Genomic DNA, 281,925 nt, shown 5'->3' with positions numbered 1-281,925 from the left:
GTAAATTTCACTGTCCACTTGACGTTATTGCTAACGGTTAGTTCTTCTTTTCTTGGTGAATTCCTGCACTGCTGACTCCAATCCAGTGTGACGTAAAAGTCAGCCACGGCCACTGTGAGACACGAGACTTTGCATCCAGTTTGGATTCATTTCAGAGGTGTCATTTGCCTACACTCAGGATCAGTGATATACTTGCATCAGTAACCATCCAAACCCTTCTCTTCTGTCTCACAAATCATTGGAAAGATGGCAGAGACATCTTTTCTAAACATCTAAAGATAAGAAAAATGATACGGATATGTTTTACATTAAAAAAAATAAATATTAGACAATAATATAGAAACACTGTGTTGAATCAGTCAACACAGAGACCATTAGTTACACACAGACAGTTATTTGGGTCTTTAGTTAATTGGTAGGACATAACCCCTCGAAGCTATCATTATGTTTCAGAATTCAGAAAGATAAAATAGTTTCGGACCACAGCACAATGCACTTCATGAAAAAGTTCCTTTTTATATACACATTAAGAACATTTATCACATCTGATCAGAGTACCCTTGTGTGTCCACCCATAAATCAACTTTTGTCTTCACGTTTATCTTTTATTTTGAAAACTTGAACACAAGAATCCATGATTACCTGACCTGAGACCTGACCTTAGTTCAAGAACTAAATTTCTTTTTGTTAATGATCTGATGGAATTGAAGCCTGAATATAAGCTTGTATTCAATTAATAGAATTTCCCTATTATAGGCAATGTGAGACTTTAGGAATATGACAAAAGACATATTAAAAACAATTTAATTACTAACAAGAATACTATAGCAGAATCATAGGAATCTCTTAATAGGCACCAGGTGGTTCCAGTTGAAAATAAAAACCCAGAGCATTTGATTGGATATGAAAAGCATTTAACACTAGCCTTGCTTGCTACATGCAGCACTTTCTGCTTGGTTACTGTATCAAGTGGCTTCAAACAGTAATGGTTCTCAAACTCAGTTCTGGGGACCCCTGAGTATGTTGGTTTTTGTTTCATCTCTTGCTGAATTAAGCTTGCTGAACATGTCTTTAAGTTCTTTCAAATTTTTTTCTTTAAACTTATTACACAATGCAGGTTTGGCTTGTTATCAATTGCTTTGTCTTTGAATTCTTCATAAACTACCAAATGGTTAGTTTAAGTGGCCAGGTGTCCACCCTTTCACCAATCAGGAGACTATTGATTCACCTCTCTAATTTGAGCAGATCAATTTTTTAACCTTTTTAAGTAATCATTTTGTGATATAGCACAATAAGCACTATGTGAATATGGGACCTTAATTATTTGTGGCAAATTATCTAATTAAGAAAAGTGAACAGCTTTGGTCAAATTCTGGGATTGCAGTTGTGGTTGGAATGAAAACCAATTTACACATGGGTCCCCCAGGAATGAGTCTGACAACCTCTGCCATAAATCTTTATTATTATTATTATTATTATTATTATTATTATTATTATTATTTGATAACAGTTCCTGGTGCCCTTTAAGGAGTCCAGTGGTAAACCCATTTCATAAGAGTTTACTGATTTCAACATTTCATCGCCACACATTCACTGAAACAAAAGAGATTAGTCACTAAATACAGAGATAACATAACAATGAGAAAATCTGAATCTCGTTCAAAATCTGAAAACTATCTATGACGAAAGTGATGCCCTCAGGGGGCATTAATAATCCTAATTATGACCACTGTTATCGCCTCCTTATCCCATACTCTGCTGCAGGGATTCTCAAATCTGGCCCTTGAGGCCAGTAGTACTGCTGGTGTCTTTTCTACCCAGTAGTTTCATTGATCGATTAATGCCCCTGATTGGCCAGAGATTTAACTCACCAGGTGTCCCAGCAGCACTACTGGCCTCAAGGGCCAGATTTCACTATCCCTGCTTTCCTGACATCTGAATTTAGAAGGTATCTGACCCATCTAATGCCAACTCACTTTGCTGTGACTGGCTAACTAGACAGTATTTTCCACACAGTCTTTATGCTTCTCTACATTTCTTTGCCATGGCTCTGAACTTGGCAACCTTTTGGCTGTCTTAAATCTCTAGAAAGCACTTTAAAAAGGAGTCATACCGGGTTGCAGTACTGCCGTATGAAGTCTTGTCAGAGATGTCATCACTAGGGATATTTTTCAGAAATCCTGTGCACCCATTAACTCACAGAGGTACATTTACACAATGATGTAGTATTGACAGTGGCGTGCTTGAAATATGCATTACATAGGCTTGTTCTTAGCTCACAGATATTAAGCCTGTTCTGACCCCAGCACACATGGTGCTCTGACACCAGCACATACAGGAGGGCTAGTTATCATCGACTGCCATTTGCATTTTGCGCTCTATCATTTTCTTTTCCAGTCTCATCTTAAGCTCCGAAACAAGAGCAGAGTTTAGGCTGCTCTCTCTGGTCCTGATGGGCTTCCTGATTGCTCTGGATGCCACACTTCCAGAGTGGGTGGGGCCTGGCCAGCGCCCCTGGCTGGGCCAGGGGTGGTACTGCGGTGGGAGGGGCATAGCTGGCGCACAGGGGGGCGGTGGTGGTGGGGGCCGGCCAATGTTGATGCTGATATTGTTGTTGTGGTTGACGTTCTCTAACTCCTTTTCAGGGTCCGCCACTACAAACTTGTCGGCGGAGTTGTCAGGGCGACGGAAAGGCAGTCTGAAAGTCAGCGGCCTGCGGTCCCTCTGTCTCTTCCTGATGATTCGCCGAGCCGGAAGAATCCTGTTGGACTTTTTGTTCCGCATGAACATTACCGTAGAGATCACGATCGTCATGACTACTATGACACTAATGACACCAGCGATCACGCCTAGGACTTTGATGGGATTTTCCCTACTTTGCATTAAAAAGGCCGCCATCGGCCCCTTGAGCTGAGTCTGTAAAAGAGCACAAAGAGAAGACCTTTAATCAAGTCCGGAGTATGAGCTACATCTTCATCAGTCCAACCACATGTGCAGTGCCAGCTCCGGGCCCCAGGAGAGACCGGGCAGGTAAGTATGAGAGAGTGAGGTAAGCAGCAAGACTTTTACTCTGCTTACTGTTTGGCGAGGTGAACAGTCACCTAAATGTGAAGAATGAATTTGTGTTGAAGCGAGCATGAAGGTTAAGAGCTGAATTCAGAGTTAAACGTTAAATTATGTTAAAAGTGATTACAGTCCTCTGGGTGAACTGTGAGCATATGCTCTCATCGCTCACACCACGTGTTAACTGGTTGCATCTGGCTGTGACACGAATTGGTGTGCTAGAATGGGTGAATCCTTGTGCTTGCGCACGCGGCCTGTTGCATTAGAATGGGTAAATCATTGGCTGTGCTAACATTGGCCCAGAGCTTGCACTGCACATACAGACAAGATCAGAAGGGTTGAATGGGGCACCTATGCATGTTATGACAGAAGCCTGTATTCAATCAACATCTGTCCTTAAGTTTTACTCATAACCAAATGCAAAAGTTAGCACGCAGCTATGGACAAATGCTGACAGAATACAGGTCTATGTGGTCTCATGCATCCTTGATTGGTTTTAGAGGGTTTGTTGTATAACCCCCGAGCTAAGCCACTTGCTTTGATCAACACAGTAGTGGTGCGGTTGCACACGTGTTGAAGGATGTAGCAGGTGGGACTGTCCTGAGAGACAGTTATTTTTACAGCTGTATAACTGTGCTCCTGTACTCTTTTACAGACCAACAATGTGCTCTAAGAATACACTCCCTGTTCATGAGAATGCACTTCCTTTTCACAGTCACCGTGTGTCATATTGACGTGTCATGTGAGCTGACAGCTTTAGGGATAGGGCCTCCGTATAATCTTTCTGATCTTGCCCTGATGCTGAACCCGAGACTTTTTCACTGATGTCCAGTACGTTACTGAGGATATAAGGACCGCTACTGAAATGGCTGTGAGGACAAAGCTCAAACAAATCCAAAAAACAGCTGCCGGACGCTTTTTGAGCCCCAAGAAGTACGAAACCATTCTGGATTTGATCTGCAAACACAACACAAGACGAATTCAATTACATTCTAGCGGTGCACTTTACTGAGCGTGCCCAGTGAAGCCCTTCATTAAGAAGGAAAGGGGTATTAATGTCATAATAAATCCAAATATGTCAGCTGAAATTAATGAACTATTATAATCAGTCTGAGGGTAGGACATCATGTAGTTATGACTCAGTTATTATTTACAGCAGTTGGACACATCTTAAATAATAAAATTGAATTGAAAATGTTTAGAGTCAGCATGTTGGTGTAACTTGCTTGGGTGCAATACATTCTCCCTAAGTATTACCAACTTCGTTTGGGCGTATTAATTAGGCATTTATAAAATGTTAACATTTACTCAAATGAGATGTATACTTGGGGCACTCATAAATGTCACTGATGTTTTTGTAATAATTAATTCTTAAAATTAGAATATAGTCCATAACTTCTTATACGGTATAACATGACACAACTGTGCAAGTTGGTAAGCAAAAGCATAAATAATGTAATAACTAATAAGGATATGCATGTATGTGTGCCAATTACCACCGCAGGACTTGTTGTCTCTACACTTGACGATTTGGCAGTTTTGCATCATGCCAGAAAATCTTTTTAATTTTCTGTTAAATAATAATAATAATAATAATAATAATAAGAGTATTGATAAGCTTACAGCCTCTGTGATGTCGATCTTCACCACGGTTGTGGTGCTGAAGGAGGGGGACCCTCTGTCCCGTGCCTGCACCACCAGGGACCAGGTGCAGTCCTTCTGCTTCGTGATGTTCTGCACGATTTCCAGGGACTTGATGTAGGGCTTCAGTTTGATCTCGCCGGTGTCCGCATTGATGTCGAACACGTTATCCGGGTCTGCTTTCATGATCGAGTACTCAATGACATTATTGGGCTCCTCCGCATCATCATCCACTGCCTGAAGGCACACGCACACACACACACACACACACAAATAAGGCATGTTCAAATTTTGATTTCATAATTACTTTTCTTATCTTGCCAAATGGAAATATGACCCATAGCCCAATAACAGGTGATAAATATGGACACAGAAACAGTTAAGCACCTGTGTACATGGGTAACATTGAGGATGTGCAGTTATACAGGTCCCAGAGCTCAGTATCGAACAGCTTTTACAGGCGTTCTCAGTTCGATGGCTATGAGAATAAAGGCCGTATGAAAGGGGTGTCTTCTCCACATTACGCAGATAAAGCTGGCCACACTGCCTCATGCTGTAGTTTGAGCTTACCTCAATCTTCACTGGGGCTCCGATCACCATGGTCTTCTCCAGGAAGTCCTGGTTGAACTCGGGTGGATGGTCATTAAGGTCCAGCACGGTGACAAACACTTCGGCCAGGCTGTACTTCCCCTCCGTGTCCTCCGCCTTCACATAGAAGCTGTACTTGGACTTGGCCTCTGCATCCAGGCTGGCCCACGGCTGTGTGTAAATGATGCCCGATGTGGAGTGAATGAGGAACCTGCAACACACCCATGCATGTTTTTTTTTTTTCTTTAGCCCACCACCAGTTGATTATGATACAATCATTGAACCTTTGACAAAAAGGCATCTATGGCACCTGTTCCAAATGAAAAACTCACAAAGGCTCAGTACTGTACGTGCAATGGGAATGCAATTGCATTCAACAGTTATGGAAAATTACGGTCAAAGATATGACTAGTCACCTCAAAATATCGGAACCATTTTCCCCTGAAACATACATAACTGAAGATTTAACCAAATGCAACATCTGCCCCCCCCCCCCCCCCCAAAAAAAAAATATCATTAAGGAATGCAGAAGTATGGTTTTTACTCTCTGTAGAGACATAGAGGAGCCTTTTGGAATCCTTTCTCCTGAGAGTGTGCGAGAGAATAAACCAAGACCGACTGTGCAGCTGAAGAAACTGTTTACCCAAGCTGTGGTACAGGTCTCTTCTGTTAGCTTATGCAATAAGAAATACATTTGCATCAACCAGCACTGGGAGATTTATCTGTGAGTCAGTATAAAACTTGTTGCTTGTATGGGTGTGGATGTGTCTTGCTACCCATGAGGTTGTGTTAGCACTGAAATAAGAGAGTTATCTAGCATTATTTTATGATGGAGTGTTTCACTTTCCTTTTGGTGAAATATGATGTCTTTCATCTAAGTGTTTTTATGCAGCTCTGAAATTGTACATGAATAGTCCCTAGTACATTGGACAACCCACACACGCTCTATTTTTTCCTCCAATCCCATTACAAGATTAGCCTCAGTCAAAGTAGGCTGAGCGGACAGCAGCAGTCTAACAACACCACAACTGAGCCTCCAACCCTACAGGTTTAACCCTTTAACATGTAACATTACAAATATTTCTGAAATGAAAATTCTAGTGCTGATGTAACAGTGACTACTGGTAATTTAAAGCATTGGAGTTCAAGAACACTGACTTAGAATATTTAAGAAAAAATAACATTTAAAAATGATTTTCAAAGAGCTTGAGAGCATGCTCTTGCTTTCAAATAATTTACAAAGCCATCACTTACAATTTATTTTACAACACATTTATTTCAGGAGCACATGTATCTGTGAGGCAGCCTTGAGATACATATCTGTGAAGCTGAGTGCATGTATTTGTGAGACAGGGTTGATCTGTCAGGCAAGATTGAGTGCATGTAGCATTATTACCATGCTTGAAGCCCACATTACAAGGGGTACCATGCCTACAGCCCACAGTGGCTGTTACACAGACAGATTGACTGAGCAACAGTACTGGTACAGCAGATACAGCAGCTCAGGAGCACTCAGTATTTCCCTGTGATCTCTTTGCTCACTCGGTGCCCCTGGGGTGCTGCTGCTGCTGGTGTAAGTTTCCAGGTCATCGCACTAATCAAAATCAAGAGTTCCAAATCAATCATTCTAAGCGTGGTGTGTGATGGGAGCCTGCAGGGTTTCTACCTCCTCATTAGCCTGCAATGGTAAAGACCAAAGACCTCCACTAAAGAAACTAACGCCAGTCCTATACAAGAACCACAGGGTGATGTCACCCTCTGTAGGGGATTTGTTTATCTCTAACGCACATGCAGGGTTGTCCATGAAGACCAGACTGACAGTCAAGCCACGGACGGAAACTAAACCGATTCTAACCAGCCGCCTTAAATTAAACTTCTAGAAATATTACAGCCAATGAAAAATGTGTATTTGTGGTGACAAATTTGATGTACAGCATGCTATTATATTCCAGGCTACAGTAGGCATGTACAAACTGGAAAAAAACAGACTTAAATGGCAGAAAGATTCCATTCAGGATGAGATACTAACTGACAGAAAACTATTTGTGGCTTACACACTGCACTGAATAACACTGCCACACCCCATTACTATCAAATAGCTTTTCACAATAGCAACAGCATTCCATATTTGGAGAAACTATAATTGTGAGATGTACTATGCAGGAGTTCAGATCTTTCTCCACACCGCTTGGCTCCAGACAGCTTGCAGATGTCAACATGGTTGTTTGCATGAGGTTCTTTGGCGTGGTTCTTCAGAGTGTTACATAAAGAACTGATTGTTGCTGTGACCCCCCCCCCCCCCCAGCTTTCTGAGCAAATTGTCATGAGAACTAATGGCCTTGCATAAGCCAGCATTTCAGCTGGATTTATTCTGGCCTGCTGTTGTGAGAGATGTAATCAGCTGACTGGTGTGGGCAGTGAGGGGAGGGGCCCTAATTCTACTCACAGATCAGCACCAGAGCCATAAATGGAGTACTTCACTTCACCCCAACGGCCAGAATCAGGATCTGTTGCCTGTAATAAAAAACGAAAAGGAGATTGTGAGATGTCACATAAATGGACTGCTACACTCCCTTAACAGTCATGTGACTGGACTGTTACGTCCCCAGACAGTCATTGACCGGACTATTACATGCTCAAACAGTCATGTGACTGGCCTATTACCTTCCCGTGCAGTCATGTGACTGGACTATTACACCCCCGACCAGGCATGTGACTGGACCATTACACCCCAACAATGTAGCCATGTTATGGTCTGGTGTAAAGCAATGCAATTAATAAAACTGCAGAACAGCAATAGTCTAGTCTAGGACGCCTATTCTGACTAGATGAAAAGTAAATGAGTTATTATTCCCAAGACAGAACAATCTTTTTTAAAAACATTGGTGGTTGGAGTGCCTTAATCTTACACACACACAAATGACTGTTATCCTCCAAGAGTCTTGATGGCACTCTCAGTGCCATCCAAATTAATTTGTTTTAATACAGTTTAAACCAAAATATTTTTATCTCCTCCAAAAAATATTCACATTTATGGTATCAGCTGCTCCATACTGTCCTGGAGCCTCATGTGAACCATTAGCCCACAGGTTAAACCCCGTTTAAATTCTTGTTTTTTATGAAACCTTTCTCTTCAGTTGGCAGTGGAGAAGTGGGGAACCGTACCATGACGGAGATGACGTTGGAGCCTCCAGGGGAGTTCTCGGGGATCCTAGCGATGTAATAGTCGGAGGAGAACTTGGGACTGTTGTCATTGGTATCTAGGAGGTGGATGATGATGTCAGCCGTGGCACTGAATCTTTCCGGTGTGTCAATCTCCACAGCAAGGAGCTGAGGAAAAGAGACACAAAGAACAATTTAAGCTTCTGGAAGTTTCTGAAAGTGAGTTTCACACCCTTGTGTTTTTTTTTTTTTTTTTTTCGTGCAGTTTTACTAAGAATCAGTTTAATTGGGTATGTTCAGTCCCGGTAACCACAGCCCTGACTTTCAGCTCAATAAATCACAGCTAATTTTTAACACATGGAAACAAACATCACCACCACATTTTTCAAAACAATACATTCATAACCTTCATAAATTCATAGCCTTCATAAAATGTATAACCTTTATAAATGTTAGAACTTTTATAGCATTCATAACTTTTATAACCTTCGCAAACTTTATAACATCCAAATGCTTCATAACGTTTATAACATTAATAACCTTCATAATCTTAATAAGCCATAGACTTACTACCATGACTACTGCTAGCAAAAATGTTCTAATATCCTATGAAGCCCCCCCCCCCCCCGACCCTTCACCATCAGAAAAGTGACTTCACCACTGTTTGTAATACATTAAAAAATTTTAAATATATATTTACAATTAGTGAAGAAAAGTACATGTGAATCTCTTACCTTGAAGGTAAGGAAGTGGAATTGCTCGTAGTCAATGGCCGCAGAATCTTCTACTATGATGGTGACTTGGGCCTGATTGAGGACAGTCTGGGGGATCACCCGTAGCATGGTCCCTGGGCCCACCAGCCTTAGGTTAAACTTAGCATTAACACCCTGCAGAACACAAACACATTTCTGCATATTTGGGACTAATTATTTGTGAAAGAAATGTCATTTTGGTGAATACAAACTTCAGAAAATATGTCAAATACTGATTGCATTTAAGTTTATTACTGTTTATTATTTTTGTAAGTAATTGACTTAAAATGTAAGTCTGAGGGACATTTTCAGAATTACACAGGAATTACAGTCAGATTTGATTTGCAAGAGGGCATTAAAACCTGTCAGGGTGATGTTCCATAATGCTGGACATCAATAGGCATTAAAATAAGCAATGTCCCTTCTAGATTATTTAAAAAAAAATCCATTTACATTGTTATTTTATGATATAACCATATTAGTTGCTTACACCCAGAGAAACCTTAATTATGTAATATGCTGTTTATAGGGTTTGTATTGGAAATGGCTTTTTCAATTCCACAATTTCATTTTAGTCTCCTCGGTGGCTTGGGATGGTGGGGTCCAATGTGAGATCTGTTCATGGGGCCCAAAATCCCTGGTAACGCCTTTATCTGACATTTATGTAACATAAAGTGGGTTATATTCATTATAACAGTACTTATCACAGCACAGTAAGCTAACGCGCGGATAATGAGGACCATCTAGTTTCTAAATATATTCCTCAGAAGATTAGGGGAATAATGGACTAACAAATGAAAAATGTTAATGAAATGGGTATTTTTGTTCAAGCATTGACCAGTGTCCCCATGTTACGCAAAACATTTTAGATATGAAGCAGAAACTGTAACGTAATGAATTTGACTACATTATAAAGACTATATTATATATATATATATTTGACTATATTGTATACAGTCATTTGGCTTTATCCAGAGGGATGTATAGTAGTGGAAAACAACATTGATTACTCTCAGGAACACACAAAAGCTGTATCACCAAAAAGGAACAGAGGCCCATTTATTATTACTGTAATATGTAATACTAATATTAACAAACAACAGTTTATATTATAACAAAAGACGGTTATGATTACAGCGATAATCTTATGTAGCTATGCCTATAACATTATCCAAAAGATTATCCAAAAATAAATGATTGCTGTTGTTTTCTCACCCTTTGCTCATGGTTCCACCAAAACATCCAGTTTAATATGTCATAATCAAGAGTTATACCAGGATACAGACATAGTTATTTAAATAGCATATCTGAAATGACTTTTTCAGGTCTGTTGTAAGTTCTTTCAAATAAAATACCCATTAGGTTCATAAGTTTATATGGCAGAATATGGAAATCTGATCCTGGATCAGAATTTAGAGAAACTTCTGAACTATCAGTCCAGCATCATACTTTTTTTATGGTCATATGACCTTCACCAGGCCCTGCAGGGTGGTCATGTGACCATTGGCAGACCTACCTGATCAGAGTCATTGACAGTGATCTTTAGGCCACGTAGAATCTCCCCCTCAGGGGGGTGCTCGTACATGGTCAGCTCAAACTTGCTCTGTGGGCCGTTCTCCCCATAAAAGGTAGGTGGGTGGTTGTTCAGGTCCACTACACGGACCGTCACAACTGTGGCGGAAAAATCCTGCTTCTGGCCTTCTGCACCCAGCTCTGTAGCCTGCTCAGAGAACACAGTGATTAACTAAAAATCATCAACTCTACACTCCTAGTACAACTGTACGCTTAGTAACTATGTGCTTCAGCTTGTAAAATATTTCATTTCTTTACCCAGCCAGTGGGAGCAGCTTCAGCAGAAGCACATTGTTTTCCACACATTGTTACATTTTAATAGTATCTCAAAAAAATAAAATAAATGTAAATTGAATGTATGAACGTGCACAAACAAATTAACTTGTGTCAACCATAGTTTTGAAGTATCAGTAATTTAATGAAATCGCTCACCTTGACTTTAACTTCATATCTTTCTTTTTTAAGATGAGCTGGATATGCAAGAAGCCTAATGCATCCACTGGTTTCATTGATGGAGAAAACACCATCAGCCCCTGTAAAAGCCCCACACCATCAGAACATCAAAGTCGAATGACACACTACAACCTCACCTTTCTCAATCAGCAGAACAAGCACTAATAAAATGACCAGATTAATGCCAAATACAAAACAAACCATTACTTTATTTTTTATTGATTACTTTTTATCTTATTTTATTTAGACTCTTTATAATATTTCAAACTTTAACTGAAATTTAAATTTTTTTTCCCCAAATTCAGTCCAAGTGAGGGCCGTATGAGGAAGGGATTTTAAAGCTCACCGTTCACTATTGAATATCGGATTGGATTAGGGTTGCCTTGGTCTCCATCTTTTGCAAAAACAGTGTAGATTTCAGAACCCTGAAACACAGACATAATTCACACTTATAATCCTGATGCCAAAAGATGCCAAAAGATCCTAGTGCAGTCAAATAATTGAATTACTCGGTATTTAGATGAATAAAAGCAGGGATATTTGCAGAACTAATATTTGTGGAATTATTTCTCAAAATTTAAGTTCCTGCGTTCCTTTTGTTTGGATAAGTGCTTTATACATATAGATTTACTTACTGGCACTGAAACCTCATAAACGTATCCGAAATATGGTGCACCAACAAAGATGGGAGGTGTGTCCTGGGCGTCAATCACATTGATTGTCACAGTGGCCGATGATGTCATCACCTGTTCCTTCCCTTTGTATGTTCCACCACCATCCTGAGGCAGAAAGGCACTCGTTAGTTTGCCATACAATACATTTGATTTGTTCAGCTCAGGACAGCAGAAGTGTGGACACACACGCCACCACCAACTCCAGCTATTTGAGTCCTGGATGTGCCCCCCCCCTCCACTCCAGCCTGAGCCCCGCTGGTGAAAAATAGGTGTCACTCAGTTTCAGGTCAAACTTTCAGTTTGTATCTCAAGATATTGAGAATATCTTCCTCCATTCTCTCTCAGCGCAGTGCTTTAAAACCCTGGAAGGCCTTAATCTGTTCTGATGTATTTTTTATGGAGACAGATGATTGCTCTGACTCTCTGGTCAGGACAAGGAGCTACAGTGGCCTATGGAGTCCACCTCACCTTGGCGACCACTGTGATGAAGTGTGTCCGTGACTTTTCGTAATCGAGAGTGTCGTGCGGTCCGATCCGGAGGACCCCACTGTGCCGGTCAATGGCAAACTGGGTCTGGTGGGAATTCTGGGGGAAATAAATGCATTTCAAATTTAGAACACTGTAGAAGCAACCTAAAACACAGGACCATCACTACACACTAAACACTAGAAATATTGACACAGACTTACAATAAAATGTCCATTGTTCATTTAATTCTAACAGAGTAAATATGAGTCCACATTTTATTGTGCTGTTTTTCTGAGTCACAGCTGAGACACATTTCAACATGTTCCCGTATCCTGCGGCACGGGGCACACAGAGGAAGTAAACAGCATTATGGGAGTCATTTTAAATAAGCGACGCTGCACACATCTGCGTCAATCCTCAACGTCCATGCGCCACACTGTCACAGTTCACTGTATTAGAATCCCAGGGGCCAGATGTAATGCAAACGCACACAAAGTGCCACCGGGCATTTGCCACCCGCTCTCCACAAACCTAAGCTGTGAGCTAAGCCATCAGCATCTTACCCAAATGTAATTGTAATTTAATCCCGAAGCGCACAAACATATCTGCAATGGAATGTGTTTGTGCTGTGTTACTGTCATTATGTTCAGATTAACCTCCCTGTCCCCCCTTTTTAACAATGCTTTTTTTTTTTTTTTTGCTAAAGGCTTTTAAAAACATTTTAGAGCCATGCATATGACCACTTATGCTAGAAGCTGGCTGGTATAATGGAGATAGCCTCTCGGCTCTGGGATAATGGAGGTGGCCCAGGGTCAGCTGGGGTTGTGGGGTTGCCAGATGTTACCTGGAGGAAGTAGGTGACACTTCCGCCGGCTCCAGTGTCTCTGTCCACTGCCTCCACTTTATAAACACTGCTCCCAAGGGGGGTGTCCTGTGAAGAGCACATCATGGGGAAATACAACCATTCAAGTTCCCTCTAATGCTAACACTACAAGCACTGCAATATCCTGCTAATGCTAACACTACAAGCACTGCAACATCCTGCTGAAATAAAAATGAAACTTATTACTGAATCTCTTAGAATTATTGTGTCAATGTAATGTAGTATTTAGATATATAAATAACACCTACCTCTGGGACATCCACAATGAAAGGCAGGTTTCTAAACGTGGGCCGTTCATCGTTGGCGTCTGTCACGAACACTCTCACTTTTTCAACCACCTAAAATGCCAGTTTTCCCAGAGCAGACACATACATTACCACCATCCCACAAAAACCCAGATCTATCACATTTCAGACACGCTTTGACGTGTATAAAAATGCTTTTCATCAAATACACTTACTTTATTAGGGCCATCTGAAATACTGATGAGAACTTCAATTTCATCTTGTGTCTGGAACAGCAAAGCATAACATTTTAAGCTTTGTAATTTCTTATCCATTCAGTTAAAAGCAGATCTGTTTTGTCAGCTTAAATTTAGTTAATTCATCATTTTTGTGGTGATAGAAACCTAGTATTTCTTTTTAAAGATGAGTGTGTAGACTAACCACAAAAGAGAACACAAGGAAAAAATAATCGAATAAAAATGACATTACATAAAAAAACAGGACAATTGGAAAATAATACATCATTTTATGATTGGTTATGATTTTTGCTGTGGGGAAAGATCTGAACATTAACCCCAAGTTTCACAAAGCAACACTGGGCTCACATTTTTTTGTGAAAACATTATTAATTAAATTAGGTATTATTTACCCTAAAACTGGACTCAAAAAATAAATAAATAAATCAAAATAAAGAACAGAATAGAACTGTTATTGACTGGAATGTTTGTTTACTGTTCGACATACTTCTCTGTCCAGTTCTTCAATAACACTGACAATCCCAGATGTATGATCCACTTTGAAATATTCCTTAGATCCGGGTTCAAAAGTCAGCCCGTATCTCACAGGCTGGCCTTCTGGATCTGTTCCGTTCAGAATATATATCTGAGTTCCTGAAGGACAGACAATGCAGGAATTTATACTCAATATATAATTTATATAAATTATATATAATTTATACTAAAAATAAGTATAGATAATCATGCAAACTCCTGTAGAGGAAAAGTACTGCAAATGATGTGCTAGCCAGTTCTACTGTATCTGCTGCTAAAGTGTTTTAATCGACTTTACGTCAAATGTCTACTGGTCACAGTGAAAAGATCAACACACAGATCAATCTGGACTAGTTTCTCAGGAAACTCTTAAAAACATATGATTTAATGAATGAAATGTTTGCTCATTTAAATCAAGCAGGCATGGAGCTGCCAGACGATTAGTAATGATTCTGTTAGTCTGTGTGGCCTGATTGCTTGCGCTTTGCTCTATAAACACTGTTTACCTTAAGCCCTGTCAAGAGACATCACTGGAATGGCCCTAATGAACCACCAGCTTAATGTGAACTGTGACCTCAAACTCATCCCTACTTTTCTGTCTAACTATATATAGATGTATTATTTTGTAGATTTTCAACACCTTTTTAGTGATCTGAAAATATCTGCAGCTCTTTGATCTTTTTATGTTGTTCTGATCTTACCCACTGGAGTGTCCTCAGAGAGGCTGAACAGAGCCATATTTCCATTGCCACTGCTCACGCCATAATCAAAGAAATATGGGGCGTAGTCAGCTTGCACTACAAGAGAACAACAATTCACCATTTCCACATAATTATTTATTGATAGGCAGATATGTCATCTAGAATTGATGGAATGTTATATTTTTTTCTGTATGAAAAATCAAAAATGGCATGAATCTAAAAACCGATAATTTGTCTTAGCACAATAAATCTCTAATATCAGAGAAGAAAAAACAATATTATCACCCTTAATTTCAACTCCTACTTACGGCTAATTTCAGCTCCCATTATAATAAAAATTAAGCCACACTGACAGAAATAAACACCAACTTAAGATGTTAGGATAACATATTGTGTAATTACTCCTAAAACACCTGAGAGTATAAATACTGCTATTAAACTCTGTAGTATAATATATCTACTGTTTAGCATTCAACCAGCTCTTATTACAAATAATTAAAGACCAAGTAGCTCTGCATTGGTGAAACACACTCACTTGTTAAAAGTGTAGATGGGTTTACACACACACACACACACACAAGCATGAACAAGCACACGCATATATAAACACACATACACTGTAAGTACTTTACAAAAGAACAGCTGATAAAACATTGCACAGGGTTTGAATTGTACGCTATTAAAGAAGCAGGTAGGCAGGTAAAAAACAAAGAATGAGAGAAGCTTACCAAAACACACTCGCACCAGAGTCAGAAAGAATGAAAGATGCACTTTTCTGTCATTCTTCATCATAAAGGAGTGATGGATCTGAGAGCTGCATGAAGGAGCATGGAGAACACTCGGAGACAGGTGCCCTTCTGAAGACGTCCGCGCTCCCCCGGGGGTGGCTGAGACAGATGCTCTGAAGCTAATCCCATCACGTCTTAATTCTGCGGGCCTTGTTTTTTTGCACCCTCTCCTGATTTCTCACAGGCACAGGGTTCATTTCTGAGGTGTGAGGCGGTCACGCCTCCCTGGATGTTTACAGGGAGGAATTCAATTCAGGTTGTCTGAGGTAGGAGGGACTTAATATAATAACATTCACAAATGTGTAATGTAGGTTTTATTATTTATTTATTGCCGGTGGTTTTACAGAGGACATTACAAGGACAAAATGATTTGTTTCTTGATAAGTTAGCTTGAAATAAACATTAATAATAAATGTTACTGGTCTTAATTATAAACCTAGGGATTACTGGGGATCACAATATTTTCTGATTTGCATGCAATGCGAGTATTAAGTATTAAAGCACTCTATAAATTTTGTCCAATACAATTTTAGGACGAAAATGTACACATTGAAATTTGTTACAAAAATGCGTTTTTTCAAAAAAAAAAAAGTTTGGAATTGCGTAAATTAAAACTAAAACGGTTGATGTAATATATGATAAATTACATATTACTGTGCATCTTACTCTTCTTTTTTCGCTCTTTCAACAGACTACCTGGATGACATGTGAGGAGAAATCCTGCAAGAAACCAATAGGGGGAGCCCATCCTCCAGTCAGATAGAGAAGTAGGTTCATAGGCACTAAACATGGTCTGTCTCATCAGTTCAACCGGTTGTACATCTGGAGAATAGGTCAAATATTCTGATTAGTTTTTAATATACAGTATATATTTTAAAGAATTTTTTATAGATATATTCTTGTAGGGAAAAGGATTGAGTTTTGTCGCAACTTGTTAAAATTCCAAGGTAGCAAGTGAGTACTCCTTCAGTACTTCTTATCACCATCAAAAGGCTATTTCTGTTTCTAATGGGAACACCACCAAACACGAACACCAAACCTGGTTCTAATACAAACACCAAACTTGCCTCTTGAGTGTGGACAGCGTGTCAATGGTTCATTTTCATACATATTAAATTTTGTGATTCTCTCTCCCTGGTACTGGGCACATGCATATGAGACATGCATCGGACTGACTGAAGATATAAATAAAGACAGGAAGCATGTTCGGTTAGTCTAATAAGCCCACGTTGCACTCATGAGTCCAAAAAATGCTTCTGATAAAAGCAGTTTCCTAACCTTTGGGTTGGAAGCTTAAACACCAGTGCAGGTTATTCAACATAAAATCCCATTACACAAGCACAAGTGTATGTATCTGGGATTGTATATGTAGAATGTTTAAAATATTTTTAGTTGAATATTCAGTTTCAACATCTTCAGCAACAACAGTTTTACAAATACAATATTCAGAGTTTTTTTTAATGCATTCAAACATAATTTGCATACACGGAATACATTTGAGCCAGGTCTTATATTTTGTCATGAGTAGGCTGTATGTGCATTGTGATACTCTCTTGCTGATGCTCATTGGTAGAACGATACCGTGGAAACCACTGCCTCTCACCTGTCTCTTGAGAAGTGGTTGGACAGGAGACCAGAGCACATGACACAAGAATAGCCAATTAGAGTGGATTACCTAACCCTTTCCCTCTCACAGAATTTTAAGAAGTGGATCAGGATAAGCTACTTGTTTACCAATCCAATTTGCTTTTTAGAGCTGCGCTTAAAACACCATGTTTAAAACATGATGTGATATTTATTAATATTATGGATGAAGAAATTGAAATATTATGGGATATTGTGTGATCTGCTTGTGGAAAGGTGTAATACCCCACTCATACTGTAGGGATGAGGGCAATAGCACTTCAGCCTCTTGCTTTATCTTACTGAATTATCTCAGTTTCCATTTTAAATAAAAGATCTATACTGTTAAGAGATGTGAATTTTTCACTGGCTTTTAAATTTTTTTTTTTTCTGGATTGTTATAATAAAAGAATAACTTTGGGGACAAAACAACAATGACCCATATGGAATATGCTTGTGAACCATTGCCACTGCATTACATGTGCGTTACCCAAGTCTGTGGTTTTTGCTCTTAAATGGTTTAATACAAGGCTGTCTGTGACAATACTTATTAATGTATTTTAGCTCCATCTACTGGTGTCTATTGCTGAAGCAACAGAGAAGTTAAGGAAGCCAGAGGAGGATCTTGGGTTCTTGATTCATACCTCTTTTTAACACACTGCCTTTTTTCTCCTAATGGAAACTGATCTTGAATAATTACATTCACATTTTAATATTTTTATTCACACTTCACACACTTCACTTTTACGTACGGCCCATTCAAACTGCCGGTTTTTTTTTACTAAAGTAATTCATGATAAGTAACATGCTCAAGGGTTCTATGGCAGTGTCTCACCTGAGAATTGAAACTGCAATCTCTGGGTTATAAGCCCAGATTTCCCACCATTATTCTACATTTCTTTAAAAAAAAAAAAAAAAAAAAACAGCTGAAATTAGTGTTTTGGCCCCTTAAGTATGAACAGTTGTGTTAGCAAGGTCCTCTCTGGATGCTAAAACAACTTACAGTGATACCGCCCAACGTGCTGCTGATTGACAAATGGAATAACAGCAGGCTGACACTCACATGCAGAAAACAGCAGTAATGAGTGAATTAAGACTGGAGCTGGGCTGGACCACGGGTGAGACTTTCTGATTTTCCAGGTGGTGCCCCTGAACAAAAACAAATGACCCCAAAAAAAGAATCAAGCAAAACTTCCTGTCACAGCTTCCTTTGAACCACCTGCCAATTTACAGCTGTAAACATCTGCTGCCAGGGGCCTGACTGTAATCTTACAGAGAGCAGATGGGGAGAAGATGAAATGTCTGTAATCCCTGGGCATTCTGGGATGCAGGGGGTCTCTATGGAAGCGGAGCATGTAAGTGTACAGTATAATGAACTTTAAAAACATGCTTGTTTTATACCTTCCCTCCTTTTATAGATTGCCTCTTCTTAATTAATTTTGGTGTTTTATTTTTGGCTTTGTGGTTGTTTTGTGAGCTTCTGCGATCAACAGCTTATTTTGCCAGTTCTACTTGTATCCCTGCACAAGCACACAGCTGTATCTCTTTGTTATTCAGAATTGCACACTTAGACAGTATGAAGAAAACCCCATGCACTAAAACGGTCACATACAGTAACTGACATCGTTTTCAAGTATGAAGTTAAACAGAATATTGAATTGGCAAAAAACAGCAAAAAAAAAATATTGTGATTCATTTCCATACATATTTTAAGTATAAATTATTATATTTAATGTAAAATTACATTGATGTTACAAAGATCACCCATGAGATTGAGAAGGTAAAATGTAGTGATATAGAACCATCCAACCCTTCACCTGGGTCATGGTGCTGCTTTTTCAGAGGATTAATTTGCAGACTCAAAGGCACAAAGGGGTTCAATTCAATTTTATTTGTATAGTGCTTTTAACAAAAGGCACTGTCATAAAGCCGCTTTACAGATATCAAGGGCTGAACTGCCAAGATCACGCCTATGACAACAGTGGCAAGGAAATACTCTCAGAAGAAACCTCGAGCAGAACCTCAGAGGGGGAGCCCACCTGCCACTGGGTAATTGTAAAATGGCTGATTACATACTAAATGTACAACAAGCAGGAAAGTGACATACGTATGTCAATGGCAATGTGTAATTGAAGCAGTGCACGAATGTCTCAGTTCTTGTTGTGATATGGGCTGGAAGGCCAATGGGTGGCACTGTCAGATAGGGGGACAGGCATGGAGGTGAAGCTGCACCGACTGTCAATAGGTAAGTCCTCCTAACTGCTTCTAACCAACTACGATTTTATTCATCTGGCCTGCTGTACATGTAGGGCAGTAGATGTTGTTTGTGTGGGTCCACGCTAGTATAGAGATAGGGCTTTGCTTCACGGTTCTTGTCAGATCTATAAACATATATGTTCAGATTTAAAAAGTTCCCGTAACCCAAGTTCATGATCATAAATATGAGTACATTTTTATTTCAGTTACAATAATCATGCATTCCCAGCGAGGTAATAAGCATCGTCAGCAGCTTATATGCATCACGTGGCCAGTAAGCTAATCTTTAGCTATGCATGTTACTATCAATTTTATAATCTTAAAGCAAGAATAACATCAACAATATTAAATAAAACCCCCTGATTCTCACCCTCCCGTTTCTCACTGAATAAAATGTTATTACTCAGATAGCAGCTTGGATTTGGTCTTCCAAAAATGTGGTCCCTCAAAAAATGATTCCCCAGAAATCTGGTACTAATATTTATTTTTGTCATGTCTTACCTGCAGCTGTTTCTACTCATTTAGTTCCTGTCTCTGCTACTTTTCACACTCACTGCCATCTTGGGCACTTTGGCCATATTGGCTACATTTTGAAGGGGGCAATTACTGTCTCCCTGTCTGTTCTGCTCTGTCTTCCTGTTCTCATGCGTTGTACTCTAACACTGAGAAATTCTTACTTTCACACTGCAGGTGGAGCAGCTGGAGCAGACTGCAGCTGGAGCAGAGGCACACTGCAGCTGGAGTAGCTGGAGTAGACTGCAGCTGGAGCAGCTGGATCAGAGGCACACTACAGCTGGAGCAGCTTGAGCAGACAGACTGTAGCTGGAGCAGCTGGAGCAGAGGCACACTGCAGCTGGAGCAGCTGGAGCAGCTGGAGCAGACAGACTGTAGCTGGAGTCCCTCCATCTTCTCTCACCAGCATTAATATATATAAGACATTTTATGAACCACCAACATTCATGAAATAGATATTACTCTATTTTAAAATGTGCACGCACACACACACACCAACGTTAAAGTTAAAAGGTAAAAGTCCAATAACGATCTTGCTGAGATTTATATGACAGGCAAAACATGCTATGCCAAGTGTCTCAATTCAAAAGCATCACATACTCTACCACTATCAATAGATAGAGGGTCTTTTTAGCCTTCGGTTGGATTGTACTGACATTGTACATTAGAAAATGTAAAAAAAACAATTTTATTTTACCGCCAAATATTTGCACATATACAAAGACAGGACAGGTACGACAAGATGACTGACATGAATGAGCATGTTTGTGCAGATAACATCAATGCTGAAAATTGTATATGCTAGGCCTACTACTGAACCGAATCACACAAGCAGTCCTGTGTTAAAACACCTTAACAGTGCGACCCTTGTGTTTAGACTTATACGAGGGGGTTGGTCGCATTGGCCACGTGACCATCTGCAGGATCTTGTTTGATAGAACGGTGCGTTCACCCAACACACATACTGGGGAATACAGGACATGTGTTTATGAAGTTTAAGTTTCCTTCACGTATTCACGTTTAAATAAAAATGCATGTTTGTCGCTGAAATATTTGGTGCTTAAATAAAAGCCATTTTCATTATTGCGGAGTTTCAGCTATACGTCGGCAGACTGGAACAATGAGGGATGCCGCGGGGCGCGCAATTGATCACCCGAGAAACCTTTCTCAAGAAGTCATAGAGTTTAATCAAGTAAGTAATGTAAAACTAATAAGATCCCTGAACATTTCGCATGTGCGGTACACTAAGTAAATTATATTCGTTTAGGTGTGTTTGTTTTGCTTATTTAATAGCCTATGGTACAACCGTGGGCTAATGTGAATGTGACTATCAATATTTCTCAGATGCGGTATGACCGTATAAATCACACATTACGCAGGCAAATAAGTGCTTCGATTAAGGACAGATAGACACTGCTTAGCGAACGAGTCCGTTATATTACACTTAAATTGCGGTGCGCAGTTTAATGGAAAACCCAAGCCATTGTTGTTAGCTCAAGCTAACAAAGGGAATCTGTGAACAGGAATGTGATGGTCCATCACCATACAGTACCAAAACGAAAGCTTCATGGACCCTGGAGTAAAGATCTTAACTCGCTTTTTTTGGAATAGCGGCTTGACGTCGTCACAGATTGCACATTTGCTGTGCTGTAGTGTTTTATATATTTCCCACGTGATCGTTTCCATACACGGTTTATTGATTGAACGTAATATTTCTTTCATTTATTTATGCTGATTTTGGTTTTAAAACGCGAAAATCTTTATAGCTCAGTTACAGTTACTTTCACTCTCCTAAAGCGACAGAATGTTGACTGATAAGTTACATGTATACAGTAATCTTGCTGTCCACTTTAGGTACATTTAAATTGCTCAAAATTTACATAATTTTGAACAGTCTGTTCTGTTTCCATTGCAATTTTAAATCAATTTTAAATATCTAAATTAAAAGTTAATTATTATCTCTATTGGTCTATGTTAGGGTGCATTATTATTTTTTTATTATTATTATTATTATTATTATTTCATATATCTATAATCCCTCTCATAACTTAACTGCCTCTGGAGTTGTTTGAAGGAGCTGTGTTAAATTACTAATATTTTTTTAAACAAAGAAACAAAAAATGACAGTTTTGAAATTGAATTATAATTTATCACAGGTGTATTACTTGCAATGGTAAATGTGCTCTGGAATCTAAAATGAAAATAAATGAATGTCTTTCTTCAGTGTTATGCCTCATTAGTTGAAATGACATCAATCCACAAATGTGCTAGTCTTCATGGCAGTCATTTAGCTGTCTGCCCCAGTAACCATTTGCTTTGTTTAATGTGAACTCTGTGTGAAGCCATGAAGAAGGATCTACTGGCACCTCATTTTCAGCAATCTTGGTATCATCACCAACCTCAAATACCTACTGCTTACATGGCAGGACTGCAGTCTTCATAGTGCCTTATTCAAGATGGTTCAATCCAGAACCCAAGAGGAGGATGTAGATGTCTAAGAGAAATTTACTATAAATGTGCATTTCACATGGTAAGCAAACTCACATAGAGCTAGATATGGGCAAAGACACTTTTAATCAAAACATTGAGGTGTAGTCTGAAAAGACTTTTTTATATGTTTGTGGAAAACAGCCCTGCTAAAAATTTCAGAATAAACCAGCCTAAGCTGGTCAAGCTGATTTAAGCTGTGTTTTCGACAATTTTGGCTGATCAACGAGCAGTTCATGCAGCAGATAACTGGACCTGGTGATTTTGTTTAAAGAGGAGAGGAGAGGTCCAAGGAGGCGGCGGGAGGGTCACTTGGAGGGATCGATCTGCTGCATAAAAACCATGAGGGAAACGTTTGAAATGTCCATCTGAGAAGGGTCCGGTGGTTGGCTGTATCAGACACACCAGACTACTTAAGAATGAGGATGGAGCTCCGTGGCTTAACACGCACCGAGCGAGGAGAGCAGTCTCAGTGGAGTGGCCAAACTTAAAACTGCCGTTTGGAGTTGAGGAAGGTATTCTGTAAGAGGTGGTGATTGGTTGGAGTTGAGGAGGTTATTCTGTAAGAGATGGTGATTGGTTGGGGTTGAGGAGGTTATTGTGTTACAGATTTTGAGGGTTTTTGTGTGTTTTAGATAAGAATGAGAGAGGGGGCGGGTTGGTGATTGTATACACTGCATACATATGCTGGGTGCTGAGAGAGCAGTTGATAAGAGAGGAGGTGAAAGGAATGATGGCCTCAGAGTTGAGCTGAAGAAGGGGAAGGGAATGGGTCAGTATAGAGGTCAATAGGCTGCTGGAATGTTTGGAGCTGGGTGTTGGAGTTTTAGGTGAAAATGAGGATCAGGATGCACAGGGTGAGCAAGTGTAAAGAACAGTAACAGACTGGATTCTGAATGGAATCAGTGAGACCACTTTACCTTCAATCATTTTGCAGAGATAAATGATTGACAGTGCATACTGTAAAATGACATACCATGTTTCACTTCTGTTTGCACATATTCATACCCCAGATACAGATATACATGAAGCCATTTTTAGTAATGCTTTCTGTAAAATACTAAGATTTGTCTTGTGTCATATTGTTAGTAACATGTGCCATTGAATCCATTTGACCGTAGAATTATCATTCACGCAGGAGAACTGAACTGGCCTTTTGTATGAGATTTTGTTTTCAAATCTCTTAGTTAGTTTATTAAATACTGAATACTGTATACCTTGATTAATCTGTAGAAGCATCCCAGGTTGGCAGTATACATGTCCATTGGTAAATTGAACTTAAAGCCTTGTCCAGGAAAGAATAGGCTGCACAGTTAGAAACAAATCTTAGTCCTTCCTAGTTCAGCAAAGCACATTATTTGTTACCTATTTTTGATTTTAGTAACACTTTGCATTAAATCTGTGACTCCTCAGGAAAGCAGCTGGCTGTATGGTGAATGCACCTGTGTGCACCATGCTTAACTGAGTTATGCTGGATATGTACACATCTGTGTATAATGAACATCTGGGGACACCCTTTAGTCAATTTCCATGCGCCTCACACTTCCATAAAGACCAGACAGACTCCAGGAATACAGAAGGGGTTTCTATGGTCGAGACCGACAATTGGAAGTGTTTTTAAAACAATGGCTCTATTCAGGAGAAGAAAATTGCGACAAATATGAATTGTTTATTTGTAATGAAACATATAGACATGTATAATGAAATATGTAGACACTTATAATGAAACGTGTATATTTATAATGAAATATGCAGACATGTAATTTTTTAAAAGCCAGTGCTGTGAGAAAGGCCAAAAGCTTTAGAGTAAAATTTGGTCTGAAACAATGGCGGAATTCTAATTTCACAGCAAACTGTTCCTTGCAAGACCAAATGTACTTTTATTTTGTATGTTGGCATGTTAGCATTCTCTCCATTTGTCTTTTATTCTGTGATTTTCCCTATATACGTAGAGACTAGTTTTGTGTTGGTGGATTAGTGAGGTATATACCTGTACTCTTTAATTATAAGCAGCTGTATCATAGCTAATCTTAAGCATTGACTTTAATTTTCTGGCTCAAGGAAGCTGGTAAGCTTTCGGAAAGCTAACTTGCTATCTAACTGGAGTTGTGAACTTTTATTAAAACAGCCGTGAAGCAAAATGCAGAACATGCAGGAATTTTCTTTTCCAGCTGTGTATATAGCATAAATACTCCTGGTGACTGGGGGCAGTGCCAGCTTTTGTCATGGGTATTGAGAGCAGTGCCAGGTTTAAGTATTAAAACCCTTCTTATAACAGCCTGACCTGGGTTTTCTGTGTGAATTCTCTGCATTAAGGAGGAAACATCCTCTATGGGATTTGTGCTGGAGGTCTAATAGCAGCGTGTCCTGTCCTCCTGATCCTGATCTAAAGCAGAAACTCTGGGAGTGATGAATGTGACTGTGCACAGCAGCTGTTTCCTGGCTGCCCTGCACACTGCTCTTTACTGTACTGCTGAGGCCCCATAAATCTGAACAGCAGCCCAACAGGAGCAGATGTCTTTGTCCTTCAGGCTTTAGTATAGCCGTGTTAAAGGACATGTAGCACACTAACACAGGTCCTGTGCTTTCAGATTGCTCTCCCGGCGTAATGCAGCAGCGATGAAGAGCAGCTGCTAAATGACTTCAGTAAAATATGAACATTTGCTACTTCTACTAAATAAAGTGGTATATAAAGACTTGAAACATTCACTGCTTTGGCCAAATGTCGTGATGCACTTCAGTGCAAGTCCTGAGGTGGTGAACCCAGCTCTTCTTGAGTTCAGTTTAAACCTATTAAAAACTTTAAAAAGTGCAAATATTTTGATTGTACCAGAGTGTGTTTATTAGTCAGCCTGCTAAAGGCTTTTTCCAATTGTGTAGTTTGCTTAGTCCTTTCAGTTAAACACTTCCCTGTTCAGTGTAGCTTATCAGAGCAGTGCTGTTCCAGCCCTACAATGGGGAGCAGCAGTCACAGCTCCTGTTGCTCCTGCGGCTCCTGCTGTTCCTGCAGATCCTACTGCTCCTGCTGATCCTGCAGCTCCTGCAGTTTTGCAGCTTTGCTCCCTGGTCTAAAATGAGCCAGACTGTTATGTATGTGGCCCCTGGCGAGATCAGAAGTTACTGAGCTGAGTTTCAAAGGGACTGTGATAAATCTCCCTGATCCTGTGCAGGAGTGGCCCAAATCCATAAATGAGGCTGTTCCTCCTGGACTGGATCTCCTAAAATGTTCCAGCACAGGGTATTCCTGTCCCCCCAAGGGCCCTATGCCAGGGATCCGATCAGTTCCTGTCACCTGGCCAGTTCCAGAAGAAAAAAATGATGTTAATTTAGCAGATGTTTTTTTTTACAGCCAGCTCCCCATTCCCTTGTCATCTCTTACACCTGCTCTTTGAAAAATCGACTGGTCATAAATCATTCATTATGTTTTTTTTAACAGGGATGTTTGCTTTAAGTTTAACATATTTCTGCACATGACAAATATTTGCAGTTTTGTAACAGAAGCTGTAAATGTTGGAATGAGTTCATGCAAATAATTTCCTTATTCACAAACTTTTCTTTGTCCTCACGGATATAAAGCCTATATGTAAAAGCTCTATGTTTGAGGATATAAAGCCTTTATTTGAATAACTGTGTTTATAATATGTGATATAAACACAGTTATTCAAAAAAAACAACAACAAAAAAACATTAACAATAAAAATAATCAGTGCTGGGAATTTCTCTGATAAATCAGTGCTGATTGGCTCAGTGTGAAAAGAAGCTCCTCCTCCTTAATTTGCCAACCCAGAATATCTCATTGACCCATAACTGCCGTTTGTGCTGTGAAAGGTCGACAGGCCCTCAACACTTCCTTTAAAAAGCAGGCGAGCGGGCATCCTGTATTTACCAAACGCACAGAGGGGTTCTGTATCAAGCTCAAACATTTTAGATGAGAGCTGCTCTGTGTTTACTGCAGTGTTTAAAGCCAAGGAGTGATTTTTCCATTGCCTCTCTATTAAGTTTCCAGTACTAGTTTCAAGCTGGCTGTGACGTTCTGGGTAGTTTCACAATTTTTTGAATCATTTGTTTGAATTTTCACAACTTTTGACTTCAACCCTTGGTTTTTTTATGTGAATGTGTTTGTGGAAAATTAAATACAGCAATGATATTTCAGACACACAATGACCCATATTAAACTGGCATGACCTTGTAACTTTAATTCAAAAGTATACAGGTATCTTAATTCTTTTCACAAGCACTACTTCATAGGTAAGATAATTTAAGTGATTGCTGAACTGTGTGAAAGCAAATGAATCACAGAAGTTTTAAAGTTTCAGTTAAGTACAAATATCAAATGTGTCCAGGCCAATGCGTGGTTGGTAGACTTTTTTTTTTGAACAGTGGCCCCAGACTATGGCTCGAGGCCAAAATCTGAGAGAGGACAGGACTGCATTTGACATCATAGAAATGGGTTGAACAGCCTTTCCTGCTCACATATTTTTAAAAAATGAGAGCTGTTGCTTCAGCTTAATCATCTGCTTTGCTGTTTTAGTGAATTTGAAGTGGTGACATATGGATCCATTATGACCAGTATTAAAGGGAATAAATATTACAACATAATACTGTGGAAAACAAGCACTGTGTGAATGCACATGTCTGCAGCTTGCTATGTTCATTTACTACATGCAAGCAACAATGCCAAGCTGAAACGCTAACTCAAAAAGCACAACAAGGGTTGCAAAAGATGATCAGTACACGTTTGTAAATGCTCTTTAATAATCTCAGATATTGCGTGCTTTGTGTTTCCGCAAATTTATGTTAATGGGGAATCCAAAACATTCAAAGATTTTATTCATCATAACCTACTACTTGACACATATGTGTAGCCTACCCTTCAGAGACCTGAGCCTTAATTACAGCAGTGTTTGTCCTCCAAGCACAGATGCTTCTTATCCAGAGCGACATTCACCTAATTTATATGAGCAACAGTGCCAGACCTAGCTAACAATTTTCCCAGACCATCAAGTAAAGTAACATCACTAAAACACTAGTGGAAGTTAACTCTGCTAATCATGTACCGTGATACGAATCCTGAATACATACAGACTACATTCATAATGCCCCCATTCACAGGGACTTAATTCCCCAGTTCAGACAGCAGACAGGTGGTGATTGAATTTGTTCTGTGTTGAATCTTCTGAAACAAGGTTGATGCTGTTCTCTCATATTCAGCTACCTTGTGACCCATTTCAGTTTACAGAAGGATCACTATGTCCTGTCTAAATTCTCTTAATCCACACTGTCACCACCATATACCCATTGGCAGTAAAAGTTAGGTTTTATTTTTCACACAAATTCCCTCTCTACTGAGCAATGGCAGGGAATGTTAACATAGTGTTTTATAGTTTTTGAAGGTATGTAATTTATATTTTGTATTCATTTTCATTTACCCATTCTCTCTTTTTGCCAATTTTATGCGTAAATTGTGTACATCTTCAGCTCTGTACACTGATGACCTCTGGCAGCCAGATATCTTTATTGTCCCTATAAGGCTGGGATTAGTACTACATAAATAAGGTAGGGGTTAGTACCCTACAAGTTTGGGATTAGTACCCAGAAATGCTCAGGGCTTCACTTGTGGTTGTGTTGTGTAGCATATGGATGATAAACATGTACCTCCTGTACAGAGCACAATATGATAACTTTAATTAAAGAGGTAAAGGGTAATGAGGGCCATATCTGTCTCTGGTTTTCATGGCAACTTCCGGCCTTAATGACTTAATTAGCTGTAACATTTATGTAACATTTACATCTAACATCTGACATTTTAGCTATGTTTCTTGATAAGCATATGAATGACAGCTGAAGACCTTTTGTGTCCCTCTGAAACATTTTCCTGTGATCTAAACTGCAAGTGTACCAGTGTTGGCGTATACAGCCAATTACCGCATTTAGCCAAGATAATTGGTAAAAACAGACCTGTATACACACCAGCCCTCCAGGATTGGAATTTCCCACCCCTGAATGAAAAGGAATGAATAAAATCAAAATAAAAAACAGCTCTGAAACTGTCCAGCAATGTTTCTGATAGTGTTTTTATGAAGGAATCCCCCAGTTTAAACACTTGTTTAGTTTTTAACTGTGTGTTCTGATATTGTAGTCTGCACATTGTGCAGTGTGTTAATCGGCCCTTTTCATTGGTAGGATGCAGCTGTACATGCGATGAGAAATGCATCAAACCCGCAGGCTGTCTGAAGAAACAGTGCTGGAGCCTTGCGCCTTGGTCACAACCCATTAAAACGCAGCCCGTGGTTGGTTTGGATCTACTTCATCCAAGAATGAGGAACAAGTATGCAGTAATCTTTGTCTTTATCGTGGCTCTCGTCATTATCGAAAAGGAAAACAACATTATCTCAAGGTAAGTGTGGGACCATTCTTATACATTTATCTCATGTAGGTTGTCTTCAAATAGGTAATTACGATCACTGAAATATAATTTGTAGGCGATATCATGTTGGCAGTATGAATAGTATGGTTTTGCCCTTTTGATTTAATATAATTTTTAGTATTTGTGTGACTTGTGTTGGATAGCTGCAGGTAGATGGTTATAATGATGCAAGTTAACTTGCCTGGCTCGTACAGTGATGGACTGCATATGATAGCCCCACCCACAGTCAGGTTCAAGAAGCTTCTCAGGTCAGATTGATCTAACCGCTCTTCTAACTGAGACCTGTCTGTATGTCTGTCAGGGTCTCTGATAAACTCACCCCAAGGCAGGCTCCTCACGCACCCCTGAAGCCCAATGTTTCGGCTGCGGACCCGCTGAAGCCCACCATGTCCTCCCTCTCCTCCTCCTCTTGCCCCCTCACTGAGCCCAGCGCGGCCTTCACGCCCCCCAGGAGGCGCCTGGTGCACCTGGCGGAGCCCACGCGGCGGCGCAGAGATGGAGGGAAGCACATCCTCCTGCTGGCGGCCACCAGGACCGGCTCGTCGTTCGTGGGCGAGTTCTTTAACCAGCAGGACGGGACCATGTTCTACTTGTTCGAGCCGCTGTGGCACGTGGAGAGGAAGCTCAGTGCGGCCGCGGGGGGCACCAACTCCTCGGTGTCGGCCCAGACCTACCGGGACGTCCTGCAGCAGCTCTTCCTCTGCGACTTCACCCTGCTGGAGCGCTTCATCGAGCCGCCGCCTGCGGACCACGTCACCGCCGCCCTGTTCCGCCGGGAGTCCAGCGCCTCGCTCTGCGAGGAGTCCGTCTGCAGCCCGGTCGTCAAGGACGTGTTCGAGCGCTACCACTGCAAAGAGAGGTCGTGCGGCCCGCTCAACTTCACCCTGGCCTCCCGGTCCTGCCTGCGCAAGGTCCACCGGGCCATCAAGACGGTGCGGGTGCGGCAGCTGGAGAGCCTGCGCCCCCTGGTGGAGGACCCCCGCCTGGACGTGAGGGTGATCCAGCTGGTGCGGGACCCACGGGCCGTGCTGGCCTCCCGCATGGTGGCCTTCTCCTACAAGTATAAGAACTGGAAGCAGTGGCAGGCGAACGGGGAGGTGCCCGTCGACGACGAGGAGGTGAAGCGGCTGAAGGGGAACTGCGAGAGCGTCCGCACGTCGGCGGAGGTGGGGCTGAGGCGCCCGGCATGGCTGCAGCGCCGCTACATGCTGGTGCGCTACGAGGACATCGCCCGGTACCCCATGCAGAAAGCCACAGAGATGTACCGATTCTCCGGGATCCCCTTCACGCCGCAGGTGAGGGAGTGGATTCGTAAGAACACCCAGGCGTCCAGCGAGGCTGGTGGCGTTTACTCCACACAGAAAAACTCCTCCAAGCAAGTGGAGAAATGGAGGTTCACCATCCCCTTCAATTTGGCCCAAATGGTACAGAAGGTTTGTGGTCCAGCCATGAAGCTATTTGGGTACAGATTTGTTTATAATGAAGACATGCTAACTAACAAGTCATACAGTTTGCTGGATGAAAAGACATTTCACTTTGCATAGCATTTAATGACATTTTTAAGGGTTTTGTTGGTTGTAGCATTTTTTAAAGTGCAGTTTTTACTTTTTTAAGGGCCTTATTTCTGTTTTTTTTTTTTAATGAAAAATGTTTTACAGGAAACCCTAAAACACGCAAAGGGAATATTTACTTTTTTTTTACTGTTTAAATTTGAACATGTCCAACTGTGTCAAAGCTGTGTTTTGAGGTTCACACTGCTGTCCCATCATTGATTAATGGTGAAGCTTTATTTATAAATGCCTAAAAAGGGAAACGTTTAACTTATTTAGTGTTGTTACTGTCACACACTATAATGTGCTTTATTCAGAGAATTATAGGGTTCCTCCAGAAGATGCTGTACAGCATATTAGCTTTGGGTAATAGTGGGTTTCAGTACGTGTGATTTCTGTGCATTTGCAGGGTGCTGTTGTCACACACAGGACTATATCCACTGTTACCAGAGTAAAACTCCATACAGAACACACTTAGAACCAGTGTGTTAACATAATGTAAGAAGAAGTGAAGCAGCTTGTAGACTACAGGCAATGTCTTGAGATTGTATATATTTGATATGAAAATGTGTTCTAAAGGAAAGCTTGAAAAAAAGGACATGACATCTATGTTCATTGAAGAATATTTTTCTTGTAACTTATTTAACAGGCTGTTTTACGTTGTTGTCCTATGGAACATATAAAGTCCAGTCACCCTGTTTATGGGGATGTGTGTGTCCATGGTGTTTCATATTTTGAAATGTCATTGGTTAATTGATCTTACTTTTGAAAATAAATGAACGAGATACATGTGTTAAGACAAGGATTCATGGAGCTTGTTACAAGGTGTCTTTTTTTACCTTTAAGAAAAACCAGCTGTTTGTATCTCAGCACATTTTCAGGCTATGTCAGACAAATTTATAATGATACATCTAGATTTTCTGTTCCTAATGAAATTATTGTACATAGGTGTAACATTGCAGGCAATTTGGCTAAATTGGAAGGAATATATGGTCACAGTAAGGCTAAATGATGAGGTTGTGTAGACTAGAGACATTTGCACTTAGTTGAAGACGTTTTGTAGATGGTGTATGTTTCCATGGTTATCAGGCCTGTTCACTGTACACAGGGTACAGCCTGACCCATAGAATAGGTGAAAGGTTGATGATTGTCATGTTTATGGGAAGATTTGTTCCTTGGTTCATCACTCTGAAAATGAATTGTAGAAACTCATACTGTATGTACAATGTACTCATGCCAACAGAAACAGCCACCACTCTCAGTACCATTCTATCCTAGTCCGACAATGTTGTGATAACCATAGAATATTATAGAAAACTTTATTGTCCATTAAATATAAAATAAAATGGAAATTTTCCTTCAGCTCAATGCTCATTGCAAATGACACAGACAAAGGTATGTGTGACACAGACAAAGGTATATACATCTGTGTAGACAGCACTAACTACTAACTACTGAGTCTTACGTGACTAGTGGTATCCTACATCAGTTGGTTAAAAACGATTAGTTGGTCATTTCCCTTTTCAGACAGCAACTATTCTACGGTCAGAAATGTGTGTCATTCACATCCCTAATGGATTGACTGTAGTTTACATTACATTTACATTACATTACATTTATTTGGCAGATGCTTTTATCCAAAGCGACGTACAAAAAGTGCATTTCATGGTCATAGACAACTGCTAAACACGGTTCAGTAAGGTACAATACTTATTTTGTACAGCTATTTCTAGCCAAGAACACAGTTCGCACAATGAACACTATTCTGACCTAACCTCTGCAAAGCCAACTAGGCAGAAGAATAAGCTACAGTATTAGATTAGTTTAAAGTCTTGATCAAGTGTATGTTGAATGAATGAAGTTGTATAGTAGTGCCTGGATGCTGAATCAGTCAGTAATCTCCTGGAAGACCATGAGGCCCTGTGGTTTCGGTTGTTTGCATTTTAGGCACAAATTGTATGCTGCCTGCCACCTTTTTGAGCAGGGGCCCTCCTCTCTGTTCTGTCCCTGTGAGTGGTATCAGATCCAGAGATCTGAAGTGATATTCTTATCCAGGATCAAGCATTTACCTGTGAGTGCTGCTAGCGCATTAACCAAGGAGCATATTCATTTGAGTGTGAAAGTTATCCTGAGGGAAACGTACAGCCAGAAAAGTTTTGTTTTTAGAGGGAAAGAGAGAACATTTATTTAAAGACAAGGACCCTTTCGGGTTATGTTTGCTTGCTAGACCTGGAACATTTATCCCAACTGCATAATAAAAGATATGCTTCCCAGTTTCTGCTAAAAAATTGAATTGTCCATGTCTGAATTCACAAACTGTAACTTCCATAACCATATATATATTTTTTAAAAGCAAAAAAAAAAAAAACAACAACATTTGTGTCAAAACTGCTGGTAAAGTGTGAATTAAACTCATTGAGAACTAAAAATTAAATCAAAAGTAATTCATTGTTGGTTATGGCTGAATCCCAATATGAATTAATTTACACTATTTTCACAATTTTTCACTTGTCATTCATGCATGTCCCAACCCTAAGTAATGAAAAATGCGTCCTTAAGGTGCCTTGTTGCGGTTAAATTTGAAGGCACCGTCTGGTGTATCTTTCGCCGGGTACGATATCGCATAGATCTTTGCGATTACCTCACTTCCGTTAAAATAATGGCAGCTGAGAAGAACGAAGACGAAGCGGGAGTTCCGGTCACAACTGGTTGCAGTGGCAGCGGAGGAGCTCATTTACAAGTGTAAGTATACAGTGAATTCGATCATTTGTTGCAATTGTGTTTAGAATACATTTTACTTAGTACACTGAAATTACGTGTATAATGTTTTTGAGCCTCGGTGAGCTTTACATGAACTACCGGGCTAACTTGTTTGTAAAACGCGTTACTTTCCTGTGACATCATACAACCTCCGAAGTGTCTCCCAGATTGGTTTCTTTTTGAAGTTCCTTTTCCGTTTGGATGCTACCTTCGGAGGGAGTTGACTATGGAGGCAGCTGCCTTCCGTTTGAGACACAGCTTGTATATTTTTAGGGGAAATTATTTAAAAAAATTCTTAAATGTGCAAATTAACATCCGGAAAGGAGTTGTGCTACATTGTTAATGGTGCTTCATTATCTTTCTGTGTACTGCAGGAAGTAAAACTAATTTTACATGACTGCAGACTATGTACTGTTTAATGAACAGTCCTGTGTCCAGCATTACCGTGCCCCTCAGATTCTGGTGTATTTTGTTTGGTCCATAAGCATTTAAGCTGTTTGACATTAATTACAAGTCTTAATACCTAATCAGCATGTTGAAAGTAACCAAAAAAAAACAAAACATTTTTTTGTTTTTAAACATTTGTGTTTAAAGCTAGGCCAGTGAGGACCAGTGTTGCACCAAACTAGTTTTTTCATGGTATTGTGTCCTTTTTTTGAAAATGTATTTCATTATGTTATTTCCGTGTATATGTAACTCTATTATTGTGTTTCATTGTTCCATACCATATGTGTTAATCTATTGTAGTGTTTCATAATGTTCTATAATGAAAGGTCCTCAGGTCCAATGAAGAATCTGTCAGTCCATCGGCAAACTCTTTTGGGAATTTCTCAACACAATACATTGTTCTGTCTGCACTGATCCTCTTGACATTTTTTTGTCACTTTTTCTTCATCTATTGTTTCCATGGTACCCGGACCTACATGTCCCTGGTTACCATAAGCAACCCACTGTTATGATAATGCTTACACCTAATTTATACAAGTACTGGTTTCATCATTAAAATCACTATGCATTACTAAAATAAATGTTACTGGCATTAACTGTGGTTCCAGAGTAGTGTGTTTGTCATTCATCTGGGTGTGCTTGTTTATAATGGTATTTAATGTTCAGGTATGCTTACCACAACTTTACTCTTCTGCTTCAGTAAGTACCGTGATCCAGTGGAATGATTGTGCATATGTTTGTGGCAAATAGCAGGTTGTATTTGATCCTTGTCGAACCAAATGTTCAAAGTGCCTGTAATATAAAAGACAATCACTTATGCTTATAGCGTTGATGTATTCACAATAGCATACACATTTTTAACTTTTATTGTGGCAGTGTAGTATAATGGGTAAGGAGTTTGTCTTGTAACCTAAAGGTTGCCGGTTCAAGTCCCCGCTAGGACACTGCCGTTGAACCCTTGAGCAAGGTACTTAACCTGCATTGCTTCTGTATATATCCAGGTGTATAAATGGCTGCCATGGAAATGCTGTGTAAAGTTGTATAAGTCGCTCTGGATAAGGGCATCTGCTAAATTCCTGTAATAATAATAATAACAGCATCTGTTAAACTGATGCATATTCCTCTGTCTCTGTCAGGCAATGGCTCTACCATTACACTTGAAATGTACTTCATGCAATTCATGAAATAAGTCCTGGTCATTTTATTGTTTTCCTTTCTTGCATGTTTAGCAGGCCACTCAGAAGATTGTTACTGTCACATATCTGGTTAATTTACAAGCTTACGATCATCCTGCCTAGATTTGTCAGCTTTCAGTGAACTGCCTCGATTTTACAGCAGTTTTTCCATCGAACAAAAGAGAACGGGGAAAAAGAATACAAACGTAAAATAATCCAGTGAGGTGGCTGAAATTGCACGTGGTAAATAAGTAATTTCCTGTCTAGAAGTGCATTCTGTTTAGCCATTTTGGACCTCAGTATTATACTGAATGTGAGTGCAGGGTGTTGCCATGTTATGCCATGCTGGGTGCCTGCCCAGCCTGCTCCTAGTGCAATGTTCCTGCTGTATCAGTACGGTATTCCTGCTGTATCAGTGCAGTATTCCTGCTTCCTCAGTGTCGCTTTTGAAATGCAGAATGCTATTATATTGCAGTGGCATGGTTTAATTCAGTATTCCCTTCTCAGCCAAATGGGGCCCCTTCCCATAAATCGTAGTGCATAGTGCATGCTATGCTTCTTCTGACAAAAGACCTAATCCTTAAAATGGTTCTTGCTGTAAGACATTTTCACGAGTCCCCTCTTGCCCAATTAATACGCTGTCTAGAAATCATTTGATTCTTTGTAACTGCCTTTGGAGAGCCTGTTTTTAGGGTTGCACTGGTTTTGGGTGGTTTTCCATGTCTGTAGCGCGTAAAGTGCGCACACTCATATTCAGTATTTCTGTTTTGTACAGAATGTGGTCTGAAGAGTCTTCCAAATTGTAGCCTTGGGGAAGTGAGTTTCAAACAGTAGGGTTCCTTATGTAACTTATCCTTGCTTGGTGAAGAGGGGCTTTGAAAGGGGGTGTGTTGGGGGGAGGGGTGCTGAAGTAGATTTATTCAGGACATTCATCAGTCCCCTCCCAGGGAGAGGAGGACAGAAAGCTGGGGTGGGAGCTGGGTGGTGAATGCAGTTCCATCTCTTGAATCGAGCCATGGCGCCAGCAACTGTCCTACTGCTGCACAGCAACAACACAGTTCCTACATATACACCACCTGCTCTGCCATGTCAGTGGAGGTACTTCCTTCTTTAACCCCACTTTATCTTCTCCCCTCTGTTCTAAGCTGGCTGTAGAAGATAATAGTCAGCCACCCTAAGTCAAATCCATTTTGTTTTTAACATATTTGCCAAATGAAAAATATAATTACTTGAGGAATTTGGCAGAATCGTATCTATATGACCCAGAAGAGATTTTTTATTTTTTATTTTTTATTTTTACTAAATCTCGAAATTAAACCTAGGTGACCATCACCAATTCTCTCTTAGATCCCTTAGATTCCACTAAATTTTAGCTCCAGGACCTACTAAGGGGTGTTTGTGAGAAAATTGTACTCAGAACATTCCATATATATGTGTATCGTATTCTAAAGTAGTCACAGGTCTGCCAATATGATGTGTGGATTATGAAAATATTTAAGTTTTTCTTCAGGATGATGGGTAAAATGATGTATAGTACAGTTGTAGACTGTATCTATGAGTATTGTGTCCTCTGCAGATGATATAGCACTGTTGTATGTGAGTGATGTGTACTCTGCAGATGGTATAGCACGGCTGTACAGTGTGGGTGTATGTGATTGTTGTGTGCTCTGCAGATGGTATAGCACAGCTGTACAGTGTGGGTGTATGTGATTGTTGTGTGCTCTGCAGATGGTATAGCACAGCTGTACAGTGTGGGTGTATGTGATTGTTGTGTGCTCTGCAGATGGTATAGCACAGCTGTACAGTGATGGCTTCATGTAGCACAGCTGTACAGTGTGGGTGTATGTGATTGTTGGTGCTTGCAGATGGTGATAGCCAGTGTACAGGGAGTGTATGTGTGTTGTGTGCTCTGCAGATGTTGACAGCTTCATTGAGGTAGTGTGTTGCTCTGCGATGTATACAGCTGATTGGTAGGGGGCTTGGGTTTGGGACTGAATGCATCATGCGATGCCGTGCCCTGAGGTTTCCATGGTGCTGGTCTATAAAGAAGGCCTTGTTCTCTCTTAATGTTGACCATTCAGGCAGGGGCCCTATCATGAACCATATATACAGCAGCCTTTTAAAATCCAACACACTGCTCCTTAGTCTGCCACGTGGAATATCCCAAAAAGAAAGTGCTATATTAGTCCATTGGAATGTATAACTATATCTTGTCCACAATTTGAATTATTTATAAATAGTGAAATATGTTATAAATAATAAATAACTTGGTTCCTGAGCCAAAAATAAGGAGAACTTCAGTTGGAATGGGTTTAGCTTTGAAAGTGGAAGTAACAGAAATGTGAGTAAATGAATGTATTTTACCAGATCCTGTACACAATTTCAACACCTCATTTGCCATTTTAAAATGCATTAAAACACATGTGCACCAGAACAAATAGCAATTTCCGTGAACTCATGGTTTCATAATATAGCCTAATTAAATTGGTTACAGACTTGAGAGGTCAGACATATGATTAGAACTAAACACTTTTAGTTTCAGATGGGTAGCTGCAGTATCCTACATTTTTATTTTAGTTATGATGGAAAGAATCAGTATAACAATGTCATTCACACAACCTTGAGCTGAAAATATTTGTCCTCCTCAACTGGGGTTTTGAGCTCTTTTTTCACATTCATGCTCTGTCCACCTCCTCAGTTCTTTCCAGGAGCAGCATGCAAGCTTGTTTCTGCCACCTACAGAGGGCAGTATACCCTAATAGACATTTAAATCCATGTATTTACCAATTTCTTGCACACATAAACCTCAGTTCACCCCAAAACTAATAAAGAAAATAATATAAAGTGAATACTAAGCTGCACATTAGAAAGCAGAGCATCACTGTGGACTGCTGTGGACACACGCACACGTGCGCGCGTGTGCGCACACACATATACGCACACATTGTAGCCAATGTCTACCACACACAGCGCAGGGGGATGTGGCATGTGATTGGCTGGGAGCCATCTCCCATTCAGGAAACAGTGAGAAGAGTGGCAGCTGAACAGCCAGCCCTGGCATGGTGCTCATCGCAGTTTAATCTTTTCATTCATTGGCCCACAGCAGAGTGAGGCAGTTACTTCAGCACCTCTGTCCTGTAAATATTTATCTGAAAGTGTGTGCGTGTTGATATGACCACTGGGGACACATTTTCCCTGGGAGCTGCACAGTTCTGTATCGTATCGCTGGGCTCATGGTTGTGATTAAATGTATGTGTGTGATTAAATGTACGTGTGCGTTATCTTGTTTCTAGGCAACCAGTAAATACCCATTGTACCCATATAAGGAAGCAGATAAGGCCTCTGGTGAGCCTTCACTCATTGCATATCTGCAGCCTCCTCAGTCCCAGTGAGTCTGTCCTTGCTTCTGGTTTTGTTGTGTCAAAGTGACGAGTAGAATTCCTTCATTAAAGGGGTTGGCGAACCACACCAGTGCTAATCCTTACTTAATAGTAAGCAGACACAGCTGACCCCCAAACTACTTCCTGAAGCTTTAGTCAGATTATCTGTCAGATTAGCTGTCACCCCTGATACTGAAAGCAATCATTATAGGGGACAGACCGGTTGTGTGCTACTACTGCTTTTTCAACCTTGCCTTAAATACTACTGTTGAAATGAGCTCCATAAGAAGACTATTACTACCGGATTAATATTATGCAGGACAGTGGCCGTGAAACCATGATATGATTTTACACACAGATTCCACTGAGAGAGACACAGAAAGCCTGCAGTCGATGAATGCCTTATTCCCAGCACCTTGATTCAACAAGCCTGGTGCCCCCTAATGGCTGAAATTGGGTAGTGCAGGAGGGAGGCTGGCAGGTGAACTTGACACACTGTAGTGTCTTACTATTTTCATAAACTTTCAGGAGGAAGGAAATTAAAATTTGGTTTGTTTATTTAGAATGTACATGAGCAGCACAATATAAAACTGAGTATATAATTTTGAATAAAAAAGTATTTCTAAATGGTGCAAGCATTTAAAATTTCACACCCCTTACCTTTGCATTGTATGACCCGTCTGTTCCTCAGTTAGGTCTTCATAACATTACATTACATTTATTTGGCAGACGCTTTTATCCAAAGCGACATACAAAAAGTGCATTTCATGGTCATAGACAACTACTAAACACAAGGTCTATATAACCCATCGGTTCTTAAATTAGCACTATATAGTGAGCCTGGGGGTAGCAAACATTACAGTTTGGTACACAGTCCAAGGCTTATCTACAAAACCCATTAAACAATTGCACAGTACAGTATGGCTAAAAAATGCTAATATTGTTCAACTTGAAACCTTTTTGATCCTTGATAGTTTCACTTAAAAGTATTTTAATTCAGAAAGCTACTTCTACGTAGCCTTTTATCTTTTTCTTGGCTTCTCTTCAGAAGCAGCCAGCAGATCTGCTCTGATCAGCACACCTTTGCGTGGTGACCTCACTGTCATACTAATGTTCATCGTTGCATTATTTTAATTAAACAAACCAGGGAGAAGCTAAAGAGCCACTTGGCTGGTGGTCAGGGTGTCAGATCCCATCATGGTAATTCAGTGAAGGACAGGATGCCTCTTACCTTTCCCCCTTCCCTGCACCCTCCTCCCTGAATTCCACAGTAATCAGATAGGCAGGACATCTGCAATGGTATGGATGGGCAGTCACTTAGCACAGCTCCCAAATAGCAAATAGCCCTATCTTTACACCGGCCTGCTGCACCACCACTGTGTTCAACAGAACAGATAACGTGCGGCAAATCAATGACAGATTGCCCCTATGTTCAGTCACACAACATCTCCCTGGATTCTTCCCCAATGCATTCTTATTTAAACCGATTATAATCAAGTATATAGCTGGGCTATTCAAGCATCCATCTTAAATGTGGATGTTCAACTTTGCTGAATATGAAAATATACACACTATACAATATACGCTTCACGGTTGCAGACGTTTTAGAGGGCTGGGGAAAGTAAGGAAACAGAGCTGAACATGGAAGGCACGTGCATTGCCATGCTCGCACCCCACCATGACGAGCCGAGGGGGGAGAAATGACTTCATGTGGTGTCTGCTTTATGCAACGGGTTCATGATGTCCCCATTAATCTTTTAGAGGTATCAACACCTAAAACAGATAAAGAATGCAAAGAACTTTCTGGAAATTGGCTTCTGCCAAGGACGGAGTGAAGGAGCCCCAAAAGAGCTCTTTTGAGCTCTAGTCCTTATAGAGAAAAATGTAAATGAGGAAACATTTTATTCATAAACCAACCCTCCCCTCACCATAAATATGGGTACCATATATATGGAATTGTATTATTGTATTTCCAAGTGCACCTTCAAAAATTAAATAATACATTTATACTGTACAAGCTGCTCTCCAGGTCAAGTAGAGTATAAGAATTATGCTAAATTTGCGCTGAACGAGGCTCTTAGGCTGAACACTGGATATCAAATAAACATTAGCTGATGTCACTTATCCTTTTGTGAAACTGGAGTCACAATAAGGTATGTTCTTTTGTAATTGTGTTTCTTTTCTTTCTTTCTTTCTAGCCTGGTGAATTCACTATATTGCACACATCAATAATAATAGAACTTCACAGCTGAGTGATTGCTGACCATGTCCTTACTCACCGCTGCCAATCACCTGGCAGGGAGAGCTGTATAGAGTTGCCTGAGCTATGATTAGCGATTTCTGGATTATTTGTCTCTCTTAATATTGATGGTGTGTGTAATGGATATGGAGGCAGCGTTCTGTGGCTAATGCAGGAGGAAACCCTGCCCACATGCAGCCAAGGAGCTACCTGTTAGCTGGATTTATTTATTTATTTATTTTAAGTGCTGACATGCACACAAAAGCCACCTTAAAATTTTAATCAATGTACCTTTTGCTGATGTATGAGTCATCCGGATTAGGAGTAATACGTGCTGGTTTCACGGACAGGGCACAGGTGGGTAAACTAAAACGGTGTGTACAGTGATTAACTGTTACAGATAGGGCCGTTTCTCATACTGGTGACGATGCAAGTATGCCAGATCTATGACTGCAGTGTGGCAGTGCTCCATGGCTGCAGTGGAGCAGAATGTTTCATTCCCCCTGCCCTGGACTTTCCTCTTAGTGCTGTCTCTTCTCCCTCCACGAATTTGCAGCCAGAGTCCTTCTAATTTTCATTAAAACAGGCTTTGATCAAATCTGTGAGTAAAATGATAGCCCAGATGAAGTGGGGAGTATGACAATTTTTTTTGAATATCAAATTTAAAAGCGATTGCACTTTTAATATAGTTTTAATATGTGTTGGCACTCCATTTGGGTGTTTTTTGAACTCCGCTGAAGGAGTGATTAGATAAGAATGGGCAGAAGGTCTGATCTCCTGTTATCCCAGTATATGCCACTTCCTCGGTCTACCTCCGGGGGGCAGCAGAAGACTTAATTATGCCCCTATTCTGTGAGTACTGTAAGGACCACTTTGATGAGTCATTATTTCTTAAGTTCAGGATGTGTCTTAGAGTTAAAATGGAATTCAATCAAAAACAAACAAACAAAAAAAACAGGCTTAATACATTTTATGCAAGTTATTTAGCTTTTTCTTTAAAACAGATTTTAGGTGAATTGAATTAAACTGATACTGTCATTATGTTGGAATGAGTTAAGTCTAGTCCTTTCATTCATGCTCTGCATGTTGCAGAAACAAAATACATAAAACAAAAACTATTTTCCAGCAATCATCAGAAAGAAATAAAATATCAGTTGGATATCAGTGACTGATGAATAACATACTGAAAGTAAATATATTTTCATTCAGGTTGTCCACAGTTTGACTCCCTAATTCCTCTCCTGTGTGGCGATAGGACAGTGAGACACACTGACCTTTCCTGAGCTCTGAGTTCAAGGCCACCGTGGTCACCGCTGCTCTCTCCTCGGGAGGAGTGGAAAGCTCTGCGATAAGTGTGAAACTGGTGAAAGTGTGTCGGGGGTGTGGAAGGAAGTCTCACACAGACATCTGAGGGGGAAGCGTGTGACGTTAGCGTTAGCTGGAGGTCTGCAGCCAGATCAAAGCTCTCTCTCTCCCTCCGCTGTCAGCACTTTTTAATGTCTGCTTTGATGTCCGATTCGTCATTGATTGTCAGCTCTTTTCTTTCTCCCAAATTTGTGTGTCGGATGCGTTCATGGTTTCATTAACTTTCTTCCGTTTTATTTAACTCCCTTTCATTCTTTTGTTCCTGTCAGTTTGAGATATTAAATTACTTCCTGTGATGACTGTGCTGTTGGATTTGAGTTTTTATGAGTGGCACATTTCTGAGTTTTTCTTGTTCTCGGACTGATTCAGTTGTTGTAAACTTGACTTGAATTTATTAGATTAATTTTCATCAAATTATGGATATATTCACTGGAATATAAATACACACACACAAACTAAGACTGAAGGACAGAAACAATACAAATCTGATGACGACCCAGAAGGAAATGAGACAAACATGCAGCAGAGACAAATGCAAACAGAAGTTGTAACACGGGCATATTTTATTCCATGCTTTGCTTTATTGCTACCCAGTGTGCATGAAGAACAAACAAGGGGTCAATAATTCAAATCTATTTTTAAACAGAAGCTGAATTTAATTTGAACTATAATATATTAAAATAATTTTTACAGAGACAATTACATATTCATTCCCGTACATTGTGCTTGCATTCTAAAGTACTACTCTGTGTTGAATGGTATGCTTACTCTGGGACGTGGTCCTTATAAGCAGCAGTTTATTGGCAGAGCAATTAATAAAGGTCATCTGTATTAGTTTACCCATAAGACCTTTAGCCTCATAAGTAATGACAATCATTACATTTCTTACTAAGCTTTGTTACTATGTATCATTCGTTAGTCAATGTTAAACTCTCTGACATAACACCTGATAGCAGGTATTATGTAGTACAACAGTAATTTTGAGTGTCTTGCACAGCATCTATGCATGCATTTTTGTGTGAATATATGTGAGTGTGTGTGTGTGTGTGTGTCTAGGGTGTACTTGTGCATTTCATTTCTGCACGCGTGTTTCTGTTGGCTCATTGTTCATGTGTTGTATGACTCTAAAGATAATATCAGATCATTACCCTTGTTATACATTATGCCCACAGATCGAGGGAAGGGATATCTGAGTGTCCACGCAAATACAGTGTGAGGTTTTACTGTCTGACCCTCGGCTTGCCTGAAAGCTGAGCCTTCTTATCTCAGTCCCAGTTTCCAGTGATTAATGCTCTGGACCAACACTGTGTGATGGTACGGTATCTGATTTAAGAGGAACCTTGGCTGCGTAGTGAGAAAGCAAGTCATAAAAATATATATATTTTACAGTGGCTTTGATTCATTAATTTATTTTAGCTGCATTTATTTTGAAAGAACTATAATTCAACATTGGCTAACACTGGCATCTTCCTCTACTTTTTGGAAGAAGTAGCAATATACACAAAATAATTGTTTTAAATGTTAAGAACAGTTTTACGTATGTATTTCAATAATGCGGCAAGAAGGCTACGGTCTGTTATGTATTACTGCATACTATCACTAATACATTAAACAGTTACTGGTTTTCTGAAAGACTTCTTAAAGCAAAGGTGAAATGTGCTTAGCAGGAGTTTTTGCATGTTAATGAAATTCCTCTACTTGGCAGGGAGAGGGGAGAGGGTGATGGAATTAGGAGAGATGGATGGTGAACGAGGGGTGAGGGGTGAAAGGCATGGAAAGAAAGAATAAAGGTGTGAATCGTCGGCAGTTTTGGATGAAGGCAGGGATGAGATGACATTAATGCACTGTGAGAGATTCAATTATTCTAACCATGTTTATTTGAACACTATGGACTAAGGATTCAGGATTGCTTCTTCCAGATATGAAAATAAGCAGAGCTGTGAAATACCCTCCCTGTCCCATCTGACTAAACTTGCTCCTGCCAAACCTTACATTCATTTTATAGGAATTTCATTGAGGAGCAGGAAGTGGGCCAGGGAATCATTTTAACATCACTCATTTCTGCTTGAGTTGTTATTATCCGGGGCAGGTGAGTTTGTATTGGTTTAATAAAGCTGATCCTCTCAGAGAGAACAACTTGCCTATGATACGCAACAAGTTATTTATGGTTATTTAAGACTAGGCCCTGTAGATGTGAAAGTCATGTTACAGAGCTTATCTGCTTTGCACATTATTGCTAATAATGTCTTGCGCCCTGTTGATTTAATAAGAGACGCATCCTACTGTACATGACAGGACATTTGGCTACGCTGTTAACATCTTTTGTTAAATTATGAAGACATGGCGAGTCCTGCAGCGGACCCAGCAGGTTTACCCTTTCTCATGAGCCTTGTGTTTCCTGCTGGCGTGCGTATCCTGAGACGGGACCCGGAGCGTGGTGGTGAGGCTGAGCGTTGCAGTGGCGCAGACAGTTAGCGCTCATGCTGGATCTGAGCCGAGCTGCCTGACTGCGCCACCCCCCCACCCCCCCACCAACCCATTCTTTTTTAATTAATATTTCTGCAGGAAAGGGGGAGATCATTTCATGCTGCGTTATCATTTAAGCCTTAACTATGTGCACTGCACGAAATGTCAAAGTAAGCTTTAGTATTGATATAATGTATCATTATTGTTACAGATAAAAGTATTTATTAGAACCTTTACTAATGTACCCTCTTAGCACCAGTAAATCCATTACACGTGGGTGCCATGGTTTGTGGTTAGAACCTGGTGCATAAATGATCCATCCTGGCTAATAAGTCTGGCTGATAAGGCAGAAGTCTTCCAATAAAGAGAGTTTGTGGGTTTGTGGAGAGAGAGTGGGCAGTGATTCGGTTGATTTTGAAAGGGCAGTGATTAGCAGTATTCTCCGGATGGGTAATCCCATTACAAGCTCTGAGATTACAGGTTTGAGACTACTGGCTCGGGGTGCTTGTTATTCCAGGAAAGCAGTTTGTGTGACTGAGTTGAGGGCTTCAGAGCCGTGACCGTTTAGATTTCCTCTGAAAGCAGTGTGCTAGTTTGGCTCTGCTCACTTTCGCTGTCGACCAGTCTGACATCTTCCCCGGGCTGCCATGGCGACCCTGCTGCCATAGCGAAGGCAGTGAAAACCTGCACTGGGCTCACATCGCACATGCAGGGAAGCTCATATCCAACGCTGGGTCTGAAAAGCACTTACTCCAGGTTTCCATCTTCCAAAACTGAACACAAACTGCAAAAAACGGCTTCATTTAAAACTCTGCAATCAGCACGCAAAAATGTTCAGGTATCTGGGCAACAACCATGGTAAAAACAAAAGCAATTTCTCATGGGTTACAAGGCACATATTTTGCATTTTGTTAAGTGTTGTGTGTGTGATTAAAATGTGTATTTATTTGTAGGTTTCTTTTCATTTTATGGAACTTTTAAATGATGCAAAACAAATTTCTGTGTGAACAGTTATTATTTTTGCAGCCATGGGAACCCCCCGACCTGCTGGGAAATGGAACAGAGCCTGCAGAAATGGACACCCATAGGGTCATTGGTATACAAGCACGTTTATCCTTCTATGGTCTATGATCTCTAAACTAGGCCATAATATGGCTGATGCTACAGTTTCCCAATAATGTTAAAAACAGCACAGGAGTTTAGGGCTTCTGCTTTCAATAATGGTTTATGATGTGTATCCCTGAGATATAGTAACACAATTATGAACAGTAGAAATGCTAGGCAAAATAAATCTTCATAATTTTTATGCTGCTGTGATGTGCTTACCCACATATTCCAATGTTTTAATAGTTTATTGAAAATAGATTAGAAGAATGAAATGAAGTCACTGTCCAGGAAAAGATGCATTTTATCAAATTGGAAACAATCCAATAAATGCACTGGCACAATGATTAGATCAATTTTGAGCGAATCTATAACACTACCAGTTCCTTCATTGTAGAATGTCTGTGTGACAGGTGAGGTCAAGTCTGACCAGTGGGTGAATTTGATTCTGGTGCCTCAGAATATTAAGACATACTATTTCGAAATCCATATAATGTACGTGTGAACACCCACCCCTACAGTGATGACACAAGCTGGAGATTATGCCTGAAGTGCTCTGTTAAAATACCATTACATAACTGGCTACTGTATAAGAACATGAGAGAGAGAGAAGGAGTAATCATTACAAAGCCCTGCAGTGCCAAGAGCTGAACAGAGAGGAGTCCTTGGCTTACTTGTCCTGAGGCTGAGTTCATGTACAGATCTGAACACAAATAACACCAATCAGCCTCAGGGTAATGATAAATCAGTTTAAAGAATTAGTCCAACCCGAATTATGATGAGGTAATCTAAAAATGCACTACTTATTGGAACAAAAGCTCACAAACTCAACATAAGCTTCAAGAAATTACAACTGGGGATGGGGAACTGCGGACCAGGGAACTCACACAAGAAAAATATCATTTAAAAAAGGCATTTGCATCCTGTGAATACGGCACAATTTGTGGCCCTAAACAACCACTGTGGTGTGGGGATGGCTGGTTTAAGCAGCCACACCTGCCCTGGGTCTAGCTAAGTAGACCTGGCCAATTGGATAATTGGTTTAGAATGAGAATTGGCCAGGCTAATTGGACCCGGGAACAGGAGTGGCTGCACCTGTGCGTAGTGAGGTAATCGGTGCGCACAGGTTAAATCTGCCATCCCCGCCCACACAAAAGAGCCTCTCTGTCATGACAGTGTTAGATCTGCTCCCTTTGGCGGTAACATCTTGCCAAACCCTTGTAAATAAATCTGTTCTGTTGTGTTACGTCCCCTGCCTCTGCTTGCCTGGGTAGTGCAGGTGGAGGTAGTTGCTTAATTACCTAATTGGCTGATTGCCTCCACCTGCCTATGGCCCAATATATAAGCCCAGTAGTATGAGGCAGGGGAGATTTTCTTTTGGGTCTTGTGATTTGTGGAGGTTTTATTTTGGGGTTTGTGATTTGTGTGGAGAGCTTTTGTTTTGTGAACTTTGTGTGTTTTTGTTTTCTATTTAGATTAATAAATGTCTGGGTTTGTTTTTAGATCAGTTTCTGTCGTGTTGTGATCCATCCGGACTTTGTTTGTTGCGGCCAGGCGAGCCAGCCGTAACAAAATGGGGGCTCGTCCGGGATCTGCCATCACACTTCCCTGCGGCGGCGAGGAGGCTGCGCGCAGACACAGTTCCCTGCGGCGTCGAGGACGACGCGCGCAGACACACACTTCCCTGCGGCGTCGAGGACGATGGGCGCAGACACACACTTCCCTGCGGCGTCGAGGACGATGTGCGCAGACACACACTTCCCTGCGGCGTCGAGGACGACGCGCGCAGACACACACTTCCCTGCGGCGTCGAGTGCGACGCGCGCAGACACACAGGTCCCTGCGGCGTCGAGTGCGACGCGCGCAGACACACAGGTCCCTGCGGCGTCGAGTGCGACGCGCGCAGACACACAGGTCCCTGCGGCGTCGAGTGCGACGCGCGCAGACACACAGGTCCCTGCGGCGTCGAGTGCGACGCGCGCAGACACACAGGTCCCTGCGGCGTCGAGGACGACGCGCGCAGACACACAGTACCCTGCGGCGGCGAGGAGGCTGCGCGCAGACACACACTTCCCTACAGTGGCAGATTCCTCTGGACAATTTGTGGACATTTGGTATTTATTTTTCATCATCTCCCTGTGTCTCTGTGCTGGAGGGCCCCTAGGAAAGCCACTTCGGTGGCCTGTGGCAGGCGTGTTTGACACTGATACTGTGCAGCAGCTCACTGATACTGTGCAGCAGCTCACTGACACTGTGCAGCAGCTCACTGACACTGTGCAGCAGCTCACTGACACTGTGCAGCAGCTCACTGATACTGTGTAGCAGCTCACTGACACTGTGCAGCAGCTCACTGATACTGTGCAGCAGCTCACTGATACTGTGTAGCAGCTCACTGACACTGTGCAGCAGCTCACTGATACTGTGCAGCAGCTCACTGACACTGTGCAGCAGCTCACTGACACTGTGCAGCAGCTCACTGACACTGTGTAGCAGCTCACTGACACTGTGCAGCAGCTCACTGACACTGTGCAGCAGCTCACTGACACTGTGCAGCAGCTCACTGATACTGTGTAGCAGCTCACTGACACTGTGCAGCAGCTCACTGATACTGTGCAGCAGCTCACTGATACTGTGTAGCAGCTCACTGACACTGTGCAGCAGCTCACTGATACTGTGTAGCAGCTCACTGACACTGTGCAGCAGCTCACTGATACTGTGTAGCAGCTCACTGATACTGTGCAGCAGCTCACTGATACTGTGCAGCAGCTCACTGATACTGTGTAGCAGCTCACTGACACTGTGCAGCAGCTCACTGATACTGTGTAGCAGCTCACTGACACTGTGCAGCAGCTCACTGATACTGTGTAGCAGCTCACTGACACTGTGCAGCAGCTCACTGATACTGTACAAAAGCACACTAGTACTGTGCAGCAGCTCACTGATACAGTACAAAAGCACACTAGTACTGTGCAGCAGCACACTGATACTGTACAAAAGCACACTAGTACTGTGCAGCAGCTCACTGATACAGTACAAAAGCACACTAGTACTGTGCAGCAGCACACTGATACTGTACAAAAGCACACTAGTACTGTGCAGCAGCTCACTGATACAGTACAAAAGCACACTAGTACTGTGCAGCAGCTCACTGATACAGTACAAAAGCACACTAGTACTGTGCAGCAGCTCACTGATACAGTACAAAAAGCACACTAGTACTGTGCAGCAGCACATTGATACTGTGCAGCAGCACACTGATACTGTGCAGCAGCTCACTGATACTGTGCAGCAGCTCACTGATACAGTACAAAAGCACACTAGTACTGTGCAGCAGCTCACTGATACAGTACAAAAGCACACTAGTACTGTGCAGCAGCTCACTGATACAGTACAAAAGCACACTAGTACTGTGCAGCAGCTCACTGATACAGTACAAAAAGCACACTAGTACTGTGCAGCAGCACATTGATACTGTGCAGCAGCTCACTGATACTGTGCAGCAGCTCACTGATACTGTGCAGCAGCTCACTGATACTGTGCAGCAGCTCACTGATACTGTACAAAAGCACACTAGTACTGTGCAGCAGCACATTGATACTGTGCAGCAGCTCACTGATACTGTACAAAAGCACACTAGTACTGTGCAGCAGCACATTGATACTGTGCAGCAGCTCACTGATACTGTACAAAAGCACACTAGTACTGTGCAGCAGAACACTGATACAATGCAGAGAACCCCTTTTGGTATATGATCCCCAGTCAGCTGGTATACTAACTCGAGAATTATCAAAACACTACAATTCAAAACTCTGGAACTAAAAATTGATATTTGAGCTAAATTGTAATTAAATTTTATAACAGATTATACAGCAAATATATTTGTGTAAACATTAAGAAAAATAATTTTCAGTATGAATAGGAACTAGAACACATTTTTTTGGTTATAAATTGGTAAAACCACAACTCGGCAAATAAAAATGTAAAAAATTAAATAAATAACAAGACTGCTTGTTTTGGCTCTCATGCAGCCATAGGCGTTTGTAATATTTGCCAAAATGATGTAAGAGTAATAAACAGATGGCTCCTGGCCTGTCTGAAACCCTAAGCTTTTGAAGGTTGGACTTGTTGAGATATCGTGGGGAGTGCAAATTGTGGAAGATTCCTGGACACAGTGGGAGATTTGTTGTGTCACTCAAAGTGTTTTTGTAAGATATGGGCTGTTTGGACAAGTCCACAGCACTAATTCATTTGTTATTAGCAGGATGAAATATGTGTGAGCTTTTCATCATACCTGGGATTCTCTCCCCAATACATTATTTTCATTGAATGAATAAATCAACTCTTACAAATTATTTTTCACCTAAAATCAGCATTTATGAAAATGGCTCCGAGAATCAATTATAGTTTAATGCAACACACAGACACACAGACACACACACACACACACACACACACACTCACGTTTTTGCAGGAAGTCAGCAGATATGAGGTTTTGAATGAGGGAAAGTGCCCTTCTGATATGTTTTTAAAAATGCATGTTGTGTCCAATCAAATTTTTTCTTTGGGTTTAATGTTATCACTGACCGACCCCTAGTGCAATTTATCTCTTGAAGCTTCACTTGACCAGACTGAGTGCTATCTGTAACAGAAATTTTAACCTAACAGGGTGAAAAGAAAATAATCAGCTCCTTGTTCAGTTCCACATTAGCATGAATTAGCATGAATGAATTGCTTCTTTCTATTGCAACTCTTATAAAAATTACTGTCAGTAACTTTTTTGGTCGCATAACTCAAAATGCAAGCCAGTGACAGCTGTGCATTGGGTTTAAGCTAATCTGTTGTACACAGAACAGATGGTGAACTAAAATGTATTTGCTTGTTTGAAAAAACTTTTTGTTTCATTAGAATAGTGCTTTGTACGATTAAGAATGGTGCTTTGTTTTACTTGAATGAAAGGCTTAATAAACAATCTTTTGATACATGTACCTGGTTTCTTAAGCATTGTTTGTTATTTATTCCGAGCGGGAAAAAAAATTCAAATCAAATCAAACGGAAAAATTCACAGTACACATCATCCCAAGAAGACAATACGATAACTGAATGGTTATTAAATTCACAGTTATAAAAAAGAAAAAAACATTTATTTATATATTTATTCAGCACCTAATTTGCAAAGACACATTATTGTGAACTTTTTCATTTACAAAGAGCAATTCTAAGTTCAGTATAAACATATTGGATTTCAAAATGTTGCACACAGTCTGAAAACATTGTAAATATTAGTGCAACATATTGAAATTAAATTGCATCTGAGCATCTACAAGAACTGTTCAAAGCCGATGGATAGTTTCAGTTTAACTATCATTGAAAAAATGAACAGTCATAATGATGAATAGAACGCATGGCTGCAAATTGATTTTGGTTTTGTTTATTAGACAGTAGCTTAAATTCCCTTTCATCTTCAATTTCCTGCTGTGTCACCTAATGAGAAGATCAAACAGAGGGCAAAAGCGCACACCCCATATGCCCCCCCCCCCCCAAACAGGCCACAGCTCACTGCTTCTTTCTTCTTACCCCCTGTTCATACAGTCCCCCTCTGAGGATGGCCCCTCCAGCCAGATGAGAGAAATGTTCTTAAAAGGTAATTAACCCTCTGAACAGCACATGGAGCAGCTTTCATAAGCAAGCGTGCTCGTATGTGCCTCGCTATGCACATGTGTGTATGCGTGTGTGCGCATGTGTGTGCATGTGTGTGTGTGTGTGTGCATGTTTGCATATGTGTGTGTTTGTGTTTGCGTGTGTGTGTGTGTGTGTGTGTGTGTGCATGTTTGCATGTGTGTGTGTGTGTGTGTTTGCATGTGTGTGTTTGTGTTTGCGTATGTGCATGTTTGTGTGTGTGCGCACATACGTGTGTGTGTATCCATTGGTGTGAGTGGCTTTATGGGGACCTTAAGTAAAGGACTCAATGGTAAGTAACCAGCTTAAATAACACATTCTCTTAGCAGTAGACATCTTTTAACAATTCTTTTGTGATTATATAAAATGGCCTGTAGATCATATGTATTTTGTTTAATTTTATTTATTTATTCTTTTCATCAGGGGGTGGGGGGGATTGGCGAGAGTGATCACTTAGTCAAAGAATAAATCACAGCTTCAGAATGTAAAGGCAGAAATTAAATTTAGATATGGTGGAATTTATTGGCCAGAAAATTCCATTCTACTATCTGATTTTAAATGTCCAGGCCTCCCAGCTATGGAAATCTATTTTCCACATTTTAATGGTCTACATGGCAGTCTTCATAAGTCATTTGAGTGTATTAAGCATGGTTTTATTAGATTTGAAACCGTTTTTGGTGGACGATCCTGTAGGCCATTGAGCATGGAGTAATTTTATCCTTGTTTCCCTAATGATGCCATAATAGCAACTGAATTTCTTAACCAAAGACCAAAGAACATTTTGAAGGTCAGCTTCATCTGCAAGATCTTTGAAGCACCTCTCATAGAGATGGGAAAAGATTTGAGATTTTTGAAGAGCCTATTTGCATTCTTACCTTTTACCTTTAGTTTTAGACCCCCACCCCCTGTCTCTCTTCCCTTCTCCCCTGTTTGGTGGCTGTCCTCTTGCAGTAAGATGCAGAGCTGAGGGACAGTTTGGCTGCAGACAGATCTCAGCTGTGATGCTGCTGTAATTTAAACAGGATGCCTTTGTTATCACGTTCATCTTCTTTATTGGTTTTGTTTCAGTGATCAGGGAGAGACACCTGATAGGGCCAAGCAACAAGGGAACCAATTATATTTAGAATGTTCTATTAAGTCTAATTAGAATGAGAATTTTACTGAGCCTTGAAATAGGTAGTACTTTGTTTTGATCACTTTAGATATTGTCTAGAGTCAATCAGTTATCACAGCATTGCATTCTGGGAAAGCCACTGTTTATCAACCCCATTTCCCTTTCTTGGTGCTCTTGCATATTTGTGCTTAGGATGCCTTGTCTAAGGGTACCTATGGGCTGAGACTCAGTCACACATTTCATAACTGAAGTGCGGTATCCTAAATGCTATATTCAGCACTGCCTTTGTGGGTAATGTATCCTTCTCCCCTGAGCAAGCATGGACACAGATACATGGAAATACTGTGCAGTCAAAATGTCTTCTGTATGAATCAAGGGCCCTTAACAAAAGTGCCGAAGTGCCCCTAAACAAGACACCTAACCCCAAATCACCCTCAACGAGCTGGTGTGTGCCTTGCATGGCTGCCGTGATCAACGTTGGTGTGTGAGTGTGTGCGTGAGCGAGAGGCATTAATTGTAAAGCACGTTGTGTAGCCATAGTTGCTTTAAAAAGCACTGTATAAATGCAGTATATTAATGCTGTCTACTTATCATTTGCCATTTGAATTCGGACAACATGTTACCTTAGCAATGCTACGAAATTTTACTTCCCTACTTTTACTATGAAATGTGAAAATAGTACAAGGAAGTTAAGATAAGTCCATGTAAGACATGTCTCTTTAATCATTCAACAGTTTTCCATTCTAGCAGCTGGTTTAATTGGAAAGAAGTAGGAATCACTCCGAAGAAGCGAAGAGAAAAAATAAAAGAGGTCTGACAAGATGATCGATTACCTGTAACTCTACCTGACACAGAAATTAGGCTTTTTTAATGACAGGCAGCCTCTTCTTGGACAGGAAATTCAAATGCTCTCCACAGTCTGCCTTCAGACGTCACACGAATGCTGGCGGTGGAGGCACTTTGTCTTTGTCACCAGGGAAAAGGACATTGTTTTTACTGACAGGCCTTTGTATTAACCAACCCGCCCCTAATAGAGGACATATTTCAGCACACCTCCACTCCGTTGTTAGCTTCAGTTCAATTTAAGAAAACATTTCAGGGAGAAAAGAGATTAGAAACGGGGCAGAAAAGCTCTGCTTAGAGACGTTGTGTCTGAGCTGTTCTGATCGGCTGTCCTTGGGTTCTGTGAGGACTTTTTGCCTCTTCTAATCAAGTCACAGAAAAATCCTCAAGAGTTCTTTGTTAGATGTTTGTTTTCCTTAGCTTTAGTTTTGGGGGTATTCCTAGTACAGCTCTGATGTTTAAATGTGATTTGATGAACATTTTTAAAAGGATTAACACTAATTTACGACTTTAACTGAAAGAATAACCTCAGAATAACCTTCATAATGAAATATATATATATATATATATATGTATATATATAACTGATTATAGCCATCATTCATTACTTTGCTTGGCAGAACCCTTATCAAGGCAGACTTAGACACACTACTTTTTCTTATTTACATTTCATCCATTCAGACACATGCAGCTGCACATTTACCAGAGCAATTCAGGGAGCAGCCTAGAGTAATTATTTCACCTTAGTTTGTGATGAGCTGTGGTACAACAACAGGCCTCAGAGCTTTTACAATTCAACGCACTCAGCATGCCCTAATTCCACAGCATGGAACTGTGTCATTAAGTAGTTTACACTGCAGCAGTCTCAATCACACTGCTTTCAATCACACAATGATTCATTGCTGTTTATTTAAAGAGCATGATGATCAGGACACTGGCTACAGAGCTCCACACTGTTTGACACTTAATATATAGTCCATAAAATGTCTCTGTCAGCAGTACATTAAAGTCAGCGTATTAAAGTCACTATTACTATTCAATTTATAGTAACAAGACTGTAATAGTGGCGTATGTTAGACTTAAGTTAGGCATTAGAAAAACAGCCTCAAGAAAGACTGTGTTCTCATTTGTATTTTTATTTTATATTGTTGGAACACATTTGTAGGAAATGGTCTTTGTGCTCATGATAATAAGCACATACACACACACGTATACACACACACACACACACCAGCACTATGCTTCACAGCATTAAATTTATACAAACTCTGTCATTGACAGTGATGAATGTTACACTATATTCTACAGTATGTTTAATCCATATGCCTGTTAAATTTTCGCAGCTCGTACTGTGTTACCACTTCACCTCTATATGTTAGATATGAGTCGCTCACATTAAAACTCCAAGTGACACACTGAAGACATCAGTATACACTGACAAAATTGGTTGCATGTATGTGTTCGCATTCATATTTTTGTCTGCATGTGTGGATACATATACTGTATGTGCACACACGTGCCCACACGTCGACTGGCCTTGAGGGAAATGAGTTCACATGAGAGGCTCCCTGACATTCACTTAATTAACGTAATTCAGCATTGTCATGTCATGGGCAACATTCTCAGGCCTGTTCCCAAGTGACCATGGTTAGCATGATTACTCAACGTATCCCATTACTCATTTAACAGGCAGAAAATTGCTGATGACGGCTAAATTGTGACAATAGAGAAAATGTGGCACAGGTCATTGGAATTAATACTCTGTTTTTCTGACAATCCCTCTTCATTTTGGGGCCTCGCTGACTGCTTTTTGCATTTTAGTGCCTCTGGTATTTTGTTTTTCAATCAATACGATAAAAACCCTTCCTTCCCAGGATTGGAAGAGTTTTGTTAAAGGATCTTTCTTTTTTAATCTTGCACCTTTGAAAAAATGAAATGTTTTATTATTAATACTCCATTAGTGCCTGTTAATTCTATCTCTGGTGTTGCCCTTGTATCAGAGAACATTAAAATATTTATACTCTTCTAATTAATTGGCAGCAGGACCTGCTTTTTGTTGGCAACTGTAAATGAAACCCAGCATTAGCTTCTGATATTCATCCATGTTTGGAGGACAGGGGGTCAGTATATGAGGTGACCAGAAAGAAACCTTATCTACACACCACTAAAACTTTGTTTGATAAATATATAATATGAATAAGCTGGAATTGATCTAATCCAGCCAATTACTGTGTCTGCCAATGCTGACTCTCAGGTGTGTAAGCCTTTAGGCAGTGTGTCATTGGACTGCATCAGCCACCTTTGTGGAGATGAATTACTCAATTTAAACAGTTTGTAATGAGGGCATATAATTACTGTGGCAGGTCTCACTGCTTTTCATTAAGCACATTGAATTGTTTTATAGCAAATCTAAAATTGTAGAGTGCAGAGCCAAATCAAGAAAAAAAAAATCTCTTTGTCCCAAACATTATGGAGCTCACTAGGTATGTCTTAGGATTAAGTTTAGGGTTATGAAAACAGTAAGTATTTGGGCAAAAATAAGGTTATGGTGAGTTTTGGGAAAGAGTTAGGACTAGGATTAGTTTAAAATTTTAGACAATTTCAATTTTTCACTATTGGGGCGTAACACTAGCCTTATTTATTTAGATTATTTCAGTAAAATACATTTTTCATAATAAATGGCTTAAATCATGTCTTTGTGCATTTCTTTGGTGTAATTTATTATATTTATATTATTTTAGCTAATTTTTTAATTTTACATTTAAATAATTTCACTTGCAGCAGACCTGCTGAGACAAAATAACGTATTATGTTAAGCAAATAGGAGCCTGTCCCTGGAGTCTGCTCATATCCCAGGAGGCCAAACCCTCAAGCAGGGCTCCGGAACAGAGATGCACATGTGTATTCTGCATTACACTCTCTACAAGAAATGTTGGAAACACAGGCAAGTTTTCTGACTTCAAGTGGTGAACTACACAGCTTTTTTAAATGTGATCCTTTAACAGGTATGTACTGTATGTTTGGTATGTTTGTGAGTATTACCCTGTGGAGGGTCATTAAACAGTAAAAAGTGTGGATGCTGGGTGATGTTATTTTAAAAAGTACCATATTTTTTAATCTGCCTTTTTTGTGAAGAGTTAGATAAAAGCCATCATGTCCTCTGAAGCTGGCCTGTAAGCAGCCAAGCGTGGCTCTCCCAGACAGAGGGAAAATTATTCAGCTTCCTCCTCCTGATAACAGGCTCACAGCAAACCAAGTGCTCCATGCCTCACTGACCAAAGGGAGAGAGTGACATGGCATCCCGGCACATGGCAGCCTGTCACACAGGACCCCGCCTCAGAGCCCTCCATCTTAGAGCACCCCGCCACATAGCACCCTATCATAGTCTCTAAGTTTGTAGTTTAAAAAAAAAGAAAAGTGAACTTCATGTTGTCCAGCACTCTCAGAAAGAAAAAAAAAACAGTAAGAAAAAGTGTCTAAAATGGTATAACAATTGTCACTGGGGTGGTACCCTGATTCCAAGTAAGTATTTTACAAACCAAACCTTTCAGGCGTAAAACATAACTGGTGCAGAAAATCAGCAAAATTATATTAATATTGGTTACATCATAAAATATTAAGCAATTAAATTAAATTCTTATTTTCAACAAGTGACATACATTAAATATGTTAAATAGTATCACCAGACACTAAAAACTCACTAAAAACTTGGATGGTGTCCATTTAAACACAATTTAAAAACTCGTGACAACCAATTTTCTGATCAAAACATGCACCTGTGTTGCGGTGCTTTCTCAAAATTGGATTACCTAAATACAATAAACAGCCGCAGTCCCACAGATTCACTGTCCAGACAAGCATAGGACCTCTGTTATCAATGAGCCTCTTTGACTGGGCTAACTGCAGTTTATAATTAATATGCCCAGCAGTGTAATTAAATGGAATCTCAATCAATGGCAATAGTAAGGAATAATAAAACCGAAACCTCTGGGGCAGACATGATAGAATTACAAAAGCGAGCAGCTTGCAAACAGTCTTTTCTGTGATGCAGTACGGTTTAATTATCCGTGCTGGAAAAGGTCCCCTATTGTTTGGAGCTAATTTGTCCCTCTGGGTGTCCGCAGGCTCATGTTTCTGCCCACCCTCTCCCGTCCCGCATGCCTCCTCTGCATTGTCAGATATTTAGGTTCCATCTCTGGGGTGGGCCTGGACTACGGGCTGGGACAGTGTTTTATTTGTTAAGTGTTGTTCTGCGATCTTGCCTCTCTCGTGGTTGGGGGGTGGGGGGTATGCAAAGATCAGCCGGGTCAGTTTCTTCCCGCTTTGTGCTGCCCAGCAGGTTTGGGTTCCCCCTCCCACAAAGGCTACCGTTGGACATAACCATCCTTCCCCCTGTCGTCCCCCTCTTCAGTGGGTGGGAATAATGGATGGTTATTCCACCCCCACCCTCCCACCCCCCCTCAGACTCTTACTATATTAACGAAATAAGAGAGGAGAGACCTCTGTAGAAAGGACTCAAACAGAATGTGTTCTTAACTTTTCAAAGGTGCTTAACCCCTTAAAACCCACTTAAACTCAGTTCCCACTTCCAGAAGCTAATTTGATCAAGGGTGGTACCCTCTGCAACCACACAAACCACATTCCCTTTTCTTGGCTAAGCCCTGTATTTCAGCCATAAGGTGTCCTCTTGGAGGGGCTTCTGTGCCCAAAACCTTTTCATAATTGTTACTTATCGCACACACTCACAATCAAACCACTTGGTTTTCCTTTGCTGTGCCCTCTGATCTACTTGTGCTTGACTGTCAGGGGAAGGGGTGGGAGGGGTAGCCCTGTAATTTGCATATGCAAACAGCAGCTGTGTGAAATGAGGCAGAGCCTCAGGCACTACCAAGGCAGTGACAGGAATTCTTACATTTTACATACAAAATCATTTCAGCTCAATGGAAATAATACGTCCACTATCCTAGCCTGTACAAAGAGTGGATTGATTGCTTATGACTCAGAGATTTTGATGATGCCATTTCCATTACTGTAGCATTATCACTTGTTTGACTGGTTGCAATTTATTGGATTATGAAATAATATAATCATATACCTGGGACCTTTCGGCACTTCCTTTTGGAGAAGAGGACAAACATGTCAAAGGTACAATCAGAACTGCTAGCCACTCTGGGTAAAGCAATCAATGAAAACCTCTAATATTAAAATGACTGATTCACCACTGAGTCTCCAGCAGGGGTCCCCCTTTCAAACCATCACTGTGCCTCAGGCCCTCCTCCGTTCTCCCCTCCATGAACAGAGGGTTCATCCCTACCTGCTACGGTGCTGCTACCCACTGCTCAAGTTTCCTGTTTAACGGGCTGCAATTCAGCATCTCACCATTACCATTCAGCAAACACCACCTCAGTGCTGTTCAAGTGATTTTATGCTTTAAAAGCTTTAACAGGAAATTTCAAAAGACTAAGCAATATATACCAGTAAATCTGTTTCCTGCAAGTCCTGGATTTAGTGTGTGAGAGAAATAATTACCATTAAACCTAAGCTATTTTTGCAATGAGCATGTACGTGAGAGTAATTAGAACATGTATACAACATGTGCATGTGGCCTCATAAGTAATACATTTATGCTGAAAGGTGTATTTGGTTATATTTTAAGGCTGCATTTGCTGCACTTAATTTCTGTCTTTATTTATCTTTAATATGACATAAGCACTGGCACCAACTATTGAGCAGTATATATCAGTGTTCGGCTGATTTCAGAGGTTTATTTTGCTAAATGAATCCCCTTAATCAAAGCTCATGACCCTAGCAAAGGCTACATAACGAACAATGTTTTTATAATAAATTGACTGATAATACAGACAATCTGACAAAACAAGGAAATGTCTGCTCAGTTTCATTTTTGCCTTGCGAATCACATGCACACGGTTAATCTAAAGCATTTAAGGTTAGAATGAGCTTCTCCATCGAAAGCTCCCATTGCATTTATACTTCTTACACAGAAGTCAATTTGCAGCTGCCCGAAATCATACATCACTGCCAGCAGGAGACCGCTTCGCTAGCTCCATACATTACCCTGCCGCATGCTGCTGTAAAAAAAGCCTGTTTAAAACTCCATTTACAAAAAACAGACATAATTCACTCAGGGCACTGAGATTTGAACAACATTGCAATCTCCCTGAGAGGGAGAAATTTATTCAGACTAAAAGCTTCTCCAGAGCAGAGGTGCATGTAATACTGACTTCTGCGCTGCTGAGGGAACTCAACCTGCCCTTCTGGGTGGGAATCCTTTCATCTAAAGCATTCATTGAAGTTCCTCTAAATTCTCATAGCTACGACTCATCTTTTAGGGACACTCGACAGCAAGCTCATCTATACTTAGCAGCAATTTCTCTTTCAGAAAAAGTGACTTTATAACTTTTAGCTCGGAACCATATTACCTTTATCCTCAAACTCCTGTCAAGTGTCAATAAAAGTGAATGTAATGTCACTGACAATCATTGCATTGTTAGAATTCATTAGTTTCAGAAGCACTGCTAAGCTTGATGATCAAAGGGTTGAAGCTTTAGCATGACATTTACTAGAGGACTGTACAATAACTAAAGACATAAAAGCTGTTAATACTCAGTCACAGCATATGTTTCAAAGGAGAACTCTCAACAGAGCAGTGAACTGACACTTAAACACAGAAGAGTGATTTCTGATGATCATACAAAAATGTAAAAGCTCCTTAGAGCACAGTACATCAGACATGCTGGAAAGTTTAGGATTAAGTTTTACCCAAAGAGGTTGTGTCATGTAATTTTTACTCATTGTTTGGGTAATTGCAGCGAAGGATTCATAAGGGTTAAATGAATCCCTGCCATTTCACCCAAGCTCAGATGTGACATGTTTACTGTGAAATAAATAGGTAAATAAATTTAAAATATATATATATATATATATATATAATAAATAAGGACATTAACCCAACACATTTTGAAAACAATATTGGAGACAGAGAGTCTTTTACACACACCTGGCACCTGAGTCAAAGAAATTTTACCATTGGTTTTACACATAAAGACATCCCTTTTAACGGTCAGTGGTCACTTATTGTCTTGGACAGTCCACTTGAGAAATACACATGCAAATAGACAGTGGGGGTAAGTATTTACAACAACCATGCACAAAACCCCACTTGTTATTTAGACTGGTGTAACTCATTTCAGTTCATTCTGGTTTGATTAATAACTCTTTTATCCAGTAGAGGATGAAAACAGTAGACACAGCAGTAGAAACATGCTAAGGAAACAGACTCAGGACTTCGGACACATTTAATCAGAAGCTGGATGTAGATAAGCAAGAGGCTGCTTGAAAGGTTCATTGATGATGTCAAATATTAGATTTGCTTTTATAATGCAGTTCAGACTACATGCTCACAGAACACCAACAAGGGGCTTTAATTATCGCTGGCGAATGAGCTAGCACTGAACCCAGTTAGCCAACTGTTCTGCAGTGCCACTAAGATTTGCAATCTTTCATTGAGCAAGTGCACTGCACACAGTCAGAATACAGATTAGCATTTAAAACCATCCCCTCTTCAGCTAAAGAAAGTCATAATATTTGCAATTACTTCTCATCTCCTGAATTTATTTTCAGGCCATAACTACTGTGTTTTTAATTAAGCAGGCACATTGGGCGGGTAGCGCAAGTACATTAATAACTGCTTAGAAGAGCAAGGCCTCCACCCACACTTTTAATTGTGAGAGAAATGAGATGTAATCTGTTGGGGGTGCACTGGGGGGTGGCAGCTAGGCACCATAAGAACTTTTAAATTGACTGGAAAAGATTGCATTGCAAATGAAACTAATGTTTTGGAGTAACTTCATAAGTCAAGCAAAATAACCCCATATACTGTAGGACATACAGTATATAGATATTGTTTTTCTTCACGGCTATAAGAATCATTCAAACTGAAATTAAAGGCTTTTTTCTGCACAAAAACACACACACACATGCATGCACACAAAGAAAGCTGTATGAACAACACAGATCTCAGTCTTGGCTGGTATTTTATATGACTGTAGCAGCTGTAATCACACTGTGATTTGTGGGTTTTGGTTGTGAGCTGCAGGATGGGCAATGCCGCCCAGTTCCAGTCTCAGCCCCCCAGTGATGGACGAGCGCTGCTGTCTCTTGGCCTCATGCTCTGTGATTTAGACGGAAGAACTGCTCAACATTCCTCAGCAAGAGCCACTGCCCACCTCCCCAGGTCTGAAGCCCAAGCCACCTTCACTCATCCTTGTGAAAAACACTATTTATTTTGCACTTACCGGATAATTTACATTTCCACAGGAATTCTCCTTTTCCCTGTAAGATGAAAATGCATGCAGAATTACATCTTATGTCATCGTTATGTTTACTAAGCATGGATGATGTATCTGCAGAGCGCTGGCTTGCCACTGAGTGCTTAATGATGCGTAAGATTAAGCCACTGCTCTCAGCTGTGCTGCTGCTCTCCTCTGCCACCCACACCACTGAGACATGCTGTGAGCACTGCTCCCTACAGCCATCAGGCAAATAGAGCTTTCTCCCTGTGTGCGTGTGTGTGTGCGTGCGCTCTTTTCATTTTTCTTCCACTTCTCCTGCCTTTTTTCCCTCCCCATCTCCCTTATTCTCTCCATCTCTCTCTCTCTCTATCTCTCTCTCTCCCTCCCTCCCTCCCTCCCTCCCACATGGGAACAGTCTATGACAGAAACATATTCCTTCTGCTGCTAAACAATCCAATAAAACTCTCCACAGGGAAGAGGTTAACCTCTCATCTCCCCCCAAATGACACCTCCTGTGCCATATGATGGTTGCTATGGTGAAGTCAAATAATTAGTCTCCTCACCCCATCAAAGTCACTATGAACAACATAACCCTTCTACAGGACACCACTGTTGTCCCAATTCCCATTGGAGAAATTCCCCAGAATAAAGCTAATTCCCCTTTTAATAATCTGTCATCAGGATCAGAGGTGCTCATAAATTAATAATGAATAACATGCAGACAGGATTCACTATGGAGTCTCAGGTGAGGGGCAACAGAATGGCAGAACCATTGAGCCTCCCCAGCCCATACACCTTAGGTGTCGGGGGTCTGTTTGGGGTTAAGGTGAAGGTGTTAAAGGGTTGGGCAGGCTATGGTGGGGGGAACTGGTGGAACGTTGCCTGTTACAGGATTTGCAAAAACCCTCTGATGCATCACATCAGCGAACAATAATGGTGTGCAGAAATAGATACAGATCATGGGAATTGCCATTAAAAAACTGCGGAAAGGCACACAATGCACATTTGAAACCCGTACTCCTGGCTTTAAAATGTCACCTTCCCATTCGAGTGGTTCATTATTATTATCTCCGCCTGGTGGGGATCATGTGTTTGGTCGCGCGCGTGTGTGTGTGTGTGTTTGTGTATCTGTCCGCAGCTAATCTCGCATACACTGAGCCTAATAGTTGTTGTGCATGCTGACAGCAGGCCAAGGACCTAAATTCTCAAATATTTTGCAAATTGGTCAACGACAATTATTTTATTTGAATTAATTTCCATCATTGTCCATTGAAATAGATTGAGTGCTAACTCCTCACTCCTCCTAACCGGCCGCTAGGGACCGCAAGTGATCAAGAACTGCTTCCAAATGGACAGACACGCCTGGCGGAGATCTGCACTCCACTGAGTGCACTCTTCTAGTGAATTATGAATTTATTAATGGACAAACAAATGAATGCATTAATTAATTTATCACAGTGTATTTACTTGGTGATCCATTAATGCTCACTTCATAATTTTTCATTCTCACAAACAATTCATTACAGTCTTTACCCTAAACAATTCAGATCAGATGCCATAGTAAAGCAGGAGAGAGCAACCGGGCATTTTAACCAGAATCATCATAGTAATAAGGCCAGTGCCTTAAAGCAGAGTATCCCAAATGGTTTAATCTCAAGGCCCCTGAAATAACTATATTTTAAAATAACCTTCCTCTCTTGCGACAAGTATACCAACCCTGGTCTACACTTACTCATCGTTCATCCCTGTTTCTTTTTTTATTACACACTCAGATACATTTCAATTACACATCCAGGCTATGAACCTTGGATGCAATCAATATGCAGCTGCACAGTCCACATACATAACTCCAAAGGACCACATTTGAGCATTTCCCCTGCAGTTTCACAGTTCAGGATTCCAATTAACCTGCGTGGACACCACTCCAATAACGGACACGTTTATCGACAAGGAGCAGCAAAAAATAATAATGTTGTGAGGGTGTTGTCATTCAGTGGGAGAGGGGGAAGTTCACCCCCATCATTTATCAGACCTTCTCCAGGCCCCCAAGGGCCCTGTGGCTCCCCTATCCTTCAATACAGGAGCCCTGAGCCCAAGAGAACACTGCTCACTGCACAGCACTGGGCCAGGATTCTGATTGGCTGAACCCTGTTTCCTCTACCATAGACAGCTGGGTACAGACTCTGTGGATTGCACATACAGCTCACATGGTCCTCTGGTGGACTGGTCACATGGTCTTCTGGTGGACAGGTCACATTGTCCTCTGGTTGCAGAGTGGCAGAAGTACAATATTTTATTTCAATTTTTGAAATAGCATTCAAAATGTACAAAAGATACTTTGAGTGAATGCAAACGTTTATTATTGAAACACAGTGGGCCTTATTTTAACAGTCAAGGCTCTGCAGTGTATAAAATTTTACCAATTTAGCGCAATTTATCTCCAACACAAAGCACAGGTGAATTAGGATGTGTCCAAATAATCAGTTTGTAGGGTCTGCTAAAAAAATGGTGTAGATCCCCATGGTGATGAGATTATTAAGTGTTGCATGTCTGTCAAATGTTTGAGCACAGAGAAGACAGTCTCCAAGGAGGGGCTTGCTTCTATCTGGCAACCACTTCTGTCCCCTCTCATGCATTTCTTTAATCTGCAGGCTGATGGGGTGGTGTCCCGGCGACCCTCCACGGCAACGCAGCAGATGACAGTTCTGTCAGTAAGGGGAGAAGGGGGAATGGGTGTGTCTCTTTTGGGGCCTGTCCTCATGAAACTTCTGTGCCATTGTCCCAGAAAATTTTTTATTTTATTATTTTTTTTACCATTTTATTTTGTCCCTGAAATACCTTCTTCCTTTAATCCACAGGAGAGGAATAACCCGCTGGCATTAGCATTAGTTTTAAAGTGGGTCTTGGGAAGAGAGGGCTGTGAGAAGGAGGGGAAAAGAAAAACCAGGAGTGAGAAGGCATCTTTTCCCCCACTGGGCCCACCCTTCTCCATCCTCCTACACCCTGTGCCTCAGCAGATGCTGGTGCAGATGGCCGCACATTAGTATCAAACAGGAGAAAGGCTGTGGACCTGCATTACAGGCCTAGGGAGGGCAGACATTTCAAAATCAAAATTGGCTTTGTCTGAGTGTGCACACGTTTGTGTGTGTGTGTGCATGTGTGTGTACGTATGTGTGTGTGTGTGTGTGTGGTAGGCTGACACTCTTGCTAACTCTTGCTCTTGCTCTTCTGGGTGGGACAAAATGCATGGGTGGTGAATTCCATCTCCAAGACACAATTTGCAATAATAATCAGAGGCGTGAAATTACAAGTGTAAAATTTGTGGCCCCCCAGGGTGTGGTGTGACAGGCGTTCCTGGCCCTTCGATGGGCCCCAGGTCCCCAGAGCGCAGTGGCGATCAGCAGTGCTTTGAGCCCCTCTACCCATATAAACCCAGCTTACTTTAACAGCTTTTCCTGTTAGAATGGAATCATTGATAATATCTTCCTCACAGGTGGAGAGGCATCTTTGGGGGCAGATGAAGTCAAATTGAGAAGATTTCATTTCACAAGGAGTGATACAGGCTGGGGGCTGACATTGCAAACTGGTGAGCTCAGAACATCAGTTAAACACAAGTCCAAATTAATATCAGGTCGGGTCTTTAAATGAAAGAAGCAGGCCTCTGGACTCAATCAAAAATGTGTTCTTCATTTTGACAAACCACAGTCTGGAGGTGCCTGGATCTCCTTTATCTGTGTAGTCACATGTCCCAGTCATTATGACTGTCTGTACTGGCCCCACAGTGGGGGAGCAACCTTCTCGAAGTGTCAGGTCAGTGGAATCCTGATTTTTAAACATTTTACATTCCCATTTACTTCTTGTTGATGAGATGCCCTGCAGCTGGTGTTCAGCTGAGTGCAGTGTGCTGGTGAGTTGCCCTGCAGATGGTGTTCATCTGAGGGCAGTGTGTTGGTGAGCTGCCCTGTACATGGTGTTCAGCTGAGGGCAGTGTGTTGCACCCTCTTGATTTCAGGGAGCAGAAGGATGGGACAGATATGTCTGGGAAAAGGCTGAGGAGAGACATTTATCCAGAGATGGTAACAAAGGGAGGGGGTGGGGGGTGGGGGTGGGGGCTGCTCCATGCTGTTCACAGACAATTTGTAAGCAAGGCTGCTGAAGACAGGCCAAAGACAAGAAAACAGCTGGAGCCTGACTGTGATTGATTAACACGCCCTCTGAGAACTTCATTTTGGTATGAATGAAGACAGAACGCAACAATGCTCAGTGAGTGTGCAATGTCACCGTCATTAAGTAACAGCAGTGGACATGTCCTGGTCCTCAGATGGGGGATGCTGAATACTGAGAGGGAGGTCAGGACTCCTGCTAATTAGCATTTTATGACAAAATGCTTTAGTAATTATTTTATAATTGATTTATCTTGCAGTTTGATTGTCAAAGAAAAGCTTTGTCTGGGCTTTAATGAACATCTTCACAAATGTGATGTTTGTTTTCATTATGGGTGGAAAATGAGATGGTAGCTTTCAGCACTAATGGCTGGAATCCCTGTAGATTTGGGGGGAAATCCCCCACATCTTAAAAAGAAATTCCTGCTTGAAACAGAAAATATTTGCTATTTTTTACCTTTAAGTATGCCAAAGTGCTTTACACATCAGTGTTGCTATAGAACTTCTTTGGATAATATCCGTTGTAGGAGGGCTCCACACTTTATTCATGTGTTCTTTCAGATTCTAAGCTGTCATTTCTTAATTTCAAAAAATAATTTTCCCTATTCACAAAAATGAGATTTGTTGGATATGTACTGATTGCAAAATGAATTCACAGTTGTATTCACAATGGTATGCACGTTACAAAGCAGTCAACCTGCCTTGCCAAGCACTTACCTGTGAAATGTACACATACCTGAAAATGCACTTTCAGCCTTGAGAATTTGGGAGCAGGTCATTTTCAAAACTTGAACAAGTGAAAGCTTTAAAAAACTCAATCCATGTGAAATCACTCAAGTGCAACCGGTACCCAGGACATTTTCAGGAGCAGTGATGCAATGAGCATCCTCCCATCTTCTTGAAGTAATGAGCACCCATGTTAGTACCCATTAGCAGTAGGGAGGTACTTCTGTAATTTAGGATTATAAGCGGTATTGGGCTTTCATTTTCAGGGTGTTTAAAGAACTAATGGCTCAATCAGCAAGTGCTTTCCTCTCATTCATAAACTTCCTGGACAGCAACTGAAGTCTTTCCAGTTTGGTTTTCTTTTAGAATCGAATGAATAGTCTAATAACAACCTTTAGTTATTACATTAGAAATGACATTGTACTGTAAATGTATTTGTTTTTATAGGACACAGAGAGGGTTAGGATTAATTATGCATTGTAGAAAATACTGTGTACCTCACTGATGTGGTGGTGGAATGTAGCTGTTCAAATCAGTCTCCATCAACCCCATTCAGCTCCAATCAACCTCCATCAAACCCAATCAGCCCCAATCAACCCCCATCAACCCCACTCAGCCCCAATCCTTCTCCATCAACCCCAATCAGCCCCAATAAGCCTACAATAAGCCTCCATCAGACCCCATTAGCCCCACTCAGCTCCAATCAGCCTCCATCAACCCCACTCAGCCCCAATCAGCCTCCATCAACCCCACTCAGCCCCAATCAGCCTCCATCAACCCCACTCAGCCCCAATCAGCCTCCATCAACCCCACTCAGCCCCAATCAGCCTCCATCAACCCCACTCAGCCCCAATCAGCCTCCATCAACCCCACTCAGCCCCAATCAGCCTCCATCAACCCCACTCAGCCCCAATCATCCTCCATCAGCCACCTTCAGGCAGTGCTCCCACACATTAATAAAAGTGTCTGATAAATGTGTATAATGCAATGTAATGGTATAATAAACTTACATACAACTCTCCGCTCCCATCTGCCAGATCTGTTTCATCTTTAATCCATGAGCACCCTCCAAACGCCAGTGAGTTTTAAATGACAGATTTTTTACATTCTCTACTGTCTTCCCTTTCCTGCCTCCCACTGTCACTCAGTCTCTCTGTCTCCTTGATCCATTAGGTTGCTGTGTGACACTCGTTTGGTAATTAAACCATCTCCTGCTTTATATATGAAAAACTGACAGTAGAGGGATGATATTCACGGCTGTGGGCCCCAAGTTTCTCAAGCCATACTCCACTGCCAGAGAGATGCTTTTAAACATAAACTAAGGGTTTCTATCACTTTTTTTTGCACTGTAATACTTAATGAAATGCTAAGTGTTAATCATGCTCTTCTGAATCAGACCAGAAGCACAACAGTGATTTTGCTGTTATCTGCAGATTTTTCTCTCTGTTGCTGACACACAGATTCCAGTGGAGGGAGAGAGGTGCAAATGTACACACACTGGGCATCTAATAAAATGTATGGTTTAGTAACCAGTGGCTTGTGTTATTTCCTTGTAATAAAACTCAGTGTAGGCTTTGTGCTGTCCGCATACTACATTTAAAAAAAAACCACAAAAAAAAAAAACAAAACCTTCCAGGCCTTCCCGAGGTCTTCAGAATTTAAAATGTTGTATTGCACTATTGCATCATGCTGTTGCATTACATATGAATGTATGTTACACCAATTATCCAATATTTGATCACATGGAGGACAAAGTTTATATTGTATATGTTGCATACCTTGTTTTAACTTTTAGTTTGTCTGCGGCAGTCCTAGCTGCAGAAGAAAAGTGTCAGAAGACTCTGTTCATGGCTACACTATCATAAAAAAGATATGAAAAATTCCTCATAAGGGTACAAACTCTTGTCACTGGGGTGGTACCCTTTAGGTACATAAAATTGTACCTTTAGCCAGCAATACATAATTCATTTGTACCTTTTTTGGTCAGAAAAGGTTGTTATTACCCAATTAGAACATTATTGTAATGTCAGGGTAACCTAAAAATAATATTAAAATTCTGTCTATTGTGGATATTAAATTCTCAAACAAATTACTTGCAGTAGCTATGTAGCCCACTCCTCTGAACAAATTTTTGTTTTGGTTGACTGAAAGAAAACGTTTGAATCCTCAGAAGCACACTACCCTCCCACCCCCCACTACCCTGCCAAGTGGTGAGCACATTTCATCTGAAAATAGGCTTAGAGAAATATATATTTATAAATATTTCTTAATATTTATCATTTTATAAAATATCACATAATTAACATTTTATTATGTTAAAGCCATACTTGCAGCCTACATGCAGACAGAAAGAAAAGTGAATTATAGTGCCAGTTACGGTGGAAAACATGATACTCGCAGACTTACCTAATGTCTAATTATTGAAGTTGGCTGTAAATGAAAAGCAAGCGGAGCGAAAATTCGTATAAAAGTTAACAGGACATTTTATCGATTAAATAAACGTATTTAAAAGTTTCATACAGCCTGTAGGCTATCGTACACGCGCCTATCTGCAACATGCACGATTATTTATACATACTGAAATAGGTCAATAGCCATGATATGTTGGCCTGTGTATTTTAACTGAAATGTGAGAACATTTATTTAATATTCCTGCTGCGAAATGAAGGTTACCATACCAGGTGGTTTAACATGGACTAATGTCAATAGTTAGTTTAGTTTAGTTTTAAGTTTTCGCAAAAATATGGAAAATAGACTGTAGTCTACGAACTAACATTATTGTCCGCTCTTTGCAAAGAAACTCTTAATACGTGTCGGACCGAGGAACTTTATCACCTGTGAAGTTTTCTAAGCAACTAGTGTTATGCATAAACCAGTTTCAGCGGGAGCTGAGTTTACAATAATATTTTGTTCAATTTTTCCAATATTTATCCAAGTTTATTCGAGTCCGAATATATAGGCCTAGGCTAATTAACAGTTTATCCTCTAACCCACCTCCTCCAAAGCGAAAATATACTCCATATTTTGTAAAGAGCATGTATTCCGTGGAGTTTAACCATAGTTAGATTCACCAGATATAATTTCCCTTAGGATAATATTAAATTCAGCTAATCGGACAAAAAAATAGTGCATTTACTATAAAATTGGTCCAACGTAGTAATTTGAAAGGCATATGTTGGTTACTATAGAAAGAAAATATAACTTCTAAATAACTTAAATATGCATGGGTCAAACATAAACAATGTTATAGACCTAAACTTCCATTAATATGAATTCTCTTACCATTGCTCTACTGAAATAGGCTCATTCAGTAAGACTGCAGCAAAATTGTCATACTGTATGTATGGAGTAAATCAGTCATTATTGGTGAAAATATGGAAAATATTATCTACTTTCAATTAGAAATGCTTCTCCATAGCCGATAGTAGATTAATTGCGGAGTTCAGCCAATAGGCAGCTCCCTCTGTCATATTGCAATACCCGACCTTTCGTTGAACTTTTTGGCTGAAACTTCAAGGAACTTAGCAAGGAAGATAACGGCTGGGAATAAATCATTTAGAACGGGTAAAAAACATAGCGGTGGTTATTGCACAGTTATTGTATGCATATGCAATAGGCCTGACAGTGAACGAAAAAGACAGGGTATAGATCTTAACACATAGCCTATCTAAGTCTCCTCTTAATCTCCGACAGGCAACTTATGAACAGTACCTGAAATGTTTTATTTAGCGTACTTTTTTATTTCCCAATTTGTATTAGTTTTATAGCAGCAATATAGCTTCTCTCTTAGATGATCGGTCATCGATTCTGACAACCAGCAAGGAAAGGCAAAACACCCAGCCAGTGAGGGAGTGCGGGAAGCCGGACAGATCTATTGGGCTGCATCGAAGCAACGGCCCATTACGCAAGGAAAGCTATGGCTCAGAGCGTTGGTCGATCAGGTGCAGGTAAGCATTCTGTTTTGTATTTCTCATTCCCGTCCCCCTCTGCTCTTCAGCGCCAGGGTTAATATGCTGTTGAAAGAAGCGTAGCCTATGTGTACCTTTCCTGGGGTAATATCATGGATTTATTTTGAAAAGGCTTTGTGTCATGCACGCGCAGCCCCTGCGAAATCCTGCTCTTCATTTTGCTCGATTGCTTTAAATGTCCGTGTTGTTTAACGGTGAACACGAATGAGTAAAAGGACGGATGGGGAGTTGTTATTCGCCGACATGTGTTAGCAAGTGAGTGTGCGTTCTTCAATTGCAAGCTATGTGTAAACATCTGCATTGCAATTCTATAACCGGTACCCGAACATAATTACTACAGAGGGAAATTTAAACGCAGATTGTCATGCGACTAATCAGTTTAGATAATTAGGCGATGTGCCATTGATTCATGTAACTGAAATCGTATTGTTGAAGGATAGATGAAAAAAGCGTTTCCTCTTTATATTCCGATTGAAAATTGCCATTTAAAATCGTCTACTGTTTGTTTCATATTTTAGTTTTTAAATAACAATGTTTCTATTCATAAAAAGAAAATGTTTAATTTTAATCATCAGAGCATTATATTGCCTCTAGTATATGTCAATGAATTACAGCAGGTTTTTGGTCGTTTAACGCCAGGATATTTTTGTTGGTTATATAGCCTGTACCTTTATAAAAATGTTTAAATATATATATAAATAATAATAACGATAAAGTGAGTATTATTATTATTATTATTATTATTATTATTATTATTAGTAATGATAATGCTAATAATAAATAGATGACTAATAATAAACCTATATTGATAACTATATATTGATAACAGTTATATTTAGATAAATTTTAAGCAGCCCATATTGCTGATAATATTTTGCATGACATTCTGATTCCTCTGTGGTCATAATAACTAAAACTCTCTCGTCACGTGTGGGGAGTAAATTCTGGATCTATTGTCTACCAAATTAAAATATTAATGCCATTCTACAATAATGAACCACTGGCAACATTGGTGCTCCAAATTTAAAACACCATTACAAACAGAGAAAACACAGATCACCTACTAATTTGCCTTTGTATTTTTTGTCTAAATGGGGAGATCGATAAAAACAAGTTCAATGATCTAATTAATTATGGCAAAATTAAAACGTAGTATAAAATCAATTTGTGATGGTGTCTATGACTGCATGAAATGAATGGTCCATCTGTTCCCCCCTGTACTATATGAATAGGCAATCTAAAGGCCAAGTTAATTAGAGGACATTGTTATTTGTTATGTTATTGTTATTTTATTCAAATAAAAAGCTGAAAATCTCGATGCACTATATATATATATACAATAAGCTCTATTATAGGCTACATTTCTTTTTGTAAATGATCGAGAATGTAAACGATTATATTATTTACGGAATCCGGCAACTTTACTAGGCTATATTGATTAATAGAGCTGCAGTATTTCAATACAGCTGAGAAAGGATCAATGCGAAATGACAAAACTCTCCCAATTTTACGTTATTCCCAGCTGATACGTCCTGCCTATTCTTCTGGAAATAGGGGTCTTTTGCGAATGGAACACAAGAAATCCCGAGTATTGTTTTTCGGTTTGCGCTTTCCCCTTCAACTGAGTAGAAGGCGCTAAGCTACTTATTGAAACGTTTAAATAAAAAATAAAAACATGCTATCAGTCTTTTAAACCAGCTGATATGACAGAACAGTAATGAAATATCATCCTGAAAAGTATTTTCATTGTATGACATGTTTTATGGTGTCACCAACACTATCACAATTGAAAGAATGTTAAACAAATAGGGTAGTGCGGGGTATTTGCCTCATTTCTGAAAACATTCCTGAAGATAGATTAATCATTTTAAAAATACAAACAACCTACATCCCTTGGATATGTTTACACACCAAAATGAAATTTCTGGGACATAACGTTCACTAGTAATCTGGCCTAAAGTACCGAGAGTGAAATGTTACATTTAACCCCAAGGGTGAAAAACTAACGCAGTTCGAGGTACACCTAACAGCTTAATAGCTTTAAGCGTTAACACAAAGTAAGGCAATTCAATACAATTCCATGTTATAGAATACAAAGAGTCTTTAATTTATTTATTTGATTACATTTATATGTTTTTGTGGCCTACCTATATCGGTGAAATTATATCACAAGACTACATAATTATCCGATTCCCGTTTAATGTTTTTTCGATCCTAACAGCTGTATCAGTCGATGTCACATGTCACAATTTACCTTAAAGTTAAAGCTGAATTAAATATATTTACGAAGATCTGGTCTGAGTTCAACAAATCCAATCAATTGGTTAATTAATAGTCTACTGACAACAGGCTAACAACCACTTTCGGTTTTACCCGGGAAGGTGTCTGCACTTTTGCCTGGCTAGCAATCCTAGCAAGCTAGAATGCTATATCAAAACAATGCGATCTGTTAGTCACCAAAAAGACGCAAAACACTTCCGTTAAAAAAATGCACTTTCATATAGCCAAAGCATATTTTTGGCAATATTTCCCGAAATATCTATCTATCTAAAAAGTCTGTGTGTTACATTTTACCCTGTGTTAGATTTTGCCCTGCTCTCCCCAACATACCATAAGGTTGATGGTTTATGTTATCATTTAGCAGGTAGTCTATGGCTATAACTGGATTAACAAACGCTATTTATTATGTTCAGAGTGCATGAATAAAATAGTGCTGGTACGATACTAAGATCAGTAGAAAAACAGCAAGCTTAAAGTTTTATTCAACGTTATTTTAAATATTTTCTAGAAAGATGTTTGCAGTCTCACAGTAGGCTTGGTTGTCTTAGTCATAATGATCATTTTTGGGGGAATATTAACAGGAAGCAGAAACAGGGAAGTGAACACGGAAAGTGAAAACAACGCACCTATTTTTTTCCCCAAATGAAACTTGTTACTGTTCGCCTGGTTTCCCTTGAATGAAGATGGTTATGGTTATACACTTTGTTGTACGTCGCTCTGGATAAGAGCGTCTGCCAAATGCCTGTAATGTAATGTAAATGTAATGAAGAGAATTGTGACAGAAGTTTTGCAACTATTCCAGAATTTGAGATGGTAGCTCCGTCTATCATTTCCCCTTTAAATTCTTAATCCACCTAAAGTCACCGATTAACTAGAGTAAGAGTAAGGCTTACAGATATCCTGACCTATAGTGTCAGTTACTTGTTTTTATTTAAAAAGCAATTATGATAATCACACTTTCTGTATATTATTTCAGTACGTATTGTGTTCTGACTATCAGACACGCCGCACGCTGAATACAGCTTTGTCATCTGTGATTACCGACAAAAAAACCCCCTAAGGCTTGAAATACAACACATGAGGATACCATAACGTTTCCCATTTTCAAGTGAATTATTATTACTACTATTATTAATAGGCTAATTGTGTTATTATTATTATTATTATTATTATTATTATTATTATTATTATTAGTAGTAGCAGTAGTAACTGCCTATGAGAAGGAAGAGTTAATTATGCGCATATATTAGAAATAAAAATGGGTTATTGGGAAAACGAAATCTATAACTTAATTATTATTATCTAGACCTAACTACCAGTGGAGGTTTTTAAGGATATTTGGTATCTTTAGTATCTGATATTAATGAGCTTTTAGATAAACCTTTTAGAGACTTGAGTAGGTCTAGATGAGCCTAGCCAAAGGAAGGCCCTTCAATGAAACAGAAAGCCGAACAAATACAGTTGCAAGCTTAATGCCATCATTTTGTCTTCATGCCCATTAAGTTACCAATCTTCTTATTATGATGTTTCTTTGGGGAACCTGCGTTGACGACGCAGAAGGGAAGAGGGGGGATTTCAGGGGGTCTAAAATGTGTAGTGGTGTGTGAAATTAAAGCCCATGGTGCTACATATTGTACCAGACCCTGCCCCCAAAACGGTAACAAAAACCACCCCAAACCAGGCCAGAAGGAAGATCACAAGGACGCTTGTTCCTTCTGAGCTCCCCCCACCCCACACCAAAATTACGTTGTCTAAGCTGTCTAATATGAGGCGTTGCACTATGGAAATCACATTAGCCAGTACCTAAAAGGTTAATGTCCCCACTCTTATTACCAACAAACTGCAATACCTTACACTTTTCGACATCGAATTTTATTAATTTATTCACATGGAGCAATTCGTTAAAATTGTTCATACTGTAGGGATGTAATACGCATGAAATATTATGAAATCCAAATTCAGGAACTAAATTTGTCGGCACAAATCAAATTTAAGAAGTTAACAAAGCGCTAATATAGGCTATGTCTTTATGATTAAACCAGTGGCGTGTATTAAGTTGTACGGGAGAGTCCGTAAAAATACACTGTAAGTTTATGGATATGGCTCATTTACTCAGAAATGAATTAACCTAGCACTATGAAATTTTACTTAAACATCTTTGACCTGTCATTACTCCTTTCAATTACATTCATTATCGAGTCGAATACAATATAAACCATAATACAAGCCGTCCGATGTTTCATTCATAAGGCCTAGTCAATAATATAACATAGGGGTGGAATAATTATGACAGTAAATGAAAACGCCATATAATGAGCGTGTTGAGGTTCCCCCGCCCCCCCCCCCTGCACATACAAATGTTAATCAAGGAAACACATTTCTTGTGATATGTATGGGAAGACAACGCACAAACATTGACGCACAAGCAGTTTCAAACTGTGAAGTGAGCTGGGTCCAAATCGATTAGGTTGGTTTCTTAACACCCAGGTAAACTTTCACGAATCAAACAGTCTATCATACAGACCAATATGGTGTGTGCTTTTTATAAATGCCTGTGACCAGGTGGGTGTTTCTTTTCCTTGAATCACTTGGAGCATCCCGAAGATTAAGCTAAATCAACGCCTATAGCCGACGCCAATGCCTTATAGCCGAAAATTCCTTCGGAACAGATTTTTACATAGCTCATTGGAAAACAGTTTTTTTTTTTTGGAAATATTTCCCGCAAAGTTTATCACATTACAACATTCCCTTGGGAGGTGGTGGAGGACTGAATTTCACATGTACAAAGCCGAAATGGCTACGGTAGTCGCATGGTACATGAAGTTATTGACCATGTTACATTTATCAAGCATTACATTTATGGCGACGCTCCCCTATCATATAAATGATAGAAGACATAGGCTTTTGTTGTAACTGGAGCTTATGTCCTGATTGCATTTATTAAATTTTCCATTATTGTTGTTTATACATAGATCAGGTTAGGCTACATTCATCATGATTTTATCAACGAAGTGGAACAATAAGGAAAGGTTTCGTTTGTGATTATCTGCGTAGTTCTTTTCAATTTTGATATTCAATTATCTACTGGCTTCTGTTTACTAATGTTATAATCATTGACCCATTGACGCCTACGCTGTCAGCTATCACCACAAAACACTAGAAAAGAATAAATATAATGGCTTCTGGAAGAGAAAAATGAAATGGAAAGGAGCGCCATCTGCCGTGGAATGTATAGTAGTGCATGGTGTGTTGAAATATTTGCACACCTTGCAACGCTGCTCTCTATCCCTCAACACGTCGCAGATCGGAAATACACATAATACTTATGTACAAGCAACCATGATTTACAGAACATGAAACATCGAAATGTGTAATTCAACAATAAACTCAGTAAGCCATCGTTGCAAAACACGAGTTAAACAACATAACGGTCATAATGGCGAAATCTGCGCATGCCTAGCCTACTTATTTCAGTTTACTTTGAAAGTCTGGAGAGTTTCTTCAACAAAACGTCTGTGTTGCATATCCTACAATATAGGATGAAAGGAAACCCCCAGCGAGCGTCTTATTATTTTCTCCTCTAATAAATATAGCCTATCCTCGTATTTTCCCAAACTCTATAATCCTCCCTCTCCCTCCCCTTTAAGTGTCGAATGAGAGGACCTCATTTGGGCTCAGGTTTTTGCGTTAGCGAATCAAGTGTTGGAATCTATTGTCTTTGACAAGTCAACTATCTGTGTGTATGGGAGATATGGGGGATAACTACGCTTTAGAAACAGGAACACTTGAAGAAGGGATTCATTCTTGTTCAATTCCTCAAGCACGCGTTAAGTTCTTGAAGAAAAGGGGTCTGCGAAACACGATCGGTGTGTCCTGTTTCCCCGATAATCTTTTTGTATCTGTGATCTGACCCGACTCACCAGCTCAGAAGAGTCCAACGAGATCGGGAATTCTTAACTGTGGTTCCAGTAATGGATAGAAGAACACCCGTGGGCGCGCGCGGCCGTCTTCTCTTCAAATCTTGCTGCTATAATCATCCAGACAGACGTTGGTTTTTTACAAATGACGTTGCAGCGCACATTTGAGAAACAAGTGTCCGTCATGTTTTTTACCTGAGGAGCCTGCCTTCAATATAAGAACACATAAAACAGGAGAACAACTTTTAGTTTTATTAAGAAGTTGCTTTCCGATCAACTGGCTACAGAAACCAGCAGTATTTTGAGACCGTGCATCAATTTTGGTGTATTTACATTTAAAGCTGCATTACAAAGGCAAAACTGTTTGATTACTTTTTTCTTTCTTTCTTTCCTTTCCTTTCCCATGGATATTCATTGTAAAGCAGACTCGTTTTCTGCTGTGCACCGTAAGTATACAATCAGTTTCATCGCAACAAACTGCATGTATGTTTGTTTCCATATTGGGATTTTATTTTAATAGATGTTTATCTGCGGAAATAACGTTAATTGGCAAGTAAATGTCAGGAGAATAGACATGAATATGAGTTTGCTGCGAATGAAAGACAGAACGCTCAAAAATGGATCAAATGTAAGGAAGCCTGTGTATCAATATTATTGAAAGCCTACGCAAACATTGATTATCTCGGTAGTATCTGTGGTAGCCTAATTCTAAAGCGCGCGCATATTTATAATGTTATATAAATAGGCTTTGTCGTGTATAGACACTGGAGACAGGCTTAATTCCGTGTTCTGCCTTATTTCAAGTTATTCCATAATCAGGACGCGTGACACCGTGTTCATTTACTAAGGCGAAATGTACTCACGAATACTGACACGGGGAAGTGGAGAGGAAATGCTAATGGTTGAGCGTCCGTTAATAAAAACTATTATTTAAACACTGCTTGATAAGAACTAGCATACTTTTGAGATGTATGCATATTCAGGTTTTACGCTTGGAATGAGCCCTAGACACTGACAAGTATATTATACAGCCTTCTGTGTGATAATTATTATGTTAATAACTAGTGTAGCATATACTAATAACTATGCCGTAGGATTACTAGCATAGTTATTAAAATAATAATTATTAAACAGAGGGCTATATAATATACTTGACATTAACCTTTTTAAGAATATGCCCGTTGAATCTAAATATTTAATAACTAATCTTTTGCAGTGGCCTTTTATAAACTTGTAATACGAGTTATCAAAGCTCTTTTAAATTATTTACAATAACTGCACGGAAAATTAAAAAGTTAAAACAGTAACATAATACCTCAGACATTTGTTAAACTGGAACGAAGCACTCGGCTTATCGGAAAATAAATTAAAACTTGGCAGTTACTATGAAAATACATTAGAAATTTAATTAGATAGGCCTAAATGAGAAAGATGCACTCAAGCGCGAACAATTTGGATCGCGACACTACCAATACGATGGAAAAGGGAATACGTTAGTTCGATTAAATAGTATCATAGTTTATTGTTCAGGTTAATGGGGGCTTTGTCGCACCATTGGAACTGTAGCATGAGAACGACTTGTGTAAAAAGAGTTAAAATGTCTGCCTTATCTATAAGCGGACAGAATTCGCGTGAAATAGACACAGATAAAGCGTGACATATGTGCATGTGAATAATAATTTGTTTTGCTGTAGTTTGCTTGTGTAGACTAGGTTTCAGTTTAAATTAATTTCGACACAACTTTAAATTGCTATGATTTTGTATCATCAAATATTTTAATTCCACAATCTTATTTCAATAATGCTTCTGCCAAATGCATGCATGTAGGCTACCCGTATTTGCTTTCTAATTAACTGTGATTCTTCGTCTTTCTTTAATTATATTGCGATGGTTTGATTTTTCAACATGTGTTTACTTTCATAAATGATCACATGGACATGTCTGTGTGTGTGTCTATGGACCTGACATTGGAAATGGATGTTTGCCTTCAATAGATTATTGTGGAATTCATCTGGTGTAGTGGATAGTGGTATGTATTGTAGAAGTCTGCCTGTTCTTATATAAGAGCTGGTTGTTGTGACATGTATGTACTGTTGTGGTTTACTTTGTATGATGTTGTCTCCCACGTAGGGCATGGGGGTGTAAACCAGCTAGGTGGGGTGTTTGTGAATGGCAGGCCCCTACCTGATGTAGTGAGGCAAAGGATTGTAGAGCTCGCACACCAGGGAGTTAGACCCTGTGACATCTCGAGACAACTAAGGGTCAGTCACGGCTGCGTCAGCAAAATACTTGGGAGGTAAGAGTTAAAGAATCATACAAAATAACGTAAGGCTAATAATTTTTTGGACCCATTTTCATTCAATTTCTGACAGTGAAATGGGTGCCGTTTGTAGCCTACCTTAAACGTTAGGTTCGTTTAATTAGGCTACGTAAACTGAACATGCTACAACAGCCAAAATCATTTAAATGCCTGCAAAATCTTTGGCAAGCCGAAGTCGTGAAGGCGTCTGAGCAATGTCATCCAGGAATTGTGCTAATTAGCAAATCCAGGTGATTGGGACAAAATAATAGGGATGACTTTTACTTTCTAAACCTGGATTTTCCACCTCTGCTTCACACCTTCACGCATATTTATTTATTTATTTATTAGAAATAAATGATCATACGCTATTAACGGAGTTCTCTATTTTGACAATAGGACGAATACAATGTGGACATTATTTTCAAGTTAGAAAACAATCGGGTTAATGTGCGCTTTGTGTTTAATTAAATTGAGTCGGCAGGTTCCCTTAGGTTTGTGTCATTTAAACTAGAATGCGAGTCACAAAGACTCTTCGGAGCTATTCCGGATTATGTGAATTGGTTATGTTTTTACAGATACTACGAGACCGGGAGTATTAAGCCAGGAGTTATTGGGGGATCCAAACCAAAGGTCGCGACTCCAAAAGTGGTGGATAAAATCGCTGAATACAAGCGACAGAATCCCACCATGTTTGCGTGGGAGATAAGAGACAGGCTGTTAACGGAAGGCGTCTGCGACAATGACACTGTCCCGAGTGTTTCATCCATTAACAGGTAAATACTCTTAATTTTACTATTAGGCTACTGGATACTGGATAAATACGCACTTCCATCAGAGTGGTTTAGGGTTAGGCTAAATAATTTCTTAACACTATGGCCAGGCTCACCATTGTGTTGGAACGTTGATACCTTATTGAAAATAAGGAGGCATTAACTTACATGTTGCTCAGCAGAGCGCTCAAATCGATTTACTCTTTTTTTAAGAAAGTGAAGCGCTCATATAATTATTGACTATGTGTGGTAGCCAACTGTTTCAGGCAACATTTCACGAGTCACCATATCATCACAGCTACCATATCTATCGCCTTTCTACATAAATGAGTAACTACCTGATTAAAATGGATCGACCAAAATGTACTTTGAAAACCTTTAATATGGTGTGTAGTGATAATAACCTAGCTATTTTTTTTTTTTTTTAGAGCAGTAGGCCTATACGGCAGCGAGTACCAAAATCACATCTGCCTGGCCGATGACCTCCATAAAGATAAAAACATAAAAACTGTTTAAACTTGACAAGTGCCCGTTTGTAGAACATTAAACAGCGTGACACTCAATGGTATTGATTCACACTCCAAGCAATTTTAATATGTCCCCGGGATTCTAAAACAAAAGTGAGATCATTAATTCTCAACCCCTACAACTTATTCAATATGAAGGACACGGATTCCTAATAAAGTCGTTGCATTTATATGGATCTTGTGAGTCAAATTATTGTTATACAAAGAAGTTCGAAATCCTAATAAAACACCGAGCTGAGTTTTCTGGAAAGGGCTTACAGTCCCTGCATTGATTGGAGGTGCTGATGTATAATGTCCTTACAGCAAACCCTAAACTGTGGAACGCAGACAAAGCACCTCTGCTTTGAATTACTGCTCTGAACCTTCCTGTTTAAAACCTTGTGTACAATGAGTTTCTTGTTGTGAGGTGTTGGTCACAGCAATAAATTAAACAGAAAGTGTAAGTAGCAACTATATGAGCAGGGTACTATATCCAGGGTACTATACTGTACCCGCAGACGGAATAAATCTTGCGCCAGTCTGCTTGCCAAACTTGGCAACTCGGAACTGAGTGATGTAATGAGGAGGCATGGCACAGACTAGCCAGCAGGCAGCTGAGATCTGAAACAATAGTTTTAATTTAATAACAAAAGGTAAAAGGGGAAAACGCTAGGGCAGAACTATAGCCAGGGTGGTGAGGTGAGGGGTGGAAACCTTCCTGGGGTCCTGCTTTGGCCACAGGTCTATCAGGCTTTTGCTATCCATGAGTGAGGAAAACAGGAAAGGTCAGAGAGATGTGAACAATAAGAACGGCCTCTGTGATACTGGGGCCCTTTTGCAGGCAGTTATCTGAATGGGCTTCAGCTGTTCCACTGGCTTTCAGATAATTGGCTCTCTGATTCGGTAATTGGCTCTTGTGTAGCTGTCCAGGCTTGAGTGGGGAGCAGGGGTGCGGAAGTCTCTCCTGGTCCAGCTGGTGCTGTCCATGGTGCTGAATCCCTCTGCTGTGCAAAGGGTAGGCAGGATCCCTGCGTAACGTCCCCCTCCCGCTTAGAGTCCCCTTTCCATCCAGCATGGACGAGTTCCATTGTGAGTGCTGACAGGACGGTGCCGGCAAACCCAGAAAGACGTCTGCGTATTAGTGGTGGGCCAGGGCCAGTCATGTACTGGTGAAACCTTCTTGTCCTGGGTCTTGAGTAGGCCCCGGTCAATGCAGTAACCAAGGTACTGTGCCTCATTCTGGGTGATGCAACCCGAAGAGGCTATGTGATTCAGTAAGGTGTCTCCGTTTCTTTAAATTCTGTTGCATTAGATTGTGTTACAGTGGCAAAGCCTCTTGCCAGGACCTGGGGTATGGCTCAATGCATATTTTGCTTTCCAGGATTATTAGAACCAAAGTCCAGCAGCCTTTTCTCCCTTCTGCTGATGGAACAGGAAGTCCACTGTCCATACCTGGCCACACTACAGGTAAGATAATCCCCGTCCTCAGATAATTCTTACACGCACACCCACAAGAATCTACACATTGGAATCCACATTGATTTTGTATGGTAAAATTACCATAAGGCACAGCTGCACAGCCTCATGGTGTCATTAGCAGACACTGTAGAAATGGGCAAGCAGGCAGCCAGACAACACTTACAGTGGAATCAATTTTCATTAAAAAATTTAATTTTAATATCTTGTTCTTTATTCCCACATCCCTTACAATAATTATTTTTCTTAGAAAAATTAGAATATTTGTCTTCTTCAACCTGCAGAAGCAGTTATGAAATGACAAGCATTTTTATATTACTCATCTTTTTGCCTAACATTTTGCCTTTCTCTCAGTGCTAAACTCTGCCTCGCCCCCAGCATCCACTGCTTCGCCTGATCCTGTGGGGTCTTACTCCATCAACGGTATTCTGGGTATTCCTCGGTCCATTGGAGAAAAGAGGAAAGGGAATGATGGTATGAACAAGGATGCTGGGATTATCATTCCTATGCTCTGCCACACCTCTGTATGTCTGCATAACATTGTTTCATTTGTGTTTCCTGACTTGCTATGTTACATTCCTGTCCAATGGAGCTTTTCTGCCTACATAGTAATTGGTTTAGCTTTACTCCTAGTTGTGGGGTTAACATGGTACTTCAGCAGACCACCAGAATATTAACCTTAGTATAGAGTTGACCAGTTTTATATAGGAGGTGTTTTTTCACAGGGAGCACCAGTGTGGGGCTCTAGAGTGGTGAGGTGGCCTGTGTTTGGAGTTGGACACCAGTGCGGTTCTCTAGAGCGGTGTGGTGGCCTGTGTTTGGAGATGGGCACAAGTTACCTTTCTCAATCAGTGATAATTGCATTAAAGGAATGCAGGTTCACACAGTAGATTTTTTGGGGATTTGAGATGAAAAAGCAAGTGTATAAATTACTAATGAAAGATATGATCTGGACCAGGATTAAAGTTCTTAGAAGTCAAGCACAGAAACTTCCCAATGTATGAAATGAAGTCATGTTTAGGCTGGGTAACTGATGAAGGCTCCCCCGTACCCACTCACATGCCCTGTCAGTCAGCCCAGCACCTGTGTTTTGGCTGAGATTGAACCAGTCCTGACTGATAGCAGCACGAGGTGCAGACTGGCCACTGAGCAGGTTTAGAAAGACTCGTCTGATGACAGATTGGTGCTTTTCCCCATCACCATTCTAAACAGTGTGCCTAGTAAATGATGTGCATAGCATATACCACTCCACTCCAGTCAGAGTGCAGAGAGATGGGATATATTCAAAAACAGGAGACTGTGTGTTCAAAACAATTGTAATGCTGTAATACATTATATACTAATATAATACATATGCTGGTCTTTATGATATTAACCCCTTCGTGCACATGCCAAATCTGGCCAATCCTTGCCCATTTAGGGGCTACCTTATTTAAAGCTTTATAACTCCAGATGTGAGCATCAGAGAGACTTGAAAAATGGCTTAAATGAAGCAGGATATTTGTACCATTTACAACACTAACTTACTTAGATTTGTTTATATTCATAATTTAGGACGAAATAAAGTGCCACAAATGCAGTAGTCTAGGCAAAAAAGCAAAAAAATGAATTTGCTCTTTTTAGTTTGCAATGAAATACTGAGAGAGATATAGCAAGTTAAACTATACATGTTCTGGATCAAAAACTTCATGACCATAAGTGCGTAAAATCTTAGGGTGGATATGCAGAACTACTAAAGATCTATGAAGCAAAAAGTAAGCAGTGTACCCACTGTCTCCAAACCTAACCAAAATGTCTGAATTATGCATTGCAGTAAATCACAACATGATCATGTATGTCACTACAAATCTGTTTTGACTCAAATGTTTTGACTCAAGAAACTCACATTTGCATCATTTTCAAGTGGGAATGACAAGATTTCCATCAATACAGTGGTCTAAAATATTTAGGGGTCCAGACACATATCTAACATCTCTGGATCTCAGGAGGTGGTGAGGGGGTTGTATTTCAGAGAGGAGGTGGAGGTTGCCTGCTGTAAATAGCATACAGAAAGGCTAACACATACAGCACTAGCACACCTACTCCACTGCTAACACACTTCCTCTGCACTGATAACATACCTCCTTCATTATTAACACACCTCCTGCCCAGTGTCAGCACACATCCTCTCCAGCGTGTGAGTGCAGTGTTAGGATAATACGCTTAGACTCATACCTCCTCTCCTGAGCTTACGCTGGTCTGTGGTTAGGTTGTTACTGCAGAGCAGGAGTTAAGCCGCACCGCCTGGCCATATGTGCAGTCTTACAGCAAGCATTCATTCACAGCCCAGGCTACCCCCACAGCTGGCCTGCCTAAACGGGAACAGAGCAGCAGATTTTAGAGTCTGGGATGTGGCTGTGTCTCCCTGTAGATGGCTCAGGTGGTTCCGGCCCACACAGTGGCTCTCGGGGTAGTGTGGAGAGCTTACGGAAGCACCTGAGAGCTGACGCCTTCACACAGCAGCAGCTGGATGCTCTGGACCGGGTCTTTCAACGGCCGTCTTTCACAGACGTCTTCCCGACGGCCGAGCGCGTCAAGCCAGAGCAGGTCAGTAATGCTTTAACGAGCCTTAACGAGCCTTAATGAGCCTAAACTAGCCTAAACGGGCCTTAATGGTCACATGACAAATGACCACAAGGAGCGCATTCCTGCCATCATCCTGGCTTCGAAGTGCAGATCACAAGTATAGATTACATCAGTGATGATTGTTTTAAGTTTTACTCAAGCCTGAAGGTTTTACTATCCATTTTAGCTATTCTTTTACACTGCAGTTGATCAGCTTCACTTGTACATACATTTAAAATACTTTTAATGGGTTGTGGAGTATACACCAGCTGTTAGATAATCTTCTAAAACATAAAATGTGTCATGCATTATTGATAGGACATTTTTGGGCAAAATGGACTAAATACATTCTCTATAACTGAGAATGACAAAAATGGTACATAATTTTATCTTTCTGAGATTCTGTTGCGTCGAGGTACTGGTAAACGGATGCTGTTATAAATCTGCTGACATTAAATTCTATTCAGTTTATAAATGTCAATGTAAGTTTAGAAATACTAAAGCTCAGTTTTGCTTTTGATGGTGATTCCACACATACCCTGACCTCACAGTTAAATGTGAGTGCTCATTATTATCTCCACAAACACAACTGGGCATGTTCTGTGATAACCAAAATGACCAAAAAAAAAAAAAAATGTGAAGGGTGAGAAATATTGATGGCACCTCATACTGTAGGTGAGATACACTGAGTAGAATGTGTCTTAGAGGAAGACTTTCCTCCACATTAAGTGACTAAAGCATGCCCTCTGTTGGCAGGGTAATGAATTCTCCTTACCAGCGCTGACTCCAGGCTTGCATGAGGTGAAGCCCAATTTGTCCCCCAGCCACGGCTCAGACCTGGTCCCCAGCGTGACACAGAGCTTTCCTGGGGGGACAGGTAAGCCATCTGGGCTCACCTGCCTCGCCGCGGACCATGCACAAAGTGATGTAAAACGTTTTTCCTTAAAAAATGAATTAAAAATATAAAGAATAAGAATAGTGAGAACATTATTTAACGGTGTCCATCATAAAAGGAGAAATTGTTATTTAATGGTGTCCATTGTTAAATCCATGTTCCTTTCTCTACTGAGCAAATAAAAAGAAGTGAGTTTTGTATGGGGTCAGCCCCCACTGTGTGCAGATTCAGGAAACATAGCTTTGTACACACTGGTACACATTTAGCATGGATCCCATCTACAGCTATCCCAAGTCATCTTGTTCTAGTTTTGGGGAGCTTGTGTTGATTTGGGGGAGCCTGTGTTGGTCTGGGGGACCTGTGCTGGCTTTAGGGAGCCTGGGCTGGTTTTGAGGAGCCTGGGCTGGTTTTGGGGAGCCTGTGTTGGTTTTGGGGAGCCTGTGTTGGTTTTGGGGACCTGTGCTGGTTTTAGGGAGCCTGGGCTGGTTTTGAGGAGCCTGTGTTGGTTTTGGGGAGCCTGTGCTGTTTTTGGGGAGCCTGTGTATTTTTAGAGGCCTGATGAGAAAAAATGCAAAGGTTCTGTTTGAAACGTGAACTATAGGAGAGGGTCTGTTGGGCTTTAGGAGAGGGTCTGTTGAGTCTGTTGTGCATTAATGTTCTTTGTAACAGTAATGAAGAGCCAGAGTTTCTTCTCTCTGACATCTCTGAGACCATAAGGAATAGCACACAGGATTAGTTTCAGTGTTACAGATGTAGTGCTGAGCTCCGTTTTATGTGTAATACACCTTCTCTTCCTGTTTTCTTCTCTTTCAGCTTTGACTTTGCATGCTTCTACATATTTTTACTGTATAGTAATGCATTAGCTCTGAGGTATGCCAAGGAGTTGTGGTGATCTTTGGGCTTTCCTCTGAGCTACAATTTTTACATATTCAATCATGCTATAACCCAAATACACATTTGTTCAAAATGACTATTGCTGTACAAAAGGCTACAATATTCACCCTGGAACAAGTGAGATGGCCATGTATAGGCACGCAGCCAATGAAAGCACAGCACATATCGCTCATATTAATTTTGTGCAAATAGGGGAAAGGATGCAGCATTAGTTGGCTTTAGTCCCTGAGCTGAAACAATGCATTTGTTGTGTTCTGCCCTCAGGTCGCGACGTGGGCACCACGCTCCCAGGGTACCCCCCACACGTCCCCCCCACAGGCCAGGGCTACTCCACCCCAGCACTAGCCGGAATGGTTCCTGGTAAGTGAAACTGAGTTTTACTGCCTCATTCAATTTCATTTGGGTTGGGTTGTTTTACTGGATGACTCATTTTAATCTGGGTTGGGTTGTTTTACTGGCTCACTCATTTGATTAAGTCCTCCATGGTGATTCTGTGTTGTTTTTAGGGAGCGAGTTTTCAGGGAGCCCGTACTCTCACCCACCGTATGCGACCTACAACGAAGCCTGGAGATTCAGCAACCCAGCTCTACTGAGTGAGTGTTTCCCTTGGACTGGAACATGTTGTTCTTTACCTACAAAGTAAAGGAAAATACTTCAGGTTACAGCAATTGAACATTTATTTACTACACAACTTGCTCTGCTTTTACACATTCATATTTTACTACAGCTAACTTGGTTCACTTATTAAATGACCACAAATTACAAGTTGCAGTTGAACATAACAATGAAATATATTTTTGATGTATTCATAAGGCATATATTTTGGCACATGTTCACAGCTGAAATGGTTAATTATGTCATAACCACTGAGTGAGTAATATTTTATTGGCAACATGTGCCATTTGTGTTTAGACCCTAAACATCGATTATTCAATGAAAATATTCAGTTCTATTGTAGACATTTACAATCTCAAGTTGTAAAGTCCTGCCAATACGCTTGTAGGTTTTATTATTATTGTAATGGCTTTAAAATGAGTTTTTAGCAACAATGGTATAACAATGGTTTACTAATAAAAACAAAATCATAAGAACTTTCAGATGGTATTGCATTTCAGGTTTCCATAGAAGCATTCATAGTCATAACCTAATCTCTATATTCATAATTAATGTGACCTGTACTATAATTACCAACTTACATCAGCACTGTCTACATCCTCTGTACATCCCCTTTCTAAACCTTCACTCTGTGGCCTGGATTCAATTCATATTTTTGTTGTTATCATTCACACACAATAAAATTCAAATTGTTTTCCTGCAGAAACCAAATTTAGCACATTTCACAAAAAAAAAGTTTGAAAAAAGTTGTGTTTTGTGGTTGAAACAGTATCAGGTGCATTTATTGGTTATTCAAACATGGAGTCAATTGGACTACAGGCCAATGCAAGTCTGAGGCTTGCTTTAGTTTTCATACTGCTGAGACTTTTCAAACTGGTACATTCTTCTGTTAACTTCCAGGTTCCCCTTATTATTATAGCTCCTCATCAAGGGGATCCCCACCAACCACTGCTGCTGCCGTCTACGACCGCCACTAGTTACTTTGGAAACCGAATCAAACCACAGGACAATCTCAGCAGACTCCATATTGTTGCAGTGTAAATGGCACTAAGATCAAAAGGATGGAAGATGGCTCAAAAATATTCTATATCACAGAGTATGGACTGGACTGCCGGACACAACTACTCCAACTCCAGAAACAACAAAAACTATTCAGCCCTCCTGACTTAGTGTCATGTCTTAACTTCAACTTTCAAGAGATTATATGAATATATGATTATATGAATATATGTATAAAAAACATCCTCACAGCCTCACCTTTTGACCTGATGTTTATCTTCTTCATGAATCATTACCGCTACATTACAGTACAGTGTTGTACATTACAATACATTACATTACAGTACAGTATATTAAAATGTTCCATTGCAAGGCAGTACAGGACATTACAGTACAGCTAACATTGCACTACAATACAGTAAACTGTTACATTACATGCAGTTCAGTACATTACAGTCAAATGTACATTGCATTACTTTGCACTACTTTACAGTAAATTGCATTGCAGTACAGTAAACTGCTATATTACATTATAGTATACTACATTACATTACACAGCTTTATGGTACATTACGTACACTGAGAGCCCATTTCTCCTGAAAGCTGCCTTATATACCATGATCAGGTGTAGGACTGAATTCAGAAGGAAGCCCAAGTCCTCCCATTGACATGGTTTTCACTGCTACATTTATTATTAAATTAATTAGCCTTGGACTTTGTCATGGCTGCTGTCACTGCAATTTTCAAAAAATTATTACAGATGTGCCCAAGGTTGGTATGGATGGTATTTGGATAAGGTTTGGAGACAAGGTCCAAAGTAGCCCCCAATGCACTACGGCTCAAGCTTGATACTTGGCCCATGACTTTGCTTGCAGCTATATTTATGTATTTTATTATTATTATTATTATTATTATTATTATTATCTGTGTTTGTATTTACACTCTTTCTGTCGGCTGGACATTGCATGAGTACAAACTTAGAGTGTACAGTACAGTCTAACACTTTTTTTTTTTTTTTTAGAGGTTTTTGATCTGAATACCTTAATGTTGCTGCTGTTAAAGGCTGAAATATATTACTTCTGCATTAGTTGCATCACACAGTAATTTGGATCTCCCGCATAAAAATATATGAATATAGAAGAGTACAAGTCTCATCTGATAAAGCACATCATTGTAATTACAGATTAAGTTTATTACAAAAAAAAAATATAATACAAGTGTCTACAATTGAAATGAGCAAATACGCTGTCTTCATTTTAAACAGTGCAGCTTCAACTAATGCCTTACAATCGTTTTCCAAACAAAAATATTTCATACAGCAGTTATTTACTTCAAAGAACAGGAAGGAATTATTTTTTTTAAATATTAAATATTTAAGCATTTCACTCACATTGCATCTTTAAATATAAACTGAAGGTACTTTTTTTTTTTACTACATTTGCCAAAGACTTAGTTCTACATAATATTTAAATTACAGTATGGTTATGCATAATAAAAACAGTATTATGGTTAAAAGACTCTCTGTAAATAAGATTTTATGATTTTCTAATTTCTTGATTTCTGGTCATACATAAAAAATACTATGTTGATCTAGTTGGTCTTTACTGTTTACTGTTAATTTTTTTTTCAGGGCTGGTCTAGGTTGATCTAATCGATTGTAAGGATGGTCTTGGTTTTTGTTTGTTTCCTGTATCCACCCAGCAAAGATGTTAATCACTATGCAAATAGAATGTAAAGTGAAGCCACTGCTGTTCCTCAGTGAAAGTGGTGGACCTCATCAAATCAAGCTGTGTATGTGACTGCTATATAGAGAATATGCTCACTTTAATGAATGGATTTAAATTTTACTTTTTACCCATTTATGAAGAACAAAGTATTCATGCTCAGAGGATTCCTGGATGATGACTTTCAAAACAGAACTTCATTTTTAAATTTAAATAAAAATTTCAAGGGAGTGTTTTTTTTCTTCAAATCTTTTTTTTTTTTCACTGTGTATATGCATTAACAAATGAATACTGTTTTGCCAGAGGTAAACAGACACAGAAATATGTATAATTTGCTTAAATTAAGAACATGCATAGCTGTTTGGTTACCGAATCTTTGGCCATCGTATTCTCATACCTCCTCCACACATCTGGAAATGAAAAACTGACCAAACATTCAATCAAAGCTTTTAAACAACACATTTATATACATCATTGCTAGAAAACATTCTATTTGAATCAGATGACTCAAAAACTCCTTCAAATCTTAATCATAGAGAAAATATAATCATGAGGCAAGATTGTGACAGAGCACTCTAACCCTCCAATGGAAATACTACGATTGCAAAATTGTAGTGCACTTGGGATTCAACAATTAATGTCTGTATTTCTTGCTGAACTTTAAATTCTACTGCTAATGTGCCTCTCTAACTGTGAGACAGAGGGCCAGAGACCTACGGCAGCACATTGGCTAAAATAGAGCAGGTCTTGTACCGTTGTTAGGATGATGCAGGAGAGGTGTCAGAGGCCTAAAGAGAATGTCCAATGGCCTGTAACTGAAGCTGAGTTCTGTTACATGTTCTGTGCACATGAGAATAAATTTTTGTATGTCAGCTCCAGGCTCTGGGTTATTTAATTTTTGTTGCAGTCAATTTGTCCTGAGACCAGGCGACATGATCAGACATGGAATGTAAGTTTATTGATACACCATTGTTATAGACATCAGCTTGATGTTCCGCAGGGCTCTAACCTGCTCTGATGCAGTATGACTGAAAGATTGCATCTGTGTGCTGCTTCACTGTTGGGTCCTAGAAGTTATATAATAAATATAAATGCATCATAGTTGAACATAGTTGAATTTTTCTGAATGCTTTCTGAATGATGGCTATGTGAGTAACATTTTAAATATATAACAATAATATGTGAAATATCCCAATTTGACTTAAATACATTATACTTATTGTACTCATCATTTAGCCATATAAGATATGATCCTACAGAATCCAGAGATGTCATCAGATCTACTTCACGTAAATAGCTTACAATAAAAATATGTAAACGTAAAGTTGAAAAAAGGGGTGTTGCCTTTGTCTTCATTGGTAATGGGAAACAATACCAAATGCCACCAATTCAGACCCAAGCAAGCAGGTGAGCTGAATCAGTTGATTTAATTTAACCATTAAATGCTGAGTTTAAACAAACACCACCAAACCTCAGCCTCTCTAGGACCAGGGCTGTGAACCCCTGTTCTAAACGAAGAGGCCAGTATTTTTTTCAGTACAGATACACATTTTTGCCCTAGATTAATCATTTAGGGCCAGATTTACTAAGGAAACAGTCACGGACCAAACACTGCAGCTGTATTGCGGGTCTGTTGCGGAAACAGATACCAACATCGTAATGGCCAATTTACAAAGACTGTTTATGCAGTCAAATAATTCACATTTGTGAATTGTGAATTCACATTCACAATTGTGCAGAAGGAGACTCCCATAAAAAGGGTCACAGTGAGAGTTAGGGTTCAATCGGAAGGTTAGGATTGGGGCAGGGTGTGGCATTGGGGTTTGGGTCAGGAGTGGGTAGTTAAAAACAGGATAAGAAGATGGCTAGCGATGGATTTTGGAAGTTTAGGTTTCAGATTGACATCTTTATAATAAGACCAAACATGCAAACTTTTGTAATGTAGAAGTGTCTATAAACAGTAAAAGTCAGCCGTAATCACTTTATAAATATAAAGAAACTGTAATGGTCCTAGGGGATATTGAATTCCTTCCCCCTCTGTGGTGAAATATATTATTAATTGAAAGAGTCCAAAATGTCTTCCAGGACTGGCCTGGATCCATAATGTCCCATGAAATATATATTAGCACAATTCACCAGGAAACAAACATAAATAAACCACAACATATATCCATCATACCATCATGACCTCACAGTACCAAATTCATAGTTGAAAAGCCAAGTAAGCATATAGTGTTGTACTTATAACCAAGAGTTGCTAAATTTGGGACATGCATCTCTATATATACCATTCTTACACACACATTTCCAAGAAAGAAAAGACCCCTTTTATTTAATCCATGCAAGTGACTGGAAAAAACAAAAATAACAAAAATATATAAGTTTATAAATTAATTATTGATTAAATCCAATACATTACATTACTCTTATTTGGTTTTCAAACAGCGACACCATAAATTATTTTATTTCACCACCAGAGAGCAGCAGTACTCTCGCAATTCAACTCATTTTCTCATTCTCATTCCCCTTTTCTCATTGAGGCCCGCACTCACCACTCTCGTCGAACACACAATCCATCTTCTTCTGCGGCTTTCCTCTCACCACTGGACCATGTGAAATTGCTGTCCAATCCGGAAGTCCTCAGACCAGAAAGTAGATGCTGCTGAAATGACAAGTATGTTAAGTTTGAATATGAAATCTGCGTATGTTATGAATGGGTTATATGAAGCATGCCAGTACTCTGTGCTGTGTTTCCCTTTATTGCTGGTAGTACAAGTAATGACATAGACCACGTTGTTAGAATTTATTGCTACATTTTTCCACACAGGGGTAGCTGCACCGCTATACTTGTTCATCGCATAAGTTTTTGATTGAAAGTACAGAAGGAATGTCACTGCTGGATTTGTAGAGTTAGATGATGAGTTACAGTTTATTTATTTATTTATGTTTTTAATCTTTTTTATTTAATCATTTTAGTTTTAATTCTTTGTTAGTAATTATTTTTTATTATTGATTATTATTAATTTAATAATTATTAATATTTTGGATCATCATTTAAAAACATTTTTGTCTTTGTTTTACCATTTTTATTGCTCATTTTAACATGATGTACATATGTCACATAATCTACTGTAATATTTCAAATCTTATAAAGATATTTCTTATTTTTTGATTATTACTACTTTTTAAAACTATATTTCTCTATTTTATTTTATTTTTTTAACGTGTTTTGTATATAAAATCGTTAGGGTTAGGGTTATTTGGGAAAATGGTAGAGACAAGATTACATAACTTTTAGGATAGGCTTACTCTGCATCCACACAGCAAGCAACAATGTTGCTCAAGTTGAAGACTTTAAGGATATTTTGCATATTTTACTGGAAAACTACCAAGATATCTGTGTATACTGCGGTCTTACACACATGAAGTGAAAGATATACACTACAAGGCAAAAGGTATGTAGACACTGGATGTTCAACATCCAAAATTATCGGAATTAATATGGAGTTGATCCACACTTTCCTGCTATAACAACCTCCACTCTTCTGGGAAGGCTTTATACTAGCTGGTGGAGTATTGCTGCAGGAATTAGTTTCCATTCAGTCAGAAGGGCATTACTGAGGTCAGGCACAGCTTGGGCGATTAGGCCTGGATCACAGTTGGCTTTCAAATTGATTCCAAAGGTGTAGGATCCCAAAGGGCTGAGGTCAGGGCTCTGTGCAGGCCAGTCAAGTTCTTCCACAACATTCTCAATAAAATCATTTCTATGGAGCTCGCTGTGTCCCCGGGGGCATTGTCATGCTGAAACAGGAAAGAGCCTTCCACACAGAATGTGATTGTATGCTGTAGCATTAAGATTTGCCTTCACTGGAACTAAGAGGCCTAGCCCAATCCATGAAAAACAGCCCCAGATCAAGGGGTGTCCAGATACTTTATGTCATATGGTGTAAGTAATTAAATTCTAAATATGTCATTTTTCCATTCAGAGGGATCAAAACGCAACTACATCTTAGGTTTGAAGTACTGTAATGTGGTTAATATGGGCAAAGACTGTCTTCAGCTGAAAGCTTACAGATCACAGTTGCATAGTTTTTTGACTGTAAGAACTGAAAATATTTTTGCAATGATCTAAAATAAAAAATAAAAAATAGATTTTGAACGAGTATCAGTTTTTAGGTGATAGCTCTTTTAACTATCTCAGGTGTCAAAGACTATAGATTATTGTTTTCCTCTGCTTAGCGGGCACAGAGTGCCTGTTTATTTTTATTTGTACGGCCGGACATTTAATGCAGTGATGCATGTTCATTACCAAAGTCAAGGTCAACAATGTCTCACAGGATTTGACCTTGAAATTCCCTAACAGCCCTCTCCTGCAGCCACAGAAGCCCCAGGGCTCCCAGCCTCCCTAATCATGTTCTGCAGCACCTTCATGTTTGATACAGATACTGATATTGATTTAGATCACACTGCAGATATTGATAGTCTGTTAGATCTCTTCTCAGTATGAAGTCTGTACATACATTACCTTATTGCTCTCTCAAGAGAGAGAGTTAGCCAGTTCATCAAGAAAGACGTCTAAATATTGCTATTTGTAATTTATGGTTTTTAGTGTACTCAATTGATTCAAGGATACCATTTCAGTAAACAGACCTCTTGGGTTTTAAAGTGGTAAGGATGAACATTTCAAAAAATTGTCATACAAGCTCCAAGAAATATTTAATATATGCATATTTGTATTAATTTTTCACATTCATCATTATCCCTTCAAGCTTAAAATTACTACTACAAAAAAGATAAAGCTAATGCTAACACACTGTTATACTAAAACCGGAAGGTACTGGAATTAAACAAGCAAAGCCGTGGGCCAAACGTGATAGTGTACTCTTTATTATGTGTAGAACTGCTGCTATGTTTAACCTGCATCGATTTGTAAACAAATAAAATTTGTGGTTTCAAACTAGACCTGGAGGGCCACAGTGTCCGCAGGTCTTGGTGGTGTCCTTTCAGGCTGCAGCTAATGAAAACTTAACAAGGTGATGACTCTTTAGCCTGCCAAGGACTTGAATTAAGTGTGTTACTAGCAGACACTGTGACCCTTTGGGATTTCAGTCCCCTGCTTTGAGTAATTTTGGATATGCACCCACAGACACGGTGTCCTTGGAAAGGTGGAGACACCCTAGGAACAGCTCATCAAGAAGAAAATCCATCCAGTGCCTATCGATATCCCAGCATGCCGCCTGCTAATGCTCACCGCCATCGCTATAGATCCTCTCAGACTACACAAGGGCCCAAGGTCACTTCAGAAATCTTAAACGGCAAGCTGCTAAACTGTTATTCTATAGCCCAAAAGGAATCCAAATGGATTGTCCTGCAAAGAGAAAAAAAACGCTTGGTGCCAGTGTAGTACAGAGAAATAAAATAAATAAATAAAATTAAACATCACATAGTATGTACAGAATTCAATATAAACGCAGCTTAATGATTTTGCGTCAGTATTATACATCATTAACTGGAAATTAACCATTACACATTAGTTAAGATTAAATATTTTTGATGTCAGAAAAAACAATGAAGAGAAAAAATGTTGATAGTAGTATATCTGTAGACTATGTAAATCAATGGGTGGGGGTTGGGGGGGGGGGGGGTCAAAATGGTCTCACTACTCCGCCAACATCAAGTTTGCAGCTAACTCCCTGTCAAACATAAAAACAGATACGCATGCAAATAAATGTCCCTTTACAATAAATCGTATACAACGAATTTATAAATAATTATTCATAATATAATGTTGCGTATGAAATATGTAATCCTGGAATATTTGGTTCAAATGTAATCGGCTCTACGTCTCGAAGGAGCTGGGCTGACAGGGGCATGAAAGCGCAAAGACATAAAACAAGCATCTTGGCCAAAAGTCTATTGAGACGGTTTACATAAAAAGGCAATGTATTGGTCATATGAAAGTCATGCGCAAATTATGGGGCTTGCAAGTCGGCACCCTTCCAAAGATGTGGGTGAAAGTTTGTACCTGCGGTACAGTGCAAGAAGAGGCGTGGAGAGGACTGTCCACTTCTACTTGAGGCGGGGGAGTGGATGTCCAACCTCGCGTCTGGAGAGATTGTGGTTTGGTCCTGATGATTTGGGTCTCTTGTGGTTGGGAGGGCTTCCCCGCTCATTCTCTCACAGGGATGAGGACAGTGACGTGAAAGCGATACATTACTGCTTACATCCTCTGGAAATAACGGGGATCGTCAGGACACGCTCGTGGATGAATATTGTTACTACCATCATGACATTCTGCAATAACAGCTGGTGTCTGGACACATCTATCGAAATTCCGGATATTTGAGTGGGGCACACCATGGACATAGTGGAGTTATCTGTCTCTCTCCTTTTAGTACTGATAGTTATTGTATCATTGCTGTCCAACGTGCTGGTTCTAATCTGCTTTCTCTACAGTCCGGAAATTCGAAAGCAAACGCCGGGTCTTTTTATCCTCAACCTGACCTTCTGCAACTTGTTGCTAACGGTGTCCAACATGCCACTGACTTTAGTTGGGCTTATCAACAAGGGAAACCCCGGCGGTGAAGGGTTCTGTCACATCGTTGGCTTTTTGGACACCTTTTTGACGACGAATTCGATGCTGAGCATGGCAGCTCTGAGTATCGACAGGTGGATTGCTGTGGTTTTCCCACTGAGTTACAGCTCAAAAATGCGCCACAGAGATGCTGCTATCCTGCTGGGTTACTCCTGGGCACATTCCGTATCCTTCTCAACAGCAGCCGCTTGTCTCTCGTGGGTGGGATACCATCCGCTTTATGCGTCCTGTACTCTCCGCGATGCGAGGGCAAACAGCGTCCGGATCCAGTTCGTTATCTTTACTGTGGTTTTCCACTCGCTCACCTTCCTTTTGACCTTAGTAGTTCTGTGCATCACTTACCTTAAAGTGCTTAAGGTGGCGCGTTTTCACTGTAAACGGATTGATGTTATTACAATGCAGACCTTAGTGCTTCTCGTGGACATTCACCCGAGGTAAGTCAGACACTCGAAATATTTTGTTGGATGACTCGTCATGACTGTTTAATTCAGTTTACATGTGTTCGCGCCTTACGTAAAAATTACAAATTACAAATTCACTTTCAACTTCTGTTCAGCTAATTCCATTGATGATTAAACGTTTTTAATTAAACCATTTTAGACCTGGCGAAGTTGAACAAACCTGATTCTGTCCTCCTTATAGAATCGCTACTATCAATTAATTAGCTCCATTTAATTGTTAATTAAGCAAAGCTGTACTCTTTGTCCTCGGATTAAGTGGTTGTGACCCCCATTACTGGCTTGAGCAATCGTTTTAATTACAGTGAATTTTACATTATTTAACTTTTTAATTAATTATTTACACGTTAACGTTGCCTTGTATATCCTATCCATGACAGTAGACTGGCGTATGTCTTCTTGGAATTCTAGGCGTTAACGTATTCTGTTATAACATAAAAGCTCTGTGACGTGTGGAAGTTAAGGGAATCCCTAAGCACCATTTTACGCACAAGTAGTTGGTCGTTCTTGCAACAGCAATAGCCAAGATAAGTGGAATTTTTATGTACCACCACAATCTATGGAGAAAAAAAAAATTATCATTGAAATATAAACAGTTATTTTCTGGCACATCCAAAGTGTAATTATACTCAAGAGTACAATGATTGGTTGGTTAACTTGAACCAATTAACACCTCACATTTTTTAAATACAGTGTTTTGTAAATAGTCTGCGGTTTTATAGATATTCCATGCTATTAGACATGCTATGAAGCCATACAGTAAGACTGAAAAACGCTGGCTGGATTCGGTAGCCTATTTATTTGAGACCTTGATCCAGAAAATAATATTATGATCAATGTCAGGAAATTACTATCACTCCTCTCCGTACCCTCTTCATCATCACCATCATCATCATCACTGAGATCCAGGATCTCGGTGGCAGTGCAGTCGCCACGCGCAATTGCTGCGCAGCGCTCACTGCGAATCCTCGTGCTTTGGCAGCGTTCGGCAGCGATGCCTGGAGGAGCAGAAGAGGCGGAGACAGAGAGCTACCAGGAAGATCAGCACCTTCATCGGCACATTTGTAATCTGCTTCGCGCCCTACGTCATAACGAGGTGAGTTTAAGGAAGAACTGAAATAAATCTGCCTTGGCTAGCGCACCACACAGCATCTATAGAATTATACTTCCATCAGTGACTTATTTTGAAAAAGGTGTATCACCGGGATGTGTATTTTGATTCAAACCAATCCAATGAATGTGTAAAAAATCAATGCCCTTCCTTCTGCTAGAGGACTATAGAATACTATGTGAACTTCTACATTTCTAGCCCTGCAAGCCATGATGTGAGCACAAGTCCAGGCCAATGACTGGACTAACACACTTAAAGCGACAGCTTTCAATGAGACTAAATTAATTCATAATGCTGAAAGAAAGCACAGCACAATAGCTTGATAACAATAATTAGTACCATAGATCATTGCAGCCATAATGTCATTTTGGAAGATGTTCTCACAGATGTATTGCATAATAGTGTCCCATGGAGCATGAAGTCCTTGCTGTAGGCTACATTGCACTGCATGTCTTAGGCCAGTATGTCATCTTCCATTTCTTGTGCTCTAAGGGGAGATTTCATTCTGCATTTGTCTAATGGGATTTATTAGTCTGCTGCAGGGTTTGGACCACGGTCATGCCACACAACGAGATAGGATTAGCCAAAATCTAAAGATCAATTGTTCTCAGCCAATGGAGCTCATCACATTCCTATTGCTTCTCTGGGGGTGACACTCTGTATATTCACATATTCACATTTTTTAACTCACATTTCTTCTTCATAAACTTAAAAAAATTAAACATTACATCACACAACATTTATAGCCATTGGTTTGTTGTGCCATCCCTATTGATTCCACATCACTTTCTCCCTGCTATTCAACATTCTAGGTTGGTTTAATTTCCTTTCTAATTAGTCTTTTGTGAATGTTCATCTTGCCTGTGCCAAGGGACCAACGGATGGACTGGTCACTGTTGTACCCACAATGTGACAGTATTGGCTGTCATAAAGGCGCAGAACACTTTGTATTGATTGGGCAGATACATGAGACCTCTGCTGGTTCAATCAGCAGGTGCGACAGACAGACTTGCTCTGTTCTAATATGTCATTTCAACTTTGCACGTTATTTAAGAGGAGCATCTGAGCTATGCTAGTGTGTTTCCTTTTCTGTACCATCATCCTCTTAAATGGATCACACTGGTCTACCATTTGTTCCCTGTAGACATTTTATCTAGCTTGCAATAAAGGTAGCTCAGCGTAACAAGGACCAGTTAAAACCAGTGAAGTCAGAGGGAAATCTTTTGTTGCAATTTAGCCATACTGCTTTCTCCCCCTTCACATGTAGCTGAGTTCATTGGAAGGATTTAACTAACACTCTTACCTATATAATATTATCTTCTGTCCCATTAAACTATCACTTTCCCTGCATGCACCACTCATATAATGATTATATAGAAATATGGTTAACTAATATGGATTTAGCAAACATGTCATTGAATGTGCTTGTACACAGTCACAAATAATTATTTGATCATCAGTGTAATCAAATCTCTAGATGTACAGCAACTGTTAATTCATCTCCAATTGAGCCTCATTACCATAAGGCTTCTTATAGTTCCATCGATTAAATGTCACAAATGGCTGCGGCTCCATTGTGTTTTTAAATTTAAGTTTTTATTTACTGCAATGTTTTAAAGCACTCCTGAAATCACAAGGTGGATTTCAATAGTCCCATTTGAAACAGCAGCCAATTAATAAGGGAGCAGCTGCCAACTACATCAAAAACAGGTTCTTCTGCAGCAGGTGGCCGAGCACCACTCCATTCTGTATGGTCCACATGTGCCCACAAATGTGTGATGGCGGCCAAGATGGCGGAAGGGGTGGGATTATTGGGACAATGAACAAGCAGAACAAGCAGGCTAGCTGCTACACACGCGTGCGGGAAATGGGTGGCTGATCCGTACGTACATTACTTTACAAAATGTGCACTTTTCTAACCCTTTTTCATCCTAAATTTAAGTGAACGTATTATTTTTTGTTGTACTTAATTAAGCATTGATTGAAAGAACACTTGTGTAGTGAAATAATGAAGTTGAGTTTACAGAAGAAAGTTGTTTAATTCCAAACTCATACTTAATATCTATTGGAAATATTTTTTGAATTGAACAATGACACTGAATGTAAATTATGACTCACAATAAGAAATATACATTGGTCAGTCATTTTGGAATTAAGATGACTTTGCGCACGTGTATCTAAAGTCATAGGCCCTGAAGTGAACACATAGACATGCCACAATAAAAAACAGTTTAAAATAATTAATAAGTTTTTCCAACTTTTTTTTTTTTTTTGTATCGTGATGTGATGGCATGGTACTATGTAGCAGGAATGTGATTAATCAGCATCAGATGCCAGTATCATTCACAATGGCCTGAAATATCACTCATTTCTATTGTTAATAAATTAATCGCACTGGACAGCAATTTTAGATTTTGAATAGATATTTTTTTCTGTTTGCTGTGTTACTTTGCAGCAGTGACATATTGGTAATGAGGGCTGTGCCAACTAATAATTTTAAGATCCAAGAATCTTCCCCTTGCTAAGCTTGCAATGATCTGGTGGTGTTTTTTTTTTAAGCAATGTTCCCAGAAAAATTTTTTTTTTTTTTTTTTTTTTAATTTATAAGAACACTCTTTTGGGATGTTCTGACACAACACCCTTAGGTTTTTCCAAAACATTCTTAGAAGGTTTTTAGTGGCATGTTTTTAAAATGTTTGACACTGTCAAGAATGTTGTGACTGAACTGACTCGGTTTTTTCACAAAACATTCACCTCCCTTTCCACAGAAATTACCGCTACGCAAGCACTCTACAATGAATGCTTCTCATTTAGCCATGCATACAGACACTCACACTCCAGCAGGGAACGTAGCCACAGAAGGCACCAGCCAGCTCACCAGGATCAGTTAGGCATTGGGCTTCTCGCTCAAGGACACTTTGACACTTTTGCCCAAGGGAACTTTGCAATTATAAGACAACTGCTCTACGTCTGAGCTAATATTTCCAAGATGTCATGTTAAAGTATGCGTGGGGTTGAATTTCTCACTTATTCAAGGATACATAGCTAACATACAAGTAATTATTTCTCACCAGACACTTTTTCTTTTAAAAGGCAATAATATTGGGAAGGGACCCCAAATGTGAAAATACCTTTTACTCAGAACTGTAACTAGATAGCTTGCTGAAATCTAACTTAATTAGCTAAGGTTCCCAAGCTAATGGAGGGCTGATTGCTAATTTGTTAAGTGGCTAACAAGAAAGCTAGCTAGCATTAACACAATGGCAGCTGACTTGACTTGCTCATTGTAGTTTTCTTTAAACATCTATGCATCAGTCATTCCCCCACATGATCACATTTGTATGATTACATTAGACTAGATTATTATCCTCTTATCTACTGTGGAAATGTGTCTTCCTGCTCACCCTGACTGCATGTGGCCACCATACAGACCACTGAATCACCCTGTCTCTCTTCCTGCGTGCTCCCTGCAGCATCCTGGAGCTCTTTCCAGCAGTGCCAATCAACCCCCACTGGGGAGTGGTCTCCAAGTGCCTGGCCTATAGCAAGGCGGCCTGCGACCCTTTCGTGTACTCGCTCCTGCGGCACCAATACAGGAAGACCCTCACGGTCATCGTCAACCGGCTGCTGAAGAGGAGCGCCCTCAACGCGTCCGGGTGGAGGGGCGGGGAGAACGGGCACGGCCGCACCGTAGCCGCAGCAACGGCAGACTGACAGCGTTTGATTTGAGAAGGGGAGGGTCGGGGGGGGGGGGGGGGGGGGGGGGAGCTGTCATGAGCACATGCACTTAGAGACGGCACGCAGCTGTCAGACCCGCGGCGTGTGCCAGCATGTGCCCGCGTACGCTTGCGGGTTCCTCAAAGCGCTAGCAGAATTCCTGTGAGCGATGACGAGCGAGGGACCGGCTGATTCGTCTCATACATTTACAGCAGTGTTAAATTTAGCTCCCCGGCTCTTCAGTTTTCATTTATTTCTTCAGCAGGCCATGTGACCGAGATAGTGCCGCAGACTCTTCTTGCCACTGGAAATGTTCCTTCAGGCTTCGTGAAGGATTAGGAGAGTCATTGCACATCCTGTTCAAGCCCCTTCCCCTTACTGAGAGTCACCTTTTGTTCTTAATATTGACATGACATTAGCAGTCTGCAGCTTAGTTGATTTTATGTGGTTATGATCTGAGGTTATGATCGGTCTTATTTTGAGAGACAGCACAGAGCCCTTGAAGCTTAGAGCTCTCAGGGTTCAAAGGATGGATTTTTGTTGTAAAAAGTTCATACTTTACAGCTGTCTGTACTTTATGGTATATTTACTGGTATTGAAATTCTATGTAATTGCTAGCATTACCATATCATTGGGAATGCGGTATTAGTTGAAATGTTTTGCAGTGGAAAAATGTTGGTGCATTGATGTTGAAATGTTATAGTTTAAAACACACGCACACACACACACACACACAAACGCATCATGTTTTTGTCACAGCACATATGTAACAATTGCAGTTACAATGTCACTGTATACATCATGCTCACAGTAGCCTGGGTCAGTCACCATACAGCATGTGACCCAAGAAGCCTTGGGCCTTTTTTCGTAGCGGGTCTCCAGTGGAAATATGATGCAGTGGTAGGGCAGCGGGAGGGCGCTAAGGCTAATAAAAGAACAGACCCGCCAGCGCAGCTAGAGGAAAGGAAGAATGAGGGGAGCGGGGGCTTTCTGTGGGGCCCTGGCAGCTGTAGCTGAAATCTGGCCCTCTGCTTGTTTTATGGAGGACAAAAACAAAAACAGCCAGGCGAGCCGTGGCTGCTTCACCCAGCCTTGAGCTCAGCCCATATGTCCAACGCCTTCTTCTGTACGATGCGTTGGACCTTGCAGAGACTGCAGGGTTTACTGTCTTCACTCTGACAATCTTTTTATTTTATTTTCATAAGCACATTACCAAATGTATTATTATTATTATTATTATTATTATTATTATTATTATTATTATTATTATTATTATTATTATTATCATCATCATCTTTGGCAAATGCAGTAATCACCATGATCAATTATAATTAAGTAACATAGTACAGTTCAGCTGAATAAAGAAATAATTATGCTCTGGAGTGGTGTTACCCAAAATCATTATAGTGGGGGGAACCAGTTTCAGAACCAGAACCAGTTCTTTTGATTCCATTTTGTCAAATTATCTGCAAGGGAAGTGTTATAACATTTATCATGAGCTGTAACAGGTTGTCATGAGTGGTTATGGCATTGTTATATAGGGGTTGTAGCATATAGTACAAATAAATGTTATCACAGAACCTTGCTTTAAGCTTCAGATTTCCCTTAAGTGGCCAATAATGGAGCCGGTTGTTTTTGAAGATGACGGGCAATGTGAAGCTTTGTGCCAAACCAATTCACTTCCTATTTATTTATTTATTTATTTATTTATTTATTTATTTATTCCATCACAGGTATAGGGTAGAATGCTATGCTTTATCTGGTAAATGAATGTTTAACATTTAGGAGGAGCTCTACACTGTAAAAGTCTTTTATGGTAAAAGTCTGTAAGATAGCAAAAATATGAAATTGTAAACAGCTGAAATGCAAATAAGTGTATTATTTACATTGAAAAACTGTAGTATACTGTATTTAACATTTGTTGGATAACATTCATATGCTTAACATTTTGCTACTGATATTTATACGGTGAAGTTCTGGCACCCCAGTTGCCAGGAATTCACCATAAAATGTATTATTTTTTAAAGCATCGGGGTTCTCTAAATGAACATGCCACTGCACCATTTTCAAAGTTGTATGGGACTATCATATGGCAATAACATTCCCGTTGTAATATGCTTATATTTTAGCTGCTATTAAAGGACTGCAATAGAGTTTTCATAGTTTTCTCTGAGGATAAAATGCTATGGGAAAAGAACTATTAAAAAAGGAAAACTAAAAAGTAACTGCATAATAAGTGGGACATATCTACCTTTTATTTGTTTATGTATTCATTTATTCATATATTTATTTAGTTAGTTTTTATTTAGGCCCATAAATGATCACATCATATGTGCAATGCTGGTGATTCCATGAAGACAATTTGTACTGAAACAGTTTGTTAGAAATAAATGTTTTACATTTGTGAAATTTTAAAATGGTGAAAATATTGACTTGTTGTAAAGTTGGTGAAGTGCACCTTTTTTAAATTGTGAAATAGCCACCAGTAAATATCAAACACTCAAATATTTTGGCAATGTTGAGAACTTGACGGTTCAAAGGAAAATGAATTAGACTGTGCACTTCAGTGTGTGTTTACATGTAATGTAGACGAAATACCTTCTTAAAATTATTTAATTTACAAAATAATAAAAAATGGGATAAATCTTATAGCAGCTATTTCTGCTCATATCAAAACGTGTGTTTCAATATGTTATGCTGTACCCTATTTCCAGAAATATTTGTGAATATTTTATGTGCATTTCGCAAACCAAAATAAAAAGGTAACATGTTGATGTGGCTATTAAGTTTCCTAAACAATATGTCAAACAGATTCATCAATATAGTGGACTTAATGCAAACTGTCAGTGTGTCCTGACAAACTGACCTTTGCACTTAGATGACCAAACCACTGCTCAAACAGTCAGAACACTCTGAAACTGAGGGATGGCACAGTTGAATGACTGCTACTTTGGTTGAAATGTACAAGCTACAACCCATGTGTCCAATTCATCATGCTTCCATGATGTAATCCAATGGCATAGCCAATGGCATAGCCAGAAATTTGTTTGCAAACCACCTTCTGCGTAAGGCTGTGCTACAGGGGGATATGCCTGTACATTCTTTTCAATAAACTTCAGCATATTTTATGCACACATAGTTGACATTCATTGGTTATGTCTCCACTATATTCAAATCAATCATTAAAAAAATCTGGCCTGAAACTGAACAATGGAGACACATGCAGGTTGCTCAGAAATTACAATCCAATTAAAGTGTGTGAATCAGAGGCACAGCAACGAAAATAACCAGTGACAGACATGCTCTCTAATAGCTTTAATCTAATTAATAATCATGTTATGACCGCCTTGGAAAGTGTAAAAATTAATATATGTACGGACATGATGTGAAGTCAAAATGTCAAAGAGGTTTGAATGAGAAAGTTCACTCTTTGTTCAAATTTGAAATGTCAACATGGTTGAGAAGTCATGGCAATTAGCATTGTCTGACGCGCACTGTGTTCCTGTTCTGTTCCCACTAAAGACAATTTACAGTGGGAGCAAATGCACAAAGCTGAAAATGGTTTTTATATTAAAAACTGGCATGCATTCAACAGATCAGGGACTTGAGAACATTGCAGAACATGGTTTTAATCGCTGGTAATGGGCAATTGGCATTTAAAAATCACTGATCTACCCACGCCTCACCACAAAACTGATGAATGAGATGTTCTATGAACAAATTATTGAAGTAGCAATTCAGCAGTAAGCTGGTGCTTTTTGGGTTAATATCTTGGGACATGCCTACATCCATTATCTGAACCGTTTATTCCAGTTCGGGATGGTGGGTGGGGGTTGAAGCCTATCCCAGCATGGACAAGAGCCAGGGATACACCCTAGACAACACACCCCATCGCAGGACACACACACCACCATTCACTCACACACCAGGTCCAGGTCACATGACTCTCCCCTTGCTCACCTGAGTCAGGTGTGGTGGAGAAGGTCTCCTCTCTTTTCTCTTGCACCCTCTTATTGTCCGGAGCCCAGGAGTACTGCTCATGTCTCAGATCCAGAGAGCACAGCTCCTAAGGAAAACTAAGCTTGAGAATTGTTAAATTTGGGAATTTTGTGACAAACTTGAAAATGAGGATGAGTGAATCGGACTAGAATGAAGCTTTGAGGTGAAGTTAAAAACAATATTCACATGCAACAGAATTTATTTACCAGGAAGTCCAATTTACACCACACCCCAGGACCTCATCAATTCAGGATAGAAAACATAAAACAGTGGAAATACTAAACCGTTTCAGGTAGTAATCTATGGTGCTGTTAATCATTGCTTTAATTAAAGAAAAGAAGTCTTCACTAAATTCCAGAGCCACTTGTATAAAGCTGCTTGCACTCTCATTTAAGCCCTTTGTATTAAAAACAGAGCCGTATCGGTCTAAGGATAAAAAGAGGCAATTAAATTAAATTAAATTTGCTGCGGAGGCATATACTCGTTAATGACCTTTCTGCAAATAACAGCTCTGACAGGTAGTTCCTCTTTAATTGGCCTGTACACCAGTGGATAAGCTTCAGAGTTCAATATATAAAACTGCCACCTGCAGACTCTCACTGATGAAGTCAAAACATTAGAATCTTTTTACTCCATTCTTACTGAAACAGTTTTGCCTTTCCTAAATGTAGTCGTCAATTTAAACATTAAGAAATGAAGGAGAAATACAGTCCCTCCAATGTCTAAGCTCATTTACCATTGCATCTGTAAAAGTAGATCATCAGGCCATACTCAGCAGGAGCAAAATTAAAGTTTATGATTCAAATGTCTGTACTCAATGAACAGAGATCCAAAACTGGATATCAAATATTAGGCTTGTGATGCAATCTGTTTAAGTGGCATGGTCCAAATAATAAAACATTTCATAAACATTTCCATTTTTAAAACTGTACTCAAAACTAGATTGAAATTGATTTAAATGAGCCATTTTCAGCTGGGTTTATGATTGGAAACAATTGTAAAGTATAAAGTAACCACATCAGTGGAAGACTGGCAGAGTCACTCTGCAAATAATCTTTAATCCATGCGTTCAAGAGAACAGGATGAGAGATGAGAAGCGGATCAGAGATGTGATCCTTGACAGGATTTTTTGAATGCAGTACTTAAGAAAACTTAAATAAATGACACTACAGGCATCAATCTGGAATGGACTCTGCTTAAGAAGTACCAACAAAAAAAAAACAAACAAACAAAAAAAAAACCAGCAAGCCAGTTTAAGCTAAAACAAACACATTTTAGATCTCATTCAGAACCAGCAGTATGCAGCAAGTGTTAAATGACCTACACTATCATTGAATGTTTAATGAGACTTTATTAAAGGAAGATATAGGTAATTAACATGGGTCAAAAAGAATTATATCCAGTCAATTTTTTTACATTGTGTCCAAAATCAATGAATTGTCTTTTCCCTGCTATAATACACACAGACACACACACACACCTACACACACACACACACACACACACAAACACTTTACATGGAATGTGTAGCTGATGTCACGGGTAGTCATCAAAATCATTGCATGATTGCTTTGGTTACAGACTATAACAATAACCTCTAATGCGAAAACCTGTTACACATCCTGATAGCCACAGATAGCTTATGCTAAGGTTGTTAGAACAAAGGTCCATCAAAACAGAAGGAAATGCAGCTGTGTTCATACAGTAAATCTCCCGTTTTTGCCATACGAAGAATGCAGCCAAGATTTTTCTTTTAAAAATATATTAAAACTGTGAAGAAAAAAGAGGCTTTTTACAGAAAGCCCACCCCCCTGCCCTCCCTCCGTTGGCTGCGTGACTAGGTTCCCCGCCGCCGCACGGCGGGCCTGAAGCGCTGCCGTAGCTGGCGGTTCTGCGCGTTGATGGGCTGCTTGCCGAACCTGGCCATGATCTCCTTGATGCGCGACAGGTTGGTGCGGCTGACGAGGAAGTTGCAGCGGCTGGCCCCCATGTCGTAGCCCACCTCACACACCTTGCTGGCGGGGTTGTAGCCCTCGGCCTTCACCGTGACCTTGTACTCCCCTGGGTTCAGCAGCCTCCAGTAGTCTCCGTCCGCCGCTGCAATGAGAAAGCTGCATACAGTACGTGCACTTAGGTATGTGTGTGTGTGTGTGTGTGTGTTTGTGTATGTGTGTGTGTGTGTGTGTGTCTGTGTGTATTTTTCTGCATGCATGTTACATGTTTCTTGGCTTAAACACTACAGGAAGTCATTCACACGTTCATTAGACTCACCAGACTGGGAAGCTATTATTAATTAAGCACATGGTACAAGACTAGTTTGAGATTTTAGACATTACTATGAAACAAATGCATTATTAGAGAGACAGTATACATTCTTAGTGACAGCAATACAAAATAAATGCTATGAAATGGAACATGAATAGAATTGAGCAATTCAATTTGGATGAAGTAAGTTTTTGCATCTAATTCCTACCAACTATAAACGACAGGACGAGAGGAAATTTGTATGAGTACAGTATTTACCAGTGTCAAACTGCCTGAGTTATCGTCAGAAAACAGACTCTGAGAGGACCACACATTAATTAACCTATTGGGAAAATATTTTAATGTTGAGAATGCATGTGGTATGACTGCCATTCACTAATAAAGTGGGTATAACCATAGTTTTTCTATATTCTGTTTAAAGAATCACACGTTCATGATCTTTTGAAGGCAGTTTTCAGCCACATAAAAGGCAGTTATCATCTGATAAATTGAGCATACAATGTACGTACTGATTCGCAACAGCTGAATGAGCCTGCATATTGACCTTTAACAATCTGTAATAAACTTTAAGCACAGCAGGCTCAGCCAAAACTGCTGTTGGACTGAGTCACCCACATACCCTAAAAATATTACCGAGCGTTGTCATCTGGGAAAATGAGCCATCTCTCCACCTCAGACCATGCACTGTCTGACCCGCAGACGGGGATGGGTTTTAGGGACGGACCTGTGGACGGCTTCCTGTAACCAGTGCCTGTTAGAGGACAGCTTTCACACTGGAAGCCTGTCTCAATGCAGACAGCTGCACTGCAGAAGGCCAACATTTATAAAAAATGAATGACAGGGATCTTCAGCCTGTGCCACTGTGCTGAATGACAGACAGTCCAGGGTGGGGGTGCCATTGTATAAATCAGCATACAATTACTGATTTGTTGCATGTTCATCATTTCTGTACTGACTTGTTGCTTGTTGTGTAAATGGAAATTCTTAGCATAACTGTAAGAAACATTTTACAGAGAGGATAATAACACTGATATTAATCTGAGCACAGACGCGGTTCCCAGGATCGATGGGAATGCTGATTGTTTTGGAGTTGCATTGCTTACTGCCAGGCAGAGATGACAGCCTAATAAAACATAGATCACCTTGAAGAGGACTGTACAGTACTGTCCTAGGCATGAGCAGTGACATGGAGGAGGGGGAGGGGGGGCATCCCTCGCTGAAGCCCAGGATTTTTTTTTGTTTTTGTTAAGCCCTAAATCTTTTTGAAAATTAATTTATTCACTGTTTGAAATAAGGGGGAGCCACTGGGAGGTCAGCTCAAGCTCACCCTCACCCCCCGAATCCCCCCCCCTACCCCAGCCCATGATCACAAGCACAATCCCCTCCCCTGGAACTGCCGCATCTCCCTCCCTAGGGTGTTTAATATCCATAGTACAAGCACCGTGTGCAGTGAGCCCCCAGAGTGCACATAATGAAACTCACACAGCAGCACTGGTGTGTATTAAATGCGCTAAAAGCAGGCGTTTGTTGGGAGATTAGTTGTAATGTGCGGCCACATTCGGGAGCTCAAACTAAAAAATACTGAAGGGAGAATCTTTAGATACTTGCAGGAGAAAGACCTCATGAGATTTATCAAGGCTGCCAGCAATCACAGGGGTTTTTGCATGTGCACTAAACACCTGAGGGAAGTTTTCTGTTTGGAGGCTGACAGTTCACACTATTTATTTGTTTACTTATTTATTTTTGTGCTGTAACTTATACCAAAGGCAGTGTCATAAGCAGAAATTGGTCACAATGGAAATACATTTAACATTTTTCATTTCTGCATTCATGCTTTCTTGGTGATACCGCATCTCTGTACTCCCCACTGCAGATCATTGCTCTGGGTAAGTGTGTCTGCTAAATGTATGTAATATAAGTGTAATATAATATGAGGTGATGTGTTAGCCCTGGGTTTTCAGTCACAGCTGCTTGCTGTGTATTCCGGTACCTGTGCGGACATCGTGGTTGATGCCCTCCACAGCGATGGTGGCATTGGCGATGCCCCGGCCTTGCAGGTCCCTCACTACCCCTTTGATCCCACGATGCACCTGGACAGAAGAGGGAAGATCAAAGCACATTTCCTGCCACTTCATCAATCATCAACAGGAAATAAACAGAATGGAAATACTGCTCATGCATCCTGGTGAGCTAGTGCAGGTTGTTTTCCACCTGGGGCGGGGGTTGGAGGTGCATTATTAGTCAAATTAGACATCATTTGATTAGCTGATTATCTCTTTAACAATGAAGGCAATCGGAAGTCATAAACAGAGCAGATCCTCTGCAATCACAATCAAACACTGATACTGCAACATTTTTACTCCATGATCATTCGAAACAGGATAAAATAAAAATGCCTGTTTATGTTGTAATGACACTGTGCCATTTTGTTCTAGTTTGCATAATGTAAAATAATACTCATCCTACAAAATAAATTTTGTTTTGGATAGAGTTATGGAGGATTTTATTAAGCAGACTAATTACTTGTCAGTTTATCAAAGTTTTATAACAGTAATAAGAAGTGAGATGACGTTCCCTTCCTCAGGCTGAATAAAGGAATGCATTTGAATGTATTCATGTTTTATGAATGAAGATTTTCTTCTGAGTCACTGCACCAGGCAATTATAAACAGATTTATTCAGGCAATGGCAAGAATTGTTTCTCCTCATTTGATAAAAACAAAGCTCCCCACTCAGAACACACATCTTTATTTGTCTTTATTTAACAGCATTACAGTGCATTCCTAAACCTCAACTGAGCACTGAAAGAAAGAGACCTATTAGCAGTTGTATCTGATGAGGATGCAACAAATGGTATTCTAGACACCACCATCTATATTCTGTTCAGTACTTCAATTTTGTCAAATTAGCCACAGGCATAAGCGATAGGCATGAAGCAGAGTATCATTCATCCTCTCTCTCTCTGAGACACAGAGAAGCAAATGCTGCTAAATTGATCTGTTGGTTCCTTTCCCCTGAAATGAACCCAAAAAGGTAATGATCTCTCTCTCAGGTCTGTGAGAGCCGATTGTCTGATACCAGTTGCCCGAATGGCAAAACAAGCTTCCTGCAGGCTGGTATTGCTCTGGAGTATAGATCTCCCAGTCTTTTATTTACCAAACAGTACCAATGTCTGGATGAGCCCCACAGTCTGGTATCTGTTAAGGCACTGTTCCAGTGTGTGGATGAGCCCCACAGTCTGGTATCTGTTAAGGCACTGTTCCAGTGTATGGATGGGCCCCACGGTCTGGTATCTGTAAAGGCACTGTTCCAGTGTGTGGATGGGCCCCACGGTCTGGTATCTGTTAAGGCACTGTTCCAGTGTGTGGATGGGCCCCACAGTCGTTATCTGTTAAGGCACTGTTCCAGTGTCTGGATGAGCCCCATGGTCTGGTATCTGTTAAGGCACTGTTCCAGTGTGTGGATGGGCCCCACAGTCTGGTTTGTGTTATGGCACTGCTCCAGTGTGTGGATGGGCCCCACAGTCTGGTTTGTGTTATGGCACTGTTCCAGTGTGTGGATGGGCCCCAGAGTCTGGTTTGTGTTATGGCACTGTTCCAGTGTGCGGATGGGCCCCAGAGACAGGTTTGTGTTATGGCACTGTTCCAGTGTGTGGATGGGCCCCAGAGTCTGGTGCTGAATCTGGAATGTGCCAGTGCCAGGAAGGAAAGCATTCAGCTGGCCCAGGACACCAGTCTTTCAGCTCAACTGCCACCTCCATTGCTCAACCGTTTACCTATGGTCTGTCAGCATAAGCTACACAAATACAAGCATCTTCCAGAACTCCTGTCTGTAAAGCTCAACTGGACAATTCAGGAGAGTAGATGTAGGGGCGACATAGCTCAGGAGGTAAGAGCGGTTGTCTGGCAGTTGGAGGGTTGCCGGTTCGATCCCCGCTCTGGGCGTGTCGAAGTGTTTCTGAGCAAGACACCTAACCCCTAATTGCTCTGCGAGGCATCAATTGTAAAGCACTTTGGATAAAAGCGCTATATAAATGCAGTCCATTTACCATTTACCAGTAGATGATGTGTCTGTCTGCGGTCTCCCATGAGCAAAATCCCAAAACAGCAGAGTTTGCAGCCAGGGCGTATGACAAGGCATTTCATATCAGGAGAAAAGGCGGGAAAGGGCATTTTAAAAAGCGTACATCCCATAAGGGTAAATGTGACAGGCTAGGTGACGGGCTTCTCCCCAGCAGGTTTACAGGTGGCGATGGCAATCAGGCCATTAAAAGCAATCAGAAATAATATGTCCCTTTTTGCTGGAAGGCCAGCCACTAAACAGCTGAGAGTGAAGGGTTGTTTCCTGATAGCGCACTGGCCCATGGCTGGTGAAATGAGTGTACTAATGTGGCCCTATGACAGCTATAAACAGCACCCCATAGGTTTCTGTTCTGAGCGATACAGGAGGGCAATTTTCTTTAACCCAGAACCACCTGAGAGCTCTCTCAGCCCAACAGTCACACTGCGGACCGGATTTAGGGCTTTGTATCCACTATGTGGTCAGTTCCACTGCAAGTTTATCGTTAACAAACAAACAAAGTTTCTGTTGTGTGCTTTCTTTCAAATAAAAAAGAAAATCAATAAAAGTCATGATAATTCACATGGCATTATACATCACAGCTGTAAATAATTTATAAAAATTCAATAGATAGTGTCTGTGTGTGTGTGCCTGTGTGTACACATGTGTGCACTTGTGTCTACCTGTGCTGGTTTCACACACACCTGCTCCATGAAGACCAGCAGGGACTCGCGGTTGTTCTCCCACTCCTCTGGAAGCTCGTTCTCATGGGGGAACTTGTCACAGCCCACATACATCGAGAGCTCGAAGCAGTTGGTGTGCAGGTAGCTGAAGTCATTCATACCTGCCAGAACAGAACAGTTTATCCAGTGTTCTCCCACCTAATTAAGTAAGATTTTCAATTCAGTTCAATTCAATTCATACATTTTCTCTAACACAAGGACATGCAAAAATAGAATGTCTTGAAAATATCTGTCTCTAAAGGTCCTTAGATCAAGTACAGAGCATTTCCTAACAGCGTGCTTTCTTTCTGTCAGTCTAGCAGGATTTGCTCTTGTAGCAGTCTTAAATTAAAAATAAATCCCAGTCCCATTTGTTCTCCTTAATGATTCATTGGAGGCCTTAATCCCTCTCATGTAGAGAGACAATACAGATCGACCTTCAGTCTACGGCAAGGACACTGCACGGACCAAGTCTACTGTGGTTGCAAAAGCTTGGGTTACATCCCTTACAGTCTAATGCATGAAGCAATGGACCTTCCCATTAAATAAAATACAATCTAAAACACAATTTTTAAAGACAACATACATAGGACAGCAATAGATAATGTGAGAAATAAACAGTTTGGTTGGATTTAATGCTGCCTAAAAAAAATTAATGCATTTTTTTTTTCCTACACACAGTTTGGCAAGTTAATTTGGATAATCACTTAATTCACCAAACTGTGGTGAAAGAAAAAAAATGAACCCTTGCATTTAATTGTGCATAATAATTAAGGACAAATATTGATTAAATCCAGCTAGAATGTATTAGAGAAAGTTGGGGAAAGAGAGAATTAAAAAAAAGATTATGCTGTAAAGAAGGGGATTGATAGCAAAATTGGAGGTCAATTCCATTTCATTCAATTTAATCCATGAATTTAAGATCCTTAAGGGATTTTTTAAGATCCTTAAGCGTCTGCTAAATGTCTGTAATGTAAGTTAATGTCTTGAACTGGGTGAGTTCAAAATGTAGGACATCCGCGTATATATGTGTGGATGTCCTTCTTTTTGAATTGATTGTTTTGGCTCCAGCACTTTTCTGAACCTGAGTGTGCAGTAGTTCTCTTTAGAGTGGAAATGAAAATGATCTCGAGGGGTCAGGGGTCAGGGGTCAGGTACTGACTTCCGGGGGCCGTATGCCAGGTAGCTCCGTTGACGGTGCCGTCCTCCTTGGCGAAGTCCTCGGTGTGGCAGACGCGGCGGCTGGCGTCCGTCATCAGACGGTGGGTGGAGGCGTAGGAGAAGGCCAGCCAGCGGAAGACGTGGTCGTCGGGGGTGGGGCTCTGCTCCTGCATCTTCCACTTCACACGCGCCATGTCATAGGGGAAGGTCACCACCAACTCCCCCCCCTGCAGGTTACCCCCCAGGACGAAGGGAATCTTCTCCATCCACGCTATCAGAGCCCGTGTCTCCATGGAAACCTGTCCAGGTTTTATGCATTTATCTATTTATTTTTTAAACCTCAGCATGCTTTATTGGCTCACACACAACAAGGACAAACAGGGCCTGTATATTTCCTGTTTTTTCCCCACTCTCTCGCTCTCCAGTTTGGAATGCCCAGCCATGCTCCTGCTGCCACGCTCATTACAACCTCTCCTGTCAATTCTGGAGACCGCAGACAAGCATGTGCTCTCCTCCGAAGCATGTGATGTCAGCAGTGAGCAAGTCATTTTACGTACAGCTCAACAGACAAACTTGCAGGCACTCGACTGACCACTGGTGGTGTGTGATGAGAAGCCGCCACGCAAGTTGACAGAAACCCTCCCACCCATGGGTGACACGACAGCCAATATCTGCTTCACCTTTTGGGTACAGCCAGCACTGGCACCGTCTGAATTCCATTCCCAAACGTGCAGCCCATCCACACACTAGAGCAGTGCCTTAATAAGGATAAGCCACCCAGTAGCCCTCAAGCACGACACTTCAGCTAGCACCATGTTGTTAGCAATGTATTGAATATGGAATTGAAAGAGATATTCTGATGAACAGTTGAACACAGTGTCATGCAATTAAAATACTGAACATTTTGGAGTAATTTCTTTTTTTTAAACAATAGTGTATAAAGATTGAATTTTGAGAGCATAATATCAGAATCGTGTAGACAATTTGAAAGAGAATAAAATACATTATTAATAATAATAACAATAATAATAACAACAACAACCAGATAGGAGAGTTGCTTACTGCAGATTATAGAGAAAATTATTCAATCATCCACAATTAGTAAAATCACAACACCATTATGAGAAGTGAATTAAACCAGAGCGTTGCCTTGCCCAGAAGCGAGCGTGTAATTAGCAGAATTAGATATGTAAATACCCTTTGTGAGCTAGCTGGAACAATTTATTCACAAAACATGGCTGACTGACCGTGGCATTTTTTGTCTGGTACCAGTCTGGGATGGGCACGTGATGGTTGAGCACCTTCCGGGGGACCCACTTCCTGGCCTCTGCTTCCCACAGGATGGAGTTGAGGTCGGGGAAGTTGTGATGGATGTCCAGGCCATCCAGGCTCCACCTGCCCACGGACCAGCCTCCCAGCTCTGAGCCCTGGGGTGAAGACCATCAATCGTCAAAGAGCTCACACACGTGTTTTAATGCCGTTTTCCCCTTTGTTTAATGCAAGCAATGCAGACTGGGCATAATCATGGAGAGGACACAAGTTAGTTCATTCCAGCACCTTTACCATTCGATAGAGTTAAAGGAATACACCACAGCTGTAGCTTCTGTTGTAGTCCAAATCACAACAGAAAGTAGTGTGCGAACACCAGCTCAAGACAGGGTGATAAGACCATCCAGCTTTGAGGGCCACGGGGGACCTACCAATTCATGGGCCTTCTCATACCCATCGGGGTTAATGGAAGGAAGAAGGTGGATGCGGGTCTCCTCCACCAGGTGCCGTATCCGTGGGTTACCGGAAAGGTACTCCTGACACATAAACTGCATCAGCAGCAGAAGCAGCTCTCGTCCCAGTGCCTCGTTGCCATGGGAACCAGCAGTGTAGCGGAACTCTGGCTCACCTGAAAAAAAAAAATGGTCCAAGACTTCAGGAGAAAATGCAGACCCTCAGAAAATCTGACAGTTAGATCTGGTAGGTACCATCATTTCACCATACATACATCCTCATCACTGCTGTAAACAGTCCATAAACACAGGCTCCCGTTTCCATAGCACTGTACCTAAGTAAGGCCTGCGGATGGGCTGACAAAAGGAGGTCAAAAATAGATTACAAAAGATATCTATAGCCCGTTTTATACTGATTCAATTATATCACATGTCCATTAATATGATGTATTCATTTGGGACAAAAAAAATTCCAGATAGATAGAATTTCAGCATGTTTTCTCACCAAGGAGATTTTTCCCCAGAGAGACTCATTAGTTTTTTATTTATTAATACAATGATTTATTATATAGGCCCAACTGCAATAATTATACAGTCATGTTAATGTCCATTTCTGTCACCCTGCTCACCCAGTTCGTGTTCCCCAGGGTTGTCGGAGATCTCGATGGCATAGAGCTTCAGTCCACTGTGGCTCTTGCCGATGTTGTAAATCCGTGTTACATTGGGGCACATTTCATTGACCACCTTCATCAGCTGTGTGGGACAGGAGAAAAGCATCAGTGGAACTGGCCCCCGTAAATATCCATCTGCTTCTTTTAGGCACTCCATTAACCAGACTCCCGCTGCAGAGAGTTATGACCCACCACCTAGTAAAAGCTTTCAGGGTACAGTATATTTCTTCAGTCTTTTTGCCGCATGTTTGTACACAGCTACAGCCAAACCTCAGTTTGCTGTGAAAGGTACAGGCTGCCAACATTTCAGGGTGCAGAGCCTTTTCAAACCTGTGATCCTATTTGCTAGCAATTAAAACTCACCACGACCCTAAATACGTGAAACGCAATCTGCTCTACTGCATGTGATTTCAATTTCCTCCAACGATGTTGAAAAACCAAAACATGTGTAAGCTTGCAACCGAAAACTCCATAAACCATAAAGCTAGCCTGAAAAGGCCCAAAATTGTCCTCATTTGTCACTGTTATCTATGTGACCACACGCATATGCCTATTGGTCTGCTTCTTCTCAATATTTATAATTAGTAATGCAATCAATAATTTCCTTTAAAAACGATGAAGTCATAGGCAGCTCAACAAACAATACAAGGAAGAACACTGCTTAAGCAGACAGATTGTATAGTCTAACTGCTTCAGCTAGACAACCTACAAGCAACTTGTTTGACAAAATACTGGTTGTCTGTAGATATATATTTTTTTCAATCATTATTTGCATCTCATCCATAAAACCGGAGGCGTCTGTAAGCAACACCGTAATGTCTTCCTGCAAAACCTCATTCCCCCATCATTAGCTGTTAGAGTCGGTCTTTTAGTCTGCACTGGTTAATTTAAACAAAATATGGAATCTTCCAGCCACAGTTATGCAATGTCATCAATAGTGGCAGACTGACTAAATAAATTCTGCCAAGTTATAAAGGTTTTATGCACCAAACAGGGCCACCAAAGGGCCTAGGCAATTAAATTTCAAAGAGTCTGTGGCTCAAACTGCAGAAATAACAGGCAGCTGAAACAATATTAGCATATTAATACTATGCAAAAATAGAAAATCAACAAGGATGTCATTTATTGTAAAAATACATTTTTTTGTTTACTTGGAACACCAGCTGGTGCCGGAAAACAACAATGATGAGTAATGGGATTTTAATTAATTCTGCTGGCAACCCTAATTCCTCTCAGAAATAAACATCATCCAGACATCTGCTTTTATGCATGAAGGAGAAGACAGCACAAAAACAATCAAATATAATCTGCGTTTATTTTTAAACCACATACAGTGCCCACCAGACTTGTTGGCCATTGGCACCCTTGGTAAAGATGACAAAATCACTTATGCACATATGAGAGAAATCTAAACTTTAATTGAGATAAAACTGTTCCAAGAAAAAAATGAATCATCAAGAAATAAGTACTTTTCGTAGAAACGTGTATCACAATTATTGGAACCCTTGACATTCTTATGAACAGCATATAATAGAACTATGCTCCAATTATATTTAACTTGTTAAAGTAGTCTAAACCTGCCTGTGCTTTGCCTCTCTATCCACCTTCCAGTCCCATGAAACATCTTTCTTGCTATTTTCTTTCAGTCGGGATGATGGTTCGAGAGGCAAACAAATTCTCCAAGGATCACAGTTGAAGAACTGCAAAACTGGCACCTAGGTGGTAAACAAATCTCCAGTATTATGGTTTCACACCACCTCTAAGCCAGCAAGCAATTTGGAAGGCTTCCAGAATGAAGCCTCTGCCGTCATCAAACCACAAATGTAAGCACTCGGGGTTTGTTAAATGTCATTGGAACATTGTTTCTCTCTAGTCAGATAAGACAGAAATAGTGTGTTAGGACCACAAATAGCAGAGTTGGGTTTGATGTAAAAAGGGAGGTGGTCATGCAGAAGAGGACCTAATGCTCACAGTCTGGTGATGGATATGAGATGTTGTGGGTCTCTTCCAAAGGCCCTGGGAACCTTGTCAGTTTGTGAATATGACATTGTGGACTACGCAAAATACCAAAATCCGGCTGCCTCTGCAAGGAGGCTTAAACTGGGTCATGGTTGGATCTTCCATCAGGACAGCGATCCAAAGCATTCCTCCCAAATCCACAAACAATGGTCAACTGATCACAGAATCAAGCTTTTGCAATGGCCATCCCAGTTTGCTGACCCGAACACCATTGAACACCTGGGCTGAGAAGCACGTGAATCCAAGTTTCGCTTGGAGGAATGGTCTGTGGTTCCTGGTTATGTGTTCACCCACCTCCACCTCACCAATCAGCATAGGAGAAGGCTCAGTGCTTTGTCTTGGCAAAGGCAATGTGCGCAAAGTACAAAATGCAGGGGTTCTAATAATTGCGACACTTCTTATTCAGAATAAAAATAATCTTGTGTTCAATATTTGTTTTTCAGTTGTGCCAGAGTAAGATTATACAACAGTCTCACATTGCTGTAGAAAACATTTGCAAAACAAAACTCATTATATTCAGGGCACCGCATTTTATGCGTAATTATGTTTACTCTTGCATTTAGTTTTAATCAAATGCAGTACTGAGAACAGACATTTATTGAACTTGTGCCCCAGGCAGTAGATTTCTTGACGGTGCACTCTGTGTCTGTTTGCTCATGAACATGACCAGTTGAGATCCGTTTTTTGGCCTCCTAGGCCAGTTCATCTAAGGGTCTTCTGGCTCAGGAGTTTGATGCATCACCACCACGCACTCAACATACCTGTCTCATCTCTTTGTAACTGTGGTGTTTGAAGTCCAAATTGTCTGTTGTTGTGATCTCATTCCTTCTGTGGTAATAATTATTGGGGTCTGCCAAGAAAAAGGGGAAAGTTCTACTGTAAATCCAGAGATGAAAGCAGATATGATCTTTTAATTATTTTCTGTTCTGAGAAAATACATTGTCTAGCTTGGGGAAGGCTTGGCTGCAGATTAGAATAACTGAACAAGTGAAGAGTGACAAAATTAATATGAATACAATGAGCTTTGGAAAATGTTTTGATTTGGGACAAATGATTTGACTTTGGTGTAAATTATGCATGATTATGATTATGGTGTAAATTGTTATTTCTGGAAAGAATTTTGAGAAAAAATAGCATTAACTACAGGGAAAAGGTTTTAAGATATGAATTGAGCCTGTCAAGAAGGCAAAATTTGGACTGTAGCAAGAGCAAGGTTTGAAATGAATTATAGGTAATGCATGAATAATATTTACAGAAGTGCTGCATGCTGAAGTACAATATGCATTTTGGAATACAGCTATTGTTTTATCAGTTATCACCCTGGCAATGAGTTAGCTGGAGGCCAACCAACAAGCTGACATCATTCCAGTGTAGAATGATGCCACGCAGGAGACATACAGTATAATGTTAAAGAGAGAATCACTCAGCTCTCCTACTGAGAGGTGCTCCCTGGCACCCGCTGCTCCGCTCACCTGGCATGGGGCACCCCAGGACCTCCACCCGCATGCAGACGCTCCCTCCGATGAACCAAGTGCGCGGGTTTACGCGGATGTAGCGGGCGACCACCGGCACCGGGAGCAGGTTCCTGACCGGGATTTCTTTCTCACTGTTCGCCACGAAGACCTACAGGGACAGAGAGGAGCCAACTTAAACAAACAAGTGTGAAATAGATACAGTAATATGAATGAAGGTTAGGGAATCCTGTTTTCCCACGAATCAAAGCATTTGAAGTCCAGATGTCCACTTTTATTCTTGCTTTGCACAGCTAATTTGATTTAGTGATTTGGTGATGCGGCATATAACGTCACTTGGCTAGGAATACTGTTTTGCGCTATTACTGAGGTAAATCATGTGAATGCACTTGTTCTTCTACAAGTATGTCTAGATAACTACATATGTTAAATAAATATGATTCCAGTGTTGTGTAGCTAAATGCGTGCTGATTGGCTGAGGCATGGTTACACCCGTGTCACTTCTTCAAACCATGGCAAACCGAAAACACTGTTTTGATTACCTGCGCATGTATCGTGAAAATACAAACTGATTTGGCCACGCCTCTTTTTTTAAATCTGCACCAGCTGATTCCCTATGGTTTTTCCAAACTGCACCCTCAAAACTGAGTCTGAGCACTCACACTGTGTGCATGTGGATACAGAAGCCTCGATGCTGACCACTTACAATGTCCTGTGTTCCATTCTTAATGGTCACCCACGTGTGGCTGTCATTGCTCACCAGCACTTTATACGACGTCACCCAGTTGCTCCTGGAAATACAACAGTCACAACATACAGAACGCTCTGATCCTGAGAACAATTCATTTACAGTAATTGTGAACTCAATATAAAACATGCCGATCTGAAATATAATTACAAGCACACACAATTTAACTACAGGCCTATAGAGCAATGTGAAATAATATGATGCAATTGTAAAATGTTTCAATATATGCACCACGTGCCATACTATAATCTCTAAGGGTTTGAGGAAAATTGAGTGGAATGAGATGTATTTTTAAGGTCAGTGTGTCTTAATGTAACCGATTAAGGAAATTGATGGAGAAAGATGAGGACATCTGGGTAGAGCAGGAGATCTGCAGCATACTGCACAACACAGACAATTCAGCTTTACTTGCTATGCCTTCAATTTAGAGCAATCATACAGGAAAAGTACGACAGTCATTCTACACGGCTGGCAATTAGAGAATGAATGACATGGGGGTAATGAGGGAAAATGTGCAAATGGAGTTGTATACATATATGCACTCTACATGGCCAAAAGTACAATAACTTGCTATCCATGAAAATGAAGCTCGTTTTTTGCACACAAATACAAACTCCCAGAACCAAACTGCAGCTATGCTTAGTAGTTTGTCAAATTGCTTTTTCTTCTTCAGTTGATTGAGTCCAAATTCTAGTGGATCAATTTTTAAAGGTCAGGGCATTGGCGAGTCAGCTTTGAGCACTTCAAAGAAGCAGGCTCACTTTATGAGGACAGTGGATGGGGGACATATTTCCGACAAAGTCCCATTTACATCAAAAATATGATAAAGGCTCATAAGAACCCTACAATGACAAAAATTAATAGATCATCACAGACTGTGTATCGTAGTGGCACAAAAAGAGTCTGTACAGCTTGTTTTTACTTAGTTTTTTCTCTTGCCTGTTTCCATTACAAATTAAACAGATGATGAATATTTACTCTGTTTGGTTTAAAAAGAGAACTGGAATAAAATGCAGATAAAAATAATAACACAATGTGCAGTATAGCTTAATGGAATTTATGTTGAATGTATAATTTACCTCACTCTTGGTAAATGCTGTCAGTGTTGACATCAGCGTATTTTTATTCCAAGATACTGGATAGTCTTATGTGCCAGCCGTAGGCTATGCCCCTCTGCATCGCAGTTCAAGGTGATAAACCCATCCAACTTGAACTACGTAACCAATAATATATTTCCATAAAGTATTTTCTCTCCAATCACAACAAATCAGTGTACGTGGGTCTAAGGTAAAGAAGGCAATCCACACTGGTGGGAATAATCTTCAGAACCAATTTGGACCTGACCCTTTAACACAATTCTCTAATTTTACATGGATTGAATGGCAGACACAAAAGCTTTTCAAAAAGGTTCAACAGTTCCCTCTTGGCACACACTGCACGCCAATGGAGTCAATTTATTGTGTACAATCTACAATGAATGACCACAGGCACAAACACAAAACCAGACTGACAATATTGACAGACATTTTTGACAGACAAAACTATCAATCAAAGCTCTAAAATATACAGCAAGGTGAAATCCATTTGCAATGATTATCAGTGAAAAAAAGAATTGAGCAGTGAACAAATGTCATCTGAGATTTGATCGATGCATTTTTCAGTGCAAACACTCAACTTAAATTACATGCATTTTTATACACGTAAAACACAGAAAATTTGGCAGAGGTATATGCGACTGGCAGCTGACTTGTATAAATAAAAGATAGCAACAGATGAGTCAACAGATGGCACAAATAATTATGTTTTGCATTGCATTTGTTCTGCAAATAAAATCTATTAAATCCCACTTAAAAGTTATTCTTGCCAACACTGTGCACCTTGATGCTGTCACGAATAGCAGCAAGCAGTGCCTATTAAACTTTGAGGAAATTTCAACAGCACAACTGAAAATTACATGCTTTTGGATATCTAGCTTTTAGATTTTGGCCTTTGAGAGAGAGAGATAACACAATTTAATGTGCCAAAATTCCAAGTAAATGCAAAATTGCATTGTTATTAAGTGGCCTGCTCTGTTTGACCTGGAATGCTGCCTGTTTCTCTCTCCCCCCTTCACAGGCATCAAAAGGAATGTCCTAAGGCAATTAAAAGCTGTGCCGAGGCCCTTCCAGACAATACATCCAAACCTATGTATACAAATCTATGGTGTCATGGTGTCTCTTTTTCTGGACAGTCTAACTACCTCTGTACTGGCTCAGGGCCCAGTGTGGCCACAGGATACCATAAGGTTCACGGTTCCCTTTTTTATTTGAAATTTGAATAACAATCTGTGACATTCAATTGAAATCTTCCATTGAAAATCTTGTCTATGTAGATAAAGGTAGTTCAGGGTTGCCAGATTTTTTGAGGCAGTTCCAGTTTCAAGTGGAGGTCAACGTGGTACGACTGGCCTAGCCACATAGATGTAAAATTTTGCCTGAAGACAGGAATTGCATTACTGGCTGGACTTAACAATTGTTGTCTACATCCATCACCTTTGTTAAAAGTAGAAGTACATTTCCATTATGCAGAGGTACTCAATCGTCAAATTGAATTACCTCCTTACATATTCATGTTTGGTCTTGTTAGAAAGAGAGTAAAATAATGAATCTTTAGATAATAATATCATGGTGCTTAGCACAGAGTCCAACGACATAAAGTCACTACTGTCGGTTGGTTTTTTAACTTTGGTCACGGCAGATTCTTGGAGGGTGTTAGCTATTAAAACTGCTAGATTCTGAAACTGTCATTTTAAGTAGATTCTCGCTTCCCCAACAATATTGAAAGCAAACAATGAAGCCAAGAAGGAGTGCGATAGAGCAAGGTTCAGACTTGACCGTAAAATTAAACAAGTCTGCCTCTGGATTCTGGGATTTTATGAGTTCTATTCAAATTACTGGCACACCTACAAAGTACTGCATTGAAACTTGAGTAGTTCTGGAACAGAGATGAAAAAATAATTCCAAATGTTGCACAGAAGGCAAAATGATACTTGTCCATTCCAAACAATTTTGATGGTGCACTAAGCACCACCAAAGAAAGAGATAAGACTGATCAACACTGAATCATAACCAAACTTAATAACAAAATTTGCATTTCTAAACCAGTTCAGGTATATAAGTCCAAGCACAGACATCTGTCATCTACAAACACAGGTGTATAAGCAGTTTAAAAACTCACCTTATCCAATAAGTAACATGGTTATAAAACAGGTGGGGAAATGGACTGGCACAGAGGTAAGATAGAAATGTGCTACACTCATTGAACACATTATCTCACCATTCCTTTTGGCTTTCAATTGCTGTAACACACTTGGTCAAACCCTCATCATGAAACTGTAATGATAAGACTAACCAGCATCCACTACCCTTCACACTGAGTAACATGAAATGACTGCGACAATTTGAGCAAAGCCTGTTACAGCAATGAATCAAATTACACCAATAAAATAAAGACAGAAAGAATCAGGAATTAAATGTCATAGCCGTCTGTCTTTTAACCGGATTAACTGTTAACAGTAATTTTCTTCTGGAAATAAATACATTCATCCCTAATCAAAATTTCTATTCAAATAATGTAAATACAGCTCATTATATATCTGCAGCTTTCTGCCTTCTCCAGATTGCCCATTACACTAGGCTAATTTATTTACTTATACACTTATAATTGATTCATTAGCTCAGTGATATTTTTCAGTCCTTCGTGGCTAGTGCTTTGTGGCTTTGCAGTAGTAGACTGTGGGGTTAATGCAGGCAGAACAGGAGACACAACAGTACTCACGACCAGAGAGAGTTCCGGCCTTGTGTTATGATGCCGGTGAACTTGGTTAACCTCCTGGCGTCCACCTCGAACCACTGCAGGGGGTCGTTTCTTCCAGCACACCACCCTCCGTCGTAGAAATCATCCTCATTCACTCCGGCCTCCACAGAGAGAAAGGATATTAGCTGTTAGCCATACGGCGTATTCGCTATATTCAACATTCACCACAAAATTGTATATTATAGGCAATAGGATTATACGTCAAAAACCACAAGAATGACTTCCTTAAAAAATTATGTGCCCTTTGTTCATTGCATAAACCCGTTCTCATGTAAATATAAACAAAAAAGAGAGATAAATTGTGGATAATAAATCAGCAATTACATTCATTTTCATCAGTTGTAAGAAAGGTAAACAAAAAAGAAAATTCTCATGGTCTGATTTTACTTATTTTAAAGCCTTAAAAATATCCTATATTGAATAATAATTTGTTTAATATGGTTTTTGAAAATTACTTAGTACCATATAAACACCTTTGCCCACATTGAGAATCTATGAATATGCAAATTGGCAATGCTTGCTGCCGTACACATACAGTAAGCTCCATAGTGTTTAGGTCAAAGACTCTTTTTTTCTTGATATGGCTTAGTATTCCACAATTTTAGGTTTGTAATTTACATTTGTGATTTCTGAGCTCACCAGAGCTCTCTTTCTTGTTAATGATGTTCCAAACAGTTGGTTTTTTCTTATTTCTCAGCCTCACAATGAGTTCCTTCACTTTCATTGGCACAACTCTGGTCCTCATATTTCATAAACGGCAATAACAGACTCCAAAGGCAATAAAAAGGCAAGAATCAAAACTATATACTGTAAGCTCTGTTATACCTGCACCAGGGGAGCAGTTTAACACACCTGACTAATCAAATACCTGAGACGCCATTTGTCCCAATGGGATTGTAGGGTGTTTTCATTTACTGTTTTTCTGCAATTATCAATTCAAATCAAAATCTTAAATTGGGCTCTAGTTAAACACATGTATATCAATCTCATGAATATGAATGTTAAGAGTTGACATTATTCACAAATTATCAGTAATAATATCAGTATCTGTGATACCAGTGAATAACAAGCAACATGCTCACTCCAAAGTGTTTATCTGCTGACCATATGAAATAGTAATTGATTAAATTAGTTTTCCATACTTTCGGGACCAGAAACCAATTCCCTGATATTTATCCCATAATGACCTTGTGTCTATAGATGGAAAATGAGAGCAGGAACATAAACAGTTGGAAATATACATCTGTGCATTTATCACACATTATATTTCTGTGATTTATTGTAATTGCAAGCAGATGAAATGTGTTTATAGACCACATTTAAAATAGCAACATTTTATCTAATTGAATCAACAATGAAAGTTTGCTTTGATTTCAAATACAAAAATAGTTTTTATTTTCCCTTTCACTCTTATTTACAGCTTTATGAGTTAATATTGCTGAGCACTGAACTCGAGTGCTTACTGTAAGTGATAGATATTTTAAAAAAACACTATAAATGTATAAATCAAATCACACATATATTTAAAGTTAAGTGCTGAATGATGGTGGCTTTTCATAAGCTAGGATTTGCAACATCAATAGTACAAAAAAGCTACAGTCACATCATGGTCTACACATATGTAGCTTCTGATGCCAGTGCTGATATAGTGGAAGGAGGCTATTGAGTCAACTTTGGGGGTAACATGGAGGACGTTCAGCGCACCCACTTTTCCCTTCCATGGAGGTTTCCATGGAAATACTGTTCTGGACTCATTTATCATGTAACTGATTTGCTGCCGAAGAGCTAAGGTGAGGCCATGACTATTTTAGTTAATGCATGAACAAACTGCTTGATAACAAATGTCTGAAGGTTTCATTCACAGTATATTTAAACAATAGTTTTTTTCCATACATTTATTGTTTTACCACCTATTTAAATAAACACGCTGAGCACTATATTTTTAAACAAGACCAAGTTAAAACCTAGTATATGGCTGGACTTAACACACGTGATCTGGCCGACCAATAGTGTAACTACATAACTCAGCCGACCAATGGTGTAATTTCATCACTCAGTCACTCAGTCACAGACATTTGCGTTTGTAGGGCTGGCCCCGCTGTTGCGGTCCAGCCAAAAATCAGACCACCCGTTCCGCAACACCCAATCTAAAGGAAATGAAGATCAAATGCTTTTGGTTTCAGAAATTTTCACAGAATTATCTCACAAATAAACTCACACTTCTGAACATTTTACTGTAAGAAACTGGACCTGAACATGTAGCATCCCAAGGAAATCTGCACACGTGCAGAAAGTTCAAATGGCTTAGACTTCAAAATGTTGGTCTTTCAAAACAGGATATTAGAATCTTAGCAGAACAACAAACCCATTTGGAAAATTATTTCATTATCAGTTCAGGCATTGATCTCAGAAGAAAATACTAAGTGCATCAAACTGAACCACAAGGTTCATAAATGCAAGTTGAAAATGTCAAGAAAATATAAAATATACATCTATGTGCTAAAACAATTTTCTATTGACTATTATAATAAACTAATTTTCACATTTCTGTGCCTAAGAGCTCTCATGAACACGTAATACCAAGCCAATGTCCCGAACATGACATTCTTTCTGTCACTATGGCAATAGAGGCTCAAAAGTGATTAGGCTCAAAAGATTGTTTTAGCGGGGCTGATCTTTAGTCTTCGGAAACAAAGAGCTCTGCTGGTCTAGGAATTGTGTATCAATCCCAAGCTGATGAAGATTCATTAAGCCGCAAATCCCATTTCCACCGTTAAAAAGACACAGGATACAGCCCCATAATCCTCTCATCAGAAAACATGACAACTCAAATCATTAGAGATTAGCAAACAGTCAGTGCCCTGCGCCAACATTTTGCACACAAAAAAGCCGTTCGCGCTCGCCAACTCAAACCGAAGACCTTTTCGCCGCTCGCCCTCATCTGTGCCTCTTAATGTCACTGCGAGCAGTAATTCTCCACAGGGGCTGTGTTTGCCTATGGAAAAGAGCAGTTTTAATGAATGCACCGGTACAGGGTGCAGCAGGTGCAGCAGGTGCGGCAGGTGCGGCAGGTGCGGGCGTGCGGTTTGGAGTTGGCCCAGTACGCACCTGGATGTTGAGCCGTCCTCGGTGAGCGCCCAGGCCGTAGCGCTTAATTGTGGAGGCATGCAGCTGAAAGTCATCAATTTTCAGATTTTCCAGTCCCAAAGGAGGGCATTCTGATGAGAAGAAGGACCAGAACATCAGCCTAACTAGGGGGAAGAACACAACATCAACCTTTCGGACATCAAAAGCAGCTTCAGTTGCCTTCATTTTCATTGACTCCAAGTCAGACTCAGGTAATATCACATAACATATATAATATTATTCTCTAGGTTATTATGTAGCTAAGACCTGGAGGACATCTCTGTGGCTGATCCCAAGGCATGTGGACTGAACTTACACTGCTGCTGTTACTCCAAATCAAAAAGGCAACGAGACTGTGACTGCACCCTAAAGCAGAGCGAAAAGAAACAATCTCCATAATACTTCCACATATCTGGAGTAATTGCCTCCCTCTTTCTGCAGAAATATTTGTGTCCCTTGCCCCTGACACTAATCGGGATGGTTTGGAACGCTCTCACCCCAGAGAAAGAGAGTGGGTGGGAAGGGGTGGGGAAGAGGGGTTGTCAGATACTGCTGCTGACAGTCATAAACAAGGCTCTGGATCTACGGCTCATTTCCCCGTTTCACAGCTCTGACGCTTCTAAACAGCTGGCTTCATCTGACGTTTTTTGGAAACCCGATTCAACAGAGATAAATATGTCAGTCAATCACGCTGGATGGATTTCACGCTCTGTTATTGCAGTATGAAAAGAATTTCAGATTTTCGGAGTAGGCAAGATGGGAACTTGACATCCATTATGACCGAGTTTAAAGCAATTTCACCAATTGCAAGAAAGGAATAATGTGTACATATGCTCTAGAATGATGCATTTCAGTTCAGTTTATAGATTTTCAGAAAAGCACATCTCAGTTAAGCCAGCAAAAATGTGACAGTCTCCTTTCTTTGATTAATTATCCGGTACGATAGATTAGAATGAGTTTAATTAGAAACCCGCAAGTTGATCTCTCAGAATAAATGAGAATGATAAAACGGGACTGGTGAAACAAGTATTTTGTCTTCCTGACAACTGATGAATTATACAATCAATGTCTTGTCTTAAAAATGATAAAACTGACCATTTTGCCTGTGCAAAAATCCTCAATCACCTAAATGTATTCACTGTCAGTAGTGGCCTCCAAAATCCTGTTCTGATGTTCTTTCAGCCAGCCTAGATTTTTATCAGGGTTAGTACAGTGCTTATAAATATGCTATGGAGTGTTTATGAAGGCTTTATGAAGTTTCTATGCAGGACCCTTTAAATAATGTCTCCAAATGTCCACAGTATGTCTAGGCAGTGTTGGAAACCAAACAGAGAGAAACAGATTTGCACATAAACTGGGAATTAAGTGCCATGGTAGATTTAGAACCCTTCAAAGGAGATCCCATCATCTTATGACAACAGGAATAATATTAAAATGATTTAAAAAATGCAAAGTCTGTGCTAAATAATATTTAAAAAATATAAGTTAAATGCAGGTTTTCAGGTTTTTTCTTTCATACCACCTAACTAATTGGCCTGACTCTAGAAATGCAGTTCCTAACATCCACTACCAGCTGGTTGACTTCAGAAACAAGAAGTTTCCAAAAACCAGCAAACCGTTAAATTTTTTGGATTTGTTTCTTTCTGTTTGTTACGAGGTCTGCAAACCTCCTGTTTGAATCTGAGCACAGTACTGGCTTTCTCCTCTCTTTCTCCAGGCTCCACAGGGTAGCTCGGCCAGAAACAACTTCACGGCTCTGATTTTCCACTGCGAGAGACACTGCAAATCCTGCTCCAGACCGCCACACAACTTTTTCATTTGTTCCTCCCCTGACCCTGGTCAGAGAGTGATGTGCCAAGCTCAACGGGACACACATACCAATTACCCTTTCCACTCTTTTGGCTGAACATGACATGCTGAGTATCTGACATGCAGTCAGATACTCTATTCAGAAGGCCCTAATGTAAGTGCTGCAGTAGTTCTCTGGAACATTCCAGACACTCCCAATTAAGCATTTTCACACATGAAAATGCATGTCTCATGAATCTCACGCAAGCACAGGATGGCTGACACTAGCTTCTTTTAGTGCCATTGGTGTTGCATCTAAGGTTAAGATACTGGCATACTCTAAAACCCCTTTTCCATCGCAGAAAACACTTCAGGTGCCATCCCTACCCAGAACTCTATTGTTCCTGGAATGTGTTCTGGTTTCTGTTTCGATCTTCAAGAGCTTCAATAATAGTCCCTTTTCCACTGAAGAAAAATAAGAAATAAAAGTGTGCAGTAACTATCCACAACAGGATCTAAATCGGTTCCAGAAAAGGTTTGTGTCTTCATTTCCCACCACACCCTGATAACCGTGAAGATTATGCAGATTAAGTCGGAGGGCAACAGGGCATGTGGCCAAGAACACTGGGTCCACTGGGTCAAATTATTGACTGGTCGTTCTGTTTAAGCCACTTGGTTATTGTGGTCATTAATTTTTCGCTTCAGTTTTTTTTTTTTTCTCGGCACCGTTTAGTAGAGTGGTCTACTACGATATTGAAATATTTAAAACATGGTTACATGCACTGTAATTCGTACAGCATGCCATCAGTTGGGACAATCTGACCTCATTCACAACCATCAGACAAAAAATTTGGCTTCGAAGAAGAAACTACTTTTATTAAACATGAACCCCTTAGACCGTCTTTTCTCAACTACGAAAAATTTTGTTCAGCTATGAAATTCTGCTCTTTCAGAAAATGAATCAGGCACAGAAAGAAACATCCTTTGATTTCCAAAAAAAAGAGCATCTGATGATTTAACACGAACAGTGCAAAAGCTAATTATTTCTCACGAAGTACTAAAAAAATGAAACAAAAGCAGAAAGACTGCTTGCACTGGCAAAAAAAAATTTTTTAAAACGACGCTGAGTCACTGCACTCTGCGTTTCTTCAGATATTTATTGAGCCATCCATTATTGCAATTTAGCACTTCGCAATGGTTTCAAAAATCAATAAAGTGTTTTTCACTGTGATTTCAAAGTCTGCTCACTCTTGTGTTGAGTTCCATGTGTCCACAGGCTGCAGTGAGGACCCAGATGGGTTAGTGGGTGCTGTGAGCCGTGTGGAGGCTCCCGGGTCTCTGACAGAGGGCACTGGGGACCCGGGAGCCCTGCTCTTCTCAAATGTACTCAGAGCCCCGTTTGCCCCGTGCTTACCCTCTCTCTCAGGAACGTAGTGGCCTTCAGCATCACTGCTACTGTTTGGAGTCTTCAAACCAGCCTTTTTGCTCTTCTCCTCTTTCTTTCCGTTTCCATTTTTGGCTAAAAAAGACATTTTAATAAAGTTAGAACACCAGCCAGTAATGGCCTACAGGTTTTTACATCAACATTAGACAGGGACTCCAGGTTGTATTCCCTTAATGCTGATATACTTGTTTACAGGAAAAGGTAAAAGTGAGGCCAGTGAGTAAATCACAGGCACAAGAACATGGAACATGTGCCTATGTCTGCCCAACTCTCTCTCTCTTGTTCTCTCTCTCCTTCTCTCCCTCCCTCCCTCCCTCCCACCAACATACAATACAAGGTTTCACATAAGGTGCCCAGATGATATTTTTGTTTCAGAATAGGAGCTCAATATAAACACATTCATCTTATATTAGAGCAGTGATGTGCATGTTTATCCTTGTATTACTAACCGTTCTATCACAAAACCACTGTCTTTTCCTTGATCTAACTTCTAGAACACAGTTAACCCTGTCCCACATCAACTCTACTGGAAGCCTTATGTATCCCATGAACAAATATTGGTGTTCTATTGGTAAAATAAAATCCAATAAAAAGTGTTGGACCGTTCATTGCATTCTGAGGGAACTCATGTAGTGGAAACATAAATGTTCAAATGAAATATAATGTATTTTATAAAACACTATTTTAGGGTGCGCTCTTCTCTGACAGGTACTAACAATAACTACATAAATGTCATTTTGTGTTGTAACAGTCACCAAATTTCCAGAGACTACAGTTAGCCGATTGCATACTATGATCAATTTCAAAGAACTTCAAGCTGACAGAACCATTACAGATGTGAGATAAAAGGCATTACCTCAGTCTATTGACACCAGAATCTGTCTGAGATCGCTGGTCGAAGTCGAGATAACAAAAGATTAGCCCAAACACTTCTATATTTGGTCATCTTTTTCAGAAGTTAAAACCAATTCCAGTGAATTAAGAATGACCACGTCAAGAAAAGTGCACTCAAGTGTCCATTGCTCTGCTCTGATAGATCTGTTCAGACACACAATGGAACCACATCACACAAAAGCAGACAATAAAGCAACTCTCTCTGTGAAACTGGGGTAGTGGGCAGGCTTTCATATCTATACATTGCTCGCAGTGCTTTGAAAGTTACAAGGCCAATCGCTCTTTCATCTCAGTCCAATTTACCAGCTCGTTCTCCTAAGCGCCCACGTTCTCTTCAAACCTTCCCCGGAATTCCAGAAAACTCACAGAGAGGTAATCGGGTGGGGGTGTGTGTGAAAGCAGCCACTTTGTAACAAAGGTAAGCAGTATTTTTGATAATATTGCGCAAGTCTCTCTGGTTTTTTTTATGGCACCTCATCTTGCAATCCACAGTGGACACTTGCATCCTGCGTTCATGCATTTTGATTATGGCACTTATGACACCTGAATGCATTTACCTTGCCGGGTTATAAATAGAGAGAGAAAAGGTTAATGGCTGTGCCGTGGATTTCATCTACGTTCCTGTGTTCTGAATGTTCTCTCTCTCTCTCTCTCTCTATCTCTCTCTCTCTCTCCGGAGACGTCAGCGTCGCTGCCGCTGATTACTTTTGTAATTAGTTTTGCTCTCTATAAGGAGAAGTCATGTATGAGTTTCAGGTCAGACGGCATCTATTCCAATCGGGGTTGGGGTCAACGTCTCCAACAAAGAATTCAGTCATTTTCGAGTGTATTAAAGAGATATGAAACAGGGGTTAAAACAAAGCTGTGGTTTATATTTTTGTTAAAAAGGCACACCTGCAGCTGAGTTGGACTAGGTCCAGACATTTACACCCAAGACACGTGCTTAAGGATGAAACCAGTCATTATGGCACATAGCTTTTCCTAGTTGTCATCTTTGAGGTCAACCCTAGGTTTCCAAGGCAATCTAGATTCATACTTTGAGAGCCCAGTGTGGACCTTTTAACAAAACTCTAGCCTAAGGTAAGACCTATCACTGCTATCACTGAGTTGAAAACCTCGGTGCTAAGCGCTAAGAGACGTCATAGTGTTTTGCATTCTGTTGGCAAGTTCTGAACATAAAATAGCACAAATTAAAATGGAAAATTCCAGTTTGGAATTTAATTCCAATTTCAATTCTGCCAATTCAAGAAATTAATTTGACTTCAATTCATGGATTGAAAAAAACCCCATAATTTTCTATTGTCATTGATGCCAACCCTTGTTTGATATCCTCACTCTGGAAATTTTGAATCCTGCTCAAGATGCAATGTCCATGTGCAGAATCCATAAGGTTCAGCAAAATTGTGTTTGGAAGAGGAGGTTCTGTACTCCTTCCTGGGAAAATCCAATGAACAGCCATACCAGCCGTAACTTGAATTTTGATAGAGGAGTCAGTGGCCATCATGCAGTCTACTTAATTTTACGTATATATTTTGTGTGTGTGTACATGCATGAATGGCCATGGACGATCGAATTGACTGTCATTTATCTTGCCAGTATGCTTGATCATGTTTACCACTGTGTGTAACATGTTGCAAAAAAGGACTCCAGTAGTACCCAGCTGCAGCCCCACAGAACAAGCCCCTGGCTGTGCGAAGCCTGCAACAGTAGTCCGAGGTTTTAGGGCCTACATTGTGGTCATGTAGCTGTCCGAGTCATGAATAGGATTGGGTACCGAAACCCAGTAGAACTATGGCGCCAGTTCCCATATGAACGGTATCTATTGAACCGAATCGTGACGCAGGTTTTGGTTCCATCTTCACTAACGTTACACTAGCTCTGTCGACTAAGTCAGTGACAGTGGGTACTGTTTGCAAGCTATCAGAGGTTAAACTTTGTCAAAATGGCAAAAGTAAAACTGTCTTGAGTGTGGCTGTCTTTTACCCAAAAGGATTCAAACAATGCAACTTGCCTTTGCAATAATAATACATTTTAAAAAACATTATTTAATGTCAGTGTTTGCTCTTCATTTGAAAAAAGGCAGACAACTGGTTCTGGGCAGGCACTGTTTGTGCATTTTGCCTGTGTATCCAATTATCCTGTAATTGGTCACTTTGATCAGATGTTGTTATTGGGAGAAGATAAATGGCCTGGATAGCTAAATGTCCAATGGGGAGAATTATTGATTGTGAGACTGGAACATTTGTGATGACAAAATCAGCAGGAAAAAGCAAAGTGAACTAAGCTTTGGGCTTTATTGTGTGGACGTAAAGTTATATCTGAGTTCTGTGTGTTTACATGAGGTCAGAAGGTACCAAAGTTAATGTTCTAAAGGGCTGAGAGTCTGAGGTCATTGGGGTTATTTCTGTAGGAAAAGTGACAAACTGTAGGTGCTGCAAGCTGTACCTGCCATTCCAATACTCTAACAAACCAAATTGCATAGGTTAAATGCAGGACTTTTATAATAAACAAATAAAATGTCGGTTTATGTCAGCTACAAGCCTCTGCTAGTCTTCCAAAACCAAGCATATGAGTGAATCAGAACCTGGTTGTCTTAGGGACTCTTTGGTATAGTGCAGAACAGTTTTTTTGACATTTTGACATTATACTATCACTAACATTAAAAGTTACGCTGAAGGGCTTTTTTTCTTCTTTTTTAATCTCCAGCTTTAGAAAACATTTGAGGGCAGCTGGGATTTAGAAGCTTATTAAACAGTAACAGACATGCTGTGAAAAGCCAGCTTATGTCACAAAGAGCAGTTTCTTACTGCTTGTATGATCTCTGCCTTTTAATTACAGCCTCAAAAAAATGATCATTTGCAGTAATCAGACAAGACCCTAAGGCTCCCTCTTGTGGTCAGAGTTTTACAGCAAAGACAAATAAAATGAGGTTCAAGAAAGGGATGGGGCAAACATTTTAGGCAGTTGTTATTATCACCTCCAAAAGAGTTCATAATAATTTCATTTTACATCAATCAGTGTCTATACAGGTTTGTCTTTTTTAATTATTGCTTTTTAAGTGCCATATAATTAAGTGTGTGCTGCATTAGAGTTTCAATGTAATATTTTTTTTTGTTATACACTGTTGTTAAAATACTATGCCAGACTTCAAGGAAACAACGCCAAAGGCACAGAGCATCTGGAAGAATTTTAAGAAACACCAGCGCAGAGGTAGACACTACCTGGTTTGGAATCTACTTTTTCTGCGTGCTTCTCTTTTTCTTTCACCCTCGGGGATTCCCTCCTGTCAGATGTGGGCTCGGTGGATTCGGGGGAGGGCTGGGGGTCCTCAGACCCCGGAACGCCGTGATAATGCTCCCGGGTGATGAGCTCCTGCATGTAGTAATCCTCGTCCTCCGGGACCTGCCCGCGGGTGACCTCCAGGTTCGACCCCAGCAGTCCCAGGAGGGAGAGGGCGAGGAAGGTGCAGCCACGCCCTCTGGTCACCGGGGGCAACATGATGGCAGCGGTCCGGTCTGGTCTCTGGGGGTTTTGCTGCTGCAGATGGAGCCGTTGCACTAGCTGGCCTCACGCTGAAGCCCCATCGGATCCCTCACGCTCTCCTGCTCACACACACGGGACTTTTACTAACTTCTCCAAACACTGCAGAGCCAAAGGGTCCATGAGAGACAGAGAGAGAGAGAGAGAGAGAGAGAGAGAGAGAGAGAGAGGGAGGGAGGGAGGGTGGGAGGGAGCTGAGAAAATAAGAGAGAGAGGGAGGGAGGGAGAAGGGGGAGAATCAGGAGGGAGGAGGGGAAATGAGAAAGAAGGAAAGAAAAAGGGGTTGAGAGCAAGAGAGAGAGGGAGGAAGAGACTGAGAAAGAGTTTATGTTTTGGAGATGTTGGCAGGCGGTTCTTGCATTGCACGGACTGTACAAACAGTTTTATTTGGTGAAATGCAGATGCTGGACACAAAAGCTGAACAAGGAAATCACTTGAGAATGCATGACTACTTTGCTTTCCAAAGACACCAGAAAAGAAGAAAAGAGCTTAGCAAATATGCTTTCATCTACACCACCTCCCCCTCACTCTGTATGTGCCAGCTGAAATAATCTGAAGGAAAGAGCTGAAGAAAGTGCCAGAGACTGGATAGAATAAACCCAATTACCACCCTGCATGGAGCCCTGTGGATTATCTCTGTGAGTCCAGAGATAGCTCTGATACCGTGGACCTCATTATCTAATACCACTTTAGACACATTCACAGTGAGACAGCTGTGTTACTGACGAGAAGCTGTGCCACGGGTACTACTCTAGGAACATTAGCAGAGCGCTCTGCGTTACAGGCTACAACCTTTAGTATTTATATTAATAAGTGACACAAATATCCTACTTCTAAAGCTTCTGTATTACATTATTTTGCAAGCTGCACATAAGAAAGGCTCCATGTTCAATACTCACACAGTAGTGTTTATTGTATTTGCCTTATTTTGATGGAAATTATCATTTGTTTTTAACTAGTTCCCTCTTCTCTCTCCTTTCCTGGCTTCTTTTGCGAGGCGCTTTTTGCCAGCAGAGCTGATTTGTGGAGACAGACAGCTGAAGTACTCCAGAGGTTTTCTCTGCGTGTTATCTAGATAACTCTGGGACATGTTAGAACAGAGCAAGGAGCACTGCCTTCAGAGAGATCTGTCAGAATCTATCATATCAACAGCGTCTGCAGCTGACTGTAATTACATACACAAGCACACACGTGTACACATACACACGCTGCTGGATACTGACGGTACACAGCGCAGAGAGAGAGAGAGAGAGAGCGATATTATTAGCACATACTGTAACACACATACTCGAACACACACATACACATGCAGACCCCTCCAAATGAACCTCCTGCCTGCATGCACTAGCTTTTACTCAAGGTGTGCATACCTATATGAACACACACGTACACACTCTATCATGCGCACCCAATATTTATTTTCACCCATGCGTATGTGCTGAAAGTGAACATACACATTCACAGGCACAAACAGCAAACATGGAAACTAATAGCATGCAATAACCCCAATATGCACATACTGGCACAAATGCCAACCGTGTAACAATCTGTCAGCTAGTGCTGCCAGACACCCCACAGATTGTGCAATATTGAACATTGCCTCACCCCACTCTGTCACATTATGGTTTGTGCACTGACCTTTCACCGTATCCACAAAAATACGCCAGCACTCGACAGCATGACACCCAAGTTCAACTCCGACTCCAGCTCAACCCGACCCCAAGCAGCGTAAATATCAGAGAACATGCATACGCATGAAGAAAACCACATTTCAGGTGCCCAGCCGTTCCCCTCATACCATGCAGCCTATGCAATCATGATGTAAATCAGTGTTCCAGAGGAACAGCGTAACCAGCATGCACAAACATGTACAGAATTGATTCTGATCCATGGCATCATGCACTATGAATTCCCTGTAATAATTCTTTGACTTATAAAATGGTTTCCTCCATAAATACTATGGGGCTTGTTGGAAGCATTGTGCGCACACACACACCAACACACACGCACACACAAAAGAGTACCTGCACATGTTGATGCTCTGCATTTGTGTCTATCATCATAAAGGTCCTTAAAAATCATATTTGTAACATTAGATACGTGTATTATTGTTGCTGATGTTGTGTCTTGCACAAGTAAAGCCATGAACAAAAAACTTGCATATGGCTTGAAGTGCAAGAATTTACAATGGATATAATATTGTGAAATACTGTGCCATACTTTTGTTTCAGTTTTTCTTGTATTGATGCCAATAGTTAAAGTAGCCATTTTTAGAGTGTGGTTGAATTTAGCAAAAAATATTACAAATGAGGTTTTCAAACATGTTTTTCATGGGGCTGGGCATTGTGGGGTATGCTACACTATAACAATATTTTTATTGCTTTGCACAGAGGGTGAGGTTTGAAGCCAGTGTTGGCCAACATAAATCATTACCACAGCTTTAATCTGGCCAAAAGTTCTGCACTATAGTCAGGACCTCACATGACATCAGGCCACCTTCCTTCTGCCAGGGAACTGTGGGTAAAATATCATACTATGTGCTCCCAGTGATGAGAAAGAATAATATATTTAAAAACGACCATCTCTACCATTGTGAAATTATCAATTTACAATGTTTCATGACTGTTATTTTCAGTACATTAAATAATGAATTTCTGCTTTTTAGTTCATTATAATTCCATTTGCATTTTAACTATTAATGTCTGAGTGTATTTTAGTTTATTAAATCCTGGATGAACGTATTTTACAGTTTTCTGCTTGAATGATTCAGGACAAAAGTGCTAATTATCTGCTGTTTTAGTAAGAGTGTGTCTTTTCCTACAAGATATCATTTCCTAACATAGGCTCAACACATTTCACTTGCTCTGAATCAAAAGCATTTGTTGTTGTTGTGGTTGCTGTTGTGGTTGTGTGACGCCAAATTGTTTGAAAGTAATAATTTTCCATGTCCACTAGATAATAGGGAAAATATCTGCCGGTTAATAAAGGAGGTGGAGCAGGTGGAACATGTTCAAAAGAGTCTTCCAGTATAATCATTTGGGAGTGTCCTTCAAAAGAACAGGAAACAGCTGGGAAACAGGTGGCTATAACATCGCCTCAGCAGCACCGCGGTACTCAGACCTGACAGGAAGTGTGTGTGTTTATAAATATGCAGCCCTGAGACCAGATGAAAATGTGTTGCGTTTGTGATACATTTTTTTCTTCATGTGTTCTTGTTAAAATCCTGAACTAAAGAGAATCATATGAAAATGGCATCCCAGCTAACGCAAAACATGTCCAACATGCAAGCCTGTAAGATTGTACTTAGATTCCCATTTGACTGAGTGGTATGATTAATGTTCCCTAAATTTTATTGTTCCAAACAAGTGCTGCCAATCTTAAAGAAAAAAATCATCTAAGCATACTGCATGCAACTCATTGGAAAAATCATTTAGGCATGGAAAAAAAACATTAGACATATTAAATACATTATGTAGATTGACATTATGAAGACTGAAATGTTTGACATTGTGAACATTTCTTTAAAAAATATGAAATGTTCCTTTTGACAAAGATAATATTTAAGGAACTTCCAGAAAACTGGACAAATTTAGACACTGAGAACATTTAGCATAACATTCAGGGAATGTTTTGAGAACCAAGAAATGTTAGCTGGGTATTTTCATCATTGACTGTTTAAGGGATTGGTACATGAATGACTGGATGAGATACAGTAAATGTGAATTTATAATTAGATGTCTAATAGACACTTGTATCCAGAGCAAATTACACAACTTCAATGCTTTACAAGCAATCCATTTATACAGCTAGATGTTTCCTGAAGCAATTCAGGTTAAGTACCTTGCTCCGGAGTAAAATGGCTTTTCCCCACCAGGGAATTGATCCGGCAACACTTCAGTTATAAGCTCAGTCGTAAGGATGCAAAGAGAAGAGGGGAAACAGAAGAGAGGATAAAAGAGAGAAAATAATCACCCACGGAACCATTGTGCACCAGACATCAGCCCCCGACATGCCATCGGATTACAGTGAAGACTGAAAGTCATACAATTGAGCTGAACGGGAAGCACAATGCACCATCTGATAAACACGCCCTCCGCTCTGCGGATTAGGAGCGGGGCTTACAGAGCTCTGATTACACAATGCTCCGTGCTCTTCCACATCCACCAGCCTGGTCAAGATTCCATTTGAGGACACATTCGTCACAATTGGGTGGAGTTTGATCCGAGGGCCAATGACGGAGAGGAGACATGGTGGCGCCCAATCCCTGGCATTCCCTGCAATGCCCCTAAGTTAGAACAAAATACTGGGGAATTTGTGCAGATATTGTCATTGAAGAAAGAGCTGTGGTTGGTCAGCAGCTGCATTTAACATGTAAAACACCTCATTACTGTAAACCATAGTGCAAGTCTGTTCACACTTCCCCTCCGGACTCTGATGTACTCTGAACTTGACATGACAGGGATTCAGTACAGTAGCATTAAAAACAAATTACTGCCACAGCCTATCCTGGGCATGTCTCTCCTTAAGGATCACCCTCTTGTAGAACTGAAACAGCTGGTTTGTTGTGCTTTTTGCTTGTTTGCTATGACTGCGTGCTTCTCCGTGCTTTCCGTGATAGGTGAGAAGCGGCCATGACACTGCAATGATGACTCACTTGTCTGACAGCATCCATTTACCATGATGAAAGTCATCCTCCTCCTCAATAATTGGGTGTCATGGCAAAGTGACAGGTCAGATAATTGAGAACCATTTACACTCTGAGGGTGTAACAAGGACACACACTGGCCGAGTGACTGCTCAATGGCCCTCATTTACCCCCTGGTGCCATCTAGTGGCTGGTTGCAATTATTCTAGGAGCCATACACTTATTAAAAAAAGACTACGCTGTAGAGAGCAAAAGAGAGAGGGGGAGATTAGTAACGACGGTGTGTTTTCTGTTTCTGATGTGGCTTCAGAATGACGCTTGAAAGAGCAAAGATGTTCCATTTGCCTGAATCATGTTTTCTTGATTGCTCTGTCCTCACACCCTTTCTCTGCTTCCTTTCCGTGTGTCCTCCAATGGGTGAAGCCAGGAGCTAGGAAAGGAAGCAAGGAGGCAAAAAATAAGCAATTGGAATGCACCCAAAGAGATGTTGTGTCCAATGAATCATGAGCTGCTGCTACAAACAGGAGAATAAGAGATGACTCTAAACACAAACACAAGACCAGGAGGTTTGACATGTGTCCCTTCTGCAGTGGATTCACTTCACACTCACTTCTAATAGGCAGGTCACTCAACAGACTTACTGCTCATTGGTTAAAATGTAGATCACTGCATTACTTATAAGAATCCTCCTATAGTGGACAGTATAAGGACATCATCATTTTCAGGATTAAACATGTGAAATAAAATAGGCTGGATAACGCAGTATTTGACAATGAATAATTACGGATTTTATCATACAGAGTAAGATTATAGGGCCCCATCTGCCAGCGTGAGCCACTTTCTTGGGTCCAATTCCGATTATCACGGTAATCATCACCTCCAAGACACCAAAGCACTTTCCTAATGAGATTAATTAATGTTGTCATTTATTTAATAAAAATGTTGAATATTTTATAACTGTCCTCAAAGAATGGTCTGAAAGTCTGTGCAAGGCAAGCTAATTATTTCAGACTCCTTAGTGTCCTCTCTGTGAAGTCCATAACAGTGAATAAAAAATGCAAAAGCTGGTGATGAAAATTGAAGGAAACCATAGTTACTCAAATGTCTATAATTTCATACACCCTTGAGCATGAAGAGTGAATGAACTTGAATGATTTTTATGAAAGTATTTGCCAGAATGGCATTAAAATGCAAATATTTTACGCCACAGTCTGTGATTTTATTAAATCATGGAAACAGGGCTTGCCAAAACCTAGAAATGTTGCACTGTTACAGAACTATGGCAGCCATGTGGAGCACACATACAGTGAGCTACTTTCAAATGGCAGCCTTATGCATAGACAGAGAGCCCTGCCCTGCCCAACATATGGGGCAACACAAATATATTCAAGCATGTATGCCATGTGTGCTTGTAGTACAATTGATGAAGCTTTTAATTTGGTATTCTTCACCTGTTCCTGGGTGGTAGAGCATTTTGTTGTTACACGTATTAGCACAATGCACACAGTAGCTGCACTGGTAATTGCCCTCAGGAACATCTGGGAGCCAAGTGTTACCCATGTCAGCAGGTTGCATACTGTGCATAACAGGGACCATATTCTGTGCTCTATGAAAACAAATATTAGGGGGATTCTAGTAAATTCCTTTAAACTAACATCACTCTCTAGAATATGGCAGCGTTTTAAAAGGATAGCTTTGGTACATCCAGCACATGGACTGTATTCTTTCGAGAAGCAAAGATGTGGAGTAGATTTGATGATCTTAGAGCATTCAGATTCTCTGGCGTGATTGAATGTTTTTGTAAAGACATTCTTCCCATAGCCACATTGGAGAAATCTTGTGAAAATTTTATTGAATTTATGTTTGAACTCATGGTCCAATACAATTACACCAGAGTCTGAAGAATTGGCCCACTGGTGTCGTTTTCTTTTGGTGAGCTGGATGACTGCGGTCTGCACTGAAAATCATATTTCTACTTGGTGGCCTGCAGATAATGGTAGATTCTTATCTTCATGGTTTTTGTAAATCGTGAGGCCTAGGAAGTTTATTTCTCCTTTGTTGTTTTCTGCAGTAAATTTGAAATTGGGATCACAGGAGTTGATATAGAGGATAAAACTAGTTTGTTCGCTGCTTCAGTTCCATCTTTTCCTGGAATCAGTCCACATGGGAAGTGTTTCTTAGATTCCTTTTTGTCTCTGTATTTTGCCACAGAGGTTGAGCACCCCTCGTTCTCTTGTTTACTGTAGCACACAGGCACATCTATTTTGTTGACTCAGCTTTTTTCCGTATTATCAGTTGTATGTAGAATATATTTTGTTTTATATAATCAAGAAAGTCACTGCGGTAGTGTTTAAAATATAGACAGTTATGTTGGCTAAAAATAAAAAAAATTAAATTTGACTTTAAAATAACCTTTAGGCCCTGGAACAGATAATTCAACAGTGCATAGTAAAAGTATAAAGCATTCAGCAGTTTTAGGTGAATGGAAGCTGTGTGTGTGTGTGTGTGTATGTGTGTGTTTTTTTTTAGTCATGTCTCAGTCATTCACTCTGTACAAAACAAGCACACTTCCTTACCTTGGAGGGAGTGGTGAAGTGGAATTCCAATAGCATGTAAGGGGAACAGTGCAACATGTATGTGCCTGCCACAGCTCCACAGGTGAGTGCGTAGGATAAACAGTGGCTCTGTTATGGCTAAGGCTATGGGTGGGGTTCACTCGAGCATGTAGCGTGCAGCGTGGCTTTCTGCTATCCATCAGTATCAGTTTAACAGAAGCATCTGCAGCCCAGGCACAGCTGCATATATGGCATCACTCAGCATTCTCAACACTCTCATTTTTGTTAACATTTTTCTTTCCAAGGAAGGTTTACCCCAGTTTCATATTTGTCCCTGAAAGCTCAGATCAAGGTTAAAATGTAATTTGCCGTATTATTATACCAAAATGCTTCCATGGTGAAGCGGCACATCGTTAGCGTGACGGGCCCTCGTCCGCACACATCAGCGGGAGAATCGTCCCCCAGTCTAATTTCAGCCTCGTATTCGCGCCCGGTTTGAAAATCCTGATTGTTATTCATTGCAATCTGAGCTGCTTTGGTAATCACCATGGGCCAATCTTAAGATGACCCGAAGGTTAAACTGTCTAGCATCTCTTCTGAATTACACCTGCCGTGAGTACAGGCACGGAGAGCATCCAAACAGGCCTGAGCTGGCTTCAGGACTGACACTGAAAAAATCTCATGACTTACTGCTCTTCACTGCCCTGTCACCTGTGTGTGCGTGTGAGTGCGTGCGCCTCTCTGTGTGTGTTGGGACACACGTGCAGAGGGACACTGAAAGGTCCCTTCAGTCTCTCCTTGCATTTTCATTGTGCAGAGGAATGTCACAGTACTGATGAAGTAACCCACGCCAACCCATGTGATCTGGTACGATCCAATCAAAGCATCTGCCAACCGGGTACTCTCAGAATTATGGGCCAAACTCATTGATCGGATACAGGGTATATTGCCCATGTTTATGATGTGGACAAAATACCCTTTTCTCTTCAAAAAGAGTAGCAGCAGCTATGAAGCAATCATATCCCACAGTGTGATCTGACTCACTTCAGACATCCATGTCAAATTAGAAATTCAGCGCTTACACTTACACTTGACAATGAAAGGGGTAGATTAAGGTAATTAAGGTAATTTCCACCACACGTTCTCTGGCCATCACCTTACAGGTCCTAACATAGCTTCTTCTGTCTGTTCTTGGAAAAAGAAACACTTTCAGAGATTCAGTTAATGAAGAGAAGTAAGCAAGGTGCACTACTAACCACAGATGCTGCAGGTAAAACCAATGATGCATCGTATGCATACACAAACATTAAGCAAATAACAGCACATAACCCAATCTGCAACATGGAAACCCAATTCATCCAAATACGCCTAATCAACATCATAACACTATTTAACTCCATATAACACCAATATTCAACCACACATAGAATTCTTGGAAACATATCAAAGACATCTGTGACACATAATAATAGAACAACAATATAATCAATAACATAAGTCTGGCAGTGCCCACGATTATGATCAAATGCTTTTTATGGGTATCATTCATACAGACCAATAAAAGATTCTCATCTCAATCTTAAAAGCATTCCTTCATTCTAATTGGGGCAGATTCTATGAATGCTCATCTGTGCAAAAACCTAAGATATGGATGTAGCCTAATTGGAAACATATGTTACCAGCTGTTAGAACAACGGTGTGCACATGGCCTGGGGTTGATTCCGGGCAGTGCCAGTGTGGCTGGGCATGTGACTGGGCATGTGGCCACTGCGTCACCCAGGGTATTGGAGGATTCAGTCGGTTGGGGATCTACGTTCCTCGCTATATTGCAGACCCTGCTGGTTAAATGGGCAGCCGTGGACTGCATACAAAAGCCACATGTAAGAAGCCTTCCTCCAGCTCGGCTCTGTGAGCTCAGCAGTCATCCTCAGTGTGAAAAGAAGCAGCCACATATTTAAGAGGAGAGCTATGGATGTCTATACTACCAAATCGGCAGTGGGGTTTCGCAGCATGAATGCAGCTACAGTTGCAGATGTTTGGTCATTCAAAATTGGGGTGGGAATTGGAGATGCTCAGCCCCATGATGGGTGCAAATTTAATAAACAAATAAATAAATAAAAAAGAACATGTCTGCACACAGATGTAATTAACATGTCTTTTGGGGAAAACCGAAGGTCAGCAGCACTAGAAATAAAAATAACTTATGGGATTAACACCCTGGCCACAAATCTCCCTCATCAGGGAAAATCTTAGAGACTTACATTTGAAGTGCTCATAAAGCAACTAGCTACAGATGCAGATGTACTTTTTTCAATAATAAAGAACATTTCCTTTTTTCATGTAAAGTATGTCATTTCCAAACACGCAAGCCTAATATCTCATTTTCAATGATGAACATTCACTCATTTTGATTAGCTAAAATGTAAACTAATTTTTATTCCATAAGTAAATGTAGTGTAAAAACCTATGCTTTCAGTATAGAAAAAAAAACTGCTTTAAAACAAATTAAAATTCTCAACTGAACAAGCTTAATATCAGCCTTTTTTTGGTTCTTTATTTCTTATATGACGATTAAAATGATGATTTTGAAAGCACAGGGTCTTTAAATAAAGACTGATGGATTTTCACCCGGCCTGTCAGCACAGCCTGTCCATCACATTCTGTAGCACAACGAACATTCAACGCTTGTGCCTCAGAGCAGAACTTTTTTTTATATGGGACAGAGCACGCAACAGTAAAAACAGAAAGGGGTCCATTCAGACACACATTTACAGATGTGCCTTTTGAGTCGTCATGGAAACGTCCCCATTAGCATGGCCCCACCGCTACCTCGCCCAGCCCTACCGCCGCTGGGACACGGTTGAGCCGGCTCTGCTGAGCTCAGTGAGCAAACCGCACATGAAGCTTTCCACCAGTCAGGAGCGGCGTGATGAACGCGAAAGCGCGGCGTCCGTAAATTTCAGACGAGCTCGCGAGTGTCGTTTTTCTTGTTTTTGGCGGGCGGCGTGAAAGGGTAAGCAAGTATAAATCAGAATCTGGCCCTCAGCGGTAAGACGGGGGCGTCGAGCGCGCGGAAGGGAACCCGTGATTCAGAACCTCTCCGCGCAGGCAGGGTGGCCTCCCTCATCTCTGCCAGAACAACACGGTGTCTGTTTACCCGACGGCTCATCCCAAACACAACAGCCCTAAGACAGAGTGAGGCAGGGGCTCCCCTGAGGATGCAGTCAGACCCATGTTTACGACCACAGAAAATGTCAGTTTTCATTTATTTAATGAAATGCTGAAGTGATACTAACCAGTAAGGAGATGTGGTGTGAGGCGTTGGCCGTGCAGCCGGGAGCCGCGGGTTCGAATCCCTGATTCAGCCCCTGGAAAGAGCTGCTGGGCCGTGTAGCTGGCCCTGAATAAGGCCGAGGTGTAATAACCGGCCCCGTGTTAATGCGATCACCAACAGCCTGTCCTACTTACACAAGCAGCAGGGGAAGGGCAGGATTTAGGAGAACTGCCATTGATGTTCACTTCAATGTCTGCGCGTGACTCACTCGTGGACCGCAAATTCAAAACTTCAGGCCTGCGGGGGAATTAAAGAGAGAAGAAATGACAGATGTGCGTTCGGCACCTGTGAACAATAGATAAACCCTGCGTTCAAAAGCACCCACGTTTTAAAGAGAAGAGTAACGGATCCAAAACGACAGAGATATGCACATGAAAAATTAAAGCTCTACCTTTCTTCAAAACATAAGCTGGAGACATAAATCAAACGATAAAAAGTTACATATTGTACGTGATCAAATCAGACTTGTGGGAGCGAGAAAAAATTCAGCAATAAATAGCAGACATATCTAGGTCAGAGAAAAGGAAACCCTACATTCATAATCAGGTGACGATGTTCCCGTCTGCATTTTGCATCAGGCTATCTGTACACAAAGACCCAGGTTTTATGGAAGCATCACAGAAAATTGTAAATGCAAATGCACGACTATAAATGCAAATGCATCACATTACAATTAACATTGCGGAATATGAATGAAAAAAGCACAAACGTGATTTTCTGTGTGGCACATAGCACTTCACTTATAGATAAATATATTTTACTGCAATGTCTGAAAGTGGAAATACATTTGCCCATATGTTGTGAAGCCTTCAGTATACTTTATTTCAATATATTGCAGTAAATTACATTTCCGTAAGGACTAGCTAAAAAATGTTACATGTTGTGTCAGTACGTCATTTATGAGATAGAGACAGCAGAGAAAAAGTTGGACAGGGATGTTCAAAAATACTCATATTTAACCTTATCTTGTGTTATTTATCATTGCATGTACAGGGATAAAGCCAAATTTGTGGGAGGTTACATTTTTGGGGGAAAAGGACATCTAGTACCCTTTTTTATACTTACCTGGTATTTTATGACTGTATAGTTGCAGACATGCACTGAAAGGTTTAAATGATTTAAAAAGCAGTTCATGTTTTTCTTTCTAGGAGCAGCTTCAATGGCTGCTCTCAGAAACCATCCAAAAACCCACCTTTCCTGAATACAAATGCATTTTTTTATTAACTGAAGAGCCTTCTCTCCCTTTATTTCACAAGCCCTGAGGCACCGCCGCCATGGCGGCACTGATGCCCATCTCTAGCTCCAGTGGCATGACATTAAAACTACATAAATTACCCGCACTGCATTCCATACGGACATTTTAAATCCACAGCCATTGTTAGTGCATATGAATCCAGAGACGGAAACTATAAATGACCAGCAATTTGAGAGGATGTGAAGGTTAAAAGGTTAAATACATAGCTATACATAGCTAAATACATAAGCATAAATTCCAATTTTATGAGCCAACGTCTTAAATGAAAGGACAGAACGTTGAAGATGGACATAATGTCTGCCCTAGATTACCTGCTCTGTCAACGGACAGCAAACAGCCACACTGGACTGCACATCAAACCCTCAATCAACCAATCCAGGGTTTTCTCCTGCAACAAAATTCCTTAGATGGGCCACCTAAGTGTTTTTTCAACCCCCTTAAACTGCCTATAAGAGAAATCACACGCGCACACACACACACACACACACACACACACACACACACACACAACACACACACACACACACACAAAATACATAAATAAGCATCTATAAAATGATTATAAATGATCTGTGCATTTATTAGTACAATTAGTTTGTGAATTATACTGCATTTTAATAATTAAGTTTTGACTGCTTTCAAGTTTTCAGGCAACCTTAGACGCCCTAAATTAACTACAGTAGAATGCACTTAATTGCACAAAATAATAAGACTGAGGAGAGCAGATGACCATTTGGCATCCGCTATCAATGTGATTGATAAATGTTATGTCTTTATTGGGCAATTGTCAGTTTATTTATGCCGCATCTGCCATCTTTTAACGAATAGCCTATTTATTAATCATTATGCATAATTGGACATAAGTCCAAGAAAATACAGGAAAATGTCAGAAATATGCAAATATGCGATCTCTATAAAATGAAATGAATTGGGAATGGATTGAGATTTGGCAGTTATATGCAAATATCCGAACGATGTGAGAATCCATTACTCAGGGACTAAGCTCTCTTACAAGCTTGCAAGCTATCCATTGCATTTAGAAAAAATCTGTGTGGGGGAAAAATAAAAAGACCTGATCTCAGTGTGAAGTTTAACCAAGCTCCAGCCATCAGATAGCTTACTCATCAGACAACACTCAATGTAAAATATCCATTGTTGAAGAGTTCACTGTGCTTCTGTTTGATCAGACAGCTCAGCAAGGCTGGGCCCGTGAGACAGACATTGTAATTTCCATTATTAACTTGAAGTGTGTGTGCGTGCGTGTGTGTGTGTGTGTATGTGATTGAGTAAGTGAGTGATTTTGTGTGTGAGAGAGAGAGAGAGAGAGAGAGAATCAGTGAGGCAGAAAGCAAAAGAGAGAGTTCCACACTAAGCTCAGGATGTCACACTACACCGGGGCTGATTAGTATTGACAGGGTGAAGACAAACAGAGAAGGTGTTCCCTAGAGGCACCCATACCCCAACATTTCCCAGAAATAGGATGTGAAGCAAGTAGGAGTTTAAAGGCATACTATGTAGGATGTTTACCCAGAAAATATTATGAAATAACCATGTTCAGTCATATCTACGATGCACTGGCAGTCTCTGTCTGCACACATTTGCTGATTGTGTGCTGAATTTCCTGCATTTCTTCTTCTAAAATGTGTTTGGGACCTTTCTGGGTGTGACACTCTTTTTTCTGTGTGGGGAGAGGAGGGTGTGGCTACAGAGACTGTGGAGTGGGATCAGGTTTCAGCAGTTAAGTGTAACTAGAGGCGAAGAAGCATGTTTTTTGTTGCAGCTAAGTAAGTAACATTACCTCTAGGTATATTAGGTAGCTAGATGGCTGAAGTCCAATACTTGGGGTGAGTGGGCGGGGTTGAAGACATAGGAGGATACTTCTTTGATTGTAAGCACAGGAACACAGCAAGGAAAAAGAAAGGCTGCATAGTATGCCTTTAACTCACGGACATGGGAGTTCTACCATCACAAGCTTTACTCACGGCTTTAAAGCAGGCCATTATTACAAAAATGGAGACGGACATGCCGTTCTGCCTGCAGGACACGCCCAGGAAAGCAGGAACGGCAGTCGATCTAGGGAGCACGAGGTCACAGCACAGTGAAGTCAAAATCCTGTGCTTCACACTGACCGATGTTCCAAAAACCATAATGTGGCCCTGAACCCTCGGCCCTCCTTAGACTCTAGTTAGCCTGAAGCTGGTAGAATAACCTGCAGGAATTTTGATTGGGGAAGGATACGTGTTTAATGGACACAGGAATTCTCTGTCCACACACTGCATGCACATGTTTATGTCTGCCATCGACTTGTTTTGTCTGTATGTTTGTACTTTGTTGTTCCAAAGCTCTTAAGCTCTCCAGGCCAGATCCCCTTTCAACAGAGCATTAAAATTGTGACACGTCCTGGTGAAAATAATGTTTTAGAAATATGACCGAGGGAGCCGACTAAAGCAGCTGATGTATTAGTGCAGTTCCACAACACGTTCTCTGTGCAGAGTCCTCTGTAAATGCACCTCCCGCTGCACCCTGCAGGTGGGAAATGTCTCTCCCAGTGTGGGAAACAGAGCCTGATCTGAAGCCAAAGACCCGAGGATTACATAGTACCTCTTTCAACAAAAGACTCCACTAAATCACTGAGGCAAGGACTCATGTCCTTTACCCGGGTGACAAATCGCAGTTCTGGCGATTTCTGCCCCACGTGTGTGTGGTCAATTAGCACTTTAGATGGATAAACAACTTCTATGAAAGGTTCTATATAGTTTATTATTATTATTATTATTATTGACTCAAGGCATGAAAACCACACCCCACAACTCCAGTAAACTTTAACTGACAAGTTCATGCATATTTAAAACTGTGAATGCAATCTCTTCTGCAGTCATCTAACAGAGTCAGATACTTTAAAGATATGTGAAAGCACATTAAGTAAAGTACATTGACAGCCAAGTTAATTGGGAAGGCTGAAATAACTTTCTTTTGGAAGAGGAGACAAAAGACTTTGCATTAGACTAATAGTTTTATTATGAGTTTTCCTATAATAACCATGTGGAATATTGCTGAGGGTGAGAAGCCCAGCTGTTCTAAATGAGAGAAACAGTGGGCCTTGAATAACATGGGCACTGAAATTGGCCTCCTTTGCCAAGAGGTCTGCTTTTCTTGAGTGAAAGTTCTGGCAGGACATCTTCATTAAATTTTAGACCTCCATTACGGTGTCATAAATTTCACTTGCAGTGGAATGTAAAATAAATCAGCGGTCACCTTTAAGAGGTCATAACCAAGAGTTGTAGTAACTGTAGCAAAGATTGATGATAGGGATTTTGTCTGAAGAACAAAAATCACACGTAAGTGTAAAGAATACCACAGACTGGTATATTTTATTTATTTTTTGTTTTTGTTGCATGGTCTTTCAAACTTTTAAATTCCTGCTGGGTGATCTGTTACGGGCATTTAACTGAGGTATTGCAAGTTTGCATAGCTTGATTGGTGGACAATCGTCAAGTTTTCCAGTCACTATATAACCCAATTCTATGAGTGTTCTGTATTCTATGGTGCCCTGGTTTCAAAAATAAGCTGAAGTGTGGCCAATGAGTTGGAATCTAAGAACTGGTGAGGTGCAAGCTCTAATTCTGCATCAGGCAATTCAGCGTCCCAGCAACCATCATCTAAGGTTTCCTTCATGGCAATACATATTCAAACATTTTAAATAATTAGCACCATCACTTATACCATTTCAATAGTTTTGATAAAATATCCCACTCCCACATGCTTTAAGTCTATATACTATGTTGATCATACAACCAGCATTGGTGGCATGCCAGAAAGCCAAGAATTTATTTTTGTGGTTATTGGTTAGCGTATAATGTGGCACACCAGAAAATTATATGAACTTTCAGTGGTCTGTGCTTCAAATATAATTAGGCACCTTCTGTACCTTGAGTTACACTACAGCTTTAAAAATTATAGCAAGCAAGCAAATACTATGACAAAGGCAGTTTTTAAAGTTTACAGAAATAGGCTTCCGTCTCTGGATTCAGCTTTGTTTAAACTAGCTCATTAATATTACACATCTCTGATAAACGCTATAACTATGCATCCTCCAAGTCAAAGTAGAGGACTGATTACTAACTGTTGCCTGATTAATGTATTACAAACACACTAACAATTAAGGAAAATAAAGAATGTAAATACAAATGGAAACCAAAAAACCACAAAGTTCATTTTTTTCCACTGAATTACAAAAAAATATATTCATATATCTGCATCAGAGAGATCCAGAACTATAGAAATTTGTAATAATTTCACTCCAGGGTGCAGACTGAGGCTTCAGAAGATTAATTACACATGGACATATTAAATATTAGCACCAAAACTATATGAACATGATACTAGGTCAGTGGCACTCATTCTCATAAAGCCTTTCTAGCTGAGGAAAGATACAACCACATTAAATCTCTCAGTAGAGCATTTGGTACATAAGTACACAGTGCAGAAGACTGTAATATTTCACTCTGTATATTTAGTGTGGAGAAGCTACACTGTAAGAGACACACAGTGCCACTGGCAAGCAGAAGATACAGCCAGAACTTCTCAGAGGCATTTCCTTTTACTCGAGGCAAGGGCTTATGTTACCAATTAAAATGGGGCAAGATTGGGCAGAAAAAGAGAGTGAACAGCCCTATTTCTTGTGATTAATGCAGTGGGATTTATAACAGCCCCAGTGACTGTTGAGCTAGTCTTTATTCAGTCAAGTCTCTCTCAGTTTCCATGTCTCAGGGGTAGAAAAGAGTGCAAAATTCAGTCATTTCTAAATAAATTGAAATAACTTTTTAGAACACTTTCTGAGAGCCTTAACTGGGCCTCCACAGTCATGTAAATATGACTTATTACATTAGAAAAAATAATCACTCTTTCCCCACTTTTTCCTCCTCAGTCTAGAATACCCAATCATATTCATCAGCACTTATTGCCACAAACTTGACTACTGATTTGGAAGAGCGCAGACAATAATTCAGGGCCTGCACAGAGGTGAGACATGCTCTGTGTGGCTTAACACAGGCACTCATGCAAACACACACCAACTGTCATCCCAAGAGAAACCCTCCCTCCCTCCCTCCCTCGCTGGGAGCTGCTACAGAATTGTGCATTGCCTGACAAACACTAGACTTTGGGGCCCCATCACACACTGGAATAGTGCATTGACAGGATGAACTACCCAGCAGCACCAACCTGTTTGATTGCATTTTTAACAGATGTACTGGAACAAGATGGACATATGCAACAAGAGGCAATTGTCATTGCCAATAATTTTTTTGGAAAATAATTAATGAGTAGGTGAACATATAATTCCTTCATTCCAAATACATACATAATTATAACAAATCTGACATAATACCAACTAACACCGAAAGGCTGTGCGACCAGACAGCTTCTGCGTGTGCTTTTGCTGCCCTCTAGTGCAAAAAAATATGTCATAGGTCCTATTTCAACTACCACTATCGTTCATCCATCCATACCCGCTTACCCTGGGCAGGGTCATGGGGGGTGTTGGGAGCCTATCCCAGCATGCTTTGGGCCAATCTGTTGCAGGACACGCACACACATACACACACACACCATTCACTCATATACTTATACCTATGGGCAATTTAGACTCTCCAATTAGCCTACCTGCATGTCTTTGGACCGTGGGAGGAAAAAGAGTACCTGGAGGAAACCCACACGGACACAGGAAGAACATGCAAAGCCTTAACTTTAAGTGTATATCTGTCTTTGTCCTGAATTTGAATTAATCTTTTAAATTTTTAAAATGCATTATTTAAATGTAACTTCATTGCCTGTAGCGCTGATATTGCTTTGCCTACTTATACAGTAATCGTAGTAGTAGTAGCAGTAGTAGTAGTAGACAGTATGCAGTATGTAGACAGTAGACGACGCTGAAGTTGGCTCCCGATTCGCAGCTCGCAATGAGAAATCGCCAGTCTGCCTTAAATCAGTTGCGTTATGCGATTGTATCCTTTCACCTTCTTCCTTGCACTTTTATGAAGGCTGCAATGGTCAAAGGAGAAACTGAACAATGCTAGTAATGTGGCATAATGCCTTCCACCTAACCCTACATTTTGCCTCATTGGGCATCTTAAAAAGCTCAATACCACCAAACACTCCAGCAAATCGATACTACTCTCACTGACCACAGCAAGAAAGTCATATTACTACACAGGAAAGACAAAACTTTTAAACCTCACTCACACAATGGATATCACTGATGATTGACAACCTACAATTAGAAAAAAATGACTATACGGATTATTCCTCCAAATTGGTACGTTCTGTAAAAGCTGGGAAATGAAGGCTATGTGATGAAATGTGTCAGTTTTAATAATAAGGAATTCCTTTCTTCCATCTGGAGTTGCTGGCATTTCTTACCCTCTTTGCTGCTGACTCCTATCCCATAAAACTTGCCATTCTAGTGAACAGGCTCCAGACTTCAGGCCCCCTACTGGTTGGGTATGATGTAAAGTCAAATTAATGGCAGGAGTACAGTACATTTTTTTCCCCTGAAAGATAATGTTGTATCTTAAAATGACATCAAATGAGACTCATCAGTCCTTATGTTTAGTCTTTATGACATTTATTTTAGTTAAAGCAGTGTTGTTAGAAATAATTAATAACAAAAACAACAAAATATTTTTTCCCCCATTTAGAGATGTATAAAACAAGGCCAAAATGATCTGATTGTGCTGTTGTGTTCTGACAGTTCATTTGCCCTTCGCAATAATTTAAAATAATTTAAATAAAAAGAAACATTTTGTGGCATATTTGGATATTTGCAGAAAGAACATTGCTTTGTGTGAGGATGCGATGCATAGCTGGGGAAGAGTGTTTACATGAGTTTCGCATGGTTATGCCACATGAAGGAGTCATTGTTGAGCACTTTGGCCAGTTTCTCATTGAAAGGGGAGTAGAAATCTTGAAGGATCTCCTTGGTGACTGGAAGCATAGGCCCCAGGTTCTTGTCAGCAGGCCTCCTGGTGTTTGACACCGGACTTTGGGTGATCTCTGCCGCCTCCTGTTCCGTCAGAGGCCCTGAGATCGCACAGAACAAGGGCCGAAATAAATACAGTACACTGCATTAATACCACAGTACCTGCTTTATTAATTATTGTGTTATGATTAAAAGGTGCAAGGGAAGTGTTTTGCTCAAGCATTTAATTTCCTTCTCCTTCCACATGAAGCAGTTCTCAAAGTTCCATTTGAAATGGCTTCCCTCTGAAGAGGTGAAGCAGAGCTCTGGAAGATCACAGCTCTGGCCACAGCACTCACACGCATTGGCACCCTCTTTTACCCTCCGCCTCTTTTACCATCCCCCCAAAATATACATTTAATCTGCATTGCTGGGTACAGAATGTGGGAGCATATTGATAAATTCATATTAGTGTGGCCTGAAATCTCATATTTCAACCAGGCTCTTGCATGGTCTTCCTCTATTACTGCAGGCTTTTATATATCTCCATTGGGATCAATTAGAAATCAAACTGCGAGCCAGGCCTAATTGCCCAATCAGTGCCAGACCTCATTAATGCTTTTCGGGCCGAATGGAAGCAAATGCTCAAACATCTAGTTCAAAGCCTTCCCAGAAGACTGGAGGTTAACTTGTTATAGCAGCAAAGGGTGGACAAACTCAATATTAATGGCCGTAATTTTGGACGTCGAACGCCAGGTGTCCATATACTTTTGGCTATATACAGTATACAGACACAAGCTAAGCACAGCTTACTGCAAAAGAGAGGAAGAACTGCCTTCCATATGGCCCCAATGTGAGTCAGAAAGCAAAGCTTTGATTGGTGTGATCTTTCTAAGGCAGGAACACCAGTCAAGGGTCAAGACGTGTTGCTGCAAACCACACTGAGTGAAGACAGCCACAGACACTGACTGCATGTCCACTGCCGGCTGTATTACTGAATAATAATATGTGAAATCAGTGTTTATCAGATCATTCAACAGCATTTAAAGCAATGCGATCCAGGATCTGAAGAGAACTGTAAAGGTGTGCGGTGCCTACCCAATCTGAGGAAGTCGAAGACTGTGCGCATGGTGTATTCGCGATTGGAGGCGTGGTCTTCGAGCCGCAGGACTAAAATCTGATCCCTTCTGAAAACGCTCAGCCAGTCCAGGATGTACACAATGTACAATCCCACGTGCAATCTCACCTGGAAACAGAGAAGAGGTACGAGTATGACATTTTAGTGCTCAGATGAGTCTGTTTTTGGGTCTATAAAGAACTCCAGCATGCTTCATATGCAACATTCTGAAAACATTCATCTGTATGTAAATCATTATTCATGTCTTCATGATGTATAAGCAGAAGGATTTTTCCCCTCTGTGTCCTAGACACTACCGACTGCAGGACTGTGAAGCAGACAGGCCTACAGTGCAGGACTCCAGACATGGGTGCCGACAGACTTCGTGGTCTGTACCTGCATAGACAGTGTGGGGTTTGGGGTATTATAATGTTATATATATATGTGTGTGTGGATGGCAGTTGGTAAGCAGAGTGGCATGGTGGGGTTTTGGAGGCAGGGAGGATAAATGAGGAGAGAGGACCGGCCAGCTGCAGGATTAGGGGATACTGCCATGGTTTAGCGGGAGGGGGTCCAAGCTGCGGCACACTAGAACCTGTTCTACCCACTGAATCATGGGTGATGGAGTAGGTGGCCAACAGAGCTCAACAGAAGCAGACAGATTATGTCTGAGATCATGTCTCCACAGCTAAACTCCCTGGCACTGTCATATTGATTTCTGGTATTTCATGTCTATTCACTCAGTGGCCTGAAGAGGGCGCCAGCAACATGCCTAAACTCTAAAACTGCTATCAGGACACTCAGACTCAGTTTGAGCATGCTGAGGTCTGAGAGAGGTTTGGTACATTTCCACCACTCACAGCCATCGAATTTGCCTCGAGGAAGAGCCATATTTTATAATGATAGATATGTAAATTCTGCTGGTGCAATAACTACAGAAATAAACTGAAACATTGCATAATACGATGCACACTGACAATTTCTTTACACAGAAAAGTAGGCAGATATGCAGAAGGCACGCTGTCACACTATTCACATGAGTGTATGAGCAGACTGATTTTTAAATGGAAATGCTCAGAAGGGTTCAGGTGAAAATCTCAGGCAGGGTACTATATGAGGAAGCTCATTTGTAAAGAATCTCAGCTTAACATGTGCTAAACGCTACCGAAACATTGAGACAAGACATAAATTTAGCAGATGCTCTTATCTAGAGTGACTCAGAATGCAACAGAACTTAAGTTCATTCACCTTATAAACATGAACAACAGCGCCAGACCATCCAGAGTATGTGCTGCATCACTGAAGCACAAACGCAAGTTAACTATGCTAAGCACAATGCAGACCCTGTGGATAGCAGTGCAAAGCCAGTGTTGAAATGGGCTCGTCTGGCTCCAGTGGGCCAAACCTAAGCGAATGCGATTTGTTCCGCTTAATGGTTCTGCCCAGCAGGTGAAGCCCACAGGATATGGTGGTAATGCCATGATCTCCAGCGGTAGCATAAGGGCTGGTACCCCCAGGCTCTAGCGGCTGGACAGAGCTCTGCTCAGTGGGGGACAGTATGCAGAATCACACGTTCCAAAAAAAAAAAAAAACTTCCGCAAAGGATGAACTCATGTTTCCTTGCTCAAGCATTCTAAGATCATCCTCCTAGCTCCTCACTCCTATCTCCTTCAAGGAGCACTTGACGGCTTAGAATGTCCTCGAAGATGGCGGACCTCGATCAATTTCTAAGTCAGGCAAGGACCAAGGAGACGAGCACGGATAAAATACGTGATTGGACAAAGCCAAAGGCCTCCGTCCTTACCAGGCCCTGTTCATTAAAATGGGTTTCGATTAGACAGGCAGACAGAAGTGACGTAATCAGATTTTCTCACATATCTGATACGAGTCTCATTTTTTTTTCCTTAGTAGTCTAATCAGCAAATATTTATAATGACTGGTCAAATCAGATTTGTTGCCTCTCAAGTGGTTTTTTGGCCAATTGACAGTGCTAACTTCATTCCATTTCATTTCAACATTTCATGACAACTAAAAAACATGCTGATTGTCTAAATACACAAATCTGATCTGGAAAAATTATTGCGTGGATGGTCACTCAAAAAGGGCTCGGATTTGAAACAAAGCTAGGGTGTGGTTTCAAGGATAACATATTTTCAGGACCACATTTTGAAGGAATAATTAGAAGCAAAGACTCCTTGCTTTGCATTCAGAAAGTTTCGGTCTTTGCATCAGTATTCAAATGGCGAAACGCATGCTCATTTTATACTGCAACTAATGGTGTGAAAGAGCATTTTACTTCCACATTTTAAAAAACCAGTTTCAAGATGTGTATAGCTGGTTGCATAATAATTCAATATTTGATTTATGAGGTCTGACTGGTGAGAAAGGAGAAATAGCCAGAGGACACTGGCCTAGAATAATAATCCAGTAGGCATTTGGTACCTTCCTCACAGTGCAAGACGGAGCTCACCTCTTCCCAGCTCCAGCCATTAATTTACCTAAATGCGTTATTCTAATAAAAGTTTCCTTCCAAATGAAGCTCAGAGGTTTATCTCAGCTCAGTTTGGAATGGCAGTGTTTGATGTCAGCCAGTTTCCATGCGTGACGAGCCTCATTTCGCACAGCCGCAGAATCAAGTGATGCAAGTCGATGCACCTCAGTGTTATAATTACCATTTGTCCTTTGGAGAACAAATTAATTCAAATGTTTTTTTTTTTCCTTCACAAACACAGCGTGGCATATTCAGTGATAACCAAAATGAACCTGGTAGTGCGTGTGAAGAAAAAGTTTACAAAGTTAAGGACAAATGTTGATTGAATGCAAGACATACTGCCTCCCCCCAGAGTAAAATGGCAGCAGGCTGCCACTCTACACTATACAAAACGGAGAGAAAACAGTCACCCACTGACCCCCCCGCCTTTGTCCTTGGACTTGGCGGAGATTTGTCCGTTTGACCGGATTTGACCGTTCCATGCCAAGGCTAACAGCTGATACACCCCATGCCCCCTTCACAGAAGAAAACCGACCACAAAACTCCCTCCCTTCCCTGTTGAGACTGGGACCATCACAGCATTATCAGGATTGGGGTAATTCATACAGCGTCAGCCTCGTAAAACAGTTTCATTTTTAAAATAATTACCTCTCCCCTGAGACTAGAGAAAAGCTCTCAAAGTAAGGGAAGCATCCATTGGCTTTCTGATTGGCTGAGTCTCACTCTGCACTGGTTTGGTAGCAGGTGTAGCGGGTCAGGTGACAGTGCAGGTGGGGGTGGGGGGGTCTCACAGCCATGGTGTCATTCAGAGTTGTGATGTACATGCAGGTTAGGCAGCGGGTGTAGCAGGTGAGCCGGCCCCATTTTGTTTCAGGCGGATTGACGCACGGGCATTGCACTGAGGGTGCTGTTGTACACACAGGTTAGGTGCAGCTGGTCAGACAGCACGGCTTTGTGGGGGGGTGAGGTGGGGGGGGGTCACTCACAAGCATTGCGTGGTTCAGAGTGGTGTTGTACACACAGGAACGCACTGAGGCCTGTGCCAGACACCCCTCAAATAGCACCAGGGACTCTGAAACCCGCTCGTGGAAGTCCTCCGCCGATTTGTTGGCGATGCTGAAGTAGAGGTAGTCAGAGTAGAGCCTGAAAAAAACAAAGTCACAGACAAACAGGTCTGCAGACTGGCACTACTGTGTCACAGACAAACAGGTCTGCAGACTGGCACTACTGTGTCACAGACAAACAGGTCTGCAGACTGGCACTACTGTGTCACAGACAAACAGCTCTGTAAACTGGCACTACTGTGTCACAGACAAACAGCTCTGCAGACTGGCACTACTGTGTCACAGACAACCAGGTCTGTAAACTGGCACTACTGTGTGTATCACAGACAAACAGCTCTGAAGACTGACACTACTGTGTGTGTCACAGACAAACAGGTCTGTAGACTGGCACTGCTGTGTGTGTCACAGACAAACAGGTCTGTAGACTGGCACTACTGTGTCACAGACAAACAGGTCTGTAGACTGGCACTACTGTGTCACAGACAAACAGCTCTGTAGACTGGCACTACTGTGTCACAGACAAACAGGTCTGTAGACTGGCACTACTGTGTGTGTCACAGACAAACAGGTCTGTAGACTGGCACTACTGTGTCACAGACAAACAGGTCTGTAGACTGGCACTACTGTGTCACAGACAAACAGCTCTGTAGACTGGCACTACTGTGTCACAGACAAACAGCTCTGTAGACTGGCACTACTATGTCAGCACAAGAAATAAAGACCAATACCATGCCAGTGATCGTTCAGTCATGCTGCATTTAACATACTTGACACAGGAATGGCATAGGGTTTTAATGTTTAGAGCAGTGGTACTCAATCCTGGTCCTGGAGAGCTATGGCACAGCAATTGATGAGTTAAAACAGTTGATTACACTGCTAACAGAGGTCACTTGATGCCTTTGGTTTGAATCACTTGCTGATCTTAAGGCAAACGTGACAACCAGCAGAATCTGTGGTTTCCCAGGAGCAGAACTGAGCATCAGTAGTTTAGAGCATCATGTATCTCCACACTATGAAAACACAGCACATATCTAATCATTAATCCAGGTGTGTGATTCAATGCATGTAAGAATTCTCACCATTCAAATCAGATCAAAGCCATATTTTCTTTCTCTAGTCTCAAGTTAAAATGAAAAAAAGATTTGTAGATCAATCTGACCGTACTTTTGTATAATGTTTGTAGGCAAAACCAAGAAGTAAAATCTTAAAATACTGCAAACAACCTCCTAGGACCTCACCTTTTATCCATTTAACGACTGAAAAATAAACTCAACAATAAACTGCAGCCAGAGGCCCTACCTCTCCACAGGGTCCCGCAGCATCACAATGAACTTTGCTTCCGGCTGAACGGCGTGGACAAAGTCCTGGATCAGGAACGGTGGCTCCCCATCAGTGCCGTTGTCATAGAAATAGACCCAGGCTTTGTTGTCCCATAGTGTGGACGCGCTGGCCTCCCCTGTGGGTAGGATATAGATTTGATTCATTTGTTATTCTTTCCCTGTTGCTCCCGGTGGTGAATGCTCAATCATATTTACCAGTCGTGCTTAATGCTGCAACCTCCACTATCGATTTGGGAGAGCGCAGGCAGGCACGTATTCTTCTTTGTCCAAGAAATTGATGTTAAGTCGCTGCCTGTTTTCTCACCACAAGTTTTGCTGGCGAAGACATGAGTTCTAGGAAGACACTTCATGAGCAGCTTCTTCCAGCAGAGGGCACCAGTGAGTGGACCCGTTCACACACTGGAAAAGTGCCTTAAGAGGCACCAGACCAGGGGGCCCATCTAAATGCTAGAGCAGTGTCTTAACAGATACCAGACCATGGGGTCCATTCACTCACATTTACATTTGAATGCATAGTGAGTAATGTACCTTCCTCATTTTGTTACTGTGGTGCTCTCATACAGTAAAGGCATTAGCAGCCCATTGTGATACTGCGTACACTCTTCAATAAACCATATTTAAAAAATTGGCCTTCAGAGTCCCCGCCTCTAACCGACTATATTCAATGATATCATTAAAACAAACTCAGCTAACTCTCTCAATGTTCAGAGAACACCAGAGGAGGAGAAGGGTGTTCCGAGAGAGGAGATGAGGGGGGAAAAAATGTTTTCTCTTCTGAGAAAGCTTTCTGTGAGACTTGCACGCTCGCACGAATGGTGGATGAGCTGCTGCCTAATGTAATTAAACCACACGGCCTGTCGGCAGGCACCGTGCCCAGCGCCGACGCGTCAGCCTCCGGCCCGGCTTGCGACCGCCTCCCTCGCGGTAATGCGATTCACCAGCGCGGCTTTTAATTACCCGCCGCCTCCGACAAAGTGCCGCTCAGTCCATTACGCTGCATTACGCGCCAGGTTTGACTAATCGCCGCGGCTCCGCCATTAGCACCGCGGGCACACCTCCGCGCAAATACCGCCAACAACGACTGAAGCGTTTCCGTTTAATCGCTGAAGAAACAGTCCAATTTTTTCCATCGTTGTAGGTTTTTTTTTCTTCTTCCGCCTGTGTTTTCACCCATTTTTAGCTTATTATGCAGTCATTTGCTCTGGCAGCAGTGGATTTAACCTGTCGCTGCCTTAATCTTATTAAAGGGTAATTAGAAGCAGAAGCCTTGAGACACTCCGCTAATGCAGTCCATTTTTGCCCATTAGGAAATGTTTGTGTGGGATGAACAGAAGGTGATGTAATTTGCCAGGCTTGCTCCTGGTGATTCTCACACACCGCCAGGGCCAGGGGCCTAGGGCCTGGGTCCACCCCCCCTCCCCGTCCCCCAGGTACTGTGCCAACTACAGCCGCCCTCCCCCCCTCCCCACCTGCCATCCTCCTCATTAGATCAGCTACTTATTTACAGAGGGAGGGAGAGGGGGAGGGAGATGGATGAGCAGATAAAGAGAGAATGAGAGAGGGAGAGGAAAAGAGAGAAAGATAGGGACAGAGAAATAATGAGAAAAAGGGAAAGACAGAAGGTGATGAGAGAAAGGGAGAGAGGGAGAGAGCAACAGAGGGCAAGAGAGGACGAGAATTAGCAAAAAAAAAGTGAAATTGAATGAAAAAGGATTTGAAAGAGAGTGAGATAAAGAGGAAGAGATAAAGAGAAAGAGAGAAAGAAAGAGAGAGAGAGAGAGAGAGAGCAACAGCATATGCACAGCATGTGGTGAAACCTTTTTACACACATTGGAATGAGAAGACAGATATGATCATGTTCCTGAAACTACAGATATTATCATTTTAATCACATAACACATAAATGCATCAGTGAGACGGCAGTGAGACTGTGGATGGGGATAGTTAATAAGTCGTGTCATTGCTGGACTGAATAATTTGCAATATGCAGAAGTGTTGACATCGGTATTTGTCAAAATGTGTTGTTAGAATTTTGCCGGTCTAATTTTCTGTATGGATGTTGAAGATTGGGTAGTTCAAAGTGCTACGCCCTTTTTTTACAGGACTCTTTATCTCTGTCTGAATCTAAATTCAAACCAAAATATTCATTTCAGACAGGGCAGTGATTCTTGGATGAACTGAACCGTAAAAAATTGTGAACAGTGTTCTATTACTTCTATTAAAATCCATACAGCGTATTAAATGGGGAAAAAATTATCAACATAATGGACAACCTGAAATGAAATGTGGATCTTTTTTTATTTATTTATTTATTTTTTTTAAACGATCGGACTGTAATTACAGAGGGAAACGACTCCTCCTTTGGGAATATTTCAGCTGACAGAAGAAAACCAAAGTCCTGATTACAAAACTTTTTCCCCTAGCCCCTTTCCCACCACCCCCACCTTCAGAGTAACCCAGTTTGCTGATGATTTCCAATACCCCCTGCAGTCCAACAGCAGCCTAATCAGACAGCTACACTACCTGCCTGTTTTTAATGAAAAAACGGGACTTTTGTTCTCATGAGGGATTGAACTTGAATTACAGGTCACCTTCAGGGAGAAAGCGCTCATTGGCTACAGCAGGTGGGATGCTATTACATCACAATGCAGGGCACATTTCAGAAGCCCTTCCTGCTGAGAGACAGCCCAGCCTATGACATAGCTTCACTCAGGCCATGCCAAGAGTGTAAAATCTTTATTAAAGTAAAAACGACCCTCCCACACAGGCATCTGCAGCCACCCACTGTAGCCACAGTGACAGAGGCAGACAAATTCAAGGAAGTTCCAGAGTCTGTGGGTCAGTACTCCACCACGGCCTCCATAATGTGAAAAGAATTCACAGTCAAGGCACAACTGATCACAAGGCAATGATTAACACAGGTTGGCATTTTAAATGACATGACTTGACATGAGTATCATGTACAAATGAAATAAGATCACATCCTTGGAGGTAGAGGGCCAAAAGGTTTTTCCTAAACTGAGCATATCGTAACTAACCTGGCACACATTTAATGTGTGTATGCATTTTGCAAATGTAAACGTGGATCACAGTTTTTATTCTGCCACAGTTAACAGGGAAGACATTAAAAGCTGAATTCACTGAAGAGATACCATAAAATGTATTATTATTATTATTATTATCATTATTATCATTATTATTAGCAGTAGTAGTAGTAGTAGTAGTAGTAGTAGTATTCTCAGATGTGTTTTTGGCATGTAAACAGGCAAAAAGCATTAATTAAAAATGTTATCAGATACCTGTTATAATATTGCGTGAATTCTGGTTGCTAGAGGTATTTCCCGCCAAATGATCCTGGACCTGGAACGCCGTCATGTCGAAGAGATCCAGATAATCCTCCACTGGGTAGCGGTCATGGAAGCCATCGCTCATGCGCACAATACCTGAGGAGACAGGTAAATACAGGCCCAGGATTTGTCCCCAGAACTTTGTCCCGCAGATCAACCTCTTTGCTTGTTGAAATCCTTAATGCTCCACCTCCTATCTTCTATGTAAACCTCTTTGCCAGGTAACTGCTGTTAGAGGAACTTAGGCAAACAGTGAGAGAAATCCTTTGCCCTGTTCTCTTTTAATTCAAGCATATACTCACTGTACCTCTAAGTACTACACCACTACATGCAAAACCATGGATCCAGTCGCGACAATTACAGTAATTCCTCTGCCAAAGTATACAAAATCATACATGCTGGTTTGAGCATGACTCAGACGAACAGAGCAGGCTCACATTCCATTGTGTAATCACATAAAAAACTATTTCAAGCTATGATGAATACCATAGGGTTTAAACTGGGTGCACTGCTTTTAGTTAGATGCTCAGCATAAGACAACATTTGTTCTGGTAGATTTTGTTGATGATGAAGACAATGACATACATTAAATTAAAGACGTGGAGTGGTAATCATAATAAGCTTCTAATCCTAATGAAACCTCTCACCAAGAATGTATAGTACTTGGAGCATAAAACTGTACAGCAGTTTGAAAGGACATTTCAGGCTTAAATATATATTTCGGCATTTACAAAAGCTTATCTCAGTACATGAACATAAAGCTTATGAACTAATGTTTACACTATGACTATCTGAAGAGTAATATCTCTCAAGTAAAGCCATGCACATCACAGTAACCGACAATCACGCACAGTCCTTAAGCTTTTAAACAACATATTAAGACACCTGTTGAGATAAATGTAAAAACAAAAGTTAAAAAAAAAATGATATCTTGAGAATTTATCAGTGAAGGAAAATACAGACCTATGTACCTGACCAGCAGACATGAAAATGTAATGGATCATACAAACACTATGAATTACTATGGCTGAGCTGAAAAAGTGTCTGCACTGCAGTAAGATTTATGGCTTCTGTAGGCCTAGATTTGGGGAGGGTGCCAAGGCTAATGTTTACGAAAGATACGTGAGCGTCATTCCAATCCAGGTTGTTCAGGCTTACACTGGATATGCTTGCTGGAGAAATGACCCAAAATGGTGTTCCTTGGCAAAATATCCGCAAGCACATATGAGGAAAATCAAGAGCTGATTGGCCAAGTCCTGCCTGAAGTTGCCCTGATGTAAGGTTTAAAGAATTATGGGAGATCGAAGAGTCATGCAGTGCAACCCTGGGCTGACAATAGCTGTACACCTGTACAATGGCTGGAACAAAGACTGGAACACACTGGATCAAAACTTACATGACATTTTCACGACTCAAATGCACCTCCATCTCAGGTATTTTAAGTACTCATAAGAACATAAATTCGAGATTTATTATACAGTAAATGTACTGTAACAGGAACACTGGATTAATTCCTACTTGTATTGAAACAGAAACAATAGGTATGCAGCCTATTCTGTATGGTAGATGAATATTATGTACTAACGGGGGCAAGGATAATCATTTTGGTGGCTGTGGCTAAGGCTTCCCCACAGTGACCCATCTTTTCTTCAGGCTTTTGAACATCAGTCTGCAGGTTAGAATGGCTGTTCTCACCACAGCAAAGTTTATATCTGCAGAAATCTCTCCACACTACAGTTCTGAAATTCTGTAAAACGCACAAATGATATGGATTGTATTACCACTGCAAATTTCTAGTGATAAGATGGGGCTATTCATACCAGACTGACTTAACCCTGAGGTAATACTGTAATATATAAAATAATGAACTTAATGGGAATGAGAATGAGATTCTGTAAAAATCCATCATCGATGGAGACATTATCCTCTCTGAAAATTCACTGTTTCTCAGAACAGAGAGCAGTAATTTACACAGTTTCTGTGTCTCCTTACAGCTCTCACTGTGCCTGACATTAAATTAGTCCTATAAAGTAAGCGCTCTGCGTTTATGAGTCCAGTGAGTGTGATTTGACACCTACACTACATTTTTTTGAGTAAGTGCTGAAACATAATTCAATTAAGTTCAGTCGATGAGCAAAAGTGCTCCACCACAAGTTTCAAATTAGGGTAATTGCTACAGTCATGACAATACTTGTTTAAATCAAACAAGTTTTCTGGAGGTTATAAAGGCAATTTATCAAAAAAAGAGATGATTCAACAGTTTTCAATGCCTGGGCAAAATCACTATGAAATTTAAATTAAACCATTTAAAAAGGCAAACACGGGCTTTTAATGAGTACTAATGTGAAATACTCTGAAGAGAGATTAGCGACAGAAAGGACCATTTTCACCACTCAGAACCACAGCTGAGAGAATGATCCAATTTCAGCAAACTGAAAGATTAATTTCCTCAGAGGTGCAACCAAACTGCACAGCAAAATGCACTGTGCTAATTCAACTACAACAGTTTACAGTTTACAGTCCAACAAAGATCAAAGGTACTCCATCATTCTATCAGAGTTCTTTTAACATGAAACATTTTGCCGTGTGAAAATGCTTCAACCTGTTACCTCAGTAACATTAAATCTTTTTGGGATGCTGAATGTGATATAAAACTCCATTATTTTGCCATGTAGTTTTAATAATAATAATAATAATAATATTATATTTTATAATACTTGATAAGTAGACTATTTACATTATTTATTGATTATTTACACCCTTCTTTTTTGACATTGCCAACAACATGGGACTCCCTTTTGCTACAATGCTTATCCCACCCTTGTCTCAGTCCTTCCATTTTCATGTCAGGTGTCCACATATTTCTTACAGTGAACAATGCAAAGCTACAAGAAGTAGGAACTATTAAGCTTAATTAGCCAGTTATACCAGAAAAAAACAGTCTGCACAAACCCAAATTCATCCTCTGTGCAGCTGGGTCCATTGACAGTGAGTCACTGGCAAGGAATTTAGAGTAAAACAGTACGACAAATGTATTTTCCCAAGAGCTTGCTTCTGAACAGCCTGGCAGAGAAATATGGAATATTTGAATTGGACGCGGTGGAGCGGGAGAATGGGCTGGTGCAAATCAGTGGAGTACAACTGAGCAACTGACATCTGCTTCACTGCAAATAAACTGACAGTGATGAATCTACAGCTAATCCAGGAGTAATTGCTTTGCCAGAGATTAGTATTGAACTGAATATGGCACCCTAAAAATCCCTGTCGGTCACAAACTCTGCAGCAAGGCTATAATCATGAGAACAAGGTGATTTCCGAACTCAGAAGTTCACAAAACTCAAATCAGACTCAAGAAGCTCAGGGGGACTACATATTAAAATGTAATAGATTGTGGAATTTTAATCTATATGACTACTACTTCAATCCTTAACTAATTGTATTTCAGACTTTCAGTTCTATGGCTTGTTCTCTGCTCATTGTCATGGCTTTATGTGACATCACTGCCAGATCTGTGAATCTCTTCTCTGCAAAAGAAATACTTGGCGCCTTGTGCTGTACACTTGGGCAAACATCCAATTGAGCGAGTGAGGACGAATGGAATTTGACTTCAAAAAGTTCACTCACCAAACCTTTTCCGCGTCCACCAGTGGGGCTCTTTCATGGTGGTGAACCTCACGTCCGGGTGCATCTTCAGCCGGTCGAACAGGTCCGTGGTGCCGCACTTGGGCTGGCCGATGATGTAGAAGTAGGGCAGGCAGCGCAGTCGATAGCACCGCCCCCCCTGGTAGAACAAGTGCTCCCGGAAGGTCTTCCTCAGGACGTCGCACACCGCACGGAACCGGCGGGAGTAGCGGGCGTACAGGTTCTTCCCGTAGGGGTCCGCCGTCACGTTCCCCGCCTGCTCCTCGTACCAGCAGGGGTTCTTGATGTTCGGGAGGAATTTACGGGGTATGGCGGAAAACACCTGTGGAGATCATACGAGTGTGTTAAAAAAAAAAAACGGCTGAAATGGGCAAGGATGGTGTGTTTGCGGGTGTGTGTGTGTGGATGTGTGTGCATTGCAAGGCCAGTAAACGTATTGGGAAAATTGCTTCTAGTGAAAATCCTAAAGCAGACAGATTCAACACATATGTATTATATTTTTGTAACATTTATTATTATTATTACTACTATAGTGGCAGTGCTCATAAGCATAGCCATAGCTTTTGTGATAAACTTCTCCCCTCTGTAATGGAGACCAACAGCTCATAGCTTAGGGATGTTTAGAGCTCCACAGACCCCACAATGCCATCTGTCAGGTTCACAATGCCACATGACCTTCATTAAATGCAGGTGGCTTACCAAATTGAGCAGATTTATTACATGCCCCTTCTTTTTTGAGTTTAGGCCATTAGTTATTATAATAATAACTGTGTGCCATGTCTCTCATTCAGCTGCATAGCAGATAGATTCATGAAAAGAAAAAGAAGGAGAGAAATCTGAACATATACCTGTATGTGTGCCTGTTCAATTGTCCTTAAACCACTAATATCTAAATGCCAGAGAAGAGTTTTCCCAGAGCACACAAAAGACAAAAGAACAGTCTGGAAAATTACCACTTTTGCTAAATATGTATAAATCATACACAGACACATAGCGAGAGCGTTAAGATATCGAACATACAGAACATGTGAGTCAAGATGAGTTTAATGGTTGCTCTGGAAATGGCCATGTGTTTAAGAATCTGTCTGATAACGGTTTCTTTCTGGAAATGGTATTAGACCTGATAGGCTGAAAGATCCTTAGAAGAGATTATTCAGAAAACCGTGGCTGGTCTCTGCTATTAAATCAACCACAACATGAAAGCATCAAGTACACATATCAGTTTGCTGTATTATTAACATTCCTTTGCTGTTGCTGGTGTCATGTCTGAAACCTTTTTTAATCTAAGACATTGAATATAGTATTACAAAACTCACTGAGAAGAACTCATGAGATTTTGTTTCAGTGAGATTATTGCAATTGTGGGTTTGAAGATTTAGAGCACATTATGAACTCAATGAAATTCTGAGATTAGCTATATGGTTGGTTGACACCGTGGTTAAAATAAAGCGTGGCACATAATCTTCATATGAACTGAGGGGGAGCTTTCAAATGTCTGGAGTAACTACTTGTCTAGGTTGAGAATAAATATGTATCTGCCACAATCAGAGACATCTCACTGAGGGCTATACATCATGACAATTCAGGAAGAATTTCTTCAACTTTCAGTTCAGTACATGGACCCTACTATAAATGATAAGGGGGAGCATTGTGATTTTAATTATTCAGTGGTTGTGACTAAAATGATACTTGATATAGTAACTGTGGCTAAAATGACACAATGCAGCAATGTCAGATAATGGGAAGTAATGGAGCTGATTCAAATTGGTTTATATTGATATTTTGTATGCAGTTTTACAATGGATAGGTCATGCACACAAAATCCATCCAAAGACAGTGGCCTGTATTCAATCAAGTCAAAGTGTCAGTTTTTGTACTTCACAAACAAGTAATGTTTAATTTTAGTTATTGATAAACTCACCAAACTGTTTTGAAAATGTAATGAAATAATTAAGGATGGATCCTTCTCCATGTCCTTGCAATATCTCACCCAATCACTGTGTCAGGTAAAATAAAATTTAAAAAAATTCAGATTCTTAAATATGGCCAATTGATTAACTGAATAATTTCAGAACAGCACTTCTACCCTGATTCTCCTGACATTTGTCTGGATTCAATTCAGAATTTAAATTTAATAACTCAAAATTAACATCAATATTTTTTAGCAAGTTCAGCAATCTCTAAAATTGAAATCTATACTCATAGACAAAAACAAATAAACAAAAAATTCACACTCCAAAACACTCCCGTGTGGCAAATTGTGGACTAGGTCCTTTTCATGCTTCATAACCAATAAAAACACTCACATGTGGCTCACTGTGGATTAGGTCCTTCAGTTCTGGTACATGCCTGGAGCTGAACTTCACCTTGGACACTATGGTCTTCACCACCATTTTCATGCTGGCATAATCCCTGGGTGAGGTTAAGTTTAGGGGACACTGTCCTGGCCCGACAATAGTTCTGATCCGGTATGGAGAAGGGGTGAGCAGGAGCCCATTCTTCTCCCCAGTCAGGATGTAGGAGACCGTGATGAAGAACATCACCGTCAGCAGAAGGAGGAATCCGTACAGCCTGGCCCTTCCGAAGCACACCTGCAGACCCCAGTGACGAAACTGGTCCCTGTTCCCGTCCAGCACAGCCAGGGGGTCCATGGGACCATCCCTGAATGAGACGGGTCTCTTCCTGTGCTCCTCAGCCACTGAACTCAGCAGGCTGTACCAGTAGTCCATTAGGGTCATGTCTCCAAGACGAGGGACACGGTGGCCGTAGACAGTGGAACGTGGAAGACAGCATCTAGTTTAACCCAGCTTGCTTATCTGTAAAGCAAAAGACAGTTTGGGCAATAAGAGCTGAGGAGTACTTTTCCAGCCAAAAGGCTAAAAAACTTAACAATGAACCACAATGACACTATCACTGTCATTATTAAATCACAAATTTCCTTAACTCTATAATAAAAACGGAAGAAACTCTGATTACTTAAAACCTGTGTGCTGAAACTGCTTGGCAATTAAGACACATTTTGAAATTGCGGTTTACTTTTTAAGGGAAAAAAATGAACTAAGTAGCAAAATAAGATGAAACACCAGATGGGTGAAAGTCTCCTCTTGGAATCCTCATCATTTCTATCAATGGCTCAAACATATTAAATTTGAAAATGCATTAAAGAAAATGTAGTGTTTAAATGGAACTCATTAGAGGTGAAAAAATACACTCTTGGAAGACAACTACTACATCTACTGTAATAGGTACCCAAATACACAAATTAATGAGATCCACTAATTACAAAGTACTGCTTTTTAAATTTTTCCCTTGAGGATCAGCGATAAATAAAGACAAATATCTGCTCTCCATAAACTACAGATTAATTGTACAATTTTCGGCATACTACCATCTAAATAATTGCTTCTACAGCTTCCAAAAGCCTGGACACCTATACATTTAATAACTTTTCTTGTTTGCAAACTCGCTCGTCTACACTAAATACAGGTTTATATCAGGACTATTTCTTGTATTAAGGAGAAAAGGGTATCAAAATAAGAAAAAAAAATTGTAAATGTAAGAAAAATTGCACATACAATATACTGTAGATACATGTTCAGTTTTTGTACTATAAAGAAAACCCCATACTATGGTTAAGTATTGTAAACACCAGTATACCTGGGTATAGACATTAGGAACAGCTCAAGTGAAATTATTATATCAGACTAGCTAACTTGTTACAAAACAAGGTAGAGTAACAAGGTATTTATAACTTAATTCTGGTATATAGACTTACACTTGCCACCTTTTAGTGGGATTGCATATTGCATATTCAGGAGAATAAACTGCAAAACAACAAGACTGAGTAGGGATGAGCAAGGATCAAGGATCAAGAGAAAAAGGACTCGCAAATCCAGCTGTTGAGACTCATCTTGGCCTTATACTCTGAAAGTAATTAAAACAGGAAAGAGGAATTAAGACTGCACGTCTCCGGGACACAAGCGATTTTTGAACAGGGATAAACCAGCTGCTAGCCATGATCCACTTTCCCAGACTGGCTTCCGATCTGGCGTTACAGTACCGCCAGCTTTCTAGCACATATCCGTATAATTCTAAGCTTTTCCAATATCCATTTACATCATTCCAGATTTCTGGCAGCCAAAACTCTAAAGTCAGTAAATTATTTATCACTTCCCCAAGAATTCCTTCTTGAATGAATTCCTTGTTGATTTTGTTGTGGATTATGATATCACAACACCCAGTTAAACCTCTTTACATAATGCTACATTATAGCTTTTAATATGGCCATTGAGGCAAATATGTCTTTGTGTTAAATTAATTGTATTCAATATGTTTAGAACTACTAATGTTTGGTTGATGTATTCCAAAGCTCCAGACCTGAAATTGGATTAGAGTTCAATGACAAGTCATTTGCACGGTTAAATTAATTTGTGATTGGCTCTCCCTTTCCCTTCAATCTACATTCATGATTATGAGCAGAGCCAGACTTGTCTAAAGCATGTCACACGTCTCAATATGGGGAATTGATAAGGAGGGATCATTTCAGGTTGATATAGCAAAATGTATTTTGAGCCTTTTTCCACAGATACAGGGGCTGCATGAATCTCCTGCGTCAGATGTTGAGTCTGAAATTATTACAGGAGATGGTGTTGAGAGACCATGTGTTTAGTGAGAAAGTATCATTGGGTATGTTGAGTATGAAGGGTGTTTTGTCACTAGGTGTGTTTTATTTATATAGCACTTTTCAAACAGTGGTTTGCAAGTGCTTTACAAAATGGAAATAAATAAAAGAATTCAGAAATAAAGAAATTGAAAAATAATAGAATAATAGAAATGGAAAAATGATAAGAAGCAAAGTACATAAAATGGGAGAATGGTAAAATAAAAAACAAAATAAATACATCCAACATAAAATACATAATAATAAATGTACTAATTAAAAGCCAGCCTAAATTAGTGTGTTTTTAGCTGTGTTTTAAAACGGTCAAATCTGATATATTCTGGTAGAGTGTACCACAGCTTTGGGGCATAAAAACAAAAGGCTAACTCTCCACTTTGCTTATTCTTTACTTTTGGAATCTTTAGCAGACCAGTGCTGGAGGATCTATGGGCTCGATTGGGGACATCGAAGCAATCACTCATATATTTAGGTGCAAAGCTATTTAGTTCTTTACAAACAAGTAAAAGAACTTTAAAGTCAATGCTAAAAGACACAGGTAACCAATGCAGGGTAGCAAGAACTGTGGAAATGTGAGCTCTCATATTTGTCCTGGTCAGTATTCTTGCAGCTGCATTTTGAGCAAGCTGTAGTCTATCATTTGAATTTTTTGGAAGCCCCGCAATAAGAGCATTGCAGCAATCAAGTCTGCCTGTAATAATTACATGAATCAACCGCTCGGAATCTGACTGTGAGAGAGAAGGTCTTACTCTGGAAATGTTTCTCAAATGAAAAAATGCTGTTTTTGTCACTGAATTAATATGTGAATTCAAGCTCAGATCAGAGTCAAAAATGACCCCCAAGTTCTTTACTTTTGGTTTACTTTTTAACCCAAGAGGGCTCCGTTTATTTTATAATGACAGTTTACTATTGCATGAACCCTAATGAACTAAATGCAACACAAATGAAATGCTGTCTTGGAGAAGATATGCTGTAATGTGTATTACTACAAGGATTCTCAGCCTGCTGCCCCCTGTGGTCACTGGTGGTAGGTCTATACTGGGCATCTTTATACCATCAGTGGCTATAGTCTGTCCAAGTCCTCCATCGCACGCCAAGATCACAGTGATAGGCTCCGCCCATGCTGTAGAGAGGGGAGAAGACAAACATCAGACTCATGGGTAAACAGGCCTGCAGACCCATTTTTTCTGAGAAACCAGAGAGGAGCTCCACCAATCACAGAGCACATTGGCAATAAATAACAGAACAATACTGACAGTGATTGCTGGATACTCTCCAGCCATACTTCCAAGAACCCTTACAATATCCAGGGTCATCTAGCCAGAAGGTATCCACCAATTACTGTTCCCATTTTCCTCGTAGTGAACAACATGCTCTGCAATTGGTGGAGCTCCTCTCCGGCTTCCGTGTGATAACACACCTGTTCCAACCACATTTGATTATCCCAGCAGATATGCCAGGTCCATCCTCCAAAGACCCTACTGCGGCAATAGTCCGGGAGATAGATCTGTAACATTAAGGAATGTAAAGTTACCTTCTTCCCACATCTGCATGTGAAACATAGCTCTTAAAAAAAAAAAAATGCAGTCTGGTTGTCATGGTTTTGGCTGATGCCACCATTTCTTTTCCTTCCTGCGCCTTTTCTTCAGTTATTACGGCCATTGGTTTTTTCATGCACCTTTTCTTCAGTTATTACGGCCATTGAGTTGATTGAATTATACACGTGCAAATTTCCTTTTACAATTTGCACCTGTTGGTGTTCTATTTAAACCCTGAGCAAGCCGATAAGCTTTGCTTCAGTGTCACTTATGTTGCACGAAAGCCGGTATTCTGTCAAGCGAGGTAAAGGTAAAGGTATAGGATTGAGTTGCGATATTGGATTGTTGTGGCTATAAAATTAGCACAACAGTCTTTAGCTTTTTTAGATTGTTGGCAACAAGTTAGTGCCACAATCTAAGCTCAGTATTCTTTCTTTAGGGTTTTACTTTTTCAGCCTCGGTTCGAGGTCTGTTTTCTTTGAGTTGCCCCGTTTTCTGCTCCGGCAGTTTTGTTTTATTTTCATACTCCTTAAGCTTTAGTTCTTTTTTACCCAGTACGTGGGTTGTGTAGAGCTTTTCTTTGGGATACTCTCCCTAAGGAGTATTGTTTTCCTTTCCCTTGTCTCTTGAGACTTTGTGGCTATTTTACCTCTGGTTAATAGCTTAAAGAACCCCCCTGTTCAGTCGCGGTTGGTCTCCCAAAACTCCAACTCCCTCACACTGGTGAGTCCAGCAAACTCCACAATTAGGTTGCCGAGCCATGTTTATTAAGAAAAAAACAACAGTTATATTTATTTGTAATTCAAAGTTAAAGACAAATTATGAATACACATTATGTTGCAGCAGACTTCCCCTCAGCAAAGCTTATTGATCTTACTATCAATACCACTGCATGGCATCTACAAACCGTGCAGTTACAGTAAATCAGGTAGTGCTGGAACAAAGTGATTGGACAATCTATCCCATAATTAATGGTTGAGAGCAAAAAAGTTTTTTCTTTTTCTACATAAAACATCAAAGAGAACAGAATATGCATTACACACTCAATGAGGTAGTGGTTGTTAAATTTTCATAAAGTCATTAAAAATGCAGCGCAACAAGCATCACAAAAGTTCACATGAGTGTGGATAGGGATTTTCATCTCATGCAAAGTATTACGCCATGAGTGTTTCATGTTAATATGTCAAGGCAGAAGCTTATTTATTTATTTATTTATTTATTTATTCTGTATCTGACATTCCATCAAAAAGTTAAATGGCATTATACCTTTCAACAGGCAATCGCATCCAGAAAGACTTGAATTTATACATACAGCACATTTACGCAGCTGAATATTTACTGAGGGAATTCAGGTTAAGTACCTTGATTAAGGGCAGCAGCCCAGCTGGGAACCTCTGAGTTGCTAGCCCATTTCCCTAACCACTATACTGTACTGTCACTCTATAGCGCTGAGGGAAATGTCTCTCCCATGTGCATCAAGCCCATTGAGTATGCACACAACATTCATTCATTTGCAACTGTGAAGCTGTCATCCCAGGTGCACCAAAATGCCTGGCTGCCCTTCGCCCATATAGACCGCTCCCTGTTCATTTCAGACATGTCTGAGACTCATTTGACTGTCACTAGTTCATTTATCCCTGCGTCTCCGTGCCAACAGAACATGTGGCACACAACCCACAGAGAACAACACTTGGCAACTTGTCCCTACAGTGAAGACATCAAAGAATTGGGTGTCAGTAAACAGGCGTTCTTTGAATACCCTTAAACAGAGCTACACAGCTGATTTAGACATCCAATATATCCATACAGCTATTGTACGTATGTACACCTGCTGTTCTGTGTAATAACCAAGAGACAAAAACATTCTCTCTGTCTTTGTCTATATATATAGGTTATATTTATTATTTATTTTTAAAATATTACCTAACCCAAAACCTTCTACACCCTTCTGATCAGTGCACCACAGTGATATGAGACTAGCTATGACAAACTAGAAAAGTCCATGCAACAGGTCATACTCAGACACAAAATTAGTTTGAACTGCACTGTGTGCAACAGACCTACTAGAAGACCTCTACCAAGGAAGTATGCAATCAGACATGTATTTGCTAACAGTACAGATGACAATGTAACAATTTTAATGAACAGGAGTCTTCTCAGCCCTTTTGATAATACAGTGTATTGTCCGGCTCATATCCAATTCATTACATATAAATAAGCAAAATATTTTAATCTGTTTGATTAACAGTGAAACACAGAATCAGTTATGACGCATTATACATGTCACAGATTATAGGTGTCCGTATTCAAGACATAGTTTATGATTCTACACAGTACATGTGCTCAGGAAAGTCCATACCATCAAATGTATATGATATTAACTAACTTTTATTCAGCTCTGTGGAAATAATTGTAACAAGCATTTGCTCTACCAGAATTGATTTGCCTCCTTTCATTTGATTAATGGCTTTCACAGTCTGATTAATGTGTATTAATGTGCGATTTTTCACAAAAGGTTGTTTTGGGTAGTTTTTTATTTATAATTTTTTATAGATCACCAGCACTGAATTGTTGTGCCATTGGTTATGAAAACGTGAATACCCATTTGGTATCATATGGTAGCTCCACCCACTGATTCTTACATCACTACCACAAAATCTTCAAAACAACTAGCTTACCTAAGAAAAATCTCAAACCACATTCTATTTTGAGAAAAACCTGGCCAAGAATCAATTACCATTAAGCGTTTTAAGCCCTGGAGAAAAGATGACAAATGAAAATAACATTATGGCTGACATTATGTCTGTTCAAGGACTATTGCTTATAATTACAATATTTCCGAGCAATGAGGTATAATGGGGCTGAATATTAAGACAGCATTTATTGTAATATGGCTGCAACTTATATCATCAACATGGTACTGTCTAACTTTATTATCTACCCTGCGAATGACCTGCGGACTCCTCCTTTATAATGAAAGCAGTCCTTTCATGTGATGATTCACAGCACAATATATATATATTCAGTACCTTCCTTCCCCAAATGAAAATCACACAGATCGCCTCGGTTTTGGTGCAACCCATTCCTTTGGCTCTGATATAGCATTATAGAGCAGGGCTGTGTATACTTGCAAGTGTGGCAGTGAGATTAAAAGCTTCTTTGATGAGTGAAAATGGAACGCTCTGTGAGATTGTCCCTGGTGAAGCCCATCAAACCAACGGAAGCGCTCCAGAACATTAAAAACCCATTCCAGCTCTTTGACTCACACACACCAGAACAAACTGTTTCTGGGGTCAAGGCACAGAGACCTCAAGCATGCGGGGCTGGAAGTAGAGAGCGGAAAAAACATTACAAATAAAATGCTCTCTGTGTCTTAACATTTGAATTGTTTACCACTACGGTGGGAAGTAAACAATCTGAGCCAACATCTGGCTGGCCAGAAACGCAGTTCCCACACAGGGACGTTGGCCCAGCATTGTGGTTCAGCACAGCATGGGATGCAGGTAGAGAGATATCTGAAGCAGGCAGAGATTACTGTGACTATGCTGGAGTGGGAATCCCCCGATTTAATGGTATAAATCCGGGTTCAACATCCTCTCACAGGTGGCTGTGAATGATTAGCCACAGGCCACAGTGGAGAGGGGAATTCCAATGAACATTAAAAGAGTAGCTGCATGTATCACTAGTACTATTGTCGTTATCTCGAGTATTACGTCATTTATCCCAAGTATTAAGTGCATTTATCCCCAGTAACAATGACAATATTAATTTATATACAGAGCCGTGAAAAAAAGTTTGTTCCTTTCCTGATTTCCTCTATCATTGCATATTTGTCACACTGAATGGTTTCAGATCTTAAGACAAAATGTAATATTAGACAAAGGGAACCTGAGTAAATGCAAAGCACATTTAAAAAATAATTTCATTTATTTTGTTAAAGTTATCAAACACCCTTAGTTACTAAATCAACCAATTAATTACATTTAATTGATAATTAGATTCAGCTGATTGGACAAAGCTAGGCTTGACTGCGGCAAGCCCTGCTGAAGTTTTGGAGTGTGTTTGATAACTGTTTTAATAATCATTTAAAAATGTATTTTGTGTTTACTCAGGTTCCCTTGTCTAATATTACATTTTGTCTAAATATCTGCAGCCATTGAAACCTGGCCTGGCATGCTTACTATTCATGTGATTATGTCCCAGCACATTCTGTGCACGGTGTTCCCTCGCATTACTGCGCACAGCTGATGTCCTGGCAATCCAGTCATCACTTTTTGAGATAGGCCTATATTGATCAAAAATCGAAAGTTTGGCCTGATGATGGTGCTAGTGGAAAGCCCATGGGGTCACCAAAAACAATAGGTTTCTTATTCTTGAATGTTCATGAATGTTCACAGCAAGTTTCATGGCAATCTGACCATTACTTTTCCAGATACGTCAGTCACAAGTTGACAGCCAAACACATGGATAGACATCCTTGGCGGAGGTAAAAATCTGTCATAAAGCTCACATGAAAAGAGGCGGGGAAAAGAAACATCTCCAGGCCAGTGTGTCATATCAATCCAAATTTCATTACACATTGTATCTGACAGAGCAGGCCATAACTCTTGTGCTATGATGTGTTTAGCCATAACATGCAATACTCTGAACCTCACAGACTTTCTCGATGGCATGCATACTGCAGTGCTGTATATGGCTACTTTAGCAGTTCTGAACTTGCAGCCATGAGGCTATCAGCAGCATGCATCATGCTGCATACATCACGCCAGCCCTGTCAGCCAGATTCAATATTTAGCCTGGACTGGATACACTCCTGTGTCATTTGCGCGTCTAATCCATCAGCTCTGTCACAGAGCGCAGGCACGCAAGGCCGCCTTCTCATCAAGCCCGCGCTCTTCTCTCTTTCCCTCTGCGCACAGGAGGAGGAAGTCGGACGGCGACCTGGTCAGAAAAACCGCCAAGTCTAACCTTGAACCGCGAGCCGACCCCGAGGGGGACCGGGAGTCCGACCTACTCCCCCTGTCACTGCACCGCTTCCATCACTGTCAGGGGGCCAGGAGCCCCGTCCCGTCCATGGAAATGATGCCCGCGGATCGGGCAGGAGAAAGGCTGGTTCAGCACTTTTCTCCAGCACTTATCTTTTATTCATTTAATATTATCATTTCTTACTCTGGCAGATGCCTTGTGCTGGGCCCATCTCAGGCAGATTAGTTCTTCCGAAGGCGGCACGTCAATGTGGAAAAGTAATGGTTAAAATGAAATCAGTAATTGCAATAGCAGAGGCACACTGTGCCGCACACTGATCAGTAGCTGAGACTACAACACACTAAAGCACTTTCCACCTACAAATAAAAGACTGTTTAAGCAGCTCAAGCTTGTGTGGGGACATACTACTGCACCCTATTGGAGTTACTCTATCAGATGGACTCTGTCAGAGTTCATTAAACACTGAATACTTCATTGTGTGCTTTAGCACTTCATTTGCACAAGACTGGAGTGTGCTTCTCATCTATATGATTTAGAGATGGACTTTAATTTACATCAGTCCTTTGAGAAGATTTATAATCACAGGATTAATGTTTTATTCAGTGATTCAGAACTGACAGATCCAGGGAAAAAATATATTTTGCCCTTCAGCCAGTTCAACAATTCTTACTAAATTACAATGGTTATCCAACTACAGTATTCAAGCAAAAAAAAATGTAGTTACACGAGCAAAATATTAAATGCTCTAAAGCTATGGTTGATTTTTTTCATGGTAATGGAAGGATAAAATGGTAATGTAAGGACAGCACTAAGAAATAAATTATACTGATGAGAGGAAAACAAAGATGAGCAGGTTTCTGCCTCATTATTCCAGGACACGCTGCTTTTAAAACACAATGAACTGTGCTGACAAAAATGAAATGAACTGAGTCAAAATGCATTCACCGTTTCTTAAACTCAGCAAGATCAAAACCATAAACACGCTCCATTTTCACACAGAAGAGCTTCACAGACAAAACTTGAACCATCTAGTCCTCCTCTCCACCAGTGTCACAATCAACCAACCCTACACAACCATGAAATGTATCACACAAATACACTAAACAAATTGAATAGGCTAAACAATGTACTTTACCGATATGAATCACGAAAATGATCACATATTTGTTTGGCATTCTGGCTGACTGGAGCAGACAGCCATGTCAGTCACCCATACGCTGCTCTGACAGACAGCTAGCCCACAGCTCCAGTCACAAGGGAGGGTGAAAAACACAGGTAGATAATAAAATTGGGGTGAAAGGGGCAGATTTGCCTCCTTATGACTAATGTATGAGAACTCCATTAATGAAAAGGCCAAAGGTGAGATTCAGCCACCCCCAGCTGCCCCCAAATCTTTAAAATCCAACTCATGAGTCCCAGCTATGACTTAGATCCACCTCTGAAGCCCTCTTTCCATTTGCTACTGCGTTAATCTGTTTCTGCCTTCTGCAGATTCCAGAAAGCCTCTTAAAAGGCAAGCTTCAGCAGTATTCTGCATACAAAGCAAGGCTCTAGGATTTCTAAATGAAGCTCTGAAAAGGTAAAGGTAAATTATTCTACTCACTGTTGTCATCGTTCCTTTATTCATTTGATCTATTGTGTTTGCCTTCTTTAGCTTCAGCTTCACTGTATGGTATGCTATATTATGGATTCATATCATGGATTCTTTTTTATGGTTTGATTGAGACCGCACTTGACTTGCATAATAATAATAATGATAATAACAGACTGGATTTAAATAGAATCTTTCACACCATGATCCACCATGATTTCGTAAGTTATGATTATAATGAGAAGTGTTTTTGCCTCCATGGTGCATCTTTATAGATACATTATTGCCAGGGTTGTGCCTGTCTGTCTGTCTGTCTGTATGTATGTATGTATGTCTGTATGTATGTATGTATGTATGTATGCATGTATGTAGCCTATGTCTGTCTGCCTGTTTGTTTCAAAGTGGTAAACAGAAAAATGAAGAAACTAAGGTAAAGAGGGAGAAATTATTTGCAGTTACACTCATTTACACATAAATAACACCCAAAGGCTCCCCAATAAGGCAGTTGTAAAGCTACAGTACATTGAGCTACACTTTACTGGGCACACGTGGCCCACAACCAGAATTCAATCAACTTGATTAAAAAGTTTACCTTCATTACTCAAAACGAACATGACCAAGTCATATTCAGGTTTTTTTTTTTTTTTTTTTACTAAAAAAAAAGTGGGAATCACTTTGTAATATTTTTGGTTACAGCGGTGTAATAGAGCGGTAATATCCACTGTATAAATTATTTAATATACATGGTTAAGTTTTAGTCCAATTTAATGCATGAATGAGTAAAAGACCATTCGGTTACCAGTTGTCATGATTAGGGCCATTACACTCTCTTTGGCTCTTTGGCTTATCGCCATAGGGGAACGCTTTTAGGTCCTTTATGAAATACTCTGTGGTAGGTGTGAAAAGTTTAACAGTTTGCAGACTGGGCCATTTGCTCTACGATGTTCAACCCTTGAACTAGATAGGGTTTCCCCTACAGAGTCACAGAGGAGCTTTTTGGAACCCTTTATTCTGAGAATGTATGGTACTGCAGGACAGGTGAGATACACTTTTACCTGTGTGCCTGTCTTCTCTATCCTATACACCTGTATACATCTGCTATCTGATACATAATGACGCTGCCTGCGTCTGTTGCAAAGTTCAGATCCACCATCCTGTGATTCATGCACATTCAGACTAGAAAAACAACTGATAACAAATCTTAGAGTGGACATGTTTTCCATTTGAATTTTCTCAGGAACACAACGTGTGTCACCTTCGAGAGAAATACGGGCTGTGTAAAACCTCAGGACTGAGGGAGGAGAAACACGGTGGGGGGGAGAGGGTAGTGCACAGGAATGCTATTTTTCTTCACAGGACGATATTTCGTCAGAAGGCGTATATTTAAAAGATGCTTCTCTCTCGGCAGTATGACAGTTGTATATTTTGGAATCACAGAGTGTTTCTGCTCATTTAACCAGCTGAGTTTTTGGACACTTTTTGTGCATCCCACTAAAAATAACAACAGCAAAACAAATCAGCCAGCAAAGGACCATCTGTTGTGTAAACAGCCATTGGGACAGTCCTTGTAGAATTCAATCAGCTAATCAACTCTGAAATAGCCATACAGAGGATGTTGTCCCCCCCCCCTTTTGCTAATACTGGAGATATGATCGCATGCATTTCAACATGAATTGTGTTTTGAGATGACCATGAGATGACCATTGTATAATCACTGTTTACGCTTCATAGACATGCAGCTGTGAACTGCCCGTGCCAAATAAACACATGAACAATAACCCACCACATACCAAATTCATTATTAATTCTTCATAAAATGTTTGAATAAAACGCACTTTTATAACCAGACTGGCTAAATGAGAAGAATAATCTCCACAGTAAAGGCCTATTTATCAAATGAAAAAAGACTGTGATCACAAATGGCCATTTGGGTCACTGAGAGGACAGCTAGGCTGAACACATAACATGGCCTGTTGTGAGTTGTATGAGCGCAAACATGCACACAGAGGAGCTTCTCAGTGTGCCCCACTGACTGCTGGGAGTCACAAAGCTGCTAATGACAGCGGTCCAAAGCCACATCTGTCCTTTCTGACACATGCTCAAGCCAGAACCAAATGCAAAATCACCCCACCAATGAAACCATTAATAGGAAATTTTCAGCTGGGCTGATGACTGCAAATAAAAGACTGTACGTTGCCTTTGATGAAACCAATAACACAGGTTTATTTCACTGTATAGGATGAATGCCGGTTCCTTACATGCGGTCTCACTCCATGAGAGGCCCGTACACAGGGAACATGCTTATTTCGTTGATAATTTACAGACCACCACCCGAGTAAGCAGTCCCAGCTACCAAAACCATTTCACAGATGCAAACAAAACAGCGATTTAGGACACTAGCTCTTGGAACATTGCGACTTCATTGATTTGCACAGATGCAAAAGTCAACAGACAGATTCTTCAGTATTCAGTCTTAATGGCAGAAGAATGTAGCCCATTGATTGGACGCATAGAAATGCTTCTTTGCAAGCTTTCAGTGAATGGGTCTAAACAGTGATTTTTGTTGTTCTTCATACTATGCTGGACCACAGACGATTTCTACAAGACATGTAACATAGATCCCTAAGCTAGAACAGTGTAGGAATACAACAGGTGACAATACATGTCACAGCATTTGAAGGAAGGTCTACTGAATACATTCTTTCAACAATTAATTAAACCTACACCATATCTTCTTTTTTTCCCCTTTAATTTCAATGATCATGGTTATTACAGTCTGGTAAGAAATGAAAATATTTTCTACCTTTGCAGAGTTCTCAAGCAGTCCAATAAACCAGTTTTGTTTCATTAAACTATTTTATTTTTATTTTTTGTAATTCCATGCTGAAACTCATCATGCAGCAGTTGTCCTCATAAAATATATTCATTTTATCACAATGCAAGAGATAAATACAGTACTACTTGAAGAGCAGGGTTTACAATAGTAGGTCAAATAAGCCGAAGTACAGGCAATGGCAGGCTGCACTTCTTTTCCACATAAATTATGTGTTATTGTGTGAGATCATTTGAGCCAAAATGTCTCTCCACAGACACACAGTATTACACTTCACATTGTGCGAAACTACAGGGGCCCATTTTAAAATGGTACGTTTTTTTTACATCTGTAGCTAGCACCAAATCAATCCTGCTCTGAAGAGAACGGGATGCACAGTGCATGCAGCCGGTTATCCAGCAGCCCTTGAATGTCGGAAATTGTGAATTAGTGAAATTTATAACCCAACAGGCGGCTCCCCCGGTTTCCTATCGGAGGCAGAGAAACAGCCCAGCAGGCGGTACAAGAGTGGGGCAGTGCTGGAACATTCCGCACGACACTCCGCAACACAGTGTTCCGAAGCACAGAACTTCAGTTAGCAAAAGTCAAACACCCCTTAATCTCTATCCTAATAATCAAGTCTCGTTGGATATGAAATCATAATGAGAAAGAAATCATGTTTTCAGCTGGGGAGGCTGAACGACTGATACAGCTGAGAGAGAGTGCAAGGGGAGGAGCTCAAGTTAACGAGAATGGAAAGTCAACAGTGTGCATTATATCTAAATCTTATTTTGACAACAAAATGTGCCCTGTTTTGTTTTTATCATAAATTCCTAGTGGTGCAGCACTGTTTACCAGAGCACATGTGATGCATTGCTTCAGTAATTATTCCAATAAATTAATAAATGTGGAAACAAAATAGATGAAATATTAATATAAAATGACAGGGAAGTGTGGACACATTTTCATTGTGAGGAGAAAAGTAATGGAGTAGTCGTTCCACAGTCTACATCCAAATCCTCAGAATATGAATGTAGGCAAAAACAAACAAGAAAATGGATGAAATAGAAATACTAACATAAAGCAAAGCCACAAAAGCACATGGAGTCTCAGGGGACTGTGCGGGATCTTACACATGATTAACTGCTGCAGTCATGCACCCGTCTGCCCCTGCGAATCACAAGGCCAGGCCTTGCGTGTGGAAGCCTGTATCAAAAGGCAGGGAAATAAAAATATTTTTAGAAAAACATGGCCAACTTGACAGGTTTTCAGTTGTTTCTTTGAGGAGGGGGGGAGGGACAATGTAATTGGAGCATTAGTGCTTCAGATTTTAGCCACAGCAGTCCCCAGAGGTTCGGGTCAAGGCGGTCTATTAGGGGAGACGTCTGGAGGACAGATGCTGTCGAAGGCGACGCTCCTGGCAGCCGCTTCCTGCAGTTTCTGCTGACCTAAGGAGACATTCTGCAGTGATGGTGACACTGTAACATACCGTCACCAGTGAGCATGCTGGGTGGCTCACCTCTGTTTTTTTCTTCTTTTGCTTTTGCTCCCGAGACATTTCTCAACATCTTGGACAGAAGGTCCTTCTGCCTGTCCGCTTGATATTTCAAGCTAAAGGTCAAATCACCCCTCGGGGAGCAGTATTGAGTGTTCGTAAAGCTGCATGTGTGTAAAAGTAGCACAAGCCGCCTTTCAAAGTTTAGGGCTACCCCCTTTAATCAGTTCATCTTCTGTACTTACCACTATAAGACCGGGGGTGTCTTATCCCAGTGGTGTACAATGCAGTCTTATCCAAGAAGGGTAGTGTGGGCTATCTTCCCTCTCGCCAATCACTGAAAAGCCTGATTCAGCCCATCAAGGTCTTGACTGAAGGCCATGGTGAGTTAATGAGTTAAAAGAGGGGATTCATTGAAAGCCCATTCCTATACTGGCTCACCTTTGACAAGACTGAATACTCCGGTGCTAAGCTGTCTACTGGCTAGCTCACCTATGACACGGCTGGCAAACTTTTGCTTTTCATGCTGAGAAAGTAGTTTTACATCATCGGTAATGGAGTCATCCACAGTGACACTCTGCTGCCAATCCTCTATAATTCAACAGGCTCAGAATAAGAGCATCTGCCAAATGAGTGTTATGTGCAAATATACGACTCATGTCAATGTCCAGAAAGTTTAGACAGAATTCCCTTTAGTGTTCAGCCCCAAAGCAATTTGTGAGACAAATGAGAAAGTTACAGATATTTCTTTTAAATGAAGAAAGAAAAGAAGCCATTTGTCTTTCTCAATTCTTAAGAAATATTGCTCTTGGTTTGCAAAGACAGCAAGGGTAGAGTGTTCTTTTTTTCTCTTGTTAGCAATGATTCTTCATTCTTCATGTCTCTGATCAGCTTGAGCTCATGAAATGACACTTGTGGACTATAGTGCACCTCTGTAACCCATTTGGATGTCCCCAGGCCTAAATCAAAGTTTCCCTGTCCTGTTTACAACCTGTGCTGAAATATCCTCCATGTTTTCATTGTGAAGAGCTCAAATAGTGAGATATGCATCGGACATATTTCAACATACTGACTGTAGACGGGTAAAAGGTGCAATGCTCCCTTAAGAAAATATACAAATATTCTTAAAAATATGATGTTTGGGTAACCCTGTCACCCATTATATAAGATACTGGTCACCAGGCTAAGGCTAGGCTGATTTCCATGCTTTTAATACAGAAATTATTTATTTATTTATTTTTACAAGCGAATGTGACACATTTTACCTATACGTTGTCTGCCTAAAATATATACAAGGGTATTATTCAACGTACATATTTATATGGCAATACATTTGCATTGTGTAAGGGCCACGGCCTGGTGGGTGAGAGTAAGAAGCAGAACCCCTTGATGAGGAAGGAGTGGTCATCACGGTGGTCTTTCATAAGTTCCTCTGGCGCGACTGCCAGACCCCCTCTGCCACCCCCACCCATTCACAGAGCTCCTTTGCACATCCTCAGAGATAAATCATCAGAGACAAGCTAATACTCTCTGAGCAAAGTCTCTCCTTTCCTTCTCTCCCCAGGGGTACAATGTGACATCTGTTTTCTGTGTATTTCTCCTTCTTGAGGCAGCTTGAGTTACTGGATAATTCTGGACAATTTAGTGGTGTAGGTTGAGCACAGGAAAGATTCCACTGCTAATGAGCACAGGTAGAGCACAGGGAAGATTCTATTGCAAATGAACACAGGGAGAGCGCAGGGAAGATTATACTGCTAATGAACAAAGGTAGAGCACAGGGAAGATTCTACTGCTAATGAACACAGGGAGAGCGCAGGGAAGATTCTACTGCTAATGAACACAGGTAGAGCCCACAGAAGATTCTACTGCTAATGAGCACAGGGAGAGCGCAGGGAAGATTCTACTGCTAATGAACACAGGGAGAGCGCAGGGAAGATTCTACAGCTAATGAGCACAGGTAGAGCCCACAGAAGATTCTACTGCTAATGAGCACAGGTAGAGCACAGGAAAGATTCTCTATGCTTGTTGTCATGTGAGTACTGCAATTCACTCTGGTGAACAAGTGCTATGATGTCATTAAATATGTATCTGATTGATTGCCAGGCTATGTAATCAAGTGTTGTCCGTGTATTTATGATAACGGAATGCTTTCTGATTTCATAATGAAAGGACTGTTAGACTGCCTACACCATATCGGAATATTTATAAGGAGGGACTGCACTCAATCAAATTCTCTGACAGCGGTCTAAATGGATGAATGAAACTCAGTTTAACAATACTGTTGCCTAACTGAGTTTCATAGCAGTGCATTTATCAAGATACGCAATATGGGAGTCATAAAGGCACGGGTTACCTCAGTGAAGATATTAAAAGACATTACGATTGCATCAAGCCTTTATCAGTTTATGACTGCACCTCTGCTTACTTATATTATTTCTGAATCCATGAAAATTTAGATTTGTGGCTATCCAAAAGGAGATATATCCTGTCAACATAAGTAATTCTTTGTTTTAAATTATCACCGCATCACTGTGTTTCCGGCAAGAGTGCAATTCTGCCTTTTATCCTGTGTGGCACATTGGAAAATTGCTAAAAAGAAAAAAAGAAGCAACAAAAAATAAAAACAATTACTGTTGTTCATTAGGGCCCCGAGGGCCTCGTTTTGTATTGTATTGTTTGTATTGCTGTTTTTATAAGTACCTTCCATCCTGGTGATGGATAAAGACATAACAAACTGCATTAACACACTCAGAGCCTCAGAGCTTGATCACTTTTGGCTCATTAATCAGCCAGACCGACAGCTGGGGAGGGGGACTAGTTGACAGGAGGTGTTGGCAGTGGGTGGAGTCAGCTTTCGAGGGAGGAGCCACAGGGGCGAGGGCCGAACAACTGCGCTTAGCAACCCATCGCAAAATTACAACATCACACACAGGGCTATATTTCTAGCTACCATTCACATGCCTAGCCATTTGCCAATACCCGTTAGTGTAATAAATTATATGTTTTTTATTTTGCACAGTCACATATATATATCGCTGTATATAAGTATCTTTATTGTTGTTATTGTCGCTGCTCTCGTTAGTAATTTCCTTAAGTTAAGCACTTCCTTTAAATTTATTTGCTGGATAATGGTAGCTTTGACCAACTTGAAAAGCCACCAAGCTAGCTGTGACTAAATAATGTTTGCAGCAGTGTTTGTTGTTCGCAAAAGTATGACATTGATTAGAAAGCTGCATTGGAATTCAGTGGATCTAGTGCTGTTTAAGAGAGAAATGTGTCCAGATAAAAACATCCAAGTTTCAAATGCCAGTTTAAATCACACTGTGACTGGGACGGTTATGTCAAACTCCCATTCATTTTCACCATAGAAAAACTACCCTTTGATCAGGAGATCCATATATTGGTAAAGGTTTTACTCTGTGTTACGTCAGACACCTGAAGCTCATTAGTAATGACAGGGCTTCATCATAGAAGCCACCACCTGCAAGGCTCTGTCAGACGCACTCTCACCCCTCTGAACTCCTCTTCCGGAAGGATCTGAAGTGTGATGTCACACACGGCACACAAAGCTTTCCACTGCCTTCCATGCACCTTCTTCAAACACCTGCGCCTGTCTAATGGTGATGGGCTATTAGCAGCAAAGCAGGCTGCCAGAGCAACAGAGTTAGAAATGCAATACTGCCACAAATAACAGCCATGCATTTGAACTGGTCCTGAATTTTCCAGATGTGAAATTCTAACTCAACAAATTCAAGGCAACAAATAAAATATATCACGTACGACAAATAAAACGCAAGCTTACATTTATTACTCAAAGTAAAAAGCCCCATAATTAGTACACTCAAAGCCCTTTAATTAATTATGTCTGAACAGTGAATTTCTGCTGGTAATCTTATTTTAAGAATAATAGCTTTCTTGTACCCAGCAGCACCACATTGAAAGGGTTATCTCTGACACTCTGGAAAGAGTCTCTTTATTTGTTTTACTCCTAAATTCATGATTCTTGCATTTTAATTGGAGCCTTAATGACAGGAAAATGCATTGGGAGCAAGACAGTTTAGATAAAGCTGTTTGCTCTGGGGGTGTTCTGGGAGCAGAGACAAACAGGAGGACATGGCGAACAGGGAGGGGAGCCCACTGCACACTCATTAGAGAACTCCCACTCGAGGAAGCTTAGTATGCTGGGAAGATAAACTCCACAACACAAGGACAGTCTCTGGACAATGAACCCTCCCCTATCACTCCCCCAACACACACACACACATACACACACACCATAATGAGCAACAGCTCTGAGAAAAGGTCAAGACCACAAACTTTGTGTAACACCGCGTTTGGGAAGAGTCTTTGCAGTTCCAGAAACTGGCAAGTTTCACTGCGTGATTCACGCAATCATTACACAATTTTCATATTTGAGCTAAGATAGTCCACGGATAGGACCACAGTCAAACCGTCAGCAACAGGAAACAAGGTTGTGAGGTTGTGAGCACGATGTTCCCTGGGAAGCTACAGGGGTGTGCCTAACTTCAGGGCCTGGAGCGGGGTGGGAGGGGGGCTCAAAACATGATGAAAAGGTCTCTCCGCACCAGAAGCACCCGAGCGTTACAACACACACAACAGGAGCGATTGGAGCCTACTGCTCCAAAGGTCGTCCGTCTACCTGTCACTGTTCTGTGTGAGCACCTGCACCGGTAATCCAGGAAATGTCAACAGGAAACCCCGGCTGGACAGCTGTCACTCTGGAGAACCAAAGTGCACCAATGCGTATCATTGCATTTAAAGATGGCCGAGAAGCCAGCCGGGAATTGCTGTGCCATTCATATAGCAGCAGGATGTTTCTCATAGAACTCGTCTTAACTGTTCCCTTGGCTAAGCAGGCATGATTTTACAGCATATGCCTGTGAACATGTGCATGTCTGCTTTAGATCATTAAAAAGGTTCAGACACAAACCGACACAATGTTTATGGATGTTTTTTGTCCTTTTGTTTTTTCAGCTCTATAAATATATCATCACTCAAAAATCTATAAAGCTGAAAACCCCAGTGCAACTGCACCATAATGCTGGGTTTGTGACTGGGAAAAATAACCTTTTTTTGTTTACTATTCTTGGGAATCCTATTGCTTGGAGACCCAGGCTTTTTTTTATTGCAACAATGACATCATTAATTTGTAAGACAACATATGTCCAATTATCAATTTTAGTTTATTATTTATTACTTATTGGAAATTTCTACGTATACAAACTGGTAAGTTTTTTACAGACCGGAATGAAAGATTCAAAGGGAAATGATGCAAATGAGTGGCTAACAGACAAGCTATTGTACAACCTACGATAACAGCAGATTGATTAGCACTGAGGGCCCAGTGACAGTGTGCTTGCACATGTGACCGCTGTGCTTTACAGTCTCCTCCTGAAAACAGGCAAAGGCCTTGTTTGCGCACACTCGCGCTTTCAGTCAGACGACGTTCCTTCACCAAGCGCCATCACCGCGGCAGGGCTGTGAGCAACAACGACAAATCTGCGCCAGATAAAAAGAAAAACCCAATTTTACCCAAGATGCCAAATCAGATCACGACAAAAAGAGAACGGTAAACATTTGCCTCAAACTGAAATAAGACCACAGTAGAAAACAAGAGATTAATAACAGAGATGACGAAACATGAATCACAGTCGGCAGTTTATCATGAAATGAAACGCCAGCTGAATCGAAGGAAGTCATAGCGCTACGGTTTGAGAAGATAAAAGTGTAGCTGAAGCCAACAATTAAGTTAAATTTGATCAGTTAATACATACTGCACTGCAAGCAATTAATATTTTAAGATATTATCTTGGTAATAATTTGAATTTTATATTTTATTTGATAATACTTAAAGCTATAATGCATTACAGTTGACACACTGCTATTAGTTATATATGATTTACTAAAACATTTTTCCCATTTGTGTGGCATCATCGAAGAAATTAGAAATGTATAATGACTTAAATCACCAAACCCATCAGCATCTCCTTCAAAATGTTTCCAAGCAAGAAATGTGTGCTTAATGCTGGTCTTAAAGTGTCATCATTTCCCAGAATCCCAGAGGACAGTATGATGAATACAGTAGTTATGAGCAGGACCTTGTGGGCTTCCGTGTACAAGTCGGATTGCCTGGATTCAATCAACATTTGTCCTTAACTTTGACTCCCTTCTATCCCAAAAGCAAAAGCATGTCTGTTTTCCTTATTTGTAGTGGAATTGCTGAACTGAACATGACAGGTTCAAATCGGCTTCCTCTGTGATCCTATTTATTAAATTATTTTTTCATTCGGATGCTGTGCGTGCAATTAGGATAACTTGGACCTGACATATTTTAAATAATCTATGATATTATGATAACATAAAATCTGGTTTAATTTTTAATTTTTTTTTAAGCCTCTGATAGAAGACTAGATTTTATATATAAAGTTTTTTTTTTCAACTTTGGACAATCATTAATAAAATAGATACAAGTATTATATCATGAATCAATATGTAAAATGATCAATGATGGATTTTTTTTTACAGATGGCATACAGCTGTTTAGAGGGATTAAACAAGGATGCTCATTATTACTTCACAGCCTTATTGAAAATGTAGACAATTCCTCAAATCGACCAGATTTAAAAAATAAAAATAAAAAATGCAACCTGCTAAGAATCAGCCCATTAAAAAAAGACCTTTTTAATGCACCATGCCCCTTTCCTTTACAACAGAACGGTGGGCTGGTGAATGTCATTAGGAGTCAGATACCAAAGGATAACACTATATGTGAGAATTGCATTTGTTATCTCTTTATGTCTCAATTTGCATACTTATTCATCTCCTTACCCTTGCCATTTTTTCAAACTATTATGAAGACAAAATATTTAAATTCAGCAGGAATAACAAACCAGAAAAAAATAAAAAGGAAATATTCATACAATAACTATGAAATGACTACATCTAAAAGCATTAGATCTATCACTAAAGCATCAATGACTCAAAATCTGTATAACTCAGGTTAGTTCCCATATAGATTACTAAGACGTTTATCTCATCTCATATGTAAAAGCCAGGTTTATCCATTCATAAAATTAAAGCCATCCCTCTATTTATAGAGGAAGTGATCCCCGGTGCATCAGTCTTTCTGAATGAGTTCATAAATGCTAGGTTAAGTTTCCAGCACCAACCCAGATCATATTGAAGAAGGTAAACAACAGAATTTGTCAGGAACTGGTATTGAAAATTATTTTGATTAAAAAGTGTAAAATCAACAGAAAAATATAGGATTTTTTAAGGAGAGAATAAAGACGTAAAACCCAGACAACAGAGTGTTTCAATAACAGACATATAAAATTTTAGCAACCAGGAAAATGCTATGCCTACGGGATATAAGGAACTCAGACTGTGGAGGAGGAATCTCTAATCCATTTATTTTGGTACTGCCCATAGTATGCTGCTGGCTTCTGTACACAAGTACAACAATGGTTCACAGTTAATAACATTTTCCTTCAAGTGAGCTTGCGTTCGGTTAGGGGACCTGAAAGAAAACTGTCTAAAGATACATAACTATACTTTTGTGGTGAAAAAAAGATGCACTATATTCTATTCTATAGCACACACTACGTTGTCAATGATACTTGCTGTGGGTCTGGACAGTTACAGGCAACTTCAGCAGTGGCACCTTCTTTAGATCTTTCTTTGGCCTTGTCTTTTGGCTCCATGAATTTGGGGCAGGGTGGTGGCTGTGTAGCTGGAGTGCATGCTGCTTAGGCTGTGGGCGGCCGGTCATCTGTACTGTGTCTGTACTGGGCCGGCCGTCTGTACTGTGTCTGTACTGGGCCGGCCATCTGGGGATTACGATGCATTCTGGCTTCTCTGAGCCATGGTGGCCAGTTGCCTTTGGAACTGACCATATATACTGTATATATAAATATATATTTATTGTGCTTGTTTTCATCTTTATTTTTTCTTTATTTTATGTTTGTTCTTTTCTGTTGTTTCACTCTACCGTAAATGACACCGTGCCTGAATACGCATTACGGTCTGACTGCTGAGGAATCATTTTAGGTGTGGCAGAACATGCCCAGCCAGTGAGTATATTTTAAGGGCTGACCACATCCTCAGTGTCAATAGGATTCTACATGATACAGACAGCAGGATTCATTTCCTGCTTGGTAAGGATCCAATGCCTTTCACTTAAATAGCACATGAGACGGCAGACTGGTACAAAAATGTGTGTGTACATGTGCGTGCGTGCCTGTTTGTATGCATGTGTGTGTCTGTGTGAGTGAGTTGATCAGTTTGTGTGTGTGTGCGCATTTGCGCATGTGTGTGTGCTATTGTGAATGTATGCCTGTGCACATGTGTTAGTGTGAATGTGCAGGCATGTGTGTGCATGAGTGCGTGCGCGTGTGTGCAAGTATGTGCGTGCGTGTGTGCGTTTGGGAGCGGGTGAGTGAAGAGGGATTGTGTGTCAGGCCCCCAGTGGACAGAATGTTAGCAGATCACTGAGGAATGTACCTAAGACATTTTGCAGCTGTTCGGAGTGAAAACATGCCTGTCCCGGGGACGGACATCGGCAGCCAACGATGTCACCCTCTGCCTGCCTCCTCAGAGGCCTTCCAGGAGCCAGAGCTTACCCAGGAGCCCAAACAACCAAGCAGGCAGAGACAGATACCGTCTGCTGATTTAAAGGCAACTTGGAAGGCACCACACAGAAAATGTGCTTCTAACTTCCAACAAATGTGCTACGTGCTAATGGGTCTGAGTGCTTTAAAAGCCAAAAAAAAAAGCACTTCGTAATACAGTGAAAGTGACAAAGCTGAATTGGCCCTAATTGTTCTCCTTCAGAGTGATGGATGTACTCCCTGCATTCTTTAACACTACTTAAAGGTCTGGCTTCCTCATATGTTGAGAACTCTACAGTACCTCTCCAACCTTAGGGGTCTTAAATTAAACTCCAGAGCTGTGCTTGACTGATCCTGTCCCACTACAAGTCTCAATGCAAGTTTTACTTAGACCGGAACTAAATTGTCTCTGTGCATTTGAATAACACATGGTGCTCTCTGGTTCCAATCATATTTTGCGAAGACAAATCAGGTTATCAGCAGTCCTTGGTCAGTCAATTAACCACTTGGAAATCAGAAGGGAAATCAGAGGAACCACCTCTCTCAGGATCGGCCTTGGCCATTTTCAGAGCAGAGTTCATCAGCATCACGGCCCCATCCTGGTCTTACCCTGTTTCATTCCGCTAGACCCAAACCTGGAGAATCAACTGCATTCCCCAGAACCCTCAGCTGTCATGGGCTGAAAGGGCCAAGCAGGAATTTATTGAACCTGGGGTTTTGTAGTTGTTCCAATGACCTTCGGTATGCACTTATTATACGTCACTTTGGATGAAAGCGTCTGCTAAATAAATGTAATGTACTGTAATGAATTTACAAGCATGAGTCTCAACTTTAGCATGGCTGGCAACAGACACAGAGCATGTCCATCCTCTCTGACTGAAAGCAGACCCAAGCAAAGAGTAATGCAAGGCTAAAATAGCACACTGTTATTGCAAAATCAATTTTTGCATTCGCCCCACCTGCAATAAAACAACACTCTTAATGAAGCTACTCCTGTACTTCTGCAGGAAATTGCTGATGCATAATTATCTCATCCACAGTTAAGTAATTCTTAATTTGTCTTTCATATGGTAAACTATGAGCAAGAAAAAGAAGACTGAAAGCCAGAGAAAGGAATGGGAGGAGGCAGGTACAGAATATAGAGAATCCTTTAACTGGATGAGTCACTCCTGCCAGGGACGAGCGGTCATAGGTGCCAGGGGGTGGCATTGCACCCCCACAAATCACCATCACCCCGTTTCATTTAGTTACTTCTTTATTGGTTTACCCAAATAAGAAATTGATCTTTAAAAAGATGCTCTTAGAATATGCATCTGACTTAACTCAACAAAATAAACATAAATAATGTATGTAGTGCTGCTCTGGCTAGAGTGGCTGAGTGGCACGCATTGCCATGTCTGCAGAGCCTGTCAGGGGGAACTTCCTCCTTTTCACTAGTGGGGGCACTAGTCATTGAATGGATTATCCTGTGAACATCATTCGCTGTTATTCTAGGCGAAAATTCCATCTAAGCAGTAGCTATCGCTACTAGCCTGAAGTAGTCGGGTGACTGGCTAATAGATCTAATTCATGTTTGTAAACAAAAGGGGATGCACACGCAACCCTGGGGAAAACATGCATCACCTTGGCAGGCTATCACAATGAACATGCTGTACAATAAACTGCATTCACTTCAACCTGGCATTCCTCTTTGACTCTTACCACTGCCCAACTAGGAGCTTTAGGTTCTAACATACATATAGAACTCAGGATATCTGCACGTCCTAGTCACTCGCCTATACACAAGTGCCATACCAAGATACACAATTGTATCCATGCAGGGTGCACATGCCAGAGGCACATCCACGTCTACCAAGATAGATAGCGATCTGTATAGGGCAACACTACTGGTGGATCATTTGCAGTCTCCTTCTGAGTAAAACTGTTAGAGGAAAGATTAAAACATTATCTTGGAGTAAGATAACAAAGATATCATTAAATGAATCCTGTTCCAGTAGCACAGGGTAAGACTACATGCATTCCTTTGTCACTCAGATACTTCCACTATTTGGTGTAATTATTTGTGTCAGGTGTCAGGCAAAAGAGCTACTCTCAATAGCCACAGTGAAAGCAGTGCATGCGAATTGACCTGGATCAATGGGAGCAAAACCACAGTTGCTGCTCCAATTCCACATTAGTACCTGCCAGAGGGAGATACTGTACTATCACAGCCTGCTTTAAGTGCTCTTACGATGGAGATTTTATGCACTTCTTAAAGACCAAACCCCAAGCATCCAGCCTCTAATGCAGAACATAAAATTATCGAATGGCACAAAAAAGAAAGCATTTGAATTTTTTTTGTTTTTACTTCCACTGTGATGCACTGAGGATGCCAACCAGGTCAACGAGAGGGTACTGCAAAGATAATGGCCCATCAGAAGGGAAATCCAATAAAACAGTCCCTCGACCCAAAAACAGAACAGTTTTGGAAAGACGAGAGTGAATAGTTCAAAGATGTGATGGAAGGAATTTCCAATGAGTCAGGCTCTTGAGGCAAATGTGCCAAATGCCTGCGGTAGAGTGGTTTAAGAGATGCTTGCATGTTCTGTGCCCCCTGGCACAACTCTGTTCTGCATTCTGATGCGCTGGTTTATGGCAGTACAGATATAACAGGAGGATTATATATGTAATGAGAAAAGTAAGTAGGTGTTGATTCAAGAGTGATTTCAGGAGTTATTTCCTAAATTGTCACTGGGGAATATAATACGATAAATATGGATGCAAATAGTATTTTTCTTCTTTTTTTTAAACTTTAAAACAGTTTTTTTTCTTTCCTATTTCCCCTACTGCCACTAAAGTAATCGCATGATTTTAATCTGCAAACAAAGCTACTGTATGACTATGCAGCAATGAAACCATGAAAAAAAGAAGAGCAGCTAATCTTAACAGAAATAATTAAGAAGTGAGTTGAATTCTAATGCACTGCCTGGGAGGCTGCAGATTTAATTTTTCATGTTATTTATTAATTTATTGCATAGAAAAGAAGGCGATCTGTTTAAGGGGATAACAAGCAAGGCAGCAACACATTACTGGAATAGGCATAAATGTAGCAGAAAAAAGGTGCTGTTGAAAATAACTTATTGAGTGATAGATTCTTAAATAAATAAATAGCTGTCTGTTAATAATGTTGTAAGACACTAACACTACTGTCAAGCACACACACACACACAAATCATCTTCCACTTGACTAACTTAGAGTACGCAGCACTGACGACAGAACATGCGAGCCGCAGCTGACTGACTATGAATAGAAAATGAGAATGCTCTTGGTCACAAGGTGATGCCCGTCTAAATTTGTCGAGTCAAATAAAACGGGACTCAGAATAAACTCGCTCGTTTACCTTCGCGCGGCGCCACCTGCTGCACTTGCATCTGGGAATCCTGGAGAAACTTAGCCTATTCAGTTCATGAAGACATCTGCATGCGTCCCAAGTCATCCATCCAGCGCAAAAGGCAGCTGCCCTTGCCTATCAATGAAAGCTACTGCAAACCTAAGTCTTGCTGGCTAATGAAACGCGATTGCAAATGTCAGGACAGCCAACTCCGAATATTAATAATTTATTTATGCAATAAAGCACTTCGCTATGAAAACATACCGCACTAGTAATCATTTTACTATTATTGGTACGATATTCATTTAGGCGATCAAACCGACCCCACACATTTCAAACACTTGAAAATGATTTTCAATAAATTATTGCAGTTAAACACCGGGGAAAATAACATACCGTAAATGTTTCCTTGGGATATCTCTATATTTCAGTCAGGCAGCCACGTTCACGTGCTTCTTCAGTAATGCATGTTTAATTCTATTCTCCATATCGGTATGAAAAGGGGTAAAGAAAAACAAAACAAAAAAGTTCCTGGTCTTAATGGTTTCTCCAGGCTCAAATAGCACATTTGTTTGCGGTATGAATTTCGTTTTCTAGAATGCCTTCGAAAAGCTTGAAGCTTCTCTCCGCTGCTCAGAGTGAATGTTCGGTGGTTCTGTGTCTAAACGCGCTCGCTCTCGGCGATATTACAACAAGGAGAAGGGAAGGGGTGGTGGTGGTAGTGGGAGAGGGAGGAGGGGGCCGGGTGGGAAGGACATCAGCCGCAAACCAGGCAGACCATTCGCAAGTGCTCACGCGCTTCCCCGTGAGCCTCGAATGAAACGGTTGCTTATGACTATTCACAAATAGACGGTCTACTGTTCTGGAACGTTTCCCTTCTTGCAGTCGTTGAAAAGAGTAGTATTGAATCTTCTTTCTCTTTTTATTCTGTGCGATATATTTATTAACACATTATTCCTGCGACCAGAAATAAAGAAAGGAATTGGATTTTCACATCGATCATTTGGGGGGGGGGGGGGCAGTGTTAATTCAATAAAGTTGAATTAACACTGGACATTGGATCTGAGTAGGTTACATTCGTTCTCGGCTGTAGCCTACTTTGGAATCCTAAATACGCAAGACGGGGAAATTATGAAAGCATCGCTGAAGATAAGTGAATATATACCCGAGCTCCATTGTACAGTACAAGTGTTCGTGTCGTAGTCTGTGCCTTCCTCCACACTTTCGCCAGGTCACCGGCACCCCATGTCACCTCTCACTTCTCTCTACTCACCTGTGCCCGGCCTCTAGTTTTGTCACATTTCACCTGTTTGATTACAGTCACTGTAGACGAGGAAACATGGTAATTTGCTATTTTTAATTTCCCAGCGAGCCACACAACCGCATGACGTTGTGTTGAGTTCAAATAGATTAATTGCCGCACGGTTTCCTTATAACTCATTACGAGTCAGCGTTGCTGTGTTTTTAATTAGACTGCATGAAATCAGATAGCTTAAATTTCCATCAAGGTGAAACGGCAGTGTAATTTATACTTTCGTTTCAGTGTCAATACCACTGATTCGAAACTAATTTGTTGGGCTCAATCCAACGTAGTAGAGTGAATAAGAGCTTTTAATTAATGTTGCTTTCCCGCTCCGCCTTTCTCCCACTGGCGGCACTTCATTCTTTAGCCACAGGATACAGCTCACCGTTTCCCGAATATTATTTCATCGGGCTTTGAAAAAACACTTGGGGACAAATCCATAGAACTGCAGCTTCTGTCAATTTAAACGTTCTTCTTTAAAAACGTTTGGTTCCTTTGGTTGCTTCCCCCTCCCTTCCACAGCACTGAAGAAAGTGTTTCAGGCATGGTCGGTGCATCTGCGTGCACCTTACCCCTCTGGGGACACATGCGCGCTGTCCGCATGATTCAAACAAAAGTGTGTTTCAGGCGCAGATGAAGCAAGGAGAAAGGTAAACCCTAGCATAATACGCTTTGACACTTAATGGTATACCGAGGAAGTCTTGGAGCAGGTTAATCATTTTGAGCAATTAAAATCTTAATAGTAATAAGGAAGGGTATTTGTTTTTATTTTTCTTAGAAAGGATGGTAATTTCTCATGCTGTACGTCAGCTACCTGTGGAATGTTTACCTGTAGAACGTATTACTTAAAATGGCCTCAGTTTTGTGTACCATTTTGTCTTTTGACAAATTTTTCTCCAAATCTCCTCCCAAAATAATTATTTTGAAAATCCATGACCCTTAACAATGGACGTGAAGGAAAAAAATTGCAAGAGAACATGGCTCTCTGGTTCCATGCTTATGGTTTTATTTTCTAGCTTTAATCTGAAAGAAAACAATGGTGTCTGTGTTGCCATGAATCAGGCTGTGAATCTTTTGTTCAAAGCATTTATTGTTCCTGACAGACAACAGCCAAGGTCAGTAAATTTAGAGAAAAGGGCTAGTGAAAGGTTTCATTAATCATAACTGGGCTTAGATTAATATCCATGATTGTGCCAATTCACAAAGCAGACTGGAGATCTCCATAGTTATGATACCTTTCTGAAATTATCCTATAACTACTCTCTCCAATTAATGGACCTTGCTGCAACTAAGGAGTAAGTGACAACATTTCAGCAAATACAACGGTGCATGAAATAGAGCAGAGGACAGAAACGTGGATTTTGCCCAATGCTCAGGAGGCGGTAAACAGCTCAATCCAGGGACAGGTGTGCTGGGATCTGAAACAGAATGCTATCTGGGAAATCTGTTGGAAATGTAAATGAAAATTAAAACTGCTGGGAGCTGGAAATTGGCCAAACTAATTCAGAGGAGGATAGACATCATTATAGAGGGACTATACTGAAGTAATTTGGAACTGCATAAGGAACGAAATGATGGAATTAGTGATAGGCCTATTCATAACTGCTTGCAGGATGCACGTTTTGATGCTGATCCATAAAATTATAATGTTTGTGAATCGCCTCGGATGATGACATGCATGTAGCAGGAGAAAAGCACGAGACAGAGAGGAGAGGAGAGGAGGTGGTCAATGGAAACAGTACATGATACAGGAAAAGATGGATAGAAGCTGAGTTATATACATCATTTGATGGCTTGGATCGATTTAGAAGGATATCCATGGATGCCAGCATTTATTTTTCCCTGAATGGTCTTTATAATTAATACAAGGAGGTGTCATTTTAAAAGAAATGAACTTGTCAAAATGAACATTATATTGACGGTAAGTGGTGTTATCTTCACAATATGGAAGGGTGTCACTGGATAAGGTGCTCCATGCAAGGGCTAGTACCAGTCACAGTTGAGAAGGTGAAAGAAAATTGTGCTTATAACAAAACAAACAAACAAACAAACAAAAAAAACATCCATAGCCTTAAAAAATGCACTCCAGATACCCAATTCACAAGAAAAAAACAAAAAAAAAACAAGAATAATAATAAAGAAAGTGAATCGCACACAAATGTAATCTATAAAGCAGAATACCTTCTGTCAGTCATTAAATTCACACTGCTATTGACAAGACCACATCACCACTGTAAAACTTCCTCAATATATCCACAGTTCCGCAAAAACTCAAGTATCATAGCTAATGCTTTTGAGTCCAAATAATGAGTATAGCCTCCATATTATGAAACAAATGCTCAACCAAAACAGAATTCACTTGCTAGTGAACAAGCTAATGATTAACGCTACCACTAGGATGCTAGTTAAACAAACTGGATAAAATACGAAAACACATTTTTTCAAGTTTGCTACTGTTCTTGTGTATATTCTCACATTACAGATTTGTAAATCCATTCTAGAGATGTGTGAAACAATTTACAGATTTGTGAAACCATTCTATTAATTTGTGAAACCATGTACAGATCTGAGAATGCATTCTACAGATTTGTAAAATCCTTTAGAGATTTGTGAAACCATTTAATAAATGTGTTAATGCATTCTACAGATTTGCGACTTTTGCTACAAAAATAGTACCTCCATATGTTTCGTGAGGACTTTGAATTGAATGGATCTGTTGGAGCTCAAGGGTTTAAGGTACATGCTAAAGCAGCTTTCTTTTGGAAGTGAACAAAAGCCAGTTGAGGAGCCTTATGTTCAGTGTCAGCACTCTCTCTGTTTTTGAGCCTGTAACTGTAACAGATCTGTAAGTCCATTCTGCCTTTAGCAGGTCCCTACCTTGGGACCTCACACATTTGTTATGCTGGTATCAGGTATACCAAATGAGAAAATGGTCAAAAGTATTAATAATCTAATACATGACTACCATTATGGAATATAAATGGCATGCTATTATTGCCAATCCAGAATTCCAACATCCCAAAGCTTAATAGAAATAATTTCATTGATGTAGTACAATAGTTTTATCAACATTTTGCAAAGGTATGACACGGGCATTCTGAGAGTACATACTTGGATCCCTCCTGTGGTAACCAGCTTGTAATTACACGGAGGTGGTAGCACAGTCCATTTTTCAACCACAATCTCCCAGCATGCATTTGGCATGTGGCTTGTCCTCAGACAACACGTGATACAGAGAGCAACACCATGTTTTGACATGACCTCCTCCTGCAGACTGCCTTGAACAATCTGCAGCCATGTCCATGGTGATATCATTACAGATACCAGCTACCACAAAAACAAAGGCTTCAATGACGAAAAAGGAAGTGCTATGGGCACAACATACATACTCAAAAATATCTATAGGCAGAAATTAATATATTGAAATATACTGAACTGAAACTCACACGGTCTAAAGATTCAGTTCACTCCTGCTTTTAGCTTTCCTCTTGTGTGACGGAGCTCTTATGTATTTTGGCATCTCTCAAAGCATGAAGGCTTTTTATGTCATTAAGCCAAAACTGCATTAGAAAAAGAATACTGCCTTTGTATAATAAATAATATGATGTCCTTTTTTAATTGGAAAATTTGTTTTCCTATTGGGATTTTGGCGGTTGAAAACAAAAAGTGCTTGTTATTGTGTCCAGCAGGAAATCTGCATTTCATAATTCATAACTCATACCCTGACTGAGAGTCAATGGATTCCTGGTGATAAACCCATAGCTCAATGCAGACTTCACTGCTACCCATTTCTTGGATTATTCTCTCAGTTGTGGCCTGGCTATGGTAGAGAGTCGGCAGTGCTAGCATGCTGTAAAAACCTGTGCACGCTTAAGTCATTCGAGTCATCATTTTTCATGAGCAGAAATAATGATGTGCAGGTCTAAGGTCTTTAATTAATACAGTGACGTAAGCAAGTTATCCTAGCTTGGCTTGCATGTGCCCAGGCATTTTCCATCACACAAATGTATATGGAATATGTGGATGTGATACTGTGGGATAGGGATATCCTCTTAGCATGTTTATTAGATAAAATTTTGTATTACTATACTAAATATTATTAAACAATCTAGATTTTTTATTTATTTATTTTTTGCTAACTGAATTATGAATAAATTCACATTTAGGCTCAAGACAAAGGCCTGTATTCAATCAAAAATTCTCCTAAACTTTGGCTCACTATTAAATGAAAGCATTTATTTTTTCTTATTTTACCCCAGAGATCAGAAATTGCCAGAATGAACATTAAACTGAGACAAACTTTGTTCTCATGGATGACTGAGGATACAGTGGTGAACAGAAGATTGTCATCTGATTGACATCAGAAGAACACTACACGAATACAGTTGGCTTCAAACTTCAATAGTGTCAAATAAAATAAGGACGGTCATCTTCCGGTAATAAATTGAAACAGTACCAGCACTGTATCAACATTGAGAATTAGTGGGCAAATTTACTGCCCTACTCAGTTAAGAGTGCCACTAGACCCTGCAACTGTAGCTTCACAGCTGCTAATCTGAATAAAATTAGTAAATTTTTTAAAAATAAAAAGGTTAGCCTTACATTTCATTTTTAATTTCTTGATCTTTTCCACTCTTACTTTGAATTATTTTAGAGTCACGAGCTCGATAAACATCTACAATGCAATTTTTTCAATATCATATTGTTACACATTCAAAGTCCCAATTCAAATCAACATTCACATGATGGCACAACCAAATCAAATTAAAGAAAGGGGAACAAAGACAAAAAATCTGCCAATGAAAATGCATATTCACTAGCCCTTGGTTGTTCCTCCAAAAAAATTTTTTATTTTTTTCTTTGTGAGCCATCCATATGCTGTCTAGACCATCTCCTGTAATAAAGTGAGCTCAGTGTCATTTACAAAGTAGATTTACAAAACAAACAGGCTCCTTGGCCTTTGTAAGACAGCTGTGTCTCTGTGGAAACAGGGAGCTCAGACTTGCAGGTTCATATCCAGGTGCGGCATAGCAATTCTGCCCTTGAGCGAAGCTTCATCATCTGAATCACTTCAGTGAATACTCAGGTTCATGAATGGGTGATGTGTAAAAATAGTAAAGCTATTCAAGTTTCCTAGGATAAGACCGTCTGCTGAGAAAATCAATAGTAATAATGCTGTCTGTCCTGATAAATGTATGCAAGTAGGCTACACGTTCAGCACAAAGGCAAGCGAGGTGTCTAACAAAAAACACAACATAATTCAATGAGTGCAATATTCCGTAAATGTTCAGTGGCCAGGGGACAAGTACAAAACACACTGTGATATAAACTAAATATTCTCTGGCCTTTTATTGAACATATTTATAAAATATTTTTTGTTATTTTAAAGGGAGCCAAGATCCATTTTTATTGTCAAAGTAGATAGATATTCAAAAAATAACTTTGTCTTTGGTCACTTTGTTTCATTCAGAGAGAGAAATGATTGCAATGTCATTTTAGTGACATCCAGAACATGTAATATTTCAGAAAAATTCTGAACGAACATATAGGCCTATATGACACAGAGGATTTGCTTGCTTGCTTGCTTGCACTTGTAAGAGCTTTCTGCCTCCTCATATGAGCACCAAGTCCTTTTATTGTTAGATTACATTTCAAACACATGTCATTACTGCGGTTTCATGCGGTGCTTGCTGCAGTTAAATTAAATACCTGATTGATTCCGTGCACACCGTAGGCTGTGCCACCAATCTGACGCTGGATACAGCTGGACATATCTCACTGATTCCAGCTAATGGACTGAAAACTGCTGCATCGGCAGAAATCCCTCTCTCAGCCGTCAGGAGTTCTGCTCCATTATATTCAGGCCATTAGTATTTGTGTCAGTACGATGTTCCTTCGATGAATTCCATGCACACTGGTGCACAGCCACCGAGAGGCATGTAACATTTAATAATTATGTTTCAATATAAACATGGCCATATCTAGCCATATTAACACATTATCCTGACTGCCAGGAAAGAGATTACACTTATTTTCAGTCTGAGATAATATACAGTAATATACAGCCATTATAATATTCATGTTATGTTATTTTTTTCCCCTCCACAAGGCTGTCTCTCTGTATAAGCTGTCTTTTTCTTATGGTTTGTGAGGAGTCCAGGCCCTGTACTGCATTAGTCTTCCAGTTTGATGCTAATATGGAGTAATAACTGGCAGGAACCGTGAACATTGCACCAAGTTACACCATGCCACTGTACTAAATTATGCGGGAAGAAAATCAATTCTAATTTTACTTAAAGCATACATGATCAAAATAAATTGCAAAGCTTTTGCACTAAAATAATTGCAACGTCATGGTAAATCAGATAATTTTATGGCATAATTCATAATAGATTCCTTGAATTTTACATAAACTGGCATTGCCAAAAGGTATCATCTCAGGCGAGAAGGAACCTGGTTTCCTGGATTCAGTCATCCTTTGTCCTTCTACAATGTTGGTTTTATTTACAGGTGAAAATGACCCTTTGCATGTTTAATCATCCAAAGTAGAGAATGTTTTTCATCCCTCACAGATCAAGGTTTAAAAACAAAACAAAACAAAACAAAAAAAAAAACTCCTTTTTCATTACATAATAATAATAATAACAACATTTTCACACATTTTCTGTAAGTTTGTCAAATGTAAAAACAATTGAAACAATGTGTTTACATTTGACAAACTTACAGAAATATTATCAATATTCATATCAATTGATCAATATTGGATCAATATTATCCATACATTTTTTATTTTTCTCATGCTCAAAACTGAACTCAATCAACTTTTGCTCTAAAATTTGCAAAATAAAATAAAAAATAGTATTGGTCTAAAGTTTACCCATTTAACACCTTTGAGGCACCAGTCTCACAGCTCTCAAATTGGTCATTTTCCATATAGTTGTTCATTATGTACATTAAGGCCAGTAGAAAAGGGGAAAAAATATTTAAAATATTTCCATAGTATTTTTAAACTTTAAACAACAGAAGGGTTAAGTCTGAGTCTGTATCAAATGCAAAAAAAAATTTCCCTTCCAAAAATTTTCTAATGAGTTTAGAATTCAACAGTACATTTTTACACTGTACCTGTACGAATACAACCACTTCAGAAAATATTTATGTTTGCCAATTATGTATAGATGTAAGTTTGGCAACAGTTCATGGTCCAGCTGATGATACTAACCAATGATGATACAAACTGCCAATTTCAACCAAATACTGCCGCTATGGCTGCATTAGTTGAAGATCTAGACAATTTCTCTCAGATGTCTGGTCTAAAACCAAAACACAAAGAGTGCACAGTATTACTAATTAGATCTTTAAAAGACACAATTGTTTTGAGCTATTTTCCAATAAAATGTGAGGTGGTGGCACCTCTCTCTCTGATTTCTGCGGGTTAATTGACCCTGACGAGGGGCAGGTGTATGAGTACTACGGTGAGGTGATAGCACCTCACAGGTATTTGTCTGAGCTAATTGTCCCTGATGAGGGTCAGGTGTAGGAGGCCTATATGTAGCCCCTGATTTCTGGGGTTCAGCGCAGACTCATTGTTTGTCAGACTCTTAGTGTGTAGGGGTGTGAGAATCGGCAGAAGTTACCGTGTTGATCCTATCTGCCTGATTTGATCACCGTTAGTTTCTTCTCGAGTTGGTTATCTCTCTGCGCTGTGGAGGACATTTTGCCCTCGTCTCTTAGTTTTCTTTTGTTTCTACCGCGGGCTGCGTAATATCCTGTTTTCTTTTGTAGTGATCCCACATCTTTTTTCTAGTGGGTTTTTCTTTTTGGCAGCTACGCTGCGGCTGGTTTTAATTTCTTAGTTTGAGCCAGTCTGACAGAAGTTCATGTGAGTGGAGAGACGATTACTCCTTCACTCTCTATTGCTGTTTTTACCCTTCCTTTCTATCGCTCAGCGATTTGGTTATCCCCAGGTTAACTTTAGATCCCTCAAGATCGCAATTGCGTCACCTCCTCAACCGTGACATAAAATGGTCAGATGGGCCAACAGATGTGTTAGGAATGCATTTTCCTACAAATATGGATGATCTCACAAGAAAGAACTTCAACAGAAGACTTAAAATAGTAGGTGCCGTAGGAAGATAAATGCTTTGAGATGCATGCACCTGACACTTTATGGAACAATAGTAGGAATAAATCCATTAGTAATTACCTGGTTTACTTCTATGCTTATGTCATTGCCTTCCCATGAGAATGATTTATTTACAAAGTATGATCAAAAAGTTCTTAATTTCCTGTGGAATAGTAGACCGGACATGAATAAAAGAGCATACTTGCACAATGTCTACAGATCTGAGAGCTACAGTATCTAAAGGCACTTAACTTTATGCAGAAGTCTTCTGTTATTCCTAAACTTCCTAAATTTTAAATCAGCAGTGCTTTTCTGCAAAGCTATTTATGACTGTTCATCCTGTATTCCGTAAAGGCCTTTAGCCATATCTGCATTTTTCATTTTCATTGCTAAAGAGAAATGCATTCCCAGGCTTTTTAAAAGATCATTAGCTGGTTACAGTACCAATATCACCAACCTGAAATGCCTTAAAGAAATTCAAACCCAAATGTCATGGTACTCTAGAAATATAGTAAATAACATGTAACCCCTTTTTGGGTTTAATGTGAGACTAATGTGTTAAAATTGTTGAATATTTTTTATGGGGTACTTTGTTTTCTCAATGAACGCATTTTTTTTATATTAGATTACAGTAATAACACAGAAAACACACTGTGTACTAATTCAGCCCTAAGAGTAAGTAAGAGATTTTAAATAAAAACATAATGTAGTTCTGCTGTATTTTTCATTAATGCTATTTATTTTCACAGCTTCATATATTATTAATCTCCCACAGTACGTCTAGTTGAGGTTGTTCTCAAAGGTACAAAAGCAGTGGATCAGCCAAGAGCTGAACCCTCTGTGCAGGAGCCCCATACTCCACCTGCAATGACTCAGGGGAGAGCGTTGATCTAGACACCAGGGAATCGAGGGGTGGCACCTCAGACTCATCACGTGGATCTGTAGTCCCAAGTCTGGTTCAGTCAGTCAGAGGCAATCTGGTGCTCCACAGCTGATAAACCCCGCAGGCGTGAATGGAGCTCTTCCGGAAGCAATCTTCAGATCCTCTCCATGCTCACAGAAACGCGGCCATGAGAGAACTGCTCAAGAAAATAGGGCAGAGGGTCGCCACCGCGTTGCCATGACACCGTATGGCATGAAGTAACTGTCATTGTGCTCTGCTTTTCCCACAATGCAATGCCACTGTTCTCCTCCAAATAATGGCCCTCTGTGAGATAATGTCTGTGGAATTATGGGATGGGTGCTTCAAGGGATCCAGTCTCAGAAATATAGCTTTCATAAGGCTACGATCAACACAGTGTTAAGGCTTACTGAATATGACAGGGCTTCCATAGAGAAACAAGTAATCTGTATGTTAAAGAAGACGCCCAATGTGCTTTAAATAAATAAAGGAGGACTGGATACGTGCTCAACAGCCAGGGCAATCAAACTAGAGTAAAAAAATCTCCTTATGCAGACACTTCATGGAGACTGGCCCAAAATAAGGAACATGGAGCACACATTGCTCAGGGCCAAGGACACTGTTTTCATGAACAGGATAGGACTGATATTTTGACATCTAAAGACATCTTCCTCAGAGTCAAAAACTGTTTATGCCCAACAAGTACAGCAGCTCCTGATAGGGTGAAATCCAAATTGCCTCTCTGCTATCACCACCTTTACTTGCACAATGACTCCCAGACCATTCCCAGAGCAAAGACCTCATTTCGACTGATCTTTTCGAGGTGCGAATCCGGCCGCCATGATGGGCATGACAATAACACAGCCCCAGGGCGAAGAGGGCGCGGCTTAATAATAAAACCAGAGGCGACGAAACGCCGCGGTGGACCGGGAGAGAGAGAGGATGAGTGATTGAGTGGCGTGAAGAGGCAGGGGCGGGATGAGAGAGCCGGGCGGCGGGAGGACGGGCGCCGCGGGGCGGTACAAGCCCGTTATTTATCAGCTCTGGAGCGCCGCGCCGCCTGATCTCACCTGTCGCATTACCGGACGTGACAGGACTGGAGCGGCGCCAACTGTGATTGAGACGTCAGAAAAGCAAACGGGGCCCGTCCTGTCCTGCTGCATGCACGCTGTCAGTACCCATCTGGGCCCCTAGGAGAACGGGAGCCAGTGTTTATATTTAGAGCACTTCCCCACTCGCGCTGCTGTAAAACCCCATCAGCGCGCAAACATACGCTTCCCCATCATCCGTGCTAACCCTGTCCAAGGGTCCCTCCACTGATCCTGGCTGCAGGCTACATACATGTAATGCAATCAGCTTCATGTGCAACCTTTAACAATAGACATCCTGCATGGAATCTAAACTTAGTCCACAGATATCTGGCACAGAATGTAACCTTTTACCATAGATATTTAGCATTGAATAAAGATGGGAGAGGGTTAGACAAGCTAAATTGCCATATCAACACAAAATGTGGTTTGTGAATAAATAAGAACTAACTTAATTTGCCAGTTAAATGTTTGAATTCAGACCAGTGCACCTGTGTGTGGAATGGACATGGTTGGGTTAAAATGGTCCACTCCCACACTAAAGTCATGGTCACCTTTTCAGTGTTTCTTATTATACTGCCCAGAAATGCACTGTATAGAGCCGCACTGGTCACCAAGAGGAGTGCATGAAGCATTCAATGAGCCATTTAAGGAGGAATATGCACAGAAGAGAAGAACCATTTCTTTCTCCGGCTTACAATTTTGTCATGCAGCTCAGAGCAAGCACTGACAAGCACTGATTTCCCTGTGCTCGGACAGAACCAAACCAGAACCGGGTCATAAAATAATTATGTGAAACGCCAGTGACGTCCTAATAATTTAAAAAGATACAACTTTCTTCATCAATATTCAGAACAAAATTCCTTCATATTACATTACATTTCCGTTTCTTAGATGTTTCATTGATAATTCTCAGGGATTCCACAGGAGTGTTGTTCCCCACATTATTTTAATGGCATTTAAAGAGTTAACATATTTGTTATACATATTTGACCAAGGTATGTGCTGAACACAGCAACAGCAGGGCTTAGGAAGTAATGTATAAATATAAATGCATGTATATCTACATTCATAAATAATGGATGATAAACAGACTCAGCTCTGGGAATTCATGTGTGAAACACTTTACCTTGTAGTTTTTAAAGAGACAGTGATGTGTCGCCGTGATGTAAGGTGTTCTGAATTTCTCCGTCGACTTAGGATCATCTACAGTGTAGGCAGTGCTTTATGTTTCATGATGGGAAGATTTATTATTTTTTGCTGTAAAATGTCCTTCAGTTTTCTGAAAGCTCAAGTTAAATGCAAAAGTATTGGGACAGAGACACATTTTTGTTGTTTTGGCTGTATACTCCACACATTGTATTTTAAATAAAACAATTACAGAATTAGAGCCTTTGTTCTACACATATTCCCCCTACTTTCGGGGACCAAAAGTAGTTTGACAAATGAACATAATCTGAAATAAAGTCATCGTATTTAGTACTTGGTTGCAAATTCTTTGCATTCAATGACTACCTGGTGATGTCCTGGAACCATAGACATCACGAAACACTGGGTGTCTTCCTGGGTTATGCTCTGCCAGGCCTGTACTACAACTGTCTTCAGTTTCTGTTCCTGGGGCATTTTGCCATCATTCTTCTCAACAGTAAGTGAAACACATGTTCAATTACATTTAGGATGGAAAATTGACTTGGCCAGTCAAGAGCATTCCACTTCTTGGCCAAGAAAAACACCATGGTTGCTTTAGCAGTATGTCCGGGGTCATTGTCCTGCTGCAAGGTGAAGCACTGTCCAATGAGTTTGAGGCAATTGGCCGGATCTGAGCAGATAAGATTTGTCTGTATACTTCAGAATTCATCCTGCTGCTCCCATCAGCAGTCACATCATCAATGAAGACGAGTGAGCCGGTTTTAGTGGCAGGCATAAATGCCCAAGCCATAACACTGCCTCCACCATGTTTTACAGATCAGGGGGGATTCTTTGGATCATGAGCAGTTCCTTTCTTTCTCCACACCTTTAGAACTATACAGTTTTTTATGCCTACATCCTGGAGAGTGTTCTTGATCTGTTTGACAGTAGATTTTTCATCACAATTGAAAGTATTTGTGTGGCCTGTCAGGTCGTTTGCTATGGGTGAGTTCATAAGTGACTTCTTTCCCAGCAATTTATCAAACAATTGATTCTGACACACCCAATGTACTGTATTTAGCAATGTCTCTGATCGATTTATTTAGACTCAAAATGCAAATTCCACACCTAAAATCAACTCTATACCTTGCGTTGTCTTTCTTCTTAATGAACTAATGAAGACACACAGCTGGCCAAGAAACAGCTGAGCAGCCAATCATCCAAGTACTTTTGAAGTACTTTTTACTCCCATAAAATGGAGGACTATGTATAAAAAGGGCTGTAATTCCTACATGGGTCACCTGATATGCAAATACCATCAAATTAAAGTGGAGTGCGCACTTTAATTTAATATTCATTGTTCCATTTCATATCCTACATGCTGGAGCACAGAGCCAAAGGCACATAAATAGTTGGCCCAATGCTTTTGCTGTAACTTTAACTGTAATTTTTGTCATCACCAAGAGAAAGCATACTCTGAAATATGTTTTGGTTTGAGGTACAATTTCAAGACATCTTTTATTGGTGAGTCCCACCCCAACAGTCCCAACAGGTCCAGACAACAGTCTCGCCATTCTTCATGTGAGGGGTTTGTCTTTAGAGTCAAGCTCCAATACAGGGTATAAATGAATTTATACGATTAAATGTTTCTCAGGATAACGTCTAAACAAAAGGCAGCCCCTGCTGAGAATTGGAATGTTAAAAACTTTTTTCCACAAACAAATAAACCCAAAAAAAGCACTTTGTCGGGGCTGAACTTATATCATTATGCATAATCATTTATTTTGCAATAATAATTTTTTCCCCCATTGATTAAAACACTGTGGAAATTCTGTATTCAAAACATGAAAAACGAGCATCTTCAGGCCGTCGCCATGTTATCTGTCGACCAACTGCTGAGGTACTGAAAGGTCAGCGGGTTCATTTTTGACACGGGAAAAAAATCAGACCACGGGAAGTGCACTACTGGGCACAGAGATAACACTAATTTGCATAAACTGCATCCCAGCTCATGCATATTCATGAGACAGCATGTTTAACAGCAGATAATTCTCTGCATGAGCACTCTCCACATTTTAAACAAATCTCAAAAGGAAAGTATATTGTCTGCGGATACAATTATGTTGTCTGTCAAAAATTATTTCCTTAACCTCTAATCAAAAAATTAATTTAAGGAGAGAGAACAGGAAGGAGGGACATAAATAATCAAATAGCTGAATTTATTTAAAATCATAACTCACAGTGACCAGGTAAGAAGAGTTAATAGCATAAACAACAGCTTTTATCAATCGATGAAGCACTTTTATCGATCAAATGAGCAACAATGAAAACCTGCCCACCCTGCAGATCTCCAGGACTAGGTTTGAGGACCCCAGCAGGACCAGCGGCTCTCCAGGACCAGGGCTGGGGAATTCAGCTGACCCTTCACACTTTTTCCACAAACATAATTTAAAATACAGCAAAATAGAATGAATTCTGTCACACTTATTGCATCGTTTATATTCAAATACAGACTCAGACATCAACCATCAACTACTGGACCTCCTCTGGAGTACAAGCCCAAAATGTCACCCTGCTATATAACCACGTGACTCTCTCTCATCTCTTAATGTTATTGTTTCAATGACTGTTTCATAAAGTGAGAACTAAACTGAAAGACTGTGTAATGACAGCAGACATAATTGAGCCATCACCCTCGATGTTTCGATAAGAGCCGTTGCCATAGCGAGCTCGGTAGAGGTGGAGTCATGGTGGTGTTAAGTGAGGATAAGACAGATTCACGGTGAGGGGAGAGGGTACGTCTCTGGCATTCTGAGACACTACCCACTGCCACTCTAAGACACTACCCATTCTGCAGAGATACTACCTACTTACACTCCAGTTAAGTTCTCCCCTGCTCCCCTGACCTTGTGTGTGAAATTTTTATCAAGAGAAAAGCTGCCAACTGCTGTATCTATCCCTCTTAATCCCCACATACTGATCCAAACTAACACCAATGTTAGGATTTATGCTCTTCCTGACCCTATTAAAAAACCTTTTTGTTAAAATCTTACAACTTAAATCAGTGCCAAACTGCAGGAGCCATGTAAAAATTATTTCTCCAGTGAGGAACTTGACAGATTTAAAGAACCAATTCTAAAACACTGCCCATAAAGCCATCGAGTTAATAAAAAAAACTGGGACATCATAAATAACAATTACATTCCATGCATAAAAAAATATACAGGCAGGTAAAACAGTCAGGAAGTCAAGCTCTAAGTGCATTAAACCTAAGCACTTGGCAAGCTGAAAGCAGTGTAAGGGAGGATTACGATCAGCTAAAAATGGCCAATCATTCAGGGTCCTACTTGAGGAACAACCAGCAGATTAGTAATGCCATCAACACTTCACTTTCACTACTCGCCATAAAAGCCAACATTACATTGTCTTAAGTGTGGCATAACACCTGCCATAACCAGGCATTACAGCTTGCAATAGATTATTGGTCATTACACTCACATAATGTAGGCCTATGTCTTGTTCACTTTTCACAGAGGTTTTTAAATCTGCTTTATAAAATTTGCGGTACGCATTATGATAGAAACATTTTTACATCCTTCACTGGATTCCAGATTGGCTGTCTGCATTCGATTCAAATCTTTCACGCTAGTGCACCAGTTAATAGTACCGTCCCTGCCTGTCTTCAGACAATGATCACACTGCACACTCCAAGCAGACCCCTCTGTGCAGCATCCTCTAGCCAGCAGGCTGCCCCATTTTCAGTGCCTGCCAGCCACTCTACACAGCCCCAGCTCTTCTCTGCCATCGTCCCCTGAAATAACCATGGAATAACCTTCTCAATAAACTTTGCACAAACATCTGAAGACCCACACTCACCACACCTCAATGTTTCTATTTAAAAAAAAATATTTAAAAAAAAAAAAAAACATTTTCTCCCTTACGTTGCAGGTCTTGAGGCAAGCACCTTGGTGTTGGCATTTGTAACTGTACCACCTCTAGTTCTAATGGTGTTTGTTCATCATGTGAAATGCAGTTTTCCTCTGATGAGAAGTGACTTTATAATCGACTCCATTTCAATGGGAGCCCTTTTTTTGTGTTTTTTTGTGCAAGGCATGCTGGGATAGCTGGAAATGCAAGTGCACTCTATTTTCTAGGTACTGTGCATGCGTTTTGGCAGTACAGTAGTGCCTACATTGAACTGTAACTGTAATCTGGAATTCGTAACCATCGCAAACGCAAAATTATATCAGGACGCTACAATTAAAAGCCGGAAGTCAACAACATTTTCAAATTAAAAGTTCACAGGTTTTTCCAATCAACCTGCCACATCCCCATCGCCATCATGCTGGGCATAAACAGGGGTGTGGTGTTTTACAAGTCACTGTCCACAAAAGTCTTCACAATATTGCAGAGAGGAGGAAAGCCGAACTGGAAGAGCTGTGGCATCGACATGAGAGAGTATAACCCAGCCACACTTTGCCAGTGTAATCCAAGCGCATCTGTGTTAAGTGCCAAGTTAAACAAACTGTGCTTGTGGAGTGATCAGCACTCAGCATCACTTCGGTACTCCCGTAAATTGAAACTGGGCTTTTTGGTTTATTGGATACTGGCGGAGCAAGGACCCCTTTCAGGTGCTGCACTTAGATCAGCCTCTAGAGCAACACGGTGCAAGCTGACCTCATTACCACCCCCTCTCTTAACTATTGAGCTGAAAAGCCCTGAAGGAATAAAAAAAGAAAAAAGAAACAAAAAACTCTGTGCACTTTTGTTTGCTTTGTAATGCAGGCTGAAAGAAAAGGACATTTGTTTCCCAGGTAAAATATCACTGCTCGCCAATAAAACAGCAGAACTCTAAGTAGGTTTCCTGACTTGCTTGTTTAGTGCCATTTTAGATACAATGCCCCAGTACCTGAAGCAGGAAGCAGGAAGTCAGAAAGACTCGGAGCTCGAATGACCCCAGCTCTGAACTGCCCTACCCCCTTGAGACCCTGTGCAGCACATCTCTGGAAAACCGATAGAAGTGATGATGAAGACATCCAGTTCCCATCTCACAGAAAATACGTTTTGTGTTTATTGATTTACTTATTTATTTTTGGTTCTTTGTTTTTTTTTACAATTGCCATCACTACCTCCATATATTTGGGATGGGAAATTCCAACCTTAGAGGGCAGAATAATTGATTGGATTTCATTCCACCTCAACTCTTCATTGGGTGGTTGGGTGGCATGCATTTAAACAGGAAGTTGACTCATCGGTTCATCCAGGTTTAAATGATATGAAAGTTAGTACCAATAAGCCCTGTAGAACAAGCCCATCCCTGACTTAAATGAAAATGTAAACACTATATTTTATATAAAGGTGCAGCGAATCAATTTTAAGCATGTTGCCTTTAGTCATGTTCATATCGGGGAAGTTTGATAGTTTTGATTGGTGAATAAACCCAATTTATTGACTACACATGTAATTACATATACTGTAAAAATAAAAACATGCAGTTTGGAAAAAACACTTCTTTGATATGTCCTCTGACCATTAGTCTCCAAGGGCTATTATAAATAGGCCTAACAAACAGATGATTGGCTCCTACTTTTGTGACATCACCACTCCAAGTCCTAGGAATGCAGTTTGGTTTCTTGCTGACACAAGGTTCTTGAAATTCAAAAAGGAACATTAAAGCCAGGTGAGCAGACCAATCCCGGGATTAAATTACATTTTCAAGAGCAAGGACCTTAATTCCAATTTACATCAAACATTTTCTTGCTTTGTCTTTTGTCTGAGCTTCCCACAGTTTTGACCACAACTGTGTTTTATTCCATTTATAGCCAGTATGAACCTCATGCCTCACATTCCCTTTCTTTTTTCATCTTTCCTCTCAAGGCCCCGTCGAAACCCAAACCGCCCCACGGGCACATTTTATTCTGCTTATTTTTTTAACGCCCCCGGCTTCATTCCTTAATTGCACACTCCCACCCAGAACATTCTAGAGATTACCCTCCCATCTGCTTATCATGTCCAGAGCATGTGGATCTGTACTGCACTCACACAAATGGGAGAGCTGGAAACAGCTGCATGAGATGCCACCCATTAGTGATTCCTGTTTTCAGAATCATCTCAGATTTTTAAAATGTATATATTTTATTTTTTTTTTTTTACATTTGACTAGGTGGCTCCAAGCCACAAACAGTTTCTGTGGAATTCAGATTTATTTTCGAGTTGGAAGAGGCCATTTTTATTCCCATATGGCTTTGCAGACAAATGAAGAGGGTAACCAACTTCGCTTCAATAAAACTGTACTATTTATATTTGCTCTGACTGCGGGGAAAAGGGTTTAGCCATGTTCCAGTTTCTGACTTTTTACAGTGATAATAATATTTGCCTAATATTTATTTATTGAAGACAGGTTGGGGAAGGTATGGAATGTATTTCACTAACAAACTTATTTGAATGGACTGATGTGTTTATCTCTGACATAGTCATCGGTTTTCTACAGTGGAAAACATCGCCTCACTATGATCACAGAATCCTCTGCTTTAAGTTCACCTCAGGTCGAATCTTTTCAGACTTTATATGCACCTTTGGAAATAGACCAATTTTAAAATTATAACTACTGGAATATTTTGGCACAGTTTAAATATTCTGTGATGCCGTGAATATTTTCATATGGCTCCAAGGAAATTAGATTACAGAGTCTACATCCTTCCTGTCCTTCTGGAACCAGATTCAATTTCAACATCACACAGCATTTCAAACATTATGCAATATTTAGTGTGATGAGCAGTGTCCTTGAAGTGGTCCAGGTATGTATATTTAAGGAAGCTGCGGCGTTATCTCGGAACCCAGGAATGTTTCTCAGCAACGTCATGGGAGCAGAGACTCCAATCACACCTTCTTATGGTTCTCGGCCAGCAAAAGCTCTCGGGATCATCTGCTCGCGGATGAGAGCAGTCAAGCGCATTACCTTAAAACCTAAAAAAGTTTCAAAAAGTCAAACAGCACATCAGAAGATTCCCCAGCGTTGCTGCTGTATTTGATACGGTTGGATCATTCCCCAACCCAATAATTGAAGACTGCCCCACTCTGGAGTGGTACAGTGGTCTACCTCTTTGATACATTATATTTAAGACTTCAAATATTGAGAATCATTTTTTATCACAATTAATTGACATGAAGAGATGAAGAAGGGGGGGGGGTGGTGTTCCTGTGACTGAAGTTACATTTTGATTGCTTCAGTTGCAGATAAGAGAAGAATGGATCTCCTGTCCATCTCCCTCTCATGCATGCTCTTTCAATTCAGGCAAATTTTTCTAATCGGTCACACTTTCCAAATTCATATTTACCTAGACAAACATTATTTGATCATTCATGTACTGTTAATTGACATCCAAACCAGATGCCCTGCAATGGCATAGATTCAGTTCAACGGAATGCATTATTATGTCAACTAGATACTAACATTATGATGTACAGTATATTTTAGTCACCCAGAGGCCACGTTTATGGGGTTATCATTCCATATTTCAGGATAAATGTTTTCCTACATCTAAAAACCTGTATGAATTGTGGCCAGTCCGTTGACATGGGTTTAGCAGCTGGTTTAGCAGGATACTGCACATTGGCTTAATAGTGAACAGCGACACCTCAGGAATCTACTGAGGGAGTAACGTGAAAACCAGAACCCTCCTGGACATTGACTCTGTCACTAAGATTAACTCTGACAGGAGAGCTCACAGGAAGAACCCTTTTCCCATAGGTCCCTCAACGGTGGACAGCTTTGAACAGACACTCCACAGTCTATTTACTCCCGGGGAAGGACCATCAATTGGATTTCATTGTCCTTTGTACTGCGCCAATATTTTCAATGCCCAAAGGGAATTGTGTTTTTTGTGAAGTTCATCCCACAGTGGCAGGGGGAGAAAGAATTATCTGTTAGACATGTCCCAGGGTCTCAATTAAAACCAGCCTTGTGTCAGAAGAACCTACAGACCCCCTGGCTTTATCAATCATAGGCCTATTCAAGCACTGTAAGGCGAATCTATGCCCAATGGATGTGACTAATAGGAAGATATGGCAGCTGTGTACATGATTGGGATCGAAGGCAGGGTGAAATTTAGTGTATATTGGGTGACCTGTTACATTCAGCAGTGACTGGACCTCATTCCTCCGGGTCACCTGACCCCAATTTAAATCACTGTCCTCCCCCCCAGTGCGGTATCCTCAGGGTGACCCCAAAAGATCTTTCTCAGCGTAGCGGCTACTTAGAGCCTGGTACTGTGGGTCTGGATAGCTGTTCCACTGGAACTAGAAGAATGCAGTCCATCTTACTCCTCTGCTCTCATGTGCAGCAAAGTAAGATTTGTGGGATTAAAGCTCAAAAATCCATCACATCAATAAGAGGCGAATAAGGAAAATGGCCTTTTAAAGAAATGCCATACTAAATGCTGACAATACAATAAAATCAATGGTAACATTGACAAGTACAAATCAGAAAATGAGTGTACAGGAAAAAAAATCCACCCATCATGGCATCACACTGGAAAAGGACAGGATGCAGTTTAGTTTTGTGTGCGCATCACCACTTGGTTTCTGGTTATGTTTTATGTATGCTTCCGGCTTCACTGTGGGCTTATTTCCTGAATGATAAAAAGTTTTCAAAAGACAGATGGGCCTTTGGGGACGGTTTCTCAAGATTTTCCCCTCTGGTGCCAGGGGAATGCGTGTGACTGAAGTTACTGCTGGTGATACCCCAGAGTCCAGGGGCAGGGAGATCATCCACAGCACTCGTTAAGAAGAGTCTTCATCGACCGCACTTCCCCAACCCCGCACTCAGTTATCAAGGCCATAAAAAAACAAAACAAACATCTTGGGAAAGCTCTAATACTGTATCAAAGATCAGTCTGTTTGCCTGAGAGAGAGACTGAAAGCTGATGTCTTTAGTGCTGAAATTAATTACGTGGTTTTGTTTGTTTAACTTTCAGCCAGAAAAAGCACTGCTGTAAAGACATATCTTCCTCGGCGGGACTAATGGACTCGTATATCTATCAGCAGCAAATACCATCGCTGCTCAGTACACAGCTCTCCGGGCGAGCTGTGTCACTCCTGAGGTTAGGAGTTTGTACAAAGTGAATAAGGAGGAAGACAGGAGCAATTTAACCACACAGTGGAAGCCTGGCCGCAGCTCCGAGTCCTGGCCATTAGCACCGCTCAGAAAGATTTGGGGTTTTATTTACACAAGTGTGCAGAAGTGGGCGAACACGACTCCCCTCGGCAAACAGAGCCGAATAAAGAGGACCGGGTGTGATGGAAAGCCCTGCGTTCCACTCGGTTATTTTTACGACACCGCTTTCCACAGCATGAACCCTTATATACCAATGCCAGTGCACTACGCAAGCTCCAATTCCACCATCTCCCCCCACTCAGAGTTCATCTCTATTGTTCTTCTACTCCCTCTCTGCTCTTTGAACTCCCTCACCCCATTGGCCAGTTAGGCAGGCACCTTTGCCTCTGTGAGCGAGCAGGGTAAGACATCATTAATCAATACTCCATAAATATAAAAATAAATAAAAATAAATGTTTACTTTCTCTTTAGCTTGTGTGGAAAATCTTCTGCAGGTTCAGTCTGATAGCGGTTGTTATTCAGACAAGAAGACTATTCCTCAGCAAAAAAGTGATTTGCTGTTGTTTCAGTGTGCTCAATTTGCTTCTTTTATGTCTTGTCAGGTGTGCTAGGAATATATGGGAATAGTAGTACACACCTATTTTAGGCAGGTACTGCAAGTGTTTCTCTTTTTTAAAGGCAAAAACAAGCACTGCTTCCAGAAAGTCCTTCAACACAGTCAAGCTCACTCATTGCTTTGCTCATCAATATCAGAAAACACTTTCACATGCGATGGGCAGGAAAGTGTTTCAAAATAAATAAATAAATAAATGTGAGACACACATTTCAGCCCCTAAAGCCAAAGTTAAACCACACTGCTCTCTGCAAGTCCGTGTAAAATGCTGAAGAGGCAATGGTTCCAGTGCACGCATTGTCATATCAAGGACCTCTGAAGCCTATGGCACAACTCCTTTCCCTTTTATTCTCTCTCACTTGCACTCGCACTTGCACTCTCACTCTCACTCGCAATCGCACTCTCAGGCAAGCACACACAAAAATGAACACTTTGTGGATGGATACATTTCACAAACATCCAACAAAACCAACATCTCCTACCCGAACACACTCTACAAAAACAATGTTTCAGTGCCTTCCCTTCCTGTGAAATATTAATAAACTTAGCTCAGACAAAGGTTCAGTATGTACGCTCTCAGCAAAGATATATATTCCAGTCATGTCTGGCCTGTGACCCTGTACATAACTTATTCCCACTCACAGTATTTCCTCTGCATTCCTCAGAAAGGTCCAGCCGGTATGACAGCGAGAGAACATGGCTGACCAGAGACACATCTGATAAAAACGGGAAAATCCCAGCAGAGGAACCAGAAGCTCAAACTGTGAAGTGGAGAAACACAGAAAATATGTGCTGCATAGTGGTAAACCGTCGCTCTGTTTTTCCAGAGGCAAAGGTTATGTTATTACTGTTCTGATTCAGAAGCTTGAATCATAGCACCGGATCAAAGTGTATCAGCCTCAGAAATATTGCAGTAAAAACAACTCTCAGGGGACCTTGAACAGTAGTTATTCACCTTTTAATAAGCATTTATGTTCATATGTGAGTATTAATTGTTACGAGAACAAACATTCATCTTCTGTCAAAGCAGAAGTACTTCTTGCATTCTTAAGTATTTGCAATTTCATATTGTAATGATGTATAACTATACACAGGAACGTTTGTGGCCTCTGGCTTCCTGGCCATGGGACTGACCCTCTGCTGAGTCATGTTCACCATTAACATAATTGTGCCCGTCCTCTTCCTCTTTTAATCCAGCAATAAACTCACTGTTTCATCAGTTTGGCACCAGTTTTGGGCAGGAACTCCCCCTTTGTGGGAAATGGGGGGCCCAATTTAACAGGCTTAAACATTAAAGCAGTAATGAATCGTATATTGATCAGTGTTTGGTTGACAGCTCCAACACCAATGTTTGGTGTCTACCAATGTACCAATCAGGTTTCAGGGGACAAACGTGGGGTTCCATCGCATCAGTGACTTTGTGAGACTTAAAAACTCACCAACTACTTTACTCTGAGGGTAAAGACACTTGTCTACCTGACCAGACACATCAAGGAAATTGACGGACTTCGCTAAGCGCCCCAAGAGGCATCTTGTCTGATCATCAAGACAGAGTTGGCCTGCTACCATCTGCAAAATAAACCAAGCTGGCTTATTTCCCATTGACAGCTGTTTCTTCAGACCTATCCTCTAATATCTCCCTTAAGGCCAGAACCAAGTGGAAGATCTGTGCACATCAAAAGTCATCTTGACTGGAACCTGTCAAGACCACAACTTCAACGAAGAAGTCTTCCAGGATCACCCACATCTGCAGTGGCCTTGGACCAGCTGAAGAGCTGACCCATCACCTGACAGAATTAAGACCTGTCCTCCCCTTTTTTGCTGTTAAGTATTGAAATGCATTTTATTTAACACTGACATCAGACAATAGAATAGCGTAAAACTTGTAATACCCGATCATTTTACTGCTGTTTGTTCTTGTGTTGTTTGTAATGTGTACGCTGGTCTGGAATAACAAATTCCCTGACCTTGTTGTTTTACATTGTTAAGACTTCATTTTATGAGACTGATTAAATGAATTAACCACGTAATACAGAATAGCGTGTCACTGACCCATAATACGAATTAACCTTTGTCAAATGGTAGTACTGTTAACCTCTACGTTTAGCCATCACAGAATTATCATTTCCTCCGATTAAGTATCGTATAATATTATTCCTCATATTGGGCAAATTATTTGTATAAATATATATTCTTAATTTCCAAACCATTGTCCTGTCTGTTATTTCACTAGTTTGGAGTTTACAGACGTACAGATTTCTTATTGGTTGTTGAACTTAATTTGTTCTGATTAAACCTGACCAAACCTCACTACAATATATTTGTCAGAAGTTTCACTGATGTTTGTATGATTAAAAAAATATATACATAGGCTATGAGAAGCTGGACTCACAGCATCATGATAGTTTGTTCTGTTCAGTTATTTTGCAAGACTGGCTCAGGTTAGATTCACAAATCCTCAAAGCACCAACAGTTCTCCATATCACTGCAGTTAAAATGCAATGTGATCTTTCACTCTCTCACTTTGTACATCTCCTTCCCTTTCCTGTCCTTTCCTTACCCTCCCCTTGCTCCCTCAACACACACACCATCTCTCTGGCAACGTTTTCCTAGCTCCAAAAGGAAAATTCAGTTTTACTGAAATCAGTAACCTCCTGCATTCTGCCCCCATGTACACCGCACCAGGAGGCGCTCTGTTCTCTGGGATGAGTCGGGTCCCATCACTCCGGGGTTAAGGCTCAGTCAAGGACACGGAAAGCCCCTGTGACCCGCCTTTAAATCACTCTCCTCCCCCAAAAGAGTGCACCCTTATCATGAATGTTTGACAACACTAATTAGTCTGGGACTAGTGAGGAGAAGCACAAGGCATATTCATCAGAACACGTCAGTCTATTTCTGTATATTTCCACAACAGAGGCCCTGAGACAGGCCAGGGCTGTGGAGGAGCGGATTAACAGGGAAACGTAGTCCAAATGCTGACAACTACTCATCAATTACTAGGCCCCATTTAGCCTTATGTAATTCAAACATTAACGCCTTTCTGTGGCATCCCCTTTTTTAACACAAGCCTGAAAATTACATACATAAAATATAACGGTTACTATTCTTGAACCTATTTGACTATAGGCACAATCCTGGTTTCATCCTCTTCTGAAAGATAACAATTGGGAGTCAGAGTTATTCTAAATATTACTGAAACAAAGTAACAGACCTGAGGTCAGTGGGAATATCCAATCACCCTGCTTTCAGTGACTGTAAAGAAAATATTCACAATTATCACAGTCTGTCATTAAATATGCAGTCTGCCTGAATTTTACCTGACTAGGCAACAAAGTTTCTCTGTAGAGTTGGGTTTCTCACTGGAAATGTAATTTTTCTGGCAACTTTGTTCATATTTATAGTTTACCTTACATTGCCGGTATATCTTGCAAGAGCCCTTTCCCTTTAAAGTGGTATGGCTGTGTGGTATAAATATAAATATTAATGAAACAGGAAACGTTATTACAGATGGTGCATATTACAGAACTGGTGAAATAGTTAACTTCCTCTCATTGGGGGGGGGGGGGTGAGCAGCTATCCTTAGAGTCCTGGGTCACCCAAGCCCAGTGAAGCTCAGTCCTCCTCACTCCTGGTCCATGGGAAAGGGGCGGGGCACAGTATGGCCAGCTGTGCCCCATCAGCAGACTCGACCAACCACCCTCCGCCCTGCGGAGTCCACTTCCGCCTCTGAGGAAGGCTTTGGAGGGTGTACAGCAACCGCTACAACACGTCTGTGACCAGAGTGGGATGCATTCCTGAATCTTCCTTCGGTCTACCCGCCCAAAGTATATTCTGCAATGTCAGTATGTTTAAGCATTTTGTGCAAATGCAAGCAAGTAAGTAGTTTCAACTCAAACGTATAATGTTATCTGCATTAACCCCTTATAACTGACTAATGCTGGGTATAATATTCAGCCAGGTGTGTGTGTGTGTGTCTGTGTGTTTACTTCATCTCCTGTTTGACCACTATTTTCAAGGACTCTCCCCCAATTTCACATCTTGATCTGGTGTGTATTGTCTTTATAAGAAAGAAGGCATGTAAGGTTATGGCACTGTAGGGTTCTGCAAGGACTGAATTGCTCCTGAATGAACATTCTGAACTCAGCAATAGATGACTCTGAAATACAGGGAGTTCATCTGAGGATCGGGTAATTCTCTTAATTGCACTAAATATTATTTAGATGCAGCCTTTCTCCCCTGCAGTAAATTACTGACAGCAGCTGTTCATGATTGTCCAAAAAAGCAATAACCTGAAAACAGACCATCTAAGATACTGGATGCCGAGAGCTATGCTTCAGATCAAATCAGAGGCTGGGAACCAGTTTGTGACACCGTGTCCTAGCTGTGAACATTCACCAGGTGTCGCAGTGAAGAGGATGACACATTTCGGTGGGAATTGTCATGTAAGCCAATGGAGATCTTCCGCAAAGCTTCACTTTCACACAGCACGTGTCACCATAGTTCATAACTGCATACATTTGTGACTGATAACTTCATTGCGATGCCAGTCATTCTGCACGTGCTCTGAGGGCAGAATTTCAGACGTCAGGGAGACGTGGACCTGCAGGGGTAAACACAGACTACCGTTGGCTACATTAAGGCTGCGTGTTCACTAACCTTTCCAGACAAATTAGCGGTAATACATTCAGATGGATGTACACCAATAAAATATTCAGCTCCGGAGGCTTGACATTAGCATTAGCAGATGTTCCAGCCCCTTAACTGCACCCGTTTATGCTAAAGCTGCACCCGGCCCATGAATTAGTGGTCCTGACGTCAAACTGAAGAACTTTGCTAGGCCACCATCTGTATGCATTAGTGTGTACGCACAGTGTATGTGTGTGCATGTGTGTGTGTGTGTGTGTGTGTGCATCTGTGTGTATTCGCACTGGAGTTTGTATGTTTGTATATTCTTTAGATTCAATACACACACACACACACACACATACACACAGTGCCCAAATGGGAAAGTAAGACCTCTGTAGCGGTCACCTTCTGCATGGCTCCATACTGAACTGAATCATTTATAGCACTGCTACACATACTCCATAGCACCATGATAAATCTGGAATACCATTGAAATTATACTGTCTTTATTTTTTATTAATTTCTTACAGAAAAGGTAAAAACAAGCTGACCTGTCATAGAATTGATACAATATTCAATGGTGATTTGGCAATGCCAGTCTGAAAATAAGCTCTTGTCCTGAATAGACAGGTCACAGAAATAGTTTTGATTCGTTTAAGATCCAGTGGTGTGTAAAGAGAACGGTCACTTGAGTCACTGAAGCCTATAAACTGGGCTGTTCCCACCACGCTTATTCTGCACTCGGTGCACATTTTAGCTGAGCGCTGAAGATAAATAAACTGAAAATTTGTTATTTCCAGCTGATTTGAACAAATTCCACATTTAATCGGGGACTCGTGTAAATTGAATTATTCTCTCTCCCGCTCAGACTTTACACCTGTTAACAAGCCCTGTTATTCACAAAGTCACATTAAATGTGCATTCAGAACAGAACAGGGCATGAAATTATTCACACAGTGTGTCAGTGTGTGTGCACAGACTTCACAAACTGTATTCTCATCGCTGAGACTTTGTGTGCTAGAGAACAACATCTCCCTTACACCATCTTTATACATTCTCAATCCAGGACATGCGCTAAAATAGCAAACAGTGTTAGCTTCTAAAAATAATTTTTAGTGAAAAATAATATCCGGCCCGTGCCGACTGTGGCCGGCAGCCCTGCAGGGGTGGCGCACGATTGGCTGTGTGTCGTGCAAGGGATATATGTGGGAGGAATTCAGTCAGCAGGGATAGCCGTGTTCTTTGCTCTAGTGACCCCTGTTGGGATTTGGGTGGGATTGGAGATGCCAAATTTATTTTTAAAAGTTTTGTTATACAAACAAAAGAGTAAGACGTGTGGTATTTCCAAGTGTGCAACTCACCAAGTAGGCCTATCTGCTATTCTGAAATCATTTGATTCAAGAATAACTGCTAAACCGACAGAGACTCAAGGAGAAGTGCTAAAGCTCGATTCCTTTCAGTCAATGTCCTAGAAATGAGCGGCTGCAAGCTAAGGAAGTCACTTTGGACAAGAGGGTCTGCGAAACATGTAAATGTGATGCATCCGAGTTCACATCCAAGCTACAGTAATTGGTCTCTACTGCTGTGCCAAGTCACCCTGAATGAATGGACTTGAATTACGGTTCATTGAAACAAAAATACAGTCTTTAGAAATGACAACCTGAAACACTTTCTGTAAACAGACAAAACGTCATATGTGATGGCTGGTTAGCAGTAAATTAGAGTTTTAAATGAATATTCAGGAATGAATCACTGAACAATCCCCCAACATAAGAATTCAGTATTCTCTGCAGCTGTAAGTTTGTCATGTTCCGTGAAACTGTCGTGATAGGCCTTCCCAGCATTCCTCCCAATCGGCTTCTATCTCCTATTTTCTTTCGTTTTTCTTGTTGCCCCTTCTTAAATCAAGCAGCGATGAAGCATCATTACATGCTTAAATGTAACCCGAAATTCACAGTGTTTGGATCTGAAAGTGTCCCGGGAGGGTCTGTGTGGGTGCTGACAGTGCTCACGCCCTTTCTACAGACCCGTTCATTCACCCGCGTCTTCGCTGAGATTCCCCGCAAAGATGAAAGGGCTCGGCGGCGACAGGGTCGACGCTCCCTGGATGAACCGTCCGGGCGCATTGGCAACGCTCCCCGTTTGATCTGACGCGCTTCGGCCGCGAGGCTAAAGCACAAGATCACGGCACGACTGCCACGGAACAAGACGCTTAAAGGAGGAAGGGGAGTGCGCGGAGACGTCGTGACCCGCATGAGGACCCGGCGCCGCCTTCCCAGACAATGGCCACCGCCGTCACGCGGCAACCGGCTCGCCTGTAATCAAGCTCCTCCTCTGTTAAAGCCGAGCGCGATCGCATCGCGAGCCGTCCGGCTAAGCTACGCCACCCGCGGTTTCTTCATTTCCAAAGCCTTTGTGATGGCATCTCCAGACCAGAGGTGAGAGAAAATTTCTTTGAAGAGAAAAAAAATGTTAATACCAGAATTGAACACCTACCGCTACTATTCACCAGATCATATCTTAAAAATCTTTGAGCTGAGATGTAGCCTACTTGCACGGAAAATGCGATGTAAAATATGTGCACTGAGATGCATACTATGACAGGTGCAGAACTCATAAACTGGTAGAATGACTTTGGGGTGACAGCAGGTGTAAGGTTTTGTTCCCGCATTATGCTTGATTGACAGCACCTCCTGAGGATTTTCAAAAAATTATCCCAGCTGCAACTAAAATGGAGACAGTGAAACAATGTGTGTGTGGGGGCGGGGGGAGCAAGGTTCATATCAGGGGAAGTTGCAATTTACTATCATGACAGATGCCCGAGTCATATTCAGCACAATCCAGCATCTTACATTCTTGTATTACAGCATGTAATGGCACTAAGGATAAAACCAAGCAGAACTCCACCTTGGCTGCAGGTACAGGATATTCTATGCAAATATTAAACAGGGCTGTGCCTCAGACTGCTGCATGAATATGTAAGTAGCTTCCATCCCACCAGCACAGAGGTGAAGCTGTCCAGTCCCAGAGCACCCAAATAAGCAGGAAGAGGCACCTGGGCGGAGTCAGCCGTTAAGGGGAGGGGCCTCAAAACAGACTGCAGCTTGTTCCCCGCCCATAAATCCAGACAGTAATGAATTCAGAAATCACCCTGCACACAAGAGTTCTAATCAAATTATAAACTGACAGGCTTGCAAAGACAGATGTTTATTTTTTCCCCTATTGTTTGATTCCCCTGCATGAATATTTTTACATTTTTTCCCCAATCTGGCTCCACTGTGTATTCAAAATAAAGATAAAACACAGAATGTGTAGCACTGCTCTCTGAATAAAACTCTCTCCCAGAAAGGCAGACATTTCAATGCGCAATTCAGTCGCAGCTGGTACATGAAAACCTAGGCGGGCGTTGGTTCTGAGAGCCCACGGGCTGTGTTTCTCCCATCCCCAGGCATTCTCCAGCTGAAATGAAGCTGCCCCACGCCTGCACACCAAACGGTGTTTCTGAACAAGATAAAATAGACAGGATTACTCCAGGGGTGCACCGGGGCCCCGGGCCCCAGGCCCCGGGTCTCAGTCGGGACGCTCTGCCATGAAAATGAGGGAGAGAGGGAGCTGGGCTCATGGGCTGGCAGCTCCATGGCAACAGGGATTCTGATCAATCCCAATAATTCAGCATATCCACCTCACTGCTTCTCTCCGGTCCGTCAGACTCCCAGTCTAATTAGAGCTGAAGATTGGCTGCCAAAACACAGCACCCCAAACAAGCCACCCCCCCCCCCCCCCCACCCCCCCCCAAAAAAAAGAGAAAAACCAAGCATTTTTTTGGTTTTCACAATCGACTGGAAACAGTTCTCTCTCAGCTGCCGCTGTGTTTCCAGAAAACGCATTAAGGAAACGCGCCAGAGCCGCTGCTGTTTGTTATGGTTCCGGCTCGCTTGCGGCACTTCCCCCTGCGGTTATTTATCTATTTAAGACTGCGAGTCGTTTGGACGCAGACCGCGCGCAGCAGCCCACGTCTTTAGGCGGAGCTCCCCTCCGTGACGCTTTTTTCCCCAGCCCTCGTCGACTCGCAGGTTGCGCAAGGGTAATGTTGTCGCCAGAGGTTTTCATCTGAAGTAATGTACCGTAAAATTCAAAGTCTGACACTTTACAATGAAAACTCACTCCGCTGTCTGCAGCGACCGTTACAGGCACGACGGGGCGCAGACGAGAGGGCCGGAGAGAGAGAACCGTTTCATCCATTACCCTGGAAAAGTGCTCACGGGGAGAATCGCGCTGTTCACTTAAGTGGCTTGCGCATACGAAACCATCAATTCAGACAGGAGCGTTGTATATGGACATGAAAGTGTATGATGCTCACACAATATTGACGCTTCAAAAAACCTTTACTGAATGGCACTGCTCCTTACTCAGCACATAAGAGTGCACTTTTAACAGCAAACGACACTAAAATACTTGAAATAAATTATATAATATATATATAGTGAAGTCTTCAGTGGACAGTGACCCCACATCCCTGTTTTAACCAGAGTGATGGTGCTGAAAATTTGGCACTTTGATTGGAAAAACCTGTGAACTTCTAATTTTTAAAATGTTGTCCCTGAGACGGCTGTTAATTGTTACTTCCTGATCTAATATTGTGCTGCTGTGGATACAAATTCCAAATTACTGTTACAGTTCAACATAGGTGCAACTATACTGCCAAAACACATGTACCTAAGAGAATAGAGTGCCTAATCGCTCAATCAGTGCCTGACCTCACTAATGCTCTTCTGGCTGAATTGAAGCAAATCCCTGCAGCAACGCTCCTACGTCTAGTATAAAGCCTTCCCAGAAGAGGTTAAGACTGTTACAGCAGCAAAGGGTGGACCAACTCATTACATTACATTACAGGCATTTAGCAGATGCTCTTATCCAGAGCGACTTACACAACTTTTTACAAAGCATTTTACATTGTATCCATTTATACAGCTGGATATATACTGAAGCAATGCAGGTAAAGTACCTTGTTCAAGGGTACAACGGCAGTGTCCTTACCTGGGAATCGAACCTGCGACCTTTCGGTTACAAGCCCAGTTCCTTACCCACTGTGCTACACTCCGTCCGTTAACTAATAACTCCTATTATTAGTTATCAGTGCTAAATTATACGTGCTGACTGAGTGCCAAATTGATATTTTAATTTCCATAGTGCCTATATTATGAGTGGTGATCCATTAGGTTGATGCTGATATAGCAAATGATCTACACTGACTGAGGTCTGTTATACTCCTTAAAAGTTTGGGGACAACCTGTGAAATCAGGGGTCAATGCAATCTATGTGTTTTAGGATAATTAAAGCTAGGCTATGTGGTGAATCCGCCTCTGTACTGTTTTACGTTTCACGTGGGGGAGCCAGATGCAATTACAAGCTTGCTGATGCACATTAATCAAGGTTAAATAACACATTCCCAACACCCTGCCCTTGCAAATGCAATGCTGATGCACTAAACGGAAAATGGGTCTTCCTGGTTTAATGTACTGTGATAACACACTAGACGGAAATCTTCTCCACTAGACAGTCTGCACTCTTCCTTGCACTGTTTTCTTCTTTACAAAATGATGTTTGTTTAATAGCACTTAGCTCAATGAAAAAAGCACATAAAAACAGATATTATGAAAATCACTTTTCATTCACCAGCTGATAGAAATGGAATCATTAAATATGACATTTTACTTTACCATCCACTTGCCCTCATCATTATTGTCAACCAGCAGAGGCCTCCTTCCAAGTTACTTACATACAACTGATCGTTAAATTTTGGTGCAATTGACTAAAACCAGTTATGCAGTCATGCATTTTTAACTCCGTTACAATTGCATGTTTCACTTTGAATGTGTCTGTCATTGGAATGGATTGCAGGATCTTTCACAGACAAGTGAGTGAAAGCTCTGAGGAGGGATCTAATTAAGATCAGATTAATTCCAAATAAACCGGACAAACTCTACAAACAGCTAAGGGCATGCAACAAAATTCCAGCATCTCTGCAACCACCTGTGCACTCATTAATAAAAGGTTCATTGAAGCTAATTCTTGGGTATCTGGACTGAGCAATAAAGGAATGCAAGCACAACTTCACACTCCAGAACAGTCACAGAATTCTGAACAGTGCTTCAGAACTCTGTTTCAGAACAATGCTTCAAAACGCCATTTCAGAACTCTGCATCAAAACTCCATTTCAGAACACTGCTTCAGAACTCAGCTTCTCCCTGATTCACTGTCAACAGCTGTGAACAGTGCAGATTCAGCACAACTTTATTCTCTGATGACCCCTCATGGTGCCATGATTCAAGCGAAAGCATTCCCCACCCAGTCCGCACAGAGTCTGCCCCTCACATTCTTACAGCAGGCTCATTCATGGGCTCCATTTTATTTCAGCGGTACCTAATCTCTCTTGGAGTTTCGGTCATCTGTGGAATATGGCATTCTGAAAACATTTTTGCCTACTGATCTTTGCCTTGTCTTAGAAACATATCTACACTCTCAGGTGTACACATAGATACTGTCTTGGAACATAATTAGCCAATTTTGGGTCTGAGTTGTGTTGGCATAAAAAATGCCGAGTACAGACGGATGCTGTTATGGCAATGTAGGTTTCATATAGCCTAACACATGCATTCAGTGCTAGAGGTACCATTACAACCGACATTTCACTGCAAGGCTCTTTTAAGGGAAAGGGATCGGTGAGGGCAGTGTAATTTTAGATTACCTCTTTCAGTGTCATTTCCTTTCTGTAACTGTGTTTTAGATGGCCGCCAAGGGATTTGTTTCATCTTTTAATGTCAATGTGAGTCAGGCCTTTTGCCTGCTGTTGAATGTTTATATAGCCTATTTCTTAAGAGCTTTGCTAAACTGAAATTGAGATAAATTATAGCTACGATCAACAACCACAGGGCCTGAGCCAAAAAAGCATTAAATGTTCTGCTCGGTGTTCCTCAACCTTCTTGGTTCTCTTTGTGTTTCCGTGGATCTAATTGGTTCTCTTTGGGTTCTTCCGGATCTGATTGGTGCTCCATGTTCCTTAATCTTACTGGTTCTCTTTGTGTTCCCCTGGATCTTACAGGATTCTGGCCACTCTCTGAGAAAAGTGTAGCATCAGCAGGTTCTGTCAGAACAGACTGTCCAAGGCCTGTCCTACAGGTCAGTGATGGACTCACTCGCCTGCAGGTCAAAGGGCACTCACTTATCATGCATGTATTCAAGCTCTCTCTGGGTCTGCATTAAGCTTGCATTAATAAATGAGGTACTTCTCAGAATATTTGCTCACTGTCGGCTGTTTTTAACCATCGACATGCAAAATTTAATACCTCTCAGTCTTAATTTATAAGTGTACGGGCGCCAGTCATCATGTGCTGGAAATCCAATGTTTTCAATTCGATTCCCACTGAGGGCACTACAGTGCAAAACTTTACACATTGCACACAGCAACAGCATGGCTGAAGAAACTGTTTTCATATCATATTATCATAAAGGAACCATCTACCTCATCTGAAGAGGAAATTATCTTCTGATGTCTGATGTGCATATCTTCATTACCTTCTGGGTTTCACAGTACACTTAATAATCATGCTTATGGATTTATCACACTGCCTGAAACACAAACTCTGTGAGATTGCTGAATTAAACAAAATGAACCTGTTTGTACCTGAATACTCACAATTTCTGATTGTATCCTTTGGTTTGTGAAGCTATGTCTAAACTTGATAAGCTTTATCTCCTGTTAAATGCTATTTATTTATTTATTTGTTTGTTTGTTTAATGTCAAAATGTGCCTTTCATGGCACAATGCAATTTTCTTGGTTATTCCAAACCTCTGAAATGTACAAGTGTATAGTATGTGTTTGTATGTAAGTAACTCTATTCAATTTGGTGTGTGTGTGTGTGCGCGCATATAAATCTGTGACTATTTGCATGTATGAGAGTGTATTTCTGCATGGGTTCATGTAAACACATCAGGGCATTTCCATGGTAACTGACATTACAAATGCAAGATATTATGTACAGATACATAATAGAGACTTGGACTTGGACTGTACCACGCAAATAACCTGTAGTTGTAATGTCAATTACCGTGAACTTGCCCATTTCTGAGTATTTATCTGTGTGTATGAGTGTTCTATAGCACTGTAAAATGTTACACACATTACACGCCACTACAAGAAGCCAATCCTGGGCTAGAGACTAGAGTGACTGACTGAGCTTAAAGATAAAAACCTTCAGCATCTTATTTCTTCCCTTCTGTGAACAACCACCTCATATCTGTGTGTCTCCGACAGGCCAAAGCTCTGATTCTCACTGATCATTTTGTCAGTCCCAAAGACTTCTGACAGATTGAGGGCACCCTTTGATTGTCACTTGCGCATTACACACAATCAGTGGTCAATATCTCTCTCCAGTGATCCCTCGGTGAACAATTTATGGGGCCTGTTTTGATTTGAGGAATTGACAGATTGCTTTCATTAAGTCCCTCGGTTTTCCGCCGCAGGTTCCGACCAGTGCTGTCGTGCTTCATTTGCTGGGCGGTACACAGCTACACCGAAATCAGAATCCAATCCGAAGGGATCTCTGTAAGCAGTCAGCTCACTTCCAACATCCCCCTGTTTCTCTCTCGTGTTGTGACAACATCATTAAGTTCCTGCATCGCCTTGGAAATGTTGAGAACATTTAGTCGGATAAAGAAAGGCTGGATGCATTCAATGCATGGTGGACGCAGGCTAGTCGTTCACGAGGTTTAATTTCCTAGTCTGCCAGGGGAGGACTGCGACTAAATATCGACCTGGGTATTTCACGCATACAGGCCAATTCACATACAGCTTACGTTAATTTGTAAACACCTGTATGTTTGTGTGGGCATTGCAGTCTGCGTGTTTTTGAACAACCTAGCGGCCTAAACATCGATTGATACATACTTTGACAACAATATAAAATCCGTTTTAGCCTATTATTTCCACAACATGGCACTCGTTATCACATATATCAACCACAATAAATATGTACCTCCGAAACCCTATGAAAAGCAGCAATCTCGAACAAAACATGTCACTAGAGAACAGAAAAGTGCCCTACCTTAGAAAGTCATGAGGCGGCGCAAAGTTCACTGCAACTTCGGAAATCAATCGTGAATCAACGGTTAGATTGTCCTGTTCTGTTTCCATTGACAATCCTCATCGATAAGTCCTTGAGACAAAAGGCTCCTCAAACCATTCTTGACCATGTTCAAAATATGTTAGGCAAGGCCTTGCATCATCTGTTGCTGAACTCTGTGCTCCTGTGATGCGCGCTTTCACGTTATCCAAGCGATATCTTTCTTGGTAGTAATCTGGTTCCACCTGACCTCCTCATACCACAGTATTCGGGAGGGAAACAAATCTCTAAATTTGGGCCTTTTAGCTGCATCAGCCGTAAAGGGATTGGTCGTCCTGTTGCCTACTTTCCTGTTATTTATTTATTTGTTTGTTTGTTGTTAGCAGTAACTTTGTTTGAAGTACGGCATGTAACACCATAGAAACCAAATCTCGGATCGAACTTGTAAACTTGATTAAATTGCATGACGTGAGATGCAGCCGATAATGTGCATCTGAGAATAAACCGAAACTGAACACTAAAAAAAACTTTAAAATTGAAAAGGCCTTATTTCAAAAAGAATAGAAGTTCTATGGCCAAGAAATCTCCAGCAAAGATTTGGTTTTAAAATATCTCTGAAACACCAAATTTAATAAAGTCAAATGCCACTGTTTTACAAATTTAGCCAATCTGAGGCTTTGCGTGCAGTTACAACCATATCCATGCTTTAACCCACTTTCCAACAAACTAAAATGACTAAGAAATCACATACGTTGTCATCAGTATCTTCAATAGTGAATTAACTCGTTAATTAACTCTGGGAAGTCGCAATGCTACATACAGGCAAACACTTATTGCTAATGGCATATTGCTAATGGCTAATAACGTTTTTTTTTTTACATTTATATATGCAAGCTTATCAGTCCTCTGTTATTTTATGCAGAGCAGAAACACATTTCCCACAAAAGGTCCATAATTCATGCTGTTGCCATAGCATTTACCGATATGATGGAGAACTTCAGAACCTCAGAAGCTGGTGTATTTGTACCATTGCACCAGCTCTCCTGAATCTCAACAAGAAAAAAGAGCTAGGCAAGTGTTTGTGGCTGTTTTGTTTTGTTGAAATTTATTCTTTCTTTTTTTTAGCAAGGAAAATGTTTTCCTAACATCTGGCAGGAGTAATGCAGGAGTGCCGTAAGCATGGTTACCCAGCCTGTTATGGTTTTAGGCCCTTGATCAAAATCTGACTACACCCATGAGCACTCAACGCCATTGTTTTATTGTGATCGTTTGATTGTGTTTTTTTATGGGGGTGGGGTTATCCCTGCTGGAGAATGCTAGTGAGCAGGTGCAAACTGCCTGCATGCACTGCACCCTGCCTCTTCAAATTTACTGCCACATTAATCTCACCTTGTGCCATTAAACGCTGTCCTGCTGCTCCTGTTCTACAGTCAATGTCACACCAACAAGCGCCTGGGTATTTGGAGGGAAGCCATAAGCCGCTTTTCCACCGCATGGTACCGGCTCAACTCGACTCGACTCGACGCTACTCGTGCTTTTGGTACCAGATAGGCTACTTCATTTTCCACTGCAGATAGTACCCCCGTCAATGTAGCGGGTCGTTATTAGCGATGCTGCATGAAACGCATTGCTCTGACCAATCAGTCGTCTGCAGTGTTTTCACGTCACCTTTTGGTATCGCCTCAGCTCGCTTGGAACCTCGACTGAGGTGATACCAAAAAAGTACCAGGTACCAGGTGCTATCTACAACTTTTGCCTGATGGAAAACCAAAAAAGTCGAGTAGAATCAAGTCAAGTTGAGCTGGTACCATGCGGTGGAAAAGCGGCGATAGACTCCAGCGACTAACCAGCCAATCAGGAGTAGGCTTTTCAGAAACCGGAAAGCGGGGCAGACTGAGCTGTCCTGGGACAGTAAAGTGCATCTCTTTTTCCTCTTTTGGAGTGATGTAAGTATGCAGAACACAACTGTTTGCTGGAAAACCTGCAGCATTTTTTTCAGAAGTAGCCTACAGCAGAAACCCTTCATTGTTTGTTATTGCAACTTCTCAACTTCTGTGTGAAGCATTGTAATGAAGCCTGACTTTTTAGAACCTAACAGAGCAAAAGTATCCGTGTCAAATAAACTGTAACACATGGAGTACATTTAACTTTAACTGAGTACATTTGATACTTTGTAGACTCAAATGATCAGTAAAAGTTCAATACTGAATATATAACTTCTGTGTTGCAGCACTGGGATCCATGTTGTGATAGACCACACCCACTTAATACTGAGCAAATACCTCTGTATTAAGGCAACTCTGCCAGACTTAATTTAGCACTAGAGCTTATGTGAGTCCAACAGAGCCTTAACTTACTTGATCAGTACTAGGCATACACTATCAGGGTTGGTTTTTCCTAGCCGATGGCTAGGTCCCCATATATTTGTCTGATAACCTGGCCCTGATCAAGGTGATGCATGGAAGTCTCTCAGTTCTACATTGATCCAGTTCTTTCTCTTAGTTCCACATTAACTGTTATTTACAGTTAATATAGAGCAACTATCACATGCTGAAAATGCAAAGTGCAAAAGTATTTTACAGAGACCAATACTTCATTTGAAAAAGCCTTTATGAAGGATTCATTTATCCTCATTTATTATGCATTGCAAATGCAAAAAGAAAAAAACCTGAAGATGTATGACCACATCTTTAATGTTCCATCTTTATTTACACTAGTTCTTAAAGATGACTGTTTTATAAAACAGGGAAATCAATAACAAGCTGTTAAATGGATAATAGGTTATTGATTCCACATACAGCAGGTCAGCCAGGAGCACTTAAACTGAGTAAGAGGGAGTCCAGAACAACACTGATCATTTTCTGGGCATTTCAAATGTAAAACGCAGGGAGAGACACTCAAAAACCCTGAGGCTGATTTACTATTTACTCACAAATCACATTTAAGAAATTTAAACAATTGTGTGTGTGTGCGAGAGAGAGAGAGAGAGAGAGAGAGACATAGAGAGACAGAGTTAGAGAGAGAGAGAGACATAGAGAGACAGTTAGAGAGAGAGAGAGAGACAGAGTTAGAGAGAGGGGGGTTCTGCAGACTCAGGGTCCAAACTGGAATGCCCCAGCTGTGCAGGACCGGTCAGCCGGGATCCAAACAGACCCCCCTTCTTCTCATCTGGAGCAGGCGGACACATGAGAGCGGTGAGAACAGACCGTCCCTGTCTGTGATGTGATTCAAGCTGCAGCGCGCTTGTGTGAGAAAACAGATTCTGCACTGATGGGCACCACTGCCACGTCCCTAATCAGGCTCTGCCCACCAGCCTACCAACACATGCCATTCAGGGCTAATCCACCATATGGCACAAAGCTATGAAACCTTTTTTTTTTAAAATAACCCAGAAGGTCAACTGAGAATTCACTTCTCATTTACAAAGGGAAAAAACATGAGCAATGAATTCCAGGGACAGTTTAGCCAATAAACTACTAGAGGAATGAACAGGCTGAAACAGTCAATGGTTATTTAAAGGGACAGTTCACTTTCTTGGGTTTCTTAGTATTATTTCAGTTTTAGAGTGTGCGTTTCATTTGCACAGGCAGGATTTAGCATGCAATCAAGTATATTTCAAATGTTTACAAAGGTTTCTAAAAACCTGCGGAATGATTGGTACAGGGGCATGGGGGGTGGGGTTCATGGTCTAAAGAAAGACAGTGCATGTCAAGTAAGGCCGAAGCAGCTTGTATAGAAACTAACAATGTTATGCCTACAGGGGTTGTACATACTGAGTAAATCTGATAAAATCACGTTTGTAGTCATGGCACATTTAGACAGGCGCAGCTCCTGATAATGACCTGTGTAGACAGTGTGACACAAAACCTGTGCACAATCAGTGTAACAGACTGAGGCATCGCCATGCATGTGATTGGCTGCAGGATGAAGGAACCAAAGCACGTTACATTACATTACATTCATTTAGCAGAACCAAAATCAAAACCCTGAATTTATACAGATCATAGCCTTAGCAAGTTGTATGAATAAATGGCATACGCATGCCAGCTTTGTACTGAGCACCACACACTGAACGTACAATTTCCAGTATAAACTGGACCAGTGCATGTTGGCACAGCTTGGCACAGCCTTGCATCACCAGCTAGTCAATTTGCTCAGGTGGAGTCTGTACTGCAGAGGCACATGCACACTCCTTTATCCTTCAATTTCAGTTGGATTCACAGACGTGTCAAAAAAACCTCATTGTGTGTACTCCATTCCTTTAGTCAGAAATGAAATCCCTTGGCACAGTATGTTGCTCTAGTTGGTAAGAAATATGAGCCAAAATCATTATTTCTATTTTAATCTCGCATTTCACACACGGCTGTTGCATTTTTTTCTGCTAACCCGCTGCTATAGATCCTCTCTGTAGCCTAGTTTTTATCCCTGGAAACAGATTTCATTGAGATTCATTGCACAGATATGGACTTGACATCCCCTAATCAAACTGCCACCATATGTCAAACATACTGGTTGTTAAAAATATGTTTGCCCTCCCAGACAAAGTTACTCATATTCATCTGAAACCCAGCAGCAGTAAACACACTCCATCGACACACCCGCAGACCAAAAACTTGGAGAGAAGGCGCCACCTGATGGTAGGAATACGAAGCACGCCACTTTTATATCCCAAGAGGTAAACTCAGAATTCTATAAACTTAAAACCTTATTTGAAAAAATATATAATGAATTAAAACCAGGCTAAAACAAGACATGAAATGGAAACATGGCTTGTTCAAAATATACACATTTTTATATCATTGCCTTTGCATTAAACAGGAAATACTAATCAGCCTGTTTGATGTAATAATGACTGCATGTTTCAAAGGCATTCTGAAAACCAGTGTGATACAGTAGCATTTAATGACATTTTCACCTCTACAGGCTTTTGTATTCAGACATATGCCTTTTTAATCAAACTGCATCTTTGTTCAAATAAGCCATGAAATGACCATATTTTAAAAATATGTATCTACCGTTGGTTTATTATATTTAGTGTCCTTTGGTTGTGGTTTCTGTTCACTGCAGTGTGAGATTCAGAAGAGAGAACAGCATTAACACTTTACTTTTGTTCGTCAGAAGCTGTGTGGGGGGGGGGGGGGGTTTAGGGGGCACCAAACACAGTACACACAAACAAAAAAATAAATAACCTCACTTCTCCAGTTTTGCCATTTTTTTGTTTAATAACTTCAGTGTCAGTGTACAATGACTGAGAGACTACAGAAAGCATCACGTCTTAAAATCTTATTCAATCTAATGTAATAAAACATTTACATTAGTTTAACTGAAGAAACTGATTTCTTACTTTAACTCCAAGTTGTCATTAAAAACTTTTGGTAATTATACCACATCACCTGGGCATAGCCATAAGTCATTAACAACAGATCTTTTAAACATACACAGAAACAAGAGTAGATTCTCTCAAAATTTATTAAACAGACAGGTTTGTAACAATCTCCCCAATACTTCTTTTGACCAGTATGCTATTGCCATTTGAACAGAATGCAAACGACACAACGAAGTTTCTGGTAAAAACAACAAACAGTGATAAATATTTGGATCATTTGGTTTAGAATTTGAAGTGCAGATTTGGGATGCAAGGATTCTCCACTGCGCCACTGTAAATACTGCAGGCCTAAATAAGACAGACACCCTGTCATTTCATCTGTCGGAAGAGCAAAATATTCAGTATTGTACAGCGGAAAAGCGCAAACATCAAGTTCAGTACTTGTGATTCCCACAGCTGCCCTCTCTCGATTTATCAGATTTCACTTTCCCAGCTCCACTGCGTCTCCATTTCCAAAGACCGAACCCTTAGTGATGGTTCCCTGAGCAGGTTCTAAACTCAGTGAGAGGAACACTGAATTTAGACTAAAAGGCAATACGACTCTGCGGCCCATAAAAGTCTGCTGTGCCCACTCTAAGAGCCGCCGGTTTCAAACCATATTCTTCAGTAGTGACATCGTTGGTATCAATTTTAATATCTCCCTTCATAATGATAAAAACAACCAACGAGATTATTTTTTAAAAATATATACAATAATACAATAATCATCTTTTCTTTCCACTTTCATGAAATGTGCATTAATATTTGTTTTCTTTTAGAAAGCTTTTGGTTGACCATAAATGTTTGTGATCATGTGATATCTTGTGATTGTTACTGCATTAATTGTTCAGATTGTATGGTAAATATGGGCCAGATTTTTCAGCCATTTTTGTACAACATTAACTGATAAACCGAAATGACCTGTAAGCTACATTACTTCTGCCTCTTCCTAGCACTAACAGAATGCATCTGCCATCACAAAAGAGAGTACTGAGAAAGTCTATGACAGTGTAAGCTTTAAAATCAAGTATTTCCTAAAATATACATTTCCTCCAAAATTCTCTGAATGGTTAATTTAAAATAATTATCGAGTCATTCATATGTTGAAAGTTGCTTCACTTCACTTGTGGGATACATTCCTGTAGACAGCTCATAGCAGAATCAGTCTGAAGGTTGGTAGCCAATAAAAGATGTAATGTGGTCCAAGTCAGATGAATCAGAATGACAGAATGGTCTTCTTGATGATGTCAATGCACTCTCTGACCTCGTCCTCGTTAATAACGAGGGGCGGGGCGAATCTGATGATGTCGCCGTGAGTGGGCTTGGCCAGTAGGCCATTGTCTCTAAGGCGCAAGCACACCTTCCAGGCGTCGTAGTCTGAAAGTAGAGACCATAAAGGATCACCCAGGAAGCCCACAGAGACATGGTCTGATGGCCAAAGTCAGCACAAACAAACTGATCCTGAATAACTGTGTGAGGGTCGAGTCCTCGGTTTCATCCAGAAGACGACTGACAGCTGGCTGACAGCTTTCCTCAAAAGTCACACCAAATTCCAAACTATTAACTCAACATTTTAGCAACAAAAAGCAAAGTCTATAGAACCTGAAAAAAGGTCCTTAATCATTTCCTTTGAAAGACTAAGAGGTAATGAACTGAAGATTTCACGCCATGTTCCACCTAAGAAACAAATAGACTATTTTTGTGCAAAAGTTTAGCTCAGACACAGACAGGATAACATAAAAGTTGTTCTAGCCCCTACCTTTAGTCTCCTTGATGACGATGGCGTTGAGCAGGCCTTTCCCCCGGACCTTGGTGACGATGTCACTGGGCAGCTTGCTAAGCTCGGACCTCAGAATCTGGCCCATCTTTTCAGCGTTCTCCGCTAACTTCTCCTCCTCTAGAACCTGCACACAGAGAGGGGGGTCAGCACTGATCTGCTGAGGAGCCCCAAAACTAAGAATGCAGGCTTTATAAACTCAGGAAACGAGAGGGGAAAAGACCCCTGAAAAGAGTCAACCTTTGTGGGTAAATCTCACTTGTTAAGGTCTGAAGTGGGAGATGTGCTTTCAGAGCAAAGTCTGTCTTTTTGGGTACTTTCACTTCTGCATTTCATTTTAGCCACTTTGAAGTACCCCAATGCACTGAGCTCTACAGAATTCTAGGAGCCTGACTGGCTGAGCATTTGGCGCTCAGGGCAACTGATTGTTTGACTTCGACTGCTTCAGACTTTGGAGTATATGCTGATTGACAAGTTCATGAACAGAAAATCCAGGGCTTAGGCAAATTCAGTTTCATTTCAGGAAATTAATCTAAATTCAATTCATGAATAAAATAAATACCCACAAAGTACTATGCATATTGTTTTCTATTTCTAATCCATTGCTATTAATTTTTCGAATACTGAAATGGGCTGTAATTTACCTGATAGTGACGGACATTGAGTGAGTGAGTGAGACAGACAGACAGGCAGACACACACACAGAGACAGGCAGGCAGGCAGACAGACAGACCTCCAGGGCAGCGATAGCCACGCGGCAGGCCAGCGGGTTCCCTCCGTACGTGGAGCCGTGCTCCCCAGGCTTGATGGTCAGCATGACCTCATCATCGCACAGCACTGCAGACACCTGTCATAAAAGTGACATCACAGGTGTCAAAGGTGACATCACAGGCATTGTGTCAGCACATAGAAAATGGAATAAACATTACTCTGTAGAATATTACCACCTGAAGCAACTAACAAATATAATTCAGGGATATTTTCTGCACCAGCAATGCCCTTGTGTGTCTGGCCTGTGAATGGGCCTCTCGGATACTCACAGGATAGACTCCTCCGGAAAGCGCCTTCCCCAGCAGCACCAGGTCCGGACGCACCGCCTCGTGGTCCACAGCCAGCCGGCGGCCCGTCCGCGCGAGACCCGTCTGCACCTCGTCAGCGATGAGCAGAACCTGCGCGGCGGGAAGAGCAGGGAAGACGTCACCCGCCATTCGTGCTTAGCAACTCACTTAAGCCTGAGGGGGACCCCACAAGAGTTATGGGATCTACAAGTGTAATCAGGGTCAAATATGTTTTTAGAAATACTCTAACCCCTTGGGAGGCCAGAACAAATCCCTCATACATTTCAGTGAAAATGTTACCAACGAAAACATAATCATATGAGAGAATAAGTGACTTTGTAGGGCTAAACAGCACCGCTAGCAATGTCTGCAGAGATGGCAGTGTCAGTACTTCACACTGCCACTAGGTGGCAAGGGTGAACACCAAGTTCCTATTGAGCTGTACATCCTAAAAGCTTTCTAGTTTCTTGAAAAGCTTAAAATGGTCCCTTACCTCTTGATACAATCAATTATAATCAATGAAATGACTTTAAGGCTATTTCTAACCAATTAATACATATTCATATTTCAACCAATCATGGCTATAATGAAAGTTGCAACTGTCAAATCTAACATTCTTGCAAGAAAATATAAGGCATATAGGAATTATTCTTAAGGAAAACTTTCAGGAGAGCGGGGGAGTGTAAAAACTGGGGGACATGGACCTCACACATATCTAACACTTCACACAAAAACTTTAAAACCGGTTCAAACACTGCAAGCCAGCGAGAAAGAGAGCCTTGGGGTAAATACTTACGTTGTGCTGACTGCACAGCTCTCTCACTTTGGTCAGGTACCCGGGATCTGGCACCAGCACGCCTGCCTCTCCCTGGATGGGCTCCACCATGAACGCCGCCACGTTCTGGTCCTGCAGGGCCCTCTGAGAAACGCAAGCAGACCGTCGCCAACCGTTCCTGACCACACCCCCATACGCTTACGTGCACGTGCCATGACAAAAACAAGCCTGAAACTGACCCTTACACAGTTAGCCACTGCTTAACGTATACCCATATAAACAAGGAAACCATTTACTCCTGCAGGGCAGCATAGGTTTAAATGAGAAAACATTCACATCCATCCAATTTACTTTGGCTCAGTTTTATCCATTGTTGTTCTGTGTTTCGGCCAAGTAAACAACAAAACTACAGACAAGGAACCATGTCCATCACTCAGCCCCCTGGGATTCTCAGCAGTGTAATGAGTAACACAGGCTAACATAACTCCATACATACGTAACATAAGAGAACATAACAAAACATAACATAACATTACATAGTATAACATAACCATAAACATAAACTTCACATAACATAATAATGACAAGAACAGGCCATTTAGCCTAACAATTCTGGCCATTTTCCTCCCACTAAAGCGTACCCAATGCTAAGTTTACCTACAAATGACATAGTATCTAGCGCTGTATCTAGCCTGTTCTTGCTAATTTCCTTTCATACCAAAGGAACAGACTGAAAGTGTGATGATATTAGTGGATATAAGTGTTGGACAGGCTGTAGATCCTGTGGTACTGTGTACTGCGGCCTACCTCCAGAGCTGGAAGGTCGTTGTAAGGAACGAGCTCAAAGCCAGGCATGAAGGGGCCGAAGCCATCGTAGCTGCTGGGGTCCGTGGAGCTGGAGATGGCCGCCATGGTGCGCCCCCAAAAGTTTCCCTCTGTTCACAACACCAGGAGAAACGCAGTTTGCCGAGTAAAGGCTTACCAACATGCCTAAAGTTCAGAATCAATATGAAGCAAACTAATCACAAGCTTGATGGGTCCAACGTGGCGAGAGTGTCAAAAGAAAATGTGTGGCTTAAGGGCAAGGCGAAAACAATGTGAAAACAGTGTGAAAATGTGAAAACAGACTTTCACTTCACTGCAGTTTGAGCTCAGATTTACCTGCAAAGATTATCTTTGCTTTGTACTTTGGTATGCCCTTCACAGAATACGCCCATTTCCGAGCCAGTTTGCAGGCAGTTTCGCCCGCTTCAACACCTGCACACACAAAAAGGAAATTAATCTCCACCGTTATCTCAGAAAAACAGTCTGCCCGTCCTGCACCACAATGTATGCCTCAAAATGTGAATCTAAGGCTTAACATACATTCTGACTGCACTCATAATTCAGAATACCTCAGTCACATATAACCTGTATTATTAAAGGTACACAATGTCAGACCTGGATCTATAATACACATGAAGTTGCTTATTTGTCCATGAAATGACATTTTTAGACACATTTCACATTTGAAACATTTCAAAGACTTCCAGACTGTTTCGAAGTAGACTTCAAATAAAGTACTGTGAATATTTAGTCACACCCCACTGTTGTAATCACTGCACACGTTTCGAAATGTAACATAACTTTGCAATGAGCCAAATGACTGCAAATGTGGGATGATGTTTTGAGTAAACGTAATACATCCAACATTAATGCGTTTTGTGATTACCCAAAACAGTGCAGTCACACATGAATTCTCAAATACATTCCTTAATCAAACTACTCTGTGTTTGAAAATTATGCATTTCAAATGTGCTTACAAATGCAAACACAAAATAATTTAATCTCAAATTTTTACACAGTTGTGATGCAGACTGTCCACAGAAAAAAAAACAAATAAGCCTTAACAGTCAATAAACTGGTTGTGATGCCAGCATTTGCACCTCAGTTTAGACACTGTAAAATGGACGGAATGTGAAGTTGTTACGCCCGTAAGGTACCTGTGTTCATGGGCAGGACCTTGTGGTAGCCGAACAAGGAGGTGATGAACTCCTCGTACTCCCCCAGAACGTCGTTGTAGAAGGCCCGGGACGTGAGCGTGAGGCGGGAGGCCTGGGCATTGAGCGCGGCGATGATCTTGGGGTGGCAGTGGCCCTGGTTCACCGCGCTGTAGGCGCTCAGGAAGTCGCAGTACCGCCGGCCTTCCACGTCCCACACGTGGATCCCTGCGGCCGGGAGACAAGGGGCACGGTGTGAACACGCTACGCACTCTTTTAAAAATTGCCACGGGATCTTTAATGACCAAAGTGAGTCAGGACCTCAGTTTCACGTCAAGTCAAGAGGACAGCATCTTCTCCTGCACAGTATCCCCATCACTGTACAGGGAATTTTATTTTATTTGGTTCAGACGGAGAGTGCCCCCTACTGGTCTCGGGAATGCCCAATCAGCCACGCTCACACCCAGGGATGCATGTGACCTCACCAACTGCTGCTTTTCACACTGTGATAAAGCTGCTTAGCTTCAGCAGTTAGCTGTGAGAAGGGTACAGGGTCATATAGAAGCTTAGCTTCAGCAGTTAGCTTTGAGAAGAGTACAGTGAAGTATGGCTGCTTAGCATTAGCAGTTAGCTGTGAGAATGATACAGTGAAGAATGGCTGCTTAGCATTAGCAGTTAGCTGTGAGAATGATACAGTGAAGTATGTCTGCTTAGCATTAGCAGTTAGCTGTGAGAAGGGTACAGGGAGGTACAGCGGCTTAGCATTAGCAGTTCGCTGTGAGAAGGGTAGAGGGAGGTGTGCCTCACCTTCTCCTCTCTCCAGAGCCACAGGGAGGGGGTGGTAATTGTGCGCTCCATATTTTTCCTCACGAGCATACACATCCTCTGCAGACAGGGGGCGCTCCACGCGTTTGAGGTGGGCGGCAGTACTGGAGGCGGGGCGGCTCCCCGTGTGAACGCTCCGGAAGAGCGCCGGCTCCACCTGGCGCAGCGCGCGGCTCAGCTTGGACAGCATCCCTCTCGCTGTGTCAGGTTCACTTCCACTGCCACACGGAGACAGACAGGAAGCCATTATAGCATCGCTTAGCACAGTAGCAGGGTTTTTCCAGCATTGAAATGTCTTAGACAGCTGCCTAAGTGTTTTTTTCAAGCCGCCTACAGGAGAAATTGTTCAAAAAATAAAACAATCGTAAAACAATTAGAAATGGTCTGTGCATTTATTGGTAGGCTATAATTTGCCTGTGAATGATACAGAATTTCAAGTTAAAGTTTTGACTGCTTCCAAGTTTATGTGCATCCTTAAATATGCTAAATTAACTACAGTAGAATCCGCTTAATTGCATAAAAGAATGAGACAGCAGACAGGGAGCCGACGACTGCACATCCCACTCAGGTGACCGATACAACAATAATAGTAATAATAATAATAATAATAATAATAATCTTTAGCACTTTTCAGAACATGGTGCTCAAAGCACTTTCCAAAACGATAGAAAAAAGAGGATTAAATAAACCAAAAAAACACAAGAAGGTTAAATTAGACCAACGAAACAGACAGCATTGAAAGTTATAAGAGAATAATTGAAATAAAATAAATGAGGATAATAACAAAATGAAGACATAATTCACCCAAAAGCCAACAATATGGCACTAAAAGCTCAAAAATATACACAGGTGCTCGGCCAAACAAAAGCTTTAAAATCTATTCTAAAAATAACAGTAAGCCAGTGAAGTTTTGCAAGGATTGGGTGTTGCGTGTCCTTTTACTGCTTTTACTACAGAATTTTACATTCTCAATGCAGCCATATACAGGGAGACAACGCATCAAGTACACAGTGGAGGTAAAGCCAGACCGGCAGCAGTCGCTGTCACGCAAAGTCACCTCCTAAGCCCCATTTTGAGCCAGGAAAAAATCTTAGTAAACCATCTTTATACTGACAGACTGGGCAACACACCTGGTCCAAACAATATAAAACAATATGATTTTAAAAATCCACATTCAATTTGCAATTTCAGTTAGTAACTGTATCCCATTTATTCCTGCATGATTTAGTGATATGCACAATGCCTCCCCTGACCATAGATATCCTTTTATTTTTCTCTTTCCTTGGATTTCCTTTTAGATAATGTTATAGGCATAGCTGTGTAAGGGTGTCATCTCTGCAGTCATACCTTATTTATGTTACAATAAAAATGATTGTTCGATTCGTATCACACTTGTTAATTATAAATTGGCCTCTGGGCCTTCTTGGCGATACAGCATTTTTGTATTTCTGAGAGTTACACTTGTGAACATGGCACACAAGTCCACAGTAACTCCCTCCCTGAACCAGACAGCTGATGAAACAGCAGGATCGTTTCCCTGTCTCGACCGCGGTGTAGGCGGGTACAGTTACTGCCCCGATTACATAACCGCCACAGCCAATCAGGCAACAGGCCAGGGTTTCTCTGCTCCTCATATTACCTGGAACAAGGTGCTTAACCAGAATTGCTGCAATAAGTGCCAGGCTGTCTAAACAGGTGCTACGTAAAAATGCTAAAAGTTGAGTCGCTGCGGACAAGGGCGTCTGCTAAATGCCGGCAACATTATGTAACAGGGCGAAAACACATTTAGTTTAACATTAGTTTGAAGGTGTGGAAAATTCCACCACTCTTAGGCCGTCTTTCATTTTGCTCAGCAGGAAGCCCGGCAGAGTTGGAAAACCAAGCCACAAAGAGTCAGTGTGAAAACAGACATTGATGATCATTGTGTGAAATTTCACCTTGTCAGCAACTGGTGCACCAGGGTAGCTAACAGGGATGCGGTTCCTATTCAAACAGAACACAATGGAAGCGGCCATTACGTACCCGAAAAGACAAACACATTCACTCTCATTAAACTAACATGCCCTAAAAGCCAGCAGTTGAACAGTACTCCCGCCATTTTAAAATGAAATCACCATTTCTGGGGTTGTCTGCCAATTGGCTCAGGGGTGTCAAGATATATTCAAATCGTTATACAAATCATTACACGAACAAAAATGCGACTGAACGCAGTGCCTGGCTGCAGAACGATGCAAGTGTGGTGAGGGACAGAGTGAAGCCCAATCAAACTACAAAGCCCTTTAATACCCTGGCCAATTACACAAAAATTTGTGGCACTGCATTACCCCATAACCAATCCACTGGGGCCAACATTTAACCAGTGAACTTCTTGTTCAGTAGATGGAATAATAAAAATGCTAGAAGATTACTCCGACTGAATAAGACCAGAAGTTTGTTTGATCAGGCCCTTTGCAAAGTTTAAAGATCTGGTGTTCTCCATTCATTGTGGGATTTCTGCTTTTGTTTTTGCATCCCTTAAAGGGAGAATAGTTTGGCCTATTGAGGCTAATGATTTCCATGCTGCTTATGCGATCATCTGTGTCACCACCCTCTTCAGTAATTGTTTGAAAGCAGTGTTTCACCTCAGGCCATTTCCACTGAGATTATCTAACAGGGCACTGCCAACTCATTGGCAGGGTGACAGGGTCAAAGAGGCAGATTGTGAAAGACTGGTTTAATCAGTCTGTGAAATTCATCAGCTGTGCAATATTTCTTCAAAAGCAAACAGACTAATCAGGCTAAACACAAACAGAAAAAATCTTGTCCAAGCTCACCAGTTAGGCCTACCCAAATAGATTCATTTTAAACTTATTGCACTTCAACAGGAAACCATCAGACCACCAGTGGTACCAGTCAACCCTGTTAGCCAATGTTACAGTACTCCTGTTTATTACTCCTACTCCTATTTCCATTTTCAACCCTTGTGAAGCCGAAGATCTTGTGGTACTGTAGGAAAACACACTGAAAGAAAACCTTGGAAGTCTGGCTTGTACCAAGAGAACTGAGAACTGAGTAAAAACAGTAGGATATTTAAATATTTGATCTGTTCATCTGTACCTAAAATTGGACTGAATGAGGATAGGCTAGCCTGGAACGCCCCCTGATATGCCTCCATATTACAGCCAAGGGCTAAATTTAAACGAACAGCGTGACTTAAGCATTCAGCCAAACCCTTACATGACTCACTACTTACAGTGCAACTAAATAACTACAGTATACACAAAAAGACTTGAAAATTTCAAGCTGCAGCATGATAAAACAAGTGACGTCTAGTGTACATATGAAAACATACAAATGCTAAAACAATACATGCGATACACTCTGCTCTTTTCTCTTATATACTTACGTGTCCGCTTGCGATTAAAGGTCATTTCAGGTCACAGATCTCCGATTACTATTCATGGCCTAAAGCAGTCTCGCCTCATCAGTTTCATTCCCAAACTTTAAATTATTTTGTGGACTGACATGCAAGTGCATATAGGCTATATACAGAACATTAACTTTGCAATGCCTTTCCGTTTCTGATTCAAAACACTGTAATCTGTCGGAGTAGCATGTGTTGCTAAACCACAACACACACACAAGTGTCTAACAAATTCTAATGCATTTTTAGATTCAACACAAGAGCCATTTATAGCAGTTATTTTCTTTTTCTTTTTTAATTTCCCTGATAATCGTACTGGTGTGATATTCCCTTTTGAACATGTTTAATGGTGAACTGTATTGCTCTGTAGAGCCACGGGGTACACCATCTACTCGGCTACTTGACAGAATTTTATGAAAGACGTTATGATCAAAGAACGCCTGCAGTCCAGTTTAGTTAAACTAAGATACGTTACTGAGTCGCGTTTGTGTAGGAAATCTTTGGACGAGCCAGTGGCTCGGATTCGAAATCCCACTGCGGACTCAGGCAAATCTCTAACTATAAAACCGCTAACTTGCTATAGTTTATAAAACACTGTAGAGTCAATCTTGTCAAAGTTCCCGTCAGCCTAAAACTGGTTATTCATAGCAGGCCTATCATATTATGGAAGTCATCCCTGCACCATTCCATCACAAAATTCGAGGGATAATCCGTAGTTAGTACATGGAAAAAAACTGGAATCCGCCGCGTTTTTGGGTTAATGGAGCAGACTGCACATGCAAAGCTGTTAAGAAATTAAAATGCACTGGACAGTATCTTATTAGGTTTAATCTAAATGCAGTGACTGCATATGGGCCAGCCTTATTCCTAGCCTATTTCTAGATGTAAATGCGCCGCTGTGGTAACACATTGCTTGCGGGTCAGGCACTTTTCACGGCAAGAATACGTTTTAGGACAACGCGTCGACAGTCCTGTGAAGGAAAGGGTGGTGGATTCACCTTGCAGTCATACCTGTCCATAATGCAAACTGGGATTCTTCACAGTAAGAAAAAAATTGTACGACAACGCTAGCTAGCGAATGCTAATTTATGGATATGGTAGTTAACTAACAATGCAAATTCAGCAGGTGACATTGAACCTAGGCCTGACGCGATACCCATCCGATAGGAAGGCAGCGAGCTAGCAGCACTAGCGAGTAAACGACCATTTTAATGCGACACAGGACACATCTTAATTATAAAGGCATGATTTGTATGGAAGTTGACGCTATATCGCTAGCTGTGCTATATTAGCTAGCAAGTAGCAAGATAAACCGCATTACAAAGGCACGCCACATTCTGCGGAAACGAACAGCCATTAGCTCCCCGCTGCACACAAACGTATTTTAGCACACATGAATATTCGAACCAGAAATTATAATCCACCATAAATAATAGCGTCACACAGCCACTTAACGCACGTAATTTAGACGTGATGGTGAACTAGCGAGCGACCGGTAGTCGCCCTGGTCCTGAACACACGCAGCATTTCAACCGCTGACAACGTGGAAAAATACTGGCCAGTTAGCGAGAGCGGAGAATGGATGTGAGCGCCGCAAGAAATAGCAAAACACGCTTTAACCCGATTAAAGAGGCACGCATTCTGACGGAATACTGTCCATGAAATCCTTAGTAAATTTAGTTTGACCTCTTTACCTTGTAGAATTTGTTTGCGAACTCTTCCTGTCAACCCCAGTTCCTTTAGTACCAGTAATCCTGCCGCTTGCCGCTTCCCTCACCCCAGTTGAAAGCCTATTCAACCGGGGGGCGGGGGCGTTGCGGAGTTATACTAGAGACACTAGTCCGAAAATCTACGTCATTTGCGTTAGCTTCTGACCCGGAGGGGGACGAGGATGATCAATTCAATGGTCCGGATTACGATGTTTAAGATGTCTGAAAGACGAACTCTTCTCCATCACATCACGAAACAAAACGCGACATTCCGTGGACTACTGCTCAAGTAGTTTTTTGCCACATCTTGCCATATTCACCATACTAGAGGCAACCACACTTTAAACAATGTGCCTCATTTACAAAACTTTAGACTTACATCTGTTCTTTATAAAAGTACGAGAAACCAATGTCCGATTAATGCACAGAACTTCGACTGTATCTCCCAGGTGCATCAGAAGATGAATGGTGAATGCCAGTTTTTTTAAAATCGCATGAGAGTTTGTTCATTTTGATTTGCATAAGGAAACACCCTAGCAATTCTATAAATGGCACGCCGCCTTCGAGGTCGTGTGCAAACATCAGCCATTAACTCTTTGCAAGAATTTCTGCTCCGCATATATGCGAGTCTCTAATGACCGGTCCTCTCCCCAGGCTTGATTAGGCAAGTTATCCAGAAACAGGCTACGCATGCTGAGTGTTGAGTTTCGCTTCGCGTCTGAGTCTTTAAAGATCATTATCAATCATAAATCCCTTCTATCAATAAACGAATTGAAATACGCTACATGCATTCCCAACAAGGTTGTTAAGGAAAAATAACAAGTGCATGTCACGGTTCAGGGGGGTTTGGACCCAGGCGCAGAGTGAAAAACCACACGAAACTCAAAGGATAGATACAAACAAGAACTTTACTACAACAAAAAAGGCAGACAAACAGGGAACAGATAAGGCCACGAAGGGCAAAACAACAAACTCTAAAAATTCTGAACAAAAAAAAAAAAAACACACAGAACAGAACACAGGCAGGGTACAGGCATGTGGAACAGACAAACACATAAAAGAAACGCAAGACGGTACATACAGGTCTGGCGCAAGCACAAGTCAGGAACAAACACAAGGAACCAGCACCTGAGTCAAGCAGACAAAGAACTTAAATAGACAGGGGTAACAAGACACAGGTGAACTCAAAGAACAATCAAACCAAAAAAGGAGGGGATACCAAGACACAGGTGGGAACAATGAGACACAATCAGAAACAATAATAAAATAAATGAAAGCAATAATACAATTAACAGGTGAACGAGCAGGACACAAAACAAAGTGCCGGCATCTGGCGGCCCAACAAGGAAAGACAGAGACGGAAACACAGAACCATGACAGTGCATGAGTGAAAATATATAGATACGGTCATAAACTAAAATAAAAATAAGAAGGAATTCATCTAAAGTAAAATGACGAAACCTGCTCTTAAAACTAAATAAAACTTAGGCTAACTGAAATTGAAATCAAAAGCTAGTGAAAAATCCGAGGTTATTCAGATAGGTTAGTTAACGTAGCCTAGTTAAAATCAATAAAGTATTTAATAATATTTATATATTATATGAATATCATAATTGTAGTGGTAAACAGTTGTTAACATGAGGTCTGTAAAGATTAATTATGACTTTTCATGAATAAAAAAGCATTCTAAATAGACACATCTGCGTAGGCTATGCATTTACGATGTTTCCAAAAACACGTAGATTTTGAACTTACAAAAAAACTAATTCAAATAAGAAAAAAAAGATGAATGCAAATGTTCGCGGAAATGGTCCTAAGCACATTTAACAACTAAATTTGATTGTACGCATGTTTCGTGAAGCCCTATGAGGTTTTCTGTCATGTAGGCCTAGATTTCCCACACGAAACCCAAAAATGGCGCGAGTGTCTTTGAATAGCTCTAGAAGTTGAATCTGCTCTTCCACTTGCTGACCTACTTCCACAGTTTGATGTAACGTTTCGTAATTATCCAGGATCAGTGTGTGTCAGGACTGTCTCTCTTGAAAGAAGAATGATGTTAAATTTCAGACATTTTTCAACGGCGATTATTCAACGGCGAGATTCAGTAAACGCCAACATAATAATGTAGGCTACTAATGCACAACATTTCATCTAAATTAATTTTCTTGTTTTAGAAACATTTTGTTAGCTGCCGACTGAAAAAATGCTTGCAGACTATGTATTCCCTAAAACGTGTGTCAAACTGTTGCTGCTTTCCGTGTTTTTGTGCTTTGTGATCAGAGGTCCCAAACACAAACCAGGCGTTAGTCCATATTTTGACAAATCATATAAATGCAAGAATGTTTGAAATGTAAATGTACATTAACTTTATTATTTGACAATTTTGTGCAACATTCGAAACATTTGGCATTTGAAAGGTACAGATTTTGTGTGGTTTGAATACGTTTTGACAAGTCACCTGGCTGTTAAATCCAGAATATCTCATTTTACGGGAGAGAATTGCCACACTTGTTTGATCTGGTCTGTATTTACACTGACACAAGAAGAAAAAGGCCAACTCTGCCTGGGTTGCTGAGTTTACTAGATCAATCTTAAGATGATGATTTTACAGGTGCAAAGGTTATGCTGACAACCCACATAGCAACTGAGTGCTGGTCCACCCTTAGCACTTCATTTGGCCCACATACCACCACGGAATGACGCACATGAACCCGTCCGAATCTGGCTGCCAGAACACAGGAGCAACTCGACCTTGATGGGACCATGTCTCTGGTGTGATATGCATTTGGGCGACTTTTGGCCCACAGTACACTTGCCGTTGCCATTACAGACCCTGATAAACTAAACTATGTTTGGCCTGGAACCATCTACTATCTGGGAAGCTTTGTCTTCATAAGTTGGTCCAGATCACAGTTAAACACACAATCATGAAACTCAACTCTAACATACAATGCAAACAACGATTTCAGGATTAATCTTTTTCAAAGCTGGGTCTGCAGATTGTAAGACCCATGCCTCAAATATCACAAGCTTTATTAACCAGAGACAACTGAATCATTTATGACTTTTAATTAGTGGTATATCTGTTTGTACTTTTAAAATAGGAATTTCAGTGAAAGTGATGTGAAGTAGGTTTAACAGCAACACAGAATACCACACAGTGGTATAGGCATTATATAGGCATTACCATACATTTTTCTGCCTCTATAAATTCTAATCATATATGGATGCACTTATGCCAGATGATCATTTATTTAAGTATTTGGATACTATAGGCCTACTGACCAGGAAAACTCTGAGTTTCTTAAAAGAGACATAGATACAGTTTGGAATCTTGCCATATCATTTTTTTGCCCTGATCTTGGTTGTGCTTATTTGTCTCTCTGTTACGTGTCTGATGTTTGTTTCATTTGCCCTCGTCAGTGATTGTGGGGTCAAAGCACTGACATTCAATAAGTGACTGGAGCATGTTAAGAAATGTAAATGCATCTCAAATGATTCTATCCAACCACATTCTTGTCTTACATATAAAAAAGAAAATTACACAATTATCTGTGCTTTAAAACATTCTCAACAACCTATACATTTACAAGTAAAACAATGTGACCATAAACGATCTCATAAATGTTGTGTGTAGAACGCTGTCTGAAGATAACCATTATGGAGGAATGGATTCAGGAGCCCCCCAGTGGATGGTAGCGGAACAGCATCAGTCGTGTGAAATACCATATTTCCAGAAGAGAACGTGGGAAAAGTCTGGTAATTTAATGCACTTGGGCCATCGGGCCCCGGGCTGGTACTGCCTCTAAGCAGAGGGTTTGGTCCGATCTGTAATGTGCTGTCGGCTCCCGGGTTTTGCTTTTTCCATTTAGTTCTTCTATTTTGAAACCAAATTTTTACCTGGGTTTCCGTGAGGCCGAGAGAAAGGGCGAGGTTGAGTCTCTCGCATACCGACAAATACCTTGTAGTGTGGAATTTGTTTTCTAGTGCTACTAGTTGTTCATAGGTGAAGGCAGTCCTTGCACGCCGAGGTTTCGTGCACCCGTGATCGGAGCGACGCTTCTTTTGTCGCGAGAGCTCGTCATTTCCCGGGGTATCAGAATCACCGCTGGTCTCGTTTTGTCCGTTCTGTATTCCTTCGAGAGAACTGTCCGATTCTGTTTTATCCAAGTCCGATAGCACCACATAATTGTCAGGACGCTCCATGTGGTCTACAGAACTAATATGACCATTCGCTGTTTCTCCACCTACGGACAAAAATCTTGTTATTAGAGGCACATGTGTTCATCAAGAATGCAAATTCTTTAACTGTTTTACCGTTCCCCTGGTGCAGTAACAATTTTATTCAGCATAAAAACAAACAAAAAAAACCTCCATGTGGTAGGTTATTACACATTAGGACAATTTCATATATTGGTATCTTGCATTGTCAGTCTTGTAAAATGCAATTTGCCCCTTTTACAAAGAGGCCTACAATTGGCTATGCTTATGCGCAAATATTAATTTTTTTAATCCGTGTATAAAAGTTCTTAAATGAACGACATAAGCGGTTCTGAAAGGACAGCGCTATAGGCTAAGTAGAGGAGCGCCAGCGGCTACGCATGTACAGGCCTTTACACATAATTTCAAGAAAAAGGTAAACAAATCAACATTGATCCAATTCATACACATATACGCCTTGCTGGCCGTCCTTTTTATTTTGCATACATCAAAGAAGCATAAAGCAGTCTCTCATGTTTGACTATTCCAGACTTAAAACTTAAATCCAGACCGCATATGAATTAATTCAGTTTATTCTACACAATACGACCATTAAAAATTGTTTTAGGCCTATCATCGTGCGTCTGTGGGGAATAGAAAACTCGTTTATTACTGAGAGAAGGATTTGAAATAGTGCTTTGAGCACTAACTGTAAAGTAATTACAGGTCGATATGGATCAGGGCAGTTTAGGTAAAATGGAGCGAGGTGGGAGAAAGGGGTGAGGGGCTATAATCCCAAAATAATTTATAAACCACAAGTCGCTTTAAATGTCATGTTGCAGAAAGCCAACCAGACTAAACCCAAGTCCACCATCCAGGCATAACGCGCTAATGGAGTTTCATATTTGTTGGTGGATCGATAAATGTCATCTATTTAAAGGTACGTTTTAATCGAACAATATTTAGGATCAGACATGGATGGGGTTTGACGTTTGTACCTGCCATCTGCTGGAGGGAGATATGCAGGGAACAGTAATGGGTTATCGATCAAAGTTAGGAGAAGTATCCCCGACGGGACGATTTAAACAATTATCCGGCTTGACTGTCCCATTGCCAATCATTCTCTAAACCGAGGTACAATAAACAACCGCACGCGAGATTTGAGAAATGGGAGAAAATGTTGGCTCCGCGCGCGTGATTACACATCTATGACAACCAAACTATTCGCAAAGTCTTTTTGGGCTGTGTATTCACGTCTTGAGATGCCTCGTAAATTAATAATTAATAAATAGAAAATTATAATAATGAACGGGTTTAACGTCATATTTGTGAACAACCCTTCTCAACATTTTTACCTCAAAGGTAAACAGTAATAGCACTCAATACTACTCGCAATAATAACAAGAACAACAACAAAAATAATAATAGGAACACAAATTATGAAGCTTAACTGCTAAATCCTTTTTTATTTCTAATGTGAATGCTTTTTCCACATCTTTTCTGTTTTCATTCCTTAAGAAATTTGGTTTAATAATTTTTGTCTTACCGGAATCCTTGTCTCCAAGGGCTGGGGCACCATCAGGACCGTGCTTACAAGATACGCCTCCTGACAAACTTCCCACCCCGTCATCTGCCGAAGGTAATCTTTGTTTTTCTGCTGAGAATGAAGTTGTCTTCTTGCTGTTGAACTTCTTTGGGTCCAAAATGTCAATTATTGAGAATGAAATCCTGTGATTAGATATCATTTTCACTCCAGTGTCCTGGTACTCCAACATAGTGCAAACTATGTAGCTATGATAGAGTAAAAGGTACACGTACTTGAGTGTTAGTTCATATAACGCGCCGTTCTCCCTATCAAAACTATTTTCGACCCATTAGAATAAAGGTGTTTTGCTAATGCAGCTGCGTGAGCGTCTTTTTGTCGTATTCTGCTGGAGTGGTGGAGCAGTACTCCGTGAATGAGGAGTCAGATTGTGACATTGCTCTTTTTCTCTGGTCGATTTGAAGACGCGGTCTTTCGTGCCCACGTGACAAATAAAAACATCAACGATAGGCGGGATTAATCTTGAGTTCATGCATGGATGTTACGAGACATTTGCCACTTTATTCTTCAATTTTGTTCAGAATTGTTAATATGCCCTCAGTAAATACGAGGAAGTCAGTTTTAACTCACGAAACAGAGCTTTACAAATTATATACATATTTCCAAAACAACTGTCAGCATATATATAACAACATCATTAAAATAGACAGGTATTATTGTAATCCTCAGTTTATGTAAATCTCATTTTTTCCTCATTATTGTGAAATGCCATTAAGCGAACACATATTAAACAAGGAGTGGAATGTATGGCTAGAAAAGCTGTCCCATTGTACATATGTCAGTGCATCTCAAAATGATCTGTTCTTTGGAAGGTAAAAAAAGATGGATTTGTTCAGCTCCATGTACAGTGCTGCGAAAAAGTATTTCCCCGTTCCTGATTTCCTCTATTATTGCATAATTATCACACTGAATGGTTTCAGATCTTCAGACAAAATGTAATATTAGATAAAGGGAACCTGGCTAAACACAAACCACTTTTAAAAAATTAGTGTTTCATTTGTTTTGTGACAAAGTTATCAAACACCCACATGGCCCATGTTAACTTAATGACTGGTCACACCATGTTTAGCAGCAATAACTGCAACCAAATGCTCCTTATAATTCAATATCAGTCTTTCACATTGTTGTGGAAGATGTTTAGTCCACTCTTCTTTGCATAACTGCTTTAATTCAGATAAATTTCTTGGTTTTCGAGCATGAACTGCTCATTTAAGGCACTGCCACTGCATCTATATTAGGTTCAAGCCAGGACTTTGACTAGGCCACTCCAAAACATTAAATTTGTTTCTTTTCAGCCATTCAGATGTGAGCTTGCTTCTGTGTTTTGGATCATTGTCTTGCTGCATAAACCAATTACACTTCAGCTTCAGCTCACGTACAAATGACCAGACATTCTCCTTAAGAATTTTTTGGTACAGATCATAATTCATGGTTCCTTCAATAATAGCAAATTGTCCTGGTCCCGAGACAACAAAGCATCCCCACATCATCACACTACCACCATGTCTGACCGTTGGTATGATGCTTTTCATGTGAAATGCTGTATTTGCTTTACGGCAAAAAGTTTGACTTTTGACTCATCTGTCCATATAACATTATCCAAAAATAACTTTTTTTATCATCTCTTCTTGAATTTGGAAGACTTCACACTCAATATTATCTCAACACTCAATAACATTGAAGATTTTACTTTTTATGTAATATTTGATCATTGTTAATCTTTTAAATTAAAATTAAAATTTATATTTAAAATTGATTTTTTTTTACCTGCCTGATGTCGAAAGACAGTTCCTTATAGTAGCATTAATGTGTCAGTTAGTATTATCTGGCAGGCTGTTACCTTCACCTGTCGTGTGGTGATTATAGCTCAGCTGAGTGTAGCTGTGTGCTGTGGTGCAGGGTGGCTTTGAGCTTGGGGTTATCCTGATGATGCAAGATAGCAGAGAAAAACTCTGGATCAATACTCACAGCGGGTGTCTCGCACTGATAACACCGTCCAAGACAATAGAAAGTGCCATAGCAGGGGGCTGAGCCATTGCAATTTTTGCAATTATTTTTACATAAACTTCTTAATTTCTGTGGCTATTTGATGTTGTTTTGGAACTATGGGATCTCTATGGTGGTGTGAGGTCACAAAAGTGATTTAGTGGAATTTGTGGTATTTTGAGCATTTATGGGCAGGGGATTTGACCTCTACCTCAATGATTGCACTTTTCATTTGTATAAAGCATATTAATGGGCAGCAAAAGAAAATTGAACATTTCAGTGTAAAAACAAGTAAAGAAAGTCACACACTCATCTAATAAAACCATTATTTCTAATAACAATAATAATAATAATAATAATAATAATAATAATAATAACAACAACAACAACAACAACATAGCAATTCAAATACTTATAATTAGAATACTTTGTGTAAGACCAAAGCAGTGTACCGAAGCTTGTGTCATCTCACTGTATGTAGGATGGGTTTAAGTCTGCCAGGACATTAGTTCCTACCATTAACTCACCAGCTACGCAGGTTTCAATTTTTCACTGGTGTGAAAATTTGGGGAACGTGTTATTTTTGAAGTTTTAAATAATTTAGATTTCATGTTTAGATTTTAGATTTGTCTATTTACCTATAGATATTATACACAATCACTTTGTTTTTGGTGAAATATTTCTCTCACACCATTTTGATACTGAATATAAAGTATTGTGTATAAATGTACTGAATGTGAATGCAGGCCAAATAGCCTCTATCAAATTTTCAGGCTGTGAAATGGTCAGAAAAACTCCTTCATAGGCCTAAGAGCATGTCATTTCCTTTTCCTCCATGCTTTATGACTCAGGGTGGCATAGTGTCTGTGCAAAGCCAGTAGCAGTGAGCGGTTGATGCTAGCGGCAGGGAGCCGGCAGGTTTTGTGGTCTAACATGGCCAAAAAGCAGTAAAAACATGCTCACCCAGGCCTCTGTTTGTCTAAATTAGCATCTGTATTAGCGGCAGTGTAGCTGTTAGCTGGGTCCTCCATATGAATGGCTCATGCAGGCTGGAGGTTTACTGCTTCCTGCGAGTGGCTGTCCCAGTACATCTGTTTGGAGAGGCTGGGACACAAAGCCAGGCTGGGGGGGGGCAATGAGAGGGCCGGCCCACGTTTCAGACGACCCGGACGGCAGCTGGGGTGCGTTGCTTTCCTGCAGACGGCCCTGTGGCGCGGAGATCACGGGGCCGCACAGCAAGGCTCCTCGCGGCCCCCGTCGGCACACTTATCAATACCAGGGGCCCGTAAAGTCATCAGCTACTGCCGAAACCCCGGCCTCCCGGCCACACCGCGGGACGTTCCTCTATTAGCGGCGCCCAGGTTACGAGCTCGTTTTTTGTTCAAGAGGCAATTGAGTCTCCTTTGTCTGTCCTCTTCCTCCTGGAGGGCAATGCATAGCAGACTCAGACAGGTCGTGGCTACAGCTGGACCTTTGAAATCCTTTGTTTGGCACACTTTTCTGCACTTTTTCCACATACAGATAAATCAGATAGTGACCAATGATTAATCAAACGCCCAATGTGTTTTTTCTAGAGGAGGAAATAATAATAATAATGTTTTTCTGTGGAAATGCTTTTGGTGATGTTGCTTTCAAACCAATATAAGAGATCCCAACCAGGTTTTTATTTAGAATAAGGTATGTTACTGTAGATTACTTTAATCAACAACAGGTTCCCTCTGGATCTTTTAAAACCGACTTCCAGATCTAAAACAGACATTGATCTGAAACAGTCTGAACTGAGCATCAGTACTCTCCATGACTGCTGCAGAGATTCCAGACAGGACACCATAATCAGAATAAAGCACTTTGCCTGAATTGCACCAGTAAAACCCAAGCAGTAAAAACAGGTCACAGAACATGCATAATGTGAAACCTAAAGATCGTATAGGCTGCTCTGAACATGGGACTCTATTCTGCAGTGCTGGCAGGCCACATGAGCCGCGTTTCCACCAAAATTACCCAGAACTTTTAGTCCCAGGAACTACTTTTCAAGGAACTAAAAGGTTCCTTCAGCCCATGGTTGTCTGCGTTTCCACCGCGGTCTAAAGTCCCGCGAAGATTAGGCAAATTAGCCCACTGACGTATGAAAAAACGACGTTGTCGTCGGTCCATCTGTCCTATGATTTCTTCTGTAACCCCATACTACCACCTACCACAGTATCCTACATTATTTTCTAATAACCGGGACAGCCCAGAGGGGTTTATTCCACTTATATACAATGCGTTACCAACAATGATTATATATGGTTACTTTTGTATTATTTAAAAAAAAATCGATTTAATCACCTGGAATTGAAATATTCTTCTGCAGCCGTTTGGGCTTATTTTACCGTTGTCAAGCAAAACTGTCGTTGGTAGTTGAACTTGGACCGTTGTTATGCAACAAATAGGATATAACAGGCCAATAGTCAGATTGTAACTGTTTTATATATCCTATCAAACACATTCATTATGTTTTTATGTGAACATTCGCTTTCGTGTCTTGACATCCGAAGCGACCGAATGCATTCACATTTATATGTATAACTGGCAACAACAGCAGAAAACACGTTGTAAACAATTTGCTGTTTGATTACTTTCTCATTGTCAATTCCATATCACAAATCGCAAAATGACAAGAATAGAACGAAAACTCGGACTTGCGTGAAAATTTTAATTAGTAGTGGTACAGCCACCGTTTGCTTTCCTTCGAAGTTACTGCTAGCCGAGCAGCGAAGTGTGCCCTCCAGATGCGAACCATGCACCATAAATTAGTCCATAGTCTTCCTGGTCTTTTTGTGGAATTGAAGAATGGCAGAGTAAAATTACGGCAGTCTGAAAAAGCTAAAGGGACGATTACTAGAATTAACCTGTTATTTTACCCTGACAAAAAGTGCGGAAGGTGATTTCCAGTTTGCTTTTACTGTATCACCAATGTGAATTACGCAGAACTACCGCATACCTCACATAACTGTATCAAACGTTTTGAGTCAATTACAACGGGCTAACAAAGAAAATCCGGAAGAAAATATTCAGCAACCGAATTAATCCGTTTGAATGTTTTGGTACGTAATATGCTGTCTCAGCACGAATGCTTTTTATAAAAAAAAATTATAAAACTAATACTAAAGCAAGAAAAGAACAGAAGAGCACACGTTATAATTCCAAGACGTTGGCAGGCTATAACCAAAACTAGGCTACTGCGCCGCATAACATACAAGTTTGATTTGAAGTTATTATGAAAATAAATTGGGTTGCGGCTGCATATTTTTAAACATGGCGGCTGAAAACAAACACAAAAAAAATGCTGCGAGTACTCGACCAATCAGAAATGTTCAGCGCTGCAAGCTCCACCCAAAAGGTTCCTGTACTTTCGGAAAGTACTACCCCCCGAGCAGGAACATTTTGGGGGGTAAAATAAAGCCCCCGGAACTAAATTTAGACCCTAGTTCCTGCGGTGGAAACGCACTGAGTTCCTCAAAAGGTTCCTAGTTCCGGGGTAAAGTTCCTGCGGTGGAAACGCGGCTATGGTCTGCTGCTGATTTGACTTGTTTTGTGTTTTGTTTTGTATTTGACTCTTTAGTGCTTAATATGTTTTCTTGAGTCCAAGGCCTAACATTTTCAGCTGGTTGAAATAAAACCATGAAATCCATGTACACCACAGTCCTGCCGGACTTGTGTTTGATGCCTGTGCATTACATAATCTTCATACCATAATAAGAAGGTGGCAATGCCCATTTGGACTCACAGAGCCTCCACACAGCAGCCTGGGTGCTCGGTCCTTTCCTTTGGGACCTCTGCAAGGTCAGTGGCGTTTGCCCAGTGAACGTGCTGCCCGGCCGCCGGCCCTACCTGCTCAGCGGCGGTAATGAGCCTTTTCCATTATGAGCGGCTGAGTGCGCGCGGCAGATGCTGACGGGCAGCAGATGCGTGGAGTCGCGCGGTGATTTGTTAGGGGCCGGCTCATCGGACGCAGCGGTAATTACGCAGAGGGACGCTGTCACTCACTGCGCTGTCCTGCCCGCTCAGGGTAAAGGTCAGTTCAAACAGCTCTTTACCGAATTCTGTCCTGTTTTAAAAAGAGAGGGAAACACAACTACAGATTCCATATGAACGCTCTTCTTCCCTCTCTCCCTTCCTCACTCTCTCCCTTTCTCCCTCCCTCCCTCTGTTTAGGCGAGATTTCGGCCTTATAGTTTTACCATCTGTCCAAGTCCATGCTCTATAGATCTGGAAAAGGAAAGTAGGAAGGAAGTGAATCATGAGTTTCCAGACACAGCCACACTCAACCTGTACCCTCTCTTCTCCTGGAAGGAATTAGTGGCAGTATGATGAAGAGAAACTAGATTTGTTTTGGCATCTATGGTGGCTGAAAGCCTGCTAATGCTTGCACTTCCTGTCAGGTGGTTCCAATAGCACAGGAGGGTGTACATGTACCTGCTGCAGCTCATTGGCTGAGATGTCAGCGGACTAAAACCGTGACACAGGACTACAGTGCCCACGCCCTGTATCCCCGGCTAACTTTGGGAGACAGAAGAGGAAACCAGACCTCCTCCCTCTAAATACACTTCTGGCTGTTAAGGCAGCTGGTTTCTATTTCTGTTTCTGCCTATTGATGCTTTTGTGCGATCAACTCAGGAACTTTGAAATTACTCAATTTCAAATTCTGCTGTCAAGTACCAAATGACTCTGAATAGTACATAACAAATCAAGCAGTTCCTTCTGAAATATTTGTAAAACAGTACTTTGGCAAAACATAGCAAATCCTCCTAATTTGCAGCAGATGGGGGAAAAGGCATCCCTGCTAATGAAGGCTGGTACAGGAAGCTCAGCTCTCTGCTGCGGCGGTCCTTTCTTTGCCCTGGCAGATGTAGCGTGCTGTCACTCAATCGCAGCACTGATTGCTCATTGTTCTGCGAAGGTCACATCATAATTCATTAGAGATAATTGCTCCCCGGATGCCACCTGCACTTCTTCATTCAATTGCCCAATTAAATTACGAGCGACTATCACGTTCAAACCTCCAAACAATGAAGATGTATTTGTAATGTTAAGACAAGAGCTATTAGTTCCATTATTCAGATGGACCAATTTAAACCAGGAGAGCCGTCTTTATGAAGGGCAATTAACCACTAACCGTAACTGATAATTCCTGCTAATTACAATTAGGAAACATAAATAGTGGGAAGATAATGAATCATCATTGCTGCTGAATGAGAGGGAGAGAGGGGCCACAGGCTGTGAACGCTTGATACAATGTGCAGTGCAATTTGTCCTTGTGCATTGTAAACACCATTTACTTGTTCTTTTTCCATTTATATTGAGTTTTCCTTTGTGTTTGTGTGTGTGTGTGTGTGTGTTTTGTGTATATATGTGTGTGTGTGTGAGTGTGTGTTGTGTGTATGTGTGTGTGTCCAAGGTTCTGTCTTCAGTCTTCAGGGGGGATTTGACCTTTCATTCTGCAAGGTCATCTGAATGGCACTATCACCTGCTGAGACTTCTGTTCTGAGAGCCCTCTGGTTTTCAGGTGAGCAAGAAAACATGAACCTGAACACAGGTAGGGTATAAATGGCATACAAACAATCATTTACACAGGTGCATATTTACTGAAGGCTGAGTATCTTGTTCCACAGAGCAACAGAAGTTTCCCACCTGGGCATCAAACCCACACACTTTGAGGTGCAAGTCCAGGCAAATATGTAGGCCAGAAAATGATTGCCATAAGTTAACTTTCATCATTTAGTGATTTTGGACTTGTTTGCAGCCACCTATATATTTTTGCAAGTTATCGCAAAGTCCTTACTAGTGTATGGTGTTGGGCTAACAGCAGGTTTCCCCAGTGATGACTGTGTGATTGCTACAACGCGCATTAGATCAGTGAAGCCCTTTAATCAATACTGTCTCCACCAACCCAGTCCCCTGATGGCGCTCCCTCATTTCTCCCCTTAATTGTTTTTTCCCCCTGAACACGGGCAGCGTTCCCAGCACAGAGCCGTGTTGAACTCCCATAAGCCCCTGCTCCATTTCAGCCATCTCTCTCCGGGCTCGGGAAGAGAGATTGCCCCGGTAACCGGACGCACGGCGGACCGCACCTCTCTTTCGGTGACCTCCTCACGGGATTGGGTTGACCCGACCTTTATCTGTGGAATAACAGGGTCGTCTTGGTGACATGGGGCATGAATCCTACTCTATTCACTCATTAGATTGACGTTCTGCTCCAGCTTTTCGGACTGTCCTGAGCCGTCCTTTTTGGACAGATTCTATTTTGCAAAAAGTGCTATTTTTTAAATAAAATTACGCCATAAGACAATTAGATGATTATATGGGGGGGGGGGGCACACTGGCTGCATCCTCACTAATAACAGGATTTACATTTGTTCAAGTTCACTTCACTCTAGGAAAATAATTCAAACTGTTTTCATGAATGGAAAAATCCATAGAAGATTTCCATTGTGTTTCAGGCCTGACCTTTGCTGTTTTTCCTATTTTCCTGTAAACTGTCTTCGTGACAGTGTCTGTGAAACTGAAATGAGGAATGTAGAGTAACATAACATTCTGATTTATCTGTGGATTTCGAAAAAAAAATTGTGTCTGTAGATTTTAGCATAAAATAACTACAAATAGTGCAGTTGTTGCAAGGGCAAGTCAATTTTGGGTGGACAACCGCATGCAATATAGACATTTTTTAAATAGCAAACCCTAAACACATACTTTAAATCTGTGGTGCATGAGATTCCTAAACATTTTCTGAAACAGGTCCAAACCCTTCACAGCAGAGATGCTTACAAATTACAGTGGCTTTACTTCTGATTCCTCACTTTGTTCTTGTACTTGAATTAGCCATGAGAAAATTTCACAAATCTAACATGTAATTCATGAAAGCAGTGATCAGCCTGGCATTTTCCCTTTTGGGCCTATACTTCCCCCTCTAGGGAATTATATTAAGATCTTAGTTATGATAATCAAACAATTTACCATGAACAGCATAGACTACGATGTTAATATAAGCATAACCAGTTTGTAAGTTAACCAAACTTTCACCAGAATAAAGTCAATAAAACTTTTGATTGCAGGAAGCATTTAAGATCGACAGCAGAGGTTGCAGTAAGCATTGCAGCGTGAGCTTGATTGGGCGTTCCAAAGCGGCAAATAAATTTCTAATCTGGGCTGGACTGAGGGTGATGAAACAGATGGAGATAAGTCTGCTTTCACACTTCCACTGACCTCTGAATGGCAGGTTCACCCTGAATCTCCCCTGTTTGGCATTTATTAGCCTCCTTGACGAGGCCTATCCCTTCCTTCTGACCTTCATCCCCTCAACAATGATTTTTCAGAAGGGGAAATGATTTGGGAATAATTGCCCCTGCTTTACTGATTACTGCCCTTCACTGACAGTAAATCAGGGTGAGTCTCCTGGGAGCAGAGCGCTCAGACCTCCATATGTCTCAGCCTGGAGGTCCCTGCATCACTGGCCATGTGGAGCCGGTGCGCTCTCGTCCGTCTGCGCAAATCAGAACACACTGATCCCCCCCCCCCATGCCCACGGCTTAATCTTCACCTCCCTGGAAAAATACAGAAAGGTCAACTCCTTTTACCGGAGAACTACCCTCAAACAAGCCCCCCCGCCCCCCCAAGCCTCAGCCACAGCCCTAATTGTCCCATAATTCTCAGGCTGCCATAACGTGCGGAATTGGATTAACGGTGCTTCCGCCAAGGTGAGGGGGGTTATGCTGTCATGGGCATAAGAACAAAACCCTGTTTTATTATTTTTTTCTCTCGCAGCTGGACGGTATCATGCCAAATGTGCTGGTACTAACGTACGCCACATTAAACTGTCAGCTGGCAACTGGTGAGCTCTCAGGCAAACATTCCAAAGAAATCTTGTGCTATACAATTACACTGTATACACAGATGCATATGTCAAGTATCTGTGCATAATAAACAGGCTTCAGTTTATCATTCTTGTCATACGCTCTTGTGAATGTAAATCCTCTTTCCCACCCCATCTACAGCAGTTGTCGCTTGATGAAATCCCTGCGCTTCTGTACTTCAGATGAGTGAATTAATGTCAGAGCCATAGATGTTCTCTACAGAAGTTAATGGGGCCATTCATTCTAATTTAAGGACCATCGCTGTTTCAGGGCTGTTCTTTTTCATGGCGATGTGCGTAAATACTAAGCGCTGTCAGGGGCATCATAGCTCTGAGGACGACGTAGAGATCAGGTGACAGGGCCGGTGAGTTAGTGCCGTGCCCCGGTGCTGTTCGGTGGTCGGCCAAAGTCCTCCCTCGCCCCTCTGACAGGTTCTGATGAAGGGTAACTAGTGAGTGATGTCATTAGGGCTCCAGGTTGTGGGATGAGATAGAGCTTTACTAGGGAAGATGGTGATGAGCGGGTCAGCGGGTTTCTACAGCTCAATCAGCTTTGCACTCTGCCCTCTCCATTCGTCCGTCTGTCTGTCTGTCTGTCTGTCTGTCTGGTCCACATCATCAAACTTCGTGTTACACAGTCAGACAGGGATGCTGTAAAATAAGCTGCTTCAGCCCATGAAATTGACACGTCAGACAGCTGGTGTCTGCCATAGATGTTTTTATCATGATTGACACTTTGCCCAGGCTCAGTGTCTCTCTGGAAGTTTGTTGTAAAAGTGTTTTCTTTGTTATTGTGCCTACATGCCCAGGGGCTGACCCCTTCTGGGAAAGACATTAAACTTGCACGAGAGAGCCATTTTATTGTTAGGCATCACTTCTGACCAGGCACAGCCCACTATTATTTTAAAATGTTTGGTTATCTTTTTTTTTCTTGACATCTTCATTTTGTGAAGGTTGACAGTTCTGCCAATGGAATTACATAGTTTCTAGATAATTTATCTGCATACTAAAGTTTTGAGATTTTTTACTTATTTATTATAGCGTCCCCTAGGTTTGGTGTTTTGATTTGGTTGTTATTGTGGTTCTGGTTGCTCTTATGTTCTGAATATATAAAAAAATAAAAAGTGTCAGTGAAAAGGGATTTCCACTTGAAAAAAGAGCTTCTGGAACCAGCAAGGTACAAAACTCAAGGGCTGCAAATGGCGACTTCACAACTACTTAAGTGGTCAAACGGAGAAGACCACAGGCTGTTATACTGAAAGCTGTTGTGACTGTGTGGCCTAAGACCTTGCATTAGATCAGTAGGTAAGTGATTAAATTTTTTTGCCAAGAGAGGGCGCTGTAACTCAAGACTTCCCTCAAGGTTCTCAAGGATTGTCCACCTTAGAAGAGGGAGGCAGTGTAAATGCATATTGCAATTTTACAAAATGTTGGAAAGTATTGCCTAAAGTATTTCTATTTTGTCTAATTTAATTAACTTTTTTGGCAAAAACTAAAATGAAATTCACCATAATAGTATAAAAGTTAAATTCATGGTCCACTTTCTTAATGGTTTAAATGTAATCTTTAATGATACATTCTAGTTTATTGTTTAGAAGTTAGTTCTGACTCTTGAAGTTAGAAGTATGTATATGCCAAAAAATAAAAAAATAAAAAATGAATCAATTAATTAGCATTGGACTGAAGAAAGTAAGATTAGTGGATGAGTTGTGTTTTATTTGATACACACATTGAGTATATTGACCCTAAGTGATCAGACACATTTAAACTTGGAAGAAAAACACTGGTAATTCCAAAATCTTTTCTCCAGATTTCCCTTTCCGACCCGCCCATTAGATAATAACTGCAATGTGCACAGGGGAGGGTCTGAAGTGTTTCTGCCCCTGGAGGCACTCCTATACTCATCCATAAAACAAAATGACACTCATAACTTTCCCATCATAATAGAGGCAACTGGTCCTGACAACAGGGAAAATGACACAACCATATGGTCAGTCATTTGAGTGTGCACATAAGAAATGTAAGAACAGAGTCAGAGAGAGGTGAAGAAAGAGGGAGATAGGAATAGAGAAATATAGAGAGTGTCATGTTCCGGTGTTCCTGTCTGCGTTTTCCCTGTTGGGCCGCCAGATGGCGGCACTTCTGTTTTGTGTCCTGTTCCCCCCCTGTTAATTGTATTATTGGTTTGTCTCGTTATCCCATCATTGTTCCCACCTGTGTCTTATCCCCTCCTTCTGGTTTGATTGTTTTTTGAGTTCACCTGTGTCTTGTTACCCCTGTCTATTTAAGTTTCCCCCTCCCTTGACTCAGGTGCTGGTTCCTTGTGGTTATGTCAGATTGTTGTGCTCTGCCTTTCCGTGTTCTGCCCTGTCCATGTTCTGCCCTGCCCGTGTTTGTGAGTTCGACTTGTTTTCTGTTCATGTGTTCCTGTTCTTGGCTTTCTAGTGTTTTTTTTGGAGTTTCTGCATTTCCTTTGTTCCTGTGTTTGTTCCCAACTTGCGTATGTTTTAGATCCTTTGTACCTGCCTGTGTTTGTGACCTGTTTGTGTTTGTTCCACTTGTACTCTGTCCTGCCTGTGTTTTTGAGTTCCTGTTGTTTCATTAGATATTGTTTATGTTTGTTCCCGACATCTGTTTGTTTTCACCATATCTACCTGCCTGTGTTTTGTTTTACCTTTCCTTGTGCTCTGCCTTCCCGTGTTCTGCCCTGTCCGTGTTCTGCCCTGCCCTGCCCGTGTTTGTGAGTTCGACTTGTTTTCTGTTTTATTTCGATATTTTTTGAGTTTGTTTTGGCCTTCGTGCCCTTGTCTGTTCCCTGGTTGTTTGCACTTTTTGTTAGTAAAATCTTTGTTAATTTTCCCTTTTGAGTTCGTGTTTTTTTCCCCTCTGCGTTTGGGTCCCCTCTACCCGTACCGTGACAGAAGGAACCAGCCAGTTTGGGACCCAGCAGAGGTTTTTTTTTTTTTTTTTTTTTTTTTTTTTTTTTTTTTTTTTGTTTAAAATGCCATCGGGGTGGTGGGAGCTTCAACCTCCCAGTGCCCGGGGCGGGCGGTCGCGGAGGCGCCGTGGTCGGGCTGCCTCCCGGTCGGCCAGACCTCCAGCTGATCAGCCGGCGGATCCTGACCCTTTTGAGGGGTCTCGGCTTGCAATCTTCCCAGGGTCCGGCCCGCGGGGGTCCCGCCGGTCCCGTCCGGCTGCCCAGCCGGGTTCCCTACAGCTGTGGTCTGTGTTCCTGTCCCCTGCCCAGCCCAGATGGCAGGGCCCTCGGCCTGCTCCACCCCAAGTCCCAGAGGGACCTTCACGGCCTGCTCTGCCCCGAGTGCCGGAGGGACCTTCACGGCCTGCTCTGCCCCGAGTGCCGGAGGGACCTTCACGGCCTGCTCTGCCCCGAGTGCCGGAGGGACCTTCACGGCCTGCTCTGCCCCGAGTGCCGGAGGGGCCTTCACGGCCTGCTCTGCCTCAAGTCCCGGAGCGGCCATCACGGCCTGCTCTGCCTCAAGTCCCGGAGCGGCCTTCACGGCCTGCTCTGCCTCAAGTCCCGGAGCGGCCTTCACGGCCTGCTCTGCCTCAAGTCCCGGAGCGGCCTTCACGGCCTGCTCTGCCTCAAGTCCCGGAGCGGCCTTCACGGCCTGCTCTGCCTCAAGTCCCGGAGCGGCCTTCACGGCCTGCTCTGCCTCAAGTCCCGGAGCGGCCTTCACGGCCTGCTCTGCCTCAAGTCCCGGAGCGGCCTTCACGGCCTGCTCTGCCTCAAGTCCCGGAGCGGCCTTCACGGCCTGCTCTGCCTCAAGTCCCGGAGCGGCCTTCACGGCCTGCTCTGCCTCAAGTCCCGGAGCGGCCTTCACGGCCTGCTCTGCCTCAAGTCCCGGAGCGGCCTTCACGGCCTGCTCTGCCTCAAGTCCCGGAGCGGCCTCACGGCCTGCTCTGCCCAGTCCCGGAGCGCCTCACGGCAGCTCTGCCTCAAGTCCCGAGGGCCCCCAGATCCGCCTCGAGCCCCGGAGAGGCTCCCAGACCGCCTCGAGCCCCGGAGAGGCCCCCAGAGCCGCCTCGAGCCCCGGAGAGGCCCCCAGAGCCGCCTCGAGCCCCGGAGAGGCCCCCAGAGCCGCCTCGAGCCCCGGAGAGGCCCCCAGAGCCGCCTCGAGCCCGGAGAGGCCCCAGAGCCGCCTCGAGCCCCGGAGGCCTCGCGCTGCTCTGACCCTTCCGCGGAGGCCGCCTGCTACACCCAAGTTTCGGGCTGTACTTGTGCCTCGAGCCCCGGGGGGGCCTCCGGAGCCGCCTCAAGCCCCAGGGGAGCCTCCGCACCCGCCTCGAGTCCCGGGGGGGCCTCCGGAGCCGTCCAGAGCTCCGGAGAGGCCTCCAGAGCCGTCCAGAGCCCCGGAGAGGACAACGGTCCCATGTGTTGTCCCGCAGGGGCCGCCGCAGACTGCTCTGGCCGCCCCGCAGGCTAAGCCGCCTGCCTTGCCCCCTGGCGTTCGTGCTCCCCCTGGCGTTCGTGCTCCCCCTGGCGTTCGTGCTCCCCCTGGCGTTCGTGCTCCCCCTGGCGTTCGTGCTCCCCCTGGCGTTCGTGCTCCCCCTGGCGTTCGTTCTCCCCCTAGCGTTCTCGCGCCCCCCAGTGTCCGTTCTTCCCCTAGTGTTCTTGCTCTCCCTAGTGTCCACACCTTGCCCCCTGGCGTTCGTGCTTCCCCTGGCGTTCATGCTTCCCCTGGCGTTCGTGCTCCCCCTGGCGTTCGTGCTTCCCCTAGTGTTCTCGCTCCCCCTAGTGTCCACACCTTGCCCCCTGGCGTTCGTGCTTCCCCTGGCGTTCGTGCTTCCCCTAGTGTTCTCGCTCCCCCTAGTGTTCGCCCTTCCCCCAGTGATCGTCTCTCCCCCGGTGTCGTCGCTTCCCCCAGTGGTCGCCTCTTCCCCGGAGTCTGTCCTCCCCCCAGTGGTCGTCTCTCCCCCGGTGTCGGTCCTTCCCCCAGTGATCGTCTCTTCCCCGGAGTCCGTCCTCCCCCCAGTGGTCGTCCCTCCCCCTGTCTCGTCGCTCCCCCTGGTGTCCATTCTCCCTTTGGTGTTCGTCCTCCCAACCGTGTGTCCGTGTGTTCCCCGGCCCCCCTGTCTAATTGTCTGCCCGCCTGTTTGTCTGTTGGTCTACCCGTATGTGTGTCAGCCAGTTTGTTGGCCTGTTTGTCTGCCCCCCAAGCCGTCAGCCCATCGGCCAACGTGTTTGCCCGCCTGTCTGCCTGTCTGTCAGTGTGCCAGTCCGCGTGTGTTTTGTCTTGTTTGCCTGTGTGTCAGTCCCTATGTCAGTTGTTGGGTTCCCCCCTCGCCTTCCCTGTCTGCCTGTCCCTTTGTGTGTCCATCGGTGTCGCCGTGTGCCTCCCCGCCTGCTTGTCCCTGTGTCTGTCCTTGTAGGTCTCCCGATTGTGCCAGTATCTGGCAGTCTGTTTCCCCCTCAGTCTTGTCCAACCCAGTCCAGTGTTGTCGTGCCCCGTCTCAGTCCTGTCCTGTATGTCTGCCTTGCCCCTGTCCAAGTCCCCCCTGGTTTCCTGAGTCCCCCCTGGTTTCCTGAGTCCCCGTGTCGCCCGAGTGCGGGCCCTGAATTTCCCCGTGTCGCCCGATGTGCGGGCCCTGAGTTTCCCCCGTGTCGCCCGATGTGCGGGCCCTGAGTTTCCCCCGTGTCGCCCGATGTGCGGGCCCTGAGTTTCCCCCGTGTCGCCCGATGTGCGGGCCCTGAGTTTCCCCCGTGTCGCCCGAGGTGCGGGCCCTGAGTTTCCCCCGTGTCGCCCGATGTGCGGGCCCTGAGTTTCCCCGTGTCGCCCGATGTGCGGGCCCTGAGTTTCCCCGAGTCCTGCCCAGCCCTGAGTGTCGCCCGAGTCCTGCCCAGCCCTGAGTCTCCCCGTGTCGCCCGGGTCCTGCCCAGCCCCGAGTTCCCCTCCAGCCCCGAGTCTTGTTCTTGTTTTGTTCCTGTCCTGTCCAGTCCAGCCCTGAGTCTTGTCCTGTCCAGTCCAGTCCTGTTCCTACCCCAGTTCTGTGTCCAGTCCCTGTTCCTGTCTGAGTCCTGTTCCCCCGTCAGAGTCCGGTCCAGAGTCTTGTTCCCGTGTTCTGTCCCTGTTCTTGTCTTGTCCAGTCCTAAGTCCTGTCTCCAGCCCCCACCCTCTGTTGACTCCCTCCCCGGGTCGGCCTCCTGGGACGTCAGGAGCCGTCCCTTGGGGGGGGGGGTACTGTCATGTTCCGGTGTTCCTGTCTGCGTTTTCCCTGTTGGGCCGCCAGATGGCGGCACTTCTGTTTTGTGTCCTGTTCCCCCCCTGTTAATTGTATTATTGGTTTGTCTCGTTATCCCATCATTGTTCCCACCTGTGTCTTATCCCCTCCTTCTGGTTTGATTGTTTTTTGAGTTCACCTGTGTCTTGTTACCCCTGTCTATTTAAGTTTCCCCCTCCCTTGACTCAGGTGCTGGTTCCTTGTGGTTATGTCAGATTGTTGTGCTCTGCCTTTCCGTGTTCTGCCCTGTCCATGTTCTGCCCTGCCCGTGTTTGTGAGTTCGACTTGTTTTCTGTTCATGTGTTCCTGTTCTTGGCTTTCTAGTGTTTTTTGGAGTTTCTGCATTTCCTTTGTTCCTGTGTTTGTTCCCAACTTGCGTATGTTTTAGATCCTTTGTACCTGCCTGTGTTTGTGACCTGTTTGTGTTTGTTCCACTTGTACTCTGTCCTGCCTGTGTTTTTGAGTTCCTGTTGTTTCATTAGATATTGTTTATGTTTGTTCCCGACATCTGTTTGTTTTCACCATATCTACCTGCCTGTGTTTTGTTTTACCTTTCCTTGTGCTCTGCCTTCCCGTGTTCTGCCCTGTCCGTGTTCTGCCCTGCCCTGCCCGTGTTTGTGAGTTCGACTTGTTTTCTGTTTTATTTCGATATTTTTTGAGTTTGTTTTGGCCTTCGTGCCCTTGTCTGTTCCCTGGTTGTTTGCACTTTTTGTTAGTAAAATCTTTGTTAATTTTCCCTTTTGAGTTCGTGTTTTTTTCCCCTCTGCGTTTGGGTCCCCTCTACCCGTACCGTGACAGAGAGAGAACAAGAGAGGGATAAAGAGAGAGACAGTCATGTGAACACCTGGAGCTCAGCAATCACTTGAATGGCTTTTACAGTATTTTCTTTTTAACAATTGGTTACAAGCATTTCACAATACTAAGTTAAGATTTTTTAAAGATTCATCTCACAACAGCAGTCCATGCGGACCTAACTGTGAATGATTTTTCATCGCTTTGACACAAAATGTAGACAATGACCACAGCTTCAACTACCAGCAAAACTGTATGTGTCCCACAGCCTGTTTTGCAAATGTTCACATAGAAGCTCAAAGTTCAAAACAAACAAACTTCAAGTGGACAGCAATTTCCTAAATCAAACATACTATATTGAAATACATTCTAAATTCTAAAAAAAGTAGCTATAATGGTTATTAAGGCAAATTGTGGAAAACTATATATTGAAGTGATGCAAATGAGACTAACCAGAGCTGATCCCAATCTCAACTGGATACTTACCCTGGTGTTTTCAATTTCATTTCCATCTACTACACTAAAAGGGGCCATCTTTTGGACAATTTACTTCAAAGATTGACATAAAATACATCTACTGCAATGCGGCCTGCTGTTAGTGTTTTAGGTTATTGCATTACCAATGACAAGGTGTTTTGTTGGGAGTCATTGTGCTGGTAGTGCTAGTGCTGGTGTTTTAGTTGGATGATTTGGTTTTGAGACATGTATGCAGCGTTTAGGTAGTTTTGGTGTATTTTGGGAAATTAACTGCTGTGCCAAGCTGCATGGGTAATGCTTCCTTTCACAATCCCCCAAGTACTAGGTGTTTACCAGATAAAAGTGTGCTAAAAAATAGAATTGTGTATTTAACTCTGGCAAAAAAAAAAAGGTAAATACTAAGAAACTAAAATTGAGATACTTAGAAACATCTCCTCTAATTGTGTCCTTCCTAAGAAATTTTGAAAATACTTTCTTGGCAACACCGAGTAAATATTGTCTAATTTCCTATGAAGTATACTGTTACACTGAGTGTGCGTGCGTGTGTGTTTGGGTGTGTCCATGAGTGAGTCCATCGACATGTGCTTGTGTTTAATTCTACTTAACTGCTGAAAAAAGAACACAAACCTTATGTAATTTGTGTATTCATTACATATTTTTCTAGTGAGACAGCATAGGCACTGTACTGTGGGTGAACCTCCCACCCCTCTGCATTGTTCTGTACTGGTCTGTCTGTTTGGCCGGCAGATTTCCCGAGCTCTGCAACAGCACACACACACACACACACACACACTCACACACACATACACTCACGCACTGAGCAGTCATACAGTACACACAAGCACACAATGAACTGTTATACAGTACACACACAGGCTGAGCTGTTATACAGTACACACACATGCTGAGCTATTATACAGGACACGCATTCACACACTGATCTGTTATACAGTACACATATTCACGCACTGAGCTGTTATACAGCACACACTCACATACTGAGTGCCTAAGTTCTTATATAATACACACACTCACAGCCTGAATTGTAATACAGCACACATGTAGGCTGTTTGCTTATTAAACATTGCTAGGGAAAGTTAAACATTCAGAGAAAGTTCACTGTTAGTGTGCGTGTTTGTGTTGGTTTGTGTTTGGATTCCAATATTCCAATTGTCCTCTGTAAATTGAATATATGCCTCTGAGGTTAAAGCAAAAACACTGAAATGGCCATTAAATTAACATCTTGTAGTTCTGTATTGTCAGTACTTTTTCAGGGTGGGGGTGTAATAGCTTTATGAATATGTGAGTCTCCTGACTGATTCTTGTCCTCTTAAGAACTGTAATTCCTCTTTCGATAGCTTGTCCAGTGAGTTACACTCCCATTTCTGAGGGGAGACCAAAGTGTGTTATTTAAATAATCTTCTCACAAGGACGTGGAGAAATTCTTCTTTCAATAAATAAAGAAAATAATTCATTTTCGTACCCTGTCCAAAGTGTTAAAAAATGAATCAGTCTTGGTCTGTCATAACAAATCTTATTCAAGAGTGACATAGAGAGTGGAGGATCACATATATTGTGAGGCGAGTTTAAAATGCAAGTCTCAGGAAAGTGCAGGTGAGTTATGCCGTGGTTCACTTGCAGTTCAACCAGTGCCTGCTGAAGAGTCATAAATCATGCAGATTTTTTAAGGAGCCATTCAAATGTCCTATGCAGGTTTCCACACTCCTCAAGGCCACACAGACCTCAAAGCACCATACAGCCAGGAGTGTAATACCTGCTTACTCGATTTGTTAAACAAACCTGCATTCGTGTCCGTGGGTAATTTCCCAAAATTTCACCAGTGAAAAAACATTTCGTTGCAAATGAACTATTTTTTACTTGTGGCTTGTATTACAACATTTGGAGTCAGCGTTTTTACTCAACCAAACTATTTTAACTACTGTAACTGCTTCACATTATGTGAGTGTGGGCACATGTGTGTGTGCCTGTTCATTATACAAGCTCATTACTTAGTGAATGTGCATGCAATGTGTCCAAAGAAGTGAAATCTCAGATTCAAAGGATATGGTGTTAAGAATCCCTTGTGCCAGTAGGTGAGCGCTTACTTGAAAATGCCTTGGTGTTGACGGTGGCAGTGAGTTGACATAATGAGGTTTTCAAGTAGGCAACCTCCTATATGGCCTACAATGTCTTGGGAGGGCTGAACTGTGAAGTCCACACTGCAAAAAGAATTTCAGAATTTTCGTTTGCATCCGATCGCTGTGCTTCATCCGACTTAGCTGACCGGGTTCTTAAAAATTACTAGTCAATGTGACCCCGTCTCTGCTCTCGCAAGCACCTTTCCCTGCCTTGATGTATTTTCAGACCCAAAGTAGTTTTTACTTTTTACAGACACATATGCATTCCTGAAGTCTGTGACCTTTTGGTGTGGCCTCTGTTATTGTGGCAGAGTCTTGTACGGTGGTATCTTTACTTATATTAACATAATTTCCTTTTCTGGGTCGGAAGCCATGTTATCAGTTGGTGAGTCATCTGTCGCCTCCACTCTCTCACAGACTCTAGAGATGTTTTACTTGTGTTTTCATAGCCGTTGGCTACAGGGTCTTTCCCTTGTTGTAAGCTGTAGTTTCACAGCAGGCACTGGTTGAGTCCAGAGTTAAGTCAGATTCAAATATACAGGACATGGTGTTAGGAATCACTTGTGCCAGTGTGTGGGCACTTACTTGAGATTGCCTTGGTGTTGACGGTGGCATTGAGTTGACATGACTAGGTTTACAAGTGGGCATCCTCCTTCCCTGATGTTTTGTTAATCACTTTACTTCATCTATCTTATGATACTGCACCTTTGAAATAATCATAAGTAAATACACACATAATTCTATAATTGTTGTTTTCCTTATGGCTCTGATGCAGTAACTTGTCTATAAAGCTAAAAACATAATAATGACATACAGTACACACACTCACAGATTGAGCAATTATACAACACACCAAGACTGCTTATTATTATTTCTAGGGAGTGTAAAACATTCAGGGCTCAACTGTGTACTTTTGTTGTGTCTGTGTGTGTGTGTGTGTGTGTGCGCGCGCGCACGCACAGCGCGCACACACACACACACACACACAGATGAGTGTCAGTGATGCATCACATGTTTATGTAAGACTTAAATGAGAAAAATCCAGCTGATCACCTGAAACAAACTCTTACAGAAGGACACTCCTCATTGGTCCGTGGCAAAGACATCCTGCTGAAAGCCCCACCCACAGACCCCTGTATGTCTGCAGACCTCAGTCAGCTCAGCTAAAGGAAATGCCACGCCCACCAGACGATCACACAACAGATACTAGACCAGTTTCTCTCTCTGTGCTTCTCTATAGCTGAGGTTAAAGCCATTCACCCCTGGCAAATAAGCTCTAACTAAACAACACAGGGCTATCACAAGGCCATCCGCAATGTGTATTCCTGCCAAGGCCCATTTTGGATAATTATGAATTGTCCACCGACTTAACATGGGAAGACACAATGCTAACTTAGGAAATCAGGCTAGCTTCTCCAAGTTTGAATAATTCCATCATTCTAAAGTTCTAAATGAACATGAGGACATTGAGAGATTGTTGTCTAGTGCTGCAGTAGGCTAACTGGCATGCACAGGCAGCAGGGAGACACACCGACAGCAGCCACTAAAGTGACAAACAGGCAATTAACTACTGTATAACGTGTCAAATCCAGTAAAGTCAGGGCAAAACCATATGGCTAGGCAGTTATATTAATGTTAGGTGCTGTATTGACTTTGCTAACTGTTAGCTAGATAGCCAATTACAGCTGGGGTGTCTAATGTTATGTTTTTAGTAGCTAGGATCTTTGTGGCAACTCTTATGTCTAGCTAGGTAGCTAGACTAGCTGTCTAACTAATTTCATTTGGCTATAGCTAGCACCAGTGGTGGTAAGTAACGAAGTACATGTGCTTCATTACTGTACTTAAGATATTGGCGACTTTTGCTGAGTATAAACAATATGAGCAACTTTCACTTTCTACTCCACTACATCGATAAAGAAATTATGTACTTTTTACTCAAAAACATTTCTAAAGTTGGTTGTCAGCCAAATTTCTACAGTTCATCCACAAACTGTGTTGGTACCAGAGGTGGACAATCCAGGTTCAGAAAGTAAAAGTTCATCCCAGGATTTTGTTCCAGTCACCTGGATTTGCTAATGAGCACCATTCTTCAGCCAGGAGGTAGAGCTAAATCAGCTGGCTGAGTTCAGGGGTAGATGAAATACATGTCAGGACTTTTACTTTCTGACCCCTGGAATGTCCATCTCTGGTTGGTACATAGCATATAATTTTTTAACTAGCGTAATTAATTGCAGTTGAGTAAGAATGAGGCTCTTTGAAAGGTTTGAATCTTAAGCAATCTGCCCAGTGGTCAGTACATGTTTGAAGCACAATAGACATATACAGGGCTGTAGCAGTTGATACTTAAAAAAATACTTGATACTTGATACTTTTTTTGTGATTAATGTGAATCAGACTTGTGCACTCACAAGATGGGTACATGTATTTCAAATGCAAATACAGGTGCTTCCAATATGTTTATTTGCATGTCTTAACTATATACTACAGGTGGTTCATTTTTTTTTTGTTTCCCATGGATCTTTTATATCATTTGCATCATTTATACTTCTGTGTATACCTGTCTCTGTCTTTCTACTCATTTTATCTCTCTCTCATTTTTTTCTCTCCTTCTCTGCACTGCTCCTTCTCTGTGTGCTGGTCCATTCCAGGAAGACCTGCTTCTTCCTGACCCCGCCCAGGCCACGCAGCTGGGGATAAGTGGGGGTTTCCTGTGCACCCCCTCCAGCTTCAGCCCTGCAGTCAAGTGGACCAGGCTAATTATCCCTGAGGCACGCGAGGAAGTGATGATCACTCAGGGAAGCGCAAACTGAAGAAAGTAAATACATTTCCAGGGGTCGGCACTCTCTGTTTACAGTACTGTACATTCAGTTCCTCTGTCCCTCTCCAGTTTCACCCTGGTACCTGTTAATAGATTAGCTGCTTCACTACAAAGCTTGTGATAAATGAGTGCTGACTCAATTCCCCTCCTCAGATCATTTAACAAGAGGCATTCTTTTGCTTCAAAACTTTTCCTGTCCACTCACAATGAGGATTAATTCCATTTTGTGGTAGCTGCTCAAAACAGAAAACAGCAGTGGTTTTCACAACTTTGTCTTACAAACACCTGTGAGAGTTTGTGTTCCTTTTTCACAGACACAAGCTGGTGAGTTGATTTTGGTGGACACTGAACTTGTGGCTCGCTCTTCCTTGCGGGTCTAAGTTAAGGACAAATGAAGATTGAGCACAGTCCTGTCAGTGAACACGTGTTTGCTCTATTGCTGGGGTAGTGAGTAGACGGCTAAGAGATGTTTTTGCATGATCTTGCTTTCAGGAGTCCTCAGACATTACCAGGACAGCGCTGAGGTAGATATGAGGGGAAACGCTGACAGAACGTCCTGTTCCGCTGGCCTTCGCGCTGTACCGCGCGCGGCTGTGCTTCACGTGTACTCTCACATGTGTGTGTGTGTGTCCTAATGAGCCACTGCCACGGGCAAGAATTGTGGAGTCAAGATTTCTTCTGCAGATGGGCAAGGAGCACTACACCAGCCACTCTGACCTGGACAGGAAAAGAGCTTTCTGCTGACTGAATCACCTCACGCAAAGGAAAGCCTGTTAACCTGTACATTATGCATTTAGCAAATAACTTTTAGGTCTCACTAGTTTTGACTTGTTATGGTAGAAAGGACACAGCCCTTACATTGAAGGTTACATGTATTTACTTACACTCTTATCTTTACGTAGTGCTCACAGAAAGAGAAAACAGACTCTAGTTCAGATGTATATTATGCACTGTTATACAGTCACAACAAAATACAGGAGCCATAAGCTATACCCTGGCCCACAGACCCACTGGTGGACAACTTTGTTAGGGGTTTTAGTTCGCAACATCTTGCAGTTATCGATTTTCGTGACAGTGAGCCACTCATGAGACTGATGGACAGCCAGAACGTGACAGCACCTTTCTGGGCTTGTGTTTACACAGGGCGGTTCTCTCCCCAAATACCCCTCTGCACGACGGATAACAACCTGCATGGTTCACGAACGGATCTACATCGATGTTGCCGTAAGCAACGTTCCTCATCTGGGCAGCTCAGGGGAAATGCCCGAAAGGGATGGAAAAGCACATCACTGTGGAACTTTACAGCAAAGCACAGCACTGTACACTTTAAACCACACATCAGAAACCTCTGATGTAAACTCTTAGCCCCGTGGTTTTAGGCCAGAAAATAATTTATTTCATTTGGAAAATTTTTATTTTCTTTCTATTGACAGGCTTTTTGAATTATGCTTCCATGTGTAAAGGCTTAAATCTTTCTCATTTCTGACCCAGGTCCTGGCTGTAATTTCCTGACCAGTCACCATTCATCCACTGTATCCCCATCAAAAGGTCTCTGGCCTACCACACCAGATTAAAGGTTTTATAAAAAATGTGTTTTATTTTCTGTAACACAAATGCAGAGAGTGGAACCTATCATCCATTTTGATCACCCTTACCGGAAGAATTGATTTAGTTATGAAGGATCGTGACATGTTAATGGTAGAGACCCAAGTGAACAGTGAGCCCACATTAAGAGCATTTGGGAGGAAATGGGTTAAAGCTGGATGCGCCGTGGACCTATCAGTCAGAACCCTCAAGTGGCTGTCATCACCAGAGGGCTTACGTAAAGATTCGCTGACCTCAGAGGAACAGTCTGGAAATATCCCTTATGACTGCGAGACGGTCTAAAAACAGGGCTGTCAGTCAACGGCATCTACTTTTAAACAGGCTTTACTGTTACCCGCCTGCCCCTCTGCTGCTCCCCCGACCTGCCTTGGCCGGCGGGCCGTTGTGCACGCACAACCAAGTGCTCAGATCACTCTGAAATGCGGTCTCGCCTGATTGGTTTTCACAGAAGCGTTGATGCAGCAGATCTTCGTGTTAATATACGTGCACCAAACCAGAGTGGAGGCAGAACTGTGCGCTCTTACAACACCAGTAAATTCAGCTAAAGAGTGGTCATCCCTGACCAGGAGAGGAGGGGGGGCGGGGGGGGAACATTAAATCTCCCTGACTGGTCCGCATGCTTCCTGGATCCACAGAGATGTGCAAGCCGTAAAAATGTCACTTGTACATGTACATTTTAAAAACACAACACAGATCAAGTTTGTTGCATTGTATTACATGCAGCTATGGCACCTCAGTGTATTATAGAATGTGAAGCCATAGAGCTAGTGCAGTGGCCACACCTCACAGTAAATGTACTGTCAAAACTACACCTTGTATCTGACCCACATTTTGTGACGTGCTTATGTTTCAACAGGCAGCTGGTTAAGAGATTAAGCTGTTCGGTCTTCTGTCACACCTTGACTCTCCCTCTTCATCAGAACGCTGAGTGTTTTACTTCAGTGGGTCTTAAGGTCTGACTGGCAGGGCAGAGCTCTGAATGCTCCTCATTGTGACTTCAGCTTCAGTTGATCCCAAGGATTTAATCCCTCCGGTTCAACCGCAGGACGCTAACTTGCGAAACAGCCCTGCCTGCTCTCTGTAACCCAGGCGGTGTGACATCACATATCATCTCCATCCTGTCTCCTCCCTGTGCCCTTTCATTCCCCTTTCTGTTTGTTTGGGCAGTGGCCAATGAGAAGAAAGAAAGGACTTCATGTCATAATTACACTCTCTCACCTATTTTAAAGGCCACCAAGGGCTGCTTTTTGTGCAAAGTCATTAATAGTTCAACAGCTTCGTCCTTTAATGTGTTTCGACTTGGAATCTGACATTGATTTAAAATCTTTCTTGAGAAACAAGTCAATAATTGTTAGAGAGTTAACCCTAGGCAATATGTTTCATTGCACATGGCACAAGGTAGGTGACCCTTATAATGTTGATTTTTAAACAGTTCTCACAAGTAGCCAAGTGCCTTTCCAGCTTCATTCTCTTCATTCAACCATTCTTATACTGGAATATGTGAAGCATAAAATAGTTGAATAACTATAAAATGAATGCCATACAACAGACGCACAGCACAGTCAAATTAAATTGCGTCAGACTATTCAAAGAAGTTTCTGAGAAACTGAGAACATGCACTCCAAGAAACCGCGGTTCTTTCAAACAAATTAGAAGCACACAAACAAGGCACTGCATTGATACTCAGGAAGTTCTGGTAAATAATTTGTTCCAAGTGCTGCACAGAAAGCAGAACAATCCTTGCCATTCCAAGCAACTCCTTTGGTACAGAAAAATGCATCTCTTCCAATGGACAGGTTTACACTAAGCACCTTCAATAAATGACAGAGGTACCAAACAACGATCAAATTTAATCACAATGTTTAAATATTGCATTTTCACTGAGTGCATCTGTTTTGGCCTACACAACTTCATACTACAGTATTATGATTACTCTTATTTACCCATTTTAAATAAGAGTAATCATCCACTGATCAAGGCTAAGGCCTCATTTCAGTTGCCCATTCCTCGCCTGAGTTGGAAATTGATTAAGGACATTTCAATATGTCAAATACTCCATGGCGGAACGAGGCGCAAGGAGCGAGGAGAGTGCTGGAGGATGCTTCAGTGAAGATACACAAGTGCATCCTTTGAGGAAGTCTTTTTTGGAACATGTGACATATAAATGACCAACCTGTGGAGCCACTTCTCCCATCGGCCATGTCTGTAATGTATGTGGCTTCTAACTGACGCTTGACTGAATAAGGACATTCCATTTGTCTAATACATGTTTCCTCCTCAGTCCTCGCAACTGTTTCTTGCATCCTTTCCTTGCGTTCTCGGTTGGGTGGAGCTGAGCAGCAAGGGAAGGACACAAGGAAAGGATGTAATAAGTGATTGGAATGAGCCCCGTAACTTTCTGCATCTGTGTGCACTGTCTGCGTCAAGCAGCACATCTGAAAACCGTGTGGTGCCATTGCTGTTAATCTACCATCTGTGCTTAATCTGTGCTTAATTAGTGGCAACTGATGTTGATTACTGGGGAGGAGCAGCTACGTGTTAAGTGACTGACAAGAAGGCTCTTGCTGAGGGTTGACTGAACTGTAGATGAGAAAGCTGCCCTAGATAAAAGACAAACTGGTGTCCTTACTTCTGACATATTAGCCTTATGTCGATAGAAACACCTTACTCTATGGGCTTCTTGACCTTAAAAAATAAATAAATAAAATATATATATATATATATTTATATATATACAGATTTTTTAATGACATTTTTTTATATCTCCGTTCTGAACGAGCTGGTAGTGGATAAGGGGCAGAGCCGACTATGAGTCACTCTCTTTCTCTGTCTGTCTCTCTCTCTGTCTCTGTCTCTCTCTCTCTCAGTGCCAACCATCCTGAAAGAGCACTCTCTCTGACCAGGGCAGCCTTTACCACCCCGTTACAGAATGTTTCTTAATTATTAACTCATTTCAGAGCCAAACACAGAGCTCTCCCCTTCTCATCTGTCCACTGTCACCAGTTCCTTCGGTGAGGTATTTTTCCATTCTGAGAGAGAGCGAGTGCATGTGAGAAAGAGAGAGGGAGGGAGGGAAGGTGAGAGAGAGAAAGAGAAAGGAAAATTCCCTTGATCCACTGAAGGCAAAGACTGAAACGTTAAACTTCTCCATAGCTGCACCACTGCAAGCTGGAAGCTACATCAGCCAGGATCTCCATAATGAGGGGAGCTGACTTATAAACATGCCTCACACTGACACCCCCCTCCGCACACCCCCACCACCCCCTTGGGCCCACAATGAGACCTATTCTTTCACACACATGCTCCACATTAAGGGGTCCATATGGCCTTAATCCAACCAGCACTCAGGTAAGTCCTAACACAGCACAGAGTGGGGTGGGCATCTGAATACCGTATGATGAGAATGACTGGCTGCTGTTGTCACAGAGATCTTGTACCTGGCACAACCCCCCCACGAATGCCAGTGTGGTTAAGACAAGCGGGAAGGCGAGTCATATAGAGGGTGGAGTGAGTTGGTCAGAACTTCACGGGGTCGAAGGGGCGACGGCAGGGGAAATAATTGCTCTGTGGAGATTCATTTTCATTTCATGAAGTGAATTTCAGTTCTGTTGCATTCAGTTCCTGAACTGAATGAATTGAGATGGAACTTGCCCGAGGTTTGTCCTTCGGAGACTCTGCATCTAAGTGAAAATCTCCTCTCAGGCATGTTAAACCCCCCAGTGGTGAAATTAGCTCCC

At 41.1% G+C, this 281,925-nt stretch overlaps 8 protein-coding genes and 2 long non-coding RNA genes across 27 annotated transcripts; 5 read left to right on the top strand and 5 right to left on the bottom strand.

The window, feature by feature from the left end:
- The first annotated feature begins 1,878 nt into the window (after nt 1-1,878).
- On the top strand, nt 1,879-11,693 carry LOC135244727 (uncharacterized). 2 transcript variants are annotated; one of them, XR_010327048.1, is made up of 4 exons: nt 1,879-1,948; nt 2,646-3,030; nt 8,430-8,673; nt 11,244-11,693. It is a non-coding gene; the product is annotated as an uncharacterized LOC135244727 (long non-coding RNA). The 2 variants fall into 2 exon arrangements; XR_010327049.1 differs by having other exon boundaries at nt 2,646-3,049.
- On the bottom strand, nt 1,884-15,893 carry cdhr1a (cadherin-related family member 1a). Of its 2 annotated transcripts, none has more exons than XM_064317229.1 (17): nt 15,680-15,891; nt 14,952-15,047; nt 14,225-14,370; nt 13,717-13,767; nt 13,505-13,594; nt 13,218-13,304; nt 12,374-12,490; nt 11,867-12,010; nt 11,578-11,656; nt 11,211-11,311; nt 10,723-10,926; nt 9,189-9,341; nt 8,458-8,622; nt 7,739-7,806; nt 5,275-5,503; nt 4,687-4,941; nt 1,884-2,916 (listed from the first exon to the last, which is right to left on the bottom strand). In XM_064317229.1, exons 1-17 carry the CDS (start codon nt 15,741-15,743, stop codon nt 2,344-2,346), a joined length of 2,622 nt encoding a protein of 873 aa, XP_064173299.1. In that variant the 5' UTR covers nt 15,744-15,891; the 3' UTR covers nt 1,884-2,343. The 2 variants fall into 2 exon arrangements, with proteins under 2 accessions (XP_064173299.1, XP_064173300.1); XM_064317230.1 differs by lacking the exon at nt 1,884-2,916 and adding an exon at nt 3,048-4,020 and having other exon boundaries at nt 15,680-15,893.
- A 5,080-nt stretch (nt 15,894-20,973) lies between these two features.
- On the top strand, nt 20,974-31,400 carry LOC135244986 (carbohydrate sulfotransferase 3-like). The gene is made up of 4 exons (XM_064317717.1): nt 20,974-21,073; nt 21,229-21,323; nt 28,802-29,015; nt 29,347-31,400. The coding sequence occupies exons 3-4, from the start codon at nt 28,936-28,938 to the stop codon at nt 30,587-30,589; spliced, it is 1,323 nt and encodes a 440-aa protein (XP_064173787.1). The 5' UTR covers nt 20,974-21,073; nt 21,229-21,323; nt 28,802-28,935; the 3' UTR covers nt 30,590-31,400.
- Nucleotides 31,401-76,299: 44,899 nt separating this feature from the next.
- Nucleotides 76,300-90,187, top strand: LOC135245009 (paired box protein Pax-2a-like). Of its 2 annotated transcripts, none has more exons than XM_064317751.1 (10): nt 76,300-76,976; nt 78,661-78,826; nt 79,408-79,605; nt 81,490-81,575; nt 81,939-82,058; nt 83,995-84,170; nt 84,945-85,065; nt 86,242-86,337; nt 86,484-86,570; nt 87,512-90,187. In XM_064317751.1, the coding sequence occupies exons 1-10, from the start codon at nt 76,934-76,936 to the stop codon at nt 87,631-87,633; spliced, it is 1,215 nt and encodes a 404-aa protein (XP_064173821.1). In that variant the 5' UTR covers nt 76,300-76,933; the 3' UTR covers nt 87,634-90,187. The 2 variants fall into 2 exon arrangements, with proteins under 2 accessions (XP_064173821.1, XP_064173822.1); XM_064317752.1 differs by having other exon boundaries at nt 76,302-76,976; nt 87,493-90,187.
- Nucleotides 90,188-95,666: 5,479 nt separating this feature from the next.
- On the top strand, nt 95,667-101,233 carry LOC135245097 (G-protein coupled receptor 26-like). The gene is made up of 3 exons (XM_064317918.1): nt 95,667-96,344; nt 97,351-97,464; nt 100,953-101,233. Exons 1-3 carry the CDS (start codon nt 95,674-95,676, stop codon nt 101,191-101,193), a joined length of 1,026 nt encoding a protein of 341 aa, XP_064173988.1. The 5' UTR covers nt 95,667-95,673; the 3' UTR covers nt 101,194-101,233.
- Nucleotides 101,234-106,526: 5,293 nt separating this feature from the next.
- LOC135245293 (inactive carboxypeptidase-like protein X2) lies at nt 106,527-139,597 on the bottom strand. 3 transcript variants are annotated; one of them, XM_064318256.1, is made up of 15 exons: nt 138,520-139,597; nt 134,361-134,741; nt 130,216-130,320; nt 126,996-127,105; nt 123,849-123,988; nt 119,991-120,075; nt 119,285-119,435; nt 118,574-118,662; nt 115,752-115,875; nt 115,102-115,298; nt 114,649-114,828; nt 113,403-113,700; nt 112,223-112,362; nt 109,451-109,550; nt 106,527-107,292 (listed from the first exon to the last, which is right to left on the bottom strand). In XM_064318256.1, the coding sequence occupies exons 2-15, from the start codon at nt 134,635-134,637 to the stop codon at nt 107,033-107,035; spliced, it is 2,256 nt and encodes a 751-aa protein (XP_064174326.1). In that variant the 5' UTR covers nt 134,638-134,741; nt 138,520-139,597; the 3' UTR covers nt 106,527-107,032. The 3 variants fall into 3 exon arrangements, with proteins under 3 accessions (XP_064174326.1, XP_064174324.1, XP_064174325.1); XM_064318254.1 differs by lacking the exon at nt 138,520-139,597 and adding an exon at nt 135,579-138,498; XM_064318255.1 differs by lacking the exon at nt 138,520-139,597 and adding an exon at nt 136,318-138,498.
- Nucleotides 139,598-153,071: 13,474 nt separating this feature from the next.
- On the bottom strand, nt 153,072-231,832 carry LOC135245294 (carbohydrate sulfotransferase 15-like). 7 transcript variants are annotated; one of them, XM_064318259.1, is made up of 11 exons: nt 195,925-196,221; nt 183,166-183,238; nt 172,526-172,612; nt 172,160-172,228; nt 168,734-169,243; nt 166,410-166,749; nt 162,738-162,881; nt 159,398-159,554; nt 158,021-158,177; nt 154,525-154,672; nt 153,072-153,548 (listed from the first exon to the last, which is right to left on the bottom strand). In XM_064318259.1, exons 5-11 carry the CDS (start codon nt 169,163-169,165, stop codon nt 153,346-153,348), a joined length of 1,581 nt encoding a protein of 526 aa, XP_064174329.1. In that variant the 5' UTR covers nt 169,166-169,243; nt 172,160-172,228; nt 172,526-172,612; nt 183,166-183,238; nt 195,925-196,221; the 3' UTR covers nt 153,072-153,345. The 7 variants fall into 7 exon arrangements, with proteins under 7 accessions (XP_064174329.1, XP_064174330.1, XP_064174328.1 ...); XM_064318260.1 differs by lacking the exons at nt 183,166-183,238; nt 195,925-196,221 and adding an exon at nt 231,530-231,832; XM_064318258.1 differs by lacking the exon at nt 183,166-183,238 and having other exon boundaries at nt 172,092-172,228.
- Nucleotides 231,833-236,749: 4,917 nt separating this feature from the next.
- Nucleotides 236,750-249,002, bottom strand: LOC135244524 (ornithine aminotransferase, mitochondrial-like). 7 transcript variants are annotated; one of them, XM_064316873.1, is made up of 11 exons: nt 248,424-248,555; nt 245,264-245,309; nt 243,309-243,544; nt 242,505-242,729; nt 241,684-241,779; nt 241,330-241,457; nt 240,544-240,666; nt 239,730-239,858; nt 239,423-239,536; nt 238,672-238,816; nt 236,750-238,289 (listed from the first exon to the last, which is right to left on the bottom strand). In XM_064316873.1, exons 3-11 carry the CDS (start codon nt 243,514-243,516, stop codon nt 238,129-238,131), a joined length of 1,329 nt encoding a protein of 442 aa, XP_064172943.1. In that variant the 5' UTR covers nt 243,517-243,544; nt 245,264-245,309; nt 248,424-248,555; the 3' UTR covers nt 236,750-238,128. The 7 variants fall into 7 exon arrangements, with proteins under 7 accessions (XP_064172943.1, XP_064172940.1, XP_064172945.1 ...); XM_064316870.1 differs by lacking the exon at nt 248,424-248,555 and adding an exon at nt 246,712-247,198; XM_064316875.1 differs by lacking the exons at nt 245,264-245,309; nt 248,424-248,555 and adding an exon at nt 248,818-249,002.
- Nucleotides 249,003-250,780: 1,778 nt separating this feature from the next.
- Nucleotides 250,781-254,888, bottom strand: nkx1.2la (NK1 transcription factor related 2-like,a). Its single transcript, XM_064316877.1, has 2 exons — nt 254,185-254,888; nt 250,781-252,685 (listed from the first exon to the last, which is right to left on the bottom strand). Exons 1-2 carry the CDS (start codon nt 254,411-254,413, stop codon nt 252,057-252,059), a joined length of 858 nt encoding a protein of 285 aa, XP_064172947.1. The 5' UTR covers nt 254,414-254,888; the 3' UTR covers nt 250,781-252,056.
- Nucleotides 254,889-276,418: 21,530 nt separating this feature from the next.
- Nucleotides 276,419-278,224, top strand: LOC135245230 (uncharacterized). The gene is made up of 3 exons (XR_010327180.1): nt 276,419-276,580; nt 277,076-277,807; nt 278,075-278,224. It is a non-coding gene; the product is annotated as an uncharacterized LOC135245230 (long non-coding RNA).
- The last annotated feature ends 3,701 nt before the right edge of the window (nt 278,225-281,925 follow it).

This window comes from Anguilla rostrata, chromosome 18 (assembly GCF_018555375.3).
Source record: "Anguilla rostrata isolate EN2019 chromosome 18, ASM1855537v3, whole genome shotgun sequence".
Lineage (NCBI taxonomy): Eukaryota > Metazoa > Chordata > Actinopteri > Anguilliformes > Anguillidae > Anguilla > Anguilla rostrata.
Note: the sequence above shows the minus strand (reverse complement) of the source record. Positions and strands in the feature narration are given on the sequence as shown.

Excerpts from the sequence above, each read along its gene's own strand:
- nkx1.2la (XM_064316877.1), bottom strand. The coding sequence starts at position 254,413 with ATGTTGGAGTACCAGGACACTGGAGTGAAAATGATATCTAATCACAGG. Across the intron at positions 252,686-254,184 it reads CCTTGGAGACAAGGATTCCG|GTGGAGAAACAGCGAATGGT; the intron begins GTAAGACAAAAA and ends TTTTGTCCGTAG.
- LOC135244986 (XM_064317717.1), top strand. The coding sequence starts at position 28,936 with ATGAGGAACAAGTATGCAGTAATCTTTGTCTTTATCGTGGCTCTCGTC. Across the intron at positions 29,016-29,346 it reads GAAAACAACATTATCTCAAG|GGTCTCTGATAAACTCACCC; the intron begins GTAAGTGTGGGA and ends TATGTCTGTCAG.
- LOC135245009 (XM_064317751.1), top strand. The coding sequence starts at position 76,934 with ATGGATATTCATTGTAAAGCAGACTCGTTTTCTGCTGTGCACC. Across the intron at positions 79,606-81,489 it reads AGTGTTTCATCCATTAACAG|GATTATTAGAACCAAAGTCC; the intron begins GTAAATACTCTT and ends TTTGCTTTCCAG. Across the intron at positions 86,338-86,483 it reads ACTAGCCGGAATGGTTCCTG|GGAGCGAGTTTTCAGGGAGC; the intron begins GTAAGTGAAACT and ends TGTTGTTTTTAG.
- LOC135245097 (XM_064317918.1), top strand. The coding sequence starts at position 95,674 with ATGGACATAGTGGAGTTATCTGTCTCTCTCCTTTTAGTACTGATAGTT. Across the intron at positions 96,345-97,350 it reads CTCGTGGACATTCACCCGAG|CGTTCGGCAGCGATGCCTGG; the intron begins GTAAGTCAGACA and ends GTGCTTTGGCAG. Across the intron at positions 97,465-100,952 it reads GCGCCCTACGTCATAACGAG|CATCCTGGAGCTCTTTCCAG; the intron begins GTGAGTTTAAGG and ends TGCTCCCTGCAG.
- LOC135245294 (XM_064318260.1), bottom strand. The coding sequence starts at position 169,165 with ATGACCCTAATGGACTACTGGTACAGCCTGCTGAGTTCAGTGGCTGAG. Across the intron at positions 159,555-162,737 it reads TTCACGCAATATTATAACAG|GGGAGGCCAGCGCGTCCACA; the intron begins GTATCTGATAAC and ends TCCTACCCACAG. Across the intron at positions 154,673-158,020 it reads CTCTGAACCACGCAATGCTT|GTGAGATTGCACGTGGGATT; the intron begins GTGAGTGACCCC and ends CTCTGTTTCCAG.
- cdhr1a (XM_064317229.1), bottom strand. The coding sequence starts at position 15,743 with ATGATGAAGAATGACAGAAAAGTGCATCTTTCATTCTTTCTGACTCTG. Across the intron at positions 13,595-13,716 it reads TTTCAGATGGCCCTAATAAA|GTGGTTGAAAAAGTGAGAGT; the intron begins GTAAGTGTATTT and ends CTGGCATTTTAG. Across the intron at positions 9,342-10,722 it reads CTGTCAATGACTCTGATCAG|GGTGTTAATGCTAAGTTTAA; the intron begins GTAGGTCTGCCA and ends TGTGTTCTGCAG.
- LOC135245293 (XM_064318256.1), bottom strand. The coding sequence starts at position 134,637 with ATGTTGCCCCCGGTGACCAGAGGGCGTGGCTGCACCTTCCTCGCCCTC. Across the intron at positions 112,363-113,402 it reads CTGGCATACGGCCCCCGGAA|GTATGAATGACTTCAGCTAC; the intron begins GTCAGTACCTGA and ends CTGTTCTGGCAG. Across the intron at positions 109,551-112,222 it reads TGCTGGTCTTCATGGAGCAG|GTGCATCGTGGGATCAAAGG; the intron begins GTGTGTGTGAAA and ends TCTTCTGTCCAG.
- LOC135244524 (XM_064316870.1), bottom strand. The coding sequence starts at position 246,736 with ATGACCTTTAATCGCAAGCGGACAC. Across the intron at positions 245,310-246,711 it reads CTTTAATCGCAAGCGGACAC|GAACCGCATCCCTGTTAGCT; the intron begins GTAAGTATATAA and ends CTGTTTGAATAG. Across the intron at positions 241,780-242,504 it reads GGTCCTGCCCATGAACACAG|GTGTTGAAGCGGGCGAAACT; the intron begins GTACCTTACGGG and ends TTGTGTGTGCAG.